Source organism: Martes martes (genome assembly GCF_963455335.1).
Source record: "Martes martes genome assembly, chromosome: 14".
Lineage (NCBI taxonomy): Eukaryota > Metazoa > Chordata > Mammalia > Carnivora > Mustelidae > Martes > Martes martes.
This window is the reverse complement of record NC_137902.1, coordinates 64,969,793-65,258,150: the sequence shown is the minus strand read 5'-3', so window position 1 is coordinate 65,258,150 and position 288,358 is coordinate 64,969,793. Positions and strand designations below refer to the sequence as shown.

The window sequence follows — 288,358 nt, the reverse complement described above, 5'->3', positions numbered from 1 at the left end:
ACCAATTAGTAATGCAGTGAAATGTTTGCAACAAAAATGCTTGCAGGAAAGAGGCTTGCGGTTAAAATTCCAGACACAGTGGAAATGCTCCTGACACAGTAGTTAGGGACCCTATGGTCTAAGTCTGATTTTGCCTCCTTCAAAGCTTAAGCTATTTTGACCTTTAGTAATAACACAACACAAATACAATTTCCTTTAAAACATCAGTATTTGGAATGTCCCTCCTTACTAAATACTTACTCATACTAAGGTATCTTAAAGCAGGTAAGAACAATTTTTTTTCCTATTTCTCCTACTTACACTCTATGACCCAACCTTTTTTTTTTTTTCCAAACAAATTCATGGAGGACCTCAGTCATATTCATAAAATTTTAGACATCTGTTCAAATAGCAAAATGTCCCAAGCCAGAAACTCAGAACTTCTCAGACTTCATAGCAGACCTCATCCCTTTCATACGCTACTGCTAACCTAGTAGCACAGACTCTTCCCAGCAACTCAACCTCATCAGCCAAAATCAAACTTGGAATTCATTCCAAATGATTGTGTCATTAGAACACTTCTTAGCTGCATGCATTGATCTAACTACCTTTCAACAAGAGCACAGCGTGATTAAAACAGAGAAGGAGGCACATACTGGCATGGTTTCAGTTTCTTTTTGTCTTTGGCTTATATCTGGACAAAAAGTTATGAGCTTTAAAAATGCCAATCTGTGGGGTTCCTGGGTGGCTCAGTGGGTTAAAGCCTCTGCCTTTGGCTCAGGTCATGATCCCAGGGTCCTGGGATCGAGCCCCACGTCGGGCTCTCCACCCAGCGGGGAGCCTGCTTCCTCCTCTCTCTCTCTCTGCCTGCCTCTCTGCCTACTTGTGATCTCTGTCTGTCAAATAAATAAAATCTTAAAAAAAAAAAAAATGCCAATCTGTGACTTTATCTTGCAATTAATGTTGCTGTGTCCACACTCTTTTTTAAGTTTTTACTTAAATTCCAGTTAGTTAGCATAGGGTGTAATATTAGTTTCAGGTGTACAGTATAGTGATTCAGCACTTCCCTATATCACCCTGTGGTCATCACAGCAAGTGTGCTCCTTAATCCTCATCACCTGTTTCACCCATCCTCCCCACCCCCATTCACCTCCCCCCTGGCAACCATGGTTTGTCGTGGTTTGCCTCTCTCTCTTCCTTTTGCTCAATTGTTTGGTTTCTTAAATTCCATGTGTAAGTGAAATCATATGGCATTTGTTTTACTCTGATTTATTTCACTTAGCTTAATACACTCTACCTCCATCCACGTTGTTGCAACTGGCAAGATTTTATTCTTTTTATGGCTAATATATTATTTATGGCTAAATGATATTCCATTTTTTATATATCTGTATCTATAGATAGATAGATGATAGATATCTCACATCTATGTCCATTCATCAATTGATGGACACTTGGGCTGTTTCCATAATTTGGCTATTGTAAATAATGCTGTAATAAACACCAGGGCGCTTGTATCCCTTTGAATTAGTATTTTTGTATTCTTTGAGTAAATACCTAGGAGAAGAATTGCTGAATCATAGGGCAGATGTATTATTAACTTTTGAGGAACCTCTGTACTGTTTTTCACAGTAGCTACACCAGTGTGCATTTCCACCAAGAGTACAAGGGAGTTTCTCTTTCTCCCCATGCTCACCGACACCTGTTGTTTCTTGTGTTGTGGATTTTAGCCGTTCTGACAGGTGTGAGGTGATATCTCATTGTAGTTTTGATTTGCATTTCCCTGATGATGAATGATGTTGAGCATCTTCTTGTCAAGTCATCTGTATGTCTTCTTCAGGAAAACATCTATTCATGTCTTCTGCCCATTTTTAATTGGGTTATTCATTTTTTGAATGTTGAGTTTTTTAAGTTCTTTATATATTTTGGATACTTTATCAGATAGGGCATTTGCAAATATCTTCTTCCATTCCATAGTTTACCTTTTAGTTTTGTTAATTGTTTCCTTCATGGTGCAGAAGCTTTTTTATCTTGATGTAGTTCCCGTAGTTCATTTTTGCTTGTATTTCCCTTGCCTCAGGAGACCTATCCAGAAAAACAGTTGCTACAGAGATGTCAGAGAAATTACCGCCTGTGCTTTCTTCAAGGACTTTGATGGTTTTAGGGGCTGTGTTCATGTTCTAATACATATCTGACTGATACTACTTTTTCCTCTTGAATGTTGAATCATCTTGTTGCAATGTCAGGGAGATACATTACAAGGTGGGGGCCCCTACCTTCAATGCATCTTGCTTGTGATTTTAAATCAGGTAGGTTTCAAAGGAATTTTGGAAAAAGAGATGGCCATCTCTAGCAAATATAGGCAATAAATAGAGAATATAGTAGAAATCTCTTTGGATAATTGTTCCAAGAGAATATCTGTATTAAAATAATTTGTAGCAATTGTAATTGTATATTACCTTCATAAGCAGAAAAAAAGACTATTTAAAAATAAATTATACAGTATCCCATTGTATTCATGTGCACTATTTAGATTATATATATGTCTTCTCAAGGAATAGACACTGAAAAGGGTCTATGTTGTCATGCATGTTGTTCTATGGCCACCGAGGTATGTAGGGTCTACTCCAGCACAGTTGGCCCACAATGCACCTATAAGATCTAATACAAGATCTCCCAAACTTTGTTGTGTTTTTTAAAAACAGTTTATTTTTAGAGTAACTTTATATTCCCAAAAAAATTTCGAGAAGTTAATGCAAAGTTCTCATATATCCACCCCACATATAGTTTCTTCTACTAACCTCTTACCTTAGGATGGTTATCTTTGTTAAAATTAATAAACCAACATTGATACTTTATTAATTAAAGTCGAAGTATTTCAGACTTTCTCAGTTGTGGGGTTTTTTTTAGGATTTTTATCTTTTTATTTATTTGACAGAGATCACAAGCAGGCGGGGGTGGGGGGGGGAAGCAGGCTCCCCACCGAGCAGAGAGCCCAATGCAGGGCTCGATCCCAGGACCCTGGGATCACGACCTGAGCCGAAGGCAGAGGCTTTAACCCACTGAGCCACCCAGGCACCCCTCTCAGTTTTACCATATGTTCTTTTCCTATTCCAGGATCTTGTCCAGGATACCACATTATATTCAGTCATTGTATCTTCTTAGGCTCCTCCTGGCTGTGAGAGTTTCTCAGACTTCCCTTGTTTTGATGACCTTTGATAGTCTTGAGTACTCGTCGAGTATATTACAGGATGTCCCCCCATTGAGATTTGTCTGATGCTTTTCTTATGATTCACCTAGGATTATGAATTTTTTTTGGAGAAGGGTCAAAGGGGTAAAGTAGCATTTTTCATCACATCGTATCAAGGGTATATGCTACTAACATAATATATAACTACTGACGTTGACCTTGATCAATTGGCTTAGTATTTGGCAGTTTTCTCCATTGTACCGTTATTTTCTTGTCCCTCTCACTTTCCATACAGTACTCTCTGGAAGAAATCCACTGTGCGCAGCCCACAGTTAAGGAATGGGGTGTTCTGCTTCACCTCACTGAGGGTGGGATATCTCCAGAAATTATTTGGAATCCTTCTGCGTAGGAGATTTGTCTCTTCTGCACCATTTATTAATGTATTCAATCATTTACTCATATCCATATGAACTCAAGGATATTTATCTCATATCTGAGGCTCTGTGAAAATGTACTTTCACAGAGCTATAAAATAGTGTTCCAGAGGAACATAGGCCCTGCCTGTGCTCCTCAAACAATTGATTCTATTTATTGGAACAATCTATTTCCAGGTCCAGCTCTGTACCTCTGGGGATGGTTCTCCACTACAGAAAATAGAAAGGATTAAAAGTGAAATGCTGAGCCCAGCCTTTCCCATTCCAGCCACAACTGACTTGTGGCTTCTGCCTGCAACATTCATTTAAAGAGTACTTGCAAAATGATTAATCAATGAAAGAGTGAGGCCCTACATCTTTCAAGAGGGCGGTCTGAGTGTCAGAGAATGCAGTAAATGACATTTTCCCTAGGATGCATGGTGGTTCAGACAGAAGCCTTGACTCTCCATAGAATCCTTCCTCTTTTATTTTCCCAGATGTAGCCATTAGATTATTGCCTCTCCCAGCAAAGAAAGAGATAGCATACTTTTGCCCCTGTAATTGAACTTTGATGCTGAATTAAGAATCTCACATCTATCATATGAATATTCATAGAAGCACATTTAGGTCTTTAGTTCATTACCAAAAGACAGGGATCTCTTGAGCTCAGAGTATGTCTTTCCCAGAGAAACAAAGCATTCCCCTAAGAGGGGGTCAGGACTATGGGCAGAAACAGCACCAGTACCACTAGTACCCACATACAATAAATGATAAATAAATACGTGATGAATGAATGAATGAACTCAGGGAAGGAAATCAGGAGACCAGTCTCCCTGGCCTCTAACTGGCTATCTGTCCTTGAGAAATCATACCCTTGCTCTGGGTCTCAGTTGTTCTTGGCCTGGGATCAGGAAAGGCTATTCATTCCAACTGTTAAAAAGCAAAAGTATTCGAAATACTTTGTACGGGAAGTTCTTAGGCTTAAAAATATGTTCCAGGAACCCTATTGAGAAAATGCCTTTGCTGGGTGGAAGTAGATAGATTGATTACAATTGTGTGACCGTCACAAAAAATGTTTAAGCCAGCCACTTCCAGCAGCTTCAACAATTGCTCCTGAGATGAAAAGGGGAGTGAGAATAAACAATACACCTAATCTCCATAGCTATTTCTCTAGATCAAGCTGGATTTCAACAAAATTCAAAATTAAACAGTTTGTGCTTTTTCATTCTCTCCCTTCTTTGTGTGTTAGGCTTAATATTTTTTAAGTTTTTTAAAATAACTTGTTATTGCAGAAACAGAACATATGATAAAAATGCAAACAAGTAAAACTTAAAAATAAAAATATCACATTCTTATTATGCAGAGATTTCCACTGTGAACACCTAGTACACATCATTCTGGGTCATTTTCTACGTATGTATGTACATATGTGTGTGGGTTTAACTGAAATGAGATCATGTACTTTTTTATGATCTATTTTTCAATCAACAACCTCTACATTATTTCTACTAATACCCACACAATATTCATATTTTCCCAACTGACCCCAAACTCTCCTTTAGCTGGCCTGTTCAAACTAATATCAAACCCAGGACAGTGGTCACATTGCATCTTTTAACTTTTCCCTTCAGTATCTTTTAACCTAGTTCGCTGCCCTCCTCCTCCTCTGAATTTGGATTTGTTGTTCCCTTGCAGTGTAGTATCTTCGCACACCATTGGAATGCTCAGCCTGACCCCTGGATTAGCGTGATGATGGTCTCCTGTCACATCGGACTAGAAAGTATTCCACTTGCCTCTGAGCATGTGACTATGTGCCGTTGTCCTGGCACTATAGGGACATTCAATCATCCTTCAACCATCCGCCTAATGATTTTTAACATGTTGATCATGACTACCTGGGTCAATACTTTCATTATGGTTTCCAAAATGACATTTCCCTCTTCCTTTCCTTTCTGGCACAGTGTCCATTCCCCTTTGAGCATCACAATTGTCTCAGGACTTGTGGATTCTCAGGGTGCCACATCAATGTCCCTATACCCTTCCCGCCATGATGACCGTACATGAAGGTGCAAGTGTCCACGTTTGTATCATACTGTTTAGCATGGAGAAGGTTAACCCTGGTCACATCCTCATGAAAAAGTGCCTGTTACTTCTCTGTTTTATAACAACACTACTTGAAATGACGCCCATGTAAGGGGAGTTGGGATGGGTCATCAACTTCCTACGTGGAATCATGAATTGGATATTGAAAATAGGCATACTCTAAAGTGCTTTGCTTTTGCATAGGAAATATTTAAAGGCGGGGGGGGCGGTTCCCTTATGGAGTTTACCCTCTTCCTCTCCCTCTCCCTTAACATTGACTCATCAGGCTCCTCTTTTAACCTCTAGAAAAGGGCCAACCTTATCTAAGTCAAGTTCACTTGCCCCCATCAGTTGTCCTGTATTGCCCCCATCACCCCACTACACATGACTGTTGGGACAATAGGTTCCTGAAATTCTTGAGCTTTGGATGCTGGAAGGGAAAGAACACAGTTTATTGAGCTCACCTTGTACGCCAGGCATCCCGCTAAGAACATATCTTAGGTAAGGCAGCTATAACAGAATACCACAGTCTGGGTATCTCATGAACGTTAATTTACTTCTCAGTTCTGGAAGCTAGAAGTCTGTGAGTAGGATGCCAGTGTGGTCAGGTTCTGGTGAAGACCCTCTTCCAAGCTGCAGGCTGCTGACTTCTCTCTGTGCCCTCACATGGCAGAGGGAGTAAGAAGCTCTCTGGGGCCTCTCCTGTAGGCATAGATGCCATTCATGAGGGCTCTGTCTTCATGACCTAATCACCTCCCAAAGACCCCACCTCTTCCTACCATCACACTGGGGATTAAGTTTCAACATATGAATTCTGGGGGAACACACACACTCAGTACACAGCAGAACATACCAATTTTATGGATAATACCCATTTTATGGATAAAGGAACTGAGGATAGAGATATTTAGATTTCTGACCTATGTTTCAGACTTTGAGTTGCGTATCTGACCACATCACCCTTACTTCGTCATCGCTAATAGAATCTACCACCCGTTCTATAGGCTAAAAATGTCACAGCTAGGGCATGGTCATGTGACCTAACCAGGCCAGTGAAACTCAAGAAGTGTTCAAGGAGCTTCTGAAGTCAGTTTCCCGGGCTCATAGAAAGAAATCCCTGAGAAGAATCTGCCCCTCTCCACTGTTTTTCTTTTCAGCCATAATCATGAGAGAATGTAACACCTGGAGCTATGGCGGCCATCTTGCTACCAGTAGAGAATACGTCTGAGGAGAAGCAGGCACCCTGATGGTGGCAGAGCAGAAAGATGGACAGAACTGAGTACCTGATGGAATCAAGCTGCCTTACTAGCCTTGGAATTGCCCTGGATCCCAACTCCCTCTTACAGGAAATCATAAATATCATCTAAATAGCCTACTAATACACCTAAGAAAGCCAGGAGTGAGGGTTTGAACCCCACCCTGTCTCCTATGAAGATAGAAATTTCAATTCCCTGGTTCTCCCGGTTTATTTCTAGGCCCTCAAATTCATAGGAGCCTCAGAGACTGCTTCCATGCCAAGTTCCACCCAGCTGCCTGCAAACATGTGGCGTGACATTCAGCTCTTTACGTGACTTTGGTCTCTTCCTGAACTAGGACTTATTTTCCAATGATTTAGTCTGTGACCTGCTGCCAACATTGGCCTCAAGTCTGCCCCTCCACTGAGGTTTGAACATGCCCTTAGGATCCAGCTCTGAGAAAGGCGTCTCATGCACTAAATCTCTTCATAACTGCAAGGGCCAACAGAGGAGCTTTGTTGCTGCCTGGTAACCCCAGCCAAATAAATGCTGGGCAAATGCTTTCAGTCTTCAGAATTCATTGGCCTTGCAGCTGTGCTTTCTGCTTACAGATTTGTTATCTATTCTCTATGACATATATACATACATATATATATATGAAATATATGATATATATATCATATATATATGATATATAGTCAGATATCTTTATGTCACTATATGTATAATTATATACTATATATGTAAAATTATATATAATTATACACTATATACATATATACACTATATACATATATATGTATATATACATATACATATATATGTATATAGTGTATATATACACATATGTATATGTATGTATATATGTATATATGTATATGTGTATATATACATATATGTATACATGTATATAGTATATATGTATATAGTGTATAATTATATATAATTATACATATATAGTATATAGTATATATACATATATACTATACATATATAGTATATAGTAATATAGTAATAGTATATATAGTAATATAGTAATAGTATATATATAGACTATAGTAATATAGTATATAATTATACATATGGTGACATAAGATATCTGTGACATACATATAGTGACATAAGACATATTCATATAATGACATAAAGATATCTGACTATATATCATATATTTTATATATATGTATATATGTCATATATATGACTATATATCATATATTTTTATATATATGTATATATGTCATAAGTATATATGTCATATATATGTGTATATGTCATATATATATATATATATGAAGGAATGTTCCTACTCTCTGCAATATTGTTTTTTGGCAAGTAAGTGCATACTACTTACCCACATCAAAACTCACCTTTCACAAAGGCCATGTAATATACTTTTATACTAAGGTTAAAGTGGCAGATAAAAGCTTAAATCTAGGGGCACCAGTGTGGCTCAGTTGGTTAAGCTACTGTCTTCAGCTCAGGTCATGATACTGGACTCCCAGGATGGAGTCCCACATTGGGCTCCCTGCTTGGCAGGGAGTCTGCTTCTCCCGCTGACCTCTCTCCTCTCGTGCTCTCTCTCTCTCTCTCACTCTCTCAAATAAATAAATAAAATCTTTTTTTTAAAAAAAAGCTTAAATCTACTCCCTTAGCAGAATTGTACTTTAAGGATTTTCACTGCCTTAACCCAAAGGAAAAATTCACATAGGAACTATAGCTACTGAGGCCACCTGGTGGAAAGGAATTTTTAGTTCCCAGGCTCCTTTCCTGTGCCACCTACATCCCTCCCACAGATACGGTTGTGACTGACATGGCAGTCCACAAGCTTTAGCAAAAAATTAACAGTGAGCCAAGAGCAGAACTCCACAGTGTTGTCTGATACAGGAGCATTCAAAGGCTGGAGCTTGTTTCTGTTTTCATTTAGTATCTGAAATTGCAAATGCCTTCTGACCCTGTTTGGTTGGAGGTTGGAGGGAGGAGGAGTAATACATTCTATGGCCCTGTTAATTACCACCATGGTTCCTTGCCTTTGTTGGAATGTGTAGTTAGAATACTATAGGCAGATGTGCATTTCTTTTTTTTTATGTTCAGTTAGCCACTGTATAATACATTAGTTTTTGATGTACTGTTCGATGATTCATTAGTTACGTATGCTCATCACAGCACATGCCCTCCTTAATGCCAAAGCCCCTCCCCTGTGAAACCCTTAGTTTGTTTTCTGTGGTCCACAATCTTTCTTGGTTCATCTCCCTCCTTGATTTCTCCCTCTTCCTATTTCCCTCCCTTCCCCTATGGTCCTCCGTGCTATTGCCCATGTTCCACATATGCGTGAAACCATATAATTGTCTTTCTCTGCTTGACTTACTTCACTCAGCATAATCCCCTCCAGTTTCATCCATGTCGATGCAAATGGTGGGTATTCATCCTTTCTCATGGCTGAGTAACATTCCATTGTATGTGTCCACGACATATCCATTTCTTAATATGGAAGGATCTCTCTGGGTCACAGAATTCCCAGCTCACTTGTCGGCAGGAAAGGGTCAGCAAGGCAGCACTCGTTCAAATGTTGGGAGTCAGAGAAGCTTGTGTCCAGGACCCTGCCATCTACTCCTTTTTGCCCCCTTTCCTCTCAATTAGAAGCCTATCTTTCCAAGGCTCTTGCACCGTTTTTCTCCCCAGTAGTCCGTGTTAGAACATCCTCTCAGTTAAATCTTGGGAAAATGTTAAGTTAGGAAAAGACAGGATAAGCTTACCCTAGGAACAAAGCCTTAGGGTGAAATCCCAGAGGGCCCACACAGAGATGATGGGATCAGGACTCTCTAGCTGCTCCTCAAAGTGTCTCCCCAGCCCACTTTGGACACAATGACATTAACATTCCAAATAATGCTGTTGTGGGCTGAATGTTTGTGTTCTCTTCCACCCACCCAAAATTCGTAGGGTAAATCCTAACCCCTTGTGACGCTGTCAGGAGGTGTGGTCTTTAGGGGGTGATTAGGTCAAGAGAGCGGAGCTTCCACGATGGGATTAGAGTCCAGATAAGAAGAGGAAGAAAGCTCGCTTTCCTTATCTGCTCTCTGCCAGGAGAGGATACAATAAGCAGTCAGCCATCTGCAAACCAGATGGTCCTCACTGGAACCCAACCATGCTGGCACCCTGATCTTGGACTTCCGTCCACCAGAACCATGAGAAATAAATTTCTGTGTTTATAAGCCACTCAGACTATGGTACTTTTATATAGCAACCCAAATGGACTCAGGCAAAGGCTATATAGCTACCAGCAGCCACATCATTACCATCATCAACATCATTGTCATCACCATGGCAAGGACTACTGAGGCCAAGGAGGCACTCAGTATCCAAGTCATCTTGTACTCTCACTCAGTCCCAGCTCAGATTACTGTCATCAGTGAATATTTAGGTTGCAGACCCAATTTAAGGCCTTTAGATGTTATTAGTTTAGTGAATGAAAAGAGGAAATCGAATCACAGAAATATGACCAATAGACATTCTGGCCAAGCTACATAGTTAATGAAGTGTAAAGCTTGCATTTGAATTGTTGACAATAAACAGGTCCCCTAAGTTTTTTGTGCCCCCCCCATTTTATTGAGATACAATTGACAAATTTAAAATTGTATATATTTAAGATGTAATGTGATGATTTGACATGCATATGCATCGTGAAGTGATTGCCACAATCAAGCCAAGGAGATGATGGGAGACAGGGAGACTCAGGATATACACCCTATCCATTACTGAGTACAAATGTATCTCTGCAAAAACCCAGTGAGTTGTTTTTATTTTTCCCAATGAGTTATTTTTAATAGGAAGTTTGTGGGGGAAACAATGATGAAGAGTGCTAAGTTAATCAATAAGGTTCTGCAGTGCCTAATTGTATGACCACAAACAAGTCAATCGGCATTTGTGGACCAGTAAGGAAACTGCAAACTCACATTTTTCCAAGAGAAGTAACCAATAAAGGGATTAAGGAATATGGGTGCAAGATAATAGGAAAGCATGTGAGGTTATGGATATCAGTAAAGCTTCTGCCCCGTCTGTCAGTTTTCTAATGCCACTTACTTTCAACCTATGCTGGCCAAGCCAACATGTCTGTTGGTGAAAATTCAGCCACAGGTCGGGTTGCAGATCCATGAAGTGAGTGTAATTTCCAGGGTGCATCGTCGATGGCCAGAAGCTAATCCGTAACTTGGAGTAACTGAAGGCATTAACTCAACATTTTACAGTAACAGCTGACGGAGATGCCAAGCTCTCTGGCTGAGCCAAGTCATCTGTGAAATGTGGACACAGTTCAATTTAAATAGTAGAGCAGGAGCAGCCTGGATTGTGATTCTGCGTGACTCCCTGCTTCATTCAAATTGGACCCACTGCACTGCCTGATTTCTCAGCGGGCGGTTTAGCCTCTAGGAGACATTCCACATCCAGCAATAAATCTCATTTCCTCTCGGACTGAAGAAGACAGCAAAAGCCAGATGGCTTTCCAAGGCTGTTCACGATGCTGGATGATCCAAGATGGATGCGGCCAACTTGTGGACTTCTTCTCCTAAACCACAAGGTGGGGCTGAAACACAGGAAATGCTTCTTACGAGGGCAGGTGTCGCCACCTTCCAGGAGGCAAAAACAGAAGGCAAAGATTATTTATCTCCAATAGCTGCATAAGAAAGGAAACCACAGGCCTCAGACGGGCCCTGCGAGGAAGGCCTCTATGCACAGCGAATTCCTACTTCTTCCTAGCAAACCCACAGATGCCTGAGTTCCAGGAGCTCGAGGCTGCTGGTTAATGAGGTCTGAAAATCCAAAGGAGCTTAAAGAGCAATTAAGTCACACTTCGATTTTGGTAATGAACCCAGCACTAAGCAATGGGCTAGGTAATTAATATAATTGAGCTCAGAGCTGAAAAAGCCACCAAATCTATGTTGTAGATTCCACACCTGTTAAGGGCTGTGCGTGTCTGCAGGTGAGCTAAGCAGTGAAGGAAACCCTGGGAAGATCCTTCAGGGAACTGTAAATGGCTCGTCTCCTCCCCAAAAGCCAGGGAGCAAAGAGAGAGAAAAAAGGACAACCTTCCCCACGGTCCTTCTAGAACAGCATTGTCCACTTATGGCTGTTGGGTACTTCCTGAAGAGAGATGGGCTGAAGTTTAAAATACCCTAAGTTTAAAATTCACACTGAATTTCAAAAAAAAAATGTGATCCCATTAATCACGTTATATATTGACTATATGTTGAAATGACAATATTTTGGATCTACTGAGTAAAATAAAATATTAAAATTAATTTCCCGTTTCTTTCTTTTATTTGGTTCCTAGATATTTTTAAACTATATATGTGGCTCACATTGTTTTTCTATTGGACATTGCATCTTGGGATCTAAGTACTGGCATAACCGTACCATTTTTAAAGTATTGAAATACTTTGGGGGCACATGGGTGACTCACTTGATTGAGTGTCCAACTCTTGATTTCGGCTCAGATCGTGATCTCGAGGTCATGACATAGAGCCTGGCCCAGGGCTCCACACTGAGCATAGAGCCTGATTACGATTCTCCCTCTCCCTCTCCCTCACCCCCAACCCCCGCTAGTAGGTGTCTGTCCATGCATTCTCTCACTTTCTCTAAAAAAATAAAATAAAATAAAGTAGAGTAGGGATAAAGTAAAATATTGAGATACTTCCATACCGGAGGGATGAGAACACTGCCCTAGTCCCTAAGCCCTTCCTATGTCCCCACTACTCTGGCCTCTCAGTCCCTCGGCCCTGAGGTGCCCACCACGCCATCTGCTCAAAAGTCTTCCGTGGAATGTAAAATGAAAAACTGGGCGTTTCTTATAACCAAAGAAATGCATTTCCACCTCACAACCTAGCTATTCTTCTTCTAGGTATTTCTCTCGAGAGAGAAATAAAAACATATACCCACAAAAAGGCTTGGACAAGAATATCCATAGGAGCTTTATTCATAATAACCAAAAACAACCTAAATATCACCGAATTGTGGTACACTCATACTACTGAGTACTACTCAGCATTAAAAAAAAAAAAAGAACTATTTTTTAAAAAGAACTATTAAAAACACAATATGGATCAAAGTTACCAGATTTATCAAATAAAAATACAAATACTGCATGGGATATACCTTTACTAAAAATTATTTGCTGTTTATCTGAAATTCAACGTTAGCTGGTCATCCTATCCTTTATCTGGCAAACTTAACAGGGCTTAATCCTAAAAACATATGTTAAGTAAATGAAGTCAGACGCAAACGAGTAGATCCTAAATGATTCTTTTTCTATGAAGTTCGTCAATAGGCAAAATTAATATTTGCTGGTAGAAATTAGAACAGTGGTTGCCACTGAGAGGTAGAAATCGAATGGAGTTGAGCCTCAAGGAAATTTCTGGGTTACTAGGAATGTTGATTGGGCTACATTTAGCAGAGGTCATCACTTTGGACACTTCATTTTACCTTAATTTAAACAACAACAATCTTCCACGGGTTCTCAAAACCCAAACTCGTAATAATGGCTTACAAGGTCCTTCATTCTCTGGTCATTATTTAGCCCTTATCCTTCCATTATCTTTCATGAATCCTACAGGTTCGGTGTGTTAAAACTTTTACTCATTTCACGCTCTGCTTTGGCTCTGTCTCCTAGAAGTTCAAGACTTGCTAAGAGACATAGACCATTCTTCTCTGGTAAATTATACCTTGCAATCTACCTCCATGATACCATGGTCCCATTGCATTATTGCCACTGTCTACACCACACTAAACTGCAAATTCCTGGAGGGCCGGGACCTTTCCTCTGTATTCATGCAGCACAAGATAAGGCACTTAGTATCAACCGTAACCGGAGGAACAAATCATCCAGTCTAACCTCTCTCCTTAATTCCCTACACCTACTGTATTTTTTCCAAATACAATATTAAAAACACGTGCATGTAAAAAATATTCAAATGGTCAGAAGTGAATGAATGAAGGGCACAGTTTCCCTAACCAGAAGCAACCACTATGTTTTATTCTAACTCATTCCATAAATGTTCTATTCAGAAGCAAGTGTGTACCATTTCTGCATATATGTACATATTTATATATCCCTCCTGTTTATATAAGTAGGAGATACTGTGTCACTTATTTCCCATTTGGCACTCCCATTCCCCATCTATTTTTTGCCCTATTCTTTGCCCCTGAGAGGTGGCCCCTGTATACCTCATCACCCAGCCTCCTTGGTTGGCTGGTTTCCAGTTGCGTTTACCCAGTGAGAGACAGTGGAAAAGGTTTGGAGGACAGGAGAGTGAAGTTTGGGTATCTCTTCTTGCTGCTTTAGCCCCATATTCCCGGTGGTAACAGCACCCTTCCACACCATTGCTCCTGCATACAGCCCTTACCCCAGGCTCCAGCACCTTCAGCCCTTTCTAGACTAGGTTTCCTGGAGACACACTGAGACGGAGAGGTGAATGCAGATGGCTTATTGAGGAATGCTCTTTGGATACACACGTATAAGGAAAGGAGGAAAGCAGGACTGACCAGAAAGAGAAGCTAACATGAAATGCATTTCAGTGAGAACTCAGATGGTACTACAAGGAGCTCTGGAGTTGGGATGGCCCTTCAGAATTGTCCCAAACTGAGAAGACGGGGCTGGGCTTTTGCATCCTTATGTCAGATAGTCATTGACCATAGCTGCTCCCAAGGGGGAATATAGCCTGAATGAAGTTGTCCCCTATAGAGGCTGAGCGCAACCAAATGAAGGGGCATCTGTGAGCCAACGAAGGCTGATATTTTCAGCCCCTGTGAATGGGTGCCTCAGCCCTGAAAAGGAGACCTGGATGGAGACCCTTAGGTTCTGCTATAGGATCACAGCGCCTTCCCACTGATACTAGCGGCTAATGCCTCTGCCCACACTTCTGTACACCACCCACTCATTTGTCCCATCAGGGGCAAATTCTGTCTCCTGACAGGATCCTGACTAACATATTTACAATACACACACACACACACACACACACACACACACACACACTTATACTCACACTTAATGTGTAGTGAAACACATTACATCTCAGTTATTGCGTATTTTTTTGTTTTTTTTTTTAAGATTTTATTTATTTATTTGACAGAGAAAGAGAGAGAGCACAAGCAGGGGAAGTGGCAGGCAGAGAGAGAGGGGGAAGCAGGCTCCCTGCTGAGCAGAGAGCCCGATGCAGGGCTCGATCCCAGGACCCTGAGATCATGACTCTAGCTGAAGGCAGACACTTAACCAACTGAGCCACTTAGGCACCCCAAGTTATTGTCTTTAATGGCTGCAGAACTCACTGTATCAATATAATACAATGTAGTTACCAAGTTCCTCTCTTAGACACTGAGGTGGTTTCTGGCTTTGTTCTTACAGACAATACTTCAAGGAGCATTTGTGTACATCTTTGTACACTTCTATAAGATGAAAATAAATTTTAATTGTGAAATTGCTGGATCAAAGACATGTACATTTTTAAAAATATTTTATTTATTTATTTGACAGACAGAGATCACAAGTAGGCAGAGAGGCAGGCAGAGAGAGAGGAAGGGAAGCAGGCTCCCCACTGAGCAGAAAGCCCGATGTGGGGCTCGTTCCCAGGACCCTGAGATCATGACCTGAGCCAAAGGCAGAGGCTTTAACCCACTGAGCCACCCAGGCGCCCCGACATGTACATTTTTGATGAATACTGTCAAATTATCTGCGAACACCATGGTGAGTATGTGAGAGAGGCTATCTCCACACTTGCTGACTGGGTGCATGTTCCCTACTTTCAAAGCAGCCTATTTGGTTCAAGTTCTCCCCAGCATGCACCGTCCTCTCACCCGTCTCTTCTTCCTTCCCCCAGCCCACCCCACCCCACACCCCACCACACGCACACACGTACACACTCACACACACACAGGCATGCACACATCTCTTTGCATACAAACTTATTGCTGGACTGGAGGAAGAACTCTCAGACTATGTGTGGCTTCACCGCCTTATTTCCCTCACGGTCTTTCTGACTTTCCTTCACGTAGATGGTCTCATGATACTTGGTTCTCAGGGCCCCAGTGGCAAGTGTGATAAGTGGAGGACTGAGGATTTTCTACCCGTCCTCCCTCCCTCCTGAGTTCAGGATGTCCTTAATAATTCCATTAAGTGTCGAGAACCAGCAAACTAGAGGTTAACCTAGAAAAATGAATCCTGTCATAGGTGAATGCACTTTACTGTGTAATCAGTAATCAGACCAGCGTCTTCCATTCTGCAGACATTCAGACATTCAGTATGTGTTTGCTGCTGAAAGATACTAGTAATCTCACCTTGACACCCCTTTAAAGCTATTACAACATCTCAAAGGAAGACCGATCAGCTTTCAGACTAAATTCAGCTTCATCAGTTCTGCCCCCACAGCTCCAAATTCTCCCTCGAATGTCCTCCCATCCAAGCATAACATATAGATACAGTTCATTTGTTTGGACTAAGAACATTAGTATGTCAACTACACTCTCTAAAATTAGTTCTGGAACATTCTTGGAAATGGAAGAGAAGTTATATAATCTCAAGAACATAAAATGGAGGGACACCTGTCATTTCATCTAATGCTTTAATCTCTTGTTTTTAAAAGGAGCTACATTTGATTTTAATAGAAGTGGAGGTCATCCAGCACGATCTGATAGGCTTGTCACCTCCCATCACACTTCGAGTCACAACCTATGAAAAACAGACTGACTGAAAGGGCCCGGGAGAGGAGAGCAGAGGTTGGGCCAGAGTCGACTGTCAGAAACTGAAGCAGGGCCGGGTGCCTCAGGCTGTAGAAGTACCATGTGAGGGCTCCGTGCCATCCTGTTACCAGGAAGACATGACCCTGGGAAACAGAGCAGCTGCTGCTCTCTGGAGCCAAGTGCAGTAGGGCTGAGCTACCAGGAGAATCTGACTGAATGGGAGATAGGTGGTCAGAAGTTTTAGGTGCCCATCCCAGCTCTGTAGCCTAAAGCAGTTCCTCGGCCGCTGGAAGCCTCAGTCCCCTCCTCTATAAAATGGTGATAGCATCACTGCCTGGCCTACACCATGTGGCTTTTACAAGGATCAAACGAGATATTGGATAAAAAGTCACTTTGTAAGCCAAACAGGGCTGAAGAATCAAAGGGGGTTATTATTCCCACCCTCCACCACCCCCCTTGGAACCTGCCACCCCGCAGGCCCAACGGGAATGGCTCGCCCCAGTGTGCTGAATGGAGTAGAGATGACTTCCATAGGAAATAAAGCCAGGGCTCACTGTGAGTCAGAGATCTCAAGCTCTTCTTCCAAGACCATGCATGAGCTTGTAATCATCTGTCCACACTCTCTCGGGTCATCCTCCGAGGTGATTATTCCGGTTAATCAAAGTCAGGAATTCATTTTTGGCCCCGAGACAAAGCAAACCAAACTGACCCTGTATTTAAACCTGACATAGTAACAGAAATAAGAATTTGGGGCTAATCAGCACAGTCCCAAGTCAGTCAACAGAGCTAATGACATTTTCATCACACGGAAGAATAAAACTGCTTAGGAGTTGTTTGCATCCATGGTTCCCCATCACGTTTCCCATTCCTTGTTGAACCCACTCTAACAAGACACTTGTGTACTGACGGCTCCTCCCTCCCACTTATCAAGCACCAGTTTGTCTCCACACTGGGGAATCCCCTCACCAGACCCACCTGTCAGATGGCACAGGGGACTCTCCCCCTTCCCTAAATCACCTTCTGCCCTGGGCTTCGGGGACACCATTCTTTGTCCTCCTATTTATCCACTTGCTTGTGCCTTTTGGGCCTCCTTTGCTGGTTCCATCTTATCGTCCAGATTCCTAAATGACTGAATGCCCAGACTCAGTCCCTGCCCCTCTTCTCTACGCACAATCACCTCCTAGTGGTCTCCCCAGACTTGAGGCTTCACTTTCTCTGACGACTCCCGAGTGAGCGCACAGAACCCTGACTTCACTCCTGTGCATCCATTGCCTGCTCCATATCTCTACTTGGACGTGGAATAGATATTCAAACTTAACACACCGATAGCAGAACTTCTATTTTACAACCTGCAAAATTGCTCTCATCTCAGCAAATGGCAAATCCATCCTTTCAGCAACTGAAGCCAAAAGCTTTGGCATCATCCTCGCTGCTCTTTGTAATACCCCATGTCAACCGTGTCAACGTATCTTCCCAGCTCTACCTTCAAAGTATATCCAGAATCTGGTTACGTGTCATCACCCCTGATCAGTTCCAATTCACCCTCATTTTCCAACTAAATTACTACAATAGCGTCCTGCCTTTTCTCTCTGCTTTTTCCCTATTCTTCTATAGACCATTCTCAATACAAAACCCAGAATCATCTTCTTAAAACATTAGTCAGATCTTCTTCCCTCCCTCCCTCCCTCCCTCCCTTCTTTCTTACTTTCTTTCCTTCCTCCTCCCTCACTCGGCCTCTCTCCCTCCTCCCCCTCATCACTAGGTGCTGTCAACCTCATTTAGAGGAAAAGTCAACATCCTTACAATGGCATATAAAGCCCCATACATAAGCCTATAAGCCCTTCACTCTCTGATCTCATGTCCTCATCATTCTCTCCACTCTACCCACCAATGCCAAGCACAGTCCTGCCTAAGGGCCTTGGCACTTGGTTCCCCCGCTTTCTTGTTTGTACCATGCCTCTACTCACAAGTCACACCACCTGAGAAATCTTTCCCAACAATCATAGTTTAAAATCTCCTCATACTCTCATGCCCTGGCACTCACATCCCTCTTACCTGCCATTCTTCTACTGTATGTGTTTGTGTGTATACACACATACATGTACACACATGCACATGTGTGCACACACGTATGTACACGTATACATATGTATGTGTGTGCGTGCATATACATGCACACATAAACGTGTACGCTCATATATAAACATATACACATATGCACATACATACACACAGTATATTTGCTGTTGTCTCTCATCCTTACTTAAAATCTAAGCTTCTACAGGATGCTCTGTGCCTGGCAGATAGTTGACATCTTGTTATTTTTATAATAAATAAGATATAAGTATATTTAAACATTCAACTTTCAAAATAAAAATATTACTAGCATTTCACATGACTTCTCAGCATAAGAGTCATGATTTTTAAGTTATATTCCATACTGTTATCTAGGTTTCAGATGGAGAGACAGAGAGCATCTCTGGCTTTCATAGTATGGACTTGGTATGTGTGAGCAATGCAGTTTCAACGTTCTATCTCACAGGAGTTTATGCGACATTACAAACTTAAAAGACTTTATCAAAAATTCCCAAGACACCAACAGATGTTTTTCCTCAGTATTTCCTTTTAGAAACTCACATGAGAGAGCTGATTAAAAAGATAAAGTATTGGGACTCCTGGGTGGCTCCGTTGGTTAAGTGTCTGCCTTTGGTCATAATCCCAGTGTCCTGGCATCCCGCCCAGAAACGGGCTCTGCACTCAGTGGGGAATCTGCGTCCCCCTCTGCCCCTCCCCCAACTCGTGCATGCGCACATAGGCGCACGTGTTCTCTCTCTCTCTCTCTCTCTCTCTCAACTAAATAAATAAAATCTTTCTTTTAAAAAGCAGGTAATACAAGTTTAAAAACACGCACGTAGCTGGTATCTAAAATATATAAATTTGTATTCAAAATCAGTTAGAAAACATTCAATAAAAAATCTGTCAAACACAAAAAAATTTCAACAGGGTGAAAGATCAAAAACCACAAAGACAAATGATAAACTGGGAAAAATCACTTTAAACTTATAGTACAAGGGGCAGATACCCCTAATATATAAAGAGTTTCTAAAAAATAGAGAATAAAAAAACCAATAACCCTAGAGAAAAACAGTTTACAAAGAATTAAATTCAAATGTCCCTTAAATATATGAAAAGATGTTTAAGCTCACACATAGAAGGAGAATGCAAATTAGAACTGCACAAATAAGCCTCAGTGAGTAGCAAGTAGGTGACTTAATCACACAGAGAGGAACTATTTCAATGGGCTAAAATATGAGTGCAAAATGTGAGTGCACATCCTGAATAGGTTACCTTCAGATGAGAAGAACTGCAAAGTAGTGTTTCAGTAAACGTATTACCAGCAATAATAGTAATATCGTTATTTTGAAAATGTTAAACACAGGACATGATACAGCAAATGCTGTCATTAGCAAATCAGGATTTCCAACATCAAAGAAAAGAGTTTAAATATAAAATCAATGAAGTTAGGTTAAAAAATGTGATCCTCAATTTAAATTAGAATTATCAATATTAGCACATGATGCATTTTCTGTTGAAAAATAAAAATATCTGTGTGTGTGTGTGTGTTTTAAGATTTTATTTATTTCTTTGACAGAGAGAAAGATCACATGTAGGCAAAGAGACAGGCAGAGAGAGAGGGGGAAGCAGGCACCCTGCTGAGCAGAGAGCCCGATGCGGAGGCTGGATCCCAGGACCCTGAGATCATGACCTGAGCCAAAGGCAGAGGCTTAACCTGCTGAGCCACCCAGGCGCCCCTAAATGTATCTGTTTTGTAGAAACAATCCCAAGTGCCCAGATTGTGGTCTAAAAACCATCCCCTTGTGCTTCTTGGAGGAATAGCCAATTCCAGATCTGGGGCAGAGAATGTACAAAATGAGTTAGGCTAAAACTTTTTGTCATAAGAAGAAGTAAAGAAACTAGCAAAGACTATGAACTTGTGTCATTAGTATTTAAGAGTCAACTTGATGGAAAAATTGGGGCATCAGAAAATACCTGTAATTGCTGAAACCACCCCCTCCATGCCCCCAGCTTAAAATCCATGACTTCATGATGATATCTTCTCCCGAGGCCTGGATGGGGAGGGTCAGGGGAGGAGGGCGACTCTGGTGACATCTGGAGGATGCCACACTTGATCTTAGCCAAAAGACCGAGAAGCGATTCTGGAGGATGCCAGAAAAACCAACTTTTTTTCTGAAACTGATAAAGAATTAAATAAAATAAGTGTCTTGCTTTTCTGTTCCTTGGAGGAAAGTGATAGTTGACAAAAGGAAATTTCTCTTTATAGAAGTATGTCTATATGAAGGAATGATAGAATTAGAATATCAGCATTTTGCACCCTCTAATGTAATAATGAACATAGGTAATGCTAATAACTAGCTACAAAAAAAAATCAGACAATGAATACTGTTACGCTGAAAATAAATTAAAAATTAAAAAAAAACCCATCAGGTGCAGAAAATATTATGGGGAAATTTATAATGGATAATCATACTGGACCCACTCTTCAATCTTAACACAAAAAAAATCAGATAACCAGACATTTAATGCATCTTGACGGAAGTACACACAACCAATGAATTTTTTCTTACCAAAACAATCACACCTGAATGTGATCAAGCTCTAGGTATAACTACGTGTTTCCAGGTAATACAGGGTACAAAGGAATATATTAAATAATACCAGGGAGTTACAATCAGCAAGAGAGGATATAGGATACAAATCTGATTTCTTTAACAAATAAATCAAAGGAAAATCCTAAAAGAAAATTGAGATTCCTATCAACCAAATATAATGCATGTAAGAATTTTAAAATATATTTTTGGATAGCAATATCTACAATTGCACTGTCCAATAAGTATACAATTGGAACCATATGTAGAACCTTACATTTTCTCATAGCCACATTAAAAAGGTAAAAGAAAGAGAAGTTAATTTTAATAATATATTTGATCTAATACATCCGTAGTATCTTCTAATAATTAAATGATCATGAGGTATATGATCAATATTTAAAATTATTCAGTTATTTTACTTTTTGTACTAAGTCTTTGAAATCCAGTGTATTGTACATTTTATACTTAAAACACAGCTCAATTCAGATTAGTCACACTTCAAGTGCTCAATAGCTACAATTTCTAGTGCCTACCCTGTTGGGGGGGAAATAAAAAAGAAGGTTTTTGCTAAAAATAAAGTTCTGGTTACATATTAAATGCCTGTTTTCAAGGAGCAGGAATGATGTCATGAATTTCTAGGTATAAATAATGATGCAGGAGAGTTCTATTCTGAACCTTGTCTCCTTCTGGCCCACAGTGTTTTCTTCTGTGAAGTCATGGGGTTGGATCAGATCATTTCCATATGCACATTCACTTCCCCATCCCCATAAAGAGGCAGGATCTGGGCCTGTGTCTGAGACACTGGCTGGGTAACCTTGAGCACATTGCATGGCTCACTTGAGTGTTTGGTCTATTCATCTGTCCCATGGTGATGGTGGCTCCCTCCGCAAAAGCACTGTCCAGCTAGACTGCCCTCCGAGCAGTAAAATAGCAATCGAGTGAGCAGATACTGCCAAGAGGCTTTGATTGGTAGCACTAAGCTGTAACCCCATCAAAGATAGTAACACACTGGGGAGAGAACAGGGGTTGGTCAGCCGTAATCCATTTACAAGAGGATTGTCATGGAGGTAAATACTGTCTGTGCCCAAGTCCGCACTGTCAAGAGGCAGTTCCGTAGAGTGGCAAAGTTTGAACCAGGCTATCTTCTCATGATGCTATTAAACAATCACATTACTCAGTGAACTAACATGGTGCCAATCCCAGGAACCTCAAACACCTTCCAATTAGTGGTATTTGGCTTCGCGTTGGACTTAGCTACAGTTTGGAAAGGAAGATTACCAGGCGAGCTGGCGGGTCCAGTCCTCTTGGCTGTTTTATTGCTCATACAAATTAGTATTTGCATTTTGGCTCCTATATCCATTCTTTTGGGAATTTTAGCATGAGTCAGAGGTGACAACTCCATTGGGACAATGCTAAGGGGCCATCCCAGCTCCAGAGCTTCCCATAGGAGCTGAGGTTTCTGCTGCTGGGGCCCAGACAAGCCTCCCAGAGCCAGACTCAGCTGTGAGCTCTCAGCAGCCAATCCCAGTTCCCAGGGGAATGAGTGCTCAGGTCCTGAAGGGTGTCTGGGTGGCACACTACAGCATCTACTATGATAGCAACCATATATGCATACATATCCCTCCCCCTAGGACAATCTTAGAGAGAGAAATGGCCTTAAAGCACAATTACTAGTTAGAATACTGTGGGATCTAATTTTTACTTTAAAAATCTTTGTCAACACAGAGACCCCATTTGTCTTGCTTATCGCCATCACCTCAATGCCAGGGTACCTGCCACATGGTGTGTGCTACATAAAAATTAGTTGAATGAATACATAAATTAACAAGAAAGTTCTTAAAAGTGGGTTCTGAATTTATACTTAATTGGATATCAGTTGGTCCTACTGAACCGTGAACTTCTCAGAGCAAGAGCCTTTCTTATTTGTTCTTGTATTTCTAGAATCTAGGACAGCCCCTGAAAGTGATACACCCCCGCCCCCGCCACCATACCACCACTAAGCAAACATTGTTTGCAGAATAGTTCGATTACATGCCCACATCATAACAGCAGTGTGGTAAGAATCTAATCTACCATATACATTGGATATCCAACATTTTATTATATACTTCCTACTTTTTTATAATACTGGGATTCACTTTATGGGAGCAGAGGTTTAAAATAATCTCTATTTTTTTTTAAGAAACTACTACACACTGGACATTTTGCAACTATTATTTCTAAATACTCCAACAATACAGTTCACCAATAACAAAAATGAAGCTAAGAGAGTTTAACAAATGAAACTAAGATTACTCACCTAGTAAGATGGTAGTTGGAGGATCCAGAAGGTCAAGCCTGCTCTGTTGGACTCCAGATCCCATGCTTTCTCCTGTATTCTGGTCTGTTTTCTTGTTAACATCTATTCCCAGTGTTCAGCTTACCAGGCCCCAGGTAGTTGCAACAGCCCTTGGTACTCCATGGACCTCCTGGGGCATGTTCCTATTCATAGAACTGTCCTGGCTAACTATTCACCGAGCTGCCGTCTCCTTCACTGAGAGTCCCCACCCTTCCCAAAGATTTCTCGAGGAGGGGTGGGAGAGGGGAGAAAATTCCCCTAAGGCAAAGCCAATAATCTGCAAAGGAAGTTTACCTCAACTTCCTCAAGAAGTCCAGCTGAGAGGAGGCTTCCTGTTGCCTAAAAACAACCTGGGAATTTTCAATTTTCAGGTCTTTCTGGAAAGACCAGGATGCCTCAGGTCCTGAAACAAGGTCTTCCTCTGAGATGTTTCATAACTGTCGCCTGAGTGGACTTAGGCTGAGGTAATGAGGGAATCCCTCTCTTGAACACCCACAGCTTTACAACTCTCTCTCTCTCTCTCTCTCTCTCTCTCTCTCTCTCACACACACACACACACACACACACCACACTTTCTCTCAGATTTCTTTGCAACATCCATTCCCAGTTCCGTCAGAGCTGCCAGCCAAGGATCCTTGATGCTTCTGTTGACCCCTTTCCTTGGTTCACACCACTTCCCAGGGCTTTAAGAACAAAGCACAGAGACAGCTCTCATCCCAGCTCATGCCTCTCTGCTAGTGACAGCTAAAATGGCACGTGGAGGAAGGTCCTGAGTCAGTCTCATAAAATGCCACTTGGAAGTCACAGCTGTTTTCGATCTTGAGCAAAGGGGGGTCCACATATATTATCCCATTTTATCAAACTGCCACTCTATAGTTGCATCCAGGAACCTTAGCTCATCCTGTCTCAGTGTGTAGCATGGCAGTCTCCTTGGCTTCAACTGATTTCTCCATCAGCCCTTGTTCACACTTGACCTTCAGAGAGAACTTCCTTCAAGACATGATCCTGCCCAGGAGTTCTCAAAAAGGCACCCTCCCAGCAACCATGGACACCATATGAAACCGGACAGTTGAGCCCGGCCCCTCATCTTTTAGTGGTTAATATAACCAGGTCCATCTGTTCTTCTTTGTTGCGATGTCCTAGGGTCCTTTGGGCTACACTTAGAAATGCCCTATTAAAGCTGTAGATATTGAGGGGCTTTCAGATCTAAGCTGGAGGAATAACAGCTTGTATTATCACATTAGGCATTTTCCAGGAAGGAAAAACACGCATGTCTCCATGGGTTTGTAAGTTTAAGGTGACCTACTTGACCACAATTAATTATTCGTTATAGAAAATATGCTGTTGGGGCACCTGAGTGGCTCAGTCGATTAAGTGTCCAACTCTCAGACTTTGGCTCAGGTGGTAAGTCAGGGTCATGAGAAGGAGCCCCACACCGGGCTCCATGCTGGGCTGAGTGTGGAGCCTGCTGGAGATTCTCTCTCTCCCATGTCCTCTGCCCCTCCCCCGCCTTAAAAAATCTGCTTAAAAAAAAAAAGAAAGAAAATGTGCTGTTTACCAATGTTTGTAGACTACCACTTGGAAAAATTTATTAAATTCTAAATATATATTATATATATATATTTATTTTCTTTTTGCAAAGAGAGAAAAAAAGTAAATGACTCTTTAGGACAAAGAATGCATATAGAAAGAAGGAACTAATGTGACAAACCTGCTAGGAATCGATTCCCAGAAGACCTAGCAAGGAATTACCCTCCCCCAAGAGTAAATCTGAAAGAGGTGGGGGGTGGGGGCGGAGGCAGAGGGAGGTGAGAGCCCTGAGCTGAAGCCAGTTAGTGTTCAATAAACAAATGTGAGCATTTCGCTTTCTGCCGAATTTCAGGCCGACCTTCCAAACAGCTCAGATGATGAGTTCTTAAGGAAATAAATAAAAGTTCAAATTCCCATAGCAATTCAATTTACAAAGTGAATTCTATTTGATTTGTGGAGGAACAGCTTGTGTTTTGTTTTGTGTCAGAGCCTCTGAATGGCAATTCCAGAAAAAATGTGCTGAGTCATGAACCCCTAAGGGTAAAAGATTTTGACAAGAACATGCGTGGGGGAGGGCAATAGTTGTGAGAGCTGTTACCAGTTAGGGCTAACAGAAGGCTCATTCTTCCACCAAATGAGGCCCTGGGAGACAAGCATTTACCCCACACCTGTGCCCAGGAACACTTGACACCTCCCTCTGATACTGAGAAGCCACACACTAAGGAATACCGATGGCAACAAAAATAAGAATAGCTAATATTTACCAAACAGGTGCCAGGAATGTACATGGGTTATGTTATTCAATTCTCCTAACAGCCCTAGGACATGGCCCATAGATAAGGAAACTGAGGCTTTGAGAGGTTAAATGATAGGCTCACAAATCACCTAGCACAGGACCTGGGCTGGTTTTAGAACCCAGAAACCATAACCTGAACAAATTTGTGTCCTGCATCTCTGAATGTTATCCATGTAGTCATACATCTCTGATCATTTTAACTGATTGTAGTTAAACTCTTGACTCAAAGAGGCATTTTATTAACTGCCATCCTTCAGCCACAATTGACTGCAGAGCAAAAGGTCCCAAGATCGTTATTAATGAGGGAGAAATTGTATGGCCCTGCTCATGTAAACTGTGTACTTGATGTGTTTAAAATAATACTCCTAAGTAAGAGAAAAAATGAGGCATTCTCTCCCTCAAAGGGGGGCTCTCCTTTATTTCCCAGAACATTTCGAGTTAAGATAATCCCAGATTGATTGCTAGAAGTTGAAGCTTTCTGGGGTCAGTGGACTTTTCCAGCCAGCAGGACACAGCTGACAGCCCCCAAGGTCATGACCTCCCGAAGCATCAACTCCTGGTTCCTGGGAACGGTTCCTCGTGGGGCTTTTGAAAGTTGGTGGCTGAAACTTCTCTCTTGATGACATGGTCACCTTAGAGAAAATTGGATAGGCAACTGGCTCTTGGGAGGCTTCCCAGACGGGGAGGCAGACGACTTAAAGGAGGAGGGGCTCTGCAACGACCCCAGCACAGCTCCAGGCATTTGGAAATTTAAAAAATACCTTTGAGTCACAAAAGAAAGATCATATTCTAAGCAATGTAATTTCACTGTGTTTTCTTCTTCTTCTTTTTTTTCTTTCATTAAGTGTGTTTTTAAATGTTAATTCTTGGGGCGCCTGGCAGGCTCAGTCCAAAGATCCCAGGGTCATGAGTTCAGCCCCTAACACAAACAGATACATAAATTTTTTTTAAAAAAATGCTAATTCTTAGGAAATGGGCAAATCTTGAATAATTATTCACATAAACATGACTTTACTATTCACTAAAGGATATTGGCTTTATAGTAATCCTCCCACCAAAGTCCCATTTCCTAGCGGTGTTGGAAATCAGAGGGTTTAGTGGAAACTTTCTTCATTTTGCTTTTGGAAGCTACTTATACATGTTGTCCATATCATGATAATTATGTTTTGTAGTATACAATGAAGACTATAAAATCCCCACCTCACAGGGTTATAATGAAAGATCAATAATATAATGTGTCTAGAACTTATTAAGAAATCCATTAATGATTGCCAAGATCATTATTAAGAATCTCGAAGAGAAATCTATCCCCTTTTCCTCACAAGGATTCTGTAGTATTGACATGTTAGCTTTCTGGAAGGCAATGGTCAAAATAGTTTAGCAGATTGACTTGAAAATGTTGAGGTCCAATCATCCAATTCTGGGGTCTGAAGTGAACATGTGGTAATTAATTTTTCTACATTCAGTGAAATGTCACTGCAATTTGGGGGAGGAGGATGGCTAAGAAGAGGAAAAGCAACCAAACCAACGCAAAACAAGCCAAAAAAATATTTTATTTTAACATAAAATTCATTCCCTAGACAATGGAAAATGCACACACTGGATGACATTAGTAGACAAAGGGAAGATGCATTTGGACAATCATCAACATTGATGAATGCGGGGATGTCATGAAAGTTAAATTTTTTCAGGTTGTAGGATTTCCTGAATACAGTGTTGGCAAAGAGGAACTTTCAACACTAAAACGTTTAGTTCAACTTTTTAAAATGTCACTTGTTTTATTTACTAACCTTGACAGTGACTAAAGAATGAGGTACAGAAAACTTTCCAGAAGGTTGAGTATGGAGTAGAAGTCCAAAGGCACTTTGGAGCCCCATTATTGCATTATTGAGTAGGATTAACTCAGTTATGAAATTCCCCCACACTCCAGGTTTACTGCATAGAAAAGAACTATTTACCTACCTCACTGAGGTGTGGTGGGGCTTCATGATTATAAAGTGCTTTAGGCGCCTTCCAAGAAAGGCAACATAGAAGTACAAAATCTTACATATTTCAAAAGAAATGAAACGACAATTTTGGCACAATAGGAAGAGTGCATCCTATTTAAAGAACCACAGTTGGTTATTTCTAAAAATCCCTCACCTCAATGGTGTATTGCTTTTTTGTGTTTTGTTTAAGAGAATGACTGTTTCTCTATTGCTAGTCTTATAACAGCCATTGTCGACCCGGCTGTGTTGTAAGAATTCCTTGAAGAGTTCACTACAAATATTGATGCTTGGCCCACAGCCTAGACCTACAGAATTAAAATCTCTAAGAGTAGTACTCAGGTAACTATATTTTTTTAAACCATCTAGAGGATTCCAACTTATAGCAAGTTTAAAAAATATATTTCTTTAGAAAAATGTCCATTTATTCAACATGGATTTTCTTCCAAAAAGTTTTTATAAGATTGAATAACGTTGGATCAGGGTATCAATTTCTTACTGCCTTTTTCTCTTCCCATGTCCCACACAGACTTGGAGTACACACACACACACACACACACACACACACACACACACACACACGTTTTAGTTCTGGCCTTGAATTAAAATTTGATAGTGGTAAAATCTGATAGTGGCAAATAAATGCTTCATCGAGAAGTTATGCAAGGATTTGCAGTTCATTCCCACCGTGCCTGAAGCAAATGGATGTTGCCCCTTTGCCAGAACGGAATGGTTTACGCATTTCCAATTTGGAAACAGGTAAAATGAGCACTTCCTGGGAAACGCTTCCTGGGAAACATCCGTCGCGTGGATGCTGACTGAGAAGAGTGAGCAGTGAGCGTGGTTCTGGCAGCCAACCATGACACAAGGCTGTGGGGAGGGTTTGTGAGTCTCCTGTTTGGAGACTGCCCGCCTCTCAGGAAACACCTTAGGAATTGAAACGATTTAAGCGAAGTGGGTCCAAACAGGGGATGCCGCCTCAAGGTAAATAAAATCAAACAGTGAAAACTAGTGACTATGATTTAAAATATCTTTGGGAAAAAAAAAAAGAAAGATCGGCTTGCTCCACCGTAATTCTTAATGCCATTTAAGTAACTGTTTTCATGTCCTAGCCAGTCTAACAGAGAGAGGAGAGTGATTTAGTCCCTAGTGGCCTTCACATAGATCTCACCACGCTGCCTTCATCAGGTTTAAAACAGAAGAGCCCCCTCTGGATTCCTTGCAGGGGAACTAACGGAGCCTACAGAGAAATTATATTTCTTTACGCAGAGAAAGGCTTCCGAGGCGGGCCACAATTTTTACAACATCAAGAACCCATGAGTCATAGTAAAACAGAATAGTCCCACTTCTTGCAAAAAGAAAAAAAGGGGAAAAATATATACAAGAGATAGAAGCTACATATACAGTACATAGAGAACGGGATTTGTTAAAAAAAATTTTTTTTTTTTTCATTCAGAGTCAGCCACAGTGAAATCTTGCTGTGAGAAAAGTCTGTAGTGCCTTCCAGCATTCCTCTAAACAGTGGAGGTAACTTTGTACAGAAAGGTTGCTGGAGCCGGCTTGGGCAGCAACTTGTTGCACGTGTCCCAGGGGGGCAGGGCAGCCAGCAGCAGGATGCAGCCTCCCAGCAGGACACAGAAGCCACTGAAATAAAATGCAGTGTCATAGGTCTGGGTCCAGTCATAAAACCAACCTGAAAAGAGAGTAAGAAAAAAGTGAATTGGATAGAAAGCGTATGAAGAGGAAGCCCATCCTCCAATAATTTCATCAGTCTTAGCTACAGTCTTAGCTACAGTAAGGACCAGGTTACATACTACCGCATGTACTCTCTAATGGACTATTAGGAGTTAGCAGAGAAGAACCTCCAGAAAAATTTGGACAAGGATAAACAGGTATTTTGAGTTTCTCCCAAATTCAAAAAAAGGAACACAAATCCCTGAGCAAGTATGTTGGCCTTTTCAACTATATCAAAGTGATTTGTGAATAGACATCTATCCAGGCTTATTTTTTGCTAATCTGTGCTACTCTTACAATCTGGATTTCTATATCCAGGGATGTTATAAAGAAGGGCAGTGAAACAGGGTGACGTTAAGAAATATCTTACCAACAATTGGTGGTCCAAGGCTATTTCCAAGTCCAGCAAAGAACATTAATATCCCATAGGCATGGGCTAATTTTTCAATTCCCACAGTCTTTGTGGTCACATATGGGAAGATGGACCAATTACCAGTCAGAAACCCTAGAATCCCAGAAAGTATTGCTAATGTGACATAACTTTTGGCAAATGGAATTGCACACAAGGCCAGGCCCATGCTTATTAAGGTAGCTACGTAAAGATATAAGGTATTAATCCACTTGAAGTCAGCCAGTATCCCCAAAAGGAGTTTACCCACTGCTGTCATAATGCCAATAATGGAAATAAGAGGCATAATAAGCTCTTCTTCTTTCACATTTGAACTTCTTGCCACATCTTCCATAAGCAATGAAGGTGGAAATCCTCCGATGTCAAAAAGAAAGATAGCAATGAAGAGCGCTGAAAATACTTTGTTTTTAAAAAGAGCCACAGTTTCTCCGCAGTAGTTTTTATATAATTGCCACTTCCTCTTGGCAAGCTGTTTGCAAAAGTATGTCTGTTCTACAACTTTCTTTTTGTACGTGTCGGCCTCTTTTGTATGCGCCCCTGTTGTTGGGTTTTTATGAAGTAGGCTCTCCTGCTTCTGGCCACCACTGGCTAAGGCACTCTTGCAAGTTTCCTCAGCACCGTAGCTCCTTCCAGGAATGTTTGTGTTTTCTTCCAGGTCCTTTTCTTTCTCGCTGTAAATGGAGTATTGATCTGGTACACTTTCCAGAGCTGTTTTCTCAGGCAAAGGACAATCAGAGGACTGGAGGGGTCTCATCAGGCTGCCGCAGGCTAATATATTTAAAGCTAAGGCACCCACAATCAGCAGGCATCCATCCAGCCCATAGAACTCAATCAGCAACCTCTGCAGAGCAGCATATATAAAAAGTCCAACACTTGAACCTAAAAAGGAAATGGGAGCTGTTCAGTCTTAATCTCTTACAATTTGAGACTCTAATAACCACCACTATTAGTACTGGCCAAATAAGAGTGGTAAAGGGAGGAGCATGGTTATAGTCCTTTATCTATGGATAAAGGATAAATAAACCTTTATCTATGGACATTGAAATTTTAATTGCACATAATTTTCATATGCCCTGAAATATCCTTATTCTGATTTTTTTATTAACCATAAAAATGTAAAAATCATTCTTCACCCATGAGCTCTCCAAAAACAGGCAGAAGACCAGCTCTGGACTGTGGACATTCGTTACCAACCCCTGTGCACCACGGGACAAGATAGCATCCCTCAGATCTTTGTTTCATGCACACCATGTTCCTTTTTGTTGGTGAGGTCACAGTATTTCACATACTTTTATTTTTGGTTTCTTTTCAATGTTTAAAAAATTCTGCTGTGATTTCTGCTTTGCTTGTCCTCTTTCACTGAATGTGGATGCTGTAGGTTGAATGTCCTTGTCCCTACCCCAGTTCATATGTTGAAATCCTAACCTCCAACATGATGGTATTAGGAAGTGGGGCCTTTGGGAGGTGATGAGGCCATGAGCTCATGGAGCACTCATAAACGGGATTAGCGCCCACAGCAAAGAGACCCCTTGAGAGGCCACCTTCCCTTCCATCGTGTGGGGAAACAGCAAGAAAATGGCACTCTGCAGCCTGGAAGAGGTCTGTCACCAGAACCCCACCATGCTGGTATTCTGATGTCAGATTCCCAGCCTCCAGAATGGAGAAATACATTTCTGTTGTAGATAAGCCACCTAGTCCATGGGACTTGTTATCACACTAAGTAGATCCATGATTTCTCCCTAATTTTGCCTCACTGAGCTCCCTGTGAGTTGAAACTAAAAACTCCTCAATTCTGCCAAATCTTAGGTGTCCAGAGTTGATTCACTTTTACTTCAGTGTTCCATGGCCCAGGCCCTTAGGCCCTCCTTTCTAGACTGAGTGAGAGCATACAGCATACAATTTCTGCCATGGTCGGCACACATAAATTTGGACATTAAGGGAAACCTAGGTCATAATTATAATACTCCATGTGTTAGAGCCCTTGCTGTGTACCTTACACAGATGCTCCTTTAATATTCCCAATAACTTGATGTGATGAGTACTATTATCCCCATTTTACAGTTCAGAAAACTGAGCTTAACTCAACAGTTAACTGGACAGAATGGTTAGATAGCTGGTCTGTCACCAGAGAGCAAGTGAGTGACACAGGCAGGATTCAAAACCAGGTGGTCTGGGCCCGGGGTCTGCGCTCGTTGCTACACTCTAATGGCCCTACAAAAACAGACAGCAGGTAAGCCCTATCATCCTTCAGGCTTGTGCCTACCCTCACACTCCCTCCCACCCCTGTGCGAGAGCCTGTAAGGTTCTTTGAACTGCATTCCAACTGCTTTGGGTTCTCCGTCTTCTGTTTTTGCTATTTCTTCTCCCAGTCTGCCTTAACCTTAACTGTGTCCTTAGACTCTGACCCTGTCTCCTCTTAGACCATGATTCACAGTTCTCACCTGGCAATGCTTCCTTTAACCACCTTCAGTAAATATCCCGCTCCATTTAATTCAATCTAGAATCACTTTGTTGCCACTGGGTTAGCCTCAGGAATAAAACATTCGTTTGGATTCTGTTGCCAGAAAGATCATTGAACTTACTCGGTTTCTCTGGAAATCTGACCTCCCAGGACTACGTGCTCATTAGCGAGTAAGTAGCATATGTAATTGTACAACTTTTACCAAACTTGGCAGCTCTGTCTCCTAAGCAGACTCATAAAGTTTTTGGCCACAGAAAATTTGGTAAGTTCCCTAAACAGTGTAGGAAAAAGTCCATCTGAAAAGTACAACGCGACTTTAAAGCATCAGAGGAACTCCGGAAGGCTGTTATATTTACATTACCCGCCCCCCCCGCCCCAGTGATCATCTCTTGATTATTAAAGAACAAGAGTCAACAGCCTGTCCTGAGGATATGCACATGGCCAGGGAGATGCATTCATAAATCAGGACTTTTGAAAAAACTGTACACTCTGCAGTAAGTGGAGATGGTGAGAGGGCGGCATCAGGCTTCCTGACAGAGCCCGGGGGTCTCCACTTTCCTGGCATTTCTCCTACCCCTCTCAGACAGAAGGGGCCTCACCTAAGTGCTCTCTGCTTCTCTGAGTAAAGCTCTCACCAGCCTGTGTCTCTCAGTTGACTGAGCCCATCAGCTTTTCTTTCCTTCATTATATTGGTCATCAAATTCCCCACATTTTTTGTATATGTATCCTAGGATTTTCTGGAAACTGTACTCTTATTTACAGTAGAAAATAACATTTCCTTCCTGGACTAGAGTAAAAAATGGTGCTCCCTAATTGGGAGCTGGGAAGTGGCTGGTTAAACGTCTGTGTTTGGTAACTTTTGACTTTGATTAGAAGGATGGATGAGGATAACGCTATACTTATTTTGAAAACGTACCTGTTGAAATCAGGCCAAGGGCAAGGCCTCGGTGGCTGTCAAAATACTGGCACGTAATGGTCACTGTTGCCGTGTATAATAATCCACATCCGAGTCCTAAACATAAGAAGACAATGCATAAATTCAGACGGACTACAGTTCTTCAGTGAAAAAACAAAAACCAAGAAGAGTAATTAAGTATGTCCTGTAGGTCGTTCTGTTTGTGACTGGCTAAAACTCTTCGGAGCATGGACTCCTGGATCCTTTACACGTCAGTTGTGCAGCTCCAATGAACATATTTGGGTAGGCTCAGTTCTCACTCCACACCCATCGTAAGGTTGGGCTCAAATTAAAAAAAAAAAAAAAAAAAAGTCCAATTGCTAAAGCATGAATGAATAATGCAAATTTAAATCAAGACATTACGGGCGGATAGAGAGAATGGTTACGTTACCAAATAGTAAAATTTTATCCAACATGCCCATCCTGTCTCTCTTCCAAGTCCTCGCCCTGAGCTCAGCGTCCCTTCCTCCTCAAAGAGCTTTAAACAATTTGAGAAATTTCCCTTCACCGGTCCAAGCTATTTTATGAGGGCTTATAGTTTGCACACCCCAGTCTACAAAACAAAGGCCCCTGTGCAGGTCCTCTGGGGTTCTCAGATCATCCCAACACAGTAAAATATGTGTTTGTTAGTTTTTTTCCTAGGAGTAAAATGTCTTTAGTTTAAGATATCTTTGAAAAAAAAAAAAAGGAAGCAAATAAAATAAAATATTAATAACTGTCAAATTTAAGTGGAGCATACAGTTGTTTGTTATATGATTCTCTACTTTTCTGTAGATTTGAAATTCTTTTATAATTAAAAAATAATACCTTACCAAATTTCCCTTTCTTGAGATCAAAGGACAATACTTATCTTCAGATCTTCTCCAAGGCTTTTGTTTATTAACTTAATCTTTTCTTCCCTATTTAGCACCTGATAAACCCAGTTTGTCTTTCATAAAATTTTCCTCTGGCTTCTAACTTACGACTTTTTGCCTTTCTTCCGCAACATTATCTGCTCTTGGGGATCATTCTATAAAAAACACATAAGCCATAGTTTAAAAACTGGATTTTAACCATTGCCCATTTAATGAGTTAGATCATTTTCAGTACTTTTAATTGGTACCTAAACTATGATTAGAAAGAATACATAGGTTTCATAAATATACTGTATGTTTTAGGAAATTAAGACTTTAAACAACCTAAGACCTTGAAGATCATCTGGGATTCCATAAAAAGTCTTCTTAAAGAAATGAGATAAACCAAAACAATTACACTTTAAGTAAACGTTTTTATAACAAAGTGCCCTTTTTATATGATTTAAGGGAAAAAATATCAACTAAAATATGATTGGATTGATTAATACAGTTACTACGTGTATATGGTACACTTTGTGATTGTTATGCCCCAATAACGGGTCCGTGATTAAAGGAGCAAGACTGATACAAAGCGAAGGTCAAGCAAAGCTTTATTTCGCGCCAAGCATCAAGAATCTAACCGAACGTTCGGGGCCGCACCTCTTACAAGAGAGGGCGACCCTTCTCTGTTTCACAGTCTAGCTTTTAAGGGCAAAGGCCATGCGGTTGGGCCTGGCCACGCACAGGTGACCAATGAGATTGTAACACACACAGGAAACTCCACAGTGATGCTAGGTGACCAATTGAATTACAATTTACCCTAGTAGACATTTGAACCAGCCTATTACACCTTGATTAGGATTGGCGCCAAAAGGGTTCCCAAAGGGCGCGGGGGCCCATGCTCCTTGGTAGCTAGGGAGACAGTATGCAACCCCCTACTGATCGGATGTCTCCACCTGGCCTGACCCACCTTTGTATCTGGGCATTGTTACCTGGAGCTGGTTTCCGGGACCCGCCTTTAAGTGAATCCCCTGGGGGAAGGGGAGCGAGGACAGTTCAAGGGCTAAACAACAAGGTTTTGTTTAACCTCAATGAAAGCCTTTTGACAAAATATAAACATAAAATAGGTCCTTACAGTGATATGAAATAAAACTGTTTCCAAACAACCAATTTCAAAATCAAAAAATGTCACCCTTAACTGAGACTATACGTCAGAAAGCCTAGGGAGGGCAAATGAATTTACTTTTCTGTGATTTGCTTGTCAGGGCTCTGTCAAATGTTAGGCATTAGAGACAAGGGGAAAAAAAGACATTTCTGATTGCTAAATGTCAATGTCAGAAAAGTTGAAGCAGCAACTTTTAAACTTTTAGCCTGAGACCAAAAAAAGCTGTTTTTAAAAATTATGTCACAGCCATGGGTTTCAGTTAAGTTTATTTCACTTTTTTTTTAATGTCACAGAAATTTGAAATGCTTTCTCCTTAAACTTTTCAAAAAGGTAGCATGATGGGGCACCTGGGTGGCTCAGTAGGTTAAAGCCCCTGCCTTCGGCTCAGGTCATGATCCCAGAGTCTTGGGATCAAGCCCCACACTGGGCTCTCTGCTCAGCAGGGAGCCTGCTTCCTCCTCTCTCTCTCTCTCTCTCCCTGCCTGCCTCTCTGCTTACTTGTGATCTCTGTCTGTCAAATAAATAAATAAAATCTAAAAAAAAAATTGTTTAAAAAGTGCAGAACATGTCATTTGCAACGATGTAGATGGAGCTACAGAGTATTCTGCTAAGTGAAATAAGTCAGTCAGAGAAAAACAAATACCATATGATCTCTCTCATATGTGGAATTCAAGAAAGTAAACAGATGAACATATGGGAAGAGGTAAAAGAAAAAATGGAGAGAGGAAAACAAGCCATACGAGACTCTTAACTCTATAGAAAAAACTGAGGGTTGATGGAAGGATGTGGGTGGAGGATGGGTTAATGGGTGATTATTAAGGAGGGCACTTGTGATGAGCACTGGGTGTTGCATGTAAGTGATGAATCACTGAAGAAATGAAAAAAAGAAAAAGAAAAATGCAGAATAAATAATTGGGTTTAATATAACAGAGTATGAAAAGTATGTTGATGTGGTACCAAGTTCCACATTACAATTAACGTTGAAAAACCATCCCTCATCACGTTTTGATATAGTACCAAAGAAGAATATCTATAATTACCTGAAAAGGCTATTAAAAAATCCTCCCTTTTCTACCTACATCTTTGTATGTGACAAGATTTACTTTATACACTTCAATCAAAAAAACAGATTGCAACAGATTGTGTATGGAGCCTATAAGAGAATCCAGAAGTCTTCCAAGAAGCCAAACATTAAAAAGAGATTTGCAAAACTATAAAATAATGTAGCTCTTTTCACTAAATTCTGTTTTTCTTTTGAGAAAATAGGGGTATTTTTCATAATAAGTACATTATTTACATTATGTACTGGATTTGTTATTATCTTTAAATGAATTACTAACCAAATATTTTCAAATTCCTCAGCTTTTAATACAGTTAATTTTAACAGAATAAATATCTACAAGTATAATCCGTATATTCAAAAGCTCCATGGGGTCCTACAAAAAGAATGTAAAGGGTCCCAAGAAAATAAAGTTTGGAAACCAGTGTCTTAAAGCATCCCTTAGTCTCCCGTCATTTTTGGTCAGAATCCTATCAGTGAAGACTATCTTAAGCATCTGCCTGCAGTATAATTTTTAAACTAAATACCTATATTAGCAATTCAAAGCACGAACATTAGTGAAATATTATTGTTTCCCTTTACTTAAGTAGGTAAAAATGAAATGTATTTACATGTTCTGACATTTCCTTTCCACACCTTATGTTCCATTTCACACACGTCTGGGCAAGACCACAACTTCCACAGCCTCTTTTCCCTCATTTCCTCCCATCAAACCAGATACAAGCTCTTTCTCACACCCACTACCTAAGTTATCAGCCTCCCTCTGTGCCCCGCCACTGCCTCCATTCATGTCCTCATCTTTTCTGAGCTGAATCCTGGCTTCCTCATCGCTGTCTCAAACGTCCAGGTCCAGTACTTTTTCCACTAATCTGTCTTCTTCTTTTTTCTTTTTCCAACAATCTGTCCTCTAAGCTGCTGTTACACAATTATCATTACGTCACACTCCTATAGTCAAGTCTGTATAAAAGCATTTTGTCATCCTTTGGTGCATACCAGGCTTTGAGGTACTTGCTCCTATCCACGTGACTTCTGTAGTCCTTAAACAAGTATCTGTAAGAACACTCTTATCCACGGTGTATCACACCTCTGAGCATTTGCACTCCTGTAGCTTCCTCCTTCCACCCCTCTCACTCCCCTTCGAAACCCATGCCCACCTGAGCGCATCCAACTTGTCCTTCCAGACCCAGCTCACGTATAAACTCCTGCATGAAGCCTGCTTCAGCAACCCCTCCCCTACAGGTACGTACGACACCGGCGCAGAATGTTGGTGTCATCCACAAGTTGCAAAGTTACAAGTTTATCCCCCCAACTAGACAATGGGCTATCTGAGAGTAGGCTGTGTCTTATTCATCCAAGTATCTTGGTTCCAGGTCCAAGCCCGACACAGAGTATTTCCAAAATCTGATGAATGGGGGCATCCGGGTGGCTCAGTGGGTTAAGCCTCTGCCTTCAGCTCAGGTCATGATCTCAGGGTCCTGGGATCGAGCTCTCTGCTCGGTATCAGGCTCTCTGCTCAGTGGGGAGTCTGCTTCCCCCTCTCTCTCTGCTTGCCTACTTGTGATCTCTCTCTGTGTCAAATAAATACATAAATAAATAAATCTTTAAAAATATATACAAAAATTAAATAAAATCTGTTGAATGAACTCCCCATAGAAGTTAATCTACTACCTTTTCCCATAAATCTCATTTGACTTCTTACATTTTTCTCTTCCTGTCTGTGTCTCTATACATATAACAAACACAATCACTCTATATGTATGTACATGTATATTATATGTATTTTTAAAAAATTCCTTTATATCTGTTCCCCATTTCAATGATGCTGATTTTTTTATTTTATTTTTTATTTATTTATTTTATTATTTATTACTTTTTATTTTAGCCAGAAACTAAATCTTAGCTTAAAAAATATTAAAGATTTTTTCTTTTACAATAATTAATTTATTAGGATAGCCTCATTAGAAAGACAGAATTAGAATTATATGGTTTGAAAAAAGATACAACTAATTTGCTACTTCTATGCATTAAAGGATGATGATGCTTTGGGCAAATCACACTAAACTTCCTCATTTTCTCATTTTTCTCAATCCTTACATATAAACTAAAAAAAAAAAAAAAGGCAAAAAAAAACCCACCCACATCAATTAAACTAATAAGAGAGTTACGAGGAGAAAATATAACTGAAGTAAAACACTCTGATATTATAAAATGCTTCAAATTTAGAATAAGTAAAGCAAGCATCTCTAAAGAACTAATATGTGAATGAAAGAATGCAAAGTGGAAGTCTGATCTATTTTAGGAAGACAAGCAATAGAACATCTGAAATCATGTATGTATTTTTTTAAATGTCCATGAATTTGTTTTAAATATCCTGCCATTATTGGGACACCTGGGTGGCTCGGTTGGTTAAGCTGCTGCCTTCAGCTCAGGTCATGATCCCAGGGTCCTTGGATCAAGTCCTACATCGGGCTCCTTGCTCAGCAAGGAGCCTGCTTCTCTCTCTGCCTCTGCCTGCTGCTCTGCCTGCTTATGTTCTCTCTCTCTCTCTGACAAATAAATAAATAAATAAAATCTTAAAAAATATATATATATCCTGCCATTATATAAATATTTTTGCATGTAACTGAGTGGATATCTGTCAAACCCCTACATTTATATATGAAAACTTTTCCCTGCGGTATTACTTAAATGAGAAGGAAACATTTTAGTAACAGTGCACTTTAACATGGCAATCTTAAGAAACAACATGGTTGAAGCTACAGAATCCGACACTGTGTGCGGTCGGGGGAAGGGCCAGTGCCCAGGACATTCCCTGTTTGGCTACCAGAAGTCTCATATCCTGGAAAAGCCAATAGTCCTGGGCAAACCAGGATAGTGGTCACTGTAGTGTAGGGACTTGTCTCTCACTTAGTTGGGGAGAATTCCCCTTCTCTATGTTTTAAAGCAAGTATTTGAACCACCTCTTAGAATAGTTGAGCCAGGATGATTTATTATCCTGACTAAAGGTTAGGACAGGCAATTGCATATAGTGTCCCAGAAAAATCTACTTCTAGAAATGAAACTGTGGGAAGGTAACTTAAAGCACCAAAAATGATAAATAAATTTAGCATATCCAAATGCAGGCACTTTTTAAAAAAATATTTTATTTATTTATTTGACACAGAGAGAGAGAGATCCCAAGTAGGCAGAGCAGCAGGCGGGGTGGGGAGGGGAAGCAGGCTCCCCACCAAACAGAGTCCGATGGGGCTCGATCCCAGGACCTAGCTTTAAACATCTGCATGGAGAGCTTAAAAGTGCAAGCGTTTGGCTAGCATTTTTAATAAACTGGTTCTGATTTTTGTAGCTTAGCATGAGTACCCTTAACATGACATTGACTAGTTATGAGCACAGGCTTGGCAATCAGGCAGGCTTGGATTCAAATCCCAGCTCTAACTTTGCTGGCTGGGCGACTTGAGGACTTGAGAGTTTCCTTAATTTCTAATTCTTAGTGTCTTTATCTTTAAAACAATCTCATAAGATAGCTGTAAAGATTAGGAGACATAAAAAATGTAAAAGATCTAGTATCTGTGCCTGGAATATAATAAGTGCTAAAAAATAACCATTGTATTGATAATATGTTTTCACTTTTCACTGAGTATTATGGCATTATATCAATAACAGCCTCAAACTAATTAGAAAATCATAGTTCCTTATTACAACTGAGCATCCGTGAGACAAAAAAGAACTATCATTAATGACATAACCATTAAAAACAAAACAAAACAAAATGACTTATTAAAACTCTAATGGCTAAAATGAACCTCAGGAAATGACCTTCATTACATTTGCCATAACTGAGCAAACGTGGTCTTTTCCTTCCTCAATCTCAATAACCTGAGCAGATTGAGGACATACACAGATATTACCATGAACACACAGGAGGAGAAAATTGAATTTTTCCAAAAACTGAGAAGGAATAGTAAGAAAACACTACCCAGGTAGCTAAATAACAATATACTCTGAAGAAAAGAGACGGAAGACATTGATTTTGAGTTGTGCTTTTCAGAAAAGCCAAAAGAAATTATTGGGGAGACGCCTGAACAACTCATTCAGCACATATTTCCCACCCCCACTCTGCACCCCACTTCATTTTTCCTGATTTAATAAAGTAAATTGAGCAAATAGAAGCCTGAATTCCCAGGTTTGGCAGTGTGGCTTGCAGTCACTTGAAAAAGGGGAAATGGTCATTCCATGGTAGCTATTAAAAACTGGGGGCGGGGGCACCTGGGTGGCTCAGTGGGTTAAGCCTCTGCCTTCGGCTCAGGTCATGATCTCAGGGTCCTGGGATCCAGCCCCGCATCAGGCTCTCTGATCAGCAGGGAGCCTGCTTCCTCCCCCTTCTCTCTCTGTGCCTGCCTCTCTGCCTACTTGTGACCTCTGTCTGTCAAGTAAATGAATAAAATCTTAAAAAACAAACAAACAACAACAACAACAAAACAACAAAACTGGGGGCGCCTGGGTGGCTCAGTTGTTAAGCATCTGCCTTCGGCTCAGGTCCTGATCCCAGAGTCCTGGGATCGAGCCCTCCATCGGGCTCCCTGCTCAGCAGAGTCTGCTTCCCTGCTTGTATTTCCTTTCTCACTGTCTCTCTCTGTCAAATAAATAAATAAAATCTTAAAAAAAAAAAAAGAAAAACTGAACAAGATGATACTTTTTAAAATATCAGTTAAGTGGTAAAATAGAAGTATGCCCATTAATACACTTCAGTATCTTTTTTGATATTGTGTGTTATAATTAAACATACTAAAAAGCTTTAATTTCTTTTTCTATCTTCTTAAATCTGTCATACAAATATTGCTGATTCAAAAAGCTTCCTCAGTAGCAAAAAACTGCTGCTGTGGTCTTGAACTAATGGTGTTCAGAAAGGAATTTAAGGGAAGGAATGTATGAAATACCTCCCCGTGCTTCTCTATATACATTATCTCACGAAAAGGCACACTAGCTTCATGAAGTCATTCAATAAAATAAAAAGAAAAGCTCAGAGAGATTAAATAATTTTCCAAGGTCACAAAACTAATAATGGTTATGCTAACTAATATTTATTGAATTACGTCCTCAATTCACAAAACCTGAAGGTGGATGTCATTATTACATTGTTTTAAAAATAAGAAAATAGGGGGCTCCTGGGTGGCTCAGTGGGTTAAGCCTCTGGCGTCAGTGCAGGTCATGATCTCAGGGTCCTGGGATCGAGCCCCGCATTGGGCTCTCTGCTCAGCAGGGAGCCTGCTTCCTCCTCTCTCTCTCTGCCTGTCTCTTTGCCTACTTCTGATCTCTGTCTGTCAAGTAAATAAATAAAATCTTTAAAAAAAAAATAAGAAAATAGAAGTTAAGTAACTTGTCTGGAGTCACACAGCTGGCAAGTGAATAAGATAAGTTTAACCCACACGATTGGAGCCCAGAGACTGCCTCTTGGTGTTGGTTCCTTCCCTCCCCATACTCTCGCTCTTAAGAGACCATCTTGTTCATCCTAAGAAAATGAAAATGCTTAGTATACAATTCTGCATAGAACTGGTGCTCAATGAATATTATCATTAAAGTGAATCTTTCTGGGGCACCTGGGTGGCTCAGGGAGTTAAAGCCTCTGCCTTTGTCTCAGGTCATGATCCCAGGGTCCCGGGATCGAGCCCCACATCAGGCTCTCTGCTCAGCAGGGAGCCTGCTTCCCCCTCTCTCTCTGCCTGCCTCTCTGTCTACTTGTGATCTCTCTCTCTGTGTCAAATAAATAAATCAAATCTTTAAAGTCAATCTTTCTTATTTTTTCTAAGAAACTCAATACAAAAAGGAAAATGCATTTAGACCATAATAATTTCTTGTCGCTTCCTTTTCAACTGGAAATTCTAAATGATGATACAATAGAAGTATTATTCAGTATTATCTCATTTATTTATTCCAGAAATATTCAATGAGCCCTGGATTATGAACATACCGATGATAAAAGGAAAGAAAGAAACACAAAGACGTTGACCATGGCATTAAGTATTAATTATCTGCTGGCTAGGAGTAGTTCACAGGGCCCCAATAATTACCAGTGGAAGCGATCTCTTTATTAATTGAAATCCAACCCAATTCTTTTATTTGTTTTATTTGTATTTATATTTCACTTGACTTTATTTAGTGCTCACAAAACCTGTGTGAGGTAGGCTTCCCAGCCCACCTTCACAGATGAAGGGACGGCCATTTGTCATCAAGCTTGCTCAGGCTCACAGAATCTCTGTCTCCTAACCCCAAACCCAGCACCCTCTCCCAGAGCTGACAATTGCTCCTTAGTTTCAGGGATTCAGAACCTATTGCCAAATCAGAGTCTTCAGACACGAGCCTGTTTTCTGACCCAGAATCATTAAGTGAAAGAGAGCCCAGGATTCCAGGAGGAAAGACATTACAGTAAACGCTCTGACAAGTATGTAGGTAATGGTACTGTAAATACTTCCCTAAGTTAACTATGGCCCCTTGTTTAGGTAATTGTACACCAGTGAAAGTGGGATACCTTTTGACCATGGTTGGACACAGAACATGAGCTGGCAATGTTGACCAGGGACCTCAAGCGTTTACATAGCCTTGGGATCATGGCCCGGGTCTGGCTCACAATGGATCCACTGAGTCCATGGACCCATCCCGGTTCCTGATATTTCATTGGCTCACCCATTCATGGTGATGGGTATAACCCTCTACATTGTTCCTTGGCCAATGGGGTAAAAGTTACCATAATGGAGAAAGCCAAGTGAAAACCCTATAACGTCACCACCAGCCAAGACAAATCTCAAGTCCTACCTAATTAATTGAAAATTATGGACTCATGGAGGTGGGGGTGGGGGGCACAGTTAGTTCTCAAAAGGTTCCAACGACATAAGCCAAATCAAAAATAACTTCACAGTTTGATAAAGCTCCCTCCATTGCTAGAGAAATTGAAATTTAGTTATGGGAGTTACTTAATATTGTCTTTTTCTTTCTATATATCATTAGATATTCTTCCAACATAATCAAATGTATATAACTCTTAGACATTGCAAACAGATTTTTTTCTTCTTAGAAATTTATTTTTATCTATAGGTGATGCAAATGCTATGGTATCACTCACTGCTCATCAGTTTTTAAGTCCGTAACAACTTCGTGTGCCTAGATTAACCTTGAAACCATGTGGAGGAGAAAAATCCCAAGAAAATTTTTAAAAAGAGTTTGGGGAAAATGCCCAAATCATATCAATGGCATAATCATTCAATTTTCTATGTAAAAAGGGATTTATCCTAAAAAGAATAATCCAATATTCATGCATAAACACAGATACCTACATTTTTATTTTTATGACTTTAGACAATAAAGCAAAATGATTATTCAGTGGAACTCTCAAATTTTACACAAGAGACTAATGTATTTGTACCCACAGTCCAAAACTATATTAAACACTACAGGAAATATAAAATACCAAAAATGTACTGCATGCTTTCAAAGAACTAACATAGAATTCAGGTCTCAGCAGTATTAGAGTATGTAGTTAAATTTAAAATAGACTTCAAGGACTGGAAAAGCACCAAAAATAGTTACAAAAATGTGAAAGAGATTGGTATCTGGTGTCAAACTGAGTGGATTCAACCCCAAATCTCCTTGTTATGGAGCTTCAGTTAGTAATTTCCCTTCTCTGAGCTTCACTTTCCCTCTCTGTAATGTGAGTTCTTGTGAAGATTAACTGAGGTCAGAGAAAGAATTCAGCACAGAGCCAAGCACATAGGAAGTACTCCGTGCATATTAGCTGCTCTTATTTCTATTATGTATTATTCAGGAAACAGTCCCAAGTGAGAAAGAGGAATATCACTCGTCAACAAAATTAGGTTCTTTCAGACACTAAGAAAAACCGGCAGCTGGCATCATCTTTCTCAAATTCCCTACCAACAGCCCCTAGGAATAATCTGATGAGGTTGAACATTGAATACAATTAGTATAATACATCACAAAGGCGTCTGCCCCAAAAATGTCCTCGCAGGCTCCCGAGCCCTCTGTTTTTCCTTTCCCGTAACCAGGATCATCATCACTTATCCCCACCATTCAGTTTTTCTTCACTCTTGTCTTATCTTTTAAAAAAAATTAATAATAATAATAATAGTAATAGTAATAATAATATGTTTTAAAATCTACTTTTTACTTCTGTGGTAACTCTGCGATATGGGCCCTGGAAGCACAGGATGTTTGGAACACAAACAACTCAACAGAGCCCTGCTGCACCAGCCAATATGAAAGGGACCACTCCCTAAGTCAGTGAGAAGTGCTGTTAGTCTCGTGCTCCTGCCCCTTGCCTCTTTTGTGCAATGCTGAAATGAAAAACCTTCTTGTGCCTTGCAAGAGAACATAATGTGCATTGATAAAACATGTTTATGCTTTCAAATATTTTGATTCACTGGGCAGACATGTTACTAAGGCAGTCATTCTTGGTGACATGTCATTGAAAGTAAATTATTTTCAATCATTTTCATGCCGCATATTAACTGAATCATAAACCCGACATTGGTAAAATGATGTTTAACTCTTGAATCTTGGAAAAATTATAGTGACCAGGTTTCTTACCTACAACAATGCCATAGGAAAAAAACAGAAAGTAGATATTGGGGGCAAAACTGCTCAACATCAGTCCTCCAGCTACCATGAAGCCACTGAAGATTGTCACAGGTCTTGCTCCAAAGGAGGAGACACAGAGGCTGCAGACAGGACCTAAAATAATAAATGAAACCTTCACTTATTTAACAATAACCTCCTTCCCACAATCATAAGATCCATCCCATCATAAATTTAAAATGATTCTTTCCATCATACAATAATAACACTAAAGTAAACATCTACCATGTGTTTACTACGTGCCAGACACTCTGCGATTTACTTCATATAAACAATCACATTTCATTTGAATCTCACTGCAGCCCTGGAAGGTAGATACTACCTCATTTTTTGATAGGGAAATTAAAGTTTCCGGATAGTAAGGCCACATAGTTAAGAAATGGGCGTTCTGGAGTCAGACCTCATTCAAATTCGAGCTCTAATATTTGCTGGCAATATGATCTCAGGCAACTGTTCTGATCTCTCTGTGCCTCAGTTTCCTCATCTGGTGACTGCAATGAGTCATAACCTCGTAGGGTTACCATGATGACAAATGAGAGCACAGATGTCAAGCTGATCCCAAGGCCTGACACAAGGATGTCCCCTGTCACTGCCAGCTCTTCAGTGATGAGAACGGCAGCAGCCACCAGAATAGTAACAGAAGAAGTAAACCCAGGCAGTCTGACTCCTGAGTCCAACATCTTATCCACCATATTATGCTGAGGATTTTGCCTCCTGCATGTTCCATGCATTTTTACTACCCAGCGCTCCTTTCCAGCACAAGGACGATCATACACTGATGAGGAAAACAAGCTTGATGACTGACTGAACACAACCAATCATGACCCTATAGAGGGATGCAGGGGGTGGTTATTCATTTCCTAGAGAATATTCTGGCAGGTGAGGCCAAATGGAGAAGCACTCCCCTCCACCATTCCAGTATGAGACCATCAGTACCACTGTCCTACAGTCTATGTGCAACCCGGAATTTGTGAGAGGAAGTACACTGTTGAGTGACAGGTAACAGTGACACTACCTGGATCTGTTCTGTGGAAAAGTGGGCGACATGGATAACCATGGTAAGTAATGGGATTTAAGTGATAGTGAAATTCTCTCCCACTAGAAGTGTACCTAGAAAGCACCTACAACTACAGAGCTGAGCTTATCAGAAATGAAAGGACATTAAGGATTATTCAACCCATTAGTTTCATTTACATGGAAGGAAACCAAAGCTCGGAGAGGTTGTCTAAGCCCATGGCAGAAGAGAGAGCTCAGGATTTGAAAGCAAAGAGAAGCACATCGTAATTAAATTGACAACAACCTTTCAAGATACAAATTATTATTCCCAATTTTTAAAAAGTACAGTCACCAGGATGGCTAAGGACAGACAACAGTAAGTGTTAGCAAGGATAGGAGACGATCAGAACTCTTATAAACTGCTGGTATTGTCTCCTGAAATTCTGCTTCTATGTATATACTCAAAAGAAATTCCTGTACCAAAGTATGTAATGTTCATAGCAGAACAATTCAGAGTTGCCTAGAAACCCAGATGTTCATCAGCAATCGAACACAGAAGTGAATTCTGGTATAGTCATACAATGGACTATTATATGGCAATGAGAACAAATGATCTGTAGCTACACACACAGAAGTATCTCATAAACATATGTGGAGAGAAATCATTCTACACAAGAAAGAATACGTTGCATAATTGCATAATTTGCAAAAACAGGCAAAATTACTCTAGGATTAGAAGTCAGGATAATGGTTATCTTTGGTAATGGGTAGGAAGTTTAACCAGAAGGGGGCACAGCCCCACTTCCAGGGTACTACCAACGTTTTGTTTCTTGATGTGAATGTGCTTATTACATGGGTATAATTTGTTTTGTGAAAAGTTCACCAAGCTATACTCATGATATGCACACTTTTCTGTATATATCTTTCATTTAGTAACCTCAAACAGAGAAACAAGTTTCATTGTTAGTAAGTGATAGAGCCAGGATCCAGCCACCCCAAGTCCAACATTCCTGCCAATACCAGAGAATCTCTCAAGTGCATACTTAAGACCAGGATATGACCACTGAGATACCACAGAGCTCTCAAAACGTACAGCTCTCCCAAATTTCTCCCTGGTCATGAACTGGCCTCTGACATTTCAGGCCTTCTGTGAAAGCCGCTACGGAAGGGCAGACTGATACAGTTATATGATACACAGAAGAGAATATTCCGTGCCAGTGTTTTAAAAGGAAAACCACTTGAAAGACCAAACTTATCCAGTAGTTGAGCTGTCTGTATACCCAATGAGAAATACTTAGACACTTCAAAAATAGAAATGATTTTAAGGGTCAAATTTCATAAATGGATGGGTGACATCATAAAAGCATGATACTTCTGTGTTATTTACCAACCTCGTTGACACTGAAAGTTAGTGTCAACAAATTCAACAAGCACAAAAGAATTAAAACCCAGAGATTATTGTTACTGGCATACCTGAAAAGTTTCAAGTTCCATCCTCAAAGTAAGACTTTAAATCTATGCTCTTTGATGCATGGTAACTCCACAAGGAGATGCAAAGTATGGGAAACTAGGGGTGTGGATGAAGGGTAATATTTTCATAGCATGTACAATTACACTGTAACTATTACATGCTAAAAAGTACATAATTATTATCAGTTATGTGATAAGTTCATAAATCATTTGGGTCAAATACATGATTCTTTGAAAAAAAAATTAAGCTCAGGGAAGACATGAGCAGAATTTCTTTGATGAAAAGAGCAAACTGAAAACTCTTTTTAAAAATTTCTCTACTTTCATACTGCCATCTGCTGTTTACTTAGAAAAATATCTTGGTCTCAGAGATTTAAAACAGAATTTTAGAGCTGAAAGAGGCCTTGGATAGAGCCCAAACACCACATTTTTAGAATGATAAAACTGGAACTCAGAAAGATCCCGCAATTTGACCAAGAATCCATAGCCAATCAATGCAGCTTAGCATTCTTCCCAACCAAGAAGTATTTCAACTGACACCTAAAAATCAAAATACTAGTAAAAATGCAAATGTACATTTGTTAATACCTTACAGCTTAAGTGGTCCTATGAATTGATAGCAGATGAAAATGTAACATCCATGCTTGTTTTGGTGTTTAAAAGTTCAGAGCAAATTATTTTATTCTCATTCTAGAACCAGAGTATTTCTAGATTCTATCTATATGGACTTAAACCACAGTAGCCCCGTATTTCATCAATAACAATCAGGGCGAAGTATAACTGGAATTGACCATTAAGTCACATCTGCAAGACATGATACACTTATGAGTTTAGCTCTTAGTAAGAGCAGGCAAGTTTCCCAAGATGAGAAACCACAGAGTACTCCTCAGTGCTGGACGAGTTTCAAGAGATAGATACAATGGAAGGACAACTCTCAGGGGAGATTACTTACAATGCTTCAGGTCTCGTACTTTACAGAAGGCGCCTTTGGAACAAAAGTTAGTTAACTCATAATATGAGCCAGTGCTCCCACCTATGGAAAGTTGTAAAATTTTAGAAAAAAGGAAGAAGAAAGCTTCATCCTCTGTGTGCCAGTTTTTTATTTTAACAAGCAGTCAGTTTTTAAAATGCAACAGCCATCTATTATCTCTGCCATTTCATTTAAGAGAAAGAAGGAATCTTTTAATAAGGAAATAGTGAGAATACATCATTTGCGAATAAAATGTAAGATAGTAAGAAGAGAGTGGGAAGCTAATACACACCAAGGATCAGCGCCTTCATATTCATTTTGCCTTCAGTGGAAATGTTTCTCGAAACTACAGTTGTGTGTATATTGGTGTTTGGGAGACATTATTACTATTACTACATTCCATCTGGGAGATTAATGTTGACAAGTCAGGGGAACTGAAAGTCCTTTAGTCCTTGGCTAAATGTTAAGTGGCGGAGCCGCCAGTCAGCACAGAATGGTCTCAGGATGGTAGATGGCAGTGTGGGCACTGAGAGGGGGAGCAGCTCTCTCCTTCCTAGTGTACGATATTCAGGGCTCTTAAAGATATTCTATTCTCCTAGCAACATTTTTGGCACTGCGGGGACACGTTCGCTCAAAAAAAGTAAGAACCTGTATGTTAGGAAATAACCCTACAAACTGAGGTAAGGAGCAAAGAAAGTGAGGAAAATAAAGATGGGATTTTGAGCCCTGCAACCTCCCAAGTACAAAATGAAACTAAAAACATAAAATAATTTGTTACTAGTCATCTGCAAATCAGACTGATTGAGGTAATTTTCAGCCAATGAAGGGAATAAAAAGGGAAGTGAAAGTGAAAATTCTAACTGAAAAAGCGTTTTGTTATGATCACGGGTGAATTAAGAAAATGAGAAGAATGAATTATTCTAAGGAAGTCAGAATGATCTACAAATAAGTGGTGAAATTGTTTCCTTCAGCTGTCAGGGTAATTTAGGAAGAAACAACAGAGCTACATTTTTGCTGGCTGTTCAAATTAGCATCGAGGAAGAATACATTTCTTAAAATTTTAAAGTATGTTGGTAACATTATATTTAGGTCTGCATTCATTAAACAAAAAACTAAATATTTGCTCACTGTCATCCCTTCACTATTTACCAAGTGTCCTCTCGAGCAACTCTACACAATAGAAATACAAGGACTCAGACACGTGAGCCACATATGGAACTCTCAACTCCCTCGTAGGCACATTAGAAAAATAAAAAGAGGTAACATGAATTTAAGTAATACATTTTATCTCACTCAATACATCTAAAACCTTATCATTTCAACACTGCAATATCATGAATGAGACATTTGATATTCTTTTGTTTTGTAGTAAGGTTTTGAAATCCAGTGTGAATTTTTTACACTTACAGTACATCTCAACTTGAGCTTGCCACATTTCAAGTGCTCAGTAGCCACATGTGGCGGGTGGCTGCTGTGTTGGACAGCACAGCCCTGGAGTCTCATATCATGGCAGAAGCACAGACAGGAGGACACACAATACAAGACCTAACCCAGAAGACAAAATAAACACACAAGGGTTCAATTAAAATCCAAGGTCACAGACAAGAGGCACCGAAAGAAAGGCTCAAATCATGTGTTTAGGGATTTCAGAAAACGGAGAGCGCCATGGGCCAAAAAAAACTGAGCCTTGAACTGGGCCCTAAAATATGGTTATATCAACAAAGGGATGAAAATTCTAAATGGAGGAAAACCGAAACATAATGTGGTTTTCCAATTTGTCATTATTATAAGATAGCTTTGGGAAAGAAAGCATGCCTTTTGGGAAACAAATCACTTCCATGTACTTATTTCTCCCAAAATGTTTCAGAATCCCAAGAGTGGTCAGATGGCGAGGCCTACCGCACTGAAGTCATAAGTAGGCTGACAGCACAGTGAGAAAAAAAAAAAAAAAAAATAGAGCTGTAACCAGGTTGTATGCTGGCAGCAGAGCAAGCATTTCCTAAGAGAGCAGATGACTGGGCCAGGAAAGTCTTACCCCGATAGCCACAATGCAGGGAGCCCAGCAAACTCTTGTAGGTTCTCACCCCTTGTTCCTGCTGAGACCAGAATTTCAAGTTCATCTCCCTAAAGGAAGAGAAAGGCACTAAGGAGCCAAACCCACTCAAATCCTTGATCATGCATACGGCTGCCTTGCTTGCTGGTTGGTTTGCTGATCTATAAAGAGCACGGAAAGCTTAAGCAAAACCTGGAGTTATTCTCACCAATCCTGGAAATGCCTAGCATCCTGGGAACTGGCCGATGCAACAGAACCCTTGTAGGAGGCAGAAATTCAGTCCTGCTTGAAGGAGTAACAGTGTCTGGGAGTAAAATCATCCAGATATCCTCTAACACCACTCTGTCAGCACTCACAACTCATTCAGCAAGCCCAACTGGCTATGCTGAGTCACTATATTAAGCTGAGCATAGATTTATTGACTTATTATCAGTTTGCAGGCCTTTGGAGAAATTAAGGAGAAAAGGGTGGGGAGAGACTGTTAAATCTGCTTAGAGCACAAAAATAGAGAACAAAAGGTCTCCCTGCTGTTTCAGCAGCACTGTTGTCTGAAAAACGGCCCCACCCTTCTTGAATTTGAAGAATGACGTCTAACTGAAAAGTGTTTGAGCTCATCTGAAAACAATGCAGGGCCACGATAGCCCCTGAGTTCAGTTAAGTTCCTTCCCTCCTGTATCAGTCACATTTCAACCAGAGAAACAGAACCAGAAGATGTGTGTTGGGAGAATTATTGCAAGGAACTGGCTTATGCAATTGTGAGACCCGGCGAGGCAAGTACAAAACCCATAGGGCAGGCCACCAGGAAGGGCAGCTTGACACTCTCTGGCACAGGCTGAAGCTACAGCCTGAAGACGGAATTTCTTCTGGGAAAGTTCATTTCTGCTCTTGAGTCTTTTTAAATGTACTGAGTCAAGTTCACCCAAATTACTTAGGATAATCTCCCTTACTTAAAGTCCGTTGATGGTGAACTTGAAGCACATCTGTAAAATACCTTTACAATAACACCTACACTGGTGTTTGACTAACTGGGGAATACAGGCTAGCCAGGTGGATACTGACCATCACATCTCCTAATGCAAGGCCTCCTTCTGCAGCCAGATTTACTCTACCTGGCGTACCTGCAGCGCAGGCTGCCGGCCTTTGCATAGAGGGACTCAGTGTGGATGGCCTTCTCCCTGACAGCCCACCATGCACAGCCCGTCCTCCCATCTGGCCCACCTCACAACCCATCTCTATAAAACTCCAGACATTGCTTTGCCCTTGCATTTTCGAAGTCTGAAATTATCAGTAAGCCTTTTTTCTATCTCTTCCCTGAAACTAAAATCCCTGATGAGCACAGAGGGTAAGCTTTGGAATCCTGAGCACGGAGGAGATATGGATGTGTGTAACGGAGCTCGTTTACTATATAACCCCAATTCCCAGCTTTATTCAATGCAAGGATCATCTGGACAAGCAAATAATTCAGATGAGAGGAAGAAGTATTTTCCCCTCAATTACTCAAGTTTCAAAGAGAAGGAATGAAGAATTAAGATGATGAAGAGTGTGAAGTAAAGGAGTGCATGTCTTGCATGGTTCGAATATTCTACTGTTAGCTACTGTCCAAGTCTAGGTTTGCCAGAGAAAAGGGGTGGGCCTTTACATTTGAGATGCTCAGGCACAATCTTACCAAAGTTCGAGTTCTCCCTCCAGTCCACAGCCCAGAAATATCTTTGTCTCTCATTCTGAAGGGTCCCTTTCTTTTGTGGCTTCCACAGTTTGGTCTGAATTGCTTGTTAAAGTAATTTTATTTGTGGCTGATTCTCGTCCTCTCATAGCTAATATTTGTTGAGTACCTGCATCTCAGTCATACCAAACACCATCTCCATTATCCTACACAACAATCATAGAAGGTAATACTTTTATTGTCCCCAATTTAAAGATGAAGAAATGGGTTAAACACGTTAGCAAAACTGGAGCCTGGGGACCACTATTCCTCCTAGAGGATGTGCTTTGTCATGGGCATCATCTTTGTGTGGGCATCTTGGGCTCTATATCTTAAGGACAATAATGCCTACATCAGTGCATTGTTGGGAGGATCAACTAAGATCAAGTAAATGAAAGTGGCTGGTATTGAGCCAAGCACACAAAAGGGTGCTTAGTAAACATAAAGGACAAGCACAAGAACCACAGAATTTAGATGTTGCTTGGCAAAAGTACTTACTCTTCTGTGCCTTGCCAGTTACAAAGCTTCAGACATTGGATCACAGAACTGAGGATGACATCTACTACGTTTTCTCTGGACAAAACTGGGTAAAGGCAATGACTCATGTTTCTCAGATATAATATGGCCTGCCTGCATCATAACCATCTGGGGAGCTAGTTAAAATGAAGACGCCCAGGACCACCCCCCCTCCCCACCCCACTGCACTGATAGGTAGGAAATTGCCTTTTTAGACAAGCTTGAGTAATTTATATACACTCCTGAATTTAAAAGCAAATACACACACACACATACATGTATGTATGTGTATAAATCCCACCTTTATCAAAAAATGTATGAATGTAAATATATATACACATATGTATACATTATATTTTATCAAAAAGATGCAAGGACATCCATTTTTGTGGAGTTTCTTTTCACCAGAATCAGAGTCAGTGGACACTATTTTTCAAGTTTTATATTGCATGAACAGTGCTACAACCAAGCAGAAACCTACAGTAGCTCCATTTACAAACAAGTCAAAGCAAATCATACATTGGAGAATTCTCAAAAAGGGCAAGATTGAAATCTAAGTCAAGAGGGTCTGAGCCAATGGTAGTTCCCAATTGAAAATCACTTTACTGGCTTACAAAAATTCACGTATGTGGGCCCCATCATAGATTGACTGAATTAGAATGTCGGAGTGTCGAAGAGAGTAAACTTGATTGATTCCTCTGCTGTTGTTGTCTCAAAATTCTTAATTTTTAACAAGGGGCCTTGCATTTTTATTTTGCAGTGGGGCCTGCAAATTATGTAGCTGGTCCTGCCTACAGATTAAAGGGGTGCCCTTGAAGCAGAGGGAACTTGGAGAAAGTGCAGAGCTGCAGTTCAGTTTGAGTCTCAGCCCGAGTTCTGACAACCAGGGCCCCATCCATCCCTAAGGAGCTCTCTGCTTCTTTGAACCCTCAACTCTTACCTGGACAGACTTTGTGAAAAAATTTGTTCCCTGAGTATGTGCTAACTGAGGTTTATATCATTTCCATCATCCCTGACCCTTGCTGGAAGATGAGGTAATGACATTTCTGTTCAACTTAGTATATGCTAATAAAAATGGTGACTAATTGGAGAACATTAAAAAATTCTGTCCTACCAGACAAAGGGCTGATATCCAAGATCTATAAAGAACTCCTCAAACTCAACACTCAAAAAACAGATAATCATGTCAAAAAATGGGCAGAAGACATGAACAGACACTTCTCCAAAGAAGACATACAAATGGCTAACAGACACATGAAAAAATGTTCCTCATTAGCCATCAGGGAAATTGATCAAAACCACATTGAGATACCACCTTAACACCAGTTAGAATGGCCAAAATTAGTAAGACAGGAAAGAACAAGTGTTGGAGAGGATGTGGAGAAAGGGGAACCCTCTTACATTGTTGGTGGGAATGCAAGTTGGTGCAGCCGCTTTGGAAAATAGTGTGGAGATTCCTCAAAAAATTAAAAATAGAGCTACCCTATGACCCAGCAATTGCACTACTGGGTATTTTCCCCAAGGATACAGATCTAGTGAAAAGAAGGGCCATCTGTACCCCAATGTTCATAGCAGCAATGGTCATTGTCTCCAAACTGTGGAAAGAGCCAAGATGTTCTTCAACAGATGAATGGATAAAGAAGATATGGTCCATATATACAATGGAGTATTATGCCTCCATCAGAAAGGATGAATACCCAACTTTTGTATCAACGTGCCTGGGACTGGAGGAGATTATGCTGAGTGAAATAAGTCAAGCAGAGAGTCAATTATCACATGGTTTCACTTACTTGTGGAGCATAAGGAATAACACGGAGGACATTAGGAGAAGGAAAGGAAAATTGAATTGGGGCAAATAGGAGGGGGAGACAAAGCATGAGAGGCTGTGGACTCTGAGAAACAAACAGGGTTTTGGAGGGGAAGGGGGGTGGGAGGATGGGGTGAGCCTGGTGGTGGATATTAAGGAGGGCATGTATTGCATGGAGCACTAGGTGTGGTGCATAAACAATGAATCTTGGAACACTGAAAAAATTAAGTTAAATTAAATTTTAAAAAAATTATTTCCTCTTCATACCTGATCATTTTCGAGAAATCAGTACTTGCAAACCCGTATATTAACATATCAGTTATAATCCTTTTGTACTTTGACAGCTTTGCAAACAATCCACGTTTTGAAAAACTCTTTCAAACAAATCTTGAGCAAACTCTTCCTGTTTCTCTTGAGTTCATAATGACAGTATTATTTTCATTTGTTTAGTTATGTTTAGTTATCTTATCTGGCATGACCAGATGATCCAGGACTGTTTTTCAAGTCTTGCTTTTAATTTAACAAGGTAATACATTAACTGGAAGCAAATGTTTTTGTTTTGTTTTGAGAAATCCCTTTTAGGGGTACCCGTGTGGCTCAGTTGATTAAGCAACTGCCTTCAGCTCAGGTCATGATCCTAAAGTCTTAGGATCGAGTCCCACATCAGGCTCCTCGCTCAGCAGGGAGTCTGCTTCTCCCTCTGACCTCTCCCCTTTCATGCTCTGTCTCTCTCTCTCTCATTCTCTCTCTCTCTCTCTCAAATAAATAAATAAACTCTTTCTAAAAAATCCCTTTTAGAGATCAGGAAAGACAACATACTCAAAAGAAGGTATGGCTAGTGTATTTTGTTTTCATGAAATCATTTCAGAGCTGAAAATTACCTTACAAATCACCACATTCAATGTCCTTATTTTCTCCCTATGTTCCCACAGAACAGAGATTGTGATTTGTTCAATGAACCACATCAACTTCATAGCAATAGGAAGAGACTCCGGGGCAACTGACCCCAAACCATCCTAGCACACCTGTGCTTAGATAGTTCCAAGTAAATTACATGATCATTAAACACTGCTGCAGAGTTCAAACTATTACTTCAGAAATAGAAGTGCCGTATGATTTTCATCCTTTAAAGGTAAATTAAAACCCTCTATTGTTCTTTCTAAAGGTGACAGGAATCACATTATATCATATATAAATGTTTATGAAGAACATTACTCTTGGAGACATTATAAAAAGCCTTTAAAGACAAAATATATCATATCTATGTCATGCATAACACTGCATTAGAATTCTGAATAGTATCACCATTGTGAGATGGGACAGCCCCTTGCCATGTCACACTTCTCTTATAAAGGGGACACAAATGATGTTCATACAATTTGATCACAGTGTGCCTAAATTGCAGAGGACTAACTTTGAATTATGCAGGATCTGCTTAGTACTGCCTGACATCACGTGGTCCTCTGGTTACCAGCATTCACTGGACATGCCTGGATCTATGCCCTCATCTCCCTGTGAGTCTCTTAAGGGCAGGAACAGTGTGTCTACTGTTCATCTTTTTATATCCAGGATCTAGCACACTGACTGGCATATAACAGCAAATAAATGGATAAAGAGATGAATGACAATCTCCTAGATCCTTGTATTTTCACATAGATTGATTATAGTGAAAAGGTACTAAAATCTCAATGAAGGCAGGGAAATATGTTATACTTAAAAAAATCTATCTTTCTATGCCTTGCACAGTGTTAGAGAGGCAGCAAATTTAATTCAACGATATGGGACTGAGGAGAAGTATACATTTATCCACTTACTTGCAAGCAAGCCAACTCCACTTGCAAGGGATCCAACCCAGGCTGTTTTTCCTTTTCCTTCACCAAAGATGTCCAACCATTCTATGTACAAGACTCCAACAGCCAACGGTGATCCATAACACAAAAACTGAGTGAAAAAGGAGACAAGCACAATCACCCAGCCCCATCCACCATCAGGTGACTTTTTAAATTCCATCGTAGGTAAGAGATCAAGGAAGTGTTCTTCTGTAGGTCCTAAGTGAAAAAAAAGGAGAAAAACATATTTAGAATGTGGTAGGGCACAGTATTTTGGATTAAAAATCTCTCCTCCTAAATTAAGTCATAAAAGTCTTCTTTAAAAATACACATGGAGGGGCACCTGGGTGGCTCAGTGGGTTAAAGCCTCTGCCTTCGGCTCAGGTCATGATCCCAGGGTCCTGGGATCAAGCCCTGCATCGGGCTCTCTGCTCGGCAGAGAGTCTGCTTCCCCCTCTCTCTCTGCCTGACTCTCTGCCTACTTGTGATCTCTGTCTGTCAAATAAATAAATAAATAAATAAATCTTTAAAAAAAAATACACATGGAAAAGCATAAAATATCACTGACATATCAAGTTAACTTTAAAATTTTTACTCTTGATTTGCGTAAAGAATACATCCACGTGGTTCAAAAGAAATTTTTTAATTGCAAAAGGGCACAGTTTGAACACCTTGTCCCCATTCACCAGGTTTGGTCTCTTGCCACATGTTGGCTTCCCCAGGAAGAAGACTCTTAGTAAGAAGAAAGTTTTTTAGAACTATTCTTTTCCATTGGAAGATAATAGGCTGGAGAGGAAAAAGATAAGCAGCCATGTAGTGTCAAGGAAGGGAACTTCTAAAGCTGGGATGCCCTTCAGAGTTGCTCTGAGTTAGGCATAGAGAGTTGGCCCATCACACTCCCATGTTGGTCGTTCACCGGGTTCAGGCCATCCAGGGAGTGGGCATGACCATAGGTGAGGGAGCTCCCTTCAAATGAGGCAATCATTTCTGTAGAGCTATCCGCTGAAGGCACCCTGCCAACAGTACTGTGTGCAGCTAGCGCAAGGAATCTCTCAGTCCCAAAGGGAGTCTGGAGGGGAACTGGCAGCACATCACAACATCCACCAACTTGAGTATCCTCCCAGACTTTCTTCATGAATGTACAGGGAAGTTTCCTCTTTTTTGACAAATAATAGCATATTGTACATTCTATTCCAAACCTTGTCTCCTCCCCAAGATTTTTCCCTATCAATACGCAGACAGCATCCTTAGTCATTTTTTTTCTTAATTAAGCACGAAGTATCTCACCATATGGCTGCACACTTGTTTATTTAGTTACCAAACAGGCAAAATATTACACAGCCTTTTAGTCTCTTGAGGTGTTTGGCTATTGTTATCATATATTATCTAGTTTATTATCTAGATTCTTATCTAGTTCAAGAATGAAAAAGAGGGACCAAAGGTATATAATCCACACCTACCTATTTCCCACCTAACTCCCATATCCTCCACAGGAAACCAGTCCTTCTTGTTTCTTTTAAATCCTTCTAGAGTTTGTTTATGCATATATTGCTAACACAAATACAGTTTTCCTCTATTTTTTACACAGAAAAATAGCATGATATATATATATATACACACATATATACATATGTATCTGTATATGTCTTGCTTTTTTTCACTTGGAAAATATCCTGAAGATCTTTCCCATTAATGCATAGCAACCTTCCCTATTCTCTTCTTTGTGCTGCCCTGTGTTTCAGTATAGGGCTTTCTCTTAATTCAACAAAATCCCTGTGGTTTACAATGAAAACAACACTGCAGTGAATAACCTTACATATACATATATCTTTTTGCATATGTGCAGTATCTATTAGGTAAAACCTAAAAGAGGAATTGCTGAGTCAAAAGCTATGTACATTGTAATTGTAACTAGTATTACAAAATTGGCTTCAAGGGATTAAACCAATTTATGTCATCCCCGGCAATTTGCCGTGTGTCCTAAAACTTCTGGATTTTTGCCAATATGATAACTGCAGAACAGTATTTCATTATAGACTTAACTTGCATTTTTCAGCTTTCCCTGAATGTTGTGTGTCATCTCATAGATGAAAAGCCATCTGTAATTCCTATCTAGTTCTTGGGTATGTATATATGGGTGTATTTCGGGATTTTCCGTTCTGCTTCATTGATGTGCCTATTCTCTCACCATTACCACATTAGTTTAATAACTAAGTTTAAGGTAATTTTAAGTACTCTATTCTTTTTGCTAATATTATAAATGTGGTTATTTCTTTGTCTTTTGTTTGTGTGCGTCAAAGTCATTGATGTCTGTATGTTAATTTTGTGTCCCACTACCTTACTAAATTCTCTCATTTGCCTTAGATGTTTGGACAATTCTCTTGGGTATATACAATATATAATACAAGAAAGTTCCACAATCATCTACTAACAGTAATAGTTTTACCTTTTTATTTTGAATTTTTATACTTCAAATTTCAAATTTCCTTCTTTTGCCTTTGTGTCAAACAGGGTATACAGGATAATGTCAAATAATGAGGGTATATGTCTCTGTCTGGCTCCTAACTTAGTCAGAACACCTTCAAATGCCAAGGTGCTGCCTCTGGGGCTTAAATCAATTTATTTCACAAAATTAAGAAAACGTATCTATTTCCCTAACTTTGAGTGTTCCTATAAAGAATGCTTACTGTGTTTTATCAAATGCACAGGGAGATGATTATGATCTCCTCCATAGAACTTTAAATGTAATAAAATCTGTACTTTCTTTTTTCTTTTCTTTTCATTTATTTGTCAGAAAGAGAGAGAAAGCACAAGCAGGGCGAGCAGCAGGCAGAGGGAAAAGCAGGTTCCCCACTGAGCAGGGAGGCAGATATGAAGCTCAATTCCAGGACCCCAGGATCATGACCTGAGCCGAAGGCAGACGCTTAGCCAACTGAGCCACCCAGGCACCCCTAAAATCTCTATTTTATACCTTGAACCATCCTCGAATTATTGGATTAAATCATCCTTGGTTCATACACTATTTTGATTATATCAGCCTATTGGGGGGACAGGGGAAGGATTTTTAAATTGATAAGTGAGATTTTTCTTTTTGTTTTTAATTTTTACTAATTTTTTAAATCAAAGTGATATTTTAAAAGAATTTGAAAATATTACTTCTCCCAAAGTTCTTAAACAGTTTACATGGCAATGGATTTAGAGGCCCAAATCTTGACCTCCCTGCCCCCCGCAGGGTTTCCCACTTAATCTACACTTCCTATGTCCCTATGTCAGGTTTACAGTTTCAACAGAGTCTTCTTTGACCACAGGTTTTTCTAAGCCATTCCCTTGGCTGTGGTTTCATCAGATAATAGCTAAAGACAGTGGAAAATATCATTCAGCCATTCATGCACGTCCCTAATTAGATGGCGGAGCATTTGGCTATCTTAAGAGAGTCATAGTTACACCCTCCAATTTATCTGGGCTTCAGTGAATGTCTTCACTTTGACATTCAGAACACTAGGCAAAAATCACATCACCACCTGCCACAGGCCTTTGTATAAATTAACTTTCAGTATTTCATAATTGAAAACTGGAAGATGTTACAATTTGTACACAAAACTACAGAGTCTAAAGGCCAGCCTCTCAGACCAAATGACTGTGTTAGCAGACAGAATACTGCAAACTTCCAAGTGTCTAAATCCTTTGAAATAATCATCAGAAATTAACTCTTTCTAGTACCTACTCTACTATATAACAGTTGGGTACTTTGCCATTTTTCTTGGTCAAAATTCCTTTTAAAGAAAATACAGTCTTGATTCCCTAAACCAGATACTATATGATAGCAATAGCCAAACAGCTAGAGAGACTAAAAGGCTATATAAGAACGAATGCATATGCAACTGTTGTTTATTTAAATCTTCAAATTACAGAACTTCAGGAAAAGTACACAATTACATAGACAAAACACCAGAATCGCGAAGAAAGCCAGTATTTTCTGGAAGGTGGGGAAAGTGAACGGGTGAGGAGAATCTCCCTGGCCAGTGTGCACAGTTCAGGAGACAGAAATGCCTTTATACACAAAATACCTTGGCCTTGCTTTACTTTGCTTTGCCTAGGGTGACATTTCAACACATAGGACAGGAGCCAGAGAATTCTTCTCACCGTAAATATTTGGGAGAACAACCTTTGAAATACAAAGCTCCCTATATCAACTCTGACTAGAAAGACAAGTTTTTATAACGAGTTGGCTAACAGCTTCTAATCTTTAATTGTCTCATAGTTTGATATACATGTAGTCTCAATAGAACATGCCGGAAAATACCATTTCGTGATTTCTTGTTTTCTGTCAGGGTAACGAATAACTTCCTCCTACAGGTCTCTCTATTCCTTAGGTATTTCTCACCTGCTATTTCTCTGACATTACATATTCTGCAAGTTGATTTCACAAATAGACTAATCTTTATTTCCGCTCCCCTCCCCTCCACTTCTGTAATGGCTCCCAATTTCCTGTGGGAGACTTGGGTCTTCTCTATAGGTAGACAGCTGATAAGACTGTTGACTAAGATTCTTTGATCTTGACCCATAGGACAGTACCTAGCCCAAGCAAGGGCAACAGGACCTCTCTCCCAGGTTTCTGAATCTTAGGTGAAATGCCATAAGGAAAAAAATAGACATTTGAAGTTTATTGATTCCAAAGAGAGTACACTGAAGAGACCCTCTGTCAGTTCCTACTACCTTAACTACCTAGGGGATACCCAAGATTGGTTTCTCCAGGCTTTCATTTCACTCCATGAGCAAACCCAAAAAATTATTTGTGAAGTTAGCTGGTGTTTGTTTCTTTTACTTAGAACAGACTAAATAAATTTGAGTATGCCATAATTTCAAATTGATTATTTTAACTTTCTATAACCCACTTGGTTCCATTTGGGCCAAAGAGTAAGTTTAGGAATATAGTCTATGGCCACATAATATAGGAAATACAGATATGTCTTATGTTTTTTTCTGAAATTAATTATCCTTCCTTCTTCATATCTTATGTTTCCATATGATAACAATCTCTTCTCTGGCATTATTTAAATAAAAACTTCAAATTAACTGAAATTTCCACTAAGCACCCTTAGACTAATATCTACAGAAATGCAGCATTATAAAAGGGATTTTTATGCAACAAGTTTTCTGATCACTAACAAATTAAATTATGTTGCCCTAGATGCCAAATGAAGTCTGAAGAAATATGACACGGCCTTAAGATAGCGTGTGATCTCTGAGTTCCAAAGAGGTGGCCGGCTAGTAAATGTTTGGGAGTCAGAGGGAAATGAAATCAGGAGTGGAAGGCCTTGTGAAGTAGGTTCCTAAAGAACAATGGAGAGATGCGGGAAAGCATGGCTCTGGCAAGAAAAACAACACGCACCTGGGTGTGGAATCAGGACAGGCCTGCTATGTTTGAAGGCAGGTCTTCGAGGACTCACAGAGGAAAACAAGATTAGAAAGGTAGCGCTCTCAGTTGAAATTGAAGAAGAAAGTATCTCAGGAAGCCTGTACTTATAACCCCAAGATAGGAGTTTTTTTCATATTTTACATCATGTCTGCTGGCATTAATAACCCACTTATATTATCTAAACAATGGATTTTTTGTAATAAAAAATAACAAGCTCTGTAACATCAGAGAATGTTGTTTTATTTGGACTAGGGTTCCGTGAGTATATTCAAAGTTTGGGGCTCTTACTCATATAACTGTAGGAAGGTATGCTTCTAGGAAACACACACATTGTAGCATATTCTAGTACATTCTTTGAAAATTTGGAATCTTTTTTAATCAGAGTGCTCACACACCCATACTTTGCATAACAAGACACCTTATAAAACTCAAAATTACAAGCATTTTGAGAAGACCATGCTTTGTCACACTATAATCTAAGGGAACATCACAAAATTAATGTTAACTTATCAATTAAGTGCACTTCTTATTTTTAATTGAAACATTAAATATGTTCTACATATTATAAACCTTGTTTGGAGTGGAGAGAGGACAGCATGAAATAAAACTCACCATGGCAACATATTATTACTCAAGAAAATCAGATTATCATAGTATAAAGAACAGTGTATCTCTTAACTCTAGAATTTGTCTTGTCAAAGGCAAATTCCAACTGTTGATGAAAGTCTACATTTCACTCATGGTGATTAAGCTCTAATACCTTAGACTGCATTTAGTTCTGTTCAAGTAATGCCAATTCTTTGTTATTTCCTTAAGCATCCACTGGCTGAAAATGTCTATTCTCCACATACAGGATCCCAGAACTGCATATTTGACACTTATGAACATTCACTGTTGACATAGAAGCTTTTTGTCCCTGAAATGTATACACACATACTATACTATTTTTTGCCAAATTGGGAGTGATTTACAATTGATCTTACTTTCAGTTGATGGTAACTCTTGCCTTTGTTCCCCCCACAATAATAATTTTTAATAGCCCATTTTTAAGTTTTTATACCAGAAAGCATTTTATTATTTATTTATTTATTCATTCATTCATTTTTATTAACATATAATGTATTATTTGCTTCAGGGGTGCACATCTGTGAATCATCAGTCTTACACAATTCACAGCACTCACCATAGCACATAAGCTCCCCCATGTCCATAACCCAACCACCCTACCCCTTTTGAGTGTTACCTATATCTCAGTAAAGATTCCTAGACACATTTCTCGCTCAAATCATAGGAGGTAAAAGAGAACTTTTTTTTTCTTTTGTTCAATCTCAATCACTGCCAAATTACCTGATGCTGAAACACTTTTTTTTTTTTTTTAATTAGGTGCTTAGGATCACATGACTACATCCTGGTGGGGGAAATGGTTGATTCCAGGTTGGTCATCCATCAGCTGTGTCAAAAGTCTAAGTCAACCTGGGCTTTGTGACTTTCCTCAGTTACATTGATGCTACTCTTGTTAAATGAAAGGCTCTAAACCACAGGCCAGGATGAGGCAAACTGAAACCCTAGCACGTCACTGTTGGGGATGAAAACATGGCAGCCACTATGGAGAAGCGTTTGACAGTGGGCATGAGCGTGGACTGTCAATGGCACGAGGTTTCTTTCTGGGGTAATGAAAATGTTTTCAAATTATTTTAAAGTATTTTAAAAATAGATTATGGTACACTTTGCACAACTCCTGGTTAAAATCAACGGACCTGGACACATTAAGTAGGTGAGCTTTATCACAAAGCTCTTAGAGTAAAACACATTAGAAAGCTACTGGATATTAGGTTTTGGTTCTGACTCCAGTGCAAGTAACAAGTTTCATAAACGACTGCTTTGTGGGAAGCAGTTCTAGCACTGACACTGAGCTTTCCCGACAGTGACTTCTGCTTTCCCAAACATCCATCATGGATCCTCCACCACTGCAGTTTGGGTCCAGGGATGCTGGAAGTTGAGGAAAAAAAAAAAAATGGGGGGAATTCTCATAAAAAATATGAGTAAACAAATCATTCTTTGTTTTAATAAAAATGAAGACAAGGAAATAATTATTTGGGAATTCTAAAAATATCTAGGTAAAAAAAATACCCTTTAACATATATTGAGGCTCCTAATTCAAATGTAAGTTAATTAAATTCCATTTAATGGGACACGAGCACAAGAGAGGCAGTTCAGAGGTACAAGTAATTTTGCCTGTGGCCGTGCTCGAGTCCGCGCCAGCTCGCCCATGATGTCGCTTCTTTCACTTTCCTATTTCTCAAGTAGCTTCATTCTACAGTGTTTGAGGAGTAAAAAGTGCAGCATGTGTACTCATCACTTGCAAAAGTCAACACACTTATGATTTTTGGTTACCCGGGAGTAGCCTAAAGATTTAAAATAGTATAAATTCCCTCTGAGCCAATAATATAAACTTTGAAGTGAATCTAGTCCACTTGGTGATTCATATGTTAGTGAACACGGACACATTAACACCAATGTTAGTCCTTTAAACATTATAGTCAGTGGATGAATTTTGTCACTTTCCAATGACATGTCATAATCAGTACAGCTTACGATTTCTCTTCTGAAGTAAAATAAACTTAGTTATATATCAAGGTCTTTTTTTTACATATATAAACTTTTTTTCATAAACATATAAAGTATTATTAGCCCCAGATCAAGGTCTTTTTTTAAAGGAAAAGAAAAAGAATCCACCTTGTTGTTCTTCTAGAAAACTATTAAAACTCTTTGTAAAATCATACTGAGATGGCCTTATTTTATACACACACAGACACACACACATTTCTATATTTACAATTCTGTAAGCATTTTCTACAAAATGGCAGAGCTATAAAAGGAAGTCAACTCCAAATAACAACTTTAATACCACCGGGAACTCAATTGTGGTGGCCTTAATCGGACTGTCTCAGGAGTTAAAAGAGACAAGCCATTTCAGACTTCTGGTATATTAAATATGGAAGAAAAAAAGCCAAAATGAGGTTAGAGAAATCAAGATATCTGTTAGAAGTTTACACTTTAAAAATTAATGCTATCAGCCAAAAAAGTGCGAACAAGCCAAATGTCCATCCACTGATGACTGGATGACTGAAATGTGGTCTAAAGGGGAGAAGCGCTGGTTCATGTTCCCACATGATGAACCTTAAAAACATGATGCTAAATGAAAGGAGCCAAACACAAAAGACCACATATTACAGGATTCTCATCTATATGAAACTTCCAGAATAGGCAATCTAGAGACAGGAAGCAGATTAGGGAGGGGTTGCCTAGGTTTAGGAGGTTTGGTAGGGGGGACAGGAAGTGACTGCTAATGGGTATGAAGTTTCTCTCTGGGGTGAAGAAAATGTTTTAGAATTAATTCTGGGACACCTGGGTGGCTCAGTGGGTTAAAGCCTCTGCCTTCAGCTCAGGTCATGATCCCAGGATCCTGGGATCGGACCCCACATAGGGCTCTCTGCTCAGCAGGGAGCCTGCTTCCTTTCCTCTCTCTCTCTGTCTGCCTCTCTGCCTACTTGTGATCTCTGTCTGTCAAATAAATAAATAAAATCTTTAAAAAAAAAAAAATTCTGATGATGGTTGCACAAGTCTGTGAATATACTGAAAACAATTGAACAAACATTAAATATGCATTATAGGGTATGTGGGTTACACTTTTCATAAAGCTTTATTAAAAACTTAATGTAAGCTCCAACTGTATATATTTGTCAAAATTCATTACATTATACACTTATAACCATCGAATTTTACTATAGGTAAATTATACCTCAATAAAGCTGACTTTATGAAGGAAAAAAATAATTCTGTAAACACACACACAGTTACAATCACCAGATATAGGATCTGATCTGGAGGCAAAATCAACAATCTTTGTAGAAGGTCTTCCACCCACGGAGGCCCCTCCCCGGGGGCTAATATAGTCCTTCTCCCCACACACACTGCCCCAACACACATGCCCAGACTTTTAACCTAGAAAACAGGTTATACTAAGGAAATGAAATCAGGAGATGATGTGTTGCTTATTTCAACGTGTAGCTCCTCGAAGAAAGGAATAACAGAAAGCAAAGCTGCTTTCTGTTCAGGTGCAGGAGTGACTACACATCATAAAAGAAGAATCTAAATGAAAATGAAACGTAAATTCAGGGTTTCTGTAGTACATCATGGTGTCTGGATGTTTTTTTGTTTTGTTTTGTTTTGTTTTAAGATTTTATTTATTTATTTGACAGACAGAGATCACAAGTAGGCAGAGAGGCAGCCAGAGAGAGAGGGGGAAGCAGGCTCCCTGCCGAGCAGAGAGCCCGATGCGGGGCTCGATCCCAGGACCCTGAGACCACGACCCGAGCCGAAGGCAGAGACTTAACCCACTGAGCCACCCAGGCGCCCCACGTCTGGATGTTTTAATGTCTATACACAAGAAGAATGTAAAGAAAATGATATGAAGCAAGTTAACATTTTCAATTGCATAATAGCTTCTCTTTATTCTTCTTAATTTTACCATAAAGATGGGGTAGAGAGGAAGAGGGAAATTTTTCCAATATGTGGTTCCAGAATTTCAGGAGCTTTGTTATTACACATATACATTTGGCTTCTAACCTAGTCTATGCTACTTACCATGTGTTTTTGAGCCAATTACTTACTATCTCTGAGCCCCACTTTTCTCATCTTAACAGTGAACTTCAAGTGCAAACCTCAGTGCCTAGCACGCAGTAAAAAGGTTTAATAAATGTTAGCCATTATTTTATAAACCATAAAGGATTCCTGATCACTTGATAGCCTCTTCAAGAAGTAGTTACTAGTTACTCACGTGAGAGTTTCATAGCAACTAGTTACTGAATCATATTTAAATCTAGGGTTTCTAAGACTTTTTTTTTTTTTAAAGATTTTATTTATTTATTTGACAGACAGAGATCACAAGTAGGCAGAGAGGCAGGCAGAGAGAGAGAGGAGGAAGCAGGCTCCCTGTGGAGCAGAGAGCCCAATGCGGGGCTCCATCCCAGGACTCTGGGATCATGACCAGAGCTGAAGGCAGAGGCTTTAACCCACTGAGACACCCAGGCGCCCCTCCAAGACTCTTTAATCTTTAGTTATCTCTTAATATTTAGAACATTTAAACCAAGATCTGGGTATTACCAGATTCCAACTTGAATCATTCAAAAATCGTGTTTCCTACCAGATTTAGTTTCCTTTTATTGCAGGTTCAAGACCTAAGCATTTTTAGTGTGTTAGAACCTCAGAAATTGCATTTTTAAAAAATCACCCTGTGATTCTAATGGAGGTCATCCACAGACACTCTGAAAACGGCTGCTCAACCACTGTGGTCCTTGACTAGAATCATCTGGGGAGTTTAATCATCCATCTGTGATGGATGGCCCCCCACACACTGCTCTGGGATAGGGCCTGACCTTTTCTGTCCTTCCATTATGCAGAGTTGATATGCAGAGTTAAGAACCACTGTCCTATAGGGGAGAACAACCTCTGACCAACCATCACATCTTCTTTCCCAGCGGAGAAGGAATACAGGCGAGGGAGAGAAGAGGTTGAGAGCTGGGGATGAAGTGGGAGACAGGAGCACATGGAAACTCTTACCTGAGCCTGCTGGCCCCAGTGCAGCCGCCAGTACTTTTCTGCTCTTTCGGCTCAGCCCTGTCATCTATAACATGGCCAAGGACAAAGCTTATTTACCCCCAAAGCTCCATTGACCCAAAGCAAAAATTGCTACAGGAGTGATGGCCATGACAAAGGTATTTTCTTGATTTTCTATAAAATGTTTGAGAAAGCGCAAAAGGGGATCATTATCTATGATATAAAATTTAAAAGATGATTACATCCATTTATCTGAAGGTTTGCAAAAGTTTTGGTTTTTTTTAATGAAAACAGGAGAACATAGCGTCAGAGAGTTTATCAACTCAAAAAACAACCTCCAACATGTTAATGTGCCCTAGTGGATTAGAAGCTATAGACAAGTAAGCAGCCCTCTCCAAAGAACCCTAACTTGACAAAACAAGAGAGCAGAATAATTGGACCTTCTCAGGAGAGCACGGTTTTTATTTCTGTAACTACCCCAGCACGCAGAGGGAGAACAAAGGAATGGACGGTTGCCTGCTCTCTCTTCATTTGTGACACTTGGCTCTGTCCCCACTGATGGTGGCCATGCTACTAACCCCACACTTTGATGTGGCAACTCCCCAAAATCTGCTGGCTGGTTTCCGGCTGGAGAATGAGCAGAGTTCCACCCTTGTGGCTCCAGAGAGAGCAAGCACCCATTGCCAGCCAGAAGAGAGAAATTTTTTCCTCCCTTTCTCCCTCTGACCCAAATGGCCAAGCCCGGGCACACTACTTGTAGAGAACACTCAATCACCCATAATGCCACCCTTCTCTAGCACAGCAGCCCAGCCAAAACCTGAGGAGAAGCATCTCCAAAAACCTCCAGGCAGTTGGTGCAAAAATGGTCACCCCAACTCTCTGGGTCCAAGTCACATGCCCCAACAGAGGGCATCTGCGGTCCCCAGCCTCTACAGTCCCCAGCAGAGCAGGCATGCGGTTGGCAGATGAAACTCTGAGCAGATTCTAATGATGATGGTGATGCCGCTGCTAGACGGTGATAATTCTAATAAATCTGCCCGCAGAATGTTGGCGTCACCTAGTGATTTGTTCCCGTTAGTCAAGGAATCTCTCAATTTGAGGAAGGTAGTGGGAGAGAAGCTGGGATCTTCTAGGAATGGTATTGTGAGGTCCCCAAAAGTGGTTAGTGGGATTTCCACTTTTCTGTTATGTCAATAGCTATAGCTTCATACAAGTACATACACAGATATTTATATCTAAAAATGCAGGAAGATCTATATTCTAGAAGTTTTAGCATAAAGGATAAGAATGTGGGCTTGTTTGCACATCCCATCTCTGATACCAGCCAAGAGTGTGACCTTTAGCAAGTTACTGCAGTATCTCTGTGCCTTACTTTCTCCATCCATAGAGGAGGGGATGATCGTATTTACTTCACCAGACTATGATGATGATGACATGAGTGACTTTACATAAAGCACTTAGCACAGTGCCTGGCACGTAGCAATTTTAATGTACATTATTATTTCTTATCCTTTTAAACATAATCATTTGTCATAAAAACGTTCTTTTTTTTTTATCTTGGCAGAGATCCTCTCAAAATCTGAAAGTACTATCCCTACAAATACCGCCGACCAGAGCAACCACAGCTACCCCTCCTTCCCCGCCACAATAGTGCACGCGCACACGCGCACACACACACACACACACACACACTGACTCCACTACCAAATTCCTCCCTCCAAAAAAAAAAAAAAAAAACCGATATGGAAATGACACATCATGGATAGTTTCCTGACAGTAATAAACATTCAGCAAATGGGAAGAAGGAAGTCTCCATGAGAAAAGAACACGAGGACAAGGACAGTCTGCTCTTAGGTCACCAACAGTCAAGAAAAGACAGAACCAGACTAGGTTTGCTTTCATCTTTCTTTTGATCTCTTTCTCTCTTTCATTCCCTTCCTTCCTTTTCTTCCCAACTCAGGAAGCCACACAACTTTCCAGCACCGTTCCCAGCCGCTGCGGCACCTGGTAGAGTGGAGGAGAGCACTGATCACCAGAGCAGGCAAGTAACTTTTTTTTTTTTTAAAGATTTTATTCATTTACTTGACAGAGAGAGAGATCACAAGTAGGCAGAGTGTCAGGCAGAGAGAGGGGGGGAAGCAGGCTCTCCGCTCAGCAGGGATGCTGAGGCAGATGCGGGGCTCGATCCCAGGACCCCGAGATCACGACCCGAGCCGAAGGCAGCGGCTCAATCCACTGAGCCACCCAGGCGCCCCTGGCAAGTAACTTTTAAACTCAGCTCCTTTGCCTCTCAAAGAACTCCAAGAACTCGAGCTCCTCTTTGTATTCTTCACACCCCAGTTTTCTAATCTTCCCAGTTCAAAACCCCCTTTCCGATTCCAAAGACTCCTAAGATCTTCCTTTCTAAATCAGTTCTCAAGGAAAGGTGGTGACTCTACGTGCATCCAAGGAGCAAATGCAGAATCCTATTTTAAGGTTGTATCTGCACTTGAGCTTGTTTCTAATCATCAAACCATCCTAAGCACACTTAGTAAGAAACACATACTTCATACTAAGCACTTAGCACACTAAGACCTGCAGGGTATTGCAAATCTGACTACCGGGCAGAATCACCTTGGGAGCTTAAGAATGACCTATGTCTGGGCCCACCCTCCAGCAACGAAAACAGGATCTCTGGAGGGGAGACCAGGTCATTAGAGAGCTCCGGGTGATTTTAACATGTGGTTGCTGAACAAAAGAAGGGGACAACAGCACTACAGGCCATTTTAAATAACTGCACATCCAAACGTACAATCATAAAATGAAAGGCATGGCTGCTTTTAGTTATTTAAATTGATTTTCTTTTTTTTTTTTCCCACTTCAATCACAGCTATGGAAAAATATTTCAAAATGTCCTTAATGCCAAAAATGATATCATACTTTGCTAGGAATTCCCTAAACAGTGGACTTAAGAAAGTTTTCTAAGGTTTAAATGTACTACTACTTAGCCATATCATGGAATAACTTCTAATTACCATTTTCTATTAACACCTCCTGTTTATCAGACCCAGTGCCAAGGTCTTTCCAAATGTTATCGTTTTTAAAAAAGATTTTATTTGGGGCGCCTGGGTGGCTCAGTGGGTTAAAGCCTCTGCTTTTGGCTCAGGTCATGATCCCAGGGTCCTGGGATTGAGCCCCGAATCGGGCTCTCTGCTCAGCAGGAGGCCTGCTTCTCTTCCTCTCTCTCTCTGCCTGCTTCTCTGCCTACTTGTGATCTCTCTCTGTCAAATAAATAAATAAAATCTTTTAAAAAAAAAAGATTTTATTTATTCATTTGAGAGAGGAGGAGAGGGAGAGAGAGAGAGCATGAGCACAAGAGCATGAGCAGGGGTGGGGGAGGGGTACGAGGGTGGGGAGCAGACTTCCCACTGAGCAGGAACCCTGTCACCCTTGCCGGGGTCTCTATCCCAGGATCCTGGGATCAGGACCTGAGCTGAAGACACAGGTTTAACTGACTAAGCCACCCAGGCACCATTCAAAAGTTATCTTTTTAATCTGCATACAACTCTACATAAAACTTAGGTAGTTATTAATAATTCCCATTCTACCCCAGCGTCCATAGGCTTTCTGTCAAATTCTATTTGAAGCCTCTCCATTCCACCTGAGGAGCTATTGCCTAATGCAGGTTCATGAAGTGGTCTGTATGGTTGCATTCTTTTACTTCGGGAAGTTGATGGTAAACTTTTGTTTAATGGGTGCTCTTTGATTTTAAAACGTTTTAGTGGATGTACTTTATTTTTTTTAAGATTTTATTTACTTTGAGAGAGAGAGAGAGAGCTGAGGGAGAGGGGCAGAGGGAGAGAATCTCAAGCCCACTCCATGCTGAGTGTGGAGCCTGACGTGGGTCTCAGTCTCACGACCCTGAGATCATGACCTGAGCCAGAGCCAAGAGTCGAATGTTTAACGGACTGAGCCACCCAGGCATCCCTTTAATGGATATACTTCAGTATGACTGAATTTGCTAACATCATTCAGGGGCTTACACTGAACAAACAGATGTCTAGATAAAAATAATATTTTGACCACTTCAGGACCTTTGAGAAAAATACACAGAATATCATGGTCTTCAAATTTCCTTTGGCCTCTATCCTTAAAAGTCTTTACCAGAGACATTCGTATTCATTTCATAAAAGTTTTTTTTTAATATTTTCATAGCACAGAAAACACTAGACACTACTAGTCAAATCCATACACATTTAGAGCCAGCATTAAGCGCCCTAGGCTTCCATGAGATGTTGCTTATACCACTCTTTTCTTCTTATTTCATTCTGGTGTGCATTATATTTAGCCTTTTACTCACCTTCTTCCCTTTCTCTTCACTAACTAAAACTCCTGGGCTAAGGGCACATCTTATATTCTTTACATTCTTTCTGCATCTATGCATACAATAGGCACTCAATCAATGTTCGTTAAATGTAACAGAAAAGAGTATTAAGGGGCGCCTGGGTGGCTCAGTGGGTTAAAGCCTCTGCCTTCAGCTCAGGTCATGATCCCAGGGTCCTGGGATCGAGCCCCACATCGGGCTCTCTGCTCCGCAGGGAGCCTGCTTCTTCCTCTCTCTCTGCCTGCCTCTCTGCCTACTTGTGATCTCTATCTGTCAAATAAATAAAAATCTTAAAAAAAAAAAAAAAGAAAGAAAGAAAGAAAGAAAAGAGTATTAAGCAGCAGTTTGGGAAGCCCACCAAGCTGTGGGCTAGAGCAGTGTTGTCCAAACTCTGCAATGCATCGCAGGTCATGAAATCAACTGTGGATTGTGAGTACATTTTTTTTTTAATTGGAATTTAGAACAGAACAAAACAGGTAAGAATCAAAAATGTAAGAACAGCTCCTGCATGGTGGTGAGGGCTCAATGGCAGTCTGGGAAACCGTACTTCAGGGTATGTGTATGTGTGTGTGTGTGTGTGTGTGTGTGTGTGTGCAGGGCACACAAACACAGCGCACTGTGTGTCACTGTCAAACAGCCACAAGTCCCTGCGCTAGAACATGGACCCTGGAGTCATTTCTCTGGGGTTCGTGGTTGAACCCAGCCCTTAGCCCCGAGACTCACGGCAAGTTCACGATCTTCCCAGTTTCTTCATCTACAGAATGGAAAGAGCAAGAACTCCAACCTCTTAGGATTTTTAGGAGGAACACAGGACACAACCTACCACACCCGAAGCCCGGGGCTTGGCAGAGTGAGTGCGCACAGTTCTTACTGTCGCTGCGCCTTTCACAGGTTTTCTGAGAAAAACTCGAAAGAACACGCTCCCTGTCTCCACTTTCTCACCTCCTGATGATTCCGCAACTGTCGTCTGGCTCCCACGCGGCCACACAAGAGAAATGCTCTGGCAGTGGGGCCCCCACCGCCTCAGCGCGGAGCCAGGTCGGGCTTGCCTTCCACCACCCTCCCGACAGTGTCCCCCACTCTCTTCTCTGCAAACCAGTGCCCCCTGGTCTTCCGGACCCACCCGACCCCACAAGCTCTCTAGCCTCACCGGGGGACCGCATGTCTGCAAAGGATGGAGTCCCAAGTCTCCATCCGCAGGCCTGACCTCTCTCCAGAACTCCAAACCCACATGTCCAGCCCATTTCTTATCATTTTCTATGTCAAGATCCCCCCTGGCTGTGTTCAGGCCCCTCCCACTCTCTGCAGCCATCAACCTCCTTTTCCTGAATTTCATCTGGAAAACCAACACAGCCAGGCTTTCATTGGACCAAGCAGAAAGCGCCGTCTTCATCCCATCCCTGTTCCTCCTCCCCTGGGTCCCAGGTCAGCCAGGACCGGGCCTGCCAACCAGGAGCTCTGTGGTCGGACTCTCCCTCTACATCTTCTTTGCAAATCCCTTACAGCCGCCTGCTCACAGACCCTCCTGCATCTGCTCTCTCCCTGCAGCAATGCATCTGCAGGCTGCAGCCAAACCAGGCTTCTCGTCATCTCAAATTCCGCCTCCAACTTCTCAGATCTCTCAGCCATTCCTCACCACCCACAGTGTATCCACTAGTAGGGCACAAGTTTTCTGTTTAATTCATTAGTATAAGCACATAAGAAAATCCAAGATTTTTCCTGCCCTCATGGAGCTGACAGAACCCCATCAATGAATACGTATTCAAAACTTACAAATGAAAATGAAAAATTGGTTCTAGAAATCCATGTTTTGTCCATACATTAGATATTTACATCTTTAAATACCCAGCGAGTTACTAGATGCCTTTTGTTTTCCTCTAAAAATTTGCAACAATCCAGCTCTCAACTACACCGCTTTAGAATGTCCCACAAGCCTGTGGTCCCCAAGCCATTGTCACAGTTCAGCACATGAGCCCCACTCCTTCTGTCCTTTAGAGAGGGGCGGTAATGCCTATCTCCAACCTGCCTACTGAGAAACTTCTGCTTTTCCTCTAAGACTTAGCCTAAAATGTCTCCTTCTACTTAACGCCATGCTGACTCTCCAATGGTCAGTCTTCCCTCCCCTAATATCTCACACCAATTTGGACAATCTTGCTATTAACAACATTCATCCCAATAAACTTTATTATTTGTTACTATTTGTTAACTTACAAGCCTGTCCCACATCCCAAGCGCTAAGAATTGTGTTAGACACATAGTAAAAGCTCAATAAATCTTTATGAAATTAATGAATGCTAAAAAAAAAACCCTACTTACCTAACTCTATTAAAATGATTAATCAAATATCTCTCATTCAACAAAATGAATTAAGTGCATTTAGAAGATAACATGCCTTTATTTAGAAGAAAATGAATTAGAAGGCATGGTGGAACCAAGACGGGGTGGTCCCTGCGTCCATGGAGATTAGAGGCTGCTTCCATCATTGAATCTGATGGACTAGTCAAACACGTGGGTAAAAATAAAGAAATTGTAGGGTTTTTTCTAATTCAAACTTTTTTACCAATGTAATATCAAATGCTATGTCTTTAATGGTCAGTTACCTGATTCTCTCAGATTTGGTTTTAAATGTTAAACATGATTGACACACTGAAGTGCGACATGGTAGGGGGAAAGGGGCAGGGGGCACTTTGGGAGGTGGGGGTGGGCGACACATTCCTGGAGCCAGGACAAGGACAAACTGTGGCTCACAACTGTCATCCAGAGCCTTCTGTTTGTCCTCTGTCCTCTTGAAATCAGCTCCATCACAAGAAGATATGTGGTTTCTCTAAACATGCCGTTCTTGTTTTATTTATTCACATGCTTCCGTCTCATTGTCAACATCTGCTCTGAACTTTTCAGTTAGAATCAGACTCTCTCATTTGTAAAATAGGTCATTGACATAAAGTGAGGAACACACCTTAGCCAGTCAAATCCAATAAACTGAGCTTTAAAAAAAAATTATATTAAAGAATTTTCACTGCAGAGGAACCAGAGTTATTAAAGGTAATTTAGGATTGGAATCAGACATAAATGCATTACTTTTTGTTTTCATTTTTACTTTGGGCTCCATATAAGAATGTTTAAAAAAAAAAAAAAAAAAAAGCCCTAAACTGCTGAATTAACACAACTCAAAAGCCAAACCCTTAATTCAGTATGCAATTCAAGAACATTCTCAAATATTTCCAAGTTTAAAAGGAGAGACAGACTACACAGTGAAACTTTGCCAGGGTAAAGACGATGAAGATTTCTTTGTCCGAGCACCGTAAGTCAGACTACGAGTACAAGTTGCCCAAGGGGGAGCCAGGATCAATTTCCCGACGGGTTATTATCTCACGTTGGAGTGAGAAGGAAGAGCAGGAAGGAAAATGTTTAGAGAAATCACTCTGGGCCCTCGAATTAAATCACATTAACCATCCCCAAAAGAGATAATTAACACAAGTAATTAACTGCTGGAACCTATGAATTATGAAAACAGCTTGGCCATCAAAAAAGGACATCCTTTCTCTTTAAGGCCTTACAAATCAATCGCAGTCCAGCACTTAGCAAAGAGTTCCTCCAAAGCTAAGTTATCCTCCAAAGCATGACTTAGATATGGTGAGTGTTATGTTTCACCAAAGTGGAAGAAACAGGTTAGAGATGACATGGATTAAGTATAGGATCATGGAAGCCTGAAGCCAGAAGGAGCCTTAGGAATCATCTAGCAAATTGACAGCCTTCAAACCAGATCTGATCTCTAGATCTCCGGAGGCATTTTGTTGGCCTGCACAATTTTTTATTTTATTTTATTTATTTTTATTTTACTTTTGCAAATTCTGAATGAATTTAAAACTGGAAAATTTCACATAAAAATCAGACTTTTTGGATTCTCTTGAAAATCCATCAGAAGACCTGGCAACACTGGGCCCTTATTCCCACATAACAGTTGGCTGGAACTGAGTCGCTTTCATCGTCACGGAATGGACGTGTTCTCTCCAGTTCCTTCCACTCTCTAACATCTCCCTGACACAGGACCAAGGTTGACCTGCATTGAGAGTTTCACCTATGCTCTCCCCACTCGACCCATCATCTGCCTTTCCCGTCTCCCCTGGCTGAACCCTGTGAACTTGCTTCCACCAATCTGGGGGTAGCGTGGTTAGAGGAGAGGCCAGTACCCAGGTCCCTCACTGATTAATCCAGTGAAGAGTCACCTACTTCCAGTACTGCTCTAAGGCTCCGAAGAGAAAATGGCCGAATTTGTAAACCACGCAGAGTCTGAGAAAAGATGGGAAGATCTAGATTTAACAGAGTTAAGAACAAGCAAGTGACAGCCAGACACTTAAATTTGTATAATCATTTCCCGGCCTCCCATACTCTCATCATGTGTCCTATGCTACTGGGCTCTTGTTTCAGCTTTTCTCTGAAGTGGTGGCTACTACTTGGGCCATGCTTTGAGTGATATGGTTTGTGCGATGATGATATCTACACTGTGATGATATCTACACTGGTTTGTGCGATGATGATATCTACACTGGTGTGTTCTTTTGCTTAGTATATGTTTTGCATAATGTGTACATGATTATGTAGAGTCCAATCTGTTGTCTGAGCACACACTTGAGTATGTCATGTACAAACCAGTATATTTGCTCTATCACTTTCAGAATAAAAACTCAAGACACAAGGCAACATATATGGGATGCTGAAACACAAAAAGATCTGGTGCATTCAGGAGGGTTATTGGGAATAAGAAGAAGAATATTTGAAACTGACACTCTTCCAGAGAATCTGGCAGATCTGGTCTTTGTGTTTAATGTTGTCATATTTGTTAATGTTTTACTCATTCATAACCTACCTCTTCTCAAAGTGCTGAAGAGTTTCTTTTGAGTGCGTCATAAAAGCACAAGATCATAGAATAGTTTGAAGATGTGTTAAAACATTTAAATGTCTCGGCCGCCTGGGTGGCTCAGTCGTTAAGCATCTGCCTTCAGCTCAGATCATGATCCCAGAGTCCTGGATGGGGTCCCGCATGGAGCCCCCGCTCAGCCGGAAGACGGCTTCTCTCTCTCCCAATCCCCCTGCTTGTGTTCCCTCTCTCACTGTCTCTCTCTGTCAAACAAATAAACAAAATCTTAAAAAAAAAATTTAAATGTCTCATCATTAATTTGTAAAGTAAAATTAACCAGAATGATGAGTAATGTACAATATGATGACATAGTATATCATATATTTGAAAGAGTGGACCTTAAAAGTTCTCATCACCCAAAAAACTGTGTGTGATGATGGGCGTTAACTAAACTTACAGTCATAATCACTTCACAATATATACATATATCAAATCACTATGCTGTACATGTAAAAGTAATACAATGCTATACGTCAATTATCAGAATGATGGGAATGAGGATGCAAATTTAAAAATACAGAAACACTTCTACTGGTAGCAGTCTCAATTTCTAACTTCTTTTAACAAGTTATCATGTATTATGCCGTTGTTACATGACAGTCCAACAGTAGTTCAAAGGATGGGCTTTTGAGAGACATTTCTTGGCTTCAAATTCTGGTCCCATCATCTACTTAGCTGAGTGACCTTATTAAAATTATCAGCCTAAGATCAAAATTATGCCTTCTTCTGCGACAAAATAAGGCATGTGGCTCACATGACATATCATCTTTAATAAACATTAATAATAATTATTATTATTGGCAGTGGAAACACAGAACAGACAGTGGCTCTGCTCTGCATATTGCTCAGGGAAGTGGACGTGTCTCCCTATCCAGAGTTTTCATCAAACAAAGAGTCGGTATACCATAAGACTGCAGACTTGGAGGAAAAACTATCGGATTTATATAAAGCATTAAAGGCTACTTGAAATATATTACTCTTTTACAGTAATGTTTATAGGAAGCAAATACCATTGAGATTTTATCCCTTTAATTATTTTTGGATATAAACAAAACTGCTTTTGGCTCAGGTCATGATCTCAGGGTCCCGGGATCTAGCCCCACATCAGGCTCTCTGCTCAGCAGGGAGCCTGCCTCCCCCCCACCCCCGCCTGCCTCTCTGCCTACTTGTGATCTCTCTCTCTGTCAAATAAATAAATAAAAAAAATGAAAAATACACAAAACTGAACCTCAAGGTATAAACTATAGTTAAGGATGCTAACATTGCTGGTATAAATAATAATAATAATAATAATGATGATGATGTTCAATCACATTTTTAATTTCTTCACATGGCTTGTCATATTCTCCCCAATCTAGCCCCATCCTACCTCCCAGCCTTATCTATCTTAAATTCCAGGCTCCAGCCACTCCAAACTACTCTGCTTCCTTTGGACACATTGGACTTCCAGAACTCTGTGCCATTGGCTTTTTCCAACAAGCCTCCCTTCAATGGAGGAAATCCTCTTCCTTCTTCAAATACCAGCTCAAACACTACACCTGCTATGTAACTTTTTTAGTTCTTAACCTTGAATGAACCTTCCCTTTTCTCTGCCATCAACAGCACAGTAATGATGTTGCTGCCATATGACTCCATTTGTACTATCTTGTATTGTAGATATTCGTAAACATACCCATTTCCCACTAGACTAAACTCTTTGAAGGCAGGGACCATGTGTTCTTTGCTTGAACTCGTTTGTTAAATACTAGCTCAATCTCATTAGCTACAAGGAATATGCTGGTATCTGCAAAATATCTCCCAAAGTAAAGGCCAACTAGCTCAAAATATATGTACTCTTGCAGTCAGAACAATTTCTCAGAGCTAAAGCCAACCTGAATCTAAGAAACTATCAGGACATACTAAATTAACACAATTTGATGGAACAACTAAATATCCTACTGGGGGGGGGGGGAGGAAGAATCCATCTGCGACCTGAACTACTACCCAGATAATTGGAGATTAAAAAAAAAAAAATACACCCAAACTAATTGTGACCCAGGAAATTGGTCCCCAAAATGTTATATGAAATAACTTACTGTATAAGTATATTATTTAGTGTAAATCCCGCCTAAACAGCCCGGATGGATTGACCTGTGCTGAATGAATTAGACCTGGCAACCAAAGAAGCATTGATTTGTTTTTGATGACCAAGTTTTTAAATGGTTGTCAGCTCCTTCCAGACAGAGCCTCCGGCGCCGCTGACGGCTGAGCAGGTTACCCGCCGCGAACCACAGATGGAGCGGTAAGCTCCAAGTCCTCCCAAATTCCCGCCCGTGTCCAGGAGGCCGAGGTGCCGTGCCTCCCGCGGCGGTCGCCCGGACTGACCCGGTGGTGCTGAACCTGGCGCGGCGGCGTAGAAGCTGCCAGCCCCGCGCGCTGCCTCCCGCCCGCCCTAGCGAGCCCTGGAGCACCGGGGCGCCCCGGCCGCGACCCTCCCAGGGGCGGCAGCGTGCACCAGCTCCTCAGCGAGGTACCTGGAGCCCCCTCTGCTCTCTGAGAAAGAGGGGAACCACCGGGTCGCATTGCTCCCAACCCCCGCTCTGCCACCAGCTGCTGTCTCGGGAGTTCCGAGCCGGACCTCCTCCCGGAGCACGGTCCTTCCTCCAGGACCCCTTTCTTTCTATCTGTGTCTCCCTCTTCCACCTCCGCGCAAAATGCCGCCCTGAGATTGCTGGGAAAACTTGCCCACCGCGGAGAAGCACCTTTCCATAGGGGCGGGTATCCAGGGCTGGGCGCACGGAGGACGCTCAGCCCCCGGTACCCACCCCAAACCAGAAACCTGTTCCAAAGTGCTTGGCCGCGGGTGACAGCGTCGCCGCCGCCGCCTCCCGCTCCGAGCCAGAGGAGTTTACTTCTCGCCTCTGGGAGGCGAGGCAGCGCGGGTGGCCGCCGAGCCTTGGCGCCCTCCCGCGAGCTCCAGCCCTTTACCTGGGTAGCGGCCTCGGCCGGGGCTCCGGGGCGCAGCTGCGGGCGCAGAGCCCCGGGCGCAGAGCCCCGGGCGAGCCGGGCGGGTGGTGCTGTGAGAACCGCGGCCGCCGCTCTCCCCCGCTGCTCGGGGCCTGCAGGCGGTTTTTATCCGGGGGCCCGGGCCCGGCCCCGGCCCCTGCCGGAGTATTGGGCAATCGGTCCCGCTACGCGCGGCCCCGGGAGCCGCCGCCCTCTGCCCCCGCCGAGCCCCGCGCCGGCGGCGGCCGCGTGCAGGGAGAGAGGGAGCCGGCCCCCTCCTCTGGGCTCCACCTTCTCTTCCTCCTCCTCCTCCTTCCCGGGAAGTTCTTCCCCGCGGTTTGCCCCCTGCCTCTCTCCTTTGCGGGGCACCCTGGCCAGTCTGAACCGGCTGTGACTGCGCGGGTGGCTGGGGGAAGGAGGAGGAGGCGGAGGAGATGGAGGCGGAAAAGCGGGCGGTAGGGGCGCTGCTCCTGCTCTCGCGGCTCCGGCCCCCGCCCGGCCCGGGGCCACCAAGGCCTCGGGAGAGCGGGGCACCGCCGGCCGGGCGCCCTGGCGGTGCGCACACGCGCGCGCCCCCCGGCGCCTCTGCGCCCCTGCCGCCCACCGCGTGCCCGCACCGGCTCGCCAAAGACCCAGCGTATTTGCGGAAGCCGGGGTCTAGCCGAGATGAGGGCGAGCCGCCTCCGGTCTCCTAGTCTCCTGGGGCCGCTGGGCGCCCTCCTGGCCAGAGCTGTATACCCAGCTGGCAGCGATCCCAGAGAACCGGGCACCAGAACTTTGTGGAGTCGGTGCTCCTGGGCAGTGAGGAGTGAGGATGCCAAGTGCTGTCCTTTGTGACAGCTCCATGGGAAAGGAGGGCGACCCTGCAGTGCGCACGGCGTGCTGGGAGAGAGGGTGCATCTAAGTACAGTTCCGTCTGTGGGGCAGGTGCACTGCATTAACAGGACACCTATCTGTGGCTGAAAGGTAATGGCCATGGCAGCTGAACTGGATGTGTGCTGTATCCCCACAGAGAGGCACTGAAGCAGAAGGGGGACAGTTCCTAAGTACCAGGGGCTCACTGGTGAGGGGAACCCCTAAAGTGATAGGCGCTTTCTGTGTATACGTTTTTCTGGGAAGGAGCACCATGCCTTCCACCAGCTTCTCAGAGAGGCCTAGGGCCACTACTCATTACCGAGGTGAGAATTCCCCTTATACCCTGAAGCCTCTGGTTCTGACCTAGGCAAAGACTCCACACTTTGCAAAGGTTTGTTTTCTGAAATCGAGATTAAGCTGCCTCACCTTCCTGAGCCTCTGTTTTCTCATCTTGGCTGCATGGTACGGTCTACCCTAAATGAGAGCTCCAAAAATCCTGAGGACCCTGACAGCACATATCACGTTTTCTTACTGATAGGAAAACAGTGGTTCATCCCCTTTGCCCCCCACCATTCCTTTCGACCCAATTTACTGACTTTCAGGTTATGAGGAAGAGAATGGCCAGTGCTAGTTGATATTGCGTGTTTGGTTTTCTCCTAAGGGGGCGGAAGATGGGGGGCGGGGAATGAAGTAACGGGTGAGAATGAGAGGGAGGTGGTCCCAGGAATGGTTCTGGAAGGGAGCACAGAGAGGTGATGTTGCCAATACCATCAAAAACGTATTCCTGAGAAGGAGAGAGGATAGAATAAGGGCTTCTCACTAGGTTCTATTTTTGAGTTGGTTTGTGGTTACTCAATGGTTCACTTTATAAGAATGTATTGAGCTGTACATTGATCGGATGTGTCCTTTTCTCCATATGTTTTGATAAAAGATATTTTAGAAAGTTTTTTCTTTGATTCAAATACCCTCTAACCACCAAAAAAAAAGTGTCATCTTGATAGTTAGTTGGTTGGTGGGGCGCCCGGGTGGCTCCATGGGTTAAAGCCCCTGCCTTTGTCTCAGGTCATGATCTCAGGGTCCTGGGATGAGCCCCACATCGGGCTCTCTGCTCAGTGGGGAGCCTGCTTCCTCCTCTCTCTTTGCCTGCTTCTCTGCCTACATGTGATCTCTCTCTCTCTCTGTCAAATAAATAAATAAAATCTAAAAAAGATAGTTAGTTGGTTGAACAAATCCATGTATATAAAATTATATCTTGAGGACAAGGAAACCCTGCTTGAAAAATATTTGTGTTCACCAGTTGGTTTCTGAAGGTGCCTGTCCCTGTTCTCATCTCCACCAAGTTTTCCCAGATTTTTTTTTTTCTAAGATTTAATCCTTTATTTCTAGAGAGAGCAAGCACCAGCAGGAGGGGCAGAGGGAGAGAATTCCAAGCAGACCCCGTGCTGAGCACAGAGCCCGATGCGGGGCTTGATCCCAAGTCCCTGAGATCACGACCTGAGTCGAAACCAAGAGGCGGTCACTTAGCCAGACTGCACTCTCCAGGTGCCCCTCCCAGATTTCTTTAACAGAGAGTCTATGACCAGTACTCCCATGTCTGCTCAGGCCAGTCCATACCTATCAATAAGAACTGAAAATGAGCTCATTCTTGCACATGGGAGCATGGTCCCAACTTTAGTGTAAGACTGGATCCCAAAGACTAGGTCCAAAACTCGCATGGCTGGAGGTCCAGGCTCATACTGCAATGAACAGAGTGGGCAGAGGAAGCCCGGAGGACTTCAGGAGTTTGGAAGGGGGCTCTGGGAGCAGTGGATGCTGGCTTAGGGAACTGCTGCCATTACTAGAATGTAAGAATTGCCCCTACCCGCTTGTGAAGGTTCATTGTTCAGTCACACCTCAGCAGAGCAATTAGACATGCAAGAGAACTCAGAAATCTAGCCCAACCCTGACACTTTACCCATGAGTGGAATTTGACCCAGAGAAGCTGGAGATGTTCTGATCTCACACACTCTCCCACTGCCTCACAGTGCAGAGGGAGTGGAGAGCAGGTTGGCAGAGACAAGACCAAAACCACCTCCTTATCATCCAGAATTTTCGTCCCCAATGACTGGAAGAAGCAAGATTTGCTAGCGAGGTGAGGGTCAGATGAGTTTCAGTATTCTGGCTTTACAGCTTTGTGCAGCCCTTGACTTTCGGGCCTCTCTTGGGCCCAAAAGCGTATGTACTTGCAAGACAGAGTAAGAGGAAAAAGACAGGTCATCGAATAAGCTGGATTTAATAAAACTCCCTTGGGAAGAAAAAAAACCTGAATGTGCATTTAAAGAAAAATTGATATAAAGGCAGTGCCCTGGACTAAGAAGTTGGTCCTCTGTCTTGCATTATTATTTTCGTGTGGAGCACTTATTAAGAAGTTGGTGATTTGTGAGACAACCTAAGGCCCACCCCCCACTTAGACCATTTGCTGATTTACTCTTTTAGAGAAAAGACAGAGAAATTAACGTAAAATTGCTGTGCAGACCTCACACCAGCCAGGAAGCCAGGAATGTGGAGGGTGGATGGAGGCATCGGGGGTCAGGGGAGGGTGGGACACTTGCACAACACCTGAGTCATCCATCCAGTGCCTGCCCAGCTGAGCAGCCTTTCCTTCCTGACTTACTACAGCAGGACGTGTTTCTCTTCTTTTGTACATGCTGCTCTTACCCTGTTTATGAATGATGGCATAGCTACATAGACACTACATTTGAAAATAAAAATAAAATAGAACTTAGAGTTTTTACAGCAGTTCACTCAGATCTAGAGATCATTCTATGAATTCCATTTCATTCGCTCACACTCTAACAGACAAAAGATCAAAAACAAAAACAAAACCCAAAAACAAAACTAGAAGTGGATAAGCCGTTCTCTCACATACTTACAGAGATTTGTTTTAAAAGACACATTTTCAAATGTTAAAAATGACCTTAAAAACATACTACATCATATTTTTGCTTGTAATTCTCCAAAGTATTGTTTCTTCTTTTTCTTGCCTTTACTTTCATCCCATTATTGGGCTCAAATGGTTTTTAATCTTAGGGGAGGGATAAAGAGGGATAAATGCTGTTCTTTGAGTGCCGGGTAATTGCCAAGAACTATGCAATCTCGTAGAGTTACGTATTGTTATCTTTGTTTTACAGGTGAGAAAACTGGAATTCAGAGGCTGAGTTACTGGCTTGGTTGGTAAGTGATGAAGTAGGACTCAGGCCCTGGTCTGGCTGGTTATTAAACCTCTGCCTTTCCCACTCTACCTTATGAAAATGATCCAAGGCTGGTGAGAGCTAACATTGTGGACCGTCAGCTCACTAAACTCACTACAATCCACAGTAAACCGAAGTAGGCACTATTATAATCATCCACGTTGGCTGCTAATGAAAATGAACCAGAGAGAAGTTAAATAATTTGCCTCCCATCACACAGTGAATGACAGTAGGGCTGGAGTTTTAATCTAGGCATCCATACTATGAACCACTACTCTATATCCTCATGGAAGTGGAAATCAGAAATGTAAAACTACATATAATGTGTGTCCTTCTCTGTGTGCGTATGTGTGTGTGTGTACACATATATACACTTTCCACTCTACATCCTTCTGACTTGCATTACATGGTTTCAAGGCCATAAAAAAATAATTACATTTTTATATGTACCAGTTTCCAGAGCACCCAGTTTATATCCACATATGGGACTCCAGACATCTATAATGTACTCATTGTTTGCACAGAGCAACAATAAAATCCTGAAGGCAGGTACCTGGTCTATCCTGTTCATCACTGCTCCCTAGGGCACAGTGACAGCAGTAGGGAAGCACTTTGCTTAATGAACTTTTGCTGATGAGTGAGTGGCCAAATGAGCAGTGAATGCATGAATGCATGCTCAAACTGTTAGTGACTTTTTTGCTGCAACAGTGCCCTTACTCTGCCAAGCTCTATTGTATTACTTTTTTTTAACTGAAGAAAGATTGACATGCAATATTATGTTAGTTTCAGGTGTACAAAACAATGATTCAGTATTTATATACAAGTATGAGAGGGTCACCACAATAAGTCTAGTTACCATCTGTCACTATATGAAGTTGTTACAGTATTGTAACAACTGTACTGTACCTTAAATCTCCATGTCTTATTTATTTTATAACTGGAAGATTGTACCTCTGAATCTCCTTCACTTATTTCATCCACCACCTCCCCCCACCGGCAACCATCAGCTTGTTCTCTGGATCTATGAGTCTGTTACTGTTTTATTTTTTTTTTTATCTGTTTTGTTTTTAGATTCTACATGTAAGTGAAGTCATATGGTATTTGTTTTTTTCTGTATAACTTCTTTCACTTAGCATGCTACCCTCTAGTTACTTCCATGTGGTCACAAATGGCAAGATCTCATTCTTTTTTATGGCTTGGTAATATTCCATTGTGTATATACGCCACGTCTTCTTGATCCATTCACCCATTCACCTATCGATGGACACTTAGGTTATTGCTCTATCTTGGCTATTGTAAATAATACTGTGGTGAACGCAGGGATATCTATAGATGGATGATAGATAGATATTTCCTTTCAAATTAGAGTTTCCATTTTACAGATGGGAAACTAAGGCCCCGTGAGGTTCAGTGAACTGCCCAAAGTCGGAGGGCAACAAAGCAGCAGAGATGGGAGCAGACAGGTGGCCTGAATGCAGAGGCCGTGCTTGTGAGAGGAGGCTGTATGGCTTCCGCCTCTCCCCTGTTCACAGCATTGTCTCAGGATCCAGCACCGCGCTTGTGCGTGGGAGAGTCTCCAGAACTGTACTGAAGGAGGGAAGGAGAAAATTCCCTCATGTGTCCAGGACAGTTTCAGACTATTTCTCACATTTTAATTCACTCATGGAATCGTGTCTGTTACCAATTCGGCTCGTATGATTTATGATGTAACCTTATTGGATAATAGATCACCAGAAAAGGCTTTAATCCCAAAGGCAGGCTGTCAGGTTCAAATGTACCAATGAATTCAACGTCTTTTTTTGAAAACACAGGTGGAATTGATTAATGTTGTTTTAAAATAAACATAAGACCACTGAACTGAACCTTTCATGGGGCTCTGCCTTGGTGTCTGACTTACGTGCTGTGTGTTTCAGACAGCCCTGAACAACATTTCAGCCCCCAGGTGGGAAGTTTTAGCCTTCCCTTCTCCACCACATGTTGTAGGTGAGAAAGCCTGACCTCTACTCTGTGCACAGGGTCTATGTAGTCCAAGACCGTGGATAATCCAACTAGTTTACCACATGGTTTTAGTGAGGAAACATTTGTTTTTTTTTGGGTTTGAAAAATGGTGACCTCCTTTGGCTTGTTGAGCCTGATTTCAAACATGGTAGCTAGCCTATGAAACTAGAAGTTATAAAGAAAAAAATACACCTTTGAGGGACGAAAGTGTGCAGTCAACTCTGTAAGAGTTTGGGCATAGGCAGAAAAAGTGCAGGTGGGATCAGCCCAACAGTGTGAGCAGACTGCTCCCACCACTACAGGTGCGCTCATGTGGGAAGGTGTGCCCGGCTCTCGCCCTCCTACCCACACACTGGACAGCTTCTTCAACTTTCCATCTGAGTACTTAGCAGTTGTTCCAAACCACAGGCAAAACAGCCAGCTGTACAACTGAAATGTGTTTGAAGTCCTCTGCTTTATTTTAAATGTGTGAATCCTGTTTTCTACTCAATAGCCATAAGTGTTTTAATATCATAACAATACTTAATATTTATAATAATCTATTTACTGCAACTTACCTATGTTCCATTAATGGTATTTAATATTCGTTTTAAAATTTAATAATTGAACATTTAATATTAATAATTAAATATAAAAATAGTTCACATTTTTAAGCGATTTATACATAGAGTGTATTAGTCAAGATCCAGGCCGGAAACAGAAGACATCCCAGAGGGGCGCCTGGGTGGCTCAGTGGGTTAAAGCCTCTGCCTTCGGCTCGGGTCATGGTCCCAGGGTCCTGGGATCGAGCCCTACATCGGGCTCTCTGCTCAGCAGGGAGCCTGCTTCCTCTTCTCTGCCTGCCTCTCTGCCTACTTATGATCGCTGTCTGTCAAATAAATAAATAAAATCTTTAAAAAAAAAAAAAGACATCCCAGATAATCAAGTGAAGGAATCTTAAGGGAAATAATTTTAGCACTGTGGGCAGGGTTAAAGGCATAAACAAGAGGCATCCAAAGACCAGACGGCGGGACGTGATTGCTGCTGCTGGGCCTTAAGTAACAAAGAGAAGACCTAGTGTTACCAGTACCTCGGAAAGCAGAGCTTGCAAAGGACGGACCCCACCCCCTGAGCCCCCTCACCGAAGGGAGCTGGAATTGAGAGGAGACAGAGTCTGAGTGTCAGAGACAAAGTGCCAAGACGAGTGTGGAGAGAATACCCCTGCCTCTCTCTGCTCTCATGCCTCACGATGGTGCTCACCATTGGCCAAAGCCAAGCTGAAGCCATGCACCAAGAAGCCCACAAGTGGTCAGCCTCCTGGGTCCAGAGCAGGACAAAGAAGGGCAGAAACTGAATTGAATGGGAGAAACTGGCAAATGGCGATGACCAGAACCACTAGGGGCTGTGCTAAGCACTTAAGAATATTATTTCCCCTATTTTATAGATGGAAAAAAAGAGGTAGTGGAGTTTAAATCTAGGCTATCTAACTCTGGAATCTGTGCTCTTAACTGCTACACTATTTAACTAAGCTGTATTTAAAATAATGTTTTAAAATTACTACCTAGTTTTAAAAAAAAAAAAGCTTAGCGGTAAAACAAATGCTATCTATTTGTTGCAAGACTTAGTGATCACTCACCACCCTTATTCTGATAAATTTATCTTAATCTCATCAGCAACTTACCTGATGGTTAGTCTCTTGCAATTTATGTCGATTCTATGATCTACAACTTGCAACCTGTTTTCTGAAATCTGTTGTCCATAACACAAATCCCCATGCATGAACTACAAAATATATTGTCAATTCTTATTTATTCTTATTTACTCATTCATCAAATAATTCTTAATCATTTATTTTGCGCCAGGCATTACACAAAACAAAGGGTCCTACTATCTAGGAGGGAATACTGACAGGTAAATAGTAACGAGAATATGCTAAGTACCTCAGTTAAGGTACCCATGCTGCATTAAGGGAACACAGAAACAGAAAACACAGCTTGGGTAGAGAAGGCGGCATCCCAAGACAGTGGTAAGAGCATTTACAAGGTCTTTACATTTACAAAGTCTTAATGGCATGAAAGCTTCTTATGTTAGGGACTACACTGAGAACTACAGTGGATAATTACAAAGGATTAAGGATAAGCGTATTTGTGGGAAGTAGAAAGTAAACAGGAATAGAGCTTTTAACCGCAAGCAGTAGTTCCCATCTCTTGGCAGGATTGCATAAATGGAGAACCCAAGTGGACGTGAGTCCACTTAGAGATCTAGTTGGCAGGGACTCCTAGTCTCATCAGCAAACGAATGGGCTCTGACTATTTTCTCCCTCCTTGCAAGATTCTGTTCAAGATTCAGCGTTCCAGAGGAAAGGTATGACTGACCTTGGCTTGGGCAAGATAACCATCTCTCAACGAGTAGAACAGGAAGCACTCCATGGAGTACCCATAGGAGAAGATTCTCCAAAAGCAAATTGGATTGCTGACTAGCCAAAACACAACAAATGTCTTCTCCAATGGGTTAGACCATGTGAGTTCTTGTCTCCATATGAAGGCTTTATCTGGGAAACAAAGAGGAAACACTGAAGGATTCTAAACAGAAGGGTGACATGGTTAGATTTGTGTTTCAAAATGATCAATCTTTGAAACCACACTGAAGGGTAGACTGAGAGAGACTAGTTAGGAGATGGATTAAACAGTTGAGGAAAAAAACTTAGGAACATGTAAAACCTATGAAATTATGAAAAGATAAGGGGACCAACTTGAGAGATTAAGAAGTGCCACATGAGGATTGGTAAAAGGAAAGGTTATTGTGGCCTCCAGATTTCCCCTAAGAGCTTTGTAAGGAACTGTTGGAAAATTAGGGACACTAATAGGAAAATAAAGGGACACCCTGAAGGACCCTCATGCAATAGGCCAAATTTCAAATATTATATTCATTGTTCCAATAAAACACGAAAAATTTCCCAAAACTCCAAATCTAAAATATGTCTCTGAGATTTATTTTGCAATTTGAATTGGTACAAAACTCTTTGATCAGATTCAAGTTTTCTGATTCTTGGTTTGGATAATGTGGTCATAGATGCGTGAACATGGGCAATAGAGACAGAGAGCAAGGAGACTATTCAGAACCAGTACAGTGAGTAGTGGTGCCTGCAGAGAAAATGCTCAAATTTCACTAGAAATAGGCCTGACTTGAGCAAGAAGAATCAGGGTTGATTATTAGGCTAAAGAGACCTGAGAGGAAGGTCAGATCCTTTGGCAGTAACAAGCACACATCAGTCAAACCCTAGGTATCCACCTGGCTCAGAAGGAGGCATCCAGCTGCCCTGTTACCCACAAATCCGGCACCCTGTACTTAGAGAAAAATCATTACGTCTCTAAATCGAGAGCGGTATGACCCATAGTACAAATACTTGGATTGATCACACAGACTTTGGCACCCACCAGGGAAAAGCTGAATGAACTCTCAACACTATGTACAATGATAATTATGGGCATTTCCTTCCATTGAACCTGTTCTTCCAAACATCCTCAGAGGCTTGAAAAGGCTGCTTCTGAGAATTTTAACATTCCTAGGATACTTTGTGGCTTGACTATTTCTCTTAGCCACCCATGGTCATAAGTGCTTCTTTTGAGACTGCTGGATCTAAACCAGTCTCAGAACTGGGAGGGGCCTTGGAGATTCACAGGTACGACTTAACACTCAACAATCTATTCATCATTCAGTTGAAGAAACAGAGGATCTAAGGGTTGAATAATAAGAAGCAGAGGGAATAGAGAATAGGAGCACAAGCCAAGACTCCCTGTTAGCTTTGTAACCTTGATGAGGTTCCTTATCCTTCCTGTGCCTGTTCCCTCATCTGTAAAATGAGTAGAATATTCTCATATGGTAGTTAGCCTTAAAACCAAGAAGACTTGAATCTTTCCTCAGGTGTCAACATGGGTCCATTCTCTGTCAACTATGGTCTGAATGAACTCAAGGGCTGAATTCTGGCTTAGGTGTAATTCTTGGAAAGGCTCTTAGTTGAACTTTTCTTTGGCTGGTCAAGATTATTTTTCAACAGATTCGTTAGCCAATAGTGTTACAATATACCACCAGATAAATCAAGAAATTAATATTGCCATGGAGTGAATAAAGAAACACCTATTGGAATTCTCGTCATGCTGACAATGATAATCTGCAGTAGATCTGACTCTCTATGTGCAGCCCAAATAGTATGTGTTGGAGAAAGTAAGATAATGAATATCAAAAGCCAAAAATTCAATCTGCAAAGGGTCTGCTTATGGAAAATGAACTATAGGAATCATTTGTGGGGCACCTGTGTGGCTCAGTCATTAAGCATCTGCCTTCAGCTCGGGTTGTCATCTCAGGGCCCTGGGATCAAGCCCCACCTCGAGTTTCCTGCTCAGTGGGGAGTCTGCTTCTCCCTTTGCCCTTCCTCCCTGCCCATGATCACTGTCTTTCTCCTACACTCCATCTCTCAAATAAATAAATAAAACCCTAAAAAAAAAAAGAATCAATTACACTACACAGTATTCCTCCAACCACATAACTAATAAAGTGAACCTTCTGAAGTAGAAAGCAGAGAGGAAATATCCAGCACCTAGAATATGCCTGGTGTAGAGTAGGTATCCAATGAATAATAATCAAATAAATCTAATCTCCATCAGTGAAAAAGTATCTCATGTTAACTTGGATTTTTTTTAATTGGACCTAAAGTACTTAAAGGAAATGTCAGGAATTTTTTATGTAATTAATTTTTGAAATGAAACGGATAATAAGGAACACAGATAACAAGTTGTGATTGCAGATAGCATAAAATAGAGATTTAAAGAAAATTATTAAAGGTTTTAAAACTCAAATCTTGAGGAAAGGGCAGATGCTTTCATCTTTAGCCCTTATTTCATGATCTACCTATTTAATATTTGAAATCCTAAGGATTATCAAGGTAACAAAAATGTTCTCTAGGGGCACGTGGGTGGCTCAGTTGGTTAAGCGTCTGACTCTTGATTTTGGTTCAGGTCGTGATCTTAAAGTCATGGAATTGAGCCCCACGCTTGGGATTATCTCCCTCTCTCTCTGCCCCTCCCTCCCCCCCATGCCACTCACACTCTTTCCCTCAAATAGAATTTAAAAATAAATAAATAAAATTTAAAAATATGTGTATATACATATATATGTGTGTATGTATATGTATCTTTTAAATGTTCTTTTTTTAAAATTTTTTATTTTAATAAACATATAATGTATTTTTATCCCCAGGGGTACAGGTCTGTGAATCGTCAGGTTTACACATTTCACAGCACTCATCATAGCCCATACCCTCCCCAATGTCCATTTCCCCACCACCCTCTCTCTTTTAAATGTTCTTTCTGCCCCTAGAGATCAAAAGAAAACCTTTTCAAAAATTTAGATGTGGGGCAGCTCCTTTGTGAAATAGTCTGGCAGTTCCTCAAAAGTTTAAAATTTTAAAAAAGTTTAAAAGTAGAGTAATCATACAACCCAGTAATTCCACTAACTGGTAAATATCCAAAATAAATGAAAACATATGCTTTCACACACACACAAAAAATGTATAATTGAGTGTTCCTAAAAGTACCATTCATCATTGCCAAAAAATGGAAATAATCCAAACGTCCATCAACTGATGAGTAGATAACTAAATGGTGATGTATCCATGTAATGGATGACCATAAAGAAGCCAAATACAAATATTATATGTTGGATGATTCTATTTTATTAAAAGCCCAGAAGAGGAGATCTATAGAGACATAGAGTGGGTTAGTAGTTGCCTGGGGTTGCTGGGGCATTGGGAGCAGCTGGGAATAACTGCTCATGGGAGCTCATGGGGTTTCTCTTTAGGGTTGGTGAACATGTTCTAAAATTAATTACGCTGATGGTTACACAGCTCGGTAAATATACTAAAAATCATGGAATTGTACACATTGTTGATGAATTGTATGGTACATGAATTATAATAATAAAGCTGTTATTTAAAAAACCACAGCAGATACAATTTTTGCTCTGCATGTGGTTTTTAAAAAGCTGTCCTAAAAACATGGCTTTTAAAGTTAACGAGTCAAGCAATGAAGCTGCCTCACATTGCAATAAGTTAGGGGCCAGATATGGTCAGCCTGGAGTAACCATGGAAAAATCAGAAATCCTCAGAGAGGATTTCTGCTCAATATTTATTGAGAGTGTGCCAGTATGAAGGACATAGAACTTGAGCTATGCTCACATTTTTTCTACAGTTTGCCATGAGAAAGTTTCAGTAACCATCCAGGTTGTGCAATAAATATTAGAGAAGTCATATAGAAGCTGATTTTTATCAATGCTAAAAAAAAAAACCCTACTTGTTCACTAATCTGTAGTCACACTGGCCTTCTTAATGTTTTGCTGAGCTCTGCCTACCTCAGGGCCTTTGTACATACTGTCCTCTGTACCTGAAGTCCTAACCCTCAGGCTGTTCGTCAGTTGAGGCTGTGCTCCAATGTTGCTTTCTCAGGAAACGTTTCTTAGATCCTGTGAGCTAAAATAGTCTTACCCCACATAAACTCTCTCTCTCTCTCATTGCTTTGTTTTATTTCCTTCACAGCATTTAGAACTATCCAAAATTCTCATGACTTTATCAGTCTGTTGTCTGCCTCCCCCATCAGAAGGCAAGCTCTGTGAGGACAGGGCCCGCGATCTTTGCCAGCACCTACAGCACTACCAGACAGGCAATGAGTGCTTGTTAAATATTTATTGAGCAAATGATCTCCATAGTGCAAGTCATAATCAACTTCGTAAACAACACCCAAAGGTCATTCTCTGTACCTTGAGATCACACCAGTCCAGGGACACTGACCATCCAGAGAACAGTCTGTAGCCAGCTCCTGGCTGAAAGGGCAGATGCCCAGGCTGGAAACCCAGTTGGCCCTCAAGGACTTCCCGTGCTCTCTCACTAATCTCTCACCATCATTCCGGGTCAGAAGGCAGAGCACACTCAAGGGGCCTTTCCTGTAGGTTTATAAATAAGTCTGTGCTCAGGGCTGATCCCAGACTGGCCTACATGGCAACACGCCCTCAGTTTGCTCAGTTAGTAGGACTGCTCCCCGTCAGGTTAGCAAATAACCGTCGCGCGGAGAGCAGCCCAGAACAAAAACCTGTTCCGCGTCCTCACACAAACACCACACATTGAAGATTCTCTCTCAAACCTCAGTCCCAGTCTCTACAGCAGCAGTCCACCCCAGTCCTACCCCAGAGCACTAACTCAGAGTGGCTACCTGGCTTATTTTTTTGTAAGTCATTTCAGTCAAGTAAACACTGAAGTAACGCATAAACTGTAGAGTGCTTGTCACTCGAAAGATGTTAGTACTAAGCCCAAGCAATTGCTACATTTACCAAGATGTCCCTTGTGAGTTCTTTGGGGACAAATTGCTCAAAATAGTATTTGAGATTTTTCAATTATTAAGAAATTGACATGAAATAATTCTATGGGCACAACTTCTAATTTTTTGTGTATTGAATGCAGCACAATAATCCAAGACTTCCTTTTCATGAAGACTGACTTCATATTTGATAACATGCAGCAATGGGACTCAATGACCGGAGAGTACATATGCCCTTTTATTATAGACAGAAGCCTTATAAAAGACCAGCGCCCATAAGGTGAATAGTCATCACGTTGAAAGGTGTCACAATACAATAGGTTATATGCTACGGGTTGCCTTTTACTTGTTGCCTCCCTCAGCGTAGGATTAGGCTGCTTCATTGAGTGCAAACTTCTTGCCCTTCCAAGCAAAGAGCCAGTGAGGAAATTAACCTCTATGACTTGATGTGAGATTAACTGAATGGTCAAGAACAGGGTTCTGGAGGCAGATCGTTTTGCATCGAGGGTCTTGGTTCTCTCACTTTCCGCGGTGTCACCACAGTCAGCATGTCCTGTGTGAACTTGGCCATCGTACTTAATTCCTCTGAGCCAGCGTCTCTTCATCTGCAAAGTGGAAACCTCATAGATCTGTTAGTACAGATTAAATTGCATAATGTATGCAAAACATTTAGCACAGCCCATTCCGACTTCAGGTGTTGCCATTGATGAATTAGGAGGATTCTAGCAAGCAACTTCTGATCTCTCTCCTGAAGTTCTCCAAGGACAGCAGAACTGGGAAGGATGCAAGGGCTCTTGAGTTGATACCGCGATTATGAAATTGACAGCGTGTAGACACATGAGCTCAGGCATGGCCAGACGATTCATACGTATTAGTGGCAAGTTAAAAAAAAACATCCCCCAGTTCAGCTGGAGGGTTGACTATAACAGTGCCTGTGGATGTTAAGTTCTATGAAACTCCACAGAAATTCATTCAGGAAAACACACGTTACCTAATCCGGGCTGCAGACCTGCATCCACGCAGTGGATATGGTTGCCATTTAGGAGAACAATCCATTTCCAGTTCTCCTAAAGGGAGTCATGGGTCCCTTACCTCCCAGAGTTACTCCTGTCTTCTCGATGTTTATGACGTCTGGGATTTATATAACTGTTTTCTGTAACGCATTTCTGTGTGTTTCCATTCAGTTCGTTTAAAATTCACAATATTTCTACGTGTCCTGCAAAGCAGGTAGTATTTATGCCATTTTTGGTATTTCTTCATTCTGTTCTATTTTAATGCCGGAGGAGTATGAGACCCAGAGAGGTTAAGCAACTTGCCCAGAGGTCACGTTATCTGTCCCCTAGCCAGACAGTAGGAACACTTAGTCCAGTAAGCTTCCTTCCACGTAAGTGTTTCTCCAACTGTAGCATGCATATGAATCACAGGGGATCTGGTTACAGTGCACCTTCTGAATTCAGTAGGTCTATGGGGGAGCTAGGTTTCTGCATGTCTAACAGGATCCCGGGACTCTGCTGCTGGCAGAACGTCCTCCATGACACCACACCCTCCCAGGCATATTCTGTCTACTACTCACCCCATTGCAATTGAACCTTTTGGGTATCCATTCATCCCCCACTCCGCCCACTGGACTCTGAGCTCCCTGGGAGCAGGAAAAGTATGCTTTGTTCACTACTTTGCCCAGGTTATTCAACACCATGCCTGGCAAAAAGGAACTGAATGAATATTTTTGAACAATGAAAAAAAAAAACAATATATTTCTGATTATAAAGCCAAGACTCTACTTATTGCAAAAAGATATTTACCAGTGTTCCTTTGTTGTCGTGAGTCATACTGTACCTAGCTTTAATTGCCAGGTCCCAAAATAACATCCCCAAAGGAGGCCTGCACTGTCAACAGGTTTAGACCTACACTTCACCCAGAACTCTGCTGGGGCCCAGTGGCAAACAGTCACACGCGCAGGGAATGGGTTAATGTGAGGTCATTCTGAGGGCAAGGAGGGCATATAGGACAGGCAGGTGACTGAGACCCACGAACATTCAGCTTGAAAGAAGCCAAGTCACCTGTGCTTCTCCCTGAGGGTGCGATAACACCAGCCTGTCACAGTTTTCAGTTTTCCATATACCAAGAACCGTGGTAAGCATTTTGCATGGTCATCTCATTTCATCCTCTCCACAAACCTATGACACAGGCATCTATTTCATAGGTCAGGGAGGGGAGATGCAGGGTTATTAAACTATAGGAGGCATAGCCCAGATTTGGACACACGTAACCTGCCTTCATACTCAGTGCTTGTAACCACATTGTCTACTGCCTGGAAGCAGACAGGGGGGAAGAAAAACAATTTCTAGAAGATGGAGTGACTTTGCTCTCCTGTCAGTGACCTGATAATATAGGCCCCAGCAAATCCCAAATACAGGGAAGTGGGGAGAAACCCATTATACATCAACAGGATGTGACTCTTATATCCAAAAGGAAGGGCGTGAATGTAGAGTGTAGAGAAAGTAGGATTTTCTGTTACAGCAAATGTGCAAGGAGTTTGACTCTGCTTGGCTTATGGTTAAATACACACCACCACTGAAAGGTTAAGTAAGAGTCAGTTAAGTAATAAGTCTCAAAGGTCCCAGATTCCTTTCACACTTCATTAGGCCTCTTATGAAATCTTGCATTAATGATTGGGCCAAATCTGAGAAAATGGTCATCACATGGAGGAAATCAGAATTTGGTGAAGCATGTGTGTCCAATGTAAAAAGTCAGAAAGTCTAAAGGACAGAGTGACCTTTGCTTTTCAGAAGCTTAAAAAGCAGAAGTTCAACAGTTATATTTTAACACTGTCAGAAAATGAGGAAATCAAGAAAACAAGTAAAGAGAATGCATTGTCAAGCAGGGTAATTGATGTCTCTTTCATAAAAGATTTTTAAATGCAGAATAAGAAAATACATAGTGATGATGTAAAAGTACATCCCTAAGGGGCACCTGGGTGGCTCAGTGGGTTAAAGCCTTTGCCTTTGGCTCAGGTCATGGTCTCAGAGTCCTGGGATAGAGCCCCGTATCGGGCTCTCTGCTCAGCGGGGAGCCTGCTTCCCCCTCTCTCTCTGCCTGCCTCTCTGCCTACTTGTGATCTCTGTCTGTCAAATAAATAAATAAAATCTTTAAAAAAAAAAAAATACAGCCCTAAGGGCTTGACTAAAACATTGTGAGAAGAAGCTGAGCTCTGCAGATGGGTTTTTAATCACACTCGTCTTATTATTATTTACCTTTGGTGGCAACATAATGTGGATTGCGAAGGCCCAAGACCTGGTTCTGTCACTTCCTCGTTTTGGTCTCAAGCTAGCATATTTCTCCCCAACATCCCATTTTTCCTTCTGTAGAATGAGGGCAACAAAGCTGCCTCCTAGAATTATTGTGAGCCTTACATGAAATGACATACGGGGAGCCAAATAGAAAATCGACACATTGCTCCTGTTTTCTGTCCTCTCTTGTAACTTCTATTTTCTTAAAAGCATCTCCTTACAGTATTTCCATTCCTAACTTTAAGTTCTTGTCGATAGAAACATAAAATTGTCCAGGGTTCGGAAAAACATACCTACCTCCACACAGGTGAGATAAGTGCATAAGAAAATGAGTATAAACTACTGGCATATCGTACGGAAAGATTGTCATATGTTAAGCTTGGTGTGTTAAAAATAGAACCATATAAAATTTCACGTAGGTATGCATCCTGAAAATAATCACCCATACTTACACTTACAAATTTTAGTCAATATACAAAATTACAATCATATTAAAAAGTCAAGAAGTTTTATAACTCAGTAGTGTAGATTTCTGGGGAAAAAAACCATTAATTTTTATAATGTTTTATAAACCTTAAGATACTAAGCAATACATGATATTGTTTTGACTGTAATGTCCTTTTGGCTTCTAGAATATTAGCAAATTAAAATCACTCAAAAAATTAAACTACAAATTTTATTCAGTGGAATTAATGTGAAATTTACATGTGAAGCAAGGGAATTCAGCTCTTTAGGAAGTTATAATGACGTATATAATAGACATAAAGTCAACAAAGATAACACACAAAATTTTTAGAAGTCTTCTAAGAATTTCATCTTCTGGACTCACAGGAATAGTAGTAGACATTAATATCCAGTTTTTACACATCATATCCAGAATGCTCTTGCTCCCTGATGGGGGAAAAGAGAAAAGTATCCTGAAATAAACATATTTATAATCCTGATTCTTTAACCTCAGTGGAATAGTTGCACTGTAAAAAATAGTGATGAGGGAACATCTGTACACATCTGTAACCCACCAATAAACTAAAATACTTTTCCCCCTAATTAATTAAAATATTTTCCACCCACTCATTTTGACCACTTCATGTCACAATCAGACATTTTTCTACATGTCAAATATGCCTTTCTTTCTAAAAAGGGACAGCTTGGGGCACCTGGGTGGCTCAGTCGGTTAAGCCTCTGCCTTAGCCTCAGGTCATGATCCCGGGGCCCTGGGATTAAGCCCTGCATAGGGCTCCCTGCTCAGCAGGGAGTCTGCTTCTCTCTCTGCCTGCTGATCCCCCTGTTTGTGTGTTCTCACTGTATCTCTCTCTGCCAAATAAATGTACAAAATCTTAAATTAAAAGAAAGAGAAAAGGAAAAGAAACAGTTCAAGGAACTATCAGAATGACCATTCTCTTGTCATGTTATCAGTAATTAGTTTTTTATGAAATCTTATCTACAAAGTCATTTACCATCATTTCTACTGGCATCAGTGAAATCGCCATTCTTCCCACCTGTACGGGTGGCATTACCAGGAAATGAGAATTAGAAGACACAGAAAAAGGCAGGTGGCAAAATATTTTTTTAATTAAACAACAAAAGGTCTTTTTCATTGTCCCGATCTCTCCTCAAGGTCCACTCTCTCATTTTGGTCACTTAATAAGATATCAAACATTTAATTTCCTCCACATTTCTGTGTTAATCAGACAGTTTTTACAAACAGCAGCAATTTCAAAAAATATGATGGAATTTTAAGAGGTATTAATGTGAGTTCTGTGCAGCACACTGCTGGAACATTTTACCAAATGAACGCCTGTCAGGGAGGGAGTTTAGAACCATTCTTAACTCCTTTTTCAGGAATGCAAGTTCAAATAAATCAAGCAGTTTTCAAAGACTTGCATCAGAGTTCCTTTTATACACTCAAAAGGAGTGTCAATACTTTTTAAAAGTGGCAATGTTGGAGTAGAAGAATACTTTCTGCTATTTTCACTCAAAAACAAAAAAGGCAAGTTGAGTTGTAAGAGAGAGGACGAGATGAGGTTTCTGCAGTATTGTCTTCTCCCATTTCAGCAATCTGGTTTAAGTTCTGCATAACTAGCCCCGTTCCTGGAGGAGGGAATGACATGCCCCAAACTACGCAGTAGTCACTGGCAAAGTAAACACCTAGAATTTCCCTGACATTCAAAGATTCCTTTCGCCTATGTTTCAGAAGCAACGGGTGAGAAGAATATACAAGTTTGCAAAGTGATTTCTTTCGTTCCTACGGCCTCCAGCTTGTGTTTCTTTCATCTGTGCTCTGAAGGGCACTTTTACTTTCCTTCAACAACAGCAAGAGACTGAGATAGGAAGTGTGAGAAAGACCAGGTAGCGGGTGGGGACTGATGAGTGAGTAGAAACCCATTTCTCACCTGACTTAATCCCAGGTAATGGTAGATAACCCCACTCCCAGGGTTCACTCCGCAAGCTCTTGCTAGAACAAAGTGCATTCGGCGCAGGTGGTCTCTTAGCAACCTTGGTCCCTGTGTCAAAGCACATTGAAAGGTTTTATTGGATAGTGAGGTAGTGTACAAAGTAGAGGGGCAGGGAGCCTGCTTGGAGAAACTTCTAAAAGAAGTCAGGAAGATGTCAAAGGGCGGACTTCGGAAAATATGACACTTTAAGTTTAATTTATCACAGATTTGTGCAGCTAAACAGTGAAGCTTTAACAGAAAGGTTAAGCTGAATTTTAAAGTTTTCCTGGCAGGGAAAACATTCACCGTGTCTTTTAAACATTTCTCTTTCTGAGAAATGTTTAAAGATACATACACTTGCAACTAGTAAGTAAGTTCTAAAGACCTAATACCCATTACAGGGATTATAGATAATAAAACTGTATTATAAACATTAAACTTGCTAAAAGACTAGGTTTTAATTGTTTTCAACACGAGAAGAAATGATAATTATGTGGTATGATATAGGTATTGGCTAATATTACTACGGCAATCATACCGTACAACTCAATCAAAAAATTCCCTAAGAATTATTTTAAATGTATTTGCTTCAATACCTTCTATGACAATGAACAAAATGCCACTGTCTATATAAAGACCATAGTTCATTTGACTGTATGTCTGCTATAAATTCTATAAGTTTTAGACTTTCTATCAGTTTTATGAACAAATTAGAAAGTGCAGGAGTAAATTCATTACAAAAGACCAGGCTACAAAATTTAGGTACCAATGGAAGATTATTTATCCAATAAAATGATGGTTATTATGACTATGAAATAACAAAAACAGTACTTAGAAAATTATGTTTAGGGGCACCTGGGTGGCTCAGAGTGTTGAGGCTCTGCCTTTGGCTCAGATCATGATCTCAGGGTCCTGGGATTGAGCCCCGCGTCAGGCTCTCTGCTCATCAGGGAGCCTGCTTCCCCCCAACCCCTCCACCCCCGGCCTCTCTGCCTGCTTGTGATCTCTCTCTCTGTGTTAAATAAATAAATAAAATCTTAAAAAAAAAAAGAAAAGAAAATTATTTTTAATATTTAAATATGATTGAAACCCATACCTTATGACCACCCATTACACTCCAAAGTATATACAGGATGCATGAATATCCACATCAGAGCACACACTGTTCATAATATTCTCCACTAAGCAACAACCCAAATGCCCATTAGCAGATAAATAGATAAATTCATATAACAGAATACTACACAATAATGAACATTAAGCTACAGCTACATACAAAAGCAAGGGTAAATTTTTATGTTCATAATATCGAAGTTTTAAAAAGCAAGGCCCCAAAAGGGCTCCTGGCTTGGCACAGTTGGGTAACACATTCAACTCTTGGTTTTGGCTCAAGTCATGATCTCAGGGTCACAAGATCGTGCCCCACCTCAGGCTCTGTACGCAGTATGGAGTCTGCTTGAGATTCTCTCCCTCTGCCCCTCCCACTGCACACACACACTCTCTCTCTCTCTCTCAAATAAATAAAATAAATCTTTTTTAAAGAGTGTGCAATTAAGGGGTGCATATGTGAATGGCAACTGTGTAGGAGGTAAATTTATCAAGGAAAGCAAGGGATTGGCTACCATGTCAGAATGGGTGACTTCAGTGAGGGTAAGGGAAGGGATAAGTGAGATGAGGAGCTCCCAGCACTGTTTAATTTCTTGTCTTGGGCAGTGATTGCACTGGCAATCACTTTTTTTTTTTAAGAGTTTGTTCATTCATTTGACAGAGATCACAAGTAGGTGGAGAGGCAGGCAGAGAGAGGAGGAAGCAGGCTCCCCGCTGAGCAGAGAGCCCAACGCGGGGCTCGATCCCAGGACCCTGGGACCATGACCCGAGCCAAAGGCAGAGGCTTTAACCCACTGAGCCACACAGGCGCCCCACACTGGCAATCACTTTTTAACTATTTGTTAAACTGTACCTATAAGTTTTATGCACTTTTCTGTATGTATGTTAAACTTCACAACCAAACTATGAAAAAAAAAAAAGGAAAGGAAAGGAAAGAAAAGAAAAGAACACCAAGTAATACCTACAAATAATCACAGTGGTCAATTTTGGAAGGAAGGACAGTATGTGATTTTTTTATCCTTCTGTTTCCATTTCTCCCGTTTTCATTTAAAGGGACATTGCTTGCTTATATAACTTCAGAAAATAAGGAAAATAGTTTCAAAACTGCCAGTCCTCTTCTTTCTCCATATATAGAAAAGTAACATATACTAATTTTATTTTGTCAAACTGATCATTTAAGCAAGTATGAACTTGGGAAAATTAGATTTATCCATGAAACATTTTAACTGAAAACATATCAGTACAAATGATATATTTTCAATTAAAATGTTTCACCAATAAACTTAACTTTCCTTGAGTTCATTTTAAGTCTCTTTTGCTAAAGAACATGTTCTTGTCTCATCCAAAACACTCATGATCAATAGGAATACGGGTGGTTCCTGTTTGGTTCTTCTACTTGATGATAGATCTGCTTTTAGAGCTCAGTCACTGCAAGGACACAGACTTGTATCATCACAAGCTTACTAATGTGCTCAGATTTTACTGTGGATTAAAATTATGAGTGTCACTGCACCTTGATTTATGTTTTGTCTAATTCTTACATGGCTAGAAGCTTTGTAATCAGGTGTTTTTTTCTTTGGGATTGGAGGGACATTCTTTTTGGGGGGAAAAGCTATTTAGCAACAGCAATTATCAGGGGGAAAAAGATTCCTAGTGTTTTTTATTGGGTACAACATGCACCAAAAATACAAATTTCAGGGGCACCTGGGTGGCTCAGTGGGTTAAAGCCTCTGCCTTCGGCTTGGGTCATGATCCCAGGATCCTGGGATCGAACCCCGCATCAGACTCTCTGCTCAGCGGGGAGCCTGCTTCCTCCTCTCTCTCTCTCTCTCTCTCTGCCTGCCTTTCTGCCTACTAGTGATCTCTGTCTGTCAAATAAATAAATAAAATCTTTAAAAAAAAAACAAATTTCAAATAAATTAGGACACTTTTAAGGTATGATAGACCATATTGAGTGTGACTATTTCGAGACCACAGGCTTATCTTGAATACAGTATTTAAAAATCATAACTAAAATATCTCCAATTTCTAATCTAAGACATCCCTGATTATTTTGGGTCTTCATGTCAAAATTTCAGAAGATTGCAAATAATTTATCATCTCATTTGCAATGCTTCTACCTACCTTTCTTTTCCCTATTTCAGAAGGTACTGGGAATCAAATTATTATTTTATAGAATGTTGTACTGCAAATACTCTTATCTTTTTTTTAAAATTTGTACTTATTTTATCTTTTGACTCCAGAAGGAGTCCAAATAATCTAATTCAAAGTGACCTGTTCATTGTTTATCAGTGGTTGAAAAGTGGTATCCCACAAAGTTGGACAAATGGAGAGTAGCAATAAACTTTGGTCTCTAGGGACATAATTTCACTGTATACCCTGTTCTTCCCCCTGCCATCAACTTAAGATTTTATTTATTTATTTGACAGAGAGAGAGACAACAAGAGAAGGAATCCAAGCAGGGGGAGTGGGAGAAGGAGAATCAAGCTTCCCACCAAGCAGAGAGCCCAATGTGGAGCTCGATCCCGACCCCAGGATCATTACCTGAGCCTAAGGCAAACACTTAACGACTGAACCACCCAGGTGGCCCTAGGCTCTTGCCTTTAAAACCTTTATGAACTTGTTTTTATATAAAATGGGGCTTCTCTAATCAACTCTGACTTCTACAACCCTAAGAAGAGTGGATTTGCTAAATGGCTTGCACCCCTCCCCCAAGTAAGACCTCACCATTTTCTCAATTTCTCTCAACCTCTACTATTTCCCCTTACTGGGCATTGATTCTTGGTCAAGACAAAGAACAGAACATACTTTGGAAAGTCTCTTTTTCAGTCAAAAGAAAAACAATTTTCATTGGATTCAAGTTTATAGTCTTAAACTCTTGAGTCATAGTTCAAAAATATTTTCTTTTTTGACAAGAATTTGTTCATCCTACTCCTGTTTCCGTCAGTATCTAATGGTCAAGATAATACTGAGCAAAGTTGCCTAAAGACACATGTTGAAAAACGACACATAATTGAAATCTGTCCATTTTTACCTAATAGGTCACTCCAGTAAAGTACAATTCCCATTTATTGAGGAGCTAGCCTGTGCCAGGCTGTGGCCACACACCATTAGAACATGGAGCAACTACCCAGGGCCACTCAGTATTCTGTGCTAGGTCCTAGATTCTCCTAGCCCAGGGCTCCAGATGCCACCATCTTTCAAATACATAGATTTACTAATATTTTCAAACAAAAAGCTACTTTTGAAAAGATCTGTATTACAATGGAGATTGACCATACTGAAGTGGAAATATCCGCATGTAATTATGAACAGCCACTCTTCTTCTTCGGTCCCGACTCCTTTCTGGGTATGTGAACTGCTGGTCAAATAATGTGATGTACTGTCTTGCAATGACCCTTCTGGGAGAGATAACCCTGAATCTGCCGGGATATCTATACAACAGTCAGCCATTCGTTCACTCACATCAAAATACCCTGCTCTTTGTGAATGGGACAGTCACAGACCACCAATGTGACCTTACTCTAGCAACCAGGTTTGCTGAAAGTACAGGTTTTAAAATCTATTTATTAGCTATTTTTATTTGCAATTTTATTCTGGTTTATTATTACTTTGTTATCGATCCACTTATCAACCTTTGACTGACAGGTTTTTTTCCCCTTGACCTCCTTAACCTTAATTGGACAAAGAAATAACAAGAATGATTTCTGGACATGGTGGTTGGGCGATGGGTGTAGAATCAGACTGATGGAGTTTCCCTCAGATCTGTTACTTACCATGAAACCTTGGAGGATCCCTCTGTGCCTTCGTTAGCACTTCTAGAAAATGGAGATGAAAATAAAGTACCTATTTCTTAGGGCAGTAGGAGCATTACACGAGATGATTCTTGTGCCTGGTAGGTACACATCATAAGCAATGGTAAATATTATTATAATTATAATCTAGCATATTACCTCCTAGATGGTATCCTTGAGTAAGTCATTCTTCTCGGGCTCTCTTTAAACACCTAAACACACAAAACTGTCTCACACCTTTGAAACCCAATGGTACCTCCTCTGTGATCTATCCTGACTTCCTCGGGCAGAACTGAAGCCAGCTTGTCTATCCCACATTTCAACTCACTACACTACATTATGATTACTGGTTTGCATATACCACCGCATGGACTGCGGTGAGGATGGCTTTACCCACCCTGGATCCCAGTGCCTCACAGTATCTGACACCAATCCATTTTCAACAAATACTGATTTAATAGCTGCATGTAAAGTAGAAGTGTTTTCAGAAGACTGGAAGGCCATTTTGTCTAAATGACAATTGCAACAAGAAAAACATATGTATTAAGTCTACCTTTTCTAGCCAATAATTCAAAAGTAAAGTCCCAAAGTTGGGTGCTCTCTACATGGAAAATGTCTCTTTTCAAGTTTATGTTTAATAAAATTATCTTTTAGACACTTCAGAAATCATATGGGAGTTATATCTCGTTGGTGTTTTTGCTTCTGTATTTGTGTTTTACTTGTAATTAGGGAACCCAGTCTAGTTGCTGGAAGGCAACCAAAATTTGGCAGCAGCCATAGGGGATTTTAGGATAGGAACGTCCTGTTAGGATGGCTACCGTTTCTACGGCAACATGGAGATTTGTCCCCTGGGGTCTCTAGAAATGGGCACTGATTGTGGCAGGGCAGGAGACCTTCAAATTTGAGTCATTTAGAAGTTAACTAAAAACTCAGACCTATTCAACGGTATTGTGCGTTACATAAGTCTCTAAAATTTGAGTTCAAATTGCGTTTTTTGAACTAGCTAAGCCTCCCTTATATTCTGCCCAAAGCCGAATTATGTGAGAAAGGAAATTTAACACACATCTGAGAAACTAATTCATCAATGATACGAGTCTTGTATGAGAGAAATCGTGTTGAATGAGAATCATAATAAATGGCATATGGCTTTACACTTAAATGACTGCCGGCATGATCGTTGTACCTCGTTTCCTGCTTGAGATAGGATTTCAAAAAGATTTTTCTCTTTCCAGCTAAGAAAAACAATAGTAGTGAAGGGTCTGAAATATGACAGAAATGTTGGCTCTGGGAAAGGTATTTGCAATTTTGACACTTCCCATCGGACCAACGAGGCCCAGAGAAGGATGGGAATTCCAGAGACTTGTCTGAGGCTCCCTCCACAGCTACTCCCTTTCACAAAGACCATCACGATGGCCTCAGCCATGTTTTGATGTTTGAGATAAATTGTTTCTGCATTTCACTTGCCTATTTGGAGACATTCTACCTTCCTCACCTCCCAACTTCTCTGATTCCGGCCAGGGTCAGACCAGAGAGTCCAAAACCAAGGAAGTTGCAAGCGAAGACTGGAACACTTGGCAGGTCACAACTTGACAAAGTAGACTTCCGCTGAGGACAAAAACGTGTGCTTGGTCACAGGTGGTTGGCCAGCAAAGTGCAGCGAGGAGAGAACATAGGTTTTAGAGCCAGACCAAACTGGTTTTAGATCCCGGTTCTAGCTGGTATGACCCTGTAGCCTCGGACCCCGCCCTTAACCTCACCTGCTACTCAGAGATGCTATCCGTCCTGCAGGGGATTGAAAGGATTTTACTTGTCACTATCATTAGGAAGAGCCTATGAATGCTTTGACTGTCATCTCATAAAACCTGATACCATGAGTAATTAGCACTCCTATTTCCTTAGTTCTAGAAACTGAAGAGCAGAGAGGTTAAATAAACCACTTCACATCACACACCAGGGATAAACGGGGATCTGAATGAAGGGCTGTCTGGCCCCACAGCCTTTGCCGCTGCCGCTGTCTCAGGAAGACGGGAAACCAGGAGCCCAGCATGCTGCCTGGTGCTCGAGCGAACAGTGGTTGTTGCAGTGAAGCGGCGGCATCAGAAACATGGCCACTTCCCCGCCACCCAGCACCGTGGAAAGCGTAGTGACTCCGATGGAGGAGAGGAAACAAGTGGATCTAGAGGTGGAAAGGGGAGGTGGAGACAGGCGTGCAGGTGTGTGGGCTGGATTGCCTGGCAGCACTCCTGAGGGTCCCCCTGACCCTTAGGGAGCTGGGGGGCTCCCCAACCTGGGTGGATCTACTCTACTTCTCTTCAACTCTCCCTCTCATGCTTTCTTTCTGTTGATCCTGTGCAGCTGGGGCCTTCCCGGACCATCCTGACCATGCCTCAAATTTTGTAAGTAAATATCTGAGCCCTAAAATGAACTATTTTTTGACACATGAACAAACGTCTCTTAATCATCCATTACCAAGACTTCTGAAGGTTGAGATATCTCACTGGCACATTCCTGCTCCAAATAGGAGATTGTGCATTGCCCCCAAGAAGACATAAATTGCCCAGTTATGGGCACTTAACATGAAGAAGTCTTCTGGAACCACAATAATCAAAATGTTATCAATCTTCTCCCTGACAAGTTCCCCGACCCTCTCCACGAATCACAGCTATAGTGTCCTCTTACAAGGCCGGATGAACTACCCCGAGTCTGGATGGGGATCAGCTCTGCAAGGTTTTAGGAGGAAGCCCCAGCACATATTTGTCCTGCCGTGGTGTGAGGAAGCAGGAGTGAGACAGAGGGTGTTGTTTGTGAGGTCTGCGTTTTTTATCTGCAGAATTCTTACAGCCAAACAATGGCCCTTCCAGGCTGGGGGGCTGGTGAGTGGAGGACAGTGGAGGCCTGTCTGGAGCTCTAAAAAGCATCTGGCAGACTCTTGCAAACTACTTTCTGCAACACACACTCTGCATAAATTCTGTGGTGGCAATTTTGGATTCATTAAGGCACAGATTTGATTTCTGAAACCACTTAAGTGTTTTTTGGAGTCAAGTTTAGCTGAGAAGGTAGATGGCTGGGAGGAGAACAGAATTTCAAGTTAAATGAAAATCTGTGAGTCTTTAAAGGCAGAATTATACTTCCAGCATTTAGCACAGGCCTTAGAAGAAACTATGTGTTTAATAAAAAGTAATTGGGGGCACCTGGGTGGCTCAGTTGTTTCAGTGTCTGTCTTCAGCTTGGGTCAAGATCTCAGAGTCCTGGGATCGGGGCCCATGTCAGGCTCTCCCACTCAGTGAGGAGTCTGCTTCTCCCTTACCTGCTGGCTTTCCCCTGCTCATGTGTGCTCTCCCACACACAGGCTTGCTCTCTCTCTTGCAAATAAGTAAATAAAATCTTTAAAAAAAGTAATTGGGGAGGTGGGGGGTCGAGGGGTAAGGATGAGGCGCCGGTTTAAGGTGCTGTCCTTTTATGCCTCACCAGCTCATGACTTAGAAGGTGAATCTTAGCAGGAACCCTGAAAATCCCTGAATCATTTTCCAAGAATTTACAGCCTTCCAAAGGGATGTCTAACCAACAATGCCTGTTTTTGGTGGATCAGTTTTGGATGCGAAGGACTGTGGAATCCGGGCCCTGTCTGTCTTCTGTCCGAGCTTCTCAAGTACCACGGAAAAAGCCCGTTCTGACTTGTGCCTGAGTTACTCACAAAACGACTTCTTTCTCCTACTGTATAGATACAGAGCTCACTGATGCCTTGCTAACCCTGCACACAGTAGGAATTAAACAAATGTGTGCATGATGAAAGCTTGTAGAGGAAAGCAAGAATCTCATCTCCTGTTTCCTCCAGGTACAGAATCGATCTAGCAATGGAGAGGAACCAGTCCCTTCTAGCCATAGAAACACATAACCGAAAGACAAATGTTAGAATACGGGTAACGCTGGCAAGGTTATGAAAATACTAGCTTACACTTTGAAATTGTTTTGGGAGATTTGGCATCTTCCTTGATCTTAGCTATAGCCTAACGTCCCAAACTGCCAACCGTATGCCCCAGCCTCGACCTCCACACAGCTTGCCCATCCTAAAGAGGAAACCAATTATTGTCTGTACCATTTATTTTTTTCTTCATCCCCCTTTTTTTTCCTTCCAAGATTTAATTTAAATTCAAGCTAACCAACAAAATAGTGTAGTTTTGGTTTCAGAAGTAGGATTTAGTGATTCATCACTTACATATGACACCCAGTGCTCATCACAACACGTGCCCTCCTTCATGTCGGTCACCCATTTGCCCCATCCCCTGTCCACCTCCCTCCTTCGTCTCTACCATTTAGATTAATACTTTCTGTCCAAGACCACCCTGGAGTGTCTAGATTTGAATCTGAAACAAACAAGAGATGATTAAGAAGATTCAGGAGACATTCAAATGAGGGATTTCATAAATAACGTTAGTAGACTTAGACACTTACATACATTATGAGAAAACCCCACTCTGCTCAGAGAGCTTAGGACTTGCTTGAACTCACACAGCTGGTTAGCGCTCCAGGCCAGGGCTCCACACCAGGCCAGCAGCTGCCTCCTTGCAGTTCGCTGCAATGCCTCCCTCACGCATGTCATACAGAAGCCTGATGCCCGTGTTCAAGAGCACCCAATACACGTAACCAAAGCAGGAAGCCGCATGCGTCTCTGGTCCGGAAGAATGACTGGATTGTCTGGTTTCAGCTGAGCTCACGAGGACCAAGCAGGTCCTCGTTTTCCAGACAGAAAACACAGTGACCTACTTTTCAGGACTCTCAGAAGCAGCCATTATAAAGGAGGCTGCAAAGACAAAGCCTTCGGCTAAAAGAAAACAAGAAGGCGATGAGTCTCTGGAACAAGGCAGGTGCCGTGTCCGAATGGAGACTCCAGCACGGGGAACGACGAGACCCGCATCTCCCGGGCAGCCCTCCGTGCGTGTCCTCTCCCTGGGTGTGACTTCCTTTCGCAGTCCCTGGAGCGGCGGGAATACCGAGCATACCACCAGGTGCGGGCCAGTCATTTAGGATTTATTACTCCCTTGCTTCTCCCCCTACCTCTACTTAGCCAGAAGGAAATGAGAGGAGGCGAATTCTAATTCATTCGTCCGTCGTGCAAATAGCCTCATACACACTGGAGGGAGGTTGAAACAGAGTGAGAGAAATTGGCTTTAGGAGTCTAAGTTTTGGCTTACTGTATTCTCCCCCTACCAGAGGCAAACAGGAGTTACATAAACTTCCCTCCCACGTCCACATTGCAAAACGTCCTATAGTTTAAAAACCCAAACTTACTGCTCAGGGCCTCGGTAAGTGAAGTCCAAAGCCAAGGAGAATGATCTCTCTTCTCTTTTGTGAAAAACACCATATGCTCTTAGGTGGGTCAGGAGACGCGCTGGGCCGTTATTAATAACTGGCTTAGAGCTTCATGAAGAAACATGAGCCAGGCCGTCACGGGAGGAGGCAAGTGGAAAGGAACTGACAGGCACAGGTGGGATAAATTACAACAAAAATATGCTTGGGCCCCCACAGGAGCTCAAACAGCCCGTGAGGAGGGGAACCGCTCCCCTGCCCCAGTAATCAATAGACCTTCTGTCAGATGTTCTAAGAATTAAACCATAACTTACAAGAATACCGTTTTTCTCCCTTGGAGAACACCGTGACTCATTTAACGTCATACTACCCGTGGTTCTTCTGAGCGGTCCTTTTCCACGGATAGCTGAATATCTTTTCACATGTATCCATTTTGCCTTGTTTACCTTGACTTCCTCCTGTTTTTAAAATATATAAACAAATGGATTTTCAAAAAAGAAAGAAAGGAACACTGAACAAATGGATTTTCAAATGCACATTATCATTTTGAGATCTAGTTACCTGCGAGCATATCCCTGTCTTCCCCTTAAGGAACCCGAAAGAATTCCTGGCAAAGTGTGTGTATGTGAGTGTGTCGGGGGAGGGGAGCAGGCCTCGGGATAGTATCTCACGAGGGAAGCTGCAGCTTTGAAGTCCGAAGACTAGAAGCGGAGTCACAACCTGGCTACTGGTTGCAGTGTTTCTCCTTTTGAAAAACTGTATCTCACAAAGAGTCCAAAAACGATACGCCTCCCCGGTCCCCAACAACTGATGTTAAGTTGTTTGGATCATTAACAGCATGTCTTCAGACTTATGTTATATTAGACACTAGCTCTCCCTGTCTGTCTGGGGTGTTGAAAAGGAAACTGACCATTAGACAAAGTGATTGAAATACATAAGGATACAAACTGAAGGGAAAAAGTCTCATCAAATCGCCTCATCCTTAAGGTTCTAGCCACCTGTCCCCTTGGCTCAGGCCTGGTGACTGTCCTTTTTTCCAAACTAAACCCTTTTCAACCAAATCCTGGGGGTGAGGGGAACTCAAAACCCCTCACTACAAATAGTGGAGTGCTACTTTGCTGAGGCAACTGTTAAAAAGAGCAAGTAATACACCGGTGACCACCGGTTTAAGAGATGGGTAAGAGGGAGCAGAGTAGGTACAAGGCCTTAATTTTCCTTTTCATTCACTGATCAGTTACACCGAATATACGTACCTTTATAGAACACATTCATGTACTATTGTGAAGACATGACATACATCATAAAACACAAATGGAATTTTCTTAAAGATGAAATTTAAAAATAGACATTCTGATACTGTCTTAACACCCCCTCAAGGGTCATTTTGACCAGTGCCTATGGCCTGAGATCCCACTCTGCTGATGACTGGGGAGTGGTTCCAAGCCCTAGCTCTCACTTACTACCTGCTGTGGGTTGAATTGTGTCCCTCAAAAAGATATGTTCAAGTCCTCCCTCCCAGGACCTGTGACTGTGGCCTTATTTGGAAATAGGACCTTATATAATCCTCATATAATCCATTTAAGATGAGCTCTTACTGGATTAAGATTGGTAATACTGGGCCCTAACCCAGTGACTGCTGTCCTTAGAAGAGAGGGCAATTTGGATCCAGAGAGGACACCATGTGACAAAGGAAACAGAGACTGGAATGGTAGGTCTACGAGCCAGGAACACCGAGGGCTGCTGGCAGCCACTTCTGCGATGACAACACAAGGAAGAATCCTCCTCGGGTGACTTCAGAGAAAGGAGGGCCTTGTGGACACCTGGATCTTGGACTTTCAGTTTCCAAAACGGAGACAATACATTTCTATTGTTTTAAGCCACCAAGTTTGCGGTCATTTGTCCTGCAGCCCTAGGAAACGAATATATTAATTATGTGATCTTAGCCATGTGACATTAGTAATGTGACATAGTCTTCTTGTGCCTCAGTTTCTTCATCTGTAAAATGGCAATCGAAACATGATCAGGTTGTTTCAAGAAATGAGTGACATAAGACATGCCCTGACCTCAACATGGCTCCAGGAACACTCAAAAAATAGCTTGCACTTTGGGAAGCTTTACGAGCAAGGACAGGGGGCCAACTTTGGTGGAGCACTCCTTCAAAAACTCGCCACTCGGCAACTCGTGTCGGGGCGGGGGAGGCGGGGGGAGAAGGGGCAGTGGCGTGATACTGCTGGGCTCTACCTGAATCCTGTGCTCCTGAAATTCCTCACCACTTTGTGTTCCAGGAAGAGGTTTACCACAAACAACCACCCTTCTACAAATGACTTCGACAAGACTGGTGGGTAACTCCCTTGTTCACGGCAGCAAGCCCAGACACAAACCTTCTCCATTCCCCTCTGTCTCAGAAATGGTCAGCTGAGCCTTTTGCCCCCACTGACTAATCTGAACAAAATACCTGCTAACGTGTCTTGACTGAGCTCTACTCAGGCTTCTCTCTCCACAGTCCCCTCAACTTTGAGCCACCTGCATCAGAATACAGAACAGCTCTTCCTTAGCAAATTTTCCAAAAATAAGTTGACCACAGACATTCTCTGATCAGTTGTCTAATCATACACCCTCTCACCTAATTGTGGGCACCCAGTCCTTTCAGCTTTGTTTACTCCTCTTTACTTAAAAAAAAAAAAAAAAAAAAAAGCCATTTTCCTTTTCTTTTTTTTTAAGATTTTATTTATTTGACAAAGAGAGAGAGACAGCGAGAGAAAGAACACAAGCAGGGGGAGCAGCAGAAGCAGAGGGAGAAGCAGACTCCCCACTGAGCAGGGAGCCCAACGTGGGGCTGGATCCCAAGACCCTGAGATCATGACCTGAGCCGAAGGCAGAGGCTTAACAACTGAGCCTCCCAGGTGTCCCGAAAAAGCCATTTTCTGCCTGAAATTTGAGATGCTTGTAGATCTTTTGATCACTGTTTTCTGAATTTTAATGGGTCCCTGCCATACTACGTCTCTCCTTTTTAATAATTTAAAATGTCTTTAATTGTGGTAAAATACACATATCATAACCTTTACCATCTTAATCATTTTTTAAAAGATTTTATTTATTTATTTATCAGAGAGAGAGACAATATATGCAGTAGGGGGTGGCAGGCAGAGGGAGAATCAGGATCCCAGCTGAGCAAGGAGCCCGAAGCTGGACTCAATCCCAAGACCCCGGGATCATGACCTGCGTCGAAGGCAGACACTTAACTGACTGAGCCCCCCAGGCGCCTCTCATCTTAATTACTTTTAAGTTTCCATTCAGCAATGTTAAGTGTATTTACACTGTTGGGCAACAGAGGTCCAGAACTTTTTCATCTTGCAAAACTGAAACTCCATACCCCCTAAATGGCAACTCTCCCCTCCCCCTTCCCCCCAGCCCCAGACCCTGTCAACCATCTACAACAGTCTTTTCAAATAAAGTTTCTCCTTACCTGAATCTAGATTTGTTTTTCTTCGACGGTTTTCTGGTGCTGTGTCTTATACAGAGTGCCGCCCACCCCTCGGACCCCTCGGTCTTCACCCCAGTGTTCATGCTGGCTTCTCGGACTCTTTGCGTCCTGGGGGTGTGGCATCCATGATGGTGAGTGGATCCAGGGCTCTGGACATTAGTGTGTTGTAACACTCTGAGGAGCTACACTGATTCTTTCAGGCAAGGAGAACTTTCTCTGTCTCTTCTGCGAGGTTTCTAATGGTTTGTTTTGTAAGGAAGTACCCTCAGCTCCTCCACTGAGGTCTGAACAAGGGGTGATTGGGATTGTGTAAGGAGAATTAGAGGAATAAAACAAGTAGTATCTTTTCTGTCTTCTTTAAGGCCTTATGTCTGATTAAATCATCTAATCCCCTGGGTTACTGGCTATATTAGTTTCCCTGGGCTGTCATCATAAAATACCAGAAGTAGGAGGCTTAAAACAATGGAATTTTGTTGTCTCACAGATCTAGAGGCCTCAAGTCTGGAATCAAGGGTCCGGGGCCGGGGAGGGGGGTGTCCTCCTCTGGAGGTTATAGGGGAAGAGCCCTCCTTGCCCCTCCCTGGCTCTGCACAGTCACCTTCTCCCTGTGTGTCTCTATCTTCTCTTCTTATAAGGACACCAGACCTATTGGATTATGGCCCACCCCAATGACCTCCTCCTAACTTGTTTATCCCTATAAACACCCTATTTCCATGTAAAGCCACATTTATAGGTACCAGAGTTAGGACATCGAGATGTCTTTAGAGGGGACACAATTTGATCCAGGACAATAATTCTCTCTCTGGCACTCCCCTCCTCTTCTCCCTCCCTCTACTTTGCCACGATGGCACTGAATCAGTTCAATATCTTCAGTAATGGCCAAATTTTCCTAAAGACCCCTCGGAACTCGAGTGACCTCTTGAGGAAACGAGACAACTCCTCAGTCTGGTCCTCACCTATAATCTTCCTTCCTGTCATTCCCTGTCTGATGTTCCTTTAAATTCCCTTGAATTGTTTGATCTGTTCCCCTTCAAAACCCTTCCGTCCTCCATCCGTCTATCTACCCTACCAGAACCTTCTCCTTCCCATGCTGGCCCCTCAGCTCCTTTAGCCCCCTTGTCAGTGTCCTGAAGGGATTCAAGGACCCTAAGAACAATCACCCGAGGCTGAAAAAAAGAAGTGGACACAGATGGGATATTTAAGACCCTTAAACGGGCTTTGGAGACACACAGAGGGCCACTTGGTCCTCCTCAACCCTTTGTCCAAAATTTCATTCACAGTTCAGAAGATGACATATCTCTCCCTCTCTCTCTTTCTCAAGCAAAAAAAAATAGTTACCCTTGAATGAGACTCTCTGGGACACACAACTGCAGAAAGAAGTAATACAAGGTAACTAGGATGCGCCCTTGTTAAGGGAAAGGAGATTAGATTTGTCCTAAAGTAATGACTGGGTGTTTAAGAACGAGGAAGAGGAACATGTAGGACAAAATCTGAATGGATAGAGAAAGTTGTAAAAGTTTCATAGAAAGATCATTTCATTTGTCATGGTCAATGCTGGTGAAAGTTTGATGGGCTTATTTATAAGTTTTTCTTTAAAAGAGCTTTAGTATCAGGGCGCCTGGGTGGCTCAGTCAGTTAAGTGTCTTCCTTCGGCTCAGGTCATGATCCTGGGGTGCTGGGATCCAGCCATACGCTGGGCTTCCTGAGCCCAACAGCGGGAAGGCTATTTCTCGCTCTCCTCTCCACTTGTGCTCTCTCTCATTATCTCTGTCTCTCTCTCTCAAATAAATAAATAAAACCTTAAAAAAAGAGAAGAGTTTTAGCATCAAATATGTTACTGATGCAAAACTAAACTTTTGTCTTTGCTAAATGAATGAAATCTTCCTATTTGGGAAATAGCTAAAGTTCTTTACGATCATGTCTTATTTATTTATTTATTTATTTATTTATTTATTGGCAGGGTGGGGAGGGGCAGAGGGAGAGAGACAGAGACAGAGAGAGAGAGAGAATCTTAAGTAGGCTTCATGCCCAGCACAGAGCCTGATGCAGGGCTCCATCTCACAACCCTGAGATCATGACTGGAGTCAGGATGGTGAGTTTTTGGCTTGGCTTTCGAGGCTCAAGCAGCTTTTAAAAGTCCATGCTGAGATTTCTTATGAAAGCTTCCAACAAAGCAAACTTAAAAAGGCCTGCACATTAAATCATCATTCTTGCTGCACCTCTGCCAATAATCAAGTCATATCTAATGAGACTAGCTTTATTTTATGATTAACAATGATATTTCCTTGTGATTATCTTTGATCAAAAGGGAGAGAACTCTCGAGAGAATTTTGTGTTTCAGCGGAAAACAGTAGCACAACCTGTGGGTTATTAGATTCTGGCCCTGTTCATTGCTTCTGAGCTAGCCTGCGCTTCTTTGTAATTGCCCGTAACTGAGGGAACTGATGCACTCCTGTAAACTGAACTCGATCCTATCATCTTGCACACATTGTTAAAACTTGTTAAATTTTCACTTCTGTTATTTTCCTTCAGTATCTGTGTACAACCATCCAAACTAATATTTCCAATTTTTCTCCCCCCCACCCCACCTTGTCTTGGCATCACCAAGAACGAAAATATGACTTAGCAGATCCTCCTTGGGACTTTGGGTTGCCTTGTCATTGGCTTCATCCCCACCATCTGAGGCAGCAGAGCGACCTGAAACCTCTGTAGGGCCCCTGGGTGGCCCAGTCGTTAAGCGTCTGCCTTTGGCTCAGGTCACGATCCCAGGGTCCTGGGATGGAGCCCCGCATGGGCTCCCTGTTCAGCGGAGAGCCTGCTTCTCCCTCTCCCACTCCCCTTGCTTGTGTTCCGTCTCTCACTGTGTCTCTCCCTGTCAAAGAAATAAAATCTTTTAAAAAATAAAAAAATATAAATAAAACCTCTATAGACCTCAAAAGACTTCCCATGCACGGGCCAGATTTCTCCCTGGAAAGGGCATTGTCTGGGCTAGCAAAGAAACCTGGTGAAATGCTCAGGTCATGTGTGCCTTCATATACAAGGCAACCATGACCACGGACAGCATTTCCAAGAGCACTGACATCTTAGCTTTGACAAGTGCAATGACCAGTGCTGGATTACCACCTGCCTCTCGGAACCTACTGGAATACACAGCCCCAGGGCAACTCCTGGCTCTTTACCTAAAATAACTATTTATTTTTAATATTTCTCTATTTCACTCCAGTCAACTTTCTCTTCAAGTGCCTGATCAGTGGAATTCTTAGTCAACCGATCCTCTCTACTACCTCTCAGTAGATGACTTAACTGATGTTTCAGAAAGAACACCAGTGAGAGTCTTCTGAAGACCATTTTTTTAGATGGTTTTTCCACTCAGGAGATTTATGACTGCCTCTGAGTTGTTAGTGATAAATGATATCTATTCATCTTGAACAAAAGAAGGACTGACACGGGGGTACCTGAACGGTTCAGTCAGTTAAGCAACTGTCTTTGGCTCAGGTCCTGATCCCAGGGACCTAGAATCGAGGCCCCAGTCGGACTCCCTGATCAGCAGGGAGTTTGTTTCTCCCTCTGCCTCTGCACCTTCCCCTTGCTTGTGCTCTCCTCTCCTCTCTCTCTCTCAAATAAATAAATAAAATCTTAAAAAAAAAAAGAAGGGACTGACAATGCTGAATTTCTAAAAATTTCGAGTGTAGTAAAAGACACACAACATTAAATCTACCATCGTAACCATTTTCAGGCGTACGGTTCAGTGGTGTTAAATGCATCCACATTGCTGTACAACCAATCTCCAGAACTCTTTCTGTCTTGCAAAACTGAAATTTTATGTCCATTCAAAAATAACTCCCCATTCTCCTCTCTTCCCAACCTCTGCTAAACCACTGTGCACTGTGCTACTTTCTGCTTCTATGATTTTTTTTTAAGATTTTATTTGTTTATTTGACAGAGATCTCAAGTAGGTGGAGAGGCAGGTGGGGCGGGGGGTGGGGGGGAAGCAGGCTCCCCGCTGTGCAGAGATGCTGGGCTCCATCCCAGGACCCTGGGATCATGACATGAGCCCAAGGCAGAGACTTTAACCCACTGAGCCACCCAGGCGCCCCTCTTTCTATGATTTTGACCACTCTAGGGACCTGGTGTGAGTGGACTTGTACAGCATTTGTCTTTTGGCCACTGGTTTATTTTATTTACACAATGTCCTCAAGATTCATGGGTGTTGTAGCATGTCAGAGTTTCCTTCCTTTTCAAGGCTGAATCATATTCTATTAAATGCATTCACCATGTGTTGTTTATCCATTCATCCATCAGCAGATGATAATGTTGAACTTTACCTGAGCCTTATGTTCCTAGAAAACAGTAGTCAAGAAATCTCCTCACACTTTTGTGCTTCAAAATGGCTTTCTGCAAAGAACCACTGTTGTTTTGTGACTTAGGTAAGACCCAGGGATGCCCAACTACTTATCTAAGACAAGACCAGACACACACTCTCCAACTTCCTGTTCCTTGTCTCATAAAATGATTAGCTGAATTGTTTGCTCCTACCAACCAATCTGGATAGAATACTGGCTAAACTTTAGTCAAGCTTCTCCGCTTCCCACAGGCCCTTGAACTCTGACCCCCAGATTAGAATGCAGAACAGACTTTCCTCACCACCCGAGTCTGCAGAAACTTGTGAGACACTTGCCGATCTTTCCTTTGGAATGTTCTCACCGTTGCAATAGTCCCATCTCCCTATTGCAATAGTCTTCTCACATAAAATTTCTCCATACCTTAGTCTGGACTTGTTTTTATTTGACTGGGATTAATGAGAAAATGCTGAGAGGTGTACTGCTAGACACAGACTTTGAGGACCCTGGATGTGGTCCCAGACTTTAGGCAGATAATAATTTTTTTTAGAGGTTTTTTTTTTAAAAGATTTTATTTATTTATTTGACAGAGAGATCACAAGTAGGCAAAGAGGCAGGCAGAGAGAGAGGGAGAAGCAGTCTCCCTGCTGAGCAGAGAGCCCAATGTGGGGCTCAGTCCCGGGACCCTGAGATCATGACCTGAGCCAAAGGCAGAGGTTTAACCCACTGAGCCACCCAGGCACCCCAGATAATAATTTCTTAATCCCATTTTCTAGGTAAGGAGGTGGAACTATAAGAAGGCCAACGGACAGGCTGACAGTCCCAGCACCATGACAGAGTGAGAATCGGGTGCTATTGCTGATCTCATACAAAACAATGCCCTTTCCAGCATGAACATGCCTAATCTTGGTCAATATTTGTAGTTGTTGAAAATGTTCTCCAGTCTTCTAAGACAAGGGAAATGGATCCAAGAGTGGAAAAAAATGAACAGAATACGCAGAGCTTAAAGGAACCTCGTTCCATCCGTGGAAATGAATGAAAACCATCCAAATGAGAACCACAAAGTCTGTTTATTCAGAGGCTGCTCCAGCAGGGGAGTTGGCCACCATCACATACACTGGGTGGAGACTCAAAGGCAGGCAGAACACTGGGAACGCTTTATAGCGCATAAAAAAGAAGGCCCCAAGTGTGGCCTGACTGGAGGCTGGAGGCATGGGGCTGCCCTATATAGGCTAACTAGAGGTGGGGAAACCTATGTGACTGGTTAGGAAATACATATTGGCCTTCCTCCCATCGGTCCTAAATGAGAAGTGGGTGAAAACTGGAGGCCAGCTGTCGGTCCAGAGCCCTGGCCGTCCGCAGCCGCTGGCCACAGGGGTTATGAGCTGGCTTCCCCGACTGCTTACTGTTGTAGCCAGTTGGCTTTCTGGGCTGATTGCAGCAGGTTGTAGGTCAGAGTACGGTTTTCATAAGTAGCCTGATCCTTGTGTATTCATCCTCTCAAGTCTCTCAAGGACTCTGCATTCATAGGAGGCCTTCACGCCAGCCCTACTAGTGATCCCACACTCAGACCAGGGATGGTGGCAAGAGGCTTGCAGAGGAGAGAAAGCATATAGAGGCTAAGTGTGTTTCAATGGTCTTCACCCCCACCCCCACAATGTCTTTTTTTTTTTTTTTTTTTAATTAAAAGGTGAAAATCAGAGCCTGAGCATCATCTTGGCTTTCCAGGGCTCTCGGACAATTCACAGACTAAGACCCACCTGCTTGCCTTCCACGGCTCCTTGGTTCACAGAATCTGGGAAAATCCAAAGGACTTCAGCAGCCTCCTCACATGGCCCTCGTAGTTAGCAGGCTGGGAGAGAGAGTTCCAGAGATTACAGTGCTTAGGTTCTAGTCTAATTCTGCTGAGACCTCCTTGAGGCAGCAGGGGGGACTAGATGTCCTCAAGGAGCTCAGCCAGTGGGTGAGATAAGTGAGTACACACACTACACACATTCCCAGACCTACCATGCACGGTCTCAGCTCTGGGCTCCTAAATGCTATTCCTTCTGTCTAAAAAACCTATCCTTTCCCTAATTCCTCACTGTGAATTCCCTTTTGCCCCTCAGTTCCTCATTGCAGCATTACCTCTAGGAATACTTTCCCACACCCCAGACTCCTCAACACACACATATGCCCCCACAGAGTGCCCTGAGCTCACCTTTCCTGGAGGGCGTATTCTGTTCTGCTCCAGATCTTTTAGCCTCTTTGCCCCAAATAATCATAAGATTCTGAAGACCACCCCTCGACTTAGCTCCTATTGTCTGTCTCATTCCTAACACTAAGCAGCCCCTCAGACATGTGGAGGTGTGCAACACAGAGGGGAAGTGTGTTAGAAAGACTTGACTGATGGAGGAGGCGTGCCAGGGCCAAGTCCAAAAAGTGGGACCTTGTCCAAGAGTCAATGGGGAAGGCATTTGAGGCAGAGGAGCAAAAGCCTGGGGAGGGCAGGGGGTGGATACGGGGAGGGTGAGAATGGCCTGCAGCTGGCATCGTTGGAGGAAAGGGCCAAGGCAGAGGCGACCATAGATGGAACTGAGACGTGAGGGGTCCGGCGGGATGGGTACAATGGGTGAAGGGGAGTGGGAGGCACAGGCTTCCAGCTCCGGAATGAACGAGTCATGGGGACCACCGGCCAGCATAGGGAATAGAGTCAGTGGTATTGTCTAGCGCTGTATGGTGACCCATGGTAGTCACCCCCGTGGGGAGCACAGCACTTAGGTGTTGTGTTGTAAGCCCGAGACTAATGCAACTTTGTGTCTCAACTGTACTCAAGTTTTTACAAAATGGGACTAAGCAGGGCTCTGTAAACACCTTGATGTGCTGCTTCATCGCGTACTAGCAGTTTAACTCCAAGTAAGTGACTTAAGCTCTCTATGCCTCACGTTCCCCCCTCATAAACTGAAGATCATAGTAGTCATCCCCCTGTAAAGCTGTTGCAAGGATCAAGTGGGCTCACGTGCGTGGAACACTTAGAAGAGCCCAGAGCAAGAACTAGGAACACGCTTCCCAGTCTTATATTATATTAAGCACATCACCCCACGGGCAGGAAGAGGCTAATACTTCTCTTCTCAGCAAGGGTGAGATAGGGTCAGCTTTGTCCAGAAAGACAAAAGGAGGAGAGGTTGGTGGATCGGAACCTGAGGCCAGACAAGGAGCTTGGAAACCATTTCTTACAATAGCCCAGTGGGCGCTGAGGACAGACCTGACCCAGGGCAGGAGTGGAACAGGGAAGAAGGGTGGATTTGCCTGCAGCGGGAATACAGTTGGAAAGATCTAGTGCCTCGCTCGGACTGGGTGGAAGGAGACAGCAAGAAGTCCAGAACACGCACCAGATTCCTGGTGTAGGCAGCTGGGTGAGTAAGGTACAGAAATTCAAAGAGTCTGTGAGCCCTTCCTATGTATCAGGCCCAGAGCTGGGCTTGGAAGCAAAGATGCAGAGGAATTGGTCCAGGGACACAGCAAGCCAGCCTGTGGCCATAGGAGAATTGAAGTTCAGTCTCCCAGGTTATGCACTTTTCCAACACATCCTCATGCAATCCGAGACATGGGTCCGTCCCAGGGATAAGACTTCTGACCCGCACATCACAGCTCTGCACCCTGGAGGAGTGCACCCCAGGGAACGCTCCAGCACGGAGGGGAGGAGGGGCGGGGGGCGCTATGGACTGGTGAGGGCAGTTCATGCCAAAACAAAAATAGCGCCTGACCTCTAGCCCCCTCCTTCTGGCAAATTTCTCTTATCCCATTCATTCTGATGCAAAAATCTTACATACACTTGCCTCTAATTCCCATTTTTATCATCACAGGCAGATCTCTACTGTCTATTTTCTAAATTTCAAAAAGGGTTACAGTTTAAAACTGCTATTGAGATGACGTAATGAAAAAAGTCCTATTGGAATTATGTATTCAAGCAGTTTTTCAAGTACTTTTCCCGAATTTCATCTCAAGAAGCTGTTTGGGGGGCACCTGGGTGGCTCAGTGGATTAAAGCCTCTGCCTTCGGCTCAGGTCATGGTCCCAGGGTCCTGGGATGGAGCCCCGCATCGGGCTCCCTGCTCAGTGAGGAGCCTGCCTCCTCTCTCTCTCTCTGCCTGCCTCTCTGCCTACTTGTAATCTGTCAAACAAATAAATAAAATTAAAAAAAAAAAAAAAGAAGCTGTTTGGGCTCTTGTTAGTAAGGAGAACCCAACTTGATAAAATGTGTGTTGAATGAAGAAGTCAGTGAAAAGCAAAAATTCTGGAACAGTAACCTTAAAGAACCAGTGTGTCCCTTCTCACAAGCCCATGGCCCCTCCGAGCGCCCTCAGCGTGGCAGAAGGAAGTGTTCATCCAACTCCAGGTTCCGAACATCCCTTCACAATGCCGTTAGAGTCACAGAGAGCCTGTGCATGTTTTTACGTGGTGGAATGCGCAGGGGCCCATGTGAGCACAGCTTTGTTTGAAGAAGGCAGACCGGCTTCTAGCAGGAAGCTTCATCCAAAGGGAAGGTAGCTGGCAACTTGCAACTGGCCGTCAGTCCTTGATAATATTTGTCAGGAAGCTAACTTCCTGTCCTTAATCAGCCCAGTATTTTTTAAAGCGATGAGAATGGCCTGGGCATGGTGGGGGGCAGTGGGGAGGAAGTGACAAAGAACAGTAATCAAAAGCTTTTGCCCATTGTCTCTGCCCTGTCAGCTCCGTTTGGCCCCGTTTCTTTTCTTTTTTTCTTTTTTTTTTTTTTTTTGGCCCAGTTTCAATTTCTGAACACACTGGGGGAGAGTGACGTGGCTGATACAGCAGGCAAGCCATAGAGAGTTCTGCTCAGTTTTCCGAAATGATACATCACCGCATTTTGAAGACGGGAACTTCGTAAGAATCAAGCACCTAACTAATTCGTTAAGAAAGCACAGGGGAGGGGTGCCTGAGTGGCTCAGTGGGTTAAAGCCTCTACCTTGGGCTCAGGTCATGATCGCAGGGTCCTGGGATCGAGCCCCACATCGGGCTCTCTGATCGGCGGGGAGCCTGCCTCCCCCACTCTCTCTGCCTGCCTCTCTGCCTACTTGTGATTTCTGTCAAATAAATGAAATTAAAAAAAAAAAAAAAGAAAGAAAGAAAGCACAGGGGAGGAGATTATAAATGACTCAGAAAAATCCTGAAAGGAATCTTACATATTTCAGATGCAGTATTCACACGACGATGCTACTGCCAACAGAAAATAAGTGGCTTTGGAAGAAAGCCATTGTCTTTTTTTAACTGCATGTTCAGAAAAGAAAAACTTAAGAGAGATGACCAGCTAGATGGACCACTATCATCAGAATTTAGGATCATGACGATCCTGGTGTGATAAAGTGAACAGAGGAATACATCATAACAGTTCTCGTATCTTGAGGGCTTCCTTGTCGTAAGTGCCAAGTCCCTGCCATGATAGCTACATATAGAGGAACATACCTGTCCCACACACTCTAAGAGGAAGTCTCGGGAATGGATGCCGAGTGGTTATGCAATTCACCCCGGGATCTAAGTGTCCACAGATGCTCGCACTCATGCTTTCAAGATATACATGAGTAGCTAAAACAAAAGTATGTTCTGATGCAAAAGGCAAAAAAAAAAAAAAAAAAAAAAAAGGAGCCACACCTCATATCAACTGAATTGTTTATTCTGGTCTCCCTATTGCCAGATTTGATGAGATGGTACATCCCAGAGAAGGAAAATTCTCAGACACTGATTAACCTGGAGAGGTCAAGATGGATGAGTCGCTAGAGCCCTCTTTCAGGTGAGCTCAACTTTCCTTTGGAAACGCAAAGGGGCTGAGCCAAGCTTATAGATAATTCCACTTACTATGCAAAAACAAAAACAAAAACAAAAACAAAAATGCAACTCAGGGTATGGGTTCATAGATATTTCAGTCAACCTGGCTCAGGGTTTGAAGTGTAGGTATTTCCCCCCTCACCTTCGGAGGGATTCTCAATGCATAAAAAAGGCCAATAACATGAATGAGTAACCTGCACTTTGTCTAAATGGTAGGAAAATCCATTTAATCATTGAACATCTTGATGCTAATTTAAGGCACTTTGTTTTCCTAAAGTACATGGAGAATAAGTAACATAAAAAAGAACTTGGTTTTTAAATGCTTTAGAAAGAAAACCACTCCTCTTTTCCTCCAGGCTGTTGTAATTCCCATCTCAGTAATGCAACTACAGATAACCGAGCCAGACTGGTTTCTGAATTCTTTAGGACCATGGAAACCTAGGACGTCTTCAGATGAGGGGATGGAACTTGAAGACGGGGTTCTTCGGATTAGGAAAATGACTGGAAGTCTGAGTGCCAGTAGAATCTAATCCAACTTCTGCTGATTCATGGCTCAGTTGTCACTGTCCTAGACTCCAACCCAGCCAAATTAACAAATTCTACCCTTGTGGAGAAGTTAGGAGGAGAACAGAGAATATTAGAGGTTTCCTCCACCCTACATTTCTTTTCTTTTCTTTTCTTTTTTTTTAAGATTTTATCTATTTATTTATTTGACAGAGAGAGACACAAGAGAGAGCAGGAACACAGGTAGAGGGAGTGGGAGAAGGAAAAGCAGGCTTTCCGCTGAGCACACCCCACATTTCTTCACATTTAGTTTTAGTAAACCATTTGGTTTCACAGCCAAGACTAATAGGTGATAATCCCTTGGAGCTCAGAGTATCAGAAATGTGCTGCCCACATCCGTGTGGCCATTTAAAGTTCTTTAAAATTACCATTCTTTTTTTTTTTTTTCCAGTGTTCCAAGATTCATTGTTTATGCACCACACCCAGTGCTCCATGAAATACAAGCCCTCCTTAATACCCACCCCCAGGCTAACCCATCCCCCCATGCCCCTCCCCTCTAAAAAGTACTGACCTAGGGCTAGTGAGACAAGCAAGTCAGAAGCTTCTGCAAAGCTCTGGCATTGTTAAACTGGGTAGGAAGCCCACCTGAGAGCCGGATGCTCAGAGAATTCTGCACATCACCTTGATTTACATCCCATCATGCTACCCAACCTGGGGTTTATACATTGCATAACCTGACGGGCTTATCCAATGAGTCATGAACACTCACCACAGAGAAAGGCCAGCAATTTTAAAAACACCCCAAAGTTGATCCTCATATTTCCAAAAAGAGATTGAAAAGCCAAAATGAAAGAAAGCCCAGTGATTTCCTCTCTCTTGTGTCATTCTTGATCTCGGGGGTGAGTGTCTTGATACTTGACTGATTCTTCGGAAGCCTCATTACTGATGGACCTTGGTCAGGACTCCCAGACCTCTTACAGTCCCAGAGTTCCAGGCCTCTTACAGTCCCAGAGTTCCATAAGGTCAAGTTAAACCATGACACCAACACCACATCTCAACTAAAAAAATGTGAACACCCTGGGAGAGCTGCAAGCTGTCCTTACAAGCCAAGGGGAAGCCTCACCAGGTGAGCCCTATTGTCTGCTGAAATTGATGAAGTTCTAGAACCTAGGTCAGGTTCGGTGGAGTGAGGTTCGGAGCCGACGACTAAGAAAGAATTCTTAAGACGTCTCTGGTGCAAAAAGGTGGTTTATTAAAGCACGGGGACAGGACCCGTGGGCAGGCAGAGATGCAGCTGCCCCGGGGATGTGAGGAGTGGTTGGTTATATACACAGGAGTTAGGTAGGTGAGGACAAAGGGGGTGTTCAGAAGGGCTATCAGGGTAAAGAAGACTGTCAGGATATTGAAGTCCTTGTTACTATCCAGTCAAGGCCGCTTTCCCTCTAATGAGGCACTGACATAAAGACAATTGGGAGTCTCCTGGTGGAATGTTGCATTCCTGCTATCAAGCGTCCTTGTTAGTGAGATTTAGGTTCAGAAGCAATTTAACTTTATTTATTTATCCTTCTACCTCAGCCTCCTTCAGTTTTTATGGAGGGGAGGGTGATGTTAGGGCTTGAGGAACTGAGTTATGTGCTTCTGGAAATTGGGCTATTGATAAGGTAACTTCTTTGTTGTGAATCTCAAGGACATTTGTAAACCAAGGGAGACTCCTGCCTTGCAGGATTGTGATCTCTGCAAGTTAACTATTTGTTTCTCATTTATGGCAGTCAGGGGTGCCTGAGGAATGTCACCTATAGTACCGAGGGGAGGGGAGCGGGTGGAGAGGGGGTGCAAGGTGCCAGCTTTTGCTTTGTCCTCAGCCAGCCTCCTGCTCCCTCATCATTCCCCCCTGAACAATTTTGACCCTTAAATCTTTAAGGTGGTTGAAGGTGGAAGGTCTCATCTTCTGTAACTTCTTCCTGCTGAATAGGGGCGTAGAGCTGTCCCTACCTACTCGGGTCAATATTGATCGGTGGAGGAACGTAGAAGGGAGTTACGAAAGGCAGAGGCAGCTGAATCCAGCGCTGACAGTGAAGAAGTGTCTTTGCGTGTGGTAAGGATCATCTGTCGTGGTGAAGTCATTGCAGCAATGGAGTCTCGGCACCAAGTAGAGAAACATTGAACAAAGCAACACATTAAGATTAATAAGGCGATAAGGATGAGAAGCCCAAAAAGGAGATTTTTAAATGTTGGCCATAGCCCTCCCTCAAACCAGGAACTTAACCAATCACTGAAAGAGAGAGAAGGATCTTGTAGAGCCTTAATCTGGGCATTCATATCTTTTATTAGTCCTGAGACATTTTTGTGGTAGTCTGGGATGTATACGCAACATTCTGTTTTGATAATTGCACAAGTGCCGCCCTGTGCTGCTGTCAGGACATCTAAGGCCATCCTATTTTGTAGGACTGCCTTGCGTATCTGTGAGACTTCAGTATTAAGTAGGGAGATGCTATGTAGTGAATCGTTGAGTGCCTTTGTAGTATATTTATTAAGGGCGTCTACATGGTACATGACATCCTCTAGTCCCACAGATGGAACAAAAATGGATGCCAAGTGATCATACCATTTAAAAACAGAACGCGTCCATCTTTGCTTTAAATTGGGGAGATTAGCTGGAGTGGTGATGGTTTTAGTAATGCGCCCATGAATCCAGGCAAATCCTAAGGTACAGCGACCTATCCATCCTGGAGGAAGCCAGGGCCATAGGTTAGTTCCACATATCCAGTGGGTTCCGTTTGGAGCTAACCATCTAATGCCAGGTCGCCTCGCCCAATTAGTAGCAAACCAGTCAGTCTCCTGGAGTACTATCACTTGGGAACACATTTCTAATGATATCCATCCTAGATATCGTGTGTTATTTGCCCAAGTGTCATGTGTATAATTTATTTGTTCCCAGCATAAAGCTGCCTTTTGACTGAGCCGTCCAATCGTGGGTGTGAGCCACAAAGATGTATCCCAAATTTGATATATACCATCCTCAGTATAGCGGTAAGGAGGGTCTTGTAACTTAGGCCCATATTTGACTGGGGAGTTATGGCTTGACAGTAATCCCCTTTCCTTCCAAATAGCTCCATGGGCATGTAGTACCAGGAAGGCATATTTGGAGTCAGTGTTAATGTTTATTTTTAAGGCTTTGGCAATTGCAAAGTGCTAGTGAGCCCTGTGGCATACCTAGCTTTTCTTATTCTTTCTATGAAAAGTATTGTCATCAGTAAACCAACTGTCATTTGTTTTTTATAACAGGGGCATCTTAAATCTTGCCAAAGAGAGTAAGCAAGATCAATAACCACTGAACAGTTTCTGCTCTATAGAGAAAGAAGTACAGTGGTCAGGTTCAGGCATATGGGTAACTAGGTTTAAAGTTTGACAAGTTTTAAGTATTATTTTGGGCATATCTGTTAGTGTAGCCCAGTATTTAATAAGTTGACCTCCATTATCCATTGGCTTCTAAGACATATCTGGACCTGATGTGAAGTCATTACAGTCAGGGACTCTCCTTTTTATGAGGAGGGCTGTTCTATGCTTAGCTAAAGCATTTGTTTGCAATTGCACCTCAACAGAGGTGGCTTCTAGGATAAATATGACTAAGGGCTGAAACCATTAAGAAGCCCTTTGAGTAGGCCAGCCTTAACAATATCCTGAATACAGAGGATCACTGGCAAGTGGGAGAAAACTTGTCAAGAGATAAGGGACTCCCCCATGCATAATCCAATTTAATCAAAAAGAAAGTGGGTTCATCCATTGTCTCCATAAGTCCATAGTTAATCCTATGGAGTGCGGTATGCTGGCTTTTAGGCAATTTCATTATTCCAGCCACACACAAGGTGATAGTTAAGTTATACAATTGTTAGGGAATCAATCCCATTATCTAGTTGTTTAATCATGTGCCATGGGGTCTTGTTATTATCCCCACAGAATAAAAAAAACAAGAAGATCATCTAAATGAGCTATTGTGCAACTTTTCTGAAGTTTACCTCAAATTGTCTAGCTTAGGTAAACAAACATTTAAAAACAATCAACTTTAGGATTTAACACCCATAAAGGTGGGTTATTAAAACATAATTTTTCTCTAAAATAACCCTCATCTCCAGGGATAGCCAAATCAGGACTAAGTCATTTGAAAAACAAGTCCAGTTTTAACAAACTTGGCCTAATTATTTACATAAGCTCAGCAAGAACAGTGAGTGTGATCATAAAGATCTTTTAGAATCTGCTTTGCTGGAACTCTTATAAGGAATCTCTAGGTTGAACTTTTCGTAGACTCTCCAGGCCAGAAGCCAAGCCACATACTTGTCATCAGACATGCCTGTAATACCTGTTGATTTAGGCGAATGTCTCTTCCTGAGGTTCTGCACCTACCAAGGAGTGACATTCTTTACTCACCTGGTGAGGCTGCTGGGAACTCTGTAAGCAAGGTATCAGGCCAACAGTTCCAAGGGGCTTTACGGCTCCAGGTTTCACAAAGTCAACCTTAGTTCCTTTAAGCTGTCTGGTCATATCTGAGTCTTTTCAAATATGACATTCCAGTCAAAGCCTTGGTAAAATAACCAGTTTCCAATGCTGTCCTGTTACAAGGAGAACAGATTCTTATTGAACTTATGCAAATGACTACTTATTGAGACCTTTTGGTTTCAGAGGGTTCAGATAGAGAGAAAAGTTGAATGCTTTGATTCCTTTACAAATGAGTACTTTTACATCTCTGTAAGTTACAGATAACTTAAGAAAAAGTTTCCTTAGTCTGGAAAAGCAAACATTAGAGAACCAGCAATGTCTAAAATAAGACAAAACATTAAGAGACACAACACTATAATCTTTTAGTTCATTTAGTCCTGTTATGCCCCAATAATGGGTCCGTGATTAAAGGAGCGAGACTGATATAAAGCGAAGGTCAAGCAAAGCTTTATTTCACGCCAAGCATCAAGAATCTAACCGGGGCCGCACCTCTTACAAGAGAGGGCGACCCTTCTGTTTCACAGTCTAGCTTTTAAGGGCAAAGGCCATGCGGTCGGGCCTGGCTACGCACAGGTGACCAATGAGATTGTAACACACAGGAAACTCCACTGTGATGCTAGGTGACCAATTGAATTATAATTTACCCTAGTAGACATTTGAATCAGCCTATTACACCTTGATTAGGATTGGCGCCAGAAGGGTTCCCAAATGTAACCCAAGGTTTATCATTGGTTTAGCAGTACTTCATGAGTAACTTAGCATACCAAGGAAAAGCCTGAGTTAAAGAGATTTACAACTTAAATCTTGTCAACAATTGCTAAAACCTTAGAAGGTTTTAAAACACATGCCTAAATATAATTAGGGATGTTAAACACCTGATAAAACAAAACATAGAAACTGGGTTTTCTGGACAGGCAAAGAGAAAACCATTTACATTTTCTTAACAGCAGATCAATTAATCTAAGAAAACTTTGTCCTTTTGAACAGAGAGAATTTCAGTCTTACACCAAAGTACCTTTAAAACCCATTCATTTCAATCTTAGTCCGTCCTGACCACAGTTAAAATTCCTTTTCTGAAGACTTCCCTTCACAAACCTTTTACAACTTTCCTTTTCATTCAGGTTTTGTCCCAAGTTATTTCCTTCCAAACAACCATCTCATTTAGGACAAAATTACCCTTATTTATTTTTTTAACCTTCAAAAAAAATGCATTTCCATTCCTTAAATCTTTCTTACATATCCTCTACTTTTCCACAGAGTCGTTTTCTTTATTTTTATCAGTCTTACAGTCAGCAGAATTTTGTACTTTTAGAAATATCTTAACCTCTACTGAAGACTAAGTATTAACCAATTGTGAACTGTTACAACAGAATTCTTCAGATGGCAAATTTATCAATCAGTTAAGCACAAAACATGTTTACCAACAGATTTAAATATTCTTAGTTTCTTTGCAGTAAGAAGTCAAAAGCACAAACCTATGTTCAGTAATCAATGACTTAGCATTTTATCCTGAGTGGTTAAGAACTAGATGTCCATAATTTAATTCCATTTGTCATCCAACCAAAACTTTAAAACTTTCAGGTTACCAAAGACTTTGAAAGCTATCTCAGCAATTACCCATTGAAACTTTGAGACAGACAATTAACCATCAGTTTAGTCATTTCTTTGCTAACAAATTTAAACAAATAACACAAGCTCATTTGATCTTCAGTAAACTTCGAAGTTTCACATTTACTGCTGATAACTTAAAAGACATCTATCTTAATTAAACCAACAAACTTAACTTAGTTCCAATACTGATTTACGTTCCATCTGGGCCCACTCCACTTTGAATGTTTACCTGAGACACGAGTGGGGAGATCTGGAGTGGGGGGTGTTAGGTCCAGGGGATGATCTTCTTGCTCCTTGACAGTGAGGAGAGAAGGAGCCGTGGTGCATGATCTAGAGGCTAGTCATGCAGTCTGCACGCACATTGGTGCAGAAACAGGAGAGAGGCAGAGAAAGGATTCCCGGTTTTAGAGCTCATCAGCCCCAACAGAGGAGCAGACACCATGTTTTCTCACCAGCAGGGGGGAGGGGTTAAGCAGTCCAAGTCAGGCCAGAGAAAACAGGGAATTTCCCCGAAACAAAGGGAGTTTCGGCAGCTGCTTGGGAATATTCCTTAAGGTCTCTGTCTCGAGTTAAGACTAACCCCAGTTGGCTCCAGTTATAGCCATTAACACGGGAAATGAGTGAGGGAGAAGCCCCCACATCTATTAGGAGAAACAGAGAGAGAGAAAGTCAGAGTCCCCTTTGCTAGGGATGACCCAGCAACCTGGGTTTACTAGAAGGAGGCTTATTAACAGAATTATCATCCAATATGTCAGGAGAAGTTTACTAGCTGACTCATTCGGGCAAGCACATTCAGCAAAAGCCCCTTAGTTAGGGGTCCTGGTGCAGAGCAATGAAGGCCTAGGTATGAGCAATGAAGGTATCCTAGGTCCATTTGCCCTGTTCCCATTGAGGCCATGCAGTGTTACAGGAGCTCAGTCCTTTTCTAAGTTTTGCAATCCAAATTATTTCCAGTGGGTTAAAAGGCACCCCAAGGTAGAGTCCTTGGGAACTGAAGAAGCCTACTGAGGCCATGCTCCCAGAAAAGTAAAGAAGGTCCATTACCAAATCCCCTCTGACTCCTGGGTGGCGTCCCACACAGGGTATGTCAGAGGTTCCCGTGTGTCAAAAGCGACCAGAGGCGTCCCTCAAGATATCGCTATTGATCACCATCCTGCCTTCCCTGGGAAGGCATTCCTGCCGTTAAAGGCCCTGGAGGGTTGCCGGCGTCCCTCCTCTTCCCCATCGCATCCTAGGCTACAGATGGGTGCCTGGTGAATGGACTAGGATACTGTGCCATGCCATTGTCTGTACTGAAAACTGCATACTGTTTTGCCATTTTAACCCATGGAATTACTAGAAAAGTTTGGCAAAGGGGAAATTACCCAAATCCGTAGCTTTAAGTAGTTAGCAGAAGACACTGACAAGAAACAGTAAAGACTGAAATCCATCATGGTCTATGCGACATTCCAACACAAGTGGTCCTTGCAGCCAACTTCCCAAGGAAACGGTCCCCGGTTGCATTTTAATTCAATCGGGTACTGGTTTCGGCCGGCTCCCAGTGGAGGTCTCTCGGCCAGAAGTGGCTAGACCAGGGATGTGGAGGGGATCACATTAGATCAATCAGGAGGAAACCTCACACGGGAGTCTTAAGATTGGCAGCCGTCCTGGTGACTTAGGTGGCTGTCCCGTGCCCAAGAGAGACAACTTTATATAAGAACAGGAATAAAGAGAGGGCATCAAGTTTCTGGGTCTTATTGCCATTCCGGCTGGGGTACTAACTTACAGCCAAAAGGCAGACGCTCTCCTCCCCGTAGAGCAGCCACAGGCTAGAGGATTACAGCCTGAGCAATTGACATGCAAGTGTTCCAATAAGACCATACTCCTTGAAAAGCCCCTGAAATGAGAGTAAAGGGAGAAAAGAGAAAGTACTCACCAATTTTGCACCGAAGCTCAGAGTCCAAATGTAAAGACTCACAGTCCCTTCGTGGTCGCCAATATGATGAAGTTCTAGAACCTAGGTCAGGTTCGGTGGAGTGAGGTTCGGAGCCGACGGCTAAGAAAGAATTCTTAAGACGTCTCTGGTGCAAAAAGGTGGTTTATTAAAGCACGGGGACAGGACCCGTGGGCAGGCAGAGATGCAGCTGCCCCGGGGATGTGAGGAGTGGTTGGTTATATACACAGGAGTTAGGTAGGTGAGGACAAAGGGGGTGTTCAGAAGGGCTATCAGGGTAAAGAAGACTGTCAGGATATTGAAGTCCTTGTTACTATCCAGTCAAGGCCGCTTTCCCTCTAATGAGGCACTGACATAAAGACAATTGGGAGTCTCCTGGTGGAATGTTGCATTCCTGCTATCAAGCGTCCTTGTTAGTGAGATTTAGGTTCAGAAGCAATTTAACTTTATTTATTTATCCTTCTACCTCAGCCTCCTTCAGTTTTTATGGAGGGGAGGGTGATGTTAGGGCTTGAGGAACTGAGTTATGTGCTTCTGGAAATTGGGCTATTGATAAGGTAACTTCTTTGTTGTGAATCTCAAGGACATTTGTAAACCAAGGGAGACTCCTGCCTTGCAGGATTGTGATCTCTGCAAGTTAACTATTTGTTTCTCATTTATGGCAGTCAGGGGTGCCTGAGGAATGTCACCTATAGTACCGAGGGGAGGGGAGCGGGTGGAGAGGGGGTGCAAGGTGCCAGCTTTTGCTTTGTCCTCAGCCAGCCTCCTGCTCCCTCATCAAAATGTGCACATGGGAACAAAAAGGGAATAAAGGAGAGAACATGCCCTTGTGTTTCACTTCACCAGGATATCAGTTCACTTGCTCAGAGTCCACAGTTCACAAAGCCATAAACTTGTTTTCACCACAGAGCAACTTCTCGCCATGGTCCGCATTTTGGGCGGTGGTGAATGAAATACTGACACCTTCTTGCAAAAATTAGAATTTCCTATGTGACATCTCCAGCACTGTCCTTCTCAAAACTCCCTTCTTCCTTTTCATCCTTAAAATCTCTTGATCCCCTCCCCTCCTTTATTTTTGAAAAATGGATTATGAAAATCTTAAACATACCCAAGTAGAGGATAATCTGTCATGTAACTTGGGCAGTCAGCATAGGGCCTGTCTTGTCTTATCTACCCTCACACCCTCTTCTTCATTCTCCCCCACTAAAGTATTTTAAAGCAAACCCAAAACATCTTATCATCGCATTTGTAAGTATTTTATTTATGAACTCTCAAAGATGCAGGTCTTTTAGAAATACTGTTTTTATTTACAGATAAAAATAGGCTGAATGTATTATATGCATCAATAAGAACTCAGAGAACATAACAAAGCAAGACTGGAGATATTTAGAAACTCCTGTGAAGTCCTGAGTCAAGCAAGAGTTAGTTCACCTCACACCTGCATCTTCTGCTGCTTCAGGATTTGCCCTTTCCAGCTGTACTCTGTGACCTCTCTGGGAACCTGTCCCTCCCATGTACAAACAGCTAATAAATACTGAAAACATCGTATATCTTAATTGATTATTGTGCTTCTAAGGTTATTTACAACAACCCTGTCTCTATGGTGAAAATACAACAGAAATGATGCCCGGCAGCCTAGTGACCCCCAAGTTTGGGGACTTCACACGGAGGCCCGAAATCACATTGCTGGGGAGCATTTACACAACAAAAATTGACACGCAAGAAGAAGAAAGGCTTATAGTCTCTCGAGAGCAGAATGTTAAACACTTACCAGCACACCCCTGTCTGACTAATCTCCAGGATTCTAGACCCCCGGGGAACATCCCCAGCCCAGCTTGGGGAAAGCACGCCGTGTATTGAATTTAAAGAGAGCAAGGGGCATAGTAGTACCACGGCGAAGGGAACCCAGGAGCGCTTCAATCCTATCTATCTCCAGTTTGGGCCAACCTTCCCCGTGAGGCTCGCTGGACCGACCGACTGACCGCAGGCCCTTGGGTGCTGATGTCCCGCTTCATGTTCTGGGCTGGCCGCACGCCGGGACCTGCTGGCGGAGGCCTCTCTCCACAGCCGCTTCAGGGCTCGCCTCCCGCTGCCCGGCTCCTCGCCCTTGTCTTTCTTCTGCGCACACACAGCTCTGGCCATCTCACACCTCGTTCATTCCTCAAATACCCTATGCCAGGGGTTTGCAAACTCGGAAGCCTGCAGGGACCGCGTGGTAGCAGCTTGGGCGCCAGGCTGTGAGGAGGGCATGCTGTTCCCTGCCCTCCACCCAGGGGGCTGCTCAGCCCCTCTGCCTGCGCCCTGGAGGGAGGAGGCCCCGCCGTGACCTTATTTACCAAGAGAAATCAGGAGTCTGGGTCTTTGTAAGATAATAATTTCCCTCCTTTGAAGGTAGAAAGTACTAGAAATTTCCAGAAATTGTAACTACGTGAGGTGGATCTGCTCACCTCCCTTACCACCCCCCCCCAGCAATCATTCTACAGCATAGACGCATCACCAAATCAGTACACTGCATGTAACATGCACAGTGTGTGTTGATCGTTTCTCCATAAAGCTGGAAGAAAAGGAGGTAAATAAAACACGTTGCATTTCTCAACTCCTGGGAAAGCCACCCCCCCCCTTTTTTTGTGTGCGTATTCTGGGCTAAACCAGCCGATGGTGAGAGGTGTTGTACTCAGAGGCCACCAATGCCAGGCCCCCTAGCCTCTCAGCCCGCCTAGTTTCACCACATTCATGCGCCTTGCCAGCAACCCTCATTAAACATGAGAGGTCCCTTGTGCCTCAGGCTTTTGAGAAAGCCTCAGGCACAACCCAGAAAACTCAAATGTGGGGGTGATTCTCCCCCAGGGCACTTTTAGCCAACAGATGAAAGGAGTTGGTGAATCCGAGTCCTTGCATTCCTGCTCTCTGGTGGGACAGTTCTGAGGCACTTCTAAATGACTCCTCAGGGACACCCCACAGGGTTGAACTCCAGGCGGCCACGAGGCCAACAGGCTCACCAGCACACCGTTCAGTGGTCAACTTTGAGTTCTCATTCCCTGCCCTGGAGTCCCCCCCAAGCAAGCTTCCTGTGCGCACCCAAGTGCTTGTCTCGGTTGGCTTTCGGGGAACCCAAACCGTCCACAAGGATGGATGCTCTTACTGCGGGTTTTCGCACGTGCTGTCCCCTCGTCGTGAACACTCCTGAACCGCTCTGCAAGCATCTGTTCAAGATCAGTTCCTCTGGAAGTCGTCTCCGACCCTCCTCTCTTCGAATGCTGTGGGATCCCACTGCGCCGTTTCCCTAAGCACATCACTCCCGCACGTGCAAACTCTTACGAAGCAACAATACAAAGAACCTTAACTCTCTTTTCAGTTTTAAGGACATGTCCCTTGGAACCTACTGACCCCATCCCCATTCCTGTTTTACAGGTGAGGAAAGGGAAGCTCAGGAAACCAAACGTAGGCTGGACTTGAACTCACGGGATACCTTCCAAGGACGCCGGCTCCCTGGAACCTGAGGCTTGGTGCCTAACATCGCCGTGACTGATGGCAGGAGCTGAGGACTTGCCAGCAGCGGCTCACCAGCACCCAGGCAAAGCAAACCTCAGGGGAGGGGAGGGAGGAAGGTAGCTCAGCTAGGCTGAACTTGAATTTCAGGAGTTGCCTTTTAAAGGAATATTTAGAGAGCACAGAGATCCACAGAAGATGTAAGTCACAAGTTTTTTGTTGTTTTAAATTTCAGACATTAGTTTTTTTTGTCTCTAGATGTTCAATCTGGGTCTATTTTATATTTTATGTGTTTCTCATCATGCTCACACCTTCTTCTGCCTTCTTGAACACGTGGAGGAAGTTTTCACATCCCTGTCTACTAATTCTGTCATCCATTTCACTTCTGAGTCTGGCTTTTCCTTTTTAAGACAAAAAAAATTGGGGGGTGCCTGGGTGGCTTGGTAGGTTGGGCGTCTGCCATTAGCTTGGGTCATGGTTTCGGGGTGCTGGGATGGAGCCCTGCATGGGGTTCCCTGCTCAGCGGCGAGTCTGTTTCTTCCTCTTCCTTTGCCCCTCCCCCTGCTCTTACGTGTGCTCTCTCTCAAATAAATGGAGAAAATCTTAAAAAAAAAAAAGATGAAAAAATTTTAAGTGATTACTAAGCTCTCTTTTGGGGATAATTAGTAATCTTGAAAGTTGCACTAAATCATGCATAGGGTATCAGAAAATACAATCTTCAGAAAAAGCTCTCAATATATTTAGTTCAATAGCATTCATTGTAATATGCAATTAGGGATGATATCAGAAGTTTGAGGGTCAGGAATCAAATCTCTCATGTAATAAAAATTAGACACGAAACCTTAAAAATCATACATGAAAAATTAGACACACACTGCCTTCTTCCTCTATTTCTAGGGAATGTTACAAAGTTTGGGTCTGGCTTAGATATCAGTGACTGAATGCAACTGTATTTCCATGAGTTTTTAATTTAAATAAACATTAAAACAAAGCCCCCAGGGGCGCCTGGGTGGCTCAGTTGGTTAAAGCGTCTGCCTTTGGCCTGGGTCATGATCTCAGGGTCCTGGGATCGAACATGCTCAACTGGGAGCCTGATTCTCCCACTCTCTCTCCCTCTGCCCCTGCTTGTGCTCTCCTGCTCTTTCTCAAATAAATAAATAAAACCTTCAAAAGAAAAAAAGAGCCTGATTTACATAGAGTTTTATTTACATAAACACAAATTTCCATCAACAGTTTCGATTTTAGAGAGACTTGGTGGACACACTGCCTCTAAAAGGTATTAAAAGCAGAAAAGAAGTACCAAGTAGTGTAGACTTTACTTGTTGTTAAAACACTGTTTCAATCTTGTTTTCATCACACTCTACCTGAAATTAGAATGGCTATCCCCACTATACAGGTTAGAAAACTGAGGCTGGCCAAAGGGGCCAAGACTTGAATTCAGAGATCCTGGGCCATTACTTGGGCCACATTTTCCACTAAAACCTAGTAGCTGTCAGGAGTAGAGAGGCCTTGATCAAAAGCCAAACTAAAATCTTTCATTAACTCAGAGTGAACATGGAATCTGGCTTAAGCCAGAGTGAGGTCAAGGGTCATTCAAAGTCCATTTAATGCTTTTATACAGAAAAGGGCCTAGATTCAACATCTGCCCCCATGAGACCGTATCACAACTAGGTTCTTGAAGACTATGCTCCAAAGACGGGATCCTGCTCAGTACCATGCTCCTCCCCACCGAATGCTAGGGGCTTATGAAAGTGCAGCTGACCAACGATACAGCCCCCAAACGTGTATAACGTCTCCCCAAATACTGATTGTGTTTCTTCCCAAATGAATGCTTGTGGGATGAGTGTGTACCTTCCCGTGTGACGGGCTGCACTTGAGGCTTCCATCTCCCAGTTTCTCATTTTAGCAAGGCAGATAACCTGTCTCGCAGGGAAGGAACTGGATTTCCAGACGGACTAAGGAACCAGCTCATTTAAAGAGCTGGTACACAAATCTGGAAGTGATTCTGGAGCCGTGCTTCCTACAAAGGAGAGAGGGGAAACCACAGAGATGGGCATCAAGAGTAAGTCCACAAATAGAGTGGAGGTCAGACCCAAAGCCTAAGTATGTGTGTGCACGAGCGCGTGTACGCACATATGTGTAAACACGCACACTTGTTTATATGTAATATATTTTGGGGGAATCTCAGTTTTCATAATCTCTTAGGTTTATGGTTTTAAATTGAAATACAACACGGACTTGGAACAGTGCACAAATAATAAACATACGGCTCAGTGGCTTTTCAAAAATTCAATACATCCAGGTAACAGGCACCCTGTTTATGAAACAGAACAGTCCTAGCCCCTTCTGCTATGTTTACTTTCTAAGTCCTTAGGTTTACTCTCTAAGGCAGCCTTTAGGATTAGAATCAAAGTCAGATGTCCATCAGAAGCAACAGGGAAACAATGTTCAGTTTTTTGACCCAAGGACCAGAAAGAAAGAGATAAGTTTTAAGGCTCAAGAGGTGCATTTTAAAAAATTATCTTTATTTAGGTTTCTGATTCAGCACATGTATCAAAGACTAATCAACATAAAGAAGTAAATAAGACATTAATTGGAAGTCTTACATCTCTCTAAACTCTGACCAAGAATGTCAAGATTGCCACTATTACCAGAACTCCAACCTAGTCAAGTTGTAAACAAGCTACCATGAACATACAGTGTGCACGGAGATGCAGAGGCAAAGACATGCTAGCACTTGGCTCTCCTCTCTTCCTTGTTGATGTCTTTCCACTTGACAGTCCACTTTTGCTTTCCATGCTGAGTTCCAAATAAAGTCCGACGGCTCAGGGTTGACCTGATCCAAACCTCTTCCAGAGGAATGCATTCTTAAACTGATGTGCCTGCAACTTTGTTCTTGCCAAGATGAAGTTCAGATCAAGATGTACACTACAATCTCGATGACGGTGCAGACCAAGTCAAGAAGTGAAGTTGAGCAGTAACCCGAGTTAAGGCATGAATGCACACATACACGCACACACACGGCGCCCACGCTATCCTGAACATAGGCTTCTTCCCACCGCCTCGTGAGAGGCACCCGGGGCCTGGCCGTTAACCACGATGCCAAGCATTCTGGAAAATGCTCCCCATAGTGTCATGCTAACAGCTGTGTGTGTGTGTGTTTAAGAAAAAGGTAGAAAAGAGAAAACAAGAATCCAGAAACGAAAACCTAAAAACCCCTTAATCTTACAATGGCTCTCGAGCATGGAACTCGTGTAGCAGCGTCAATGGCTGGCTCTTTAATAAATTTGGAAATAAAAGGTTGTTTTTACTATGTATTTCTTTGGTAGTTACCACTACAAAGTTTTCAGTGTTGGTTACCTATAAGACAAGTACTAGACAGAAGATCAAGTTACATAGAAACGATTCTTCCGTACTGGTAAGATAAAAAGATTGCGCTCTCGAAGCACAAGTTACTACGCTTTTTCTTGCCTTATTGGGCTTCCTCTATAAGCAAGGCTTCGTGCAGGAGAAGTTCATGTCTACCTAACAGAGGGCGATACATAGTCTATTTTCCTACAATTGAACAGTTAACAAAAATTCACATTATCAATGATGTCTGGTCAAATCAGTTAGAAGCCAATTACCAAGGGACAGCAGCACTCGGTGCCAAAGCCACATTCTGGTCACACATTCATCCCATGGTTGTGGTCAGTATCTCAGGAGCTCAGAATTTAAAACTTCTTTCAATTAACAAGGAGCAAGTTAAATTAAATCTCCCAATACTTCCACCATCTGCCAAATTTCTAGAATTCTGCCCAGAATGCCAGCACGCTTGATGAGAGAAAGCAGTTCAGAGCCCAGAGGTGTCAGGTATTAGAGAAGTTAATTTGGTTTCATATAAAAGGCATGGTAATCTGGCAACAGAGTACTTATCCTATTAGCAGCACAGTGGTAGCCAAGGGTCTCTGTCCACAAGACAGGGAAAGGAAGCTCCTAGAAGCTCCTGGTGCGCCCACCTGCCCTCGGGCCAGCTCCGGACTGGACAGAGGCCTTCAGTGAATCACTCCAGGGCGCCCCTGGACACATGGGCCGCAGGAATGGCAGGAACCATATTCAGCCCCCACCGAGAAGCGCCCGTGGTAAGTCAGCTTCCCATGGGTGAGGGGACTCCTGCCTCCATGGGGTAGGGGTCTGAATCCGATGGGTCCCTGGCACGTGCACCGCCCGTGCGTGACGGGTGGCACCCGGGGGTCAGAAACCACTTGAGAAGGACCTGAAACAGCATAGATTCTAAAGAGTAGTGTTTGTTCTATCAATTCTGAGTCTGCAGGGAGAGGCAACTCATTTATGTCGACAAAGTGCTGTCTGAAGGAGCTGTGTTTTATTTTGAAATGAAATGATGAGTCTGGGGGAACCAGCACTCCATTTCTGCAAAGTCTGAGAGTCAAGAACCTGTTTCTAAAAGGCATTTGTCAGCAATGGTTTGCTCACGCCAAGTGCTTTTTCATTCACCATACGGCAATGTCGCGACTTTTGTGCTTTCGGGAGGTAACACTATTGGCAGGAAGTGAAGGGAAGCTTGTCACGTTTCGGACGTTCTCGGCTGCGTGCAAGCCACTATCCGACAGCACTGAATTCTATCAGCTCGCGAAAGAGTCTTGTAAACATAGACCGTACTTCTCCTATGAAAAAAACCAAGAACTGTACCATGAAGGCAAAATGGGTTTGCCTCCTCTCAGAATTCCTCGGAATGGCAATGTACCAGGAGGGGCAACGGGCTGTTGGTGAGGTCCCCGGGTCTGCCAGGACCCCGTCTGAGCAAATTAAAAACCTAAAGCCTCAATAATGAAAGGCCAAACTTCTTCCCCTTATTTGAGAACTGTACTATGATTATGTATATTACATACAGATTATAAATTAAATTTAGATCGACCAATTGGGGAGTTAGGGGTGGAAGCAGGAAGAGCTGAAAAATTCTATTGTTGCTTTTACTCTCAAGTTCTTAAAATGCTAGTCAAACACTATTTTCCGACAAGACTTGCTTCATTCTGTAATTTTTAAATATGCATTCGAAGGCAAAAACGGAAGTTTCTATACTGTACACTATCAAATATCTACAATGTCACGGTTCCTTATTTTTAGGAGTGTGTTCAATAAAGAGCTAGCTATTAGAGATGGGTGTCACAAAACATGGACTCTTAAAAATTACTGATAAATTAATTTTCAGTTCTCTGATTATATCCAACAGATACACATTCTCATCATAAAATATACATTCTCTAGTAAGTTATTTTCGTCCACAGCATATATAAATATGCAAACACAGGTGGTAAAAATCACTTTACTACCAAAGTACAAAACAGTTACTGCTGAAAAGCAAAAATAAAGATGTTGCAAGTATTAAGAAAAGAGTGACTCACAGTGTTCCACTTCCAAGTGAAACCAAATGATTTATTTGTGCTAAATGAATGGGAATGATGTATTCAGAGTATACTTGTTTGTACACCGCACTTGCTGATACTGGGCAGCACGAGCGCTCGGGCTAAGGGGCTCCTTTCCGCTCACCTCTGGTCTTTTCTGCCAAGCAATAAAAGATTCTGTGGCCATTAGGCCATGATATTCTTATAATGTTCATTTCAAATAGTACTTCCTAATAGTATTTTGCACCTTTAAAATATTTGTTCAAACTCTATTTTAGGGGAACACGAAGAATGGAAAGGAGAAAACAGCTGTTTTTGTTACAATCACGTTGCTTTCTGCAGCAGAAATCAAAGAGTGGGTTCTAATCCACCATCAAAACCACTGGTGGGCAGGACAACATTTACTGACTCTTGTTGGAGGGCCCGTCTGGGTAGGTTAACACTAAAGATAAGGAAGGAATCACACCTTAATATACACTAATTACCCATCCCACGTGTATGTGGAAAAGGTACAGCCATGTGACCCATTACTTTTAGTCTGTTTCACAAGAGACATGGATGTTGACAGATACTGAAAGTAACCTATAAAAAGTGTATCTGTAGAAAGCTCTATTAAAGAGTATATTGTCTTGGGCACTGATTCATCTAACTTTCCATTCTACACCGAAAGCTAGATTTTCAAAGGTCTGAATTGTAGTGCTGAATTATTGGTATGTTTGGTAAACACCATTATAATGGGGACGGGGAGGAGAGGTAACAGCTCAGTAATTTTCTGCAAATTCATGAAAAAAAAATATAAAAAAGATATCCCTTTTTATTTTACAAACCTAAAAGCCAGGAAAATGAAGCTCTGGGGCCAAGCAAAAATTGCACACTGCTGCTGAATTACCAAATATTGAATAGCAAATGTTCCAGCCAGGGAATGGACGTACATGTAGATTCAAGTAAAACACTGATGGAAAAAGTCGTCTGTTTAGTGTTGTAGACCCACAACACTGGCTGCGCTTCCGACAAACACTTACAACACAATTAATAGTGAAGCCTAGATAACCTCAGTGCAAATCAGTCAGATCCAAAAATGCCAGGGGAGGAAGCCTTTGGCGTTGAGTAGACGGCTCCGCTGTACGAGTCCCAACATGAGATGCGGACTAAGCACATGCATTAAGGCTGGGAGGAGGGGTGCGCCGGGTGTTGCGAAGGGGCGGGCTGCGAGGTGGCTGCCGACGACGGGGCCGCGGGCTGCATGGGGGGCGGAGGCGGAGGCGGAGGGGGCTGGACCGGGGTCTGTGTGTTGGGAGATGGAGGCGGCGTGGGCCGCTTGAATTTGTCAGGACTGTTGCTTCTCCGCGGTGAAGGCCTCTGTAGACGGGACAGAAGAGCAGGTCAGTCTGGGTCCAGCCAGCTCATTTCTAACAGTCTGATAAGCCGGAGGCGGTGAGAAAGGGGAGCGACAGAGACAAGAAACTAGCGAACTCCTTGTCTACCCCTATTGGTTTCTGAACTACTAATGAAAACTTCGACAAGGTGGAGTTTGCACCTACACCTTTGAAAAAGCCATGCAAGATTACCCCGAAACCTGCACTGACCAAACTAGTGGACTTGGCCCTTCGATGGGACAGTCCTAGAATTAAGAAAAAGCTGTCTCATCCTCCACTCTCAGCTTTTCTGTCCACTGTACGTCCCCAGGTTCCTTCCACCGCTCAGGTAAGTTGTCAACATCCTGAAAGATGCAGCTCAACCAAACGTGTCTTTTACATAAAGCCCAGCAAACCAACAAAAACCAGAACCTGGATACCTCCTGCTTTCGTAGAATAAGAGGCTTCTTTTAAGGATTCCGTTATCAGAAACACCCTCACTTCTCTCCTGTTCTCAAACCCGTTAGCTACATTTCTAACTGTTCTATTAGTCAACCTACTAACCAGCTCTAAAGAAAAAACTCCCCTGAGTGAAGTCTGAACCAAACACACTTAAGGCTCCTTCTAATTCCAGGAGAGAAAATCCTGAGTGAAACCAGAAATAAGGCTAATTTCAAGAAGAATACTGAGGATCAGTGAACTGTGAAGATGCAGACAATAAATATTTTAGACATTGTGGCAACCAGCAACGATTCGTTATGCAAAGAGCTGGCCGGGGTTTAATTAAGGCACTGGCCAGAGTTCAAATTACATTTCACAAAGCGTCATTTTTCACAGAAAGTGAAGCTGAAGTTTTGTCTCCTGGGAAGGATTTTCATTTCCACACCAGAATTTGATATCAAATTGATGGAAGTCTCTGTAATCTGAAGGTGAACTGATGGTGGGAGGGAGAAGAAAGGGCAAGGTCTAAGGGCATCACCCCTGGTCTCTTGAGGAGGAGCTGCTGCCGCCACCAACAGGTCAAATGTGGCTTCCTCCCCTCTGGATACTTACTGTGATGCCATGGGATGCTCCCATATGCTGCACATGAAGACCCGGGGAATTGTAGTAAGACATTCCAGCTCTAGTCAGTGAAGTTGGTGGCGTGAAACCAACTGTGTGACTTGCGTATGATAAACCTGAAATACAACCATGAGAAGTATGATGTCAAACTCCATTCTCTGATGTCTTCAACCATCCAGAAGACTTTAAAATGCAGAAGTTCTCAGTCACTAATAAAAATGAACACAGATAAGACTGGTGAGCTCACCAAATGGTCTCCTGAATAAAAGGGGATGTAAAAGTCAAGTCCTAGAACAGAACAGAGAGCCCAGAAATAGGTCCACACATAAACAGTCAAGTAAGGTGCCAAGAATACATAATGGGGAAAGGGTAGCGTCTTCAACAAACATTACTGAGAAAAGTGGATATCCACATGCAAAAGAATGAAACTGGACCTCCATCTTATACCCTATACAAAATCAACTCAAATGGATTAAAGACTCAAATGTAAGACCTACAACTATAAGCTCTTAGAAGAAAACACAGAGGAAAAGTTTCATGACATTGGTCTTAGCAATGATTTTTCAGATGTGACACCAAATGCACAGTCACAAAAGCAGAAAATAGACAAATGGAACTCTGTCAAACTCAAAAGCTTCCATAGCAAGGGAAATAATCGACAAAAAGATAACCCAGGGAATATGAGAAAATATTTACAAACCATACATCAGATAAGGGATTAGTATTCAAAATATATAAGGAACTCCTCCTATAGTTCAATAACAAATAAATAACCCAATTAAAAAGTGGGCAAAGGACTTGAATAGACATCTCTCCAAAGACCTACAAATAGTCAACGGGCATAAGAAAAGATGCTCAACATCATGCAACATAATCCAAAATAGCCAAGATGTATAAACCACCTAAATTGAACTCAACACCCAAAAAATCCAGTCAAGAAATGGGCAGAAGACATGAACAGACATTTTTCCAAAGAAGACATACAAATGGCCAGCAGACACATGAAAAAAAGCTCAACATCACTTGGAATCAGGGAGATAAAAATCAAAACTACAATGAGATACCACCCCACACTGGTCAGAATGGCTAAAACTGACAACTCAGGGAACAATGGACGTTGGCGAGAATATGGAGAAAGGGGAACCCTCTAACACTGTTCCTGGGAATGCAAACTGGGAATGTATTCTGGTAAACAGTATGGAGGTTCCTCAAGAAGTTAAAAATAGAGCTACACTACGACCCAGAAACCGCACTACTAGGTATTTATCCAACAGATACAAACATGGTGATTTGAAGGCGCACAGGCACCCAAATGTTCATAATACCATTATCAACAGTAGTCAAACTATGGAAAGAGCCCAGATGCCCATCAACATATGAATAGATAAAAAGATGTGGTACACACACATAATACACACACACGTGCGAATACTACTAAGCCATCAAAAAGAATGCAACAACATGGATGGAACTAGAGGGTATCATGCTAAGTGAAATCAGTCCACAAAAGACAAATACCATGATTTCATGCATATGTGGAATATGAGAAACAAAACAGATGAACATAGGGGGAAGGGAAGGAAAAATAAGATGAAAACAGAGAGGGAGACAAACCCTAAGAGACTCTAACTATAGGAAACAAACTGAGGGCTGCTGGAGCAGAGGTGAGTGGGGGGATGGGAAAACAGGGATTAAGGAGGGCACTTGAAGTAATGAGCACAGTTCTTTAAGCTGTTAAGGATACTTTTCTTTTGGCTTCCATGGCTGAAACATGCAGCCACCAAGCCTAGCTTTGTGTGTCATTTCCCAGAATTTGTCTGTGCCCTCAACATCTGAAGTCAAGAATTTATTTCATTTCTTGATTTGACTATCAAATAGTGCTTTCTATTTGGCATGTTTCCATTTCAATTGTGGATGTGGAGTTCCCATTTACAAAATGAAGGTTTGGAGTAAAGTCTAAGTCCAAGTAAGTGGCTGTGTTTGTTTTGACCACAAGCACTTCATTCAGCTGGAGGAGGAAAAAAGGTTTTATTAATACAGCTCTGATGAATACAACCCTAATTCTGTTTCTTATGAAAGTGATGAAATTTAAGAGAAAGGGTATGAAAGTGGATTCTTATCCCAAGACAGAGAAGATCATGATAATAAAAAAAGATGCAGCCTATTTTGTATTTACAAGGTTAACTACTGGTATGTGAAACATGAATCAAGAATCTTCAAAGACTCCCTACTGTCTACCTAAACTGAAGAAAAAAAAATTCTCTTCTCTGGCTATTATAAAGGCCTCTGCACTTGGCTCCAAACTATCTCTTATACTGTAAGTCAGTGGTTCTCAACACACAGTATGAAAGCCCTCACTCAGGCCCAAATCAAATGATATCAGAATCTATGGGAGCAGGGCCTCAGGGCAGCCCGTGGTAAGAACCATAGTGACCCCTACCACTCTTGATTCTGACGTCTACTTCAGTTCATACCATGCCCTTTGCCTGGGGTGGCTTCTCTGTACTTTCTCCCCTGTCAATCAGGACCTCAATCAGCCTCTGAAGAGGCAAACAGCCTAGACCCTAGAGCCGACGGCCATATTAGCTCTAGTTCTGCGACCTGGCACTGAGTGACAGTGGACTTCAGATCCATCAACTGTAAAATGAGATTACTGAAGTGGCCTCACAAGGTTGCTGTGGGGATGAAATGAGTAAATGTCACAAAATGCTCAGAGTGCCTGGGCAACGATGGCCTCATTAAGCTTCGGCTCATGAAGCTCCTTTACGGCCCATCTCAAAAGTGCTCTAAGCTGGTAGCTCTCTCTCTTCTTTGAATCTCTTCTTAAACTACTGAGATTTTTTTTTTTTTCAATTACAACTGTTCATTTTGAAACCATTCACCACTTGCATGAAACTGCAAACACACTACAGGTTCCACCAAAGAGTTCCTCCAGAAGCACGACACAGTGTCAACCCCAGGAGACTGACACAGGTCCCTGACTAGTGGCGAAGGCACAGGCTCGAGGTGGACTTCATCAGTGTTTACTGCACTGTTCCCATGTGCACGTGTGTACACAGCCCAAAGTAATCTGATTACATGGGCAGATTCGAGTAACTCTCATCACAGCCAGCCGCAAAACTGCTCCATCACCACACACAAAAAAAGAACCCCCGTGTCAGTCCTTCCATGTGTCACACCTATGCCCCAGCAATGACTGACCTGTTCCCTGTCACTATAATGTTGTCATTTGAGAATGTTCTAGAAATGAAATAGTACAGTTTATAACCCTCCATGGAGTGGATGTCCTGAAGTTTGGCTATTTCACCTTCAGCATGAAATTATTACACTTGGCTTTGCAAAGTTTCTTATAAAGATTCTCTTGTATTTTCCCTCCCAACCCCTTCCCCAGGCCCTATTGTTGATGATAAGTTCTTAGAGGCCAGACCGTATCTTAGTACTTTTTGTTTTCCCTTAAGTTCTAATCATCATGCATCTGACCCTCTGGCCCACAAACACAATACAGGATGAGAATCCAAAAATACCTGGGTTGAAAATGCCAAACCCCAAACACCAGTCCACTCACAAATCAAGGAGTATGGCTCTTCGAAGCTATTGCTACAATAAATTTCTCTCACTCTCATAGAGAAAGGCATTAACTAAAGTGAAAATGGTTAAGACTTGTTCTGCTGTCCACAAGCTCAAGGCTGCTGCAACTTTAAAAGATCGTTAATGAGAAGCAATTCATGACAAAAATTCAAGACAAAAACCACTCAGCAAAATGAAGCAAGTACAAAAGTGTATAATCTGGAATGAAACCAACTATCTAAAGGAACATTGCAGGAGGAGCGGGAAAGAAAAGGAGGCATCTGGAAACACTAAAATATCACCCCTACCTCTGGATAGGAGGATTCTGGATGACTTTATTTCTGCTTCTACCCTTCTGACTGTCCCCAAATTTTAATATCTTTTTACCAGTGGGGGGGGGGGGAAATACAGAGCCAAACTAAAGACAGATACATTTTCTTCCTTTTAAGAGTTTTTACTTTAGATTATAATTTTAAGATATTTTAGTTCTGTAAGTTACACCTAAGACCATGGTCTTTGCAAAACTTTAAAGACAGACACAATTTCCTCTTTAAATCTCCCTAATCTAGCTCCGTCCCAATGACTCCATCAGCACCGCTCTTGCAAGGTCAGTGGGGTTTCTGAGCTGCGGGCTGTGACCACCATTCTTCACTCCTCATTGTACTTGACCCTGGTGAGCCTTCGACAAAGCTGACTGTCCTCTGGGTGAAAGGTGTTGTCTTAACTTCAGTGAGATCATATTCCAATTTTCCTTCCACTTCTCGGTCTCCTTTGCCAGGTTTTCTTCCTGTACTTGACCTCCAAATACCACAGTTGCTTCGGGATCAGACAGGAGGGCTTTGCTCTGCTCCCTTTTATCTACTAGGACGAGGTGACGTCTCACCTATTTCTGTGGTTTTCTTCAAAAATAAACTTTTAACTTTAGAATAGTGTTAGGTTTACAGAAAAGTGACAAAAGTAATAGAGTTCCTGTATGGTCCACAGTCAGATTCCCTTATTATTAACATCTTATGCTAGTATAATACATTCGTCACAATTAATAAACCGAGGGGCGCCTGGGTGGCTCAGCTGGGTAAGTGTCTGCCTTCGGCTCAGGTCATGATCCAGGGTCCTGGGATCGAGTCCCGCATCGGGTTCCCTACTCAGTGGGGAGCCTGCTTCTCCCTCTGCCTGTCGCTCCCCCTGCTTGTGCTCTCTCTCTCTGACAAATAAATAAATAAAATCCTTAAAAAAAAAAAAAAAGCCCAAACAACTACTAAACCAATACTGATACGTTATTATTAACTCAGGTCCAAACTTCTCTGGATTTCCTGAAGTTTTACCTAATGTCCCTTTTTGTTCCAGGATCCCATTTGGATGCCACTTACTATTTCATCATCAGGCCCCTTAGGTACCTCTTGGCTGAGGCAGTTCGTCAATTTTTCTTGTTTCTGACGAGCTTATCACATTTGGGGTGTATCAGTCAGGTTTTCTGCAGACAGACTATCCCTCAGTTGCAATCTGTCTGACGTTTCCACATGGTTAGGCAGGGTTATGGGTTTTTTGGAAGAAGTCCACAGAGGCGAAGTGCCATTTTCATCACACTGAGGGTACGTGCTACTGACAGGGCTCCCCATTGTTGACGTGGACCCTGATGGCCTGGCTGAGGCCATGTCTGTCAACTTCCTCCATTGTAAAGTTACTCTTTTTTCCCTTTTCTACACTTCTCTTTGGAAGGAAGACCCTATGTCCTCCCACACTGACAGAATGAGGGGTTATTTCTACTTCCTTGAGAGCAGAGTATCCACGTAAGTTCTCTGGAATTCTTTCAAAGAGAAGAGATCTGTCTCTTCTCCCTTGTTTATTTATTCCATCATTTATTTATATTCATATGAACTCACGGATATTTAATTTTTGTTTGGGTTATAATCTAACATGACATCATTTCTTCTATTGCTCAGATTGTTCCAGCTTTGGCCTTTGGGAGCTCTTTTGGTTGGCACCTCTGTGCAAGACACCCGTGTCTCTCTCGCATCCCTTGATCTTGCTGTTTTCTTAGCACCGCCTTACCTTGCAACATTCCCAGATTTCCCAGGCTCATCCTGTCCCCTGCCTGCTCTGCGCCCTAGAAACAGCCATTTCTCCAAGGAGTTCCCAGTTCTCTTCACTGGAGAAGGGAATCAGAAACCAAGATCTGGGCAGTGGGTACACTCGGATGTGGCTAGTGCGGTGCAGACCTTTTTTCGAACTTCGTTTTTCCCCATCTGTGATTAAGGCACATCAAAATAGGCTAATTGGGAGCATTAGCATCAAAATATGCCAATAGGCTGCTTAAAACAACGGACAACCTGAAAGGTAACTGTTGACAAGTAACTCTCTCCCTGTGTGTAATCCACACACATTTAAGTCCACACATTATTAAGAGGAGGATCTTTGATAAGTTCTTGGAAATATATCTTTCAATTCAACTGAAGGAGAACTTAAAGTATTTCAACAACTTGATGAAATGCAAGACTGCCAATGTTAATCAGAAACGGCAAGGGAAGAAACGAGCCAAAATGATTAAAATGGAAATGAAAACTACATATATAATATATATATACACACACAACATAATTCCACTAAGAAAGTGATTAGATATTCTTAATACTGAGCACTTCTTCCAATAAAAACTGAATTGAAAAGCAAACTTGAAAATTCAGGTTTTGCTCATGTACTATGTATAGGACTACAAGGGACTAGATTAGGAGTAATTCTGCTGCCAAATAAGAGATAAAATCTACTTTGATGATATTATAGAACTTAAAATAAGACACAAATGTTCTTCTCAGTTAGGCTGGCTGAAAGAAAAAAGAAAAAAAGAATCTAGGTGTTACTTATTTCTTAGTTTAAGGAAAAGCAAACATGTCGTCCAACAGGCAAGTCCCCGATACAGGGACAGGGACAGTGAGAGTTCAAATTATGTACACAGAGTAAGATATTTTTGTAGAATACCTGTAACAATAGAAGTTAATATTCCCAACCAGGGTCTGATTTTTGCTTTTTCTCTATTCAAAGACCTCAACATTAGACTTAATGAATTGGAAAACAGATGCCTCTAAGGACCTCTTTAGGTTTAGATAAATCAAACAGAAGGCTAAATAAATTATACTGAATATGAATCAGTACCAACATCTCCATATTGCTTCTTCCTAATGCATGCCTTCCTTTACATCAATAATTCAGAAGGCCAAGAAGACCTTTATCACAGTAATGGACCCTGAGTGCTATTTGGGGGAAACTGAGGCAGCAGGGAAAGGGAGCTTTCAGAGAGATGTAAAGGCCATCAGAGAACAGGAGACACAGATGTCAGAGTATCCTTGGGGCAAGAACAAGGGGAGATGATCATGTACTGATCCAGGATACGAAGCCCTTTTGGTTTGCAAACAGCTCCTCTTTACCCTGCCCAAACTGGACAGAAGTTACCCTGCTTTGTGCTGGGCTGTCTTTTGATTTCTCCTCTTAGAAAAAAAGAGAGAAAGGTCACAGCAGCATAGCACCAGGCAGGAGCCTAACCTCGGTGTGTCTGTGGCAACGTGCACTGCCGCGGCATTTCCCCTTGGCCCCTTGAAGGCACTTTCCACAGTTCCAACAGCCCAAGTGAGAGGGTCCCCAACATGCAGCTGTTCTACTCTCCAAACCCACAGAGCCTTTCCTGCCGCCGTCCCTCCAAGCAGGCACCTCGCTTTATTCTGCTGTGAAACTCTCACACTCTCTCACACACACACACACACACACACTCTTTCTTGCCAGCTCTGTTTAAAATCTGTTTACCAGCAAGCACAAGAAACCCAGACTTGTCCCTTCAGTCACAAGATGCGACCCTTTGGCTTGCTACCGTTTCTTCTCCTCCCTCCACTCTGCTCGCCAGCCCCCGCCCCTGCTTCCTCTTTCTTCCTTGCTGGATCATTTACTTGCCCTCCTGGCCTGAAAGCCCCATGCTGTGCTGGTTCCGAGCCAGAGACCCTGGGGGGGAGGGAGCTTTCAGGGTCAGATGAAGACAAGCACGCCTTTGAGGGAAAGGCTTGAAGAGTAAAGCCAGATGCAGGAGCAAAGCCAAAAGCAAGGCCAGCTCCTTCCTGCGGGGCCTGCCTCCTAGGCCCCAGTCCTGCTCACCAGCCACCAGGAATGTCAGGGGCAGCTTGTGCTGCAAAGAACCCAAGCTTGGGAAGCAAGAACTGGCCCACCTTGCCACTTCCCGGACCTGTGACCAGAGCCACTGAACTTCTGAATCACCGCTTCCTCGGTGTTAACATGGGGAAGATGATGCCTACGTTAATTATTCTGACGGCAAAAATGAAATGATGTACGTAGAACATAATAACAGAACCCACAGGAGATGGGTTACGACCCATCTTAGACATCTGTCCAAGGCTTTTGTCAATCCACTGGAACTTAAAATCAGTCAAAGACAGTCTTTTTAAAAAGAATCTTTGGAGTTAAATTCCTTTTCAACAACAACAAAAAATTTAAAAACACCAGCTGGCACTGTAACATTTATGCCTAAAAATTTCAGGCTAAAACTCAGGCTTGATGGTGATTTGTTTTTGATGTTTCTGAAAAACACATGACTGTTCTTCCTCTGCTTACAAGATTTTTATATGCTAACAGGGAACATATTTGGGGAGGCCTATTAAATGTACCAGAGATCACTCAGAGGTAACTGAGACGGTGTACTCACCGGGTGATATAGGCCTGCTTGAACTCGGAGACGGTGTATAAGGGATCGGGCTGGACACAGTGCGAGGTCTTAATCCTTGGGCAGACATCTCGTTAAAATACCTAAGAGGAAAGGGGGGGAGTATCAGAATTGCGTGCATTTCAATAGTTCTTAAGGGAGCTCCTATGAGATAATGTTCGTGGTTCAAATCTTGAGGTCAAACCCCAGGGTATTTGGAGAGTGATACTATAAGCTAGGAGACAAGTATAAAGCAGACTCCAGGGTCACGAAGCTCCACTGCTTGGCAAGCCCCTCTCCCCAGGGGTACAGGTTAGGGAAATCTGGAATGTCCTAGCTCCAGGGGGAGGCCTACTAACAGAACTGTGTCATACGACAGAGAGGGCTGGCCTTTTCTTCATCACAGGACAGCTATGTAGAAATCTACCTCCACTGTGCCCAAGATTAGATACATCCATGTTTTGATGGCTACATTTAAATTGTTATTTGAGCCACAAACCCACTCAAGCCCTCTAAGGTTTATGTCATCAAATTAAAGCGTACAGGTAATGGGAAAAAATAAACTAATTAAAGAATTAAAAACAAATCCCAAAAATTAAAATTAAAATTAAAAATTAAAGCTTAAAGGTCACGGTATTCCCGTGAACTGGAGGTCAATCATTTACGAGGTAAGCCTGGCTTAGCGAACAGCCACACACGAGAACAGTGAAAAGACCCAGCACTCCACACCTACGGGAGTCGCACTTGGCCACGTCATGCTGGCTCAGACTTCTTCCTGGACGTGGAAGTCACACCAGACCTGAGGAGCCTCAGGCCTGATGGTCAGGAATGTCAGCCTTCACTCTGTAAATGAGCACAGAATGCTGACAAGCAGAAATCTCTGCTCGAGAGACTTCCCCATCAGGTACCCTCCACAGGCCTTGCAGCCAAAGGAAACGCCACGCCGTGCAGGCCCCGCTGTCCCGGGGAAGATCACAGCCCCGACGGTCCTCTGGCAGTTTGCAAGAACGTTAACACGGCTACTTCCATGCTGGGCCGTTTGGCTCACAGAAAACCAGGCTCCCCAACCTGCCACAAAGCCGTCAGCCAGACAGCCACCTGCCACCTCTGCCTGCCCTCTCGAACAGCCCAGCACAGTGGCCCCGGGTACTGACTCTACCCACGTCCCGCAGGCAGCGAAGACCACCTCTTGCTCTTTAAGAAATAAACACATTTTAGACAACTTAAGTCTCCAACTATTTTCTTTCTCCCCAAGGTGACATCATCATTCCTAACAGGGAGGGGAGATATCTCAGTTGGGCAGCAGTACTCTAGCTGGGATAATGTGACCTATGAAAGATAAGGCAAATCTTCTGGAGTCGATACAGGTTCTGGAAAATATCTATATACCTATCTATCTGGAAGCCTGAAGTAGCTCCAGTATTTTCACCACGGTCGGAAGATACTGCCCCTCAGAGTGCGTCCTTCAAAACCAAGTACAGGGCACTGTGTGCTGTTAATAACTGGTCTGCTCCGTGTCTTAAGGTAGTTAATAAAATAGTTATCTGGTATTCAAGCTTATTTTTAGTCAAATGGCTGTCAGAGGCCAAGGATTTCAGAGAGAAGGGAACACTGTCAGAAAGAAATCAGTGAAATTCAAGGTCAGGATAACAGTTTTACGATATAAACTTTTGAGAAAGAATCATCTTTCCAAATGAGGACGCACACAGATATTTTAAATATAACTCATTATTCTGTTTTTATAAGCTTTTTGTTACAAAAATATAGACCTTCATTATAGAAAATCTCAGGTTTTTCTTAAAATGATAATACCACTGTCTATAGCAAGTTGATCAAAAGCTTTGTTAATAACTCTCTGGAGCTATCCATGGAAAGAGAAAAGGAAGTGATTTTGATGTGTTTTGGTGTCGACAGTCAAGATGATTCATCATGGTCATTTGCAGACTCTGCTCTCAGACACTGACTGCCCAGTCCTGTTGGAGGGAACACTCAAGGAGGCTCGGTCTCACCCCTCACTCTGAAACCAACACATAAGGCTAAGGCAACCCTGATCCAGAACACAGAATTTCCCTGCAGAAATGATCTGGTTCAGAGAAAGCCCAGTTTCCCAAATGCTGGGTTTCTCTGATGATTGAATACTTTTAGTTTTTTCAAGTTGGATTTGCTGCTGATTCTAACAATCGCCTCACTCCCAAGTACGAGGGGTCTGTGGGAGTTGGGGTGGGGGGGGAAGACTGTGGATGAGACAAATGATGGGGCCATTTCCTCTAGTCAACCACAGATGACCCTCTTCCTTCAGCCCATTTCTCGGTGGGACAATGAGAGGGCTTGACACAGACTCTTGAGCAGATACAGGGGACGCACTGGTTTTAGTTTTTTAAAGTAGCTGCAACAAGGCCCAGAAGTTTCCAAGTTGTTAAGGCAAGGCCTCTGCCTTTCAGCAACCCCCACCTGCCTCCTGCTGATCCTTCAACCCAGGCGCGGTGCGTTCCCTCAGGCCGCAGAAGCCTGCTCATCCACATCTGGGGCGTAAGATGCTCCCATACTTTAAACAGACACAGGGCAGGAGGAGAGAAACCCAGCAACTAGGCAAACTCCGTCTCTCTACACGTAACCCTGCATTTCTCTCTCGACCACGTAACTGTTGGGGAAAGGCAACTTCTCGGTCTTTCTGTGTTTCCTGTGTTCCAGGAAAATGGTCCGCCTCCTCCCTTTCCCCATGCTCAGCCCCGGCTTTCACGCGCCGGTGTCTGTCACCAGCACGCAGAAGCGTGGGGGCCGCCTCCTTCCACATCTGCCCGGATGTGAAGGGAGAACCCCCGGAGCCTGCTTTGGTCTGGCTTCCTCACGAGGCCCGTAAGACACGCGCACACCTTTCGTCATCCATTTCCAGGCTGGACTCGCTCTCGGAGAGCTGCCGGCACAGGGCTTCCCTCCGCTCCATCTCTCTCTGCAGCTTCCTCTGCAGCCGCAGATTCTCCTCCCGCATGTGGCGCTCCTCCTCCAGGTACTGGGCCATTTTCTCAGAATCTGAAAGGCCAGAATTCTCCATTCAGCCATGTTTCGTGCGGTCACACTCACGCCTGAGCTAAGAACACTGCAGTCAGGCTCCCGTGCCACAAAGGATCGCGCTCCCCCTCCCACGTGCGAGGGGGTCTGGACTTAAAGTCTACCCCACGCACCCCAGTTCCCCAACGAGCTGCGTGTACAAGAAAATGGAAGAAGTGCCATTGCGCTGGGAGGTTAGGTATCTTCACGCCCACTTAGGTGTCTTCGGCGGTGAAGCGTGTGGAAGAGGAAATGGCGGAGTGGTAGTGCCCGGGGCCTTCCCCGCCGCTGGAGCCGACAGGGGTGGGGGCCCAGCCAGGGGGCCCGACTCAGCCCTGGGCTCCCCTCAGGGAGACACCAGCTCTGCGGCTCCTCAGCTCCAGACACAGATGGAGCCCGTCACACCGGCCAGCACACCGCGAAGGCTGCTGCACTAGAACCCACTTGGTAAGTCAGAATTCTGTTCATGAAAATAGGAACAGACGCAGTAAACAACTTCAGGTGAGTATGTCAGGTCGAACTTCTGGTGTGTCTGTGAGACTGTTTTCCTGACCCAGGCCCAGCCTCTCTGAGGTTCCTCGGGCACCGCCCTGTGTGATAAGGACACAGCGACAATACTGGTTTCCTAGCCCAGAGCTGGTTAGTCCCAGCGTGAGACACCGGAAGCCGCGGAGCCCCCTGGATTCGCTCTACAGGAATCTGAAATGTGGGGCTGCCATCTTCATGAGGCTCTAGAATCTCCTTGTGCCAAGTTCCCTGGAGCTTTCACCAGCCCTGCCCTCCTGAGGGGACTCTGTGCCGGACTGTGGGGTACCTGCCAGCACCATTCCAGCTGAATGGTAAAACCTGTCCCCACCTCTGACAGAATATGTGAAGTCACCAAAATACTATCGATACACAATTCAGTTTCAGCCCATCTTCTTGTCCTTCCCTTTTCCTCCTTTCAGCCAATGAACCTGGGAAAAGAAAACTCTCTATCTACTTCTCTTTTCTGAAACATAGCTACGAACTCAAGAGCGGTCACAATCATGTTTAAGAGAGTCCCACAGGTTACCGCTCTGTATCATTATCCCACTCCAAACTCTTTCAAGAAGGAAGGAGGAGTGAGATTTCCACACTGATCATTTCTTTCCCACAAAGTGACCCTACTTCGACTCCTAAGTCCATCCAATTAGTTTCAGTTTTAAGCACCTCTATGAAGGTCTGGTGTTTTAGCAAATAATGACTTTTGATGGTAGGAATTCCGTGATTTCCAAGACAGCATCATTACAGAAACTATAAAAGCTCTTGAATATCCTTACTTTAGAAATTCAAATAAAAATACCAAAAACACTAAGTTATTAAACACTATTATGTGCACTAAACACTAAATCCCTCAGTTGTTTTCAATATAACCAGAAACCCTGCTGTCTAATCCAGATGCAAAAATCTCTTTAACTGAAGGCAAGCTGGGAAAATATTTACAAAGTACATGTTTGATATAAACGATTTAAATTATTTCATCCCAAATATGCAAGCCTGCAGAATTGTTCACTAGCTCTACAGGAAGCACTAGATTGGGCCCTTGGAGTATTATTGTTCTCAGAACAAGAGGGGCGGCTGCTGGAGCAAGCTGCCTTTCTTTTCCATAAATAGGAAAGCTTCAGAGAACTGAGGATTTATGAGGCTTCAAGAATAATCATTTAAGAGGAAACACTGTCTTTGTCTTTCAGATGCAACCCTTCAGCATCTGGGGATATCAGCAGGGGAATCCTTAAGCAATAATCTATACACAAGAACATCAGTCAGCAGGAGTGATGGCTGGGGGACTCTCCGGGCATCTGGGCAATTAACCCAGAAGCCAGAGGACAGAGAAGGCACCAGGCCCATCACCTCTGGGTGGGACAGACCAGCCTCAGATGCTAACACCATGGTATGCCTTGGGTGCCCTCTGCTGGCTCATCACCACACCTGACTTCAAGACTGGATTTACTCCACTGAGTCACCCTGTCACCTTCTCTCACACAGATCTCCCTAAGACTTAGGGGCCACAGCTGATGCTTCCACCATCTTCAGCCATCTTGGAACACTCAAAGACGACATCAACAGAGGGTGACTTCACAGACTCCAAACAGCTGGGTCTCCTATGATCCGAAGGTGGCCTGTACATTTTATATCCCCTTTCAAGTTTACAGTTAGAAAATGCTGGTACCCAGGCCGCACCACAAACAGATCAGAACCCTGTGGGTGAAGCCTCTCCACCGCTGTACTGAACAGTCCCCAGGGGATTCTTATGTTCACCCCGAGCTGAGACCCATAGGGAGACAAATTCAAGTTCTGATATAGCAGACGTGGAGGGTGAGGAGCCAAGTAACCAGTAGCAGCCCAGGGAGGCGGGCTACCTGACCTCAGTCACTAACTCATCTCTAAACCAATCCAGACCAGCTGTGAGCCAGCCGGGTGCCACGTGTCCCTCCTTCCATTCAGCCTTCTCTGCCCTCACAAAATCAAAATGGCACTTATGGATGCCTCTGTCCACATCGGCAGGCTCTTCAAATACCAGATATTGCCACAGGAACAAAGGGAATGAAAAATTCTTCCTCAATTTCTTCTAAAGGTTTTGTCTGGGGCACAAGAAAGAAAAATGTAAGCCGGTGGCACAAAAAGACCTTTGTCTGTCCGGCAAACCAAAAACTCAAAAAATATCCTAACATATCTATTATTTGAGAACTCGCTGATTTGTTTTCATAAAATGTATATCATGGTTCTCAACTCAAGGGTACACATCAGAATTCCTTGAATTAAAAAAACATAGAGGGCTGGTTTCTACTAGCGCGAGCCCAGAAACTATGAGGTTAGACAGAATAACGGACCCCCAAAGATGTCCACATCCTCATTCCTGAGGCCTGTGACCATGTTACCTTAGGCGGCAAAAGGGACTTTGCAAATATGATTAAGTTAAGGACCCTGAGATGGGAACTTATCCTGGATTATCTGGCTGGACAAATGTCAGGCCAGCATTTCGTACGAAGGAGGCAGGGGTCAGGGTGAAAAGGTGCACCCATGGGTGCAGGCGGGAATGCTGCTCAGGCAGGCAAGGGGCTATGAGCCAGAACACGCAGGCAGCCTCTGAACGCTGGAAAAAGCAAGGAAAGAGAGTCTCCCTTAGGGCCTTTTACAAGAAACCAGACCTGCTGACACCTTGATTTTAGCCCACCGAGACCTATTTTGGACCGCAGACCTTCAGAACTGCCTTAAACAACTAAGGTTGCAGTCATTTGTTACGGCAACAAGAGAAAATGAACTCCACTTTCTTACAGGTTCCAAGGATGATCCTGAGTCACCAACCCACCAGACGCACTACCGGACTAGAACTTGCAATGAACTTGAGAAGGAAACAGAAAGGTAACTATCACTGAAAATTTAAATGCACAGTCTCTGGACTCTGTAAGTCCACTTCTGGAGTTTATCCTGAAGGTGTTCTTGCTCAGGTGTCAGATGTGGGGACACAGATGTTCACTGTGGTTGTAGCATGACAACCAGAACGGGGCTGTTGACACGGGACTAGTTAAATAAATGACATATAGCATCCATGGGTGATGCCTTTTAAGACTCCCAGTGGGTGCCCAAAACTAAGGATGACCCCAAACCCTGAATATACTATGTATTTTCCTAAATATACACATTATGACAAAGTTTAATTTTTAAATCAGGCACAGTAAGAGGTTAACAAAGTAATAATAAAATAGGACAATTTTAACAATATAGGATACTAAAAGTTATATGAAGTGGTCTCAGTCTCTCTTGTGGGGGACCCAGGGCAGGCCACTTCACGATGGGCCACTTTGGCAGGAACAGTATTTTGAGGTAAAGCAACCCACACCCAGCAGATTCAGGAAAAGCTCTTTATTCCACCCCAACTACCTGCCTTTATCAGGAAGAGAATCACTACTACAGATTCTTCTTTATCTACAAAACTTATCCACATAATAGGGCAACCTTTGTTTTCTAAACATCTAAACCTTTGTTTTCTAAACATCTCCTCTCACCTTTCCTGCTAAGGGTCTGTCTCCCTTTGTACTGTCAGCACCCCACCCCTCTCTTTAGCTCAGGTGCCTGACTGTCCTTGGAATTTCCACGTCTGTGTGGAGTCCCCATACATATGCTATTAGATTTTATTTTCTCCTGTTAATCTATCTCATTTTAATTTGATTCGTAGTCCAGCTAGAAAAACCTTGAAGGGCAGAGAAAGGTCTTCCTCCCCAACACTCTCAAAATATCCTACCGGGCTGTACTTGCCCTCCTTGTGATGATGTGACATGATAAGATGCCTGTGTGAGGAGATGAAGTGAGGGGAATGACACAGGCATTGTGACATATCATCAGGCTTCTACTGCTCTTCTGAGGGTAAGGCAGTAGGGTCACCTGCCTCCCGACTGGGATGACACTACGGAAAGTGAAGCTGTGTGGGTAAGAAGGCACTGGCGTATCCCCAGAACCAAATACGAACCAGCCTTTTAGAAAGGGAATCAGAGAGCTCTTTACATGTACTGGCAAGGAAAAACTTGCAAGATACAGTAAGTAAAAATAGATAAATACAAAAGAGTGTGCTCACTGTGCTGCTTTTAGTATAAAGTAAGCTTATCCAGACACATACATGTATCTGGAAGAAAAGATAAAAAAGTGTCTAACCATGAGACATGGGCGGCTGGGGGTCAGGGCGAGAGGGAGAGCCCCTCCTCCCCTGCACACCCAGCTCGGCACTGTCTGTTCAAATGCCTCTGAGCAGCCTGCACACGGAAACAGGGAAGACCCCAGCAAATGCACAGTGACCTCATCAAGTGTTCAGAAATCTAGTTCCCCTGATTTCCAACTCAACAATTGGATATTTTCCCAAACAATAAGGATACATTTTTAAAGCACTTATTCTTCAAGTGCGACAAATGTTAGTGGACCCTAAAATTTAGTAGTAAGGATGATACACGCTCTGGTCTCTACCTTTGTTCCCCGAAAGTAGATTTGTGAACACAGAAAGAAGCATAAAAATAGTCCCCGATTCTGGACCCTCCCACAATTATTTGACTTTCTAGAAGTACTCTAAACCATTTGCCTGTCCTACTGTAATATTTTCAAAAATAATCCATTCCAGGATAGGAAGGTTTCTATACGCATGTATTGGTAACGGACTACAGGATGGATCTGATCTATGCAAATCCAACGGTCAATACTGGTAAAAGCCTGTGCTTGGTAACTGGGTTGCCTGTGCACACAGAAGACTGGGGAGAGAAACCAGGGGCTACGTACGCTGTAACTGAGCGGCTCTCAGCTGCTTCTTCAGCCTTTCCACTTCATTCTTTAAAAACCTGATGTGGCGCATCATGTTTTCTGGAGAGTCTATCTCCATGGAGATGTCTCTAGGCGACGGGGGAGCAGAGACCGGCTGGTCTAATTTCTCCTGCAGGATTCTTCCGTGAAAAGAAAAATTCCAACAATGAAAAACAGTTTGCCTTAAAAGACAAAACATACTAGCTGGAGGGTTTGTTTTCACGGCAAGCTCCTGTGAGTCACCAGAATTCACAGGGTTGACAGACTCAGGCTCTGCCCATTTTATACCCACTTCGGGTCTCCCTTACCTAGTATCCAGGTCAAGGTCAAAGGGCAGAGCTGAAGGATCCACCCTCCTTTTTCTCTTTTAAACGATCGCCGGTAATTAAGCATTAGTGAAAAAGTCGTCAGCATTTGCTTCTGATTATTACGCCCAGCATACAGCAGGCACTCAGAATTATCTGCTGACTCAATGCATCACATCGGCTTGTGGGAACAGAAATACTAAAGAAATTTCACTCTCAACGCTTTCTGGTAAATGCTTCTGAACTCCGTCCTAGGGTCCCCTTGGAAGGAGACACCACACAGACTCCACTTCTAAAATTCCCTCCTAAAAACCAGTCCTAAGAGTGGAGCGAACTGGGCTGAAGGCTCTTTGCTTCTATTCAGAGCACAGGTGAAAAGATAAAAGAACAAAACCAAGCCACAATCATTGGGTTAATAATTGGTGGTCCCACCTTCTCTAGCAATTATCACTAGTTTGAGGCACAAGGAATGTCAATATTCAACAGCTTTTCACTGACCAAATGATACATCATATTGTTTAACACAATCCTTTGGCACTTACACATATAAAACCTCCAACTGTGTTCTGTAAAGGAAGAGAGATTGGCAATGGGCCTCTAGGCTCCCCTTTCATAAGCTGCTAGGCTCTTGGTTTGGTTTGGCTTTTAACTTTTACCTTTAAGTTTGCCCAACTGCAAACTGTGAATTACCTTCAGGCCTGCCCTTGTTGAGAAAACTGGCATGTTAAACATTGTAATGGTCCTGCATTTACTGTATTAAATACCCTTTCATAATTTGATTTATTAGCACCGCTGCAATAATGCAAAACACACCCGACTCAACAACAGCTTGAATATTTCCCTAGAGATACAGCTCTAATTTTCACTTCTCTTAAAGCCTGTGATAGGACTGTATTTTGCAAATTTAGAGATGAACTCAAAATAACTTACGGATGTTCATCCAAACCAAATACTTAGGGCAAAAGGACTCTGGTTAGCAAACAACAGATCCTAGTGAAGTAGATTAAGGAACATTTTTAAAACTCCCTTTCTACACCCCCCCACGCATCCCACATACAGAACACCCTGCCATTCTTCAAGTCCTGCTCCATCACCCAACGGATGCAGCACTTAAAAATTAGGACACGAAGGGGTTCAAGAGACATCTGCTGTTGAATGACATGTCACACCCATGTACACACATTTAGCACAACGATTCCTAACCTTAACTATGTACAAGTATTTACAGTAAGTCTTCACGCCAATAGATAATAATTTTCCTATTAAAATTCTCAGCCTTCCTGTTGAAGTACATTCTAGAGATGTGTAATAATTAGCCGTACACCATACACAACCGAAGCACTTGAGAAAACGGGGGAAGCCAGTTCAATAACGTAAGATGCTGAAATTACAACGATCTTTCCTGAACAATTTAAAGAGGAACCAATAGCACCTTGACTAATGTCTTCATGGACTTTGTCCCAAATGAAAGGAAATTTTACTGGGACTAGAAGAGAGAAAGATGCAACATGAGAAGAGTTCAGGAGGCTTTCAACATTTTTTTTGGTTTGGCAAATTAAAACAATGTGCATCACTCAGGGAATTAAAACTCCCCTTTCTCATCCATCAACCACACCCAGAGCAGCGCTCTCGCCGTGCACACGCCCCACACTGAACAGCAACACTAAACAAACCGCTTTTCAGCTTCAAGTTTGTCCATCCTTTTCCAGAGACGATTAACTAGCGCTTCTTGTTCTTGTTCCAAAGTATTTTCAAGGTCAATCTTCTCTCGTCTCAACTAAAGGAAGGAAAAAAGTTTTACTGAGAATAGTAAGCCATTTAAACTTTTGTTAATGAGATTTTTTTATTGGACCACGAGGACCCCCTTACTTGGAGAAAACTGCAAAGAAATGGCCAACTTCCTGGCACAGTCACATCAAGTGCATCTAGTTCTTAACCTTTAGTTGAGAGAACCGAGACAGGTTCATTCTCTGCTGTCTGGTACACGAGTCACACCGCTTGTTTCAGCATTCATTCAAGGCGCAGGGAACGTCTTCCTCAGAGATGGCTGAGAGAGCTCAGCTTACTACCCTTACCAGGACTTCTCCGGGTTTGTCCCCTGACCCCAGTGCTGCATGTAGTTCAGGACTAAACCAGAAAGATTATATTACCATTTATATAAAGAGCTCAACACCTGAAGACAATTCTTTATACTGATTAATGGCTACACAATGCCAGTTACCTCTGAGGAGGTAGGGAAGAGAGGTCTGATTTGGGGGAAAGTATGCAGCGGCAAGGAAGCCCCAAAATGCACTCTACTTCATGAAAAGAGCACACGTGGGAAAACTCATTTACTCCATCAACACTGGGCAATATGAAAATACTATGAACGATGCCAGTCACTGGCTAATAAGGGTGTATCAGGGAATCAAAGTCAGAATTTTCGGTCTTCATGACAGTTATATTTTAGTGGGGTCAAGAGAGTAAATGAAATAAGATTTTATACTTTGGTGGAGAGTAAAAGAGCTACAAAGAAAAAGAGGGCTGGCAGGAAGGATAAAAAGTGCAATGATCCATTTCACAGCAATGTGCAGAGGGAGTATGTTATATCATTCTTTGTATTTCTCTATCTGTTTGAGATATTAAATAATTTTAACAATTTTTTTTTTAAGGAAAGAAAGGTTATGGTACTGCCCCTATACTGTCTCTTAGAATAGCAACTCACCTTTTCAATCACTGAGTCAACAAATTATTTTTGATTGCACAGCTACAAAGATTGCCTTAGCAGGTCACAGAGGCAAGCTCCTCACTGATCAAAGATCCCTGTACAGGGCCACCTGGGTGGCTCAGTCAGTTAAGCGGCCATCTCTTGATTTCTGCTCAGGTCTTGATCTCAGGGTCCTTGGATCAAGCCCTACATTGAGCTCCCTGCTTGGCAGGGAGTCTGCTTGTCTCCCTCTCCATCTGCCACACCCCCTGCTTTCTTCTTCTCTAAGATAAATAAATCAATCTTAAAGAGAAAAAAAAAAATCCCTGCATATACAGTTAAGATGAGACCAGCACTATGTATAAACTGCAGTCTTTTAAAGCAACCAAAGCAGACCTTATTATCAGTGAATAAGCCAAGGTCACATCGCATGGTCAAATGAAAACACAGCCTGGAACCGCATGCGCCAGCAGGTAGGGGGGCGGGGCGGGGGGAGAGGAACAAGCGGATGCCACACTGACTGCAGAGCCCAACTTGGGGCTGGAGCTGGACACTCAACCGAGCCACACAGGCACTCGGAACCCAAGTCCCTTCTGACTGCTTATTCTGCGAGCACCCAGCCCAATGGGTATCACCGAATTGTGTAATATTCATTTAAAAGCCTGCCTTATAATTAAATCAGTCCAAAGGCCTGCCAAATTCTTCTCTTCTCTTCAGTAGCTCTCCTTCCCGTTGCAAGTTAATGAACGTCAGACCAGGAGTTCTTATTATGTTCCCAAAATAAATACAGAAACTTCAGTAGATAAACTTAAGTGCATAAAGCCTAGCTGGTTCACGCAACTTCACAGCCTTCCTAGCTCTATCGTCTCACTGGGCAGATACTAACCCATCATTGAAAAAGCCAAAGGTGGGGGGTGGCTGAGGGATGGCTCCCAGCACCACCACACTTCTTTCTCCCTGTAGCGTTTTCCCATTTAAAGAGAACTGGGACACTGGGGTGGGGGTAGAGGTGTGGGAAAGAAATGGTTGGCCAAAAAACCTGGTGAGAACTTCAGCCTCACTGCTGTGCTTAACTACAGAATTTGGAACGTCTTAATGGATTTTTTTCCATCTACATTGAAAAGTTTTACTCTAACCATGTTATCATGGGAATCATGTATCACATGCACAATTTTTTCCCCAAGGATTTACTTTTTAAATTTTTTTAAAAGATTTTATTTATTTATTTGACAGAGAGAGAGATCCCAAGTAGGCAGAGAGGCAAGCAGAGGTTGGATGGTGCAGGGAGCAGGCCCCCTGCTGAACAGAGAGCCCGATGAGGGGCTTGATCCCAGGACCCTGAGACCATGACCAGAGCCGAAGGCAGAGGCTTAACCCACTGAGCCACCCAGGTGCCCCTCAAAGTTTTATTTGAGAGTGTGTATGAGCTGGGGGGAGGGGATGGTTTGCACAGAGGCGGGGGGGGGGGAGAGAGAGAGAGAGAGAGAGAGAGAGAATCCTCAAGCAGACTCCCAGCTGAGTGCAGAGCCCGATGCAGGGCTCAATCCCAGGACCCTGACATCATGACCTGAGCCAAAATCAAAAGCTGGACATTTAAGTGACTGACCCACCCAGATGTCCCACTTCTACTGGAGAATATATTCTGAACCCCAAACCTCTGGCTTAAAAAACAAATTTTGAAGGCAGCCCCTTACAACTAATCCAAGATAATAAAAGAGAGGGAAAAGCCCATGAAATAAGGGCTACCATAAAAACAGAACAAAGACACAAAGTTTGTTACAACACACAGTAGAGGGCACTTAGATGGTGATGATGTAAGAACAGGACCCAATGTTTAAAAAAGAAATCAAAGTCCTCTAACACCCACATTAACCAAACTCTAAGTTGGCTAGATTTTTTTTTTCCCTAAGAGAAAGACATAAATTCCAAGAAAACAAGTAGCTGCTGGGGATTAACATGACAATCCCCCAAAACCTTCCAGGTCAGGTAGTATCTGAAGGCTATCAATAGTTTAGCCCAATTTCCTATCAATTTGTTGTGTAACACTATTAGATGTTCAAAGTGGTTAACCTGGAGATACAGAATACCTGGGAAAGTAAAAGCACCGTATTTTTTTTTTTTTTTTAAGATTTTATCCATTTACTTGACAGACAGAGATCACAAGTAGGCAGAGAGGCAGGCAGAGAGGAGGAAGCAGGCTCCCCGCTGAGCAGAGCGCCTGATGGGGGGCTCGATCCCAGGACCCTGGGATCGTGTGTGACCTGAGCCGAAGGCAGAGGCCCACTGAGCAGCTCAGGCACCCAAAAGCACCGTATTTTAAAAATGACTAAATTACAGACAGAAAAATGAACATTTTTGCAATGGTTGAATGTATCCCCCCAAAATTCCTATGTTGAAGCCCTAACCCCCAGTGTGATGCTATATAGAGGTGGGGCCTTTGGGAGGTACTTAGGTTTAGGTGAAGTCATGAGGTCGGGGGCCCCCATGGTGACGGGATCTGTGTCCTAAGAGTCAAGAGAGACCTTGCAGCTTGCTCTCCCCACATGAGGACACAAGAAGAAGTAGGCAGTCTGCAACCTGGAAGACAGTCCTCATCAGAACTCCACGACGCCACCGCACACGGGGATCTTAGAATTCCAACCTCCAGAGCCATGAGAAATGAGAAATAAATTTCTGTTGTTTATTAGCCAGTCTTTGTTGTTGCAGAAGCCCAAATGGAAGACGATATTTTTTGTTTTTACTACAAAAGTAGAGCCAATAAAAGATCTTAACCTCCTTCCAGCCTACTTTGCGAATATATCAAGGTTTTCCATATCCACGGGAAAGAACAGGATTCATGGAGGGGGGCGGGGGTGTCTGAAAACATATCACGAGCAACTGACATGAAAAGAGACGAGTACAAGGCACCATGGTCCTTGCTCTGTGGCAAAGCCTTACTCACCAATTAAAGCAGCAGACACAGAGCTGGTCAAAAGCTGATGCTTCTGCCGGTATCTGTCCAGGCAGGCAGTGGAATTTTGCTCAGCCCTAACAATTCCCCTCCTAGGCTGGAAGACATCTGACCTCTGCCTTCTAAAACAAGTTGTTTTTTTTTTTGTTTTGTTTTTTTTTTTTAAAGAAATCCAACAGCCAATTTGTATCACAGATGAGTTAAGACAGGTGTTCATAGGCCACAGAGCCCCTGAGGTACCTATCTGATTAACCAAGCTGCAGCTGGTTTCAAAATTAAAACCAAGTTCTAGGTCATCACCACTGCTCGTGCAATACTAAGCACAGAAGGAGCCGGCAGAGGTCTGTCAGTGAAGAGCGAGAGGAAAGGAGAGGAAGGATGCTCCCCTTCAAGTCCAGAAAGTCAACAATTCAGGTGAAAAACTCATCTGCGTACATCAGAAATATACTGATAGAAGGGGGAAAAAAGGAAAAAGATTTTAAAAAAAAAAAACCATAAAAGAACTATATAGCAAGATAATTAGGGTTGGCTCTGGAGTGAATGGAATACTGGTGATAATTTCTCTTCCTGCCTTCTCCTGCCCCCGCCCAATTTTGTAATGAACATTTACTATTTTTGTAACAAAATATTTAAAGACATCTAATCTTAAAAACTGACAATTTCCGGGGTGCCTGGGTAGCTTAGTTGGTTAAGGGTCCTGGGATTGAGCCCCGCATCGGGCTCCCTGCTCAGCGGGGAGCCTGCTTCTCCCTGTGCCACTCCCCCTGCTTGTGTTCCCTCCCTCACTGTCTGTCTGTCTCTCTCTCTGTGTCAAAGAAATAAAATCTTTTAAAAATAAAAAAGCTGACAATTTCCAATACAATTTAACAGTACATCCATTAATTTAGGATGTTAATTTACATGCACAAAATCCTGAATAAGCCAATAAACTCTCAGAGGATAAAATGTTAGCTATTTGAAATATTCTGAGAATTTTCCAAATAACCCAGAGTCAACCTGCTTTACCACAGTTTCCAAATACTTTTTCTCAAAGACTGTCTTCCTATAAAACTTCAGGATAATATTAATATCCCGTCAATATTAACATGTGAAAATGACATTATTTCATTATTTACCAGTTCAATAAATTTTAGTTTTGTTCAGTGATATTGAGAAACGAAGGTCTCTTATGAAAAAAACATATAATAATTACTCAGATTTCTATGGTTTGTGGACTCAAGTATTCATCACTTAACATCGGCATAATAGCATATAAACCTGCATAGTGGGTTCCTAATTTGAGAAGACTTTTACCATTTCAGTAATGGTAAAAGTCCACACTTTTGAGTCCACACTCATCAGTGGATGAGTTTTTTCTTTATCTTTATCTTTTTTCTTTATCTTTTTCTTTTCTTTATAGTGTGGATGAGTCCACACTCATCAGTGGAACTGGGTGTACGTCTTTTTGCTACATCGAGAGTGCTGTGGAGAAGTCCATGGGAAAGAGGTCCCCTCAAAGCCATGTTAGAAATACGGTATCACATCAGTGGCTATCACCAGTCCATTACCTAAAATGAGCTTAAGAAAATAACACGAGGAAAACTTTTCTTGATATGCTTTCTCCAAAATGGAAGTTTCTGTGATCAATCATTACTGCCTCCATCCCACTGCCTTACACAGAGATGTTGGACTTACTTAGCCATGCACGCTAAGCTAAGAAGAATGCCCTTAAGTCACAAACTAAATTATTGTTCTGGTCATAAACAAAAAGATTTCATGCATTTCAAAAATCACAAAGTCTGAGTACAGCATCTCTGGATTTTACTGCCCTTACTGTAGCATACCAATGGCCTTCAATTTAACAGGCAAAGTCTCGACCAGAAACACACCCTGTTGGGATGTGATGAGGTGCCTCTCTTGTTACACAGGGAACACGTTTTGAATCTTCCCCCTGCCACTGTGTAACATCTGTACCAACCTTTCCACACAGCAAATGTTAACCCGATGCTTCAAAATAAAGTCTGACGGGGCGCCTGGGTGGCCCAGTGGGTTAAAGCCTCTGCCTTCAGCTCAGGTCATGATCCCGGGGTCCTGGGATCAAGCCCCACATCAGGCTCTCTGCTCAGCGGGGAGTCTGCTTCCCCCTCTCTCTCTGCTTGCCTACTTGTAATCTCTCTGTCAAATAAATAAAATCTTTAAAAAAAAAAACACAAAACAAAATAAAGTCTGACAAGATGGAAGACAGTGAGTTTTTCTATTTAATTGAAATGAGATCTAGCAAAGGAATTCTAAGGGATTGTTTCCCCGCAAGCTATAGACAGACTGACTTATGTGTGTCCCAGATGGAGCTCAGAGTATACTTTCCCAGGTCTGGAGTGGGGCCCTCTCTCAGCTGCTTCATTACATCCCAACAGCTTACAGATTACAAAACAAATCCGCCGAAAAGATAGCCCACTAAAGCTTGCTCGGAGCACTGAGGATGTCCCCTAGCTTACCTTCTTCCCAGGCACAAGATCCAGCTCATGTTTCAGCTCTGCTTTGAGGCGTTTTCCTACCTGTCTCCAGTAAGCAGTTGGTAAAATGCTTGTACCCAAGCTTCTCAAGCGACCTAAACATCCTCAAGGATTTGCTACAATCAAATTGCCACAAGCGGACTTCAGGAATTACTCTGATTATTATTCTGGCTGTGCCCGGATGCAGCTTGCCTACATGTGCAGGCACAGGTTACGATGTTTTATTTAAAACAAATTAAAGCAGGCAGCAAATTATAATACCGTGTTGTTTCTTGGTTTTGTATGTGTGTGTGTCTGTGTGTGTGTTTTAAAGGTAAGAGGAAAAGTGGGAAAGATAAAGAAAAATATGAATAGCAGTTGTGGGGGGGGTGGACTGTAGTCTAGGTAATTTTTTTTTTCATATCTGTACTTCTATGTTTTCCAAGTTTTCTTGAAAAAGCAATGGATTCCTTTTCTAATTCAAACTTCTAATTAAAAATTTCTAGGATTTCCATAATTTGACATTAGCATTTGAAATCAAGTTTCAAGGCATGCAGTGGTCACTAAATTTCATGTCCTTAATGGAAGTGAACCCTCTAGTCACAGCATCTTTCTTTGGGGCAAAACAGCACACAGAAGCTGGCAGGGACACCCAGAGCCACTGCAGCAGGGTCCTCATGGCCAGACCCTGCAAGGGCTGCGGGCGGCAGAACGGAAGTATAACAAAACTGGCAGGGCCACACTCCCTGTGAACCTAAAAAATACCTTGTTCCACAGCAATTAAAAAGACCAACCAAAGATGCAAAACTGGTTTGTATCTTGAATGAATCACCGTGTTCACAAGGAAGGCAGAAAGGCCATCCTGTAAGAACAACTGTTCTAAGAATTGGAAACCTAAAACCTTCTTTTCTTAATAGCACTTCAAATATACTGTGTTTCCTTGTTTCAACTAAAAAAAAAAAAAAAAAGAACAAAATTAAATCTTATAAGGCTTGAAGAGTGTCACTCTAACCCCAGCCCTGTGATTTACTGCAGTCACAGAGGGTGATTGACGACCCTGGGGTAAGTGAGTGTCACCTCTGCAGTGCTCCTGACACTGCGGTCTTGTCAGGCCTCTGTAGTCACCTGACATTGCCACGTGGCTGAAGTTAAGTCCCCAGCACCGATCAACACGGAGGCCTACACTAGACAAAAAGCTGCCTGGAAAGACACGCTTACGCCCTCAAAGACACCATGGAGGCAGACCACCTCGACACTTCTTCCTTGTCCAGGAACAAAGTGGAGGGGTTCAACTTCATATCCTCTTCACCAGCTCTGTTCTGTTTCCAGCATCTCTGCTCCACGCAGGCCCTGCACCCACTTTTTACTGCATGCCTTCTCTCCCACTTACCTCCTCCCACCTCCCTGCTCCCCTGCAACAAGGCTGGACTTAGATCTATCCAACCATGTGTGTCAATTAACAAATAATTAAACCAGGTGCCAAGGAGCTTCAGGGCATCTCCTGCGGTTGGGGGCGGGGGCAGGGGGGAGGACATGCTGCTGCAGGGGCGTCACCGCTCTCCTCCCCCACAGCCATACACACAGCATCCCTCCTCGCCGTCCACAGATCCACTGGCCTTGCCAGACCAGGAGACCAGCCTTCATGAGGCCAGATACCTAACATCATCTTTCTTAGCAGAGTCTGTGCAGACAGCAGGCACACGAACTGAGTGAATTCAGGCTCTGTGCCATACAAATGGGCTAACTGCGCATGGGCACAAGAGAAAGCCAGAGGGGCTGGGTCACACAGGACATGTGAACACATACTGGTTCGTCAACTGAACAGAACAGGTCAAGGAAGGTGGTGAGACATCTGAGGTTCAGATAACACGCATGCTCATTTTCCTGGAAAACGGGCAGGGCAAAGTACCATAGAAATTAGATGGAAACTTCCGTTATTAACAGCAACAGCTAGTTTTTGGAGAGCTTACTAGATGTGAGTCACCGGGACTTGGTGGCTAGGTCAACATTGTGCCTTTCCTCTTTTAACTTACTAGAAAATATATAGGGAAGAAACACTTTAATTGTTTGCTAATTGCTGTTTGTGTAGCAAGTGTTAGGGGCGCAGTACTGATCGTTCTGTGAACACGGGGCAGCCCGCCCCTGCCTGCCTGGAGAGACGGACCCAGGCAGATCTGGGGGCAAGCGAGTGTGGCACACAGCACAGCATGGTTTTCCAACTGCAGGTCGTGAACCAATACTGGAGTGTGAAATGAGTCCACTGTGACCTACATTTTGCTAAAAATGAAACAGAATTCAATAGAAAAATCAGTGCAAAGCACAAGAAATGCTGTTTTAGGAAACTTGTCTCTGTCACATACCATGGTAACAAACACTGTAGTGTCCGGGGTCGCCATGTTAACTTCTCTCTTGTCCACACTGGAACAATCTGGGTGGAGGGATGAGAGAGCTTCGCCATGGTGGAGTGTGAGGAGAGGCAGGATTCAAGAGTAATCCTCTCAACAAAGCGATGAATGTAGGTATTCAGGTCTGTTTCACAAAAGAGCTCAAACCGCAGGCTGATACCATATGGGTTCTTCAGACGGAAGGAAGATTGGGACCCAAGAAAGTTTTCCTATGCTAGGTGGGCTAAGATATTGTCATTTGTAAATGGATGCTAATGAATGAAATTACCATTCAATTCCGAATCCAACTTTAGACAAGAGTGTCTCTACTTTTGGGATTCAGGGTTATCTCAGATAAAAGAAGACTCCTCACATTCTAGAAATTACAGCTAGAGGAGAACAGAGAAAGGGCGTCTGGTACGTGGCAGATGAGCCTGTTCGTAACACGAATGTTAGCTGAATTACGGGACTAATTCATTCCACTTTTCCTGTTTTACTTCCTAACAATGGTTAAGTACCCAGTCCACCTGCTAACAGCCACTGTCTCCTCCTTTTCCACAGTTTTCTATGCCAAGTGCACAGAGGGCTCGCCATAGCTGCTGACTTGAACTTCACTTAATAAATAAGCTAGTGCTGCCTGTCTTTTAATGCTAGTTCTCCTTCTCCAGAGAAGAAAAATCCTTCCTGGTTGGGAGAAAACATTCAAGGTCAAGATTTCCTGACACTAAGAGAATATTCCAAGTTCTAAATGTTCTTACTGTCACCTAAGAAAATGTGAATACCAATTAAGAGACTAACCATAACCATGTTTGAACAAAAATTTTCAAATAAGGCTTTTGCAGGCAGTGACCACCAGTTCAAAAAAAAGCCTATAACAACACTGAAGTTATGTTGATTAGACTAATCCTAGTCTACAGTGAGGGCCTCCTGGCACGTGAGCTGCAAATGACATATATCCTGATAAGGGAAATATATCTAGAACATATAAGGAATTCTTACAATTCAATAATAAGATGATCTTGAATGGACATTTTTACAAAAGATACAAAAATGGCCAAGTAGCACCTAAAAGATTCACAAAATCATCAGCCATCAGGGAAATAAAAAACCACAATGAGATACCACTACACATTGACCAAGATGGCTTTAATCAACATGGTACGACCACCTTGAAAAAACAGTCCAGGGGTGCCTGGGTGGCTTAGTCAGTTGAGTGACTCATGATTTCAGCTCAGGTCATGGTCTTAGGGTCTTGAGACTGAGGCCCACAGTGGGCTCCGCATTCAGCATAGAGTCTGCTTCTCTCCCTCTTCTTCTGCCCCTCCCCCCCACCCCAGCTCACAGGCTCTCTCTCTCTCTCTAAAATAAATAAATAAATATTTAAAGAAAGAAAAAGATAAACAGTCTAGCAATTCCCCCCAAAAGGCAGACATGGAGTTGCCATGTAACCCAGCATATGTCTTCCTAGATATGTACCCAAGAAAAATGAAAACACAAATCCACACGAAAAACTGTTCATGAAGGGGACCGCGTGGCTCAGCTGGTTTCAGCTCCAGTCATGACCTGAGGGTCATGAGATCAAGGCCCATAGCGGGCTCTGCACTCAGCAAGGAGTCTGCTCGAGATTCTCTCCTGGTCTGTCCCTCTCCCCCTGCCCCACACTCCTGCTCTCTCAAGTGCATTCTCTCTCTAAAATAAATAAAATCTTAAAAAAAAAAAAAAAAGTACAGGGATATTCACGGCAGCATTATTCATAATAAGAAAAAAGGTTGAAACAACCCAAATGTCCACCAAATGATGAATGGATATATGAAATATGACATAGCCACGCAGTGAAACGTTATTCAGTCAGGAAAAGGGGTCAAGTATTGATACAGGCTACAGATGGATAAAAGCCTTATACTAAGTGAAAGGAGCCACTCACAAAAGAGGACACACCGTATGATTCCATTTTTCCTTCCATTCAGAATGGGCTAATACAGAGACAGGAAGTAGAGTAGTGGCTGCTTCAGGGGAATGGGAAATGCAGAGTGATAGCAGAAGGGCACAGGGTTTCTTTCTGAGCTGATGAAAATGCTCTGAAATTGATCATGGTTACGATTACACAACTCTGAATAGACTAAAAACCAATAAAGTGTACATTTTAAATGGAGGATTTTTATAGTATGTCAATTTCTCTCAATAAAGCTGCTACCATCACCATCACTGCTGAAAAGAAAGTGACCTAGGATATTAAGCAGAAGAACCAGATTCACATCCAGTTCCTCTGGAATCCAGTGCCCAGGCTCTGAACACTACATTGTATCTCCTTCCAAAACACAAGTGACCACTTTCCAGTTACTTGGTCAAATCTACATTTAAACGCTTCCAACAGAGCAGTGGTAGACCATAAGACACATGGGATAACTGCCTTCAAATAGCTTAAAAAAAAATACGTTTAAAAAATACGTTTATTGTCAGATAGATGAGCAAAGGCATGTACCACAGACAAATCATTGTAATATGCAATGTAGTACATGCCTTTGCTCCTGATAATGATCTACAGTAGAGGATATATTCTGTAACACAAACTGTGACCTACAGTATATCATATGGAGGATAATCACCAAGAGAGGATCAGATCACATTCATGGAAGAACAGAAGACATTTATTTATTCCTGCTGGAGGGAAAAAAACCATTCCCCCAAAGCACTAAAGTTATTTATAGCTAAACAAAATACAGAACAAGATCCCCAACATTTAATCATCCCAGACATACCCAAAACAAAGGGGGGAAGTTTCATGATGATGTTAAATTTCTCCATCTTAATTAAAATAGGACCTTGGTATTCCAGATCTGAGGTTTATTTCCAGGACAGGGCTTTGCAGTACATGTACTCCATTGTGGAACACCATTTCTTTATTACTGAGGTCTGAAATAACCCTGAAAGTGCACCGTGTCATTAACTTGGTGAGAACATATGCCTTGGACATCATTTTTACAGGGTTTCAGTTACAAAAGTCCCCAGAGAGTCTTAAGACAGTGCAGCAATCCATTCTCTCTCCCCCATGGACTCTAAGATCAGACGCCAGGCCACTACCTCCACCTTGTGGCCACAGCTAAACCCTGAGGGTCACAGCCCCAGTCCCAAAGTCTCCTCAGCTTCGAAACAAATGCAAGAGAGAAGCTGTTCCAATTCCTGACAGCCACCACCATGAAGGCTGTGACCAAGTAAAGCTCTCACAACACCCACCCCTGTGAGAACATCACTTGGTCACGTGGTCAGCTCTTGATTAATAAGTTCCAATAACAAGTATTTGGTGTGTCAGGGACTTAAACAAGAATCGTCAACGTTTTCACTTGAAGGAACTTGTTACTGCCTATCTTAGGAATTAAAGAGGTGAACTTTGGAATAAAATGTTTTTAAACTGTGTGTGGTAGGCGTTTTCTAAATTGAGATATTACATCTGAATTCTGAAGACAAATGTTAAGTCTACATTACTCTGGATATGTATAAAATAACCAACCTTTGCAAACAGAACTTTTTTTTCCCCTTTCCCTGGAAGGGATAGAGAAATGTTTTTAGGACCATTATTCACAGTCTTAGAAAACACAGTGACATTCCTCCCTTTGATACAGGGAGATTCAAGAATAACACAGAAAACAGATGTCAGTTAGAGTAAAACTGACTTCCTCTCAAAGCTGACATTCCCGTCACCATTTCATTCTCAGGGACGATAATAAAACTAGAGCGGCCCTGGGGGTGATTTCAGAACCAGTCAGCATGAACTGAGACACACAGAAAGACCCTAAAGTTGGGATAAATCTGGTAACTCTGCATGAACGGCTAAGCCAAACCATCGAATTAGCAATCAGGGTTGAAATTACAAACAACTAGAAGATTTTCATCAATAACACTGACACTGAATTTTACACAGAAACCAGATCACAGTACACTATGGTCAGCCTCTTATAATTTCTCTAAGGGAAAGTAAAATCTCAGGACATCAGATTGGGGGAAAAGCATCAGGGAGCACCGAGGCTAGATAACAAGTACTTTTATCTGACATGCCAACTTGGATGGGCTGATAGTGGCTGTCCACTGTTCCGTGTATCGAAGAGCACAAAGACCGGACTAGACTCCCCAGGCAAGGTCCATGTTCTAATACCAATGTCTGCCAAGGGCAATGGACGAAGGGACTATACACAATTACTTTCCACCTTTTGTACCTGTTTAAGTTTGCCATTCCTGATTTTAGTTTTTCCCTCTCTGCTTACAAATGGAAAACCTGGGCCCAGAAAAGTGAGTGAAGTCAATGCAAGGTCATACAACTAGTTAGTGGTTGAACCAGGATAAACAACCGAGTCTATCAACAAATCGAGCTGGGAAAAGATAGGGTTCAAATAATACTGTTAATGATTGCTAATAATATTGCTACTAATTCAGAGAAGAAAAATGCTGTTTGTGCTGAAGAACCCCTAAAAGAAAAGTTTTAGTTCCACAGCCACACTGTCTCAAGAACTTTCACAGAAACTATCCTGTGGTTAAAAACACATTGTTCCCCCTCAGTAAAAGGAACCTAACATTTCCTGCCTATAAATCAGTACATCAAAACATATCTCCAGAAACTTTATTAATTGTGGTTTAAAAAATGAGAAAGTGTGTGAGAGAGAGAGCAGGTGCTATGCAGCTCTGTCAATGCTTACTTCAGAAATGAAGTCTCCACTCTGGGAAGAAACAGCTGAAAAATACTTTTCACTTACATTCCTTAGGGTATCTGAAGGCCTGAAAGAACAAGCTGATAACAGGGGAAAAAGTTATATGGAGAGAACTGTATCTTACCTGTTCTAATGTAAGCTGCTTAGAAATGGTATCATTCTCCAGTTTTTTAATTTTCTTCATCAGTTTGTTGACCTGGAATTCCTGCTCCTGTTCAAGATGCTGTTCTAGTTCAGCTTTCTCATGTTGCAACTAGAAAATGGGAAAAACAGACGTGAAAATCAAGACACCCAAAAGCCAAGGTGAACATGGGCTCTAAAAGCTGGTTCCACTGAGTAAGAGGTATCATCACAGAAATTACAGCCCTCATGTCTGCCAACATCCAACTGTACACCTACGAGGAACCTGCTCCCAGGTTCCTCTAACTTGCAACCAAAAATTACAGCGCAAAGGGGCACCTGGGTGGCTCAGTGGGTTAATGCCTCTGCTTTCGGCCCAGGTCACGATCCCAGAGTCCTGGGATCGAGCCCCACATCAGACTCTCTGCTCAGCAGGAAGCCTGCTTCCCCCTCTCTCTCTGCCTGCCTCTCTGCCTACTTGTGATCTCTGTCAAATGGATAAATAAAATCTTAAAAAAAAAAAAAAATTACAGCGCATGTACACAGGCACCTGGCCTGAGCAAAAGGCTGAAAATGACAAGACAGATACAGCCAAGCACCAAACTATGAGTAAACCCAGATTTGTTTTTTAAAAACATGTAAGTGGTTGCCTCTGCAGGGAGGAACTGGGAGGCTACAGAATGAGGTAAGGAAGGAAACTTGTGCACGCACACGCACACATACACACACCCCCCACTTTGGTACTTTTCAAATTTTATACCATGATAAAAATTAAATTAAAAATGGAAATTTTACACTGTCAATTTTTCTTAAATGAATGAGTTTACTCAGGTTTACAGAAATGTGTATAAAGATGTCACAATCACAAAGCTTACTTAGTAAATTATTCTGAATGCTATTTCCCAATACACTAACGAGCATCCTTTGGCAAAAATCAGTACAATTAATTATCTTTCTATAATGAGAACATACATCACACCTCCTACATCTTTCCTAAAAACCAAAGGGGGAGGCCTCTCATTTATGCAATTAAAAGATAAAGTTATGGTGTCACTGAAAAGTTTTTTTTAAGAATGTACTCCAACCATCAAAACCGACAGGGAATAAAGGAAATCCATCAGACATCTGACTACTGGGGTTCTCATTAAGAGCTACGCACTATTTCTAACATTCCCAACTGGGAGGTTGTGCTGATCCACAGCAGGAGTTGGAGAGGACGATAGCAACAGGGTCTGGTATTTTCTAAATCAAGAGGACATGAAGCAGAAGCTATTCAAAACAATGAAACACACCAAGTTTTATGTACGTATGTATGAGGACACTGCTCCCTACTTTTACCTTCAAAACCATTTCATCAGGGAACACGGTGTACCAGGTTCTTCGTCTGCATCAGGCGGGCAGGACCACCCCCATTTTGTATGTAACAAAGGAGGCGACCAAGGTAATACAGTGGGACGGTGGCAGAGTCTGGGACCCACATCCTGCGCTGACCCCCAGGCCAGCGTTCTCCCACTGGATCCTGAGCAAACCTAAGAGGAATCAACTTCAGACTCCTCTAGAGTCTGGTGCATTCTCAGTGCTTAAAAAGTCACATGATCAAACGGAGACACCAAGCCGCCCTGCATGCTCGCCGGGAGGATGGGACGTCTCCCTGTAAACCCTGCATACAGCGTCATTAGCCGGCCCTGAACAGCCTCCACACGGGTGCACCCAACCCTCTCCACACTGAACACAACTGCCACTGCTCTGCAAGCAAGCACATTGCTGGTTAAAAAAAAAAAGTTTAAAATCTGACATAGTGTTCTAACACTGCAAATGTTGACTAAACAGATGCTGGTTTTCCTCCAACTGTTTTTGATGTGCAACTCCAAAAAAAGCTGGTCAACCTTGCAGGGACCCAGAAAAAAAGCAGATGCGAGGAGGTGCTTACAGTGACAAGTCTATTTTTAGCTCACTCTTTAAAACTCAGGTTCTGCAAGATCAGGCAGTAATTAAAAGAAACAAGAGAACTGGACAGAGAACAAGGAGAGCTCCTGCATTTCAGACACAAAGACCCCGATGGGACAACCACCACTCGTGAAGAAAAAAACAGCAAAGCGTGCACATCTCCACCTAACATTTTTATTCATAAACATTATCTGTAGGTCCTACCTCAGGCACAGGTGACATCTCTAGTGAAGATACCATCCTTGCCCTGAAGCAGTTTATCTACACTAAACTTAAATGATAGCTACTACTTTTAGAAAAATGAACTTTAGTCTTAAAACCTTTAAACCCTTTACAAAGTCTTTTTTTTTTTTTAAGATTTTATTTATTTGACAGACAGAGATCACAAGTAGGCAGAGAGGCAGGCAGAGAGAGAGAGGGGAAAGCAGGCTCCCCACCGAGCAGAGAGCCTGATGCAGGGCTCGATCCCAGGACCCCAAGACCATGACCCGAGCCGAAGGCAGAGGCTCAACCCACTGAGCCACCAAGGCACCCCTACAAAGTCTTTTTTTATATTAGTTGTTTTCCTCCAGTGTGTTTTCAATTGTTGCCATGTTGATTTGAAAGAACACCCCCTCTTTTTTTCTTTTTTTTTTTTTTAGCATTATTCTTCTGCCCTGAGGTAAATGAAAACACTAAAGGATGCAATCTAACGTTGAAAATGTCTGGCCCACAAAGCAGCATTTGTCACAGAATGTTAATCTGAGAAAAGATAAGGCTGTCTTTGGCTTACAGGAAAACATCCCTGTTTAGACAGATGGTCTATACTGTCAATACCTGATTAGGTATTCCCTTTAAGAATACAGATTAAACTAGTAATAAAAACCATAAAAGCTCTCAATTTTAAGAGGCTTTTTCCTCTCAAGAGCTATACCCTAAGGAGAACTTGGTGGTAAAGCTGTTGTTGCCGTAACTCATGTAAGGTCCCTGGGTTACACTAATCCATTTGGAAAAGATCAAGCCATCCTGAGATCTGTTCGCCGAAGATTCACAAGGTTCATCGTCCCCAAAAGACAGAGCTGGAACAAACAGCTTTGCTGCCTGCTTTGTTCTGCCATCTCTCAGGTGACAGGCAATTTCGGAGCAGAGCATGGAGTTTCTGAACAGAACACGAGAAGCAGAATACGGGGTTCTTCCTTGGAACAAAGAAACCACCAATACAAAGAGAAACACAGAAATACAGAAACAACCGCCCCCCCCCTTCAAATCATTAGAGAATAAAGATGAGCAAGAGGGAGGGGGCAGAGCAAAGAAGGGATCTTGAGAAACGAACAACCACAGAGTTGACCTGAGGAAAATTCAGAAATTGTTTTAAACAGATACCAGATAAATTCAAGCCATTCAGCCCTAACGGGGCTGGAACCGACATCCTGAATCCACTTGCCTGTGTTAAAGCCGTAGCTCACGACACCACAAACAAAAACCCTAAAGGGAGCATGGCTTAGGCTGACGAGAGACCAGCTACTAGAAACAAACCGCACTTTCAGTGGCATCTTCGAAGTGGGCACAAAACTCAAGGCATGATTTTAAATTTCTAACCAAAGGTCTTAACAATTTATGAGCAATTTTATTTTTAAAAAAGATTTTATTTATTTGACAGACACAGAGGGAGAGAGAGAGAGAGAGATCACAAGTAGGCAGAACGGCAGAGAGGGAGAGGGGGGAAGCAGGCCCCCGGCTCAGCAGGGAGCCCCATGCAGGGCTTGATCCCAGAACTCTGGGATCATGACCTGAGCTGAAGGCAGATGCTTAACTGACTGAGCCACCCAGGTGCCCCTTTACGAGCAATTTTACATCTTCCAAGAAGCTCTGTGATCCTGAACTAGAACAAAAAAATAATTCAAACTGAGAAGTAAATAGTCAAGCAAATTCTATTAATGTGTTTGAAATAAACTCATGTATTCTCCTTATATATATCTAAAGCAAAATGCTTAGGTAGATTAAAATTTTTTTAATCAGAATTTTCTATAAATACACTTTATAAAGTCAATCACAAAGATTATGAAACAGTTTTATAACTCCTACTTGTGCAATGTTATTATTAACATTAACAAAAAACCCCTGTAGAATGGAAATTATGTTATATAACAGATGATCCACTGGTAGCATATTTTTGATGGAATTAGGGTTATATGAACAAGGGTTTACTCCTTAGGATTCAGCTTCAAAAAAATAAATAAATAAAAAATAAACATAACTGAGAAAGCCATAAGCAAAGATACAAAGTATAAACCTATAAAATTCTAAGTACTAAAGCTTGAGCATTTTGTTACTATATCCACTCATTATATACTGAGCTCAAAAGCAAATTTCCAGCCCATTACAAAATGCAAGTATAACATTATTTTGATCTAAAACAGGCTAGGCTTACACATCATTCAATCACTTATAACTACCACCTTTTTTATAATTTACAACGGCTTCCTGGAGCCACTTCTGTGAACCAGGCCTCTTACATAATAGATTCAAGACCTCTTCACTGAAGAGTTCACTCTCTAGCACGTAGAGACGCTGAAAACCGTTCAGCTGCGAGAACCACCACAGGTGCACCTGTAGGTTCCTGAGCCAGGCCTCCCACCCAGCATGCGGCAGGTCTGCGAAATTCCAGTCTGGGCGAAATGTGTGTGTGCAAGTCTGGGTTTGTTGTCAGTTCAGCCAATGCCAAGTGAGGCAAGCCTTCCAGCCACCGGCCCCAGCACCCAGGTTTTCATGCAACTTCTGAATAAGCTCAAGCTGCCCCCACCTCGGTTCTCGTTAGTCCACGCTAGTATGTCTCTCTGTGTACTTACCACCCAGCCCTGCAACCGACAGCCTTGGTTTACTGACCAACCACCAAGGACTAGAACTACCTGCCCCGAGACCAAGTAGAGACCCCCAGAGGACAAGAACTACATTAAGTCATTGGGTTGTTAAAAACAATTATCAATGTTATTCATGTAAGCTTTGCAAAAAAGTTCAAAAAGATCTCTCACAACACTGAGTTTTTTATGAACCAACTTTTCAACTGTTCCACTGAGCAGCCTGAGCAGAAAGACAGCCTCCCACTTCAAATCCATTATATCACCACTAAATGCCTCTGGGGCCCACACTGATTCCCACCTCCAAACCCCTTCTGTTACTGGTACCATTATTCTCAATCAACACCTCACATCTCATCAGTTACCAATTGGCAGTAAGTCAGCCTCCATAACAGCTGTCAAACCACCCTCTTCTTCCTGTGCTCACGGCCGCAATCTAGTCCAACTCTTTCATTCTTCTTCTCTGGGCCACAGCCAAAGCCTCCTAACGGATCTCCCCAGATCGAGTGTAGGTCATCCTGGCAGACAAAGCCTAATACTTCAGTACTTCACTCAAAACCCTTCACTGGCTCCCTATGACCTGCAAAGGTGTAACATGCCAAAGCCTGATATTCAAGTCCTTCCACAATCCAATCCCTCTGCAAGTTTCCCTTGCATTCCTCATGCTATTTCATACTCTCAAACGACATCCTAAGGTTTGCAAACCTAAATGTCTTCAGGGTCCAGACATCTAGCGAAGAGGGGATGAACCTCAGCACAGAGAGTGGTTTTAACTGCAGTTAAAGGCAAAGTTCAAGACTCTTCCTCAAACATAAAATTAAAAAAAAAAACAAACAAACAAACAAAAAAAAAACGAAACCCATCATGCTGGGCAAACGCTTCTGGAGACCACTCCGGTCCAGGCTTACAGACTACAAGCTCTGCGAGTCACATGGGACCATGGTACCATGAGCTGTGCCCCCGTTCCCCCACAACCCTGATCACACTGCGCCCTCTGGTACAGTGCCTGCATCCCTCCCTCCAACCTACCACAAGAGTGGGCTGGCTCAGAAAACACCTTCCACATGCCTTCCTCCCTTCTTCAAGCTGCGAGGAGCACACTGTTCTTCCCATACATTATAATGTCTAGTTCATGGTGTATTTCCTATCCTATGAGTTCCTTCCAAAAGCAGCCAACGTGTCAAGGCTCTAGGTATTATGTCCCAAGCATTTTACGTCCATAATGGTGGATCTGCATTTTACGAAGGATAACACCACAGTGAGGAGAGGTCAAGTACCCGCCCAGAGTCACATAGCTGGGGGAAGGGGGTCAATCTAGGGTTAAAAGCAAAGTCTCTGCCTTAACAACCTTTGTCCCTTCCCCGGACATGTGCAGCCGCCCTCAAGCTCCGGCATACATCGTCAATCACCCTGATAGGACTGCAAGCTCCACGAACAGCAGTGGCCAGCACATACGAATTCCATTCCAGATCATGCAGAAAATGCCTTGTCTGGGCAAATACTAACTGGAGAGATGATAAAAGTCTCACTTCCTTTAGACTGTTTCCCCTAGAAGAAGCATCAGGATGAATGAAACCACTAGGCAAGCATCAAGGGTGCCATTACTGCATACATAGTACTCTCAGGTGACCGGCACCAAACTCAAGAAATGAAACATTGCCGGCTCCCCCGAAGCCTGCTATGTCCCTTCCAGACCGGAGCCCCCCATCCCTGAGAGGTCATCGCTCTCCTGATTCTCACTTAGGGTAAGAATTCCTTGCATTTTCTTCAAAAAAAACCTTTATTGCCTATGTATTTCTAAACACTAGTTTTGCATTCTTTTTTTGTCTAGCTTCTTCTGCTAAATAAACTTGTGATTTCTTTCACCCACATTACTGATTCTAACGGTATTTTTATTGCCTTATAATATCCCAATGATATTATCCACACAATTTATCCACTCATGGATAATGGGTATTTGGGTCATTTCTGGTTTTTTACTCTGGTGAACAATGCCACAAAGAACATTCTTTCTATACATCTGGTGCACGTGTGCACACACTGGGAAATATATCCAGGAGTGAAAGTGCCGAGTCACACACAGTGAATATTTCCAGTATCATTAGGTAACGCCAAATCGCTCTGAAAGCAGTTGCAACCACGTCCACGTTCTGACAGCATTCAGAAGGCTTCTCTAGTAAGATCGTGTGGTTTATTCTGCCTTTCTTGATTACTAATGTGTACTTGTTCCTTCACTGCTCATTTGGCTATCTGCCTATGTGAATAGTCTGTTCAAGTCTCTGTCCATTTTTCTTTGGGACTACCCATTTTTCTTACTAATCTGTAGTTTTTTGTTGGTTATATAAGGTTGCAAATATCTCTTCCCACCCTGTGGCTTGTCTTTGCATTCACTTTACATGATTGCCAATGGTATGTCTTTGTTCTTCTCTAAGCAAAATGTCTCTGTTGGGAGAATCTGTCCTGCTGCCGATCTATAATCTCCATGTGGATGTCTAGACATCATAAATGAATTTCTGAGCTTAGTAAGCATCTTCTTTTCTCTAGTTTACTTTTCTGTAAAAATATGGTATATAATACAAATGTGATGACTTGTTTATGTGATCCGTTAAGGCCTCCAGTCAATTCATGGTTAAGTTTTAGGGGAGCTAGAAGTGATATACAGATTCTGACTGAGTGATAAGGAGGAGTTGGACCCCTAACCCCTGTGCATTTCATCCTTGAACATCTGGTACCGCCCCCAGTGAAATCGTTTGGGCCTACAATTCTTTCACTAGGAAGGGCTGTTTCTCAGACTGAATTTCTCCAATGACTAGAAAGCTCACGTGTTCTAGTTCTTCCTCATCCAGTTGTGGAAAGCTATGTTTTTCTAAGAATTTGTCCATTTCATGTAAAATTCCAAATGTACTGCCGTATAAAATTATTCTTGAGTTATTCACTCTCCTTTTGAATGTCTGCAAGAAAAGTTGTGATGTGATTCCTATTTCCTAACAAAGATTTCAAGCTTATTTTTTTTCTTTTTTTTTTAATTTCTTTGAACGTGGTAAGCCTGGTTGCTTTGGAGTCTATGTCTGATAAGTCTAATAGCTACAGTATCTGTGACGTCCACTTCTGTTCTTTTGTTTCCACTGGTTTACATCCATGAAGTCTCCCACCCCCACATGCCTGGTTCTCCTAGTGTGCTGGGCAATGTATTGAACTTATATTTTAGGCAAAAACCTGTAGCCTAGGATGATGGTATCGTCCTCCAAAAAATTCCATCTTCTTCTGCCAGGAACAAGAAGCCTGGGTCTACCTTAATCCACAACAAAAGCTTCACGATCTTGTCATGACCAAGTGCTGCAGAACTGGTTAGTTCTAATCCTGGGTGGAGCTCTTCGGGATTCCAGCTTCAAGTGGGCTTCAGTTACCAAGGCCCCCATCTTTGGCCGGCCCCCATCTTTGGCCAGCCCTGAGCTCCAACTTCTGTAACCTCAGTTCCCACAGTTTCCAAAGCACGGCTCAGTGCCACCTGATCCACAAAGAACAGCAAATGTTCTCAGGACAAAAGCCACTTCGGGAGCTGCGGCTTTCTCAATTCCCACCTCCCACCCATGGCACAGGCCTGCAGACCTTCCCCATCTTGTTAGTTCTTCATGCTTTTTTAAAAAACAAGAGCATTCTGTCTAGCTTTTATCTATCCTCAGGGAGGTTTGTCTGGGTTACCTCATCTGTCATTTCCTAAGGGGGGAGGCACATGTATCTTTTGCAAGGGAGGAGCTAGGCCTCTCCAGAAAATTGTTTTTTAGATTATTTTCTTGTCAGCATCCTCAACCCCGAGGACAGGTCCTCGCTTCAGAGCAGAGGCTCCAGGAGAGTTCAGGCTTCCCATCCACCCAGAATACCTAACAGGCCATGTCTGAGCTTCCTGCATCCCCCAGAGCATGACAGGGCCAAAAGCCTTTAGAGAAATTAATGTCTTTAGAGAAATCTGTTTAGGAGGAAAATTTTTAAAAGATGCTCCACAAATAAAGAAATCTTTTCGGCCCTACAGTTGGCCGACTGCACTGAAAACCCATTCTGTCAAAACCAGCACTTTCTTCATCTGAGGACTAGAGAGTGTTCAGCCGAAAGAAAGAACTGACTCAAACTTGAAACATTACTGTGAATTAAAAGGCCACACCTTTATGAATAAAGAAGAAAAACGGAAAGTAAAGGTAGTTAGCAGCAGGATGTAGCTCTGAATTTTAAATTAATCACTGACTGGGAGGACTATAAACGATTTTGAAATGAAAAGAGAACCTACCCAAGAAATGCAGAACATTTCTAAGTGCAACGTCTTAAAATCATTTAAAGTGTTTCCAGTGATGGCTAATGGCTATCTCCACTGGAGCCACCGGTCCTTTACTAACATTCATCTTTTCAACTAGAAATAACAATGCCGACTCCTACCCTGGTGAACAAAGCAAGCTCTACTCCAGCTTCATCCAGTTAATTTTTTTTAAAAAGATTTTATTTATTTATTTGACAGACAGAGATCACAAGTAGGCAGAGAGGCAGGCAGAGAGAGAGGAGGAAGCAGGCTCCCTGCTAAGCAGAGAGCCCGATTCAGGGCTCAATTCCAGGACCCTGGGATCATGACCTGAGCCGAAAGCAGAGGCTTTAACCCACTGAGCCACCCAGGCGCCCCCATCCAGTTATTTTTAATGTCATTTTCCTTCTACTTTTCTTTTCCCTCTACCTGTGTTTTCCCTGACTTTTTTCAGGAAGTCAGCATGGGAGGCTTGAAAGCCTTTCCTCTTGCCCTCACATTCCTAGGAGTCTGTACTGGTACATCCAAGCTAGCCCTGATGTCAACACACATATGCGCACCTGGAAAGAAACTCCGTGATTTCTTAAGACTAAACAACTGCATCAGGTTTATTGTGTTTTCTAATCACAATGCAAATTGTGTTGGACAGAGATTTTTGGCAGGCTACTAAACAGGAAAATTCTGGCTTGTAATTCGGCCTCTGGAGGCTGCATCATTTAAAATGCATTGAAAACGTCCCAGGAGCCCTTTTGCGGATGTATCGGGAACACAATGTATAAGCCCCTTGCTCCATGAAAAGAAACAGAGAACAGACAAAGCTGAGGTTCAGATACTTTGTAATAAAAACAATACACACACACACACACAGTCCTCTGATCCAACCGTTCTGTAAGCTATAGGTAATAGCAAATTTTTCAGACCAGCATTAACAACCCTGAAAAAAGCCCAGAGGGCCCAAATGCCCGGGCCCCCTTAATGGAGAATGTGTTTCAAGGTCTCTTCTCTTCTACCATGGGGAGGGCAGTAACAGTTTTCCTTTGAATGGAGGCAATGGCATCCTAGGTTAGGTATCTTTAAAATTAACTAGAGAGTTTCATCCATATTTATTGCCCCAACAGGTGATTTTGCTACCAGCCCTGCCCTCCTAGTGCCCTGGCAAACTCCTGGTCAAAGGCAGCCCCAGACTCTGGTGCATACGCTGACACTCTGTGCTCACCTGTGCCTGCCCGGCAGACACACAGCCCTTCTGGGGTTGCAGAAGCATCCACTCCATAAAGCCACGGGGCTGGAAGGAGAAACTACTTCTCCAGAACTGAGGGGAGGAGGAGAAAAGAGCAAATGAAGTGGCGCACCTCTGTCTACACGAACTGGCAGATTCAGGGATTCACTCCAATTTCACCTCTAGGTTTCATGTCTGTGCGAACCGAGGCGGAGGAGTAACACTGCTGCATGCTGTCCTGCAGCACCACATGGCTGGACGTCCTCCGGTAGCGCCAGCTTCCGCAGCGGCATCTGCCCTCCCTCCCCCGCTCTCTGTCCGTCACCTTTCCACAGATGCAAGGAAACATCAACTATGTGCATTCCAGAAGGCAGTCTAACCTCAAGGACCAAGTCAGTAGCGAGAAAGCCATGCCACTGAACAAGACATCCGGAAGACTTTTATTCTCAAGTCCTCTGAATCATCAACATTCGGAATATGCCTTCCCATAAGGGCACAATAATTTCTATTAGAGCCATAGTGGCATTATTTTCCGAGGACCAGATCCAATTTCAAATGTGAATCAAAAGTACAAAACTATTAACCTATTTGTTATTTTAAGGTCTAAAATTTAAAAGTTGGATTAGACCGAAAAGATTCAGAGATACAGTACCCTTCTTATCTCAGTCCTGTTCCAGGAGGGTTTTAAAAAAAGAAAAAGTATTCATTAACTCTTGGCAGCAGTACTGGCTGAGAGAAGACTGCAGACAAGAACAGGTCTTCCCAAGGAGCAGGAAGTAAACTTGACGCATCAGGCTTACATAAAAGCCGAGTGAAAAAAATTCACGACTGCTAAAACCACTATCAATCTCAGCAATGTCAGGCCTTCCAGTTGGCATTGGTGACCGGTAGTTAACAGGGGAGTTAGGCATTTAGTTTAAAAAAAAAAAAAAAAAAGTTTGAAGGCTGAGGACCAGTGGAATAAATCACATCAAGACTGACAAGACAGTTAAGCTAGTCATTAGAGCATTCTGATAACACTAGTTCTTAATGATCGCAGCATTCCAGAATCTTCTATCACCTGCAAATGCACCCAAGTGTGTAGTGGGCTTCAGTGCACTGAGCTTCGTGACAAACAGACACAACTATGACAGAACTCTGCCCTCAAAGCCAGAGACACAGAAGGTTCCGAAAGGTAAGGACAAAAAGGGCCTAAGAATTTTTAAATTTCCTTTTTAGGAAATAAGACATTTTCTAATTACAAAAGTAATGCATGTTGCTTTTACAAAAGGAGAAGGAAAGGGACATAAGAAAGTTAACATAACCCATAAGCTCGGCACCCCAGTATAACTACAACTAACATTTTGGAAAATAGTCTTTTAGACATATTTCCTAACACACGTGTTACATATCAAAAACTGATGAAGAGGTTGCTTACAAAACATTTTTCATAAATTTTAATTATAAATTATGGTTAAATACAACTTGTCTTTGAGGCATTCCAGAGCTGAATTTAGTTCTGATGCAGGCTTGTGCTGGGCTTACAAAAGTACTAGAAGGTTCTTTTTTAGGACAGTTCTCAATCAGATAATCCCATGGCTCAAAAGGATGCAGATTTTTCAGACAAGTTTTCATAAAATGAAAGTATAATTTTCTGGCTACCCAGTGGATATATACAAAAACAAGAGGGAAAGCATGCTTTTTGTGTGTTGTTTGTTTCATTGATTTTAACATATTTGAAAATATTTGAGCTATCTCCCAAACTTGATCTTCTAGGACAAAAGGAGTTCCTCTCATCCATGCTTAAACAAATTTCCATTTTTAAAGGCATTAGATACCAGTTCCATCATGGCAAATGGGAAAAGAAGTGTTTCCTCCACAGCAATAATCTCAATTTGTCCTCAGACCCAAAGAATTCCTTTGAAATGCACACAGAAGCTCTGTCCAATCACTCTGAGAGACAACAGTCAAAGCGTGGTGACAAAACCAAAACTGTTCTACCAACAGCCTCTCAGTGGCCTCTGGGTGGAAAATGCTAAGCAAACACTTTCCTGGTGAACAGGTCCATGGCCCCATTTGTCAACCAGGGACACCTGCATGAGGTGTCTCTTGCAAGCTTTTCAAAAAAAGGTCTCTCTAGAAGCACCATTCTAGAGAGCCATATTAAAGTAATTATACAATTAGAAAAGTCTACTGGTACCAATTACTCTAAAAGCCTCCAGATGGAGATCCATTCTTCTACACTGGGTGGCAGAAAATGTGAGCCTTCCACAAAGGACTGGCTGCAGTCCCGGAGGCAAGCCTAGCAGGAGGGCTCCACGGTGGGACGGGCGCCACAGGGGGGCGGCCTTGTTCCCTCGCAGCTGTCCCAGCTCTATCCAACCGGCCAAAACCAGGAGGCCTTCAGGGATATTTGCCACAAAATGGTATGCTGTGACACCTGATGTCTAAAGTGAGAGATGACCTATCACTCCACAGAACAGACATAGCGCTAGAATGTGCCAGAGACCTCAACCTCAAACTCCCCGACACCCGTCTCCTTTCAAGAGCCTAAGAACCAGGAGGGGAGTGACGAGTCACTGTTCAATAGGTACGGAGTCTGGTTTTCAAGAAGTTCTGGGGATGAACAGTGGTGATGGCTGCACAAATGGCTGAAATGGTAAATTTTGTGTTGTGTTTATTTTGCTACAATGTGTGTGTGTGTGTGTGTGTGTGTGTGTGTGTGTGTGTGTGTGTAAATACAGATTGCCCAAGAACCACACTGGGATTCTTGGGAGGCTCAGAGACATGCTGATCATTCATTTGTCCAGATCCTACAAGTCAGACCCCAAATAAGCCAGTCTCACCAAGAGCTCCCCCAACAACAGATCACACCTTCATAGGATATCCTTCATTTTGACAAAGGGCCAACCTAAGACTTGGCCACATGGAAACTATTGGTACATGTTATATACTACTTCCAGCAAAAACAATTTATTGCCCTGTTCAGTTCGTACCTTCCTCAATCTCTTGAGAAAAGATCCATCATGCCCCTCAGTTTTTAATATATGAAACAATTTTTTCTCCTGACCAAGTAAAACTTTTTTTTTTAGATATAAGAATTATGGGAAAAAAAATCACTATATCTCTGCAGGTTCTAGCTTTATTTATAGGATGTTCAGAACTTAAACTTTAAGTTCAAACCTTCTTACACCAAACGTATTATTATAACTAACTCCCTTTTCTGCTGCCCATGGCTCTTCTGTTCTCACTCTTACTTAGTGTCTTATTTTAAGAGACATCAATGTCTTTGGGGAAAAGGTAGTTTATGATAACAAACTACACATCACAGAACCACTCACAATGAAGAGGAGTGGAGCATGATGACCTTGCTAGCTTTGGGAAGCCTTATAAATAATTTGGTACAAGACTATAAATACTAACAACCATTCAAGTTGAAAACAAAATATGTCTCTTGTAGGGTTAAAAATTAGGGCACGTGGTTACACACTAAACTCAGAAGAACAGACCATAATTGCATCCCTACAGTTCTAGAAGCAACATGCAAAGTAAGTGGTCTGATGTTGCCCCCGTGAGAGAGCGCCAATGGTCAGACTAACCTCCTCCCCTTCTCCTCCTCTAAATCAAAAGGCACAGGAGTCCACAGAGTTTCCACACAGAAATTCTGTCATAAATCTCTGCTGGACAATGATTCCTGGCTACCTCTCTTCTTCACATTCAACAGCCACCAGCTAAATCAAATTTTGTGCAAGAGAGTAACAGTATCTTCATTCAGCAAATAGGAAGAAAAATGAGAATGAAATAAAGATGGGGCACCTGTTTTCTGGACCACTGTATGGTCCTAACACTAGAGCTTCTACCTCAGAGCTTCCAGCCTTCTCTTACAGGAATGTCTACACTAGAAGGTTAGAAAAGGATTTAGGACATTATTTTAAAAGCCTCAAGTATCCTTTTATGATAACCTCCCTAAAATGTATTCTTCAACGAAATCAACGAATGGAGTGGTTAGCGATGTCCCTGAACGGAAGATACGAGGAAATGCATCTACCTCTCTTAGTCACCTGACAAAGTGGAATTACGTGTCCTCCTGGCATAATTCTACACCTGCCCATGATCTTGGACGAGCTGTGGTATATAATGAAAACTTAATATTCCACTTATTCTTAAGTTCATATTAAGTGAACCACAAAATAATTTCCCCTAAAACAAATTTTACTTTTTGTGATTTACTAGTAAGCTTTGAGGGGGAAAAAAAGGAGCCTCTGAATTAGGAAAAAAAAAAAAAAATCAAACCTTCCTATATGTTTTGTGTTATGTCTTCTATAAACTATTAGTGATTAATGTTAAATTATAATAGCTGTCTGATATCTGTCCAGGAACATACTACTCACCCATCTGAACACACCTGATTGCACGTAATTTTAACAACATACCATAGATATCTTATATTTTCCCCCTAAATTGACCTTTCACTTTATATACTCATATTTTAGTGCAAAAGACCCACTCCTGCTGCAAAAATGTTTACGTATTCATTATAGATTCAATGTATAAGGAGGAAGAAGTCCCACATTTAGTGCTAATCCTCATATTTCCAAAACACCACATATAGCAGTTACTCCTGTGCTAAGGCTTCAGGCTCATCAGCGACTTTGAGAGGTGCTCAAAATATAAAATATCTTCCCTTACCTAAGCAGATGGGTCACAGAGCCAAAGTCTTGAGTATTACATCGCTGCCATCTTTACCTGGCATTTTTAATCTCCAAAGAACTTTAGCTACAACCTCATCAGCAAACGTTTCAAGCCAAGTGCTCCATCAAAGTCATTTCTTCCTAGAGAGGAAAACAGGCAGGGAAAGATGTAAAGGGAGAAAAGATAAATTTACCTGCATCAATTTTCTGGAGAGCTCATTAGTGAGGAACTCTTCTTCCTTCTCATAATTTACAGCAAGGGTTTCTTTCTCCTTCTGCAAAGCCTGGATTTTCTTGAATAAAGTGTTACTGATGAATTCTTCCTCCTGCTCAGCCCTGGCTTGCTGTTAAAAAAAAGGGGGGGGGGGAATAAATGAAAAGAGAGCAACAACAACAACAACAAAAATACGTTAAGGAAACGGGAAATTTACTAATTAAAATACAGTTCTTATTTGCAGAGAGGGCACCCATTTTAAGGAGATTTCTATTTTTAACTGTGAACCAATGCACCCCAAGATGCATAAACCAGAGGGGCTGAGTCACAACCCCAAAAGCAAATCTGGCTATTCCCCCAAAGGGCCTTCCTGTATATGTACGGCCCCTCTTCTTAAAGTGATATTTCAAAGGCATTAATAAAGACTGTTTCTATGACAGTTTTTAGAATCAATCCCAAGTCAATCACTAGACTACAGAGAGCTCTGTAGATGGCAGACAGGTCCAGTTGTGGGGTATACGCCAGCCATTCCTGCTAACTCCCTGCAGGTCACTACATCTCAGAGGGTTATAGTTAAAATATCTAGGCAACAAGTTTTATTGAAGCAGAGAAGTTCAACGTGCTTGAAAGTAAAATCCTGTCACCTCTTTAGGATGTTACTGAAAGGCTTTGGATGTGCACTTTTAAAAGCAATGCAGGCCCACGTGAATTCGATGACACGCTCAACGAAGGGTAATTGTAAGGAAACACACAAGTGGCTAGAAAGTCTTACTGAAGAAGCAGGAATCCAACCAGTGAAAAGTAAGGGTGGATGAAAGGAGTTTTATTTTTTACTTTATTAATTTCCCACTGGGAATTTTTTGGAGGTGCGGGCAGGGACAGGCATATTTTAAAAACAGAATTTTAAAAACAGAAGAAAAGAGGGTCACAATAATTCAACGGAGATGAAAATTTCTTCTGTAGCATCCCCCCACTCCATGCTGTTTTACCATAATAAACAGAAAAACTTAACCATCCTTAAAGGAAATTAATTTTTTCAGAAAAACCTGTTTCAAGTGAACTCAACTCTACTCAAAGCACTTTTTAAGCCACATCATTGTGATGCATTAATCCCAAATAATGCGTTCCTGTTTTATCAGCCGAGTGGAGGCAGAAAGAGCTCAGAAAGAGCTCCGTCAATTCCAAGCCGCCAGCACCTGTCACTTACAATAATACAAAAGCCAGAGGGCAGGAGACAAAAGGGCAGCAGCACTAAATAATTACCACCTTTTATTGAAAAACCTCTGACAACCACCTCCAAGTCTGGTGGTTTAGATCCCCGTTCATATTCGCTCGCCTCCCCAGCGCCTGTGCCCTAACAGCCACGGTTTCCGGGGAGCCTGTCCTCTGTGCTTGCCATCTCTGTGGCCGAAAGGAAGCACCCCAGTCCCCAGAACTGCCTGTCAAGGAATTCTACAAGAGAGCCACTCGGAGTACTTCAACTGAAAAACAGAGCTGCACAAAGACTGGGAACTTTGGGAGAAGGTCCAGTAGAAACCACCTGGGATAGGTCAGGAGAACTGAGCCCCTAAGGGCATGTCTCAGCTAATAAGTGTTTCTTTCCATCCAAGAGCACCCACGAAGAGGTCCCTAGGTTCCAGTGGGCTCCCTCACACCTGATATTCTATAAGCCCTTCCTAGTGCCGTGCTCTCCACCACGGCCCCGAAAATCTCCTGAGGACTGGTGCTTCCCCTCCCTGCCTTGAAATGACTCCCCACTCCTCTTTAAAACTCACGTACGTCCAGGTGTCAATACTAGTGCAATGGGCAGGAATCCAAAGAATTTACGGAGGCACACTTGACACGTAGATCCAAGCCCACAATCTGTTCAAGCTACTTGTTTCTCTGGTTTTGACTGACAACGAACGTCCTATATGACTTGATTCCTGAGTATTCTAAAAGTTACAGAATGGAGAGGTAGAGAGGAACTATAATGCCTGCGATTCTGCCCTTAATTTTTCAAAAGGGTGTTGGCCATACATTATTGTCATCATCAGGTCAGACTCAACCTCTTACGTGTTGCTACACGCTCAGAATTTTAGACACCTGGTATATTTGATCACCAGCCAGGAGAGGGCCAGACTCTCCCCAGGCTCCGGGAACCCCCCCCTCCCCTTCGCACTGGGGCCTGGAAGTAAGAAGCTGGAAATAAGGCACAAGCCCTAAGTGTTTGCCCGTGGAGCTTGCTTCCCTGCCTCCCCCTTCATCTAACCATTAAGTTTCAGGGACAACAGATTTCAGTATAATATAAAACAGAACTCCGCGATGAAAAGCAGATTTGTGTTTGCCAGGGGCTGGGGGGCGGGGGCGGGGGCGTGCGTGTAAGATGGGAAGCGACTGCTCATGAGCGCGGGACTTCTGGGGCGATGAAAATGTTCTGAAATCAGTGCTAACGGTTTACACAACCTTGTGAATATACTAAAAATCAATGAGGTGTATACACTTTAAAAGGGTGGATTTTATCGTACGTGAATTATATCTCGATTAAGAAAAAGCACTCTGAATAATTAGCAGGGTCTGTATTTCACGGAGCACCTGGCTTCCTTTGCAGTTCTTCCCAGAGAAAGCAGCAAAATTTTAAAAGGACGGGGGCGGGGAGGCATTGAAGAGCCCCAGATCTGCTGTAAAGTGCCTTCCCAAGTAAGTGACACAACGCGGGTCGTGAGGCTGAGGCTTTAGCTAACAAAATTATTCACCATTTCAGAATAGCCACTTAATTCTAGGCAAAGCCCATTAACGGAAAATGCCGCTCTCAGGACCCCTGAATAACATGCGGAACTGCTCTGGGGAGGCTTGTCAAAGCCTCTCTAACTTCGCGGGGGCTGGACAGGCCCTCACAGACTCCATCAAAGGCCTCCTCTAAGCTCAGTTTTTGCCACGTTTTCATCCGAACCCCGGCTGGTGGTTAGTCTGTGTCCCGTGGCATCTGACATCCAGAGGAAAACCACCTGGAGGACAAGATTCCAAGTCCCCGGAAATGTAAAGCCAAGTCCACCCTCTTTCTAACTGGTCACAACCACTGTAGGAATTAACACATAAACGAGGACAAAAGGCAAGGTGTTGTATCCAACAGAGCCTCAGCGAAAATTGTTTAGAAGATCAGACAGAGTGGACAACCAGGGGTGAACTGATGTCCAGAGTCCGCGCGGAGAGCCACACAAAGCAGCCAGCATCCGCCACTTCCCCTGCAGCCGTCTCCCATGCCATGGGCTGCGTCTGCCCAATGTCAGTCTGGGGCCTGGCTCTTTCTTACCCTAACTCCAAAACAAGCCTTTTATTGAAGCTGTAAACGAATTATCCTTCCAATTTATCCCCACCCCCACCCCACCAAAGACAAGAGCCTGGGAGACAGTGGCCTAGGAGCAAAGCAGCAAGGCCCACGCACTACTCAGCAGGGGGACAAGATACAACAAGCTACTGCTTCCCTTTTTATTCGAAATGCTTGACAATTTCAGCATATCTAAAGACATCCAAATTTGAAAATAAAACTGTATTTCAAAAGCTAAATGTAAGAATTTGGTTCACCTATAACTCCATAAACTCCCAAAAGAAAAGGTGAACATAAAATTAGGAATGCTCTGAAGGAGGAAAACTTTACTGTGTGTTCTGCCTATGTCTGTAGAGTCGAAGACTGGGAAGATCCAGGGAAAATTTTTTCAATATCTGTGATTAAAGCTGCATGTTCAATATGGTTCTAGATGCTGTGTTTAGAAACTGAGCAGCTCTGGTGTAACCATACTCACTTATGCCCCTGGCAATAATCATCTGAGGTCTGTAAACACACGGACCACAGCAGAAAGCATCTCACCATCACTCACTCTTTCCCCTGCCTATCAAAAATCCAACACTAAAAAAGAGGGAAATATTAAATAGGGGAGGAAGCAGAACAGGAGAAATTGACGAAGTACTCGGGCAAAAATAAACACCAACAAAATTCTTAGAAGAATTACTTTCTCCTGAGTCACCACATATTTAGGCAACCACACTCTGAGCACAATTTTCTGTGAAGGGAAACAGCCCATTCTGCCCCACTGCTAGGATGACCAGGGCACAAATCTGATAGGAGTTTCCAGTGTGGTTGTTGAGGGTTTCTGCTCTTTATCGCAGCATTTTGGAGATCAAGGGCGGGTGGAGAAAGGAGAATTCAAAAACTCTCAACAGCAGCATTCACTGCTGATGAGAAAAATCCGAGTGCCGAAACCAAACTCATGTAGGATGATGCAATTCCTGATCTGTCAAGCATGAGAAAAAGAACGGTTTTCCAAAGCAGGCAATCAATATTTGATAGCAGCCATAGGTAGAGGGTATAATCAAGAGAAGATACGAGTGACTACCAAGGTAGCACATTAGCATTTGTTTTTAAAAATTACTTTTAAGTTGATTGCTGACTTGTCTTAATGACAAAAAATCATAAAGGTAAGATTACCTTGAAGCTCAAATGCTTAAGAATCCAGGCAGGCTCTATTTATTATTTTAATTATCTAAATTTAGGAATCTATTTGAATATATTATTTAAATTCACTATTCTGTTGCCTAGTCACTTACAATCCGTATTTTAATGATCTTAACATCTCAGTTTGAAACAGCATCGGAAACTAAATTGTTAAAATCGCAGGAGCCACCCAACACAAGGCCAGGCAAGTGACTGAAACCCTGTGCTGTCTCCACTGTCATTTACTAGGGTCACCACAGCACAGTCCGGGGAGATGCTGAGTTCAACAGAACCCATGCCGGACGGCTGGTGCCTCTCAGAGGATTTGCCTGAATATCAGCCGTACCGCTGGGTTTATCCACAACAAACCACTGTCCTGCCGTGGTCCTGCTGGGTCTGTTTAACACTGAAGTACCAGTACCACAGGGGTGGGTGGCAGGCGACACAGAAGATAAGTCCATTAAGTACCTTCACTTCTTCAATTAGAAGCACTAGAGAGATGATTTCACACATCAGATGTGTGAGCATTAGAATTTCCCACTTAGTCTGTGGAAGCACTAGGTTGTTTTGTCTTTCCTCCATGTACTGCACACTACCTAGGCTTATAGTAAGAACAGTTAATAATCAGTAAATTCAAGCACTTACTTATTGCATTCCAGTATTGCCAGCAAATCACTGAGTACACAGGGATCAGAGCAGAATCACTGTCAGCCTTGCCACTGGGCTATTCTACCCCAGATACTATGCCCAGGCCATCTGCAGGACTGCAGGGCAAGAGAGAAACAGCAAGAAAGGGTGACTTACGAGACAAGAAGAACTCAGAGAATCTCGAGGTTAAGAAGGACTCCAACAGCTACTAGGTTTTATCAACCTGCTGTGCCTCTCAGATCAGCTTCAGTGAACACCAAGCCTCACCACTCTGCTGTCAGTCTGCCTACTTCACAAGATGTCCACCTCCAGCTGAGTGACCCCAGACAAGCCATGTGACCTCTTGGGACCACTGCTTTCTCCTCTGTAAAGTGAAAAGAATGGCACCCCCTTCTGGGTCGGTGTGAAGATAAATTTATATACTTCACAGAAAGAGCTCAGCATAGTATCTTGCCTAAGGAAGCACTCAAAAGATAGTTACCAAAAAGCCTGGGAAGAAGCATGTACAAGAGGATTAATGAGAAAACAATGAAGTCTTATGGAGTTCACTTCATTTAATGAAAAGTTGAAATGGACATAATTATGGCACATCCACAGAAAAATATTGAGGAACCATCCAAAAAAAAAAAAGATATATAAATATATATATATATATATATATATATATATGGTTTGCGCTTACTATCATAAAAGATGTCCAACAACAAACGGTTAAGTGAAATATCAAAATGGAATGTTTATATCTAAAGTAGAAGGACCCTCGACTGAGTTCCTAAAGAAAAGCCACACATCAAGGACACAATGCACTATGAATAAATTAATAGAAACAATCTATTTACAGTTCCACACATACACACTAGCTACCCTACCCTCATGATCAGCAAAGGCTTCAGATATTCAAGTTCTCAGAAACTATAAAATAGTTTTATCTGAAACATTACAAAGAAAGAAAATTTGGTGAACGAGCAGCAAGAGAATAGATCGGGCAGGTTTGAAAAAGAAAACAGAATTTCTTGAAATAAATGTTTAAATTCATCTTGCATTTTGTATTTCAATAGCAAATTTGACAGAGCTGAATAGCAAACACTGAAAGACATAAAATTAATCCAGAATGTAGCACAAAGAAACAAGAAAATGGGAAATGGGGAGGATAGCAGTAGATACAAGGAGGAAATGAAAAATCTGACACATTATCTCACTAAAGATTAAGAGGGAGAGAATACTTGAAGAGATGATGGTTTCAGATGGTGTATCTCAGAAATACCATCTGAGAACAGCCCTGAACTAATGAAAGACATGAATCTATAGATATAGAAAGTACCAAGAATTGGTACCTAGACACATTTTAATCCAACTGTACCGCATTAAGACAAAAATCTTAAAAACAGTCTAAAGAAAAGACAGATGATCCACAAAGAAAAAGCAGACTGACAATCACTTCTCAACATCGACAGGGAAAGGAAACAGCAGAGTATTTTCAAAATGAAGATAGAACAACCGGCAAACTGTACTGGGATATCAAGATGAACCGTCTTTTAACAAAACTCACATTTCTAATATAAAGCAAAACTGAGTTTATCACCAGTAGATCTACACTAAGAAAGCTTCTACAGGATGGACTTATCCCAGAACTGTCTACAATGCACAAAGAACTGAGGAGCAAACAAACTAGTAAAAATGAAGGATAATCTCAACAAAGATAACATCTAGTCTGTGAGGTAAAACTGTGAGTGAGCCCTCTTGCTCAACTACAGACCCCAATAGTTAAAACCAGAACTAGAGACAAGTCAGCTTAGCTCATGCTCTTACTATAACCCACTGGCTTATTTCTTACCACACTTTCTGGAGGCATTGGAGATGTTCTGTAGTGACCAGAACAATCCAACTGTCAAGACCAGAAGTGTTTACCTAGAAGACCACACACCACCAAATTCCCTTCTTTGCCCATGATTACAGGCTGCACATATACCAACCCCACCCATGACCATGTGTCCCCCACCTGCTTTCTTGTAGGACCCCTTGGAACCTCTCCATAAAACCACCAGGGGTTGACCTTGTGGGAGGTCAGTTGTTAAGGCTTGTTGAGCCTGACTGCATCCAAAATAAATTTCTCCCATTCTCTTTTCCAAATCCCTCTTGATACTGGCTTCTCCTGCAACAAGTTTATCTGGCAACAGTGCTGGCAAACCCAGCCAGGGGCTGTGCTCTTAATTTGTCCAGCCCCCTTGGAACTACCCAGCCGGAGTGGGTGGTGACAGCAGGATACCAGGACTCCCCCCATTCCTCCCAGCGTTTTGGGAGACGGGCGTTTTGTTCAGAAACAAAAATACTGAACCAGCACCCAAATACTGAATAGTAATAGTGTCAGTCAAAGGGGATGGTGAGAATTAGAAGATTTTAAGGTCCTCATATTTCCTAAAGATCTAACATACTTCTTTTAAATGTGCACAGTAGAATTTCAAGAATAACTAGTAAACGAATAGAAATAGAGAACTCCTAAACCAGCAGAAAAATATTTTAAGCTAAAAGGTACAAAAAGAAAGAAAAAGATGGTAGAAAGAAGGAAACTACCTCAGTAATCAGAACAAACACAAGCAGACTAAACTAGACAGACTGTGAGATGGGAGGGGGAGAGCAACACCAAGAAGCTATTAGATGAAAGTTCTAAGTACAGAGATGAAAAAAAGATATATCACACAAACATAACCCCGGGGATATAGGATTATATTAATACCTGTCTTAAACAGATTTTACAAGAAAACACATTTTTGGGAAGTTCTATCAAGCACAGAAAAATAAATAAGACAAAAATTCAAAGTATGATGGCTGGTAAAGAAAAAACAAAACTATCATTATTGGCAGCATTATTTAAAAACTATAAAACTCAGAGGCATGGGTGGCTCAGTCGGTTAAGCATCTGATTCTTGATTTCAGCTCAGATTGTGATCTCAGTGTCCTGGGATCTAGCCCTGCATGGGGTTCAGGGCTCAGCAGGGAGTCTGCTTCAAGATTCTGTCTCCTCTTCTGCCTCTGCCCCTCCCCCTGCTCCCATGCTGGCTCTCTCTCAAATTAACAAATCTTTAAAAAAAAAAAAACCTATAAAACTCTCCTGAAAATTCCAATAATTAGAAGACAGACAGAGACCATGGCATTTTGTACATACCAGCCATAAACAGAACACACTTTTCAAAAAGATATTATTTAATGTAGTCATGAAAATTTTAAGGCACCTAAGAAGAGATCAGCCAAAAGATATCCAAGATCTCTATGAAGAAAGTAAGTCTGAACTGAAATACACTTAATAAAGAAAATGCAAGAATAGATCTACAAATTTACTACTGTAGGTGTGCCCAATTCTTCCCCAAACCAGCCATGAATTCAATGCAATTTAATCAAAATATCAACAGGGTTTTTTGAGAAACCTGAGGAGCTGATTCTAAAATCTTTGTTAAAGCACAAGGGCCAAAAGAGGCAGACCTCCCGAAGAAGAGTATGAGAAAGAAACCTGCCCTACTGGAGAGAGACTTCCTATAAACCTACAGCTCTTCCCTCATACACTGCTGATGGGAAAGCAGAGTGCTGCCAGCCCTTTGCATGCAGTCTGGATGATTCTCCAAGTTAACCCTCAAGTCACTGTATGACTCAAACCAATCTTGCGTGTATGCCCAAGAACACCAAAAACCTTTCTTCATGTAAGAATGTGTATACAAATGTTCCAAGAAGCACTATCATTATAGCCAAAAAACGGGAAGAACCCAAATGCTCATCAACTGATGAAAAGATAGATAAAACATGGTATAGCCATAAAAAAATAAAAATCCTGACCTTACAACATGGATGACACTTGAAAATATCTTCTTGGTAAAAGAGACCAGACAAAAAAGACCACAGAACATAGGATTCCATTTACATTAAATGTCCAAATTGGGCAAATCCAATGGGACAGAAAGTACATTAGTGGGAGATTAGGGTTGAATGTGGGGGGAAGTAAGAAATGGCCACTAAAAAGTACGGGCTTGTTTTTTGGGGTGACAAAAATGCTCTGTAATTAAACAGTGGTGATGGTTACATAACTTCACTAAAAACAACTGAATTGTACTTTTAAAAAAAATATTGTATTTATTTAACAGAGACACAGAGATCACAAGTAGGCAGAGAGGCAGGCAGAGACAGGGGGAAGCAGGCTCCCCACTGAGCAGAAAGCCCGATGTGGGGCTCGATCCCAGGGCCCTGAGATCATGATCTGAGCTGAAGGCAGAGGTTTAACCCAATGAGCCACCCAGGTGCCCCTGAATTGTACATTTTTAAAGAGTGAATGTTATAGTATGTGAATTAGATCTTAATTTAAAACGAAGTAGGGGGCTTAAGCCACTCTGGGAGATACAACAAACTCTTTACTCCCCACTGCCCTGGGCCAAGAGTGGACCAAGGATTGGGGGGGTGGAGAGTCCTCCTCCCAGTTCTCAAAGACCCACTGGGAAAAAGGCGGGGAAACTCTGTCCCTAAGACGCCCGCCAGATTCAATTCAGAGACTGTCTACAGAAAAGTGGCGCTGGGAACACTGTGTCTCTATGGCCCAGGCACACAAACCGAAGACTAGACCAGACGAACAGACAACCACCCCTTCCTCTACAAGGACCCTACCAATGAGAAACCACCCCAGTGGTCTAGGCTCAAGAAGCGGCAAAGGCATGGAGAATATTGTAGCCCAGGCATTCCAGAACGTCTAAAAGCAGAGCAGCAGAGCAGCAGAGCAAGAACATGAGGAAAATGGGGTCCCAGAGGCCCCACTCTATGTATAAGGTACTGGAGCAATTTGAAGCTTGTGGTATAATGACAGAAGTACAACCACCGGCAAAACTCAAACCCAGTTCAATTACTGATTAGACTGACTCAATCTCACATTGATGGCCCAATAGAAGAGACATGCTCATTTCCGGATATAAATATTAATATTATTATCTCAGTCTTTGACATACAATGTCTGTAGTCAATCAAAAGTTACAAAAAAAAAAAAAAATAGGGGCACCAGGCTGGCTCAGTTGGACAAGTATAAGACTCTTGATCTCAGGGTTGTGAGCTCGAGCCCCATATTGGGTATAGAGATTACTTTAAAAATAATAAAAGGGCGTGCCTGGGTGGCTCAGTGGGTTAAGCCTCTGCCTTCGGCTCAGGTCATGATCTCAGGGTCCTGGGATCGAGCCCCGCATCGGGCTCTCTGCTCGTCAAAGCGCCTGCTTCCTCCTCTCTCTCTCTCTCTGCCTGCTTGTGATCTCTCTCTCTGTCGAATGGGTAAATAAAAAATCTAAAAAAAAAAAAATAATAATAATAATAATAATAATAAAAGATACGGATATTGGGGAGGGTATGTGCTATGGTGAGTGCTGTGAAGTGTGTAAACCTGGTGATTCACAGACCTGTACCCCTGGGGCTAATAACACATTATATGTTAATAAAAATTTTTAAAAATTTTAAAAATTAAAAAATAAAAATAACAAAAGCAAAAACATCCTATATGAGTAGGAGAAAGGAGAAGGGCTTTTTTTCCCCCTCTTTAAGTATGAGCCAATTCAAGGCACAATTTTCTTTGTTTCTTTTTCTGTATTTCTTTGAAATATAAGTTTCTTTGGTATTTTCTCATTTTCCCTCAAAGAATTATCTATTTCTTATTTGTACACTTACCAGATTGGTAGTATATTCAACGTGCTCCATAGGCCCTACCAATATAGTGTAATTCTCAAACAAATCCTACCCCTAAAGGAATCATGGCCCCAAATCAGCTACCTCCCTTTCCTTATAAAACAAAGTTGTGAGTATCTAGAAGCTCTTTCAACTGGGAAATTGAGAAACAATCAGACCGACCCAAATTATACTAAAATGTGAAAGACTGTTTTCTCCAATCCTGATGACTTCTTATGAGAGGACAGGAGAGTATAGTAGGATCCCTGGCTGAATATCTTTGTTCTACCAGTTATCTACTGCTGTGTAACAAACCGTCCCAAAATGTAATGCTCATGAACAACAATATATTATTTGTCATCATTCTACAGGCATTCCCTTGGCTGGTTTCACTGAGCTCACTCATGCTGCTGCACTCAGCTGGAAGTACAACTGAGCTAGGATGATCTAAGATCAAGGGAGTAGGAAAAAGTTTTCATCTCTTAGTGAGAGAAGCAGTAAAATACTACTCAATCAGGATACTTCCCTTTTTCAAAGTTTCTTCTTCTTTTGAAGACACAGATTTCCTAAAATCTCTCAAGGTTTTTCTATAAATGATCGGCATGGGAGAGGAGCAACTCTAGAATTTGGTTAGTACTTTAGGTTGGTATTAGTAGGAGGATTACCTGCATTGTTAATGACTATATGAAGTATGGTCAGAAGCTTTTTTGGGGGGCGGGGGGGATCATACCATGATCAATTCCTACTGCTAAAACTCATTTCCTTGTTTCCTGATAGCACTAGAGGATGTAGAGTCTCCCAATGGAATAACAACACATTTTCCCAATTATAAACACAGGAACTGGTCCTAAAAGATCATGATGGGTAATCTCCTCAGATGCATAAGCAATATATAAAGAGATCAGACCAAAAAAAAAAAAAAGAGAATCAGACCAAAACTCATAGTCTGCGCCTATGAGTCTCAAGGCACACACACCTGTAAGATGGACCAGAGATACAAAGACAGAAATGAGCACATCAGTGTTCTGCGTTTGTGATTCCCATCACTCATTAACTTCAACCCATTACCTTCTTCACCTGGAAGCTATTACTATCTCCAGGGTCCATCTTGGCTCAGAAGCCCTGGGGGAAGTTATCCACTGCTCTGGGAAGATGTGCTCTTAAAATGGAGGCTTCTAGGGGTACCTGGCTGGCTTTGTCAGTAGGCTGTGTGACTCTTGATCGTGGGTTATAAGTTCAAACCCCACACTGGGGGCAGTGATTACTTAAAAAATAAAAACTGAGGCCTCTACCATTTTTTTCACAAGAAAACCACGAATGCCACACCCTTTATACCCTTTCCTATCCCCAAACACCTCAAGGTTTCCAAACTTGGTGCCAGGGCAGTAACTGAGACCCGCAGAACAGGAATATGGAATCGCTACAGCTCACCAAGCTTGGGAAACGGGCATGGCGACTCAGCTGCCAACTGAGCAGAGCAAGGAATCCGGCGAACAGGTCCTACTCCGAAGGATCAACAGGGGGAGCTGTGGTACAGGGACCCCAGTGAACGAGGGCAGCTCAATAGGCAGAAAGACAGGAATCCTTCCTCCCAGAAGGTACATTCTCATCAACAGAGGCATTATGAAGAAAATTAGAAACAACAAAACAATCAAGTCAAGAATAAGCTCACTGGTGGTCACCTTCACCCTAGAGGGAGAGCGGAGACTGCGATCGATTACTGTTGCAGACTGAATGCTGGTCATTCACAAAGTGCCTTGACTCATCAGGAACCCTGCATTAGGAACGACGTCCCCGCTAGGTCTGCCATGGGCAGGGTGAGCCCCAGCACTACTGCCAGGAGGCATCCCTCATCAACAGCAGGCTTCCCTCCATAATAAGTTCCCAACCAGAACGGCTGACACGTAGAAGCAGCAGCTACAGCGATCAGATTTTTACAATGTACTTCAGTACATGAGAATCTCCTACATGGCAAGCACTGTATGGATATGGCAGCGAGGACCACTGACACTGTCCCTGCCCTGAAGTGGTATATAATCCTAGCAATTAGGTGAAAGTAACATCATTAATCTATACACTTAGCAGCTGGCCTTAGAGTCATCTTGGCCGCATAAAATAGGCTGAACAATCAAGGGATTTAAAATGAAGAGTAAGCTGCACAGAAAAGGGAAGTATTTAATCCACTGCAGTAACAGAAGAAACAGCCCAGCACAGAAGCAGTCCAACGACTCCTGAAGGGGGGTAAAAACGTAAACAAATATACAAACTTGATGTTATAGACATGCATACGTATGTTTGTATCCATAAATGAATCATCAACTCTGTGGACCATTACGTCCCCCACACTGTAGGAGGCTCCTTCTATACATCTCATTCGACTGATAGAGGGGCTTCCCGTATTTCAGCCCCACATAAAAACAAGAGCTGAGAGAGGTCCAGCAACTTGCTCAAGGGTCCCAGCTACTAAGTATCAGGGCTACAGTTCAAACCTAAGCCCTGGACTGGCTCCAAAGCTCCTAGTCCTTTTATGGCCTACTCCACCGTTCCAGTAACAGTGTCGCCCCCCAGGGCAGGGAAGGTAGCACGACGCTCCAGAAAGCAGCAGAACCTCTGAGCTCAGTCTTAAAGCCAACGTGGGCCGCGGCACCATGCCTGGGCTTCACAAAGCAGCTCATCTTGGGGAGGAGCTACCCTGTAATTTCCTTTCCCAAACGAACTAACTAAATGGAGGGTGACTGACAGGTAACCTTTCAGAAGCGCCCAAGAACCACTTTCTGCTACTGCTACCAATTTCCTGATGGTACCCACATGGTGTTCCCAGGCTGACAGCACGCTCTGGAAGTCAGCGTTACTCCACACGCCCTTCTCCCCTGCTCTTGCAGAGTGAACGAAGATGCATCTGTCGGGATGAGGGAAGACAGGTCACAGGAACATGGGAACAGGTCGGCCACAAGCAGGCAAGTGAGGGTCTGGATTCAAGTCTAACAGGGAACTGTAGGATAAGAAAAGTCACACTCTGTGTGTGTATGAAACAGCTCACATATAGCAGGCCTCACCACTATTCTCTGAAAGGTTGCTTACAAAGCTTAGCCCTTACCTGGTGACTGGGAACTTGAATTGGGAAGGGTCCCACCATCCTGATTAAAGGGGCTCATTGTGTCAAAACTCTACAAACGTTATGGTTTGTGATGAACTCCTGCTTTCCTTTGGGTGTCTGGGATTTGGGGACACGCTAAGCAGAGGGGCTCATGTGATCAGTCCCAGTGAAAGCATGGGTGCTGAGTCTCTACTGAGCTTCCCTGATAGACAACATTTCGAATGTGTTGTCACACCTGCGGCTGGGGGGAAGTAAGTACATCCGGTAGGACTACTGGGAGCGAACTCTTACAAGCTCATGCCTGGCTTCCTCCAGACTTCCCTCTGTGAACCTTTGCCCTGTGCTCATTTTGTTTTGTAGCCTCTGGCTGTAATAAATCTTAGCCATGATCATGACTGCATACTGAGTTCTCCCAGCAAATCCACAAACCTGGGGGTGGTCTTGGCAACCAGGGCTCACTTTGTATCTAAAAAGAATGCCCTTTCATCCAGCCTTCCAAAACCATGGGAGCCACAGAGTGCATATGGGAGCACACATCAGACCCATCACACTGTAATGATTTCAGCATGGTGGTATAAACTATAACCCAAAGCCTGAACGTAAGTACACCCTGACTAAGAAGGCCATGAGACTCCTTAGCCAGAGAAACCCCCCCAGATCTCCAGACTCTTAACCAACTACCTACTTACCAGCTTCAACTGGAGCTCATGAAGGAACCTCAAACACAACCAACATCAAACACATCTTGAGTAAACATCTTGCGTAAACACTTCCTTGTGTCCAATTCAATCCATCGGAACACCTTGTTTATAACTGAAATAGATCTAGAATGTTTCTTTCTATTCTTCCCCTTGCCTCTGTTCCAGCCACCACCATCTTTTACCCAGCTGACCACAGCCGCTGAGCCAGCCCTGCAGATTCTTCCTCTCGCTCTCATATAATCTATGCTCCATTCTGCATCCAAAGTGATTTGGCCAAAGACTGACCACTCCATTGCCCTACATCAAGCCCTCCAGTGCCTTCCCAGATACTCAGAAATGGTGACTCCTTCCGATAATCTACTAGCTCTCCACCATGGAGTCCCTGCCTGCCTCCCCCTGCCATGCTCACAGCGTTCCAGCTACACCAGCACATCCCACACATGCCAACCTCATGATTCCTGTGAGGCACTTGGGCACTAGCTAGACCCTCTGCCACATGGCAGGCTGGTCACCTGTCATTCCACATCTCCCCAAAGAGGCTGCCCCTGCCACCAAACCTAAAGTCAGCCCACAGTCACACATCCCATTATACAGTTTTCTGCTTCTGATGGTTTTATTTCTCCGTCTCCCTCAGGCCTCACCAGAATGTTGGCTTATGAAGCACAGCACGTCTGCTGGTGACTGCTGCAACTCCAGAGTCTAGAACCGTGCCTGGCATCTGGCAAGCACTCAAACACTGGATACATGGGCACTCGGTGAGATGCAGGAAAAGCCTTCTCTCAGTCTCTGAGCCTTCCTCCTTTCACTCTGCTGGTTAGCAGATGCTCAAAGCAGTGTCAGGTTCTTGTGACAAAAAGATGAGTAGTACTGTCACTGCTCTTGGCACTGCTAGTCCAGTAATTCCAAATCCATCACAGCCTTTCCCAGCCTCCATCAGCTTCCACGGAGGCCGCCAACACCGCAACATAGCCCTGTACTTGGTAGCTCTGACTTCCATTCTTACCACCTTCCTATCACCACCGCCACATCATGGTCGGGGTAGCCAAGGACGGCAACTAACCCCCAGCCCGAACTCTCTCTCCTCCTCCTTTCCACAACAGGACCCCCTCGTGCTCTACTTGGACCCATGACCATCAAGCCAGACTGCATCTCCCTGCCCCCCTGTCAGCAAGGGGAGCCCTGAGGCCAATCTAGTCTATAGGAGATGGACAGAAGCAAGCGGCAGCATCTTGAAAAAGGAAGCATCGTCACCCACTTTCCTCCTTCCCACAGCCTGGAATCAGCTGAGGGTTATGAGGCACAGAGGCATGCTAACCTCCCACAAAATGGCGGAGCAGTGATACAGAAGATGCCAGGCCCATGAACAGCACAGAGCAGGGGGCTGGTGAGGGGCAGTTAGAGACTCAGAGCCACATTTTGGATCTCCCTTTCAGCAGGTTAGCTTCTGCCACAGTACAATTCCTTAGACGAAAACTCATCAGTGTGAGAGGAAAGTCAGATCTAAGTTTAGAAATTAAAAGCTCCCCCAAGATATAGTAAATTAAAGTGGTAGAATGTATGTGTATTATGATCCCACGAGTAAAGTTCAATTTAATAAGGATATATAAAATGTAGTCATCTAATAAATAAAAAATTATAAGTTTATTACATAAATGCATATGAATATCATGCATATAAATCATTGTAAAAATTTTAAAAAATAGAACTGCACCTAAGAAATGTTAGTAGTGCCTCTGGAGTCACGCAGTACCCACAGAGCTGAGAACATTTACTTTGCCTATACTAAGCACTAAGTTTTGCAAATATGAACATTCACTTGGCATTTGTATGTGTAGACACACACACCCAGGAGGGAATGTCCTGCCTACAAGCCCAATATCAAGGTTACATTAGCAACACCTAATATTCATTAAGATAAACTACCCATGCCAGGCCCCTCTCCTGACAGACTGGGTCAGCTCTGGGGTGTGGGGCTCAGGGTTTCCGACCAGGCTGGCTGGTGAACCAGAAGCAGAGGAAAGAACAGTGTGCTGGCACTCCGGAGACCTGGGCTCTGGTCCTGGCTGTGCTGTGAACCCCTATTTAGCCTTGGCAAGCTTCCCTCTACCCTAAACCTACATTTCTTTCTCCATAAAACGTGATACAGGGCTTCTGGGTGGCTCAGTTGGTGAAGCATCTGCCTTCAGCTCAGGTCAAGATCTCAGGGTCCTGGGATCCAGCCCTGCTTGGTGCCCTCTATCTCTATCTCAAATAAACAAAATCTTTAAATAAAAATAAACAAAATAGGGGCGCCTGGGTGGCTCAGTGGGTTAAAGCTTCTGCCTTCGGCTCAGGTCATGGTCCCGGGGTCCTGGGATCGAGCCCCGCATCGAGCTCTCTGCGCAGCCGGGAGCCTGCTTCCCCCTCTCTCTGCCTGTCTCTGCCCACTTGTGATCTCTGTCAAATAAATAAATAAAATCTTTAAAAATAAATAAATAAATAAACAAACAAACAAAAGGTGAGGTAATCAAAGTCCCTTACAACACAGCAACTGAAAAAAAAAAATCAGTTACATTCTCCAGAAGAGCTCTAGGGAAAACCTTGCCATCAGAGGACACCAAGGACAAGAAGATAGCTAGTCAGCAGGAAGTGAGAACGAGAACCCAAATATCACTCTTCCCCATTCAGTGATCTTCCCACATCCTCCTCCTCCTTCCCTCGGAGACAGTGGGGACGTTACCCTGGTCTGTACAGCAACTCTTACGTAGTATCCTCCAAACTCGGTGGGCCATTAGCAGCAAGAGAGCAAAGCACTCTGATTAAACAGAAGGAAATACAATTCTCCCCCCGAAGGAAAAGGCCTCTGGATCAAGAGACTTAGAGGGGAGAAAGCTCTGGGGGGCAGCAAGAGAAAAAAAGAAACATTACAAGAGTAGAAAACTCCCAAGAAAGTAAGTAGTCTGCTAGGGAAAACACTGCTAACACTGTTACCTGTCCCCTCAAGACTCCCTGCCTATACATTTGATAAAACAGCTCACGGTAGAGGCACACCGCATCCCTTCACCACACTTATTCTATTCGAAGCACTCTCTGTGATTACATGTTCCTCCAGTGATTTTTGACGTCGGAAATATCCGATCTCACTGACGGTGCCCGATCTCCCTGATGTCCCAGATGTTTCCAATACTTCCACCGTAAGAACTGTCCAGTGAACGTGACAGGGTTGGATATCCTCCTAGCCAGATGCTCCTTCCAGCAGATGCCCCAACTCTGGGTTTCAGGATGGAGTTAGGATATGGCGATTTAAAGCAAACTGCTTCTGACATTCTTCGAAGCTCCAAGCTTTGTCTGCTTCCCATGCAGCTGCAGGTGAGAGAGCTGAGCTGTAGCCAATTCCCTCCCCCGTTCATCATCTGCTTGCTCCTTCAGATGCATCTGGGGTTTGGCTTCTACACCGACTTTCTAAGGAAGCCAGCTTCTCTGAAGAGGGGAAAGGCATGATGCTTTGGTTCAACTGCAAGACTGCCTTTGATGTGGGGGGGGCTGATGGATGAAGGTTCTCTGAGGGAGGGAGGGGTGATTTAACTCCTGGCAAGGGTTTACTGTTCAACATATCATTTCTATTCTGGTTGCACATGAAGATACAGAGGTCAAACTACATGACCTCCTGGATATCCACGCTTGAGTCTGTTTCAGCCAAAGAGAACTCTTTAGTACAGAAGGAGTAACTTTCCCCTGATACAACTTCCAACAAAGTTCACTAACCTGCTATTGGGAATTAAGGTGCAAACCCAGCACAGGTTCCCCACTCCAAAATCCAGAAGACTGCAAACCCAAAGCTGCAACAATGGGACAGGAAGCCAGGTTGCGTGAACTGCATTCGCCGGGTGGCACAGCCTGATCTAAACTGGCACGAGGCAGTGTGACGCTTTATCATCACACCTAGTGTGACTGATCACATGTCTGGCCGATGTGTTTGCTGACGGAGTGCTGTTCAACCCATCTGGAGGTGTTACATGTGGCCTGGGCCCAGCACTGCCTTCCCATGCCCCAACCTGTCAGGAGTTGAACTGTGCCCCCCGCCCCCAAAGGGGTGCTGAAGTCCTTTCTCCAAGTACCTGTAAACATGACCGTATTTGGAAATAGGGTCTTTGCAGATATAATCAGATTAAGAGGAGGTCATCAGGGAGGGCCCTCATCCAATATGACTAGAATCCTCATAAGAAGGGAGAGCACAGAGACAGAACAAGGATGTGCCATGTTGACTGCAGAGGCAGAGACAGAAGCACAGAAGCTGCAGCCAAGAACCACCAGGAGCTTCTAGAAGCCGGCAGAGGCAGGAAAGGACCCTCTCCTGCAGGCTTCCCCGGGAGCATGGCCTTGCAACACCTTGGCTTTCAGACTTTCAGCCTCTGGAACTGTGAGAGAATAAACTTCTGTTGGTTTTTTTTGTTTGTTTGTTTGTTTAAGATTTTATTTATTTATTTGACAGAGATCACAAGTAGGCACAGAGAGGAAGGGAAGGGAGCCGAGAGCCTGATGCGGGGCTCAATCCCAGGACCCTAGGATCATGACCTGAGCTGAAGGCAGAGGCTTTAACTCACTGAGCCACCCAGGTGCCCCTAAACTTCCGTTGTTTTAAGCAACCAAGTTTGTGGCACTTTGTTATGGCAGCCTTAGGAAACGGATATACCTCCATCCTCGCCACCGAAAACCTTAATTCTGAAACATACCGCGCTCCATGGACAAGAGACCAGGGGACTGTATTTTAATGTGCCAGTTTACTCTGCCCATTTCAAAGTAACTCTAGGTTTCATTCACTGTTTCTGGAGACTGGTATTTATATAAATATGTGAAGATTTATAATAAACTGTTTTTGTATTAAAAGGGGAGAGGAAGAAGAAGAGAGAATACACAGGACATATATTTAGCCTTCAAAATTAGCAAGACGGAACAGTTAAAACCATCTAAGTACATCTTCAACGCTTTTCGTGGCAAATAAATGTTCCCCATTTCAGTGATACTGAGGCAGTATTACATTCAAACCCAAAAGAGCCGTCAACATCCAAAATGCTGCAAAATTAACCCTGGTTAGTAATTCAGAGTACCTACCGGTATTTAATACTAGAAAGGAAACAAGGGAAAAGAAGGAGTTTAACAGTGAAGTGTGTGTGTGTGTGTGTGTGTGTGTGTGTGTGTGCGTGAATGTGTGTGTGACAAGTGTATATACTCATTTCCTTATTCATTTATCTAGCAAATATATGCCAATAAACATGTATGACATGTGCCAGAAGGCACAGGGAATGTAATAAAGCTATTATGAGAGACAGAACCTTACACTAGAAGAGAAATGCAACAAAGGAACAAATTGGTCTCCTCCCAGTTCTGAAAATTTCTCTTTGGCTCTAAACTTAAACTTGCCTTCTGTTCTCCTATAGCTCAAGACTGAAAATTTCAGTAATTTGGTAATTTTTGTCAAACATATTAAAAACAATCACTTTGAAATAGTCCATGTACAGAAAGGTGATCCATGGATCAACCAGAGATACACAGAGATTGATGTTTGAAGGAGTTCACTGAATTATCATTCATACAAATGCAAACAACCGATTCACCAACAAGAGGAGGCCAGGACGGGCAGAATCATGCCTCCCCCACCAAAAAAAAAAAAAAAAAAAAAAGGTGTCCTTGTCCCAAATCCAAGAACCTGTGCCTATATTACATGACAAACTGGAATTAAGGAAAGAGATGAAATTCAGGTTGCTAATCAACTAACTTAAAATAAGGAGGCTATCCTGGGACACCTGGGTGGGCTCAATGTCCTCACAGAGGTCCTTACAAGTGGGGCAGAGGTCAGAGTGATACCATATGAGAAGGACTCATCCTGCCATTGCTGGCTTTAAAGATGGCAGAAGGGACCAAGAGCCAAGAAGTCCAGGTGGCCTCCAGACCCTGGAGGGGGCAAGAGAATGGGTTCTCTTCTATGGCCTCCAGAATGGAAGGTAGCTCTGCCACACCTTGATCCGAGTCCAGTGAGACCAGAGCCGGACTTCTAACCTATGGAACAGGAAAATAATAAATCTGCGTCATTCCCAGTCTCTTGGTCATTTGCGGTGACTGGTTACGGCAGAAACAGGAAATACAGGCACTGATAAATGGTTGTTGACCCTAACAATGGAATAATTATGCTGCCATAATTAAGAACAAGGGACGACTGCCATGATACGTGTTGACAAGAAAGAACCAGCTGGGAGCCGCAACATGACCCCAGTTTTGCTAAAAAAATTCACCCCAACCCTCAAATGTGTTAGAGAGAACCAGAAGCACAAGCGATTGAGGGGGGGCTCTGAGGACCAGCACTGAGGACAGTCTTTGTACAGTGAACCTGTTTTTCAAAGTTTCTGCAATAAACAGTTATTTGTCATCAGAAGAAAATATTTAAAGTCCGGGAGAGATGTGTTCAACTAAGGTAGCTGTGACAGGCTCCTTGGTGACTGAACCAGGGAAGACCTGGGAAGGACACACTCCGAGGGATGAGGAAGGTGCCAGGGAAAAAGGGGGTTCAAAGAGCACAGAAGTTCAAGGATTCTCATCCAGGTGAACCTGGGGAGCAAAGATCTTTATTTCATCTGTCCACGTCCCGGGCACACAGCCTGTGCTTCCCGCACCGCTAGTACCTCTGGAAGACGCTGGCCTGCCGACCGCGACTCGGCACATCCGAACTCCCATCTCCCCGGGCACAAAACCATGACAACGCCGCACAGTCTGGGCGGGTGCTCTGCCCCAACACTACCCCCCTGCTTCAAGCCTTCATATTTTTAGTGATTTTGCAGGATGCCAAGGTTTTCAGGAACACATAGATCATGTTAAGGCCAAAACCCCTGTACTCACTTGGATGTTTTAAGAACTATCTTGGCACCAAACTGGCTGAAACAGACCAAGACAAAAGCTCTGACCGTTCCGTGCCTGCCACATGGCATTCTCAATGTGTTCGAGGATATCATGCAAAGAGCACTGACGTTTGGGCTTAATTTCATACTACGTACTCCTATGAAAATACTAACGTAAATTCTGCAATCCTGAAAATGAAATGGTCACTGAAAACTCGAAGAGCAGTTTCGTAATCACAAGCTTGTGTGTGAGCAACGTGCAGAACAGACACGAATGTGTGTGCATGCCTGGCAGCTGGTTCAGAGCATCACCCCTGAAGGGCGACATGCCCAGCTGCCTCACAAAACAGGCTACTTGCCACCACTATTTTCCCAACAGGAAAGCTTCTGCCATTTTTTTTAAAAGCCTCTCCTGGGGTGTCTAGGTGGCTCAGATGGTTAAGCCTTCAGCTCAGGTGTCCTGGGATCTCAGTGTCCTAGGATTGAGTCCCGAGTTGGGCTCCCTTCTCAGTAGGCAGCCTGCTTCTCCCTCTCCCTCTGCCACTCCCTCTGCTTGTGCTCTCTCGCTCTAGGTCTCTGTCGAATAAATAAATAAAATCTTTAAATAATAATAATAATAATAATAATAAATAAAAGCCTCTCCTGTCTAGACAGGATACCAGCTCCAGATGTTTCTGACCGGTAAGTTCCACCACACTTTTGAGATAACTGCCATGTACTACAAACTATACCTATTAAAAAAAAAATCTAAGAAAACTACCCTTAAGTGATCCTGCTTCCAAACTGTACAACAAAAAGCTAAAGGCCACTCTTATGTAATACGTGCACAGAAATCCTGAATAAAGTATTAGCAGAATGAACATGAATACAGTAATGTACTAAAATTTTAAAAATTACTAGTAGGGCTTATCTCAGGAATGAGGCGAGTTCAACATAAAATGATGTATTATTGTATTTCATTACCTTGAGATTTTTTAGGTATCATCTCAACAGATGCAAAACATTTGACAAAACTCCACTCACTCATGAGAACAAACAAAACAAAGCAAACATCCTGTGTCTAAGCTTCTCCCAAAAGCTTTCATCAGACAACATATTTAAGACTAAAGCACAAGAAGCTCTCCCATTAAAGTTCGGAACAAGTAAAGGACGCCTGCTACCATCAGTATCTTTCAAGGTTGTACAGAAGGTCCTGGCTAATGCAATAAACCAAAAGGAAACATGGTCAAGGTGCTTCTTACGTTCAGGCTAACTTCGGAGGCCAGCGTGCAAGTAGGAAATGGCATAAAGTCAGTTTTCCTTTGATTATGATATGGTTGGGGTGGGTCTAGAGAACCCGATTCTGTTAGAAAAACAAAACAAAACAACAGAAAACACGCAGCAGTGGAAAGGTACAAGGAGAGATCCACAGCCGACTGGTGGAAGGAGAGACGGACCAGGGCCCATAAACGCTCGCTGCCTGAGAGTAAAGGAGCCAGCACTGTTTAAATTAGTACTCTCTTCTGTTTACTAGGTATAAATAGCCAGACATGTTAAGTTAAATACGAGTATGACCTGATTCTCTGGTAAGAGATCAAAAGATGCTAGAAAGGAAGAGAACAGAAATCTGTCATTTCAGATGTCATCCACCTAGAAAGTGCAAGAGAACCAACCAATAACTGTTCAGCAGGTAACCAGAGGCTAAGCAACATTTAAAAAACACAAAGCAAAATCATGCCTAAATATGAGAAAGTCAAACAGAAAAAGTCCTGCTCACACGGGCAAGAGAAAGGTCCCTAAGAAAAAAGGCTGATAGCTGCCAGTGCTAAATGAAGTCTTTTTTAAAGACTCACCAGAGGGCTGAAATAAAGAAACACAAACTTTAACAAGTGGATAAACAGGAGATTTATCAGATATAAATGTTCCCCGACCTCGACTCCCCACAAGACTTCAGGGACGTGACACGCAGGAAGAGAGCCGTCATAGCCATGGCAGCCTTGAACACACGGTGTCAGAACCCGCCATATGGCAGAGTAAAACCTACTATGAAGTTGTAATCATCCAGAGTTATTAACACAGGAATATAGAGATGATGGAATCAAAAAAGATTGTCCACAACTAAATCTGGGTATGTAGGGAATTTAGATGCCACTTCAAAGCATTTCAATGGGATAACTGGCCACATATTTAGTCAAAAATGAAATCAGACAGTACCCCCAAAATATGCACAAGCAGCGCTACCCTTGACAGCAAGGCTGTCTACTTTCTAGCTCCTCTCTTCTTGTCGTTGTTTTCCACCCACTCGCACTGGTCTGAAGCTCTTATTCAATTAATCCAAACACTCGCCCTCCTGTGTCCCCTCCTTTTCTTAAGGACTATCAGGCTGGACAGTGCGAGGTGAAACTCACCAGCCGGTTCCTCCTTCCGTTCCGGGACCTCGGACGAGCCCTCACACACCGCTGCAGCTCACAGATAAGGCTACGTTTACAAGCATTCAAGTAGCAAGAAAGAAGATGCCAGAAATTAGAAGTTTAAACGCTCCGTTAGACAAGAAAATGAGAAAACCATGTGCAAGTCCCATGTGACAGGATCAGGAGCCTAAGGTGACCCAAACTGCGACACCCCAGCCCCTCACTCTTCATAATCAGAATGCTGGGCTAACCGAAGTGCAAGTCTCCTGCTCAAGAGCCCTGCTCTGATGGGGCGCCTGGGTGGCTCAGTCATGAAGCGGCTGCCTTCAGCTCAGGTCATGGTCTCAGGGTTCTGGGATCAAGCCCCGCATCAGGCTCCCTGCTTGGCAGGAAGCCTGCTTCTCCCTCTCCCATTCCCCCTGCTTGTGTTCCCTCTCTTGCTGTGTCTCTCTCTGTCAAATAAATAAATAAAATCTTAAAAAAACAAAACAAAACAAACAAAAAACCCTGCTTTGAAAAGCAATCACAATGAGGTATTTCCATCCTTTGGTACCTACACAGAGCATCCCTAGATGAAGTTTTCTTAGATGAAGACCACCCTCTCTCAGAAAATGTTTTTCTTTGGGGGGGAAGGAAAGGAGAAGACGTGGCTGGAGCGCTCGGCAGAGAAAAGGCACATCATCTTGGCCACCTCGAAGCCTTTTCAGAAGCAAGTACTGTATAAATTGCAGGTTCCATCTCATGGTGGGATCAAACCCGACATCACAGGGGGGCATTAAGAAATGTGGGTCACTGTTATAATTACCCTCACTCAACAGGTAAGGAAAGAAGAGTCAAGTGTGACTAAGCAATCGCCAAAGGCCCACGTGACTTCACTAGGATTACCTAAAAGCTCTAAAAACCAGTCCACACAGGGCAACCCTAGTCACCTAAGAAGCCTGAAAACAACCTGCAGGATAATGTTCTAAATATACTTTCTGCTCAGAATTCATATTTAGTATCTTGAGTAAGTATCTGTTGAAGGTTAATCCTATTTTAAGAACACCTGTATTATAATGTGTAGACTCATGAAAAACAAAAAAACCTAGGAACTTTCCTTGAGAGGGAAAAAAAAAAAAAGCCTCTGACATCCAGGAGCTGATGTGATGCTCACAGCTAAACCTCAATATTATTACAAACCTACCAGCCGTTTACAGCTAAGTCACATTGCTCTGGAGGACAAAAACAATCTCAGAGGACATCCACATCAAACAAGGTCACTCTGCGACCATGACAAAATGAGACAAAACAAGATCCCCGTGAAACCCACAAAATACCAAACATCCCCCCTCCGCTAAAATGAGTGACTGCAGCTTCTTTAAAAATTACAGCTTTCAGTATCACCCTCTCTATAGGTAAGATGTACTGAGATACCCAATCATAGACCTGCCCCTGCTTTTTGAAAACACCTGATCTAGAATGAACCAGTGTTTTTGTAGACCTTCCTAGGATTACCCAACCAAAACCCAAATAGGTTCTTCCTAACACCATCCTACTCCCCAAGGAGCGTTCTCCCGCACTAAGATGAGGAATGTCTTCAACCTGTTTCCTGGCAGGTGCATTCCTGATGGTCTTTAGCGAAAGAGCACAAACTTCACTCTGCAAATTTCCAATTTCTTTCCCCATCAAGATCCCACATATGCTTACATTTTGTTAAACCCAAATTTAACTTCATTAACAAACTTTTCAGAATCCTAGCTATTGCATAAAAGCACATTACATCTATAAGACAAAATGTCTCTGGCAGAGACTCTAAATTCATCAAGACTTTTGCTCCATTCTTTTAAAAATATGGAAATGCATTTCACTATTAATACAGAAAATCCTTCACACCAAGAACTTTGAAAATTCAGACAGCTTTTTCTTCTCAAGTTCAAAGCAAGGCAAACTGTGAGCATACCTCATAGACGACATTTTCCAAATTTGCAGGTTTTGAGAATACCAACTGTACACGCAGGGGACCGTGTAACCCTGGAGTAGAAATGGTTTCTCTAGACACCCTAGATCCTGAGACCCAATTTCAAGAAGGAAGAGATCAACAACACAGACGAACCTCACAGACATCGCGGTGGGAGAAAGGAGTCAAACACTAAGGAGTACATACTGTATGAGTCCAGCTATAAACAGAGTTCCGACTCAGGACAGGAGTTACTCTTATAGGGATGGAGACTACAGGGGGTAAAGCAGGATCCAGGATGGTAGTAACATTCCATTTCTTGATCTGGGTACAAGTTATCCAAGTGCCTTCCACCTGCGAAAATTCGCCAAGCTGTACATTCAGCCTACGTGCAGTTAAAGAAGTTATGCTTCAAAAAGTTTTTTAAAGAAGAGCAGGATGACATGTCAGCGTATCACGGAGCAGCACCCACTTAACTGAGACTCTGAAGACAGCACATGTCCACCACTGAGGCCAGTTTCCCAACCTCCCCGAGCCCCTTTGTCCAGCTGTAAATGAGGTTAACCGCTCATCCTCCACAGAGCTCTTCTGAGGGCTGCCGGAGATCGTGCTTGTCACTGGCCTGGTGCCTGTGCCCAGAACACGCAGTTTCCACCAGATGGACATCCTGCCTCCCAGTCTCTGTCCAGCGGCGTCTCTGTACAACTTGGGGAGGAGTGGTCATTTCTGACGTGTCCCGGGGAGATGGCAGACAGCAGATCCACAGCCGGCTGACCCCTTCCACACTCCCTTTATCTACCTTTCCCTTCCTCATCCTGGGCCTTCTAGGCCCGCTCAGGTCTCACCAGACTCTTCCCGCCACCCCTGCCTTCCGACCCTCTCCACCACATCTACCGTCTCAGAGAACATCCGTTTCCACTCTCAACCCTCCAACAGCACTGTACCATTCAGTCCATTTCCTCCTACTGTCTTCCCGTTGTTGTCACAGACGCAACCGTGGCAGGGGTGCTCACTTCCCAGCGATGTCACCGGCCCCTGGTACCAAAAGTCATGCTTGGTCGGAGCAGGCAGAGCCGCCCCATGAAAACGTGAGGCCAGGGCGCTGGGTGAGGAGTAGGCATGCACTCGGGGGTGACACGGCCATAAGGGCGAAGGTGAGATGTCTTTAAGATGAACCTAAGGCAGCATATTCGAAAGAAAAAGGAAAGTATTGGGGCTTTAGGTGGGGGAATTTCCACCCGCTTTGTCTGGGTGTCCCAGGAGGGCATAAGGAGGTCAGACTTCCCTGAGCTATTCTCCCCTGCAGGGTCAGCCGAGGGCTTCCTGCAACTGCAGATTCACCCCGAGCTCATTTTTATACACCGATTCATTCTAAAATTCACCAGGGTTCTTTGCATAAATATGTAAGATTTTAAAAGAGAAGGAAGCATGGATGGCCATAGGGAAAAAAGACAAAGTCTAGCGGCCAAGTAAAACTAAAAGTTCCACAGATGCTAATCGACAGGTCCTACACATTTTGAAATTTTAGTTCTGAGTGTCCTGGCAGCCTAGCAGTTCTGCTGCCCCAAAACTGAGGAGCTTTACTTGGTATTAAGACCCAAGAAAACAAGTTCTTCTGTGAGTCCTCATAAAAGGGACACTGTGGCAGGTAGACGGCACTCAAAAATCCTCTCACCCCACGTCCCTGTTCCCGAGACGAACACTGAATACTTCGGAACTGAGTGACCCGATATCTGAAACCTACTTTCAGATGGTTGGGCAACAGGGAACAGAGAGAAGGAGGGAGGGAGGGAGAGATGTGTGGGATATGGGCATCATATGATGCTAAAAATTGGTGAATTTAGGTGAGGGGTATGAGGGTGTTCATTCATCTGCCTACATTTTAACCAAATAATAATAACTCAGAGGAAAAAGAAAAGGGGGGGAATATATTGTTACCCCCAAAGCACAGTAAGAGGGATTCAGCGGGGTCCCATCAACTTAAGTAACCGGCTGGGTTCACTGCCCACTAGGACCTCTCTCATCTCCTTTCTCCGTACTAGCAACAGTCCTCGGCACCCGAGCCTTTGAGTTAAAAAACCATGTGTCTTTACAACCACCATACAGTCTATCAGTTCTGCTGAAGACGAAACTAGAGAGTCCAAAGTGATACTGGAAGTTGGGGGAAAGGAACTAGGAAAGGAAATAAATTCTCCCTTTTGTGGCTTCAACTGAGATGATGGCATCAATAGCTTGTGAAGGATGAAACGGTCAAACACTAAGTAAGATGTCCTCAGATGCAGCAGAGGACCCAAGTAGAAACAGCACCAGCTTTGACAGGGGCCATCGGCTCCCCTGAGGCTCTGTATTTAGAAACACGGGCTCAGGGCACCAGTGTGGCTCTGTCGGTGAAGGTCATGATCTCCAAATCCTGAGATGGAGCCCAGCATCAAGCTCCTTACTCAACGGGAGTGTTGCTTCCTCCTCTCCCTCTGCCCCATCCCAGCCCCCCACCCCCCGGAACTTGCACTCTCTCTCTCAAATAAATAAAATCTTAGAAAGAGAAGAGAAGAGAAGAGAAGAGAAGAGAAGAGAAGAGAAGAGAAGAGAAAAAAAAGAAACGAAACAAAACCCAGGCTCCTCTTTTTCTTCGCTTTGCTCTTCCCTATTCTATCAGCTGAACCCATGTAAGCACAGGTGAGTGATAGAAAAAACCTAATTAGTACGCTTTATTGCAAGGTTGCTCAGATTATAAATCCTGTCCAACAGGACCATAATATTAAAAGCTTGTATTCCTTTTACTGGTTCCACTTACATAAATTGGAGTGAACTCAATTGATTATGTACTTAATGGGGAAATCTACTTGACTCTTAAACCCCTAAAATATATTTGAGAACGTGGGCTAGGACTCCGGTCATGGGAAATGATGGTGACCGGAGTACAGCCTTGTCTTAAGAACTCGATCTGTAGACTCTGAACACAGTCGAAGCCAGAAAAAGTTCCATGTGCTGTTGTAAGGGTTCAAAACCCTCAACAGAGAGCCCCAAACTTTGAACAAACATCATAACACTTCCTAGCATTTTACAAAGACTGTCACCTTCTTATGTGACCCAGGGGAGTGACCTATGTTAGCCAAAGACAGGTCTTTAGTGCTACTCCAAAAAAACAGTTTTGAACTCCCAATACCTACCAATTCGCAGATTCTACTGAAAGGAGAGTTTAGTAATAAAAGCCATGTGTCTTTGTTCTCTCACTGCCACCTAAGTTATTTAGCCAAAAAGAAGAGTTTGCAATGCTAATAAAGTTGACTAAGTTCCAGGAAAAATATACATATAAGCAACATGGCACTTATTTCTAAAAGGAAAGCCAATCCCTTCAAAACTCAAGAATGAAACTCAAATATTTCATTAAGTGAAAAAGGCAAGACAGAGAAGAGCATATGCAATGCGTTCCCATTTCTGTGTATTTTCTTAAGGGCACAATATAGGCCCACAATTGTATCTGCATAAAATATATCCAGGAAAACACTTTGGAAAATGACTAAGAAACCAATAATAGCAGTTATGCCTATGAAGACAAACCAGGGTCAAGGATAAGACACTATCTTTCATTTTTATATGGCTCCAATTCCAAATGCACCAATTAACATAATTTTTTAAACGTATCTTTCCTAAAAATGTAAAACTCTGTCTTTCAGTTTTAACATGGAGCCTATGCACTTTGTATTGATGGAACGGGAGTCTCAGATGATCTCCACGAAGAGGGGAAAGTAGAGGGACAAGAGATGAGCAGTTAATAATATTTAACGACTGAACGCATTTTGGGAAAAATGCCAATAGGATATTCCTGCTTGTTTTCACCTACAGACTTAAACCCACCAATATGCAAAGAGATATAACAGCCTTGGGCAGGGAAACACGGAAGAGTTCTCTCTCTACCTTACAAACTTGGGCGGTAAGAAAGCCCTGTGGGGTGAGGTTCCCGGTGTCCTCTGCAGACCCAGACCACACCCTAGATAACCCAATTATTCTCCACTTCCCCGGGCACCAGATCCATACATAAGGAATTTTACCTACATCTGACCCTTGCTGAGACCCCAACCAAGATTCTAGTATTAATGGATAGTCCCCACCCACTATAACCTCCCCCTGGCCCCAGCCTCTAGCCTACTTCAACGGTAGTACCAGTGAATCCACCTTTTCCTCCAGGCTCCCTTTCCATCCCCCACATAAGCAGTCAAGATCCGAAATGCACATGAGACATTTTGGAGTTAGCTGTAACACAAAAATGCACAGGCTCCAATAAAGGAAGGTCTAAAGTCTCTGACTCACTCATTGTGCAGGTTAAAGGGCTCCTCTCCTCAACACACTACTAAGATGCCAAGAAATCCCACTGAGGACATGCAAAGAGTCTACCAGGGGTGCCTGGGTGGCACAGTCTTTAAGCGTCTGCCTTCGGCTCAGATCATGATCCCAAGGCCCTGGGACAGAGCCCTGCATCAGGCTCCCTTCTCAGCGGGATGTCTGCTTCTCCCTCTCACAGCTCTCCTGCTTGGGTTCTCTCTCTCTCTCTCTCTCTCTCTCTCTCTCATGCTCTCTCTCTATCAAATAAATAAATAAAATCTTAAAAAAAAAAAAAGTCTATCACATGAGGATCTAAGACTCTAATAAATGTGAGAAGAACATATCCCCTGTCATCTCCCTCTTTTCTCTTCCCTTGTACAAAGAAAGCAAAGAACAGGCTACTTACTTACTTACCTTTTAACTAGAACGAGCACAGAACAAAGTGTGAAGGTGGGGAGGTCCATTTTTGATACATTTACTCCTCTATCTACAGACTCTCTCCATTTTCATTCTTTCTCCAATCCCCCAACCAAGTCAGAAAGTTTGCATAACAAGCAGTAAATCTTTTTGCCACATTCGGATTTTAAAATATGAAGACTATTGGCAAAAACACATCCTAATGAAAAACTAAAAAAGAATGGATTAAAATGCTATTTTTGCAGGCCAAATTTATTCATCTGAAGAAAGTTCTAGAATGGCATAGTCACTGGAATCAAAACTATACCTAATTTAAAAAGCACATATGCCAGCAGTGCTCCTTGAAGTAGATGATCTAGATACAAAAAGTTGTATTGAAGCCATAGCATTAGAAGCATGGACATGACATCAGCAGAGCCCACATTCTAGAAGACAGTCTCCTCTTCTGTGAGACAATAAACACTACTCAACAAAATTCTTAAGTGATTTAATTTTTAAACATTCTTAAGATTTCTCATATAAATCAGAATAAAACCACACATCAGAACACATTTCAATTTTTAGTCAGAATGCATGTTTTCTGAGGGAAGAGAAAGTGCAGAGTACAAAGAACAGTTTATTAAGAGACGTGGGTTCAAGTTCTGACACTCCTGGCTACCAGTGTCATTTTCCTGGTCTATCCTTTGTAAAAATAAGCATTAGACTGGCAATAAAGGACACTTAGGGTATTCTCAGCTCCAGAATTTGAAGACCGCAAGAGATAAAGCTAAAAAGTCTCTTCCCTTCAAATGGATGTCTTCCATATTTTACCACTGGTTCGGGTTTTATTCACAGCAGCCATCAGAAGACAGACTATGAACCCTGTCAGAACTGGCCCCACCTACTTCCAGATCCTTCCTCGGGCCACATCCAGATCACACTCTGACCACACTTATCTCTCAGTTCCTCAAACCTGCCATGCTTCTGTTGCTTTCAGGATTTTTGCATGGCCTGTTCCCTTGGCCCACAACATGTTTTTACCAATCCTCTCCACGGTGACTTTTATCATTCAGATGATGGCAGCCTAAATGTACCTCAGGAAAGCTCTCCCTGGCTGCCCCAAATGAGCTGAGTTCCTGATTGCATCCTCTGAAAACCATATCTTTGAAAGCATCTATCATAATCTTAAAAAAAAAAAAAAAAAAAAAAAGATTTTATTTGAGAGAGAGAGAGCAGGAGCAGGGGGAGGGGGAGGGGCAGAAGAAGGGGGAGAAGCAGACTCCTGCTGATACCACGATGTGAGCCAACATCAGACACTTAACTGAGTCACCCAGGCACTTCTTCCGTCACAATCTTAAATCTACATTTAAAATTAGTTGTCAGATATCTATTCCTCCCCTCCTCCCCTCCTCCCAGCCAGAACATAAGCCCCATAAGAGGCAGGAATGTCCCCTAGACCCTACCATAGTGCCTAACAAATAATGGCCTCAGAAATACTTCAGAGATGAAGGGAAATGACTTGCTAAGTGGTAAGAAGGTTCAATTTAAGGTCCAGAGCTTTCAACCTATCTTTAAACAGGGGAAATGGAAAATACTGCAGAGTAAAATAAAACCACCAGATAAAAGAGTCTGAAACTGACCAGGAAAGAGAAACAATGCCAATTAACCTCAAGTCCATTTAAGAAGGTTCTGGAGAGAGGAAAAGGTTACACTAATAGTATCCAAGATGCAAATAATGCAGTAATCAATTCATCACGGAAGATTCATCCTAACTTAGGATTGTACATGAAATATGAAGTGATAGTATAGAGAAAGATGAGGGAGGCTCTAAAAGACACCAGGAGATGTGCTCTAATATTCAGCCATAAATTTAAGTCATTCAGCAGTTTAAAATAATATCTAACATGACTGCTTCTACGATTTCTTCTGAATCTCTCTTAAATGCACTGCGAATCATTTAAACAAAAACCCAATAGGTAGCCATCCTACATTTTTTTCCAAAGAAGTAAATACACAGTAAATTTTTACCTAACATCATAATACTACTTCCTGAGATGATAAATGATGTAAGAAAGCGTGGAGAAAAAAAACATTGTGGGGGGAAAAAAAACAAAAAACAAAAAGCCAAATCAAAAAATAAGTGACAGTGGGAAATTGTTTTCCAACTCAAAATTAGAAAAAGGGCAAGTCTCTGAAATATACAGAGTGCTGAGAAAATGGCTAAGAGAAAGACCAACATCCCAACAGACAATCAATAAGACTACGAAGTGGGCATTTGCTGAAAAGGAAACACAAATGCTCTTTACAAACATGGGAGAAAATGTTTGCCCATCCCCTTGAGAGAAATGCCCATCACACCAAGATGCCATTTCTTATCTACCAGACTGACAAAATCCCAACTGGATCAAAGTGTGGTCCGGGGCCATCATCCTCTCTCCCATCCTGCTAATGGAAATGTAAATTAGCACTAGCCCCACTGAGGGCAACTGGGCAACATCTACTCAAATCACAACATACATAGCGCATCTAACCCAGCAATGTCACTCCTGAGAATTTACCCAGAAATGCAGTATTTCAAAGTAAAGAAATGTCTCTGGAGTCAACTTGTCCAGGTGTGAAATCTGGCTCTGCCTCTCTCTAGGGCGTGACTTTGGGCAAGTCACCCAAACCCTGGTGAGTCCCAGTTTTTTCATCTGTAAAATGGAGATACTGACTACCTCACAGGCCTGATGGGAGGATTTAGTCAATATAAGGAAAAGGTTGAAGGGAGTGGCCCATATACATGGTATACATGGTATATACTAGATAGGCACTACCAAATGCAATGTGTCCTCCCAGATAGATTCACCAGCATGCGAAACGATCCATGTTCAAGGCTACTGTAACAATGTGAGACCAAAAACTGACAGCAAACTGGATCCCCAATGGTAAGAGACAGCCATAAGGCGGATTACCATGCAACTGCACAGAAGAATGGGGACGTAATGAATGTACTGTTACTGTTAAGAGAAAATCTCCAACACATAACTAAGTGGAAAAGAAAAAAGGCATACAACAAGGAGTCACCTACACCACTCTTGGTGTAATAGGGAAGGGGAGCGCATATCATGAGATGCCTTTCTATTCAAAGAATGCCAATTAAGAAATCAGAATTTTTTAGGTAATTACGTGACTTGATGCCGGTGTTAGCTAATGCCATGGGGTAATTATTTCACAATATATAAGAATATCAAATCGACACGTACATCTTAAACTTACACAGTGCTACATGTCAATTATAAGCTCAAGAAAGCTGGAAAAAAGTAACTAGTGGGGAAAAAACCAAAAAAACATTTTTAATGGCAGCATCTTTTTCAAGCCTCAGGTGAAATTAATATGTACTTACAAATGTACAGACCAGTGGTTCCAAAATGTTGTTGCTGTAATTTTGGAATTACCAGGGAATCTTTAAAAAATACCAATGCCAGGGGCTCCCATCCTCAGACACTGAAGGATGTGACCCCAGGTCTCATGACTTTTGAAGTTCTCCAGGTGCTTCAGATGGACAGGAACGTCTGGGACCCACGGACTGAAAGCTGAGCCCCTATTAGCTATGAGGCCAAATTAATCCCATCAAAGAGCAACTGCTCTGAAAATAAGCCAAATCCCAAACCCCTAGTCAGCCACCCACTTTAAATCCTAGTTAACTTGACTTGCAAGAGAGCAAAGTAACATTGTCTAGACCATCCCTCCGCACACTTCTTTTCCTAGGCTCAGGGCTTGGCCACCCGGCACCAGCCTCCACTACCTGGACTTTACCACCTGGACTGGTCCCTCTTGCTGAGGTCGAGCCAAGATTTGGAGAACTTCTGGTAAAAGGAGTCTCGCCACCTACTACCCCACATCAGCCGAGGAGCTGACAGAATGGAAGAACCCTGGCCATCTACCTTGCACTCTCAACTGTCCCATTTTATCAGCACTGTTCCATGGCCAATAATTTATACACATTTCACCTGATCTTTTTTCCGTCGAAACTCCCACGACCCATCCCACAGACTTCCTGTGAGACTCACATGAAATAACCAAGTTGAAACCATTCTGAATCTATGTGCTGCACAAGCCGCAGATTTCAGAGCTGCAGATTCTGGGCAAAGATGCTCATTTTTCTACCTGTCCAGGAGACATCCGTCTGCACACACTGCCCACAGCTTCCTGTCTGCTGCTCGCCAGCCCCGCATGGCTTCACATACAACACCACGCCAGACTTTCTAGAAGCTCTAGATGCCAGCCCGTCTTCCTAAGGTGTAATTCGTCCACAATGCTCAGACACTGCGCAGCTAAAAGCTCCAGGCGAAGACTGCAAAGGACACCTCACTTGAGATTTCTCTGCAGCACAGCTGCAGGGGCCAGGACTCTTGCCCCGAGTGCCAGAGCCAGTGACCTGAGAGCCATCCCACCGTACAGCATGAGGGCTGGGAGGCCAGACTGCATACTTTCCTGAGGGCAGAACCAGCGTGACTAGGATGCTGGGGGGACTAGTACCAAGAAGCAGAACAGCAGGTAAAAGGTCCCCATACCAGCTGCCAGCACACTAAGCAGGAAGAGATTTAGATCTGGGGCCAGCAGCCTCCTGGCACAGAGGTAAAGGCTTAAAGCAGAGAAGGAAGGATAACACATTTGAGTCCAGAAGAGACTCTCCTGTTTACCTTTCCAACACAAAGTTGCTAGAGGAAATATTACTTTTTTAAAATGTGGTATGTAATGGTATGTGGTTATAAATCCTTATCAGTGATGCAAACTGAACTATTTATAGGTGAAACAATTTCGAGACTGACCACGTGTTGATAATTGGTCAAGCCCAGTGGTTTATAAATTCACTTTCCTTTTGCGTATGCAGAAAATTTTCCGTAATAAAAAAAGTTTAAACAAAATCCTCTAGCATCATAAAAACAAATTTCACAGTAGGAGAATGTGAGAAATGTATTCTAACAGCATGATCAAGTGCCAGACATTCCAGGAGGAGACAAGGCCACGAAGCCACCAACTTGTGCAGCCGGTTTTCCTCTCAAGGCAGCAGCATTGTTGCCAGAGCCCTGGGGCCCAAGTTGGGCCACAGGCACCAAACAGAAATGGCAGCGGCCAGGACCTCCCCTCGCTGGCGAAGCAGCCAGAGCTGTCCGAAGCGGCTGCACTCGTGGGTATGCAGGGTGCTGAGCTCTCCACCTGGCTCTCCCCAGAGAGAAAATTCCTGTCAGCCATAAATGACAACACGGACACACAAGACAGCCATCTACAAAAGGGGCCTGCGAGATTGAAGAAAGAGCTTGAGACGGATGGAGCCGTTCAGAGCTGCAGGCGTCCTTCGACTGGGGCCTGTGGCTTCGAGCTGCCGTGAGTCTGCCCATGCAGATCCTTCTCCCTGGAATGCCCTTCACTCACATCCTCCAGGGGAAAGAAAAACCTACAAGTTCGCCAACATTCTGTCATCTGTAAAGTGTTCAACACTGCCCCGGCCAAACATAGCCCTTCCATTTTCATTTGTTCCTGAGCCAGCCCCAGGTCTGTCCGGCCCAGGATCCTCCACTGTCCTTCTCCTGCTCTGCAAGGTGGGGGTGACCTATAAGGGCTGCAACTCCCAGGTCCCTGAAGCCAACTCACCTCCACGGGACTCGGCCAGTAAGAAGCACTGGCAAGAGACTGGAGGGTGGGAGAAGGGACAATCAGGGTGTCTCTTTCCTTTTTTCTCCACCTCCTGCAGCATTCCTGTCTCTAGGCCCACCTGGGCCCCTGGGCTCTGATAACACCTCCTCCCACTTTGCCCTCCAGGAGGAGGATGGGAATGAGGTCCTGCTGTTCCAAATCGCGAGGAGGTCGGCTTGGGCTTCTGACACCCTGAGCCCAGAGCAGGGGGCATGCAGTTATTCATGAGGCTGCCTTGCTCCTGAAAGGACATCTCAAGTGTAGAGCTGGCACTTGGCAGGCATCCAAAAACTACTGAGTTAAATAAACACAAGGATGCCTCATAATCTTTTCAAAGTTAGAAGAAGGGGTGGACACCTGGGTGGCTCGGTCATTTGAGCGTCCGACTGCCGGTTTCAGCTCAGGTCATGATCTCAGGGTGCTGAGAGGGAGCCCCACACCAGGCTCCGCACTCATCCGGGAGTCTGCTTGAGATTCTCTCCCCGCTCCGTCTGCCCCTCCCCACGGTTTAGGCTCTCTCTCTCTAAAACGAGTAAATAAATCTTTAAAAATAAATAAAAGTTAGAAGAAGGCCACAGGAAGAGAGAACCCTTGGAAACATCTTTAAGGGACAGAAGAAGGATGCTTCGGAGGGGAAACTGATTCTACGGATTCCCCACCCATGAATTACAGCAATTTCCCAGACAGTAGGGCAAAGACTTACATTACGAATTTAAATAAACAAAACTGTGCTCTATTTCCAGCTCCTACAAGGAATTTCATAGAACCTTGCAGCGGCGCGAAGACACAGTGGTTACAGAGAGGGCCTCCAGGGGCGGGCTGCCCAATGCCGCCCCCCCCCCCCCCCACCTACCAGCCGAAAGACCTGGCAAGTTACCTTCCCCATACCTAGGTGCTCGCAGTCTGGAAAGCTGGAACAATTGTGCCTGTGGTTTTGTTTCAAAAGCTAACTCAGTACGCACTGCCACCATTAGTCACGATCTGCAGCACAGCTCCAGGGGTCCCCAAGTCAACTGCCATCAGAACAGGAAGAAAACAAGCATGTGCAGCCACAGGCGCGAGAAGCAGAGGGGTGATGCCCAAGACCAACCAGAGCATCCGTGCCTTTCTTACAACACTCTCTTGCAGGAGTCTTTCTTTTTTCTTTTTTTAATCAAGATTTTATTTATTAATTTATTTGATAGAGAGAGAGAGAGATCACAACTAGGCAGAGGAACAGGCAGAGATAGAGGGGGAAGCAGGCTCTCAGAGAGCCTGATGCAGGGCTCGATCCCAGGACCCTGAGACCATGACCTGAGCCGAAGGCAGAGGCTTAACCCACTGAGCCACCCAGGCGCCCCCTGCAGGAGTCTTTCAAAACTCTGACGCAAAACCACCTGCTATGGGTCAAATGCAAGCCTGCCATCCCTGATCTCTAAACAAGTCCTCCCAGTGAGCAGTGAAAACAGAGGCCCCAAAATAATATGTGACTGTCGCCTGGTCCCACGAACAGTAAGAGGCCAAGAGGCCCCGTTCCCTCTGTGCCATTTGAGGCTCAGATGGAAAGGAGAAATGAAACAAGAGGGCTGGTCACATGTGGCCAAATAAAAGGGGACACCTGAGGCATACAGTCAAAGATAGCTTCCAGAGAGGAAGAAATAAGGAAGTTGGTGGTAGAAGGGCAGAAAAAGTGAAAGCAAACTGACAGCAGCTTGAGGAAGAAGAGGAGCTGACGTCCTGAAAACCCAAAAGAGCCCCACTAAGGGGGCACCTGGGTGGCTCAGTCGTTGGGCATCTTCCTTTGGCTCAGGTCATGATCCCAGGGTCCTGGGATCGAGCCCCGCATCGGGCTCCCTGCTCAGCGGGAGGCCTGCTTCTCCCTCTCCCACTGCTCATGCTTGTGTTTCCTCCCTCACCATCTCTCTCTCTGTCAAATAAATAAATAAAATCTTAGAAAAATAAAATAAGATCTTCAAAAAATAATGTCCTTTTATTCACAAAGGTTTAAAACAAAAAAAAAAAAAGAGCCCCACTAAGGAAAGGACACTGGGTGGCTTCATGGGAGAGAGAAAAAGAAGACGGGCAAATCCATAAAAACTGAACAAAGAGTGAGAAAAGACATGGGCTCCCTCACACCAGAGAGGTAAGAGACTACGACCCTTTTTAGAGAAGAAGACACGGTGTCTTAGGGGTCAGGTAAACTGCCATAGGATCACAAACTAGAAAGAAGCAGAATTGAGATTTTTTTTTTTAAAGTCCCATGGGCTTTAAGATTGCCAGATAAAATACAGGATGCCCTGTTAAATTTGCATTTCAGATCATTTCTTAGTGTACGTATGTTCCATGCAACGTTTGGAACACACATATACTAAAAAACTACTCATTGTTTATCTGGACTTTAAATATGGCTCCTCATCCTGCTTCTATTTGCTAACTCTGGCAACCCTATCTGGTTTCCAAATCTCTCTCCATTACACCAAGTTCACTCAAAGAATCCTGGGGTGGAAAAACAGTAAGGAGCTAATGAATAAAACTAAAAGGAGGGACAATTCACACAGATGGCCTAATGGAGAATGCTAATCTGCAACACATAAAATTCAGAGCATAAAAACAAAGGTGAGCAGTGGGACCCACAGGAATGTGAGAGCTGCAGAAAGAATACACTGTACTTATGGAAAGCAGCAAAGCCTAATGGTTTTCATTTGTGGGCTAACAAGCGAATTCCAATTGCCTTTTCACATCGCCCAACAGAGATTCCAATGACCCAGAGCTGCCAGGCTCTGGGCCAAGTAAGAACCAACCAAATAAGGGATTAAAGTCATTAGTGCTAATCTCCCTTACCTGAAAAAGAACGGGAAGGCATTCAAAGTAGTTTGGGAGGCAGACTGCAGAGAGACCAAAAGACTCAAATAGTTTTGGCTTACAGCCACACCTCCTCAGCGACAGAGCTAAGGGCTTTCCTGGGTTCAAGGAGGCTTACTTTACCTTATTTACAATGCCAGCTGAGCTCCTGAATTATACAAACTGTCCTCCTTGCCCCCTTCCATCATCCCAAAAGCCTTCACACCAGGGCAATAAAAGCACATCCGTGCTCCGGTGAAAAGCGTGTTCCTTCGACCTTCCAAAGTCCTGAGGCAACTACTTCCATTGCTAGAGAGAGACCCAGAGGCAACAGAAAGAAAAGAGGTCACTCGAGGAGTCCCCTGCAAACAGAAAACTACTGGCCTGTCCCTGGCTCACAAGCTGTGGCTGTCCTTCCACCAAGTGGGTACTGCAAACCTGCAAAGTCAGTTTCAAAGACATTCACGTTTGGCGTCTGTTCTTTAGACCAGGAGTTCTTTAGAGGAGAGTGGCACTCTCCTCTCAGCCATCCATCAAAGCCCACCCTCTGGAATCCATGCTCCTTGAGAAAGGGGTCAAAAGTCACGGGACTGAGAAGCAGGCTGACTGTGCCCCCAGTGCTAAAGACAGAAAACTGGGGAAATGCACGTTGGCCTTTTTTTCCAAGAAATAACGGAAAGAGCCCTAGAACCAACTTACAAGAAAAACGTGGATCTTTTAGAAATACGAGTTTGCCTTCTGACACCACTGCAGAGGCTGGCTTAATCTTGACTCACCAAACCCCAGGGGATCGGCCAAGTTCCCAGGCATCCCCCCACCAAGTGCCAGAGAACCGCAGGCCCTAAGAAGCCAGGACACAGAGCTCCCCGGGCTCAGGTCTCCAGGGCTCGGGGCCTGCTGCCTCAACTTCCTCCCGTCAGTTTTCCAGACATTATTTTGATACCGTCATCTTACAGAAGCATCAAGAACAGTTCTGATTTTGAAATATATTTTGGAAAACATCAGAAAGTATTGGGGAGGAGTAATTATCTTAAATACCATTTCCACAAGAATAATAATACACAACCTACCAAAACACTCTCATGTGTATTGTCTCATTTTACCCTTAAAGACAACAGTGGGATGCAAGTGACACTGGTATTAGCCCTAAAAACTGTAGTTTTACCAGGTTAAGTCCACCAAGGTCCAACGGCTCTCAGTGCAATATAACTTACCCAGTAAAGCACCAAGAACTTCCACTAACTTGAACCCGCGTCCTGCAGGGCCTGGTATCCTCTGGCGGGCCACACTCCTTTCACACAGTGAGCAAAGGGGTACAGGGGGTGGGGTGCCTCCGAGGGCACACACCAAAACAAATCCACAGATACGCATATGGTGGAAGACTGCCCCGCAGTAAAAAAAAAACCCAGCTCTGCGTGCAACAACACACTGTTTCATATTAGTAAATAGATGAACTAGGGCAACAAATCAAAGCATCCAGCGCGCAATGAATACACTCTGCATAAAACCACTTACATTAAGTTTAAAAATAAGCAAAGCAAATCTACAGTGACAAAAGTCAGTACAAGGTGACTTTTGGGGGGCGCGGTGACCGGAACAGAGCACAGGGCAGCTTGGCGGAGGAAATGCTGATAAGAGCATGTATCTTGAGCGGGTGAGGAATACACTGGTGAATTCATCTGTAAATTCATTCAGCATAAATGTGTGCATTCAAATCTTATGCCCTTCATTGTAAGCATATCCTACTCCCATCCATTTATAAAAAGAAAACCTGGGCACCCCACAAAACAAATTCCACAAAGTCCACTGAGCATCTACTACAGCGTCAAGGATGTGGAAAGATGCAAGTGATCCTTCAAAGCCAGAGCTTTTATACACCAGTCACTCTACGAGGTACCCTCAGGCTGCCTGTGTTCAAACCCCGATCCCAGCAGTTACTGTGACCTTCCAGAGGTTGCTGACACTCCCACACCTCATTGCTTCACCCAGGACACAGAGATGGCAGAGGGTTGCTGTGAGTCCCCAACTCAAGTGTTTGGAACTCTACCAGCCACACAGTTAAGACTGTACCATGCAGCTACTGTTATCATGGAATGAGGCAGATTGTCTCACAGGTGATGAGTGCCAAAGTACCTGCCTTCAAATAGAAGGAAAACACAAATGTCTGCACCAAGCAGCCAGAGCCCATGATGAAAATACAGAAATGCTCCTATTTTTCCCCCATTCTCCTTCCCTCCCCACTTCTTCTGCAGTTAGCCCCTGGATGGAACCCAGGAACAGAGCCCACCAGACTTGCCCAGCAGCGTCCTGCTCTCCTCCCCCAGGTTGCCTTCTGCTCCCATGTTCAGTTTTCAGAGTCAGGAGGGTGTGTCCCTCCTGACAACACCCCTGCCCCCATCTTGCTCTAGATGAACTGCCATTTGTCCTTCAGGTTTTTGCTTAAAAATCACCTCCTGAGAGAGCTGACGCCCTCCTTGCCTATGGTCCCCACTTCCAGATCGAGTCAGGGCCCTTCCCCAACTTCCCACGTGCTGTCTCATCCCAGTTGTTATATATGGAACATTGCCTGTATACCGCAGGTGATCGATACATTAAAAAATAAAATAAAATCCACTATGACTGTGCTAGTCAGACTATTTTTAAGTAAAGGTTATAAATAAGTACAAAGAGATTGATTCCAGATTGGGACAGGGCAAAGGGAGGGAGAAGAGCGAGCCCAGATGGCTGTGCTGTAAGCAGAGGGGCAACCTCCTGGGGTGGGCAGGGCACAGGGGTGGACCCGCTAAGGCCCACCACTGGAGGGTGACCAAGCCAGAAATGGGAGCAGGGACTGCCCCCACCTCCATGAACAGGACGCACCCTTCCATCACTGCTCTTTTCCAAGGGAGTCTGCTACCCTGGAAACACTCCCTTAGGCCAGGCATCCTGGGAATGTGCTGCGGTAATGGGGTAGCCCTGACCAGTCTCGCTGAAGAAACAACTAGGGGGAAAATGCCCACGACAAAATAAAGATAAAACTTATCATAAACTGATTTATAGCCAACCCTCCCATGGGCTGTACAGCCTGGCACTCAGGTTCTGAGGCCAGGCCTGTGTTCAAATCCCGGGCCCACCTGGCTGACCTGGACCGGCTGCCACGTGACAGAACCTCTCTGAGCCTAACCACACCTGACAGCAGCCTTGATCCCACAGAAAGGCAGCGAGGGTTCCACAAGCAGCTCTAAGCAAAGCCTTCCCCACAGTAAGCACTTCATGAACATGAGCAGTCACCACAGCAACACAACAGGATTTGGAAACACAGCAATGCCGGTAAATAAGAATTGTTATTCATTTCTTCAACCATTTGTTCGAACCTTCTTAAATTACGGTTTACTTGAAATGCTATCAAGGAAATTAAATGCTTACAACACATTTCATTTAAAGAAAAAAAAAAAAAAGGAGGGGTGCCTGGGTGGCTCAGTTGGTCAAGCATCTGCCTTTGGCTCAGGTCGTGATCCCAGGGTCCCAGGATGGGGCTCCCGGCTCAGCAGGGAGTCTGCTTCTCTCTCTGCCCTGCTCCTGCTGTTTCTCTCGCTCTCAAGTAAATAAATAAAATCTTTAAAAAAAAAAAAAAAAAGAGGAGCACTTGGCTGCAGTCAGTGGAGGGTGGAGCATGTGACTTCTGACGTCAGGGCTGTGGGTTTGAGTTGCACATTAGATGCAGAGATTACTAAAAAATAAAACCCTTTATTATGCTAAGTGAAATAAGTCAATCAGAAAAAGACAATTATATGATTTCACTCATATGAAGAATTTAAGAAACAAAACAGACAATCATAGAGGAAAGGAAGGAAAAATAAAATAAGAGGAAATCAGAGAGGGAGACAAACCATAAGACACTCTGAACTCTAGGAACAAACAGGGCTGCTGGAGGTAAGGCGGGTCAATGAGGTAACTGGGGATGGACATTAAGGAGGGCACATGATGTAACGAGCACTGGGTGTTATACGCAACTGATGAATCACTGAACACTACATCTGAAACTAACAATACACTATGTTAATTTAATTTAAATAAAGTTTTAAAAATTAAAAAAATTTAAAAATAAGACCTTTAAAAATTATTTTTTAAAAATAAAGAATGAGAAAAATTTTTTAAAGTAGCCATTATTTATGAGGTGTCAGGACAAAGTCCTTTCCTTTCCTAGAGGACAAGTCTTTGCAGCAAGTTATTCCCTCCCAAGGTCCTCCACCGTTGCATTCTTACTCTAAGTACAAAAGGACCAAAGCATTGAGCCCAACCAAATATGGGCTCAGTCTATTGTCTGTGTGAAGGACAGAAAAGAACCAGATGTGGGAGAGACAACAAGCAACAGAGACTGAAAATGGAGCAAGATATCAACCTCACTTTAATTAAAATGTTTTTAGGTCCAAAGGTGCCTGGGTGGCTCAGTGGGTTAAGCATCTGCATTCCACTCAGGGCATGATCTCAGAGTCCTGGGATGGAGCCCTGCATCGGGCTCCCTGCTCAGTGGGGAGCCTGCTCCTCCCTCTCCCTCTGCCTGCCACTCCCCCTGCCTGTGCGCTCTCTGACAAATAAATAAAATCTTTAAAAATAAAAAATAAAATTAAATGTTTTTAGGTCCAGGGGCGACCGGGTGACTCAGTCGGTTGAGTGGCCAACTCTTGGTTTCCACAGCTCAAGTCATAACCTCAGGGTCGGGGACAGAGCCTCTCCTCTGGTTCCTTCTCGCTCAGTGGGCAGTCTGCTTCAGGAGTCTCTCTCCCTCTGCAACCTGCCCCCCTTACTTGTGCTATCTAAAATAAATAAATCTTTTAAAAAATAAATGTTTTTAGGACCAAATTCATAATTTCAACATGAGGACCACAAACAAACAAAAACCAGCTCGCTGCTTTTGGGGATCAGTGCACACTTTTTCCTTTAAAAAAAAGAAGGAGGGGTTTTTTTTGTTTGTTTTAAAGATTTTATTTATTTATTTGACAGACAGAGATCCCAAGTAGGCAGAGGGGCAGGCAGAGAGAGAGAGGAGGAAGCAGGCTCCCTGCTGAGCAGAGAGGCCGATGCGGGGCTCAATCCCAGAACCCTGGGATCATGACCGGAGCCGAAGGCAGAGTCTTAACCCACTGAGCCACCCAGGCACCCCAAGAAGAAGGTTTTTAAGTCACTCAGAATAGAGGTTATCAGGGGCTAGAGATAAGGGAAAATGGAGTTTTTGTTTAATAACTGTTTAGAGACAGTTTTTGTCTAGGATAATAAAGTTCTGGAGATGGGTAAGGCCATGACTGCAAAACACTGAGAATGTACTTAATGCCTCTGAACTGTACCCTTAAAAATGGTTAAACTGGTAACTTAATGTTATATATTGTACCATAATTTTTGTTTTTTAAAATCACACAAAAAAGTCACTGGCCCTCTTCACTGGGTATGTATTTCTCAATAAGGCTACAGGGGCACCTGGCTGGCTTAGGCAGTTGGGCATCTGACTTTGGTTTAGGTCATAATGTCAGGGCTCCTGGGATTGAGCCCCACTTGAGGGGGGGACCCCACTCAGCGAGGAGTCTGCTTCTCCCTCTCCACCCCCACCCCACTCATGCTTGCTCTCTCTCTCATATAAACAAATAAAATCTTCTAAAATTTTTTTTAAGATTTTATTTATTTATTTGACAGACAGAGATCGCAAGTAGACAGAGAGGCAGGCAGAGAGAGAGAGAGAGGAGGAAGCAGGCTCCCCGCGGAGCAGAGAGCCCGATGCGGGACTCGATCCCAGGACCCTGGGATCATGACCTGAGCCGAAGGCAGAGGCTTTAACCTACTGAGCCACCCAGGCGCCCACAAATAAAATCTTAAAAAAGAAAAAAGGCCACATGCATTCAAGGTTCAAAATGATGTGAAATAATTAATATACTTAACAAAAGAAATGGCACCTTAGCAGTTAATGATCTGTACCTGAATGAGTCCGAGCCTCTACTTAATGGCATATATATTTAAATTGTACTCTTTCGTTAACAAAGATGTTAAAATCATCAAGCCAATTTTTTTCCCCCTCAAATTTTAGTGTTTCTATAATCAGGAGCTACTAAATGAAGCAGAGACACAATGTTTTGACTCTCAGCAAATGTCTTTGTTTAGATAAATTAAGGCCTGTCTAGTGAAGACCAAAAAAAAAAAAAAAAAAAACCTCAATAGAATAAAAGTTATTATTTGAGTCGGTATATTAGGATAACAGGGAAAAAAAATCACCACTTACACGCAGATAATATCACAAGTCGAGAAGCTCTTTCTTTAATTAAACACCAAAAAAATTATTTTTCTCAAGACGATTTTAGCCTTTCTAACTCCATCTCAAAAACGCTGTTAGCACAGAGAAGACTTCTGGCTTAGAAGAGCAACGCATAGCTGGGTTTAATCTAGTGCAGGTACTAGATTTCTAAGAATTTCCTTCAGCTCAGGCACACTCCATGTTTTCATTCTTTCACTTTCCTCTTTCCTTCTATGGAAAACTTTTTTGAATCATGACCCACATCTGGCTGAATATCCCAGCTCCACTCCTTAGTACCAAGTGGCCTTATTTGATCCCAAGTGCCCTGAGATGCCCTGGAGGGTATTAACCAGATCACTCTGGACACACACCTGGCACCCACAGGAGGCTGGTTTGATCTGGAACAGATGCCTAGAAGATTATCCTGTCAATCAACACTGCTTTTTAAAAAAAAACTGGAATTTGGAATTGCACATAAACTAGTATCTCTAATTAACTTTAACGTACGAAGTCTTTACTTTCACATAGCTCTGGATTAAAAAGACTTAGGAAATTCGACCCATCCAACAATATTCCCTGAAAGGAACGTGGGTGGGCCTCAGGGCTTAACAGGATAGAGGCAAAACCACCTAGATCATTTCGATCTACCGGCAGATGCAAATTATGAAATTAAAACATCAATGACATTTCTTTTCAATCAGCACCACATAAAAAAGAAAATTAAAAACAAACAGAAAGCCTCCCGGTGCCACCTTGACACAGACAAATTGAATAACAGCTCTCCCCATCTCTCTGCCTTACAAAATAAACTACGGGCTAATTAAACTGTGAGTGAATATGACACATCGTTTCTCTTCAAGGTACTCAACAAAACAAGAGAGAGTAACACAGCCCTCCCAGGAACCCAGACAAGAGTCTGAACTTCCTTTCTTGCTGCCCCATGCATGCAGGCGATTCCTGCGCCTCCCAAGTCTTCGGACTGGAAAGTGCTGGAGAGGGAAGAAGGACCATTCCCTCTGCTCTTGATTCCCTACAGCACCAAGCCAGAGCCAAGCTGGATGAAAGTCAAGTGCGACCCTTGGCTGGCTGCTAGAGAGGCCCTTACATTCCTTCTGGATATTTCAGAGTCCTGGCACACAGCAGGCCGTTCCTAAGTACCTATAGCTGTACTGAGGAGACAAAGGGGGAAAGAAATCACAGACAATTTCCCATCATTAAGTAAGTATAAAACCGGGGCGCCTGGGTGGCTCAGTTGGTTAAGCATTTGCCTTCAGCTCAAGCCATGATCCTGGGGTCCTGGGGTTGAGCCCCATGCTGGGCTCCCTACTCAGCAGGGAGTCTGCTTCTCCCTTGCCCCCCTCCCTTGTGCTCTCTAACAATAAAATATATTTTTTAAAAACTTTATAATGAATTTTAATCACTAAACTGCACCCCATACATCAGATCTAGAAACCAATAGTAAGGGGGTGAGTTATTTCTAAATAACCATAAATCAAACTATTAACCCTTTTACGCATTCTTCTCCCTGAAAAAGAACACTTCCACAAAGCGAGATTTGTAATTTACTAGAATGAGCACTGCAATGAAAGTCCTAGCTGTAAACCTGACAGCCAAAAAAGATAAGAAAATTTGACAGTTTTGGGGAAGAATGAAGAGTCTTCAAGTTAACACCCCTCCAAGATCCCGACAATTAGAAACATTTCCCCAAGCATTAGTTTGTCAAGAAAGCTTCAACCACCACCAAGCAAGAACACCCTGAACCTGTGAACACTTACTTCACCACCTTTGACAATAATTCAATTTATCTAACAGCAGCGGCATTGTGATTGAAAACAAAAAGCAACTCCTACCCACTGAGGGAAGAGGTATGGGAGGAAAAGAGGAAGAGGACTGTCACTCCTTGTTCGACCTGGCTGTGGTTTAAAAGCTCAGATTAGCATTTCTAGGTGTAAATGCAATTATCTCTGCAAGGAAGGATTTAAGAAAAAAAGAATGCAAGTACACTGTGTGGGACACTATTATCAACCCCCCCGGAACTCCACTCTGTAAGCCACACGTGGTCATCCACAAGGATTCAGCAAGTCTCCCAATCCTGTCTGCAGATACTCCCCCAATTGGAGCTTCAGGTTACTGGTAACTGCAGAGATGCGTTATAGCCCAAAGCTGCTTCCCAGAGGCAGCTGTGGGGCATTTTACCATTAACTAGTTACAAGAAACACTAGAGTGATCCATCACCATCACCAAAAGTGAAGGGGTGAATCTGAACACTTCCAACAGAGCCACCTTTTTCCCCTAAAAGCCTGGCTCAAAAATCCTTGAAAAGGTGAACCTAAAGACACTTTGTCCCCCTGTCAGAGGTGAAATGTATCCCGAACATGTAGATGTATGCTACAAGGTAGCCTACAACATCACCCGCGGTTAGAGGGCAAGGGCTTGGAAGGCCGGTTGACTGTAGTAGTCTCCCAAAGTATACAGTGTATCCGTTCATCCATCTGATCTGTTTAACCAACCAGGGCAAAGACAGTGTCTCATGACACAGGCAGGAGAGTGGCCCTATTAGTGCATGGTCAGGAGACAGTATGGGCACCGTCACCCAATTAAAAACAAAAACAAAAACTTCCACCACCCAATGCCTCCAGAGTCAAGCCAACATATCCTTGAGTATCTACCACATGCCCCGCACTGAGGAACGGGAGTGAACAAAGCAAATTCTGCCCCCTAAAGGGAATTTACACATCTGCTGGAGGAGGCCTATGTGATGGGGATGTAGAAGGAGCAACAGATGGGTCCTGTGGGACCACATGAATGGGCACATAATCCACTGTGTGCCTGGCAAAGAGGCAATGCCGTGCACACTGGGGTGGGGGTGGAAAAGGCAATCTAGTCTACTTGCATTTATGAGGTAGAAGGGAAGGGAGGAGGAAGGAATAAGATTAAGGGTGGGAAGTACATCCTAGAGGAGTCAGAGAAATCTATTAAAATTCCAGGAACCAGCAGTTCAACCAAGTGAAGGGTATGAACATGACAGGTACCTCTGGGAAGCACACAAGGGCCAGACCAAGCAGAGCCTGGGGAACAACCAGAAAGTCTACCTGGATTCAGAGGGTAATTGGGGGCCATAAAAAGTTTTTAAATAAGCAGTAAGTATTTCAGGTTTTTGCTATAGGCCAGTCTTTCTGGTCTTGAACAAGAGTCATCACAAACCAGGTCCTTGTGATTCTCTAAACTATTCATCATCCCCAGCCAAACAAGTAAGGAGAACACAGCAAAAGACTGACATAATCTCCTCCAACGTTTTGCGTTTCTTTAATCAAATACAAATACAGTATATGAAAGACATCGAAGGGAACTATGAACATGAAGGACTTTAACTGCAGAAGAAATCTAACAATATAGCCTTTTTAAGAAGCCCGAACTTGTGTACAATTAGGTCATACATTTCTCAAAGTTGCATCTCAAGTTGGGTGTTTCCATTAAGAATCTAAGGGAAAAAAATTTTTTTAACAGGGGGGGAAAAAAAAAGACACACTACACCTCTTTACAAGGGCAATGTTAACCCGACAGCATCAGAGTCTGCCAAAATGAAGTCTTAAAAATGGAAAATAGTGTATTAGGCTTCCAGAGTAAATAATCCCATATCCACAACATTTACTATATGGCGGCTTTTACTGGTTAATGAGATCATTACACTGTTGATCTTTAAAATAGCCAGGTTTTCTAATCGTGCCATACCAACCTGTTTTTCTACCATAACCTCAAAATGCATTTTTATTTCTATAACCCTAAACTTCTATAATAAAGTACTAATTGTATAGTTAGAGAAAGATATTTCAATACTAGTGACTTATTTCAGGCCTTGATTTTCAAGCCAGACACATGCTGAAGGTCTGAACTGGTCTCAGAAAAGCCCACACCTTAGAGAACTAGCCACATCAGGTGTGAAGCTCTGCTTATACTCTGAGAAGCCCAGCAACTAACCAGTCTAGAACCATGAAGCCATCCAGTGACTGCCCACTAACGCATTTCCTCATCTGCTCGGACACCACCACCCACGGACACCTCTCATGACAATGAATCAGATCACCTCCAATTACATTTTTCACCCACCATACAAGCTGATGGATCTAGCCTAACATCTAAAAGCTACTCAACAGTTACTGAGCATTTGTTTTTTATTTTCTCCACTCCAAAGAAGAAATTATGATCTATCATCAGCAACCTGGTTCCACTACTGATTTACTGGATGAAACTGGATAACCACTCAAAACATTCCATTTCACCTCTAAGCCCCAGGGCCAAGCTTGTAACTCCCAGATGCTTCAGGCACTTGGACACATGAAGGGCCTCATACAGAGGATTCTTCCCTGCACATAATGCTTACCTCTATCATATATGTGCTGGGAACACACAGACCCATGAAACCAGCCCTTTATTAAATGGAAAGCTTGATCCAAACAAGTACTTATATACCAAAAGAGACAGACAGAAATTACCACAGTTAAGAGTTCTATTAGCCTCTGGACTATTTTTAAAAGAGGGCACACGTGGGGGGGGGGGCAGAGGTGTCAGTCAGTTGAGTGGCCAACTCTTGACTTCAGCTTGATTACAATCTCAGGCTCCTGGGATAGAGCCCTGTACTGGGCTCCACACTCAGTGGGGAGGCTGCTTAAGGATATTCTTGGGGGGGGAGGGACTGGGTGGCTCAGTCATTAAGCATCTGCCTTCAGCTCAGGTCATGATCCCAGCGTCCTGGGATCGGGCCCCACGTAGGGCTCCCTGATCCGTGGGAAACCTGCTTCTCTCTCTCCCACTCCCCTGCTTGTGTTCCCTCTCCAGATGTGTCTCTGTCAAATAAATAAAGTCTTTAAAAAGAAAAAGATATTCTCTCTCCACCCCTCCCCCCACTTACACACACACTCTATAAAATAAATAAATCTTTAAAAAAAAAAAAAAAAGAGGGCTCAACACAGAGTTATCACTACACATCTGTCAGAATGACCAAAATCTAAAAGACTGACAACGCCAAATGCTGGCAAGGATGTGGAGCAACAGGAACTCTCATTCTCTGCTGGCAGGAATGCAAAACCGTACAGCCTCTTTGGAAAGGCAATTTGGCAGTGTTTTAACAAAATCAAAAATACTCTTACCATAAAATCCAGTAACTTCTCTCCTTGGTATTTACCCAAGGGAGCAGAAATCTTTTGTCCACACAAAACCCTGCACATAGATGTTTGTTGCAGCTCTAGTCAAAAATGCCACAAGTTGGAAGCAACCCAGTCCTTCAGTAGGTTAATGGATAACTATGAAGACAGTAAAAAAGATCAGCGGTTGCCAGGTTAGTGAGGGATAAAAAGGCAGAGCACAGAGGATTTTCAAGGCACTTGGTCTACTCTGTGTGATGCTATAATGGTAAATCCACAGAATGTACAAACAGCCAAGAGTGACCCTAATGTAAACTATGGGCTTTGGTGATTATGATGTGTCAAAGTTGGTTCATCAGTTTTAACGAATGTCCACTCTGAAGGGGAATGTTGATAATGGGGGAGGGGAAGAAGGACAGGGAGTTTAAGAGAAATCTCTGCAACTTCCCTTCAATTTTGCTGCAAACCTAAAACTGCTCTGGAAAATAAACTGTTTAAAGAGAGAGACAGATTAAGAGGGTACCTCTCCTCCAGGGTGTGGCTAATGAGCATTGTATCTTTCTGAACATGCTCAGGGGAGAGGAAAGACATCCATAATTATCTTTAGTGCCCAAGAACATGAAAGTTAACATTACAGGCAGAGGAAATAATAAAAGGCAGGAAGGCAAGTAATAGGATTATGGTGCCATTTTCCCTTCAGATTAACTAAAATAGTGAAAAATCAAGCCAAGCCTTTATTTAATTGAATACAAGCCTTTCTAGGCAGCTACTAACAAGGGTTATGTTTAAGTTAGAGTTGTTGGGACGCCTGGGTGGCTCAGTTGGTTAAGCAGCTGCCTTCGGCTCAGGTCATGATCCTAGCATCCTGGGATCGAGTCCCACATCGGGCTCCTTGCTCGGCAGGGAGCCTGCTTCTCCCTCTGCCTCTGCCTGCCACTCTGTCTGCCTGTGCTCGCTCGCTCTCTCTCCCTCTCTCTCACTCTGACAAATAAATAAATAAAATATAAAAAAAAAATTAAGTTAGAGTTGTTATGGGTTGTGCAGCTTAACCGCAACAATAAATTACGATACGGTGTTGTTCAATGGACCCCTTATACCCACAGACCCATTTCATGTAGTCACACACATTTCTCGACCCAAATTACATACCTAAGAGGTCAAAACCACTTCAACACAATCTGGGTCCCAGATCAGTTACCGAAACTCTCAAAAGCTTAAAGGGATCTCTTCCCTGCGTTCGCTTTAATAACACCTGCCAAGTCCTAGGGAACCAGGTAAACCACAGGCATTTTTATTTGTCTCCCTGAATATATGAATCAGAGATTAAAGAAGAACTGAGCGGCTTTTCGTACTTGTAGGCTGTCATCTAAAACAATGTTAAAACTCTACTCAGTAAGGCCACAGAACATTTCACAAAGTGTATTTGGTTGGATGTCAGTTTTAGCTGAGGGTAAGTGCTAAGAAATAAAGCCACCACCTTACACACTCTTCAAACCAAGTGTTCAGAAGGTCTCTGATCTTATACACCAGGAATGAACATGTTTGTCCGTGCAAAGCCAACATGTTTGTGTACAATTTACAGACCTACTTATAATATGGTCAAGTGTCAAACAGATACCCTTTCATAGTACCTCCACCCCCTAATCCTCTCCCAAACAAACAAAAACAGCCTGAATTGCTCACTGTATGCAAGAAGCTAGGGATTCAGTTTCATAGAGTTTTACTACTTTCCGTGGTTCACATTCTCCAAGAGACTAACCCTCTCATTTACTAACTCAAACCTTAAATAAACTGCTTCCACCAACTTCCCCCACTTCTCAAGCCCCCACTCAGAAGAGACATCTCCCTCGGCCAAGAAAGCTACAGAGGAGGCTTGGAAGTGGCTGCCTCTGCAAATTCCTCCCTCTTCCTACCGAAAGGGCACTTCAAGAACTTGACAGTCTGGAAACGCATGAATGTTGCTCCAATTCCATTCACCAGGACTGGATTTGAGCATGCAAAGTGTCTTTCTACAATCAATTTCTATTTAGGCTGCCAATTACACTGAAACTTTGGTGGAAATCTGCTTCCTAAGCAAATTCAGAATGCCATCCAGGTCCCACGTATGAGCTAGCACTGGGGGAGCACACACACCCACTCACACATACACACTCACTCCTCCGCTGAAGACTTTTTCTGGCACATGGGACATCCTAAACTTACCCCATTTCATTCCCAGACTGTCATCTTTGATCCACTCCCAAATTCATGCCTTTTTCTCCATCTGAAGATTCAGGCTAATCAGCTATTGTGCAGCAACTATGGTAATTTATCCCCTTGATTTCTTGACATTTTCCTCTCTGCTCCTGGCTGGGAAACTGTTTTGATCCGAATAGAGTTGTCTGTATGGGGATTCTGCATGTTAATGATGTGGCTAGCTGGCAGGGATATTAGGTGAGAGCACACGGTGTACTTTTGCCAGTTATGTTTCGCCTCATCACGGCTATAGTGGCCTTTCTAATCGCCTGCTACAGTAGGAAGAAGACAACACCTAATCTTACCCTCTTCGGGGGAGCCTCGGGGGCTAGGTGGAAACAGAACAGACAGCCTGTTCTTTCATCAAGAATCTGGACTCAGACAAAATACCCCCAGGCACTCCACCACCAGTGAAGCAAACACACGTACATCTTGCTCCGCAAGGGAAAAGGAGTCAGTCGATACCATGGTTTGAGCCCGTCCAAGCTTCATACCCTTCACTCTATCCAGTATAGTATAAGATGCTGCATTCTCCCGGCTGTATAATGCCGCTGCCAGCCCTCACCCCAACCCCTACCAAGGAAAGGACTTCCAACGGAGGTGGGAGCCTCAGCTCCGGTACCCGCCCTTCCCTCTCAATCCTGGCCAGAAAACTCCACTTCCCGGATTCCCAGCCACTCTCTCCCGCCCCCTCCCCGGGCGATCAAGCTAGCGCCGTCCAGATGCCAGCGAAGTGCCCAGCCCAGCTACGCACCCCCCAGCACCCCTAACCAGGCCCCTGGAACTGACTCCGGGTTCCTCCCTCTCCCACAGCCTAGGGAGCCCCAGATTCTGGACGCACCCCTTAGGCTTACTAGGACTGAAAAAAGTCCCACCCCGCCCCCCAGCCACGCCACCAGCCTCCAGCACTTCCCGGGAGGGGCCTCCTCCCCAGAGGCAAAACGGGAACGTGGGTGGTTGTCCAGCAGCGTTCTCCCACACCCCGCGAGGAGTCTGACCCCCCAGGGGAGGCCAGACTCGTGTGGCCTCGGAGGGACACCTCCCTCCCCCACGCCCCCCGGGGGCCAGCAGTTCTTGGCAGAGTGTGTGCTTGCTGCGGGTTCTCGGGAGCCTCGGGGAGTTCGGGGGCTGCCCGGTCCAGGTGCAGCCTCTCCCGGAGGCGGGCGGAGGTCGGCGCCGCGGCGCGCCCCCGGGGGGCACTCACGATGGTCACGCTGGCTTTGCGCAGGTCGCGGTTCTCCTCCTGCAGCGCCTTGCACTTGAGTTTGTAGGTCTCCAGCTCGATCTTCAGCACCTTGTTCTCCTGCTGCAGCGAGGCCAGGCGGTTGGTGAGCTCTTCCAGGCGGAACGGCGAGATGACAATGCCCCCCGACTTCCCACCGCCACCGCCTCCTCCGCCGCTGCCGCCGCCGCCGCCGCCCGAGGTCGACGAGCAGGACGACTGCATGGCGGCCGAGCTGCTGCTGTTGCCCCCCGCCCCGTCCGTGTCGCTCTCGCTGGCGCTGTCCGCCATGGCCGCGGCGGGCTGGGGAAAGGAGGAGGAGGAGCAGGGAGGCGGCGGCGGCGAAGGCTGGGCTGCGAATGAGTGGGCGCCGGGCGAGCACAGGGGAGCGCCGAGCTGGGCGCCTGGCAGCAGGGCGCAGACTCCGAGCGGCGGCGAGAGAAAGAGAGGGAGCTTCCCGCTGCCAAGGGACCTCCTCTGCCAGAGAACAGAGACCCCGCCCGGGCTCGGGCAGTACTGCACTGGGGCTCGCTCCAGCCGGGCCTGGCGCGCACGCTAGGCCGCCCTACAAAGCTGGCCGAGAGCTCCAGGACCCGCCCGCCGCCGCCGCCGCCGCCGCCGCCGCGACCCGCCTCCCGGCGCCGGCCCCTGGTCCTAGGACGCGCGGGCCCTGCGGGTGCTGCAACGCCAGGCCAGCCCCCGCACCAGCTGCGCGCCCGCCGCACGTGTTCCGAGGGAGGGCCTTCTTGCCCCCAGACCTAAACCCCCGGCCGCCCAGCCTCTTCCGGGCTCGCGCCGGCTCCCGGGAAAAGAAAACCGAGTGCCCCGCTAGCCTCGCAGGTGCTGGGGACACGTGGAAAGGTCACGCCGGCTCCCGCATCCAGCCCTGGCCGAGTCGGGGCCGTATCTTCCGCCGACTGCGTGTGCTCCTGTCTCCCTCTGTCTGTTTCAAACATAGACGCAGCCCTTTCAGTTTTATCTTCTCGGTGAGCTTCACGGGGAAGCCTAGGAGAGCTCTAAGAGAACAGAAAGTTCCCCCGCCAGGAGCCCAGAGGGGGAAAACAACAGCAGCCACAGGTTAACCTTGTTAAGAAAAAATTTACGGAAGAGACACGCCACTCTCTTTACTCCTCCTCCTAATAATCTCATAAACCTTACTGCGCTCAATTGTTTAAAACAAGGTGCAACTTATTTTTTTCTTTTCCTCTTTGCATCTTGAGAACAGTGCCGGGACGTGTCACGCAATAGGACTGAGACACTAACACTTGTCTAATCCACGAAGGAAAAAAGAAACACTTTCTATGGATTAAAGCCCAACTCTTTTAAGTGCCAGTTTTCCGAAGACGTAGCATTTGCTATACAAATAATGATCAAGTGGGAATACGGCGTAACCATCAAAACTTTTAGTAGGTTAAAAATAAAACATTAATTAGTCTAATGTGATCTAATTCAGGGTTCTAGTTTTGAAGTATAAAAAACTTGAAATCGAAACTTTGATTCCCCCTCTTCCCTCCCAAAGGAAGTCTTGCAGGAAATCCGCCCAGCAGGTGAGATGATTCTAAACATCTTTAAACTGTTGACACAAAACAGCTTTCACTTATGTATAAAAATTGGAAAGTGAAACTGACCAGACTAGTTATTATCTGAGCTTAGTCAAGGAAAGAACAAACACTTGGAAACAGAAAATAGAAAAAAAAAAGTGTGAAAATTTTCTATTGCTTTGAACTTTTGGAAATCGTTATAATGTGTCAGGAGGGATAAAGAGGGGGAATTAATGATTTATTATTCTCGATCCTCCCCTTATCTTTAAACCTAAACTTGATCTAATGATTAAACTGTCATTCAGTGGCTAATGGAAACTGGTACCTCGGAACAAACTACAACTCCAAGTGTTCCAAATGACATCATCTCTTACCAAGATGGCTGCTTCTAGCAGACAGCTGAGAAATGCCAACTGCAATTCACCCCCAAATTTCTCCTAGTTATTTTTTGGTGCTAAAGGACTTCTGAACTTAATCACGGTTGGTGTGGCAGGAAACAACAACAAAAGAACTGGCTTGGCTCTTCAGAAGCATACAGCCAATGTAAATTGTTAGGAGTGATCCCGTGTCATTCTCCCTGAAACTTACTTCTCTTTCTTTTCCTGACTTTTCTTTTGGGGGATCTGGTACATGAGACAAGCAGCTCGTTAAAGTAGAAACAGCTTCTGGGAAACTCACTTGCTGGGTGAAATGGGGAGAGTAAACCTAGCAAGGAGCGGTAGCCCCGGGAGAAACTCAGATTTGACAGCATTCTTTCCGCTTTATTCAGCTCCGTGATAGAATCTTAGAGCCGGTCTGGCTTCCATACTTCACAAGTTTCTATTGTTCTCTATCCCATAGTATCTTAAAGCTTCTACTTTTGGAGCTTATTGCAACGGAAACATTCCTTCCAGGCAGAGCAACGGGCAAGTTGGCTCTCCGCTCTATCACCAACTACCTCAGAAAGCCTGACTCCTTAAGTCAGCCTGGGGGTGGGGTTTAAAGCGCCCGACTTTCTTAAAGGGCCCATGTTATAGGAAGCTTAAACATGTATCAGTCTTGAATAGGATCTGGAGGAAAACTGCATTTTGACATGGTATTTGTAGGCAGTCATTGTGTTTAGAAGACTTTGGGGGAAAAGCCATCTTCTAAAGCTTCCCTGCTGATACAGATGGGAATAAACTGGGGAATATTTTTTTCACTGTGGTTTTTATTGTTATTGCAAAGCAGAAGCGTGTCTAATTTTCTACTTCTTGTAAAAGTGATTCCCCTTATAAACAGACCATTTATCACAACATTGGTTCAGTAATAACATTACAATGGAAACACTAGTTACAAAACCAATAATATCATTATAAAACTCCTTCTCAGCTTTCTAGGGGAAATCAATCAGGATAGGTGGCAGTGTGTGCTGCCTGGAGGAAGAAGACATATTTAGATAATCACTTCCATGGGAGAAATAATGAAATTTACCTTTGCCCTAAACTCGAGCTGCAAAATATAACGACAAAGGAAAAGAATACCTTATAATCTAATTACAAGGCACAACATCACAATCTTTCTTTGTCTCATGCCCTTTGTGCAGCTGAGTTACTCTATGGCCTTGAACCTTCCAATAGGAAAATTAAAATAATGCCATAAATCATAGGGAAGTTGTGTTTATTTTTTATGGCTATAAATAAATTGCTGTACATACCTAGTTACATTAATGCCACATGCTAGTGATTTCATTCAAACTCGGAATGGGTTCTGTGGGTGGTGGCAAGACCCATTGTTGCACTTTTGAAAAGAATAGGAATGAGCCAATATGAGCTGGCTATCAGAGTGCCAGAATTCAGATAGAATCATAGAAGAATGGGCCACTTAGTGTTATCATTTTCTTGAAAAATAGCTGATTTTGAAATATATCCATCCATCCTACTATTGCTTATCTCTAACCACCCCATTTCTTTAACATGTTTCTTTTTTCAATATTTTACAATTATTGATGTCAAACTAGTCTTGCATACCCCGCATCCCACCCTGGCAAAAGATCATGACTACAAGATTAATTACATATCTCACCCCTATCTTCCTGTTTGTGTTACTCATTATTGGTTCAAAGAGATCAAAACCGTCTCTACAAATGGCAGACAAAAGAGATATGTCATCAGCTAAATTAGATGAGAATCAAGAATTTCAAAAATAAAAAACAAAATAGGAAACATATGACTTACATGTCTGGAGATTTGGCAACCTAGAAAATCTAAAATTTGTCTTGACACAGAACATACCGAATTCCTGGTCCAGAAATGCTTTTTTAAATGATACTAAAGGCACAGCAGAACTTGAAAGAAAGTAAAGGGAAATCCCAGGCTCCAAAGCAAAGAGGAAAACCAGAAACAACCCAAATGTTCACCTACAATATAAATCCTGTTATATTCATGGAATGGAATAAATACAGCAACATGAATGAGCAAACTACAGCTTCATGAAGCAACATGAGTGAACCTCACAAACATATTAATAAGCAAAGAAAGACAGACACAAAAGAGTATATACTATATCATTGCATTTATATAAAGTTCAAAAATAGGCAAAATTAATCTATGAAGTTAGACATCAGAATAATGATACTTTTTTGGAGAAGATAGTGTTTGGGGTTCTAGAAGATTTCTAATAACATTATTTTTCTTGTGGGAGTTATTTGTTACATAGATATGTTCACTTGTAAAAAGATATTGGTCTATAGATTTATGATCTATGTACTTTACTATATGTATCTTGCACGTCAACAAAATATATAAATCAAAAAAGGGGAGGATGGGGTGCCTGGGTGGCTCAGTGGGTTAAAGCCTCTGCCTTCAGCTCAAGTCATGATCCCAGTGTCCTGGGATGGAGCCCTGCATCGGGGTCTCTGCTTGGTGGCGAGCCTTCTTCCCCCCACTTCCTCTCTGCCTATTTTTGACCTCTGTCAAATAAATAAATAAAATCTTGAAAAAAAAAGGGGGGGTGGGGTGGGGAATGAGTCACTATAAACCACAGTAGTGACCCAGCTACTGAGACTGGAGCAGCAGCATTGTGGGGTTTGTTAATCATGAGTTTAGTGCCCATCAAGGACAGAATTTGGGACTTGTGGCCATACAAGGCAGGAGGATGTAACTAAGGAACCTACAAAATGCCAGTCAAAAGCCAGACCATGCCAAAAGTTTCTTACCTGCAAACAGGAAGACAACAAGGAAGCTTGTTTGCCTTAAACTGGTTTCAGAATTTAAAAAAAAAAAAAAAAGTCTTCAGAAAAGTTATCATCTAAACCTAAGCCTCATGGAGTTAGGGATCTCACATATATACTTCATATTACCTACATGGTGCAAAAATCCCCAACCTGACATAGTATCTTAAAAGTTAGGTTGGGAAATTTGGGAATGATGGAAATGTTCTAGAGTTTCACTGTGGTAGTGGTTACACAAATGTGTGTATTTGTCAAATCTCCTCAAAGATACTTAAAAAGGGTATTTGTACCCTATGTAAAATCCAACCAAGAAAATAAACTAACAAAAATATTTGGTATAAATATGGTAGTATTTCTATTTTACCTGGAAGAAATAAGCAAAACTTTCCTCTGGAAACAGTCTCAAAATGAAAATGGGATTACACTGGAAATTATAAAACACACAGAGAAATAATCTCTCTCAAATAACAATTAACAAACAGTAAAGAACAGAAGGGTGGTGGGGCACCTGGGTGGCTCAGTGGGCTGGGCCTCTGCCTTCAGCTCACGTCATGATCTCAGGGTCCTGGGACCGAGCCCCACATCTGGGATCTCTGCTCAGTGGGGAGCCTGCTTCCCCCACTCTCTCTGCCTTCCTCTCTGCCTACTTGTGATCTCCCTCTCTGTCAAATAAATAAATAAAATCTTTAAAAAAAAAAGAAGAAGAAGAAGAAGAAGAACAGGACGGGTGGTATCCCTAGAATTTCAGTTAAGACAAGTGTTGGAGAGAGTTGGATTAGATAAAATTAAGTATGTTTAAAATAAAAGTCATAAAAGAAGGAATAGAAAGCATAAGATTAAAAAAAAAACACACACACACACAACCAGACTTGAAAACAGAACAGTCCAAATTACAAAGCAACCAAAGAAAATATCTGGAACTTAAAATATATAGTAGGCTAAAAATCAACCAAAGACCAGTAACACAACTGCAGCCACAAAAGCTAACTTTCTTTAGCTTGCAACAATAAAGGAGAATGTATACCACAGAAATTGTAGGAGGGGTTTATTATAGATTTATGCTTGAACTGGGTGATTCTAAGCAAGGTTTAAGAGGGCAAGGGTTAGTTCTGAATTAGATATTGTCAAAAAGTGGAGGAAATTTGGTGATTGAATATCTTGGTAATTTTTATCTAAGAAGCAGGAGCATGAGAGCAGGGCTTTTATGCTATCAGCATTATCTTATTTCAGTTGGGAACACCTGAACTGCCACATGAGGATTTTTTCATTTCATTAAGTGAATAATTTTTTAAAAACCCTCCAGGAGTAAATTAATGAGCAGACTGGACACAGCTGAAGAGAGAATTAGCAAATTAGAAGATAGATCTGAGGAAATTAGAATGCAGCACAGAGATATACAGAGATGTAAAAGCAAGGTTAGAAAAGCAAGGTCCCACATATATCTAGTAGGTATTCAGAAATTAGAGAACAAAGTGGAATAATCAAGGCAATATTTTAAGTAATAATGGCTATGAACTTTAAATAATTGATAGAAAAATATGAATGGTCATATTCAAGAGGTAAAATAAGAATGGAATAGGAGGGGCACCTGGGTGGCTCAGTGGGTTAAAGCCTCTGCCTTCAGCTCAGGTCACAATCCCAGGATCCTGGGATCGAGTCCTACATCGGGTTCTTTGCTTCGTGAGGAGCCTGCTTCCTCCTCTCTCTCTCTCTGCCTGCCTCTCTGCCAACTTGTGATCTCTGTCAAATAAATAAATAAAATATTAAAAAAAAACAACAACAACAATGGAATAGGATAGCAGCACCAGGCTGACTCAGTCGGTAGACTGTGCAACTCTTGATCTCAGGGTCATGAGTTCATGCCCCATGTTGAGCATGGAGCCTACTTAAAAAAAAAAAAAAAAAAGGAATAGGACAAATAAAAATAGAACTATATCAAGAGAAATTCAAACATATATTGGTAAAAACTGAAGAACAAGTGCAAAAAAATGAAAACAATCCTATATAAAACCAGAGAGAAGAGCAAAAACAGAGACTACTTCAAAAAACAATTATCTATAATTAGAGTGTTAATAGATATCTTAATAGCATCAATGGAAGCCAGAAGACAATACAATAATAACATCAAAGTGCTAAGAGAAAATGACTATACTAGGAACTTACGCACAGCTATGAAACTCTTTAAGAATAAGACTAAATTATGGGCACCTGGGTGGCTCAGTCATTAAGCGTCTGCCTTTAGCTAAGGTCATGATCTCAGGGTTCTGGGATTGAACCCCATATCGGGCTCCCCACTCAGCAGGAAGCCTACTTCTTCCTCTATAGCTCCCCTGGGCTTATATTCCGTCTCTTGCTATCTCTCTCTGTCTTAAATAAAGAAAATCTTTTTTTTTTTTTAAAAGAATAAGACTAAATTAAAGACATTTTAAGACAAATATATTACCACTAACAGTCCAGCTCAGAGAGTTTCTAGATGTTCTTCTAGAAGCAGCAAGATACAAGAAAGAACCATGAGCAAAGTAACTTGGAAGGAAGTGTCTAAATTTAAACAAATACTGACTACATAAGTGTAAAAAATATAAATAATAATGGTGATGAATAATGGGAGTTTAAAAACCAACAATAATAATTACCATTTTAGGGAGAAATAAAATATTGGAAAACAACAACAAATGGGAGAGAGGAACTGGAGTTAAGGCATTCTAAAGCCTTGATGTTCAAAAGGAGAGTAAAGATGACGATTCACTTGTTGTTTTTCTTTTTTTGAGTAATGCACATTAAATTTTTAAAGTAAACCACTGAAGGTATAGAAATGAAATTTTTAACATTTGAATCAGTTAAAGGAATAAAGGAGAACCAGCAAGTACTTGTTCAATCCACTGGGAAGTTTAAAAAAATAAAAGAAAAGAGCCAGAGAAAATCAGAATAAATAAAAATCACACACATACAACCAAAGATTGTAGAAATTTGTACATATATTTCAGAAAGGATAAAAACCGTAATTGAACCTACCTATAGAAGCACAGAGATAACCAGAATGGGGGGAAAAAAAATCCAGCCATATTTCTCACAAGACTGTCAAGACTTAAAAATTTGAAAATGAAAGATTGAAAAAAGATGTATTATACAGATACCTATCAGAAGAAAACTGAAGAAGCCAGATTAAGCCCCTTAAAGAAATCAAAAGTGCTGTAAGATATAAAAGAAAGTAAGCATCCAATAACTAAAGGAACAAATAACCATGAAAATTCAAAAAAAATTTATGTACCTGTAGTAATATAGCCTCAGATATATGTATTAAAAATTAACAGAATCATGTGGAAAATTGACAAGTCCACAATCATCATAGGTGATCATAGCACATCTCTCTATTGAAAGATTAAGAAAATGAAAAATTAAAAAGAATGAAAGATTTGAACACAATTAACAGGCTTGATCAAGTGTGTGTGTATGTATGTATCCCTATACCCAACGATTATGAAACAAGCACTCTATTCAGGCACATAATTTACCAAAAGTGGTAATGAACTAAGCCACAGAGCAGGTCTCAACACACAAAATCCGGTATTTACTAGGTGCTTGCCCTGTGCCAGGTGCTGGCTAAATGCTTTAGTGCTTCACATGTATTCATTTGTTTAATCCTCAGAACAACCCTACTTGAGTATGAACTATTTGTATCCCTGTTTTTAAGATGAGGAAACTCAGGCTAAAAAAAAATTTAGAAAATTGCCCCAGCTCCTCAAATGACAAATTGGAGGACTGGAGTACAAAATAATGCGGTCTGTAGACATGCACATTTTTTCCTTTAGAAAGAAAATTTTATAAGACACACACAAGCACACATTCTCAACACCCCAAATTAATAAGTTTTGCAATTTGGTCATATTTCTTTTATTATTTTCCTTTTTTCTAAAAAGGACAGTATACTTAAACAGTTAGTCTTCTTTAACAATAACTCAGTTTGGGACGCCCGGGTGGCTCAGTCAATTAAGCACTGACTCAGGTCAAGATCTTAGCATCTCGATCTCAGGGTTATGAGTTCAAACTCTGCATTGGGTTCCATACTGGGTGTGGAGCCTACTTAACATGTAATAATAATAAAATAAATAAAAGAACAATAACAACTCAGTTTGATTCCCTGCCTCTTTTCCATGATAGACAGGTTTCCTTCCAGTTTCTATTTTACATATTCATAATGGCCGATACTTGTGATTATTAAAAATGTTTTGTTTTGGTGAGGATGCATATGCAAAAGTGCACATATACATGGGAATCCACTTTAATAGTTATTTGGAGAAGGAAGGAAAGGGAATTTTGTTTGTATGTGGGCGTGTGTGTGTTTGTGTGTGTGTTTAGATTTTATTTATTTGTTTGAGAGTGAGAAAGCTTGAGTGGGAGGAGGGACAAAGGGAGATGGGGAGGTAGAAGCAGATTCCCTACCAAGCAGGGCCTGACACGGAACTCGATCACCAGGACCCCAGGATCATGATCTGAACTGAAAGCAGATGCCCAACTGACTGAGCCACCCAGCGCCCAGGAAGGGGCATTTTGATGAGGAAACAAGGGCTAATGGCAAACCAAAAACAGTGAAAAACTTAATGAGGCCAGAACATGAGCCATAAGAGAGAAAGTGACTAAAGACGTAAATTGTGACCAGCTTTGAAGCATTTTTTTTTATGCCATAGGAATGAATTTGGATTTCATCCTGTAGGAAATAAATCAGAACAGTTGTCTTTTTCTTTCCAAAGAAGAAAGTGGTAGGTTTAGATATTTTAAAATAAAATAGAGACATTACAATGTTTCCCTCCAAATAATTTTCCTGCATGACCCCAATACAATTATTATTACCAATAAAAATGAACAGTAATTCCCTTACTATCAGCGAAGACTCCATACTGTAGCAGTACTCTATTTTTTAAGTAAGCTCTATGGCCAATGTGGGGCTCAAACTCACAACCCCAAGATCAAAAGTCACATGCTCTACTGCCTGAGCCAGCCAGGAGCTCCTTAGTACCCTACTGATATCATCATTTTCCTGATTGCCACCAGCATATCTTTTACAACTTGCTTATTTAAACCAAGATCTAACCAAAGATCACACATCACTGCATTGCATTTTCTGGGTCTCTTTAGTCTCTAATTTTAATAAAGCCCTTTCATCACTTTTCTCATGTCGTTAAAATGCTGAAAACACTTATGTAATACCCCACTTCTAGATTTGCCCAATTCTTCCTTTTAATATGGTTTTTAACTTTTCCTTCTGCCCTTTGTGTTTCCTAAAAACCAGAATTTAGGTGTAAAACTTGTTCAGATTCAGGTTAAACATTCTTAGCAAGAATATTTCATAGGTGATGCTGTGTGCTTCACATCGTAACACATAGAGGAAGCACATAATATCTGGGTGGTGACTAAAAATGGACACTAAGATTAATCCCTGAGTTAAAGGGGTGACATTCAGTTTTCACTCTTGCAATACTATGGTTTACCTTCTTCTCCCAACAAATAATAGACAGGGTGACATCATGGCAATGGATACATTGTCATTTTGTCTCCTATCATCACTTGACCTAATGATTTCAACATCCATGGATGATCCTAGTTTCAATCAGTAATTTCAGCTGTCATTCTTTTGTAAAGAAGAGTCTTTTCTCAGTAGCTAGGATTATGTAGTTGCCCTGATATATACAATTCTTACTGAAAATGGCTTCATTATAGGACACATACTCATACCAACCATAATTCCTTGCCTTGCCAAAAAATCAAGATCAAGCTTTCTGATAATAATGCAATTAAATGTTAAGTCATTAAGAAGATATAACTAAAATATAACTAAAATAACATATATTATGTATATTAAGGAATTTAAAATAGTTTCTAAATAAATTGTGGGTCAGAAGTGAATTAAATATGAAAATTAACAGACATTTATAACAATGATCATTTAAAATCTACTAATCAAACACGAGGGATGCTGCTAAAGTAGCAAAATGCCAGATGAACAACTAGTAGGAGACAGCAAGGAAAAAAAGGTAAGGGGAAACACCTGTAAGCAATTTTAAGGCAAGAAACAAAAAATGTAGTTAAAATATACAATTTTTGTAGGAAAAACATTATTTGCCAAGAACAAATAGAAAACCTAGATGTAACCATCGAGCAAATTGAAGCAGAGGTTTAAAATGTTCCTCCAAAAAATAGTCTCCTCCGAGCTCTGAAAGATTTATAAGAGAGTGCTACCAAACAATCCGAGAACAAATAATCCCTGTCTTATACAAACTGTTCCAGAAAATAGAAAACAAGGAAATAACTCACAACTATTTTATGAGGACAATAAACTTTATCCTAAAACCAGAAAAGGGCAGTGTGGAAAGAAGAAAGAAAGAAAGACAGATAGATAGAAAGAAATTAATTTAGAGGCATTAGACTGCTAAGTATCCACCAAAACTATTCTTTCCTTTTTTAGATGCTCAGACAGACAAGATCTCCCAAGGTCACTAGCATTTGGGCATGGGAATACAATCGTGTTCCCCAGAGTGGAATCTAAATGGAAGTGATGCATGCCACTGCCACACATGAAGAATAAAAAATCTTAAGCATAGTCCTCCTTACTCTTTTTTTTTTATGGCTCACTGTAATAGTAACCCTCAGGGCCCCCGCAGGGAGCACAAACTCAAGATAGCAGTACCCCTGTCAGCCTGGACCTCTAAGAGACTGCATATAGCAGGTAAGATGTTTGCATCTCTTATAACTGACAAAGTATTAGTGTCCAGAATATATAAACAACCCCATATGTGAATAAGAAAAAAACAAAACAAAACAAAACAGTCCGTTGGGGGAAAAAAAGGCAAGGATAGTGATCAGACAATTTGACAGAAGCAGAAAACCAAACTGCCAATGAACAGCTGACAAAATGCTCACTCTTACTACTAGTTAGTGAACTCCAAATTAATACCACAATAAAATACCCTTGCATAGCCTTCATATTGCCAACAAAATTTAAATCTAACAGTAGCAGATGTTGGTGAGAACATGAAGCAACGAGAACACTCTTGTCTTACTCATTGTTGATAGAATGGTAAGCTGGAGAACAGTTTAGTAATACTAAATAATAGTAATAAAGTAGTAATAAATAGTAATAAAATAGTAATAAATGTAATAATAAAGTTGAAAGTGCATGTTTCTTATAATCCAGCGATTCCTTAGTATGCATTCTGGAAAACAATCACACATGTACACAAGATCTTTGCAGAATTGTGTGAAACAGCAAAATCTAGGGACAAAGAAATGTTCATCAGTAGGAGAGTCTATAGATAAACTCATTTTGCGTAGCAAGAAAAATACATTCTCTAGAGCAATATGTATCCATATAGATAATTCTCAATATCATGTTAAGGGGCAACAAAACAAGCAGCAGAAACATAGTACCTATAATATGATTTAAACGTAGGCAAACCAATCATCATTGGTGAGTACTTACATATGCCGTGTCTATACGAAGTCATGTGTATCGATAAACACCAATCTCAAGATCGTGGTTACCTCTATGAAAGAGGAGAAGAAAACAGAGGGCTTCAGCTGTGTCTGTAATGTTTTATTTCTTTTAAAAATAAGTATGTAAAAAATTGGATGCCAATGTAACAAAATGTTAAGATTTGACAAGGCTGGAGGATGCATGGCAAGCTGTTTTAATACTTTTCTGTGTGTTTCAAATACAATCGGTCCTTACTATTTGCAGATTCCATATTTGTGAATTTCCCTCCTCCCTAAAATGTATTTTTCGCCCCCAGATCAATACATGTAGTGCTGCTGCGGTATTTTGCAGACACGTGCAGTGTTGCAAAATTGGAGTCACCTGATACACATATTCCCAAGGTAGAACAGGGGAACACTCAACCTGTTTGTTTCAGCTTTTATACAGTAAGAAGTGTCGCTTTCATGGTCTGTCTAGTGCCTCCCGTTTTGCATCTTTATGCTTTCTGTTGATACTTCCACTGTTTAAAATGGCCCTCAGATGGAGTACTGAATACTGTCCAGTGTCCTAAGCTGGCTAAGACTGTGACGGGTCTTAGGGAGAAAGAGAGCATGTGTTACAGAAGCTGCCTTCAGGCATGAGTTACAGTGCTGCTGGTCATGAGCTCAGTGTTAACGAATGAACAGTAGATATTAAATAAGGAGTCATTAGAGAGATACATACATAAAACAAGATTATATATTGATGGGTTGGTGAAAACTCCGTGACCACAGGCTCGGAGGAAACTAAATCTGGATTTCTCCTGGAAGGAATGGCTCCTACTTCAGCGTTTACTAATTCACTAATTCACTAAAACTAATTCACAAATTCACTAAAACACTAATTTAGTGTTTGCAGATACAGTACAGACAATAACTACCATGAATAATAAGAATCAACCATATTTAATTGAAAGTATAATATGTATTTCTAAGAAAGGTGCAGGCTGTGCTATCTCCCTAATAAATTTAAAAAAGAAAAAGAAAAAAAATGTCAATGTTAGAAAGAAGACAGTGTTTAGAATGGACCTAATTTAACTATGGAATGATCTGGACTATGTTATTCATAGCCCTTTCTCTTGTTCTAAGATATATTTTTATATTGCACTTTTTATACTTTTGAAACTGGGATGCACCCTATTATCTATGTGTTTGTTTATGTGGAACTATTCTTTTGATACCCAAGCAGGGGGAGAGGCAGAGGGAGAAGCAGGCACCTCACTGAGCAGGGAGCCCCATGCAGGGCTCAATCCCAGGACTCTGGGTTCGTGACCTGAGCCGAATGCAGATGCTTAATGACTGAGACACCCAGGTGCCCAGTGATGTTTTATAGTATAGTAAATATGGTGCATTTAAGTAATTCTGATAAACTTTTTTGATATCCAGTGATTTCAAGGAGAGGTGGGTATGTGGCTGGTGGTCAGGGACACACCCTGTATGTTCCATCTGAAACCTCTACCAGCCTCTGCCCTATTTACGTGGTGGATGTCACTGACCTTTATCATTGTATTTCCCCCTCTCCTGATGGAAGACATGGGAGGAAAGAGGGAACAACCTTGAAGAATAACCATCTCAGGTAAGAAAGGCTGAGGGGTGTAACAGCAATGGGGAGTGTTGGCAGATTAGAGGAAGGTGGAGTTCTTAAAGGGAAAAAAAGAACAGGAAGGTGAGATGGTGTGAAAACCAAATCTTGCAAGGTACCTGGTTAATAATTTTTTATTTTGGAACCATGTAAATGCTTTGCATGACTAAAAACAAAGCAAAAGGTTTTAACATTTAATAAAAGAATTCCTAAAAATCAGAAACTAACTCACACAAAGGAATACAGGAATCCTCTGTACTCCCTTTACAACTCTTCTGTAAGTCTAAAATTATTTTGAAACAAAATTTTTAAAAAAGATGAACCGAAGTAAATAATCTTAATTATATATCAAGTTGGTGGCACAATGATAGGAGAAATTTCCAATGTCTGTATGGTAAGCAGAACGGCAGCCCCTGAAAGATGTCCTCACTCGAACATCTGAAACCTTCAGGGTGTTACATTAAAATGGCCAAAGAGATTCTGAGGGTGTGATGAAGATTATGGACCTTATACTCGGGACATTTTCCTGGATTAATTGGTGTGTCCAGTCTAATCACACAAACCCTTAAAAGCAGAGAATTTTCTCTGCTGGAAACAGAAGTGGTGGAGCAGAAAGGGGTGTCAGAGAGATTGGATTCAACATATTTGGGGGGGGCACCGACACGGAAAGACACGTGTGCACGAATGGAATAGAGGCTTCAAGAAGCCAAGAGGGGCCCCATGCCTGCAACTAGCAAAGAAGTGGGGGACCTCAGTCCTATATTCACAAGGAACCAATTTGTACGACTGGGATATGGTTGGAAGTGAATTCTTCTTCTCCAGAGCCTCTAGATAAGAGTCCAGCTGTCCAGCATCTCGATTTTGGCCTTGTGAAACCCGAAGCAGAGAAACCAGCTCAACCAAACTGGGCTTCTGACCCACAGAACTGTGAGATGAGAAATTTATGTTATTTTAACCTGCTAAATTTGTGGAGGTAGGCGATATGTTATGGCAGCAATAGAAAAGTAATGCAGTATAAAACACTATACTTTGGCTGTATGTTCCTGGAGGGATATGTTGTTAGGACAAAAAGAAGTACAATAAACTTCATACTGGATAGTCCTATTTTTAGTAATTACATTGGCACTATTAGCTGGAAACTATTAACAGATATATTGGTCATGGTTCTGACAAAAAAGAGTCTTAAACTGGGAGAATTTGAGGGGCACCTGGGTGGCTCAGTGGGTTAAGGCCTCTGACTTCAGCTCAGGTCATGATCTCAGGGTCCTGGGATCGAGCCCCGCATCGGGCTCTCTGCTCAGCGGGGAGCCTGCTTCCTCCTCTCTCTCTCTCTCTGCCTGCCTCGCTGCCTACTTGTGATCTCTGTCAAATAAATAAATAAAATCTTTAAAAAAATGCTTAAACTGGGATAATTTGAGGAGAGTTTAATAAAAATACTACAGACATATGGGCAGATTGTAAGGAAGCACACAAAGATTAGAGCAGGAACCTATCACCTCTAGACAGGAAGGGGCAAGGGAGTCATTCCCGGAATCTGTAAGGAGAGAGCTGTGAAGGAAGTTACCTGATAAAAGGAGTAAATATTGGTTGAATCAAGGAATGAACTAATTTCATTATTTAGAGGGTCTGGAAAAAAAAAACAAAAAAACCCTGCCCACGTGAAATACATAAGCAGAAAAATAGAACTCTGGGGATCTAATGTGTTTCTCTAACCTGTCTCTGACTCCATCTTTATGCCCACAGTTTTTTAAATTGGGCCTATTGTGGGGCACCTGGGTGGCTCAGTGGTTAAGCCTGTGCCTTCGGCTTGGGTCGTGGTCTCAGGGTCCTGGGATGGAGCCCTGAGACGGGCTCTCTGCTCAGCGGGGAGCCTGCTTCCTCCCTCTCTCTCTGCCTTCCTCTCTGCCTACTTGTGATCTCTTTCTCTGTCAAATAAATAAATAAAATCTTAAAAAAAAAAAAATTGGGCCTATTGTCCCAGTTACTCATTCCCCTCTAATAAAAATAGACATTCACCCCTTCTCTACCTACCTCTGAAATGTCCTCTCTCCATGAGCAGAATGTACTTACTGTCTCACTGATATGATCAGAGGCTTTAAAGGTGTCTCCATGGTATGGGTTTAGTCTCTCGCACATTTGTGATTCACCAATCACTGGGAGCTGCAGGTTCAAAGAGAATATGGAGATGCGTGGAGTAGACCTAAACTCAACTTGCATTCTGGAATCTGGAGCCTCTCTAAAGTGCTAAGAGATCGCTAACCCCAGCTGAATCCAACCGAGCCCAGCCAAGCACAACCAAACTAAAGCCTGAAGCAGAGCCTCCCAGTCAGCCCACAGGCTCACTCACACTGACTCAGAAACATTGTGCCAGTGGTTCTAGCCAGAACAATTAGGAGAGAACAAGCAATAAAAGGCATCTGGATTGGAAAGAAAGAAATAAAAACATGTCTTTCCACAGATGACACAGTCTTTTATATAGGAAACTCTAAGGTGCGCACTAATAAATTATCAGAACTAATAAGTTTAGAAAATTTGCAGAATTCTACATCAATATATAAGAATCAATTGTATTTCTATACACTAGTGTTGAGCAATCCAAAAATGAAACTAATAAAATAACTCCATTTACAGTAGCATCAAAAAGAATAAATAGGAATAAATTTAACAACAAAAAAGGACAAGACCTGGGGCGCCTGGGTGGCTCAGTGGGTTAAGACCTCTGCCTTCAACTCAGGTCATGATCCTGGGGTCTTGGGATCGAGCCCCACATCGGGCTCCCTGCTTAGCAGGGAGCCTGCTTCCCCCTCTCCTTCTCTGCCTACTTGTGATCTCTGTCTGTCAAATGAATAAATAAAAATCTTTAAATAAAAAAAAAGGACAAGACTTATACACCCAAAACTATAAGACGTGGGGTACCTGGGTGGCTCAGTGGGTTAAGCCTCTGCCTTTGGCTCAGGTCATGATCCCAGGGTCCTGGGATCGAGCCCCGCATCGGGCTCTCTGCTCAGCAGGGAGCCTGCTTCCTCCTCTCTCTCTGCCTGCCTCTCTGCCTACTTGGGATCTCTCTCTGTCAAATAAATAAATAAACAAATAATCTTAAAAAAAAAACAAACTATAAGATGTTATAGAAAAAATCTTAAGGAAGACCCAAACAAACGAAAAGACATCAATCCATTAGAAGACAATATTGGACAATATTCCCCAAATTAATCTACACATTCGATGTGATGCCTAAGAAAATCCCAGCGGTCTCTTTCATAGATTTTCCAGGCAATCATAAAATTAATATGGAAATGCAAGGGATCCAGAATAGCAAAGCAATTTTGAGAAGAAAAACAAATTTGGAGGAGTTACATTTCCCAGTTTCAAAGCTTACTGCAAAACTGCATTAATCAAGACAAGATGATACTGCCATAAAAACAGACCTGTAGGTCAACAGAAGAGAATTATGGGTCCAGAAATAAACACTTACATGTATAGTCAGCTGTTTTTCAACAAGGGTTCCAAGACGGTTCAATATGGGGGAAAAAATTGTCTTTTCTACGAATGGTGCTGGGACAACAGGATATCCATAGGTAAAAGAATGAAGTTGAAATTCTCCTTCACACCACATAGAAAAATTAACTCAAAATGGGTCACAGACCTAAATGCAGGCATTAAAACTATAACACTCCTTGAAGGGAACATCTTCATGAGTTTGGGTTAGGCATCGGTTTCTTAGACATGACCACAAAAGCCCAAGTGACATTAAAAAAAAAAAAATAGAAAAGCTGAAATTCATTAAAATTAAAGCTTTTGTGCCTTAAAAGACACCATCAAAGAAATGCAAGTTATAAGGAGAGAAATTACTGGCACATCACATATTTGATAATGGAATGCATCTAGAATATGTAAAGAACTCTTACTATTCAATAATAAAGAGGAATTATTCAATTTAAAAACGAGCAAAAGGATAAAGGTAAGAGCAGCAACATGGCGGCACTGGGAACTGGTGACCCTGTGGATGCTCGGAATGGAAAGTCCCCGCTGGTCCATCTGGGACAAGCTGACCTCCAAGGAGTTTGTGCATCAGGTGCAGCTCGCCAGTGACAGGAGACTGCCATGGCAACAAACCGCAACACGGTAACCCGCATGGGCACCCGGCCCTGGTGTTCGCTATTCACGTTTACGCCTTTTATTCTGTGTCCCAGGAGAGTTTCCTAGATGAGCTGGAAGACGAGGCCCAAAGCTGCCCAAGCCTGAGCCCTGGAAAGAGCATCAGGACCCTGAACCAGATGGGCCCTGCGCATCTCCAACCTGCCAGAGCCTGTCACGTCATGGATGATGCCCATGACCCTGCGGAAATCAAAGCATTGCCAGCCTCAACCTTGGATGATGACGGAGCCCAAGAAGCCAGGGATTTATGCATTTGGCCACGTCCAGGGAATACTGGCCACCTCACACTCGTTGTGTCCAATCAATGAGCCCTTCTTATAGTTTGTTTCCTTGTTTGAGAGCTGTTCGACCTTGGCTTTTCACAGGCCTTCTCACTTGCAGTTTACCCTCTTCCGCTGTTATGGCAGGGACCTGGGGGAGGGTGGGGGTGGGTGGCAGCTCTGTGTAGTGTTGGAGCCGAAAGTGGGAAAGATGGGGTAGGGTTGAGAATCATAACCTGAGTCTCCTCCCTCGGGGAAAAAAATGAGCAAAGGATTTGAACAGATATACCTCCAAAGAGCATATACAAATGACTAATAGCACATGGGAAGATGGTCGATATCATTAGCCATTAGGGAATTGCAAATCAGAATTTGAGATAGTATTTTACACCATTGAGAAAGAAAGAAAAACAGACATTATCAAGTGTTGTGGAGGCAGTGGAGAAATTGGAACTTTCATACATTGCTGGATGGATTGTAAAATTGGCAGCCACTCTGGAGAACAGGTTGGAAGTTTCTCAAAATGTTAAAATAGAGTTAGTATATTACCCAGTAATTTCATTTCTAGGGATATATCCAAGAGAATTGAAAACATCTGTCCATATAGAAATTTGGATGCAAATATTCATAGCAGCATTATTCATGACAGCCAAAAAGTTGGAACAACCCAAATGTCAAAGAACTAATGAATGGGGAAATAAATATGGTATATCCATATAATGATTATTATTCAGCCATTAAAAGGAATAAAATTAAAAGGAATAAAATAAAATAAAAAGACATGTTACAACATGGATGAGCCTTGAAAACATTTTGCTAACTGAAAGAAGCCTGACATGAAAGGCACACATTGTATGATTCCAATTCTATGAAACGTCCAGAATAGGGATATCTACAGAGATAGAAAGTAGGTTAGTGGTTTCCAAGAACTTGGGGGAGAGAAATTAGAGATGACTGTAATGACTATTGTTTAAGGTCACATATACAAAAATGAAAGCTTCACAGTTGGTTTCTTAAATGCATATTCTCATGGAAAACCAAAGATCACAAAGCAGGGTCTACTAAAATTAAGTGGCATCTCATCCAGGTTTATTGCTCTATCTTCCCTCTCTCCCCTCTTTCCATCCTCCCTTCCTTCCCTCCTTTCTCTTACTTTGAACTTTTCACTTTTTGAAAAAGATTTAAAATAGGGATGCCTGGGTGGCTCAGTTGGTTAAGCATCTGACTGGCTCAGGTCATGATCCCGAGTTCCTGGGATTGAGCCCCACGATGGACTCCCTGCTCAGTGTGGGTCAGCTTCTCCCTCTCCCTCTGCCCCTCCCCTCCACTAGTACTCTCTCTCTCTCTCAAATAAATAAAATCTTAAAAGAAAGATTTAAAATAGGCAGTACAATGGACTTCCTATTTGTTTGATAGTACACAGATAGTCAGATATACCCATCACCTACCTTCAACAGTTATCCATACAGGGGCATTTTTTTTTTCCACATATAGCTCTTCGATCGCTGTGTTAGGTTTGGTACTCCACGAAGTAAATGTGAAGACAGGATAAGATGGACAAGAGATTTATTGGGGAAAATACCTCTGGGGGAAGGGAGACAGAGGAGACTAGGAGAACTGTCAGACTGCAGTGCGAGGTCTAACCTCTGTGGAGAAGAGAAAGGAAGAAGGAAGTTTGGGTACGGAAAGTTTTAGACCTCACTGTGGTTTTAAGAAACTCTTGGTGAAGCTGATGGAGAATTCTTGAGCCAAAGTAACATGTCAAATGAATCCCCCATCTCCTGGGAATGGACCTGCCTTACATCTCTGCAGCATGTAGTCATTGGCTGGCTATACTGCATGGGAATCACAGCTGCAGTGTAAACGGGCAAGGAATCGATTTCAGAGTTCACGTGAGCTGGAAACCGTTTTCTGCATTTACTTAGTATTTTCACAGACAAAATTACACACAAGCAAATGCAGAACTTGATTTTGCTTAAATCATCCCCTAATAAGTCAATTGCACTGGAATAATTTGAAGTTTCAAAACAAGCATTATAGAAGAACTGACAGAATAACAAAGGAAATCTCCGCCTACCCTTCAAGGAGCACTGAAAAATGCATCGTGGGATTGTGGAAGCCTGGTACGTCATTTGACTCACTCCCCACTCTAGGAAAGATTATGTACCGTGGATGTTCTGCGCTGGATATCAATCTCATTTCCTTGATGTGTATGAATTGATCACATTCCACGTGTTTCAAAGAATGATGTAGAACCAAACATGTCTTTGATACTAATCTTATGTGGTCAAAACTGAAAACGGGAATTCTCTAGAGAAATTTGTGCCATCTGAAGAATTGCCTTTTTCCTTTGATTTTTCAGGTGGTTCACTGTGGGCACTTAATTGTTTTTTCTTCCTCTTTCCCCCACAGATGGTCAATTTGAAAGAAATTCTACTAAGTTTCTCAGGAATGGCTAACCATTTAGGAATACATTTCTTTTGTCCTTCAAGACCTTGAGTCCCCTATTCCCCACAGGAAAATAAAAATGATAAAACATTTATAATGTTGGCCATATGGGTGCGGTATCTCCTTAGTGCGGCAAATTTATGAAGAAAATTTCTTCATATTTCTGTAATTTGGGAAGGAATGGGGCAGCATATGAAAAGGTGCCAAATGGGCATAAGAGATTGGGTTATGCAGGTTTTGTTATTATTTTATTGTGATATATGTATAACTTTAGGTCTTATAACATTCCCTGGAATGAATACTTATTGGAGCCAATTCCAAAGTAAATTTTAGAGACTGTAGATGCTTCTGCACTAAAATTTTAATTTTTTTTAAATTATGTGATCAATTATTTAAGAAATATTAGTTCTCCTTTTAACCCTCATATATGTATTTTATTTTCCTTCACAACTCCTTGTGATTTGGCTTTTTAAGTATGACTGCACTGAACTATATAAAAGGAAGATAAATGTAATATAATTTTATGGCTAATAATTTCACATTTTTGCAAATAAACCTTCATTTGTTGCAATTGATTGTTCGTTTCTTTAATGAAGGATATTCTAACATGGTTCTTAAAGTAATGTTTGCTGCAGTAATATATGATAATTAGTTATTAGTCAGTCAATTATTGCTTTTTGAAACTGTTGTTGAAGATGGTGAATTTTCAGTTTAATTCCTATGTAATGACATAGGAATTACAGAAATAAATTGCATTTTATAGATGGTAATTAAAATTCTGTTTTCCTCTTCTTTCTCCAAAAAGATTAGAGACAGTTTCTTGCTTTTAGTTTTGAGAATTTTTACTCTATTTCAAAGAGTAGAAACTTCTTAATAAAAACCATTAAAAATCCTCATTTTTTTTAATTAGAGGGAAAGAATTAAGCATTTACTGTGCCTTTTAAGAAAGAAATGTAGTTCAGTGCTTGTTAATGAGGACAAATGCTCCTTTACAAAAGAATATCAGCTAATAAATGTAAAAAAGATAATATAATTCGAAAGTCAGAATTCTGTGTCCCCCTGTTCCATGAGATCATTGATGTAGGCAAGAGTCGTCAATAGTTGCTAAATAATTGAGTGGAAAGTTGTCAAAAACAGAATACTCTTACGATAACAAAGCTTCTCCCCCAGATAAAGGCAAAAAGTATCTTTACTTTGAAGCAGCCTGACAGTCATCACCTTAACCCAGTCATCAAATTTAGAAATATAAATAGTAGGCTGTTTAGTAATTGCCTGCAATATGACATGCACAGTGCCATCTATGAATATATATGCCACAAATGTTTAACCCAAACTGAACTAAGTCTTTGGATCTGAATTTCCAGTTTATAAATACAAGTAAGAGAGAATCAAGTTGAGCACACTGTAAGAAAACCATAGATCAAATCCGGAAGGTAGGACATTCTACCACTCAGCTGCCCGATCTCATAAAATACTCAACATCATCAAAGATGTGTTGAAACAACATTCTATATTAAAAATATGTGAGAGGTGGCACCTGGGTGGCTCAGTGGGTTAAAGCCTCTGCCTTCAGCTTGGGGCGTGGTCCCAGGGTCCTGGGATGGAGCCCCACATCCGGCTTTCTGCTCAGCGGGGAGCCTGCTTCCTCCTCTCTCTCTGCCTGCCTCTCTGCCTACATGTGATCTCTGTCAAATAAATAAATAAAATCTTCAAAAAAATATTAAAAAATAAAAAATAAAAAATATAAATATATGAGAGACGTAACAGCCAATGCATTGGATAGACTGTGGATCCTAGTTTGAAAAAATCAAGTATGGAAGATTTTATGGAATTGTTAGAGAAATTTGAATTTTGACTGGGTATTGGACGATCTTAGAGATTTGGTGTTAATTTTTTACATAAGATAATGGCTTTGTGGTTGTGTAGGATTTTTTATTTTTATTTTTAGGAAATGCAGACTGATATATTTAGAGATAAACTGATAGGTTGTCTGCAGCTTCTTTTCAAATGGATTAGTGAAAAGAAATGTATATATAAATGTGCATGTAAAATATATTTTTAAAGGGTAAAATGTTAAAAATGTCTTTTATATGAATGATTGGTATGTGGGTGATTATAGTACTATTCTTTTTCGTTTTGTTTTGTTTTAGAGAGAGAGAGTGTGCAAGCACAGGGTAGGAGGTGGGGAGAAAGGAAAGGGCAGAGGGACAGGGAGAGAATCTCAAGCAGACTTGGTGCTGAGCCCAGAGTCCAAGCTCATGACCCTGAGGTCATGATCTGAGCCAACATCAAGAGTCAGACACTTAAGTGACTGAGCCACCGAGGCACTCCTGTACTATTCGTTCAACCTCCTGCATTTAAAAAGTTTTTCATAATAAAAACATAAGTGAGACACATAAAACTTCAATTTTTATTTGTTAGGCTGCCATTATTTCCTACAACTTATAAAACCATATCAAAGACTTAAGAATATGTAGGAACTCAGCAGCCCAGAGAAGTGGAAAGGAGGTGAAAGCTTTAGTCTTCATAGCATCACATACTCTCTATGGACCAAGCTCCTTGCATAGGAGCAGAAGTCTTATTTGGACTGAGGTACTCTGTGGAGTCCTGCACAGGGCAGTTGCCTATGGAATGAAAAATAATTCTTCACCATGCTAAAATTATCCAAGAATATAAATACAAATAGACAGGAAGGAAAGACAGGCTCAAGACTGAGATGCCACCCTCAAATTACTTCTATTGTCATAGTGCTTGCTCAATTACATAAATACTGAGAGTCCTGGTCAGTACTGAGTTGAGAGACCCATAGACATCATGGTAGCTTACTGAATCCTAGAATGAAGAGATCTTCTTCTTTTTTTTTTTTTTTTTTTTTTTTTTAAAGTAAGCCCCACACCCAATGTGGAGCCCAATTTGGGCTTGAACTCACAACTCTGAGATCGAGACCTGAGCTGAGATCAAGAGTCAGATGTTTAATGAACTGAGCCACCCAAGCTCTCCATAGTGAAGAGATCTTAAAAATACTAGTTTACAAGTTTTATGAAATTGCTGATGTGCAACCATTTCTGACCAATAAAAATAGAAATTCTATGTGGTTGAGCTTATTACTTAACTCTTCCCTATGTCAACAGAGGATCACCCGGTCTTTTCACAACGGAAAGATTATGGAAACCTATTTTATTTTCAGACATCTATCTATCTATCTATCTTTCTTTCTTCCTCTTTTTTTTTTTTTTTCGATTTTATTTATTTGACAGAGAGAGAGAAATCACGAGTAGGCAGAGAGTCAGGTAGAGAGAGAGAGGGAAGCAGGCTCCCTGCTGAGCAGAGAGCCCGATATAGGGCTCGATCCCAGGACCCTGGGATCATGACCTGAGCCGAAGGCAGAGGCTTAACCCACTGAGCCACCCAGGGGCCCCTTCAGACATCTTCCTTAGAAGACACGTTCCTTTCTTTAATCCAGATGAAATTTGCCATTCTGTTGTACCACCCTCTTTCCATGATCCAGCATGGTCCTTGACTCTCTTCAGATTTTCAAAAGCAGTTCTCATGCTCTCCCAAGTTTTCTTCTTCTCCATGTTAAACAGTTGTGGCTCCTTCAACCATTCCCCATGTGTACAATTTCAAGGTTTTTTAAATTATCTTCTTCGAATTTCCTCTGGAGTAGCTTTTGTTCTTCAGTGGCCCAGAGTTCATCCATCTTGGAACCGCTGACATTTGGAATCAGATAATTCTTTGCTGTGGGGGAGTTGATGTTGGAAACAAAGGCAGAAAAAAATTATAAAAGTTCCTTACTACTTACAAGTCCTTTGACAGGTCCTTGAAACAGGCAGAGTGACATTCCTCTTGGGACTCAACTGCCTTGATGTTGACACTTTGCTAAGGGCAAAAGGCAATCCTAACCCTCGTCCCAATTCAGGATCCTGTAAGCCTACTTTATTTTTTTTTTTTTTAAGATTTTATTTATTTATTTGACAGAGAGAGACACAGCAAGAGAGGGACCACAGCAAAGGGAGTGGGAGAGGGAGAAGCAGGCTTCCCGTGGAGCAGGGAGCCCAATCATGACCTGAGCCAAAGGCCGACGCCTAATGACTGAGCCACCGAGGCGCTCAAGCCTACTTTAGCATATAAGAGTTCTTTTGGAAACTTCCTTTATCTCTAAACCCCCAAGATACATGTTGGCAACCATCGCCCAAGCATATGGCCCACTGGTATACATCTGAAGGGTCTCATGACTAAGGTTTTAGTAGATGGTAATAAATGACCTTTTCCTACAAATGTCCCTTGGGGACGAAATTGCTCCTGGCTGAGAACTACTGGTTTAGCCACCCACCCAAACAAACAAATATGAAATTCCAAATATAACAAAGACTTAAACTTCCTATTTGAAAAACAAAAGATCCTTGTACCTGGGGAAGAGCAGATTGCTCACCATAATAAAGGAAGGATTATTTGTAGTTCAGAGGGAGAGGATGAGGACGAGAGCAGGGAGAGGAAGGGTGTTAAGAAGCAAAATTCAATTTAATAAATGTGAAAATCTTATTGGCTTTATTCGACGACTCATAAATCAGGCAGCATTCCATCTAACAATTAGAAAGAAGGAGCTGTACAAAATGGAATGCTTTCATAGGCAGAAACTAGATGGGATGAGGAAGTTATCCTAAAAGAAAAGAAAAGAAAGGATTGTTTCCAACAAGGTCACCTTCTTTTGGGGGAGGGGCAGGGGGGTTCTATCATGTAAATTACCTCACTAGTGCTGATCAGGAAATTCCAGATTGACTGGTTATAGGTCACATTCCTCCAATTAAGCCTTGGTTTGCTGTTGGGGTGGTGGTAAGAGAATTCATTTGGGGCCTGGTTGGTTGGTTGGTTTGTTAGTTTTTAACAAAGCCTATGCCAGGGAAGGTCCCGGTGTTTTCTGCCTGAAGGAATTTCAGTACAGAATAGTCAAATGTGTGATTTTATTTATTTATTTTTTTTTTTCAAAAAAAATTTTGACAGAGATCACAAGTAGGCAGAGGGGCAGGCAGAGAGAGGGAAGCAGGCTCCCCACTGAGCAGAGAGCCCGACTCAGGGCTCGATCCCAGGACCGAGATCGTGACCCAAGCCAAAGGGAGAGGCTTAACCCACTGAGCCACCCAGGTGCCCCTAAATGTGTGATTTTAGACTCTGGGGACTTGTTTACTCCATGACAGACAAGTGACATTTACTATACCCTGGAAAGCTTTGGGTCAGGTTGTATGATTTGTGACCCTAAGAAACGGACTCAGCTCCTCATCTGGGTTGATGTAGTCCAAAATACAGTCTGTGCACAACAGAAGCTTGGAGACAGTGGCATCTACGGAACTCTTGGGAAGGGACTTCTACCTTCCTTCAGATGCAGACTACAGATTCAGCCCCGACAATTTCCTCAGGACCTGTGCAAGGCCAGCTGTGACCTGTGCATAAGCTGGTGTGGCCCCTAGCCACCAGGGCAGGAGAGGACTAGACTCTCTCTTGTCTGGGACATCTATTAATGTACCCTAGAATTTTTCTCCCAGCCATACATATTACATTGATGATTCATCTGTGTGTGTGTGTGTGTGTGTGTGTGTGTGTGTGTGTGTGTATTAGTAAATAGTTAAAAGCACTGACTCTAGGATTAGATTGCTTGAATTCAAATCCTGGCAGAGTCACTTTACCTCTGCCACTATGTTTTACTGTGTTACTTCTTTAAGCTTCAATGTTCTTATACTCTCAGATAGGAATAATAATGCTATCTCATGGGGTTACCTGTGAGAATTAAATGAGCTTGTGTACATAGCACATATTAGAATCTGTAAAAGCATAAACCATTAACAAAGGTTCACTACAGGTTTTTAGTCCTTACCCATCTAAAAAAATGTTTCCTTCCACACATGCTAACTCGTGTACTTCTCCCATCACGGCCTTACGTATTTGTTGTTGTTTTGCTCTAAGTGCGGGAATTCACATTCATCTCTCCTTAATTTCTTCTTGACAAGAGCATGGCACCCAGAATCAGATAACTTTGGTTTCAATGTCAAATCAACCTGCCTCTTATCAGAACTATGAGAATTAAGTAAAAACGACTGTGGCAAGAGACTAAATCAGAGGTTCTCGGCTGGGGGTGATTTTGCCTCCCAGGTGACATTTGGCCATGTCTGCAAATGTATTTTTGGTTGTCACACCTTGAGCCTGTTACTAACACCTAGTGCGTAGAGATTTAGTGATGCTGCTAAACATCCTACAATGCACAGAACAGCTCCTCACGACAAAGATTTACTGGCCCAAAATATTAATAGTACTGAGGCTGAGAAACCACGCATTAAATTGCAAAGTCAGTTGTTAACTGTTCTAGCACCAAACAAACCTGTTGAAATAATTTTGAATCCCAACTCTGATCTCTAACACCATAGCTTCTCCCTGCTTTAGATTATGACGACATTTGATCAGCACGCCATCTATACCGTTATCCAAATTACTAATAAAAATTGATGGTGTAGAATAGGATAAGGACAAAGTAATCAGATTACTGTTGAGGGAGGATGCATGGCAGTTACACGTGAGTGCACTGATATGAAATCTGCTGGAGTTCAAGTCCCAGCTCCATGATAACTAGCTTTGTGACTCTGGAAGTTATTTAACTAATATGTGCTTCCTCTTCCTCATTTGTAAATCAGAAAGTAATATTTCCATAGAGTTGCAGTGAAGAGTAAATGGTATTAAAGCAGGTAAAGTGTTTAGTCTGGTGACTAGTCCATAGGAAGGGTTTGTGTTAACCAATCATCAACACTAATGGAGTGAGTATTGTTTAGGTGTACTCGTTCAAGAAGTTATATGTTCCTTGCTCTGTACCCCAATACAAACCACATTTTGCCATTTTATCAACATAGTATTATAATACAACTTGTCATATATGTTGTCAAAATCCTCGCATTACACGTATTTTTATTTAAAAAATTAACTCTAATAATTGTTTTTTACCGAAACGACTGCTGTACTTCAGAAACAGACCGTGTCAGGCCTGTATGTTTATTCAAGTGTGTGGGTCAGGGGTGGGTCTTCCCAAGATGGGCCACTTTGGCGTGAACATTATTCTAAAGTAAAAGCTATCCAACGCTGGCAGATTCGGAAAAAGCTCTTTACCTCAACTGCCTGCTAGTACCAGGAAGAGAGCTGGCCACAGAGATTCCTCTTTACCTAAGAAACTTATCTATAAAAAAAGAAAGAAAGAAAGAAAGAAAGAAAGAAAGAAAGAAAGAAAGAAAGAAAGAAATTTATCTACATAATAGGGCAATCTTTGTTTCCCAAACCTTTCCTCTCACCTTCCTGATAATGGCCTTTTTTCTGTTTGTATCCTCTGACCTTTATTCCTCTCCTTAGCTCATATAAGTATCGTGTTGCTGGACTGTCCTTGGAATTTCCATGTCTATGTAGATTCCCTGTGCATATGCTATTAAATTTTTATGCTATTAAATTTGATTTTCTCTTGTTAATCTGTCTCATGTCAGTTTGATTCTTAGTTCCAGCTAGAAGGACTTCGAAGGGCAGAGAAAATTCTTCCTCCCTGACAGCAGAGAGATGAGGGATACTGATTATGCCACCTGTATGGCCCTGAAAGGATTTTGGATTTTATTTTGAATGAGATAGGAAGTCATGGGAGGGTTTAAACAAGGTTCCATTGCAGTGGGGAGAAAGTGGATGGGGATACAGGAGAAACAAGAATGACCATGCATTGATAATTAATTGTTGAAGTGAATGATGAGCAGGTACAGGGTTTTGCAATGTTCTTCTTTCTTCTTTTGTATTTGTTTAAAACTTCCCTTAATAAAAATGAAAGAAATGGAAAAGAACCCTTTAGCTGCTGTGTTAAAAGTAGATGGAAGAGAGGCAAACGTAGAAGCAAAGGGGACCTGTTAGAAGGCTCCTGTACTTATCTGGGGAGAATTGATAGTGGCTTGGGATGGTTAAGGTGAAGATGTAGAGAAGTAGGTAAGTTCTGGATATATTCTGGAGGGAAGGTAGAAAGAATTGGTTAATGGGTGTGGAGGTGGAATGGGAGTGTTATGCCCCAATAATGGGTCCGTGATTAAAGGAGTGAGACTGATATAAAGCGAAGGTCAAGCAAGGCTTTATTTCCCGCCAAGCATCAAGAATCTAACCGAGCCGGGGCGCCTGGGTGGCTCAGTGGGTTAAAGCCTCTGCCTTCGGCTCAGGTCATGATCTCAGGGTCCTGGGATCAAGCCCCGCATCGGGCTCTCTGCTCAGCAGGGAGCCTGCTTCCTCCCTTCTCCCTCTGCCTGCCTCTCTGCCTACTTGTAATCTGTCTGTCAAATAAATAAATAAAATCTTAAAAAAAAAAAAAAAAGAATCTAACCGAGCGTTCGGGGCCGCACCTCTTACAAGAGAGGGCGACCCTTCTCTGTTTCACAGACTAGTGATGCTAGGTGACCAACTGAATTACAATTTACTCTAGTAGACATTTGAACCAGCCTATTACACCTTGATTAGGATTGGCACCAAAAAGGCTCCCAAAGGGCTGCGGCCCATACTCCTTGGTAGCTAGAGAGACAGTATGCAACCCCCCACTGATCAATGTCTCCACCTGGCCTGACCCACCCTTGTATCTGGGCTTTGTTACCTGGAGCTGGTTTCTGGGACTTGTTTTTATGTGAATCCCCTGGGGGAAGGGGAGCAGGGACAGTTTAAGGGTTAAACAACAAGGTTTTTGTTTAACCTCAATGAAAGCCTCTTGCTAAAATATAAAAATATAAAATAGGTCCTTACAGGAGAGAAACCAGAATCAAGGATGACTAAACAACTAGAAAAACAGAGTTCTTATTAACTGGATGGAAAAGAGCGATGGATGCAGGGGAAGAGCTGATGTTCAGCTGTAGCCTTTTACAGTTTTAGACGCATATTAAAGTAAGTGTAGATGACATGTAAATGGTTGGATATAAGAATCTGAGGTTTGGGGCAGTAAGGATCAGAGGTATGAATTTGGGGGTAGGAGTGTATAGATAGAGTTGATGACCATGAGAGACTATATGAGAACACTGACTACAATTCTGTAATATTCTGTGATTCTCTTGAAAAATAGCCCTGGGTGGTTCAGTCAATCTGACTCTTGGTTTGGCTCAGGTCATGATCTCAGGGTCGTGGGATCAAACACCACCTCAAGCTCCCACTCAGCAGAGAATCTGCTTAGGACTCCCTCTCCTTTCTCTGTCCCCCACCTCAAAAAAAAAAAAAAAAAAAAGAATAAGTATTGAAAAACAGCCCTTCCTCCTACAAAGCTCAGACACACTCAGGTTGGTTCTTTGAATGTAGAACAATGGACTGTCTGAAAAATGACTATACTCAGAGCTCTGAGTGCACACATATTAATCACTTTTATGAGGACTTCCAAGTATCATTTAATAAATTGTATGGTCCTCGGCCACATTAAATGGAGTCCACTTGTTCTGGAAGCATGAAGAGAAATAATTTTACATCTTGAGGGGCACAATGAAGGATAAATTCAGTCATTCTCTTTTTCAATGTCAGCAATCTCAGCGGTTTTATCAAATATCAATTGTTTGGCTTATTCATATGCTGATCAGCCACCCTTCTAACAATCTGCCAATGAAAATGCCCACAATTATTTAAGCCACAAACCAGTGATGAGGGCTAGAAGAGTAAGATTGTGCTTTCTCAGTCTGGGCCTGCTAATCAAATGTTCCATGGGGTCTCCTAGACTTTCTCCCACAGATATTTATAGTGCTTTCCCAACAGGTTGATCATTATAATCACCAGCGGGGATTGTCGGGCCCCACCTTTGGAAACTCTGAGTCAATACGTCTGGGGCGGAGCGCAGGTATTTGTATTTTTAACTAGTGCCCATGTTTGGGAAAGACTGCTAAGCAGTTTCAAGAAGCATTTTATTTCTTCTTTCTTTACCAGTGTGCTTCCCATTCCCCACTTACCTGCCGTCTTACAAGGTCTTTCTTAAGTCTGATTGTTTCTTGCAGCTAGCAGCAAGGAACCAGAATCTGAGGTCAGCTGGGGCAGGTTATGGAAGTACGGGGTTTGAGTTGTGAGGATTCTTTGGCCCTGACTCCACAGTCCCTCTTAATCTGCTCATTTTCATTTTTTGAATCTAAGCCTTTTAAGTTAATAGGGCTGCAATGGGGTTCAGATGGAAATACTCCCCTAAGAGAAAAATGAAAAAACTGAAAGAAGAGACTTCCTGTCATACTGAGATCCTGGGGCCCCTGGGTGGCTCAGTGGGTTAAGCCTCTGCCTTTGGCCTAGGTCATGAGCTCAGGGTCTTGGGATCGAGCCCTGCATCAGGCTTTCTGCTCAGAGAGCCTGCTTCTCTCTCTCTCTCTGCCTGCCTCTCTGCCTACTTGTGATCTCTCTCTCTCTGTCAAATAAGTAAATAAGATCTTAAAAACAAAAAGACAAAACTGAGATCCTGCCACTAGGGCGCTGGGGAAACCAGAGAGGATCGTTTTGATATTCCAGGAACCGAAACTGGAGAATAAACACAATAGGATAATTTTGAGATGTTTACTTCCCACAGGGTCTGGGCCAGGTGGTTTTCTCCCCTTCAAGGTAATAAACCCCTTGAATTCTATCTGTGGACTGCTTGGGCATATCTGTAGACCTCCTGTTGGGAATCTCAGCTCTAAATATACTTTCCACAGTAAAGCCAGAGTGAAAATTTTAAAAATATAGATTAGAGGTTGTCATTTCCTTGTTAAAACTCTTCAGTGGCTTCCTGGACTTAAAAGCGAGACTCTGTTGACACTCTCCTCCCCAAAAGCCCTCTGCGTTGTGTCCCAGGCTCACCCTTCCAACCTCTTAACTCCCGCCCCACACCCCCACCATGCTATAGATCCACACTGGCTTTCTTTCTGTATCGACCACAGGGCCTTTCCCCGTACTCTTTGTACTTGCAATGTTTTCCCTCAGTCCTCTGGGCTGATTTTATCTTCACAGTCTAGTTTCAGACACAATAGTGCCATCTTATTTTCTGTATAACATTTATTACCAGCAAGTGTTTTCCTGTTTGTTCGTTTGTTTACTGGTTTCTTATAGGTGTTCTGCTACTACAATGTAACCCATGGGAATAGAGATCTTATCAGATTTATTTAGCTTCGAAAAGGCTACATTTAGAATAGCGCTTCACTCAAGGTGCTACTCCATATATTTTTTTGCTAAATCAATAAATGAATAAGCAAGAGAGAAATTGGCAAGGCTGATAAGGACTAAATTGATGGAGGTGGTTATCTCAGGCATGGGGTTGGTGAGAGTGGAGGGGAGGAGAATGTTTTTCTTTATACTCTTTCCCACCGTAAATGGAGAAAAATGACTAGGAGTGATTTTAAGTTTCCTCTCTATGTTTTTATGTATTTTCCCAATTTTCTAAAATAACCATGTTTTACTCAGAAGTCAGAAAAGTGAAATAAAATGTAAACAGCGATTACAGGTATTTATCAACTTTTGCATTTTCAGAGAACTCTGGCCTTCACATTCTTGCACAAACACCATTGCTCTCGTTTTCTACCAAGGACTTAATCATCTATGTTGGTGTAAAGCCATATATTAGAATATTTTCTGAATAGTTATCAGTCTGGCTTTTCTTGGACATCACTAAGGAAAAGCACAAGATTTAGATGGTCTCCTTGGTAACTAACTCAGGGCCAAGACTGATCCTTGAGGCGAACAACAGTGGTTATTCCAGCACAGGAACATTTTTTGGATTTACCCCAGGTTGGAAAGGACCCTGTATGTTTAGTTATCTGAGCACCAGTCTCTGGAACATTCTTTAGGCAAAGACTGCCTTACAAATGCAATCTTGATCCAGCGGCGGAAGAGCCTTCTGCGTTGAAGCTTCCTGTCTGTAAGATCTTGCCTTCACTTCATTCGTCTCCTCCCATCCAAATCTTACTCATCTCTGCTCCTCCAGTAAGAAGTTAACTCTTCGATGAAGTGAAACCTGCCTTCTATATACCCCTCGTGAGCTCTGGTTCCTTCTGCCTGACAAGTAGAACTCTACATGGTTATTCTGCCCCTGAGTTATTGATGGCAAAGACCAGTGCAGACAGAGAAACGTTAAGAAATGTGATGGTTAATTTTCTGTATCACCTTGACTGGGCCTCAGGGTACCCAGATATTTGGTTAAACATTCTTTAGGATGTTTCTGTGGGGGGTGTTTCTGGATGAGGTCAATGTCTGAACTGGTGGCCTGAGTAAAGCAGATTACCTTCCCTAATGTGGTGGGATCTCATCCAATCTGTTGAAGGCTGAATAGAACAAAAAGGCTGAGTAAGAACTCTTCTTGCCTGACTGCTTTCAAGCTGGGACATCAGGTTTTTTTCCTGCCTTTGAACTTAATCTGAAACATTTGCTCTTCCTGGGTTTTAAGCCTGCTGACATTTGGACTAGGACTACACCATAAGCTACCCTGGTCCTTCCTAGCCTTCTCCACTCAGACTGGAACCACACTATCAGGTTTCCTGTGTCTCCAGCTATAGATTTTTATATGTATACACACACACACACACACACACACACACACACATATATACACATATACATATGTATCTCCTGACTAATACAATGAATGCAATTCTATTACGTGTTGGACCCTGGGCTAAGAGGTGAGTTCCCCAGCTCTCTAGCATAAAAGGAGATAGACTTACTTCAATGTGGTAAGAGCTTTTAGCTGAATTGCACATCTACAAGATGTTGTGCGAGCACAGAAGGAGTGCCTACTTGCGTAAGGAAATGAGAGGACTTCACTAAAGAGGTGACAAGAGCAACATTGTGGAAAATGACCCTGTATTGAGAAGACTGAAGAACTTGAACTCCTAATACATTCACCAACATGGATGAATTTCAGTCATAATTTTGAGTAAGTTAAAAAATCAGACACAAAGAGGACATATGAAGATTCTGTGGGCATCCTTAAAACACAAGCCCTGATGCTGAACTTGGGAGGACAGTATCCAAAACGTCATCATTGGTGGTGATGACAACTGAAGAATGTCATTTATCTTCTTGATAGGACAAAATTTTTTTCACCAACAATAATGCAATAAGTAGTAAAACTAATTATTTTTTTTTTGGTCTTTAGGTTAAAAAACAATGAACAATTTAAAAAGAACATATTTCAGCTCTATTGAAATTTAATAAATATTTCATTTATGAACTAAAATTCACCCTTCAGAAAAATTGTACCTTACAGTTTCCACAGTTTCATTGTGTTAAATTTTTAAACACATATAAAAGCTCCAAATGATCACATAGAATTACAGAATTGAAGCAACTTGAACTCTTTTTGTCTTTATTATGATTATTGCTCTATCATGTTATTTTGAATCCATTCTTTAAATGTAGGAATATGTGTTTCCACAGAGGTGCAGACAAGAACTATGCATGAAGCAAGCTTGAATGATTCTGAATTAAGAACTTACTCTGTAAAATGAATGCATGTAGCTGAGTCTGTGTGTATTTGGCCAATTGTAGAAATGAAGTTCTTTGAGGATGTCTGGGTAGCTCAATTGGTTAAGTATCTGCCTTGGGCTCAGGTGTGATCCTGGGAGTCCCAGGATAGAGTCCTACGCTGGGCTCTAACCTCAGAGGTGAGCCTGCTTCTCCCTCTGCCTGCTGCTCCTCCTGCCTGTGCGGGCTCTCTTTCTTTTTGACATAGATAAATAAAACCTTTAAAAAGAGAAAAAGTGAAGTTCTTTGAACTAACGTCCACAACGAATAAAACGCTATTACAGCAAAAGTTATAAAGGTATGCTAACTTGATACTTACATATAATACTAAAATTCAGCAATAGTAGCTACCGTTGTTCAGAATAACAGTGCTCAAACTTTTTGGTCCCAGGCAAAAAAAACCACCTTTTTGTTCTTAGGATGTTACTGCATTCTTACAAATTGTTGAGCCCCTTGCTTTTGTTTGTGTGTTATATCTATTGATATTCACCTTGTTAGAAATTAAAACTGAAAAAAATTTAAATATTTCTTTTTAAACTAAATTTCCATCTTAAAAATGCATAATTCACTGCTTATTAACATACATAATACAAATTTATAAATAATAATTAATTTTCCAAAATCAAACAAAAATTTTTGATAGGAATGACATCCTCTCATATTTATACAGCTGCAGTCTCATATGTGCTTCTGCATCCAATTTGTTGCAATATGTTATTCTAGTTAAAGTATATGAAAAGAATCTGGCCTCACACAAGTATGTAGCCGGAGAAGAGAGGGTCTTTAATAGCCTATTGAAATAATTATAGATACCAAAGATTTGATGCTACACTAAAACTTGACAAGAAATAGTTTCTTACAGGTTAGCTGTAATGTGTTCTGAAACCACATAAACTTTTCATACTCTGTTACATTAAAATCTGTTGGTGTATCTTACATCCCGAATGCATCTTTTTTCTCATGCATGACTTTGTAACAGTGGGCATTGATGATTTGGAAAATATTATTTCCTTGAATCAATGCAGCTTTTCTAAATGTTGACACATTTCTTTTTATAAGAGCAAAAAGATCACATTTTTTAAAAGATTTTATTTATTTATTTGACAGATAGAGATCACAAGTAGGCAGAGAGGCAGGCAGAGGGGTGCAGGACTGAGGGAGAGGGAGCAGGCACCCTGCTGAACAGAGAGCCTGATGCTGGGCTCAATGAGGGGCTCGATGCAGGGCTCGATCCCAGGACCCTGAGATCATGAACTGAGCCGAAGGCAGAGGCTTAACCCACTGAGCCACCCAGGTACCCCAAGATCACATTTGTTAATTTCACCATTGATCTCATCAGAAAAGTGTATGTTTATGGAAGCTTTTAAGCTCACAATAGCAGATACAGATTTCCAACATTCAATTTTGGTTTGAAAGCTCAGATTTTAGGTAATGAATATTTAAGTTGTCTTCTTTGATAATGTTAGGCTTACTTAGATCACTTTTGAGATAATAGTGTTAAATAACCAGGTGTGAGTAACTATAGTCTATCATCTATATATGTCAATATATATATATATTTTAAGATGGCTCTACACCCAGCATGGAGCCCAATGTGGGTCTCGAACTCAGAACACTGAGATCAAAACCTCAGCTGAGACCAAAAGTCAGACACTTAACCAACTGAGCCATCCGGGTGCCCCATCAGTTATTGTTTTATAACTCAAAATGGTATCCCATAGAAGTGGCTGGATTAGCTCTCAGTTGAAATAATCACTACAGTGCTCCTCCTTGGGTGAGCAGAGTGCTTTAGACTTCATTGCTCAAAAAAGATGGGTGCTCAAGGGTTGAGATGTAATAAATTCTTTATTGTTTCATTAGGGACATTCTTAAGTAACACTATGTTTTTGTTAACTGTGAGTGTCTAGTGGTGGAGAATGAGATGTGTTCCAGCACGATTTGTGCTACTCCCTCATTGCGGAGTAAGTAGCTGTACTCACCATTGTTTCTGGACCATCAGGACACGTAGTTTACACAATGAGAAGGTAAAGAATGTTTTATGTTATTATGAAAATATTTTTACCCCATAGACTCTCTGAAAGGATTTCAGGTTACTTTAGGTCTGTGGATCATATTTCAGGTTTAGAACTTACACCAACAAATGATGTTTTTTCCTAGATGAGTATTTCATTATGACATTGTTTAGCATTTCCAGCCCACAGTAATAAAGTACATACCGGCTTTTAGTCAGTTTTATTATTGCTTTTACATTCTTCACAGACAATACGATGTTTTATTGTCTGCACCCAGGGCATACTTTTCTACTGCCCTGCCCTTGGTACACCAATGGATGTTATGTGTGTGCGTGTGTGTGTGTGCGTGTGTGTGTGTATTATACATATATATGATATATATATGTGTATATATGTATACATGTATATATATACTTTACTTTTAGAATTGAGTTCTTTATTAATGTATTTATTACAAACACTTCCTCTCAGTCAGCAGCTTGTTTTAAGGGTGTCTTTTGATGAACATAAATCCTTTTTTAATTTTTAATAAATTTTTATTTTAGAATAGCTTTATTTTTTTAAATTTATTTTTAAAGATTTTTATTTATTTGAGAGAGAGAGATAAAGAAAGCAAAAAAGAGCACAGACGGTGGGGAGGGACTGGGGGCTGGAGTGGGAAAGCAGACTCCCTGCTGAGTGGGAAGCCTGATGTGGGACTTGATCTCGGAACCCTGAGATCATGACGTTTAATCGACTGAGCCACCTAGGGAACCCTAGAATAGCTTTAGAGTTACAAAAGAGCTGCAATATGATAGAGTTCCTGTCTATCTATAACCCAGTTTCCCCTAAGGTTAGTGTCTTATATTACCATGTGCATTTGTCACAACTAGCAACCCAACATTGACATATTACAATGAACTAAACTCTCAATTTTCTTTTCATTTCACTCATTTTTCTTAATTAACATAATTAACATAATTAACATAAAACTTTAACATAACATAAAAAATTAACTTAATTAACATACTTAATTAACATAAAACACTAATGTCCCTTTTCAGTTTTAGAATTCAGTTTGGGATACCACACTGAATTTGGTTATCCTGTCTTCTAATATCCCCTGTTCTGTGAAAAATTCTAAGTCTTTCCAAGTTTTGGATGACTTTGATGGTTTTAAGAGTACTATTCTGATATTTTGTAGAATGTCCCTCAATTTGGGATTGTCTGATGGTTTTGTCATGGTTAGATGGGAGTTACAAGTTTAGTGTGGAAGGTCACAAAGGTGAAGTATCTTTCTCAAATTTAAAATGTGTATGTTTGCTATTAATGAAGTTATATTAGTTCTCATTAGGCTTAGTTTTTTAACCCCCTTGTACATATTTTTATACTTTTCTTTTTTTAAATTTTGTGTAAAAATTGAGGTACAATTGACATATATAACATTATATTAATTAATTAATTATATTAATTCCAGGTATATAACATAATGATTTGATATTTGTATATATTACGAAATGATCACCACGATAAGTCAGGTGATGGGTAACATCCATTACCATACATACTTGTAATTTTTTTTCTTGTGATAAGAATTTTTAAGATTTACTCTCTTAGCAACTTTCAAATATGCAATACAGTAGTATTAACTATAGTCACCATGCTTACATTACAGTCCCATGAGTTTTTTATTTTATTTATTTATTTTTTTAAAGATTTATTTATTTGACAGACAGAGAGTGAGCACAAGTAGGCAGAGCAGCAGGCAGAGGGAGAAGCAGGCTCCCCGCTGAGCAGAGAGCCCAATGCGGGACTCGATTCCAGGACTCTGGGATCAGGACCTGAGCCAAAGGCAGACACTTAACGACTGAGCCACCCAGGTGTCCTGGTTATTTATTTTGTAATTGGAAGTTTGTACCTTCTGACCTCTCCATCCATTTCACTTTCCCCCAGTACTCCTCTGCTGGCAAACTTCAGTCTGTTCTCTGAATTCATGAGTTTTTGGGTTTTTTGGTTTTTTTTTTTAATTTACTTTTTAAAATTTAGATTCTACATTTAATGAGATCATATGGTATTTGTCTTTCTCTGTCTCTATTTCACTTGGCAGAATGCCCTCAGGTTCTATCCATGTTGTCACAGGTGGCAAGATTTCATTCTTTTTTATGGCTAAATAATACTCACTTGAATACGTAACCATAATTTCTTTATCCATTCATCCATGGATGGACACCTATGTTGCTTCCATATCTTGGCTGTTGCAAATAATGCTACAGTGAACATGAGGGTGTGATATCTTTTTGAACTAGTGTTTTTGTTTGCTTCAGATAAGTCCCTAGGTATGGGATTGCTGGATCATATGGTAGGTCAATTTTTAATTCTTTGAGGAAACTTCATACTGTTTTCCATAGTAGCTGTACTCCACTAAACAGTGCACAAGGGTTTCCTTTTCTCTCTGTCCTCACCAACGCTTGTTATTTCTTGTTTTTTGGATTCAGAAATACTTAATTTTTTGACATGAAATCTAATTTAACAATCTTTTACAATATGTTCTTTTATGCTTATTCCAGGATTGCATTCGTGGCATAAATTACACTTGGTCATAATATATTTATTATCTTTTTTATACAAAGGAGAAAATCCATATAATCATCTCAATAGACACAGGAAAAAAAGTTGATAAAATTTAGCAAGTCTTCATGAACTTTTAGTAATCTAGAAATAGAAGGAAACTGACATTATGCTGATCTTATAAAATGAATTGAATCTATTCTCGCCTCTTTTCTACTCTGTGGGAGAGGTTTTTTGTTTGGTTGATGGGTTGGTTTTGTTTTAAATACTGTGTGTTTTTTTCCTTAAATGTTCAGAAGAATTCACTACTGAAGCTATTTTGACTTTAAGTTTTCTTTGTGGGACATTTTTAAATTAAGGGACGTAATGTCAGTGACATTTAATTTCATTCAAATTTTTTATTTCTCCTTGTATTAGCTTCGGTAAGTTGTGTTTTTCAAAGCATTTGTCCATTTCAGCTACATTTTTTCACAGCTTTATTGAGATATAATGAATATGCCATTAAATGCTCCCATTTAAAATGCAAAATAAAAATTTTTTAGTATATTTTTCAAGTCCTGCAACTACCACCACAACCTAATTTTAGAACATTTCCATCCTCCAAACAGAAACTTCATGCCAGTTTGCAATCACACCCATGTCCAACCCCAGGCCTAGGTAACCACTAATTTACTTTGTCTCCATAGATTTGCCTTGTCATTTCATATAAATGGAATCATATATGATGTGGTGTTTTATATTTGACTTCTTTCACTTATTATATGTTTTCATGAAACTTAATTTTTTTAAGTTCACGTGTATTATAGCATGTGTCAGTACTTTTTATTTTTTTAAGATTTTATTTATTTATTTGCCACAGAGAGAGTGAGAGAGCACAAGTAGGGGGAGCAGCAGAGGGAGAGGAAGAAGCACACTCCACTGAGCAGAGAGCCTGATACGGGGCTCGATCCCAAGACCCTGAGATCATGACCTGAGCCGAAGGCAGATGCTTAGCCAACTGAGCACTCAGGTGTCCCTCTTTTTTTTTATTTTTTTTTATTTTTAAAATAAATTTTGATTGAAAAGTATAAACTATTTACAGAAAAATGCACATATTTTTAAAAAATAGAATTTCTTATAGTAAACACTTTCATGAAACCACCAGACACATCAAGAAATAGAGCATTAGGGGTGCCTGGGTGGCTCAGTGGGTTAAAACCTCTGCCTTCGGCTCAGGTCATGATCCCAGAGTCCTGGGCTCGAGCCCTGCATTGGGCTCTCTGCTCCACAGGGAGCCTGTTTCCTCCTCTCTCTCTCTGCCTGCCTCTCTGCCTACTTGTGATCTCTGTCTGTCAAATAAATAAATAAAATCTTTAAAAAAAAAAAAAGAAATAGAACATTGTTGGACTGCAGCAGCCTCTTCATGTCCCGTTCTCAACTTTGCCCCATTCCTTAGAAGAAACCAATATCCTTGGTAATACCATAGAAATTAGTTTAGAATAAAAATGGAATCATGTAGAATCCATTATTCTGTATCTGCTCTAAATCAGCTATATGCATTTTTAAAAACTTTTTTTAAAAGATTTTATTTATTTATTTGAGAGAAAGAGAGAAAGAGAGCACAAGCAGGGGGAGAGGCAGAGGGACAAACAGAGGGACATGCAGACTCATCAATGAATGGGGAGCCTGATGCAGGGCTCAATTCCAGGACCCTGAGATCATGCCCTGAGCCAAAATCAAGAGCTGGCTACTTAACTGACTGAACCACCCAGGCACTCCTGTATTTTTGAAAACTTTTAAGAGCAGGTTCACAACGTCATTGAGAGGAAGATAGAGATTTCCCATATACTTCTTGCCCCTACACATACATAACATCACTCATCAGAGTGGTGTATTTGTTACCAAGAATGAACCTACATTGACACATGATCCATCACCCAAAGTCCATGGTTAACCTTAGGGTTTCACATTTGGTACATACTATGGGTTTGGATAAGTGTGTAATGACATATCTCCATCATTAAAATATCATCCAGAGTATTTTCGTTGGCCTAAAAATCTACTCGGGGTTTTGAAATTGTTGAATGTTATTACACTGTAGAGTTATATGCCACACTTTGTTTATCCATTCAGCAGTTGATGGACAGTTGGGTTGTTTCCACTTTGGGGCTATTATGAATAATGCTGGTAGGAACAAATATAAGTGTAAGTCTCTGTACAGACATTCATTTCTCTTGTGTTGATACGTAGGAATGGAATTGCTGAGTCATACGGAAACTCTGTGTTTAACATCTTGAAAGATTTTTCAAAAGAGGTTCGTACCACCTTTTAAAATATTTTATTGTGCCATATATATGAGGGTGGCAATATATGGGGGTTCCAGTTTTTTAACATTTTTGCCCACAAAATGGGGCAAATGTGTTTTCCCCCAAGTTATAGCCGCTTTCGTGTCTGTGAAGTATTATCGCATTGTGATTTTGATTTGCATTTTCCTGAAGACTACTGATGTTGAGCCTTTTTTTTAGTTTATTAACTAATTTGCATGTTTTCTTTGGAGAAATGTTTATTGAAATCTGTTGCCTATTTGTCTTTTTTAGTTTTCCGAAGTGTATTTATTAGATCCCTTTTGGTTGCATGTGACAGAAACCTCTACCTTAGAGGAGAGAACAGAATGTACTTTAAGGACAATGTTGGGGAGAGATATTCATGTTACGCAGTGAAACACAGGAAAGACTGGACACAGACTCCGGGGACTGTAGGACACCCAGGCCATCCTCTACCCATTGTTTATCCCTCCTTCTCAGTTGTTTCATTCCCATCTCTCATAGGGTTTGTCCTTCCACTCTCAGGTCACATGGCAAGACAGAGTTATTGAGAATCATTCCTAGGGTCCCCTCTCTCCATTTTAAAAGCCCAATCAGATATCTCTTAGTCATATTCTAGTTTCCTAGGGGAGAGATTCTAATTATCCCAGCTTGGTTTATTTAGCCACCCTTAGAAGAAAGAGCTGTGACCCAGAGGGTGGTAGCCCAGATGATAACCATGTAGATTCAGGGCAGATGTTTGCAATTACAGCTCCCTGGCATCTGATTTGTGTGTGTGTGTGTGTGTGTGTGTATGTGCACACGTTGAGCAGAGAAGTATTTTTGCATTTTTAAAAAGCTGGGGGTAGGATGGGGTACTAGCAAAGAAGAATATGTAACAGGGATATATGTGGTCAGAAAAGTATAAATATTGGGGCTCCTGGGTAGCTCAGTCGATTAAGCACCCAACCTTGATTTTGGCTTCTCATGACCTCAGGGCTGTGAGATTGAGCCTTGCGTTGGGCTCAACTTTAGGCAAGGAGCCTGCTCAAGATTCTCTATGCCTCGGGGTGCCTGGGTAGCTCAGTTGGTTAAGCATCCACCTTCGGCTCAAGTCCTAGAATCAAGTCCCGAATCAGGCTCCTTGCTCAGCAGTGAGCCTGCTTCTCCCCCTGCCTGCCATTCCCCCTGCTTGTGCTCTCTCTCTCTCTCTTTCTCCCTCTGACAAATACATAAATAAAATCTTAAAGAAAAAAAAAGATTATCTCCCTCTCCCTCTGTTCCTTTCCCCACCTCTCTCCCTATTTTTTTTTAAAGGTATATATATTTATTATCTGACTCATTGTAGAAAAATTTGCTGATCCCAATGTAGGGGGAGGGGAATAACTTCTCCAAAAGAGATATACTGATCTGCCAACTAAAATAAATCTGTAGGCTATTCATTCCACAGCATATTAAAATGATCCCATGTTCAATCTGCTTGGGAAACCAGATAGCAAAATTAAAAGGACTTCTGTGTTGCAAGACTTCTCATAGTATTTGATATGTTAGAAAACATTATGAATCTTCAATAATTCTTTTTTTAAAATTTATTTTATTTTTTTATTTTTAAAGATTTGTTTATTTATTTGACAAAGATCACAAGTAGGCAGAGAGGCAGGCAGAGAGAGAGAGAGAGGAGGAAGCAGGCTCCTTGCTGAGCAGAGAGCCGGACTCCGGGCCTGATCCCAGGACCCTGGGATCATGACCTGAGCCGAAGGCAGAGGCTTTAACCCACTGAGCCACCCAGGCACGCCCCGCCCCGCCTTTTTTTTAAGTAGGCTCCACATTGGGGAGCCCAATGTAGGGCTTGAACTAACAACCCTCAGATCAAGACCTGAGCTGAGATCAGGAGTCAGATGCTTAACCAACCAAGCCATCCAGGTGCCCATTCAGTAATCTTTAAAAGGAAGATACAATGTTTTTTCCCATATATATTTGACCATAGAACTTAATTTCCTCTTACTTCCAAGGAAATAGTATTTCATGGAATACACTTTGAGTAAACTTTTTATTATTTTTTTTAAAGATTTTGTTTATTTATTTGACAGACAGAGATCACGAGTAGGCAGAGAGGCAGGCAGAGAGAGAGAGGAAGGGAAGCAGGCTCCCCACTGAGCAGAGAGCCTGATGCAAGGCTCAATCCCAAGACCCTGGGATCATGACCTGAGCCAAAGGCAGAGGCTTTAACCCACTGAGCCACCCAGGTGCCCCTTGAGTAAACTTTTATAAAAGAGCTCCTGCATGCTCTAATGTGGGCTTTGTTTCCAGTCATCCTTCAAGTTGAGTTCAACAATGACTTTGAAGCAGGCCTGGGATGCTATGTGTAATGGAGGCCCACAATGAACAAGACATTCTCTGTCTTCAGGGAATTTTTAGTCTAGTGGAGGAGACTGATAAAAAGATAACCTATTATAAGGGGCTGAAGAGTGCCTTAAAGGATAACAGAGTATCTAGAAACATAGAGAAGGGACACCACCTCAGCCTCATGGGGTAGAGGGACCATCAGGAAAGTCTTTCATGAAGACATGGTGACTGAGTTGAACCTTAAAGATCAACCAGTGGAAGTTTACCACGTGAAAAGGAAGAACAAAAGGTGAGTTTTTGCACAGAGGCAGATAGAGGCAGTGGCATTAGATAGAATTGGATCATTTTAAGAGTAACCAAGTAGGACTCAGTTATTGATTAGGTACAGAATATGAGAGAAGGGATGGCACAGAAAATAACTCTCAAGGTTAGGAGTTGGACAGTTGGGTGGGAGCCCATAATGAATTCAGTTTTGGATCTTTGGAGTTTGGATTCAGTTTTGGATCTTTGGATCTTTGGAGTCCTATCAGCCATCCTACTGGAGATGGCCTGCAACGTTGGACATATGAGGCTAGAGTTCAAGAGAAAGATCTGGACTGGATTACAAGATGAAGAAGTCATTGTCACACAGATGATAGTTAAAACTGTTTTCTTATTTTAAAATTAGGTTATTTGTGTTAATATTGAGTTATAAGATTTCTTTACATATTCTGGATACAAGTTCCTTACCAGATAGAGTTTTGCAAATATTTTCTGCTAAGCTGTGGGTTCTCTTTCAGTTGATTGATGGTATTTTTTGACATCCTAAACCATATTTCTATAGTTTTCTATGAGTCTGGCTAATGTTGTTTCTAATTATCAACTGCATAATTCCATGTAACTTTAAAACTTAAGGAGGTTTAGTTTCTTTACTGGCAAAATGCTGGCTGCTGCCTCCCATACCCTTGGTAAGGGCTCCTTTTTTTTTTTTTTCCCTCTGCTCTGTTTTGTGGATAGAACTTATGGGAAGTAATTTTGTAT

General features: G+C 42.4%; 3 protein-coding genes across 3 annotated transcripts; all 3 read right to left on the bottom strand.

Annotated features, from left to right (window-relative positions):
• Positions 1–27,498: 27,498 nt before the first annotated feature.
• On the bottom strand, positions 27,499–56,725 carry SLC16A9 (solute carrier family 16 member 9; the record flags this gene model as incomplete). Its single annotated transcript, XM_080823387.1, has 5 exons — positions 27,499–29,637; positions 30,049–30,966; positions 33,465–33,560; positions 45,154–45,297; positions 56,530–56,725. 5 exons carry the CDS (start codon positions 56,723–56,725, stop codon positions 29,459–29,461), a joined length of 1,533 nt encoding a protein of 510 aa, XP_080679513.1. The 3' UTR covers positions 27,499–29,458.
• Positions 56,726–97,227: 40,502 nt separating this feature from the next.
• Positions 97,228–109,268, bottom strand: MRLN (myoregulin). Its single transcript, XM_080823660.1, has 3 exons — positions 109,190–109,268; positions 98,958–99,068; positions 97,228–97,455 (listed from the first exon to the last, which is right to left on the bottom strand). Exons 1-3 carry the CDS (start codon positions 109,260–109,262, stop codon positions 97,295–97,297), a joined length of 345 nt encoding a protein of 114 aa, XP_080679786.1. The 5' UTR covers positions 109,263–109,268; the 3' UTR covers positions 97,228–97,294.
• A 28,123-nt stretch (positions 109,269–137,391) lies between these two features.
• Positions 137,392–244,545, bottom strand: CCDC6 (coiled-coil domain containing 6). Its single transcript, XM_080822684.1, has 9 exons — positions 243,961–244,545; positions 190,093–190,242; positions 174,942–175,070; positions 161,300–161,403; positions 159,301–159,461; positions 153,843–153,999; positions 150,973–151,073; positions 142,698–142,822; positions 137,392–141,648 (listed from the first exon to the last, which is right to left on the bottom strand). The coding sequence occupies exons 1-9, from the start codon at positions 244,267–244,269 to the stop codon at positions 141,451–141,453; spliced, it is 1,434 nt and encodes a 477-aa protein (XP_080678810.1). The 5' UTR covers positions 244,270–244,545; the 3' UTR covers positions 137,392–141,450.
• Positions 244,546–288,358: the final 43,813 nt, after the last annotated feature.

Bases quoted from the DNA above. Each gene is read 5' to 3' on its own strand.
- CCDC6 (XM_080822684.1), bottom strand. From the start codon at position 244,269: ATGGCGGACAGCGCCAGCGAGAGCGACACGGACGGGGCGGGGGGCAAC. The intron at 142,823-150,972 runs GTGAGTACACCG...GTTGTATTTCAG, and splicing joins AAGCAGGCCTATATCACCCG to GTTTATCATACGCAAGTCAC. The intron at 141,649-142,697 runs GTAAGTATCCAG...TCCCGTCTACAG, and splicing joins GAGCATCCCATGGCATCACA to AGGCCTTCACCGCGGAGAAG.
- MRLN (XM_080823660.1), bottom strand. From the start codon at position 109,262: ATGGTGTTTTTCACAAAAGAGAAGAGAGATCATTCTCCTTGGCTTTGG. The intron at 99,069-109,189 runs GTAAGTTTGGGT...GCTTTGACACAG, and splicing joins ACTTACCGAGGCCCTGAGCA to GGACCAAGGTTGCTAAGAGA. The intron at 97,456-98,957 runs GTGAGAAATGGG...TTCCCCCATCAG, and splicing joins ATTACCTGGGATTAAGTCAG to GGAGCAAGAGCATTCTGGAT.